Source organism: Elephas maximus, chromosome 9 (genome assembly GCF_024166365.1).
Source record: "Elephas maximus indicus isolate mEleMax1 chromosome 9, mEleMax1 primary haplotype, whole genome shotgun sequence".
Taxonomy (NCBI): domain Eukaryota; kingdom Metazoa; phylum Chordata; class Mammalia; order Proboscidea; family Elephantidae; genus Elephas; species Elephas maximus.
The window spans coordinates 2,798,035-3,072,966 of NC_064827.1; the positions used below are offsets into that span (position 1 = coordinate 2,798,035).

Genomic DNA, 274,932 nt, shown 5'->3' on the forward strand with positions numbered 1-274,932 from the left:
TGCTTTGCACATCCACCCTTTAGGCTTGGTCTTGGGGACTCTATAGCTCTTCGGCCATCTCCCCCAGAGCCCACTGGGGCAGCACTGGAGGGAGAAGTAGGCCTCCTCTCCCCCAGAGCTCTTCCCTGCAAAGGGACTGGCCCAAGCCCTGTGGGAATTCATAGGGTAACGCTGTTCTGATGAGGAGCTACCGTGATGAGGGGTGTTTTCCCAGTTCTCACCTAGTGTTACGGAGCTCTCAAATTCTCTCAGCTTTCCTGGAGGTCCCCACTTATGCAACCAAACCCCCACTTCCCAAGGCAAGGCTGAGGGTCCCCCTCCAAGGAGCCTTCCACAGCCTGGAGCCTTCCACATTGAAGGGGCGTGGTGGGCGAGGGCTGCACAGAACCCCAGACTGCAGGCCCACATTTGTCAGTGTTCCCTGCTGTGGTGGCTCGCTTGTTCCTATGATGTTGAAAGCTATGCCAACAGTGCTACAAATACCTGCAGGGTCACCTGTGGTGGACAGGTTTCAGGGGAACTTTCAGACTAAGACAGACTAGGAAGAAAGCCCTGACCACCTATTTCTGAAAATCAGCCAATGGAAACCCTAAAAAACAACACAATAATTTTCGATACAGTGCTGGAGGATGACTTGCCAGGTTGGAAGCCATCAAAATACACAGTGGCTGCGACAATGGGCTTGAGCATACCAATGAGAGTGAAGATGGTGTGGAATTGGGCAACGTTTCATTCTGCTGTCCATGGGGTCGCCATGAGCTGGAACCAACTCAACGGCAGCTAACAACAACATCAGTTTCCCACCTTTTCAGCTGTTCCACCATACCTGTACATACTTCCTCTTCCCTGTCTTAGTTACCTAGTGCTGCTATAACAGAAATACCACAAATGGATGTCTTTGACAAACAGAAGTTTATGCTGTCACAGTTTAGGAGGCTAAAAGTCCAAATTCAGGGCACCAGTTCCAGGGGAAGTCTTTCTCTCTCTGTCAGCTGTGGAGGAAGGTCCTTGTCATCAATCTCCCCCTGGTCTCGGAGCCTATCAGTGTAGGGACCCCAGGTCCAAAGGATGCACTCCACTCCTGGCTCTTCTTGCTTGGTGTTAATGAGGCCCCCTCCTTTCTGCTCAATTTTCCCCTTTATATTTCAAAAGATTTGACTCATGATATAACCTAATTCTGTGATTGAGTCCTGCCTCATTGACATAAATTCCTCTAATCCTGCCCCATTAACACCATTATGTGGTTGTTGTTAGGTACTTCAGCGTCAGTTTGGAATCGTAAGGCTGCTACGTGCAACAGAACGAAACACTGCCGGTCCTGCACCATCCTCACTATCCTTGCTACGCTTGAGCCCATTGTTGCAGCCACTGGGTCAATTCATCTTGTTAAGGCTCTTCCTCTTTTTCGCTGACCCTCTCCTTTACCAAGCGTGATGTCCTTCTCCAGGGACGAATCCCACCTGATAACATGTCCAAAGTATGTGAGGCATAGTCTCGCCATCCTTACTTCTAAGGAGCATCCTGGTTGTACTTCTTCCAAGACAGATTTGTTTGTTCTTTTGGCAGTCCGTGGTATATTCAATATTCTTTGCCACAACTCAAATGCATCAATTCTTTGGTCTTCCTTATTCACCATCCAGCTTTCACATACATATGAGGCGACTGAAAACACCATGGCTTGGGTCAGGTACACCTTAGTCTTCAAGGTGACACCTTGCTTTTCAACACTTTAAAGAGGTCTTTTGCAGCAGATTTGTTCAATGCAATGTGTCTTTATATTTCTTGACTGTTGCTTCCATGTGTGTTGATTGTGGATCCAAGTAAAATGAAATCCTTGACAACTTCAATCTTTTCTCCCTTTATCATGATGTTGCTTATTTGTCTAACTGTGAGGATTTTTGTTTTCTTTATGTTGAGGTGCAATCCATACTGAAGCCTGTGGTCTTTGATCTTTGTAAGTAAGTGCTCCAAGTCTTCTTCACTTTCAGCAAGCAAGGTTGTGTCATCTGCATAACGCGGGTTGTTAATGAGTCTTCCCCCGATCCTGATCCTGAGTTCTTCATCATATAGCCCAGTTTCTCAGATTATTTGCTCAGCATACAAAAAAATTTATAGGTGTGGTGAAAAGATACAACCCTGACGCACACCTTTCCTGAGTTTAAACCAACCAGTATCCCCTTGTTCTGTTTGAACAACTGCCTCTTGATCCATGTAAAGGTTCCTCACGAGCACGATTAAGTGTTCTGGAATTCCCATTCTTTGCAATTTTATCCATAATTTTTTATGGTCCACACAGTCAAATGCCTTTGCATAGTAAATAAAACACAGGTAAACATCCTTCTGGTATTCTCTGCCTTTAGCCAGGATCCATCGACATCAGCAATGATAACCCTGGTTCCACGTCCTCTTCTGAAACCAGCCTGAATTTCTGGCAGTTCCCTGTTGATATACTGCTGCAGCCGTTTTTGGATGATCTTCAGCAAAATTTTGCTTGTGTGTGATATTAATGACATGGTTCAATAATTTCTGCATTTGGTTGGCTCACCTTTCTTGAGAATAGGCATAAATATGGGTCTCTTCCATTCGGTTGGGCAGGAAGCTGTCTTCCACATTTCTTGGCATAGACGAGTAAGCACCTCCAGCGCTGCATCTGTTTGTTGAAACATCTCAATTGATATTCCATCAATTCCTGGAGCCTTGTTTTTCCCCAATGCCTTCAGAGCAGCTTGAACTTCTTCTTTCAGTACCATGGGTTCCTGATCATACGCCACCTCTTGAAATGGTTGGACATCGACCAAATCTTTTTGGTACTGTGACTCTGTGTATTCCTTCCAGCTTCTTTTGGTATTTCCTGTGTCATTCAATATTTTGCCATAAAATCCTGCACTATCGCAACTCGAGGCTTGAATTTTTTCTTCAGTTCTCTCAGCTTGAGAAATGCCGAGTGCGTTATCTCCTTTTGGTTTTCCATCTCCAGGTCTTTGAACATGTCATCATAATACTTTACTTTGTATTCTCCAGTCACCCTTTGAAATATTCTATTCAACTCTTTGAGTTCATCATTTCTTCCTTTGCTTTAGCTATTCAATGTTCAAGAGCAAGATTCAGAGACTTCTGACATCCATTTTGGTCTTTTCTTTCTTTCTTGTCTTTTAATGGCCTCTTGCTTTCTTCATTTATGATGTTCCTGATGTCATTCCACGACCCATCTGGTCTTCTGTTATTAGTCTTCAACGTGTCAAATCTATCATTGAGGTGGTCTCTAAATTCAGATGGGATATACTCAAGATCGTACTTTGGTTCTCATTGACTTGCTTTAATTTGCTTCAGTTTCAACTTGAATTTGCATATAAGCAATTGTTAGTCTGTTCCGCAGTCGGCCCCTGGCCTTGTTCTGACTAATGACGTTAAGCTTTTCCATCATCTCTTTCCACAGATGTAGTCAGTTTGATTTCTGTGTATTCCATCTGGTGAGGTTCACGTGTATAGTCACAGTTTATGTTGTTGAAAAATGGTATTTGCAATAAAGAAGTTGTTGGTCTCGAAAAATTCTATCATGGGATCTCTGGCATCATTTCTATCACCAAGACCATGTTTTCCGACTACCGATCCGATCCTTCTTTGTTTCCAACTTTGGCATTCCAATCACCAGTAATTACCAAAGCACCCTGATTGCACGTTTGATCAATTTCAGACTGCAGAAGCTGGTAAAAAATTCTTCAGTTTCTTCATCTTTGTCCTTAGTGGCTGTTGCGTAAATTGGAATAATAATCATATTACTGACCTTCCTTGTAGGTGTATGGGTATTATCTTATCATTGACAGCACTGTACTTCAGGATAGATCTAAAAATGTTATTTTTTATTATTTTTTAATTGTACTTTAAACTATGGTTTACAGAACAAACTAGCTTCTCATTAAACTGTTGTACACATATTGTTTTATGACATTGCTTAACAACCCCACGACATGTCAACACTCTCCCTTCTCGACCTTGGGTTCCCTATTACCAGCTTTCCTGTCACCTCCTGCCTTCTAGTCCTTGCCCATGGGCTGGTGTGCACCTTGAGTCTTCTTTTGTTTTATGGGCCTGTCTAATTTAAATGTTCTTTTTGACGATGAACGCAACGCTGTCCCTCTTCAAGTTGTTATTCCCAGCATAGTAGACCATATGATTGTCTGATTCAAAATGGCCAATACCAGTCCATTTCAGCTCACTAATGCCTAGGATATCGATGTTTGTGTTCCATTTCGTTTTTGCGATTTCCAGTTTTCCTAGATTCATACTTCGTACATTCCACATTCCAATTGTTAATGAATATTTGCAGTTGTTTCTTCTAATTTTGAGTCATGCCACATCAGCAAATGAAGGTCCCGAAATTTTGACTCCATCCACATCATTAAGGAGGCAGCTCTTCCCCAGTCGTCTTTTGAGTGCCTTCCAACCTGCCAGTCTCATCTTCAGGCACTATATTAGACAATGTTCATAAAGGTTATGAATGCTGCTATTCATAAAGGTTTTCACTGGCTAATTATTTTCAGAAGTAGACTGCTGTGTCTTTCTTCCTAGTCTGTCTTAGTCTGGAAGCTCAGCTGAAACCTGTCACCCACCATGGATGACCCTGCTGGTATTTGAATATCAGTGACAAAGCTTCCAGAATCACAGCAACATGCAAGCCACCACAGTACAACAAACTGACAGACACGTGGAGGCGTTAACAACACAGAGGTAGAATTTACAACACACAGGATAATCACATCAGATCACAAAACGGTGGACGGCCACACAATACTGGGAGTCATGGCCTCGGCAAGTTGACACACATTTTGAAGGGACACAATTCAATCCACAACACCCCTCAAAGGAAAGGTATATCATACTTTAATAAAATCAATATTCAGAGTTTACATGAAAATGCTGTTCATAGCTGAGCCATTTAGTATACTATAAATACTGTTTCCTTGTTTTATATTTTTTCTTATTTGTTTTCCCTAGATTATGAATTTTTTTTTTTATACTTAGGGCTAATTCAAACCAAATTTTCTGCTAATTGTCTAAATCTCCTCCGTATAGTCAGATTTATCAGGCAGGCATCAGTGGTTTAGTCTTCTGGAAGAAAATTCTCCATAGTCTTCTCACCTGCTTCACACTGGATGGTTGCCCTCTACACCTGAAGCACGGCTGCCATCCAGGTCCTTTCCCATCACGATCATCCTGGGGGTCCCCAATACTTCTGTGCGTGGAATTTCCAGTTTACGTCACACCGTTTTCTTGTTACACACCTTTGTTTCGGTGGAGCACATCCTTCCAATGGCTTCATGAGAAAGGGTGCATGGTAGCTAAATTTTTTCCAAATTTGTATGCCTGAAGGTGTCTTTATTCCACCCTCACATGTGAGTGTTAGGATGGTTAGTTTGGCTGGGTATAGCATTCTCGGCTGGGAATCATTTTCCTTCAGAAACCTGAAACCTTTGCACATTACCTTCTAACAGCTGGTATTGCTTTTGAGAAGTCCAAACCATACCAGACTGGATATACTATGGATAGCCAGAAAACCTGTCAAATGATTATGCTTATTTCGCAGGTAGACCCGTTTACAATTCGCCAAGGTCATATGGATCACATTGATGAGAAGGACAATATAACCAGAATCTCTAAAAAGTTCAGTGGTGGATTCTCTGCAGGCCAGAGAACTTGGCTCAATGACAGCAATGGGGTGATAGGATCCCAAAATAATGTAGGACAAAGGGTGACTGTTAACCACCAAAAGCCAGGAGGTTGCAAATATCATAATTAATGGCAGGGTCAGAACGGCCGCCAAAGCGGCCTGAACCACAGAGAGTTCTGGAGAAGACTACTAGAACATGGTATCCCTGGGGTGAAATAGATGGACAGCTGCCAAGGATACAACTCAAGTTGTACCAGCAGGTGAATTAAGGATGGATGATGGTCACTCCAGTAAAAGTCACCATCACTTGCTCGGCTTTTGGAACTGAACCAGCTTTAAGAAGTGGCCCCATTGACTGAAGTGGTGGCCAGGTGGCCAGGAGGAAGGACCCTCTAACACTCTAGCAAAGACACATGGTTTAGCCAGTCCTTTCCAAACTTCTCGGTAAATGTGCCCTGGGGATGAGGGAGTCGGACATTGTAAGGGACTGCAGGACACAGGGTCAGGTTTAGCAATGATACCCAGTGGCACAAAATTTCATCATGGCTATTCTGTTGGAATGATGTCTTAGTCATCTAGTGCTGCTATAACAGAAATACCACAAGTGGATGTCTTTGACAAAGAGAAATTTGTTCTCTCACAGTGTAGGAGGCTAGAAGTCCAAATTCAGGATGCTAGCTCCAGGGGAAGGTTTTCTCTCTCTGTAGACTCTGGGGGAAGGTCCCGTTAACAATCTTCCCCTGGTCTAGGAGCTTCTCAGTGCAGGGACTCTGGGTCCAAAGAAGCGCTATTCTCCTGGCTGTTGTTTCTTGGTAGTATGAGGTCCTTCTGTCTTTTTGTTCACCTCTCTCTTTTATATCTCAAAAGAGGTTGACTTAAGACACAACCTAATCCTGTAGACTTTGTTCTGACTCATTAACATAACAGCTGCTTATCCCACCACGTTAACATCATAGAGGCAGTATTCACAACACAGGAAAATCACACCAGTTCATAAAATGGTGGACAATCATACAATAGTGGGAATTGTGGACTAGCCAAGGTGACGCACATTTTGGGGGGACACAATTCAATCCATGACAAATGGGTTCTGCCCAAGTTCCAGTTTATAGTGGGCCCACTGGGTCACAGACCTGCCCCCTGGTCATTTCTTCAGTTCGTGAAGGTACAAATGGAATGACATGCTCGATAAAAAAAAACGATAGTTGGGGAAATTTCCACAACGGGTCCTTGGTCTATTGGGTAAGAGCTACCATAATAGGCATGGCCAAGGAGACTCTGTGAAACCACCCCCCTTTCGGGCCAAGATAGTAAATCAAAACCAACATCACACCTGGGGTCAGGAGATGGAGAAGATTAGTGCTGTCCTTGAGGTTCTCATCAATGCAAGGCGTCGGTCCCCATCATCGTTGTTGTTATTGTTCTGAACTGCTGTCAAGTTAGCCCTGACTCATAGCAACCCTGTGCACAGTGGAATGGAACCATTGTGATCCATAGGGTTTTTGATGGCTGATTTTTTAAGTAGCTCACCAGGCCTTTTTTCCTGCCTGTGTTAGTCTGAAGTTGTGTTGAATCTGGTTCAGCATCACAGCAGCTGATAGACGTGTGGTAGCTGTCCATGAGCGAATCGAACCTGGGTCTCCCAAATGGAAGGAGAGAATTCTACCACCCACCCACCACTGTCCCTGACCCGCATCATATCTCTATTTAATCTGCTAGTCAGAACACTACTGTTATGGATTGAAATGTGTCCCCCAAAAATGTGTGTTGTAAATCCTAACCTCTGTGCCTATTGTTGTAATCCCACTTGGGAATGCATTGTCTTTGTTATGTTAATAAGGCAGGATTAACGTAGGTGAGTCTTGAGTCAATCTCTTCTGAGACATAAAAGAGATTAAACAAGCAAGGAGCAAGCAGAGATAGGGGAAGAGAGATGCCAAGCCACATGAAGATCGCCCAGGAGCAGAAGCTCAGAAGAGAAAAGTACCTTCTTCCAGTGCTAGAAGAGAGAGAGCTTTCCCCTAGAGCTGGCACCCTGAATTTGGACTTCTAGCCTCCTAGGCTGTGAGAAAATGAATATCTGTTTGTTAAACCCACCCATCTATGGTATTTCTGTCGTAGCAGCACTAGATAACTAAGACACCTAAAGTGGAATAGATGTTGGAGGATGACTGTAGACTGTTGGAAGCTCAACCAGGTAGAAGCCCCATCACAGCCTCCGCCGCAGGTGTGGTACCTTTGCCAGTGCAGAGTCACACAGCCTCAGGCACGTGGTATGAGGCCCTGATTTCTGCATTCTTCTCCACCGAGATCAGAAATGTCGTCTGCATTCACGTGGAACGCACAACACATGTTCACAGTTCTGCCCCGGAGCCATGTTTAACTCTCTTGCCCTCTGTCATGAAGATTATGGAGATGCCTGTGTCAACGGCTTATTCTTTAGTGCATGACAATACTGAAGCGACACGTGGCATTAACGACATAGTGTTGATGGAAGGGGTAAGGGAGAGGCCTTGGTAAGACACATGCACTCAAGAGGGTGAGCAAGAGGGTGGCACCCGTGTGCCTGGCACTCGCTCACCCGGCTGCGATGATTGGAAACTCGCAAAGGCCTGCCCAATCCATAAACACCATAGAGGTCCAGTGGTCGGGCCCTCCTGGATCTTCCCTGCAAAGTAAAGGAGACACTATTGCATCTCCCACCTCCCACGACGAAGAAGAAAGCACTGTACCTGGGGGCCCCTTGCAGTTTTGAGTCAGCACATTGCACACCTGGGGATGTGCTCTGGTTGTGTACCAGGTGGTGTGGCAGGCTGCCAGGTTCGATCAGGACTCAGGGCAGGAAAGAGCTCTGCAGCAGGCCCAGGCTGGGGGACAGGCAGCCCTGTCACTGGGGCCCTATGACTGTGGACCCGATGGTGTTGTCTGTGTCGGGGTGGGAAAGGGTGCTGTGGGAATTTGCTACCTGTTGCCGTTGAGCCAATGCCAACTCGTGATGACCCCACGTGTTCCAGAGTGGAACTTCTCTCTAAAGTGTTTTCCGATGACTGTGATCTTGTGGAAGTAGGTGGCCAGGCCTTTCTTCTGCAGCACTCTTTGCTGGGTGGAGTCCGACCTCCAACCTTTTAGTTAGTAGACGAGTGCAAACTGTTTGTACCACCCAGGGACCTATGAGTTTGTTTGGGCTGCTGTAACAAAGTACCACAGAGGAGATGGCTTACAACACCAGACGTTTATTCTGTCACAGTTCTGGAGGCCAGAGGTGCAAAATGTAAGGGGTCAGCAGGCCCATGCTCCCTTTGACGGCTCTAGGAGAGAGTTTCCTTGCCTTCCTCCCAGCTTCCGGTAGTTGCCGACAACCCTTGGCTTATGGCTGTACCACTGCCCACTCCAGTCTTTGCCCCTGTCTTCTCATGGTGTCTTCCCTGTGTCTGTCTGTCTGTCTGTCTGTCTGTCTGTGTCTTGTCTCCTCATCTGGTGAGGTTACCCACCATATTGGATTAGGACCCCCCCCCCCCTTTAATCCAGAAGGAGTCCTGGTGGCACAATGGATAGGAGATCCGCTGCTAACCATAAGGTTGGCAGTTCAAATCCACCAGTAGCTCCTTGGAAACCCTGTGGGGCAGTTCTACTCTGTCGTATAGGGTCACTATAAATTGGAATCAATCAACGCAATGGGTTTCGTTTTTTTGTTTTAATCCAGAATGATCTCATCTTAACTGATAACACTTTCAAAGACCCTATTTCCAAATAAGGTCACATTCACAGACACCAGGGGTTAAGACTTCAACGTGTCTTTTGGGGGACACAGGCCAGCCTACTGCGGGTGCTGGGTGGAGCAGCACATGCAGGCCCTGGGGTTGGGAGCAGGCACGATGCCTACAGTAGAAAATTACATGCCTTTCAAAAAACAAGTCCTGTGTGCTACTGGCCACCTGTGTGCTACCTGGCTGGGCTGAGCCAGGCTGTGTGGCCAGGCACCAAGCGATACTGTAGCCAGAACTGCCCATCACGAGTAGCCAGTGACACCCACCCAGCTGGTAGGCAGTGTGGGCCGGCCACAGCCCAGTGTAAAGTGGGGAGGGGCCGCCTGGAGTCCAGCATGGGCAGGGTGGGAGCACAGGCCACAGGAGCAGGCGGGCTGGCACTCCTGAGGTTGCCTCCACTCTGGCTCACTCCTGTGGTCAGGCCCAGAGCCAAACTGATTCTGTAATTAGGGAAAAGTCTCCTTGTCCGAGAGCAAAGGGGAAGAATTGAACCTGTGGCCCCATGCAGCTGGTCACTGGGTTGCTGCTGCCAGTGGTGGAAGCCACTGAACAGAAGCCCTGGGAGAGGCAGTGTGTAGGTGACCTTGGCAGAGGTGGGCGGGGGCCCAGGAGGAGGTGTAGCATTGGCTTCTTCACGGGTAGAGAGCCTGGTGGACAGACCCTGCCCCGGGATCCTGCTGGAGGAAGCTTGTGGGGGGTCCCAAGGCCCTCCGCCCCGGCCAGCTGCTTCCACCAACCAGAGGGTCTCCTGCGCCCCCTGCGGGGCCCTCCAGGCCCTTCTCCAAATCTGAACATGCCACCCACTGTGTCCTACCCCCACGTCCCCTCCAATGCCCCCTGCCATGCCCCCTCCCACGTCCCTTCTCCAGCCCTCAGCTTGAAGTGGCTACATCTCCCCAGTGTAGTCTCTCTCAGCCCCTGCAGCTGTCTCCCAGTGGGCTCACTCAGGACTGGGCGATATCACCTTCACCTGGGCCAGCTTCCCGTCATGTGCCTGGGGTGAGCTGTCTGGGGCCCGGCCTCCTTCGTCACCTGGTGGGGGCGGGAGCCCTGGAATCCAGCCCTATGTGGGCGGGCAGGCGCATATTCCCAGCTGGAGCCTCAGGGGCAACACTGGGCTCCCTGGGCTCTGGGTCTGTCCCCTGGAGGGCGGTGGAAGGGGGCCAGGCGACCACCAGGCTCTGTCATGGTGCGTGCACCAGGGTGCTGGTCCCCATTAAGAGGCCCCCACTGCATGTGCTTTGCTGGTGGGAATGTAAAATGGTGCGGCTGCTGTGGAAAGTGGCCTGGTGGTTCCTTAAAGGTGAAACATGGAATCACCACATGACCCAGCAATTCCACCCCTACGTACGTACCCAAGAGACTTGAAAGTGGGTCCTCAAACAGACAGATGTTCTCCGACGTTCACTGCAGCAGTATTCACAGTGGCCCAAAGGTGGAAACCCAAGCGTCCATCGGCAGACAAGTGGGTAAACAAAACATGATCTATCCACACAATGGGATAAACTCAGCCACAGAGTTCTGACTTGTGCTGCGTACAGCATGGATGAACCTTATTTCTGAGGGAAGTAAGTAAGACACAAAAAGGCGAGGGTTGTCTGGCTCCACTCACACGCAATGTCCAGAATAGGCAAATTCACAGAGACAGAAAGTAGGTCAGCTGTTGCCAGGGCTGGGGGCGGGGTTGGGGATAGGCGGTTATTATGGCTTAAAGGGTGTTGAGTTTCTGTTTGGGACGATGAAAACGTTTTGGAAATGAATAATGTGATGGTTGCACAACTTTTTGAATGTAATTAATGCCACTAAACTGTCTATTTAAAAATGGTCAAAATGGCAAATGTTATAGTATTTGTGTTTCGCCACAATAACTTGTGTGTGTGTGTATTGTAATGTGGTGGCATCAGATCTCGTCTAACTTCAGGGGGAAAAAGAGAGAATCGGAATCAGCCCAAAGCTGATTCCTATATCCCTACAAGGTGGAGGTCAGACATCCCTCCTCTTTCCAACCTTTTTACCGACTCTGACACCAGCCGTCCCTCCCAGGGCACTCTCTACTCTGCTGGGTTTGGTAATTGTTGCAATGGCCACACAGAGCTCACAGACCATACTCAGGACTATGGATTTATCAGGGAAGTAACAGGTTACATACTGATGAAGATCAAGGACTGAAGCCTTCGGTATGGATTACACCTCACCGTAAAGAGAAGAAAAATCCCCACAACTGGGCCAGTAAACAACATCATGATAAATGGAGAAAAAAAACAAAGCTGCCAAAGGTTTCATTTTACTTGGATCTATAATCAATGCCCATGGAAGCAGCAGTCAAGAAATCAAATGACACATTGCAATAGGCAAATCTGCTGCAAAAGACCTCTTTAAAGTGTTAAAAAGCAAAGATGTCATTTTATGGACTAAGATGCGCCTGACTCAAGCCATGGTGTTTTCAATCGCCTAATAGCATGCAAAAACTGGACAATGAATGAGGAAGACTGAAGAAGGAGTGACGCCTTTTTTGGCGAACAATGTGGAGTATACCATGGACTGCCAGAAGAAGGAACGAATATCTGTCTTGGAGGAAGTAAAACCAGAATGCTTCTAGGAAGCCACGATGGTGAGATTTCATCTCACATACTTTGGACATGTTATCAGGAGGGACCAGTCCCCGGAGAATGACAACATGCTTGGTGAAGTAGAGGGTCAGCGAGAAAGAGGAAGACCCTCGATGAGATGGATTACACAGTGGCTACAGCAATGGGCTCAAGCATAGCAACAATTTGTGAGGATGGCGCAGGACCAATGCCCAGTGTCCTGCAGAGACTGGAGTGATGAGGCCACAAGTCAGGGACACCTGGGGCCACGGAAGCTGGAAGAGGCAAGGAAACATCCTTCCCTGGAGCCTCTGGAGGGGGCAGGGCCCTGGTGGCACCAACTTGGGACTTCTGGCCACAGAACTGCGAGAGCATAGATGTCTGCTGTTCTAAGCCCCCCAGTGTGTGGTACTCTGATACGGGCACCCCGCGACGCTCACACAACTGAAGAGCACATTGTAGGTGAAATCCTGGGTGATCCTTAAATGTTCTCCTTCTTATGCTTTCACATCTTCTAAGTGTGCCTTGTCAAACACGCATTGCTTTTGTGAACAGAGGGAAATAGGAGTTGTGTTTAGTTTTTGGTTTTTATTGGCGTTGTTTTAGGAGCATGAGGCCCTGCCGTCACCTGGGCCTGATGCCTCTGGTCCTCCAACATTGAGCTGAACAGGAGCAGCCCTCTCGAGGCAGGGGAGCTGGGCAAGTCAGAGTCCATCTGTCTTTGGGGGTTGTGGTAGCCTGGATATTGGCCCTCCAAGTTCATATCCACCTAGAACCTCAGAATGTGACTCATTTGGAAATAGGGTCATTGCAGATAGTTAAGTAAAGATGGGGTTGTCCTGGAGCAGTGTGGGTCCTAAATCCTAAGACCTGCAGAGAGACGCGGGAAGACAGCCGTGTTGGATGGCCACAGATAGGAGCCATGCTCTACACCAAGGAACACAAAGATCACTGGCACCACCAGAAGCTAAGACAGACAAGAGACAGATTCTCCCCCAGAGCCTCCTGGAAGAACCAGTCCTGCCAGCACCCTGATTTCAGACTTCTGGCCTCCAGGACAGTGAGAGGACAAAGGTCTCTGGTTTAAGCCACCCAGTGTGTGGAAGGTATCAGATGGGGGCTGGCCCAAGGCCCCAGGATGGGAGGGGCGTTGGGTGTGAACCATCACCTGGCTCCTAACCCCAGCCCTGCGCAGGGTCTCCCTCTGGAGGATTCAGGGCAGCTCTCCTCCACCACCACACTTGTGGAATGGGGAGCTGCCGGTGAGACAGAACCCCACGTAGAGAGAACCCCACCTAGGGACAGGCTGTAGTATTTTCTGTGTGCCTTAGTGGTGTCTCATAAGGTTTGTCTGGGCACAGATCTGCCTTTTTGATTTGGTTTGGTTTGGGCTAATGTTACAAGACTCTCCCCTCCCACACGCCCCCAAGGCCTGGAGGTGCCTGGAGCTGGGTACTTTCTGTGGTATGTCTTCTCTCTCTCTGCGCCTCCCCAGCACCCACAGGTTGCCTGTCTGCCAGGCCTGGCAGGGCACAGATGAGGGAGCCAGGTCTTTTGGTCATGACGGCAGGGACATAGCCCCCTGGGCCACCCACCATGGACAGGTGGGTGGCCCATGGACAGGGGAATGCACGCTTCCTGTGGGCCCTGCCTTTGCCTCCAGTCCCGAGGACCTGTAGGGTGGGTGACAAGGCGTGCTGGTGCGTGAGGGCCCAGGAATGCTGTGGGTCTGGGTGTCATGCTCTCGTGGGTGCTGTCCAGCCTCACGTCGACCTCGAGCTATTTCCTGGGCTGTTTCCCGGGCATGCATTTATCCCAGCTGGCACAAGGTGCTCAGGCCCCGGGGTGGGACAACCCTTTTTCTTCTGGGTGCTCTGTGGCCCCACAGACATTGGAGATGTGCGTAGGGAACCCACGGACCCTGCAGCCCCGCTTTTGAGGACTTTTGAGGTCCCCTAGGAAACAGCAATGGTGACACCACCATGGGGGACCTCGGACGATGGGGAGGGACACACACCCCACAACTGTGCTGAAGAATGAGTTCTTCCTCAGGGTAACGAAAGTATTTGGAAACGGTGGTAAAGTTGAGGGCTCTTTTTCTCGAGGTTATTTAGAAACAGTAATAAGACTGAGTGCTCTTTTCACTTCAGCGTGTGTGTGTGTGCCTGAGCGTGTGTGCACACGTGTGTGCTTGTGCACACGTGTGTATGTGTGCTTGTGTGTGTGTGCGTGAGTGCCCGTGTGTCTGTACCTGTGTGTGTGGGCGCATGTGTGCATGTTTGGGTTTCTCTCACCCCATTCCATGTCCGCCTCTCCCCTTACCCAGTTTGAAACCACAGACAGGTTGGCCAGGAGTGAGTGGGATAGGTGCCACTGGCCTGGGGAAGGTGCCAGCCCAGCCTTGTGCACTCGGGGAGCCAGCCTTATTGGGGGTCAGGGAGGTGGATGCAGGAGGCAGGCAGGGTCTAGGAGCGCTGAGTTGGAATCCATCACACCAGCCCCAGAGACAGCTGGCTTCTCCATCCCTGGGTGCGCCAAGGAGGCCCCACATTCTGTGGAAGCCCATCCGTCTCCGGGACAGTTCAGGGCAGGCTGGTTGCCCCCTCGTTCTCCCCTCCAGGGGCCCACACTGGCCTTGTGAGCCCAACTCTCTCCAGAACCCAGGTCTCCTGGCTCCTAGTGGTTGTGACAAGCAGCCCTGCCCCTGCCTCTCCTCTGCCTCCTCAAGGCCTGTCTGGGAACACATGTCCGGGCCGGTGAGGATTAGTGCAGAAGCCAGGCCCTGACCTCAGCTTCCCCCAACCCCAGCATGTGGCTTGGGCGGGTCGGGAAAATGGGATAATGACTGTCAAGAGGATCATACTGGGTGAGCACGCCCAGGTATGCCCAGGTGCCCAGGTATGCCCAGATGCCCAGAGGTGGGGTGCCTGATAGCCAATGGCAAGCAGGCCCTGGGCTGACAGGGAGCCTGGTATTCCCCGTGCAGTGGCCTGGGCCCACTCCCTCACCTGGCTGCTCCCTCACCTGGCAGTGGGCCAGCCTCCATCCTTGTCTGCTGGTGGGAATGCAGCAGCAGCCATCCCGCCCCCTCCCTGGTCCCCAGGTGTCTGGGGCGGGAAATTGTTTTCTTTCCTCTCGGCCCTTTGGGAATCAGGGTGTCAGAGATGGAGCAGGCAAGCTCCCAACACCCAGGGGAGCACTCTGCCTGGTTGGGGAGTCATGAGGGAGTTGATGAAACGGAATGTAATGGGGTCCTGGGTGTGCGCAGGGTAAGTTGGGGGGCTCTGAGAGGGAGGGGCAGCTTAGAGCGAGCACAGTGGGTGGCCCTCCCCACAGACCTGTCCTCTGGAGCCCAGGAGCACCACTTCTCTCCAGGACCCCCAGACCTGTCCTCTGTGACACAGGAGCACCCCTTCTCTCTGGAACGGAGGAGCTCGCATCCCTGCGACTGGGCAACAATGTGGGGATGCATGTTGGACCTGTCCCCGGTGCCCATCCTGGTCATATTCCACCTCCAGGGCCCCTGCATGAGCCCCCTCAATGGGAAAGGACACCTTCCACGCAGGGCAAGGGATGGACCCCCAGATCCACCCAGGACCACCTGCAGTGCCCAGCGGGGCCCACCCCAAGGCCCCATTGACTCTAGACCCCTGCAGATGCCTTCTGTGGCCCAGAGAGGGAAAAGACATGAGCCAGGTCACGCAGCAGCGGGCGGGACACCTTCACGCCATGCTCACCATGCAGTGACCACATAAGAACCAAGCTTCTCCGAGACTTCCCTGGGAGCTCTGGTCTGACGTGGGGACTGTTTCACCCCAGGGACCCAGGTGCCCTGCCTCCCTGCTGCGAGGTGGGAGCAAGAAGATGGTCCCCCTCTGGGAACTGCTTGGGGTCCCGGGTCTCACCCTCACTCCACCTTTCACTTAGCACCACTCATTGGGTCTTCTTGGCCCAGGCACAGCTGCAGGTGACTCGGAAGGAGCTCTTGGGGCAGGGCTGGCTCCATGGGTGCCTGGTGACCAGCAGTGCGGCAGGGAAAGAGTGCTGAGTGCATGATGGTACCAGCGGGGGCCTGGAAGTCCAAAGCCAGCCACCTTGTTTGCGTAGGCCAGGTTTGGGGCCATAGCACCCACCCTGGCCCAGCCGCAGCTCCTGCCACCAGTAGCCTCAGCCAGGGCAGAGGAGGCCCAGCTCCTGTGGTCAGTCAGCTGGGAGTCATGTGGGATGAGCCGCTACCACTCTGGGACACAGATGGTCCCCCTTCCCACTGCCTCCCTTCCCAGGACAGACCAGCTTGGGCTAAACAGGCCTGTCTTATTTCTGTTCATTTCATTGTTATTTTCCTTTGCCTTGACTTCAGAGGCAGCCATCTTTGGGCTGGGGTCTGCAGAGGGCCTGGCCCTCAGTCTTGGCCTTCTCCTGACCTCGGCACCACTCTCCAGGGAGGCCCGGGGCGCAGGGCATTCCAGGTCCCTCAGGAGTGCAGCCACTTCCCGTACGCAGATCATTTGTGGTGAGTGTCGTCAAAGCTGCCGTCCCAGAGTCTGGAGCCCATGCACAGCTGGGTAGGGATCTGGCCAGGGAGAACCAAACAATGCCAGAAGGGCTCCCAGCCCCCGCGCCAGCTGCCTGGCCCTGGCCCTGGCAGAAGGATCCCCTAAAGCAAGCCAGAGCCACCACACTGTCCAGGCAATGGCAGTCCAGGAAATTCATGAAGGAGGGAGACGGCAGGGCACTGGGCAGGGATGCCAGGGTGTCAGGGCGCCAGGGATACTGGGGTGCCGGGTGTGGGCAAGCACAGCAGGCAGCTTTCCCTGTGCCCTCCCCCACTCCGAGAGGCAATCACGAAGGCAGGGGCTGATCATGTGTCCATTCCACAGAGGGGGAGAGTGAGGTCGGGAAGGGCAAAGTCACCTCCCAAAGTCTCAAGCAAGGACGGGTCAAAGTGGGGTGGCCTCTGCACATCACAGCCCCTCCTGGGCAAGCTCACGGGCCAGGCTGGGGTTCAGATCCCCTCGCTCCTCCCAAATCCTCTAAGTCGTGTGGGCTGGGGGTACAGAGCTTGTATTTGTCCTCAGTCCCCCAAGTGTCCCTAAAGGTGGCAGACAGCCCCCGCCCACAGCCCACACCCCATGCTGCTGTGGAAGCTTGGAGAAATCCATGAGGCAGGATGAGGGCTATAAAGAGGGACAGGCCCAGGAGGACCCCAGAGGGGCTGGCGCCTGCCAACCAAAGCAAGGAGCCCTCATTGTCCCTCGGGTGGCTGTCAGCGTCCAAGCGGGCTCATGGGCGCTGGAACAGGGAGCCGGAAAGCCAGGGCTCTTGCACCAAGGACCCAGGGGACCAGTAGCAATGCCAGTCCCAGGCCCCTCCCCTCGCACTGGCCGTGGGTGGGCTTGTGGGGACAGCCCTACCCCTAGGGACCACCGCCCGCCAGGCCTCAGAATCGCCCACCGAAGGCTCCACGGCGCGGCGCCGAGCGGCTGCCCCCTCCCCAAACCCCGCCCCCGCAGCCCCGCCCCTCCCCCGCTCCCGCCCCCCTACAGCCCCCGCCCCTCCCCCGCTCCCGCCCGCTCCTCTCCCCTGCGCCCCCTTCCCGCGGCCCCGCGCGCGGGCGGCGGTGACATCACGACACGGCGGCGGCGGGAGCAGCCGGCGCCCCGCGCACATCACTTCCTCGGCGCCTCCCGCGGGCGCGGACGCGGCTCTCGGCGTCCCCGCGCGTCCCCGCGCGTCCGGCCCCATGGCGTACCCGGCCCCGCCTGCCGCCGACGAGCTGCCGGGCCCCGCCACGCGACGCCTCTACTCCAGGTGGGCTGGGGCCGGGGTGTCGGGGGGCCGAGGGCCGGAGCCCGGGGCCCTGGGCGGGCCGGGAGCCGGCGCGGGCGGGAGGAGGCCGCTGGAACAAAGGCGGCGCGGGCGGCAGCGCAACGTGGCCGGCCGGGCACGCGCCTCTCCCCGCCGCGCCTTGGGGAGCCCGGTGGAAGCCCGGGGTGCTCTGGATGGGGCCCCCGGCTCCTCCGACCGAGAGCAGACGGCGGCCAGGTTGGATGGCCAGGGTGTCGCCTCCAGCAGGACCCCTGTTGGGATGGGGGGAGATGGACAGCCTCCCCGTGGCTCTCCTGGCAACAGGGCACCGGGCACAGCAGGTGTGTAAGGGCTGCCAGGAGCCTCCCTCCCAAGCCCTGCACCACCTCCAGGCGCCTTCAGGGCACCAGTGGCCGGAGACCCTGCTGCCACGGGTGGGGCCCTGCCCCCCAGCGACCACCGACTTGGCTCAGAGTACCTGCAAAGTCTGCTTCACCTCTGGTGGGTGTGTGCCTGCCAAAGCCATACCTCCCTTCCAGGCAGGTGCACAGGTGATCACAAAGGTGCGGCTCTGCACCCCACACATCTCTGGTGCTAAGTGGAGACCCCAGGATCTTTCAAGGGTGTCCCAGAGTGAGGCCCTCCGCTGGGATCTGGCCAGCACAGGTCTGCCAAGGGGGGCTGGGCTCTGGCCTCAAGTGGGGACATGGGGCAGCTGGGGCGGGCTTGAGTGCTGGGCAATGGCTACATGCTGACTGCAGCTCCCTGCAGTAAGCCTGGCTCCCCACGAGTGGGCCTGACGCCCCAACTTGGGGACACTGTCGTCCCAGCTCCCTCTGGGCATCCCCCAAAGCTGGAGCCTCCTAGGCTGGGCACCAAGGCCACTGACCCTCCAGGGCCCAGCCTGACCAGTGGGCAAACATCTGCTGGGCCCCAAAGGGCAACTTGGGGCCCAGGAGAGGTGAGGTAGGTGGAGGGACACCTCACTGACTCCCTCCCTCCCCTGCTTGCCTGTGCTGCTGGTCAGAGACAGCCCTATTGTATGGTCTCAGGGTCCAGCCTGAACCCCTGGCCCGGCTTCTAGGCCCCACAGGTGGGGAGGGGTTGCAGCCAGGTGTGTTGGTGGTGATGCTGGAGGCCTGCCCAAGGGTCCCCTCCACAGCCTCCCCGAACGGGGGCGGGGGGAGGGTCATTGCGTGTTCTAGGGTCCTCTGCTCGCTGCAAAGGGAGTGCTTTGTCTGAGGAGCCAGGAGTTGGCACCAGCAGGCAGCCCAGGCTGGGGATGTGTGTGCGTGTGTGCCTGCGTGTATGTGTATGTGTGCCTGTGTGTATGTGTGTGCGTGTGTGCATGTGTGCCTGCGTGTATGTGTGAGTGTATGCCTGCGTGTGTGTGTGCCTGCGTGTATGTATATGTGTGTGTGCCTGCATGTATGTGTATGTGTGCCTGCGTGTATGTGTGAGTGTATGCCTACGTGGGTGTGTGTGCGTGTGTGCCTGTGTGTATGTGTATGCGTGTGTGTATGTGTGTATGCCTGTGTGTATGTGTATGCGTGTGTGCCTGTGTGTATGTGTGTGCGTGGGTGCATGAGTGCACATGTGTATGTGTGTGTGCGCCTTTTTGCGTGCATATATGTGCCTGTGTGTCTCCATGTGTGTACATGTGCATGTGTGTGCGTGTATGTGCACACGTGCATGTGTACGTGTACATGTGTGCACATACCCTCCCTGTACATGTGTGCAGGCCCCCCACCTGGTAGGTACGGGGGTACACATGATGTTAGTCACTCCATGGACTTCACCTGGGAGCCTCAACCCCAGCTTGGGGGTGACCCTATCATAGGTGTGCCCCCAAGCAGCAACCACTGGCACCTGGACAGGGGCATCCTTGGGTGGGGCCCCTAGGGCGCATGGCTGTGCTCCCTGTCCACCTGGCCCCACCCCTCCCCAGGCACTGCCCCTGCAGGCCTCTGGGACACCAGCCTGGCTGCAGACATCCAGGGAGGCCAGACCTCAGGCTCTCTCCTAAAGCTGGGACAGTACTTGTGCCCCCAGGGATTCCTGCTCCCATGACGCACTCTCCAGCCATAAAAAGGGAGCCTGGGTGGTTTTGCTGAGGATTGGTGGGACAGGGGGTGTGGGGAGAGAAGCCAGTGGTGGCAGGCGCCCAGAGTGGGGTGACGGCCCTGGAGAGACATGAGGTGGGCTGGGGCCTGGGCTGGCAAGAACCCTGGTGGAGGCAGCAGAAGGCGCCGTGGAGTCTGGGGGCAATCGGGGTGTGGTCAGGAGGTGGCTGGGGTAGAGAGCAGGGCAGTGGGGTCCAGTGGGGGTGGTGCTGACTGCTCCCTGGATGCTGCCTTGGCACCCAGGCCAAGCGAGGGGTAGTGGGCAAGGTGGCCACAGTGATGGGACTGGCTCGGGGAGTCGACAGCCACTTTGTTAAGGGATGGGCGGTGGAGCTTGGCTGGCAGTGCCTGACTCGTAGGCACTGCGGTTTGGCCTTGAGGAAGCACCCTGGTGGCTTCTTAAAGGGGAGAGGCCACAGGCATCATCTAGTTAAAGAGTGAATCCGGTGTGGGCAGCATTGGCGGGCAGGACTTTGGTGGGACCCAGAGCAGGCTGGACTGGAACCAGGCTCAATCCCCGGGCACCATCCACACTCTGCCTCCCTGCAGGCCTGGGCGGGGGCGGGGGGGGCGGGTTCTGTCCTGGCAGGTGGGGGCAGCTATTTGACAGCTAAGCATCATGTCAGCGGCACTTGTTTCATTCTGAGGGTCAGGCCTCAGGTAGGAAGAAGGCTTTCCCAGGTTTGCAGCCGAGACTGTGACCCCAGGGGGCCGGACCCCATGCCTTGAGGTTGGGCACTGGGCAGCCCTGGGGAGACAGATCTGGGTTGGGCAGCCCTGCTGGCAGACCACTGCTAGAGCTGGGGCCCAGGGCGGCCCTGCGTATCCCTGCAGGCTCCTGGGCCATAGGCCACGGGTGGAGCCAGGCATGGCCCTGGGTGTATGCAGTGCAGAGGTGGTGTGGGCAGGACACAGGTTTCAGAGTGAGGAAGCGGTGCAGCTAGGGTGGCCCTTCTGTCCTTGAGAGCCCAGTGTCGGGATTTGAGGGTCCATCTCCTGCTTTGGGGCCAGGCAAGGAGGTGGTCCTGGCCCTGCCGTGCCCCTAGGCAGAGCCCTCCACACTGTCCTGGGCAGGGAGGGGAGTGCCAGGGGCCTGGAACCCCGGGGGAGCAAGGGTCGTTGTGGGCAGTCCTGGGACCCGAACCCAAACCCTCCACTACAGCATCCAAAGACCCCTCGGAGAGGGCAGTGCCCTGCTGGGCTGGCAGCATGGGGCAGGGCTTTGGGGCTGTTGCTGAGGGTCCTGTATGGGGCGGGGTGGGGGTAGCGAGCCGCCTGCACCCTGGCTGCCACACCCTTCCTCGGTTCCTGCCCTCTGCTCACACCCCATGGCGCAGGCACAGGGTGTCCTGATGGCCTGGGCAGGCATTGCCTGTCCCTGAAGTGCGTCCTCCAGGCCAGTGGTGGGTGGGAGTGAAGGGGCAGCTGCACCCAGGCCCGATTCCCTTCTCTCCTCATTCACAAACACTGACCTGGCACCAGTGATGCCTGGCTGTGGCCACAGGGTCCTGCCCCGCCCCTTGGAGGGATTACGGGCCTGCTGACGTACTGATCCGGACTCTGAGCCGCCCCTGATCCCTTGGTCCCTGCCGGCTTCTAGGGACCTGCCCGGAGGCGCAGTATCTCTGGGAGCTGAGGCCAGTGAGCCGTGGGCCCACCACCCTGGGTGGGAGGGAGGCTGGTGTGGCTGCAGTGGGGCCTGGCCAGGCAGGGGAGACTCGGAGCCACGATGCCTGCGACCACCTCGGAGACCCAGCCCGTGGCCCTGAACCCCAGGGAGAAGGCTGTGTGCAAGGTGGTGTATGGTGCACCCCGGCCGCACCCACTGCTGCTGCCCGTGGGCCTTCAGCTCAGGCTGTACGTGCTGAGGGTGCGAACCCTACGGCACAGCAGGTGTGGGCAGCGTGGCGCGCAGGGAGGGGCTGGGCAGGAGGGTCACGGGTGGGACTGGCGGTGTCTTGGTCCTTGGGTTGTGCAAGCAGTGAACGCACTCATCTGCTTACCAGAAGGTTGGAGATCCGAGTCCACTTGGGTGGTTCAGAAGAAAGGCAGTCTGCTTCCCCAAAATCAGCCACTGAGAACCCCGCAGGACCCGGTTCTGCTCTGACACACGGCGGCGGGGGGCGGGTGCCATAAGTCAGAGTCGACCGGCGGTGGGGGGTGTGCTGGGAGAGGCGGAGGACTCTGGACACCCACCTGGTGACTCTCCAGGTGGCTTCCCTTGCCCCAGTTTAAAGCGAGAGTGACCAGGCTGGGGAGGGAAGGGAAGGGCTGGGGGTGGAGGGAGGCAGCTCCTGTATCAGATCTGCCAGGTGTAGCAGGGCTTGCTGTGCCTGGGGCCACCCAGTCGTAGCCCCAAGTCCCTCCCCCTGCTGCAGTCACCTGGAATGGCCCTGGCAATGAGATCATTGGACTGTGTGGCCTGCAGCTATCCAAGGACAGGCAGCCTTAATTAAGAAGCCAGGAGCATGGCGGTGCCTCCAAGTGGGGCTGGCACAGGCGGTTGTCGTGGTGACTGTAGGGACATGGTGTCCAGGAGGGCCCTGTCCAGGGCTCTTGGGAGGGAGGGGGGCAGCTGCAGAGGAGCCTGAGAGCCAGCCCAAGGGCAGCAGGAGCCCTGGCATGCTGTGGCCAGGCGGGTGGCCCTGCCGTCTCAAGTTGTCCCCGACAGAGCAGGGAGCTGTATCACTCAGTGCCCCTGAGCTGTGGTCATGTCCCTGTTTTCTGGACATCTGGCCAAGGCCCACCCACTCAGGGTGAACCACAGAGCCCAGAATCTTCTGCTGCTATGGGTGGGTGCCTGCCTTCTGTGAACAGGTCATCCTGCCTTCGGAGAGCTGACCCCACGGTCCCCGCCATGTCCTGGCCCACTCAGATCCAGACTCCTCCTGCACCCTGCCGACTCTGCCCACCCCATCTTGAGCGGGGGGGCCCATTCCCCTCCCCTGGAGAGCCTGAGGGTGGGGCAGGGGTCTGAGGAGGGTGGAATGGTCGGGAGCTGGGTGATGCAGAAAGCCAGGGACCCCTAGGTGTGTTGGGGGCACTGCCAGCAGACAGTGCGGCTGGAGTGCGGGGTTTGGGTGCTGCAGTCGGTGTGCAGCCGGCAGGGTGAGGGGCCTGGCTGGGGCTCAGGTAGGGCGAGGCTGGGTGAGTGGGCGTGGAGAAGGGGGGCCTCCCCAGCAGAAGCCTCGGAGCCTGTAGGGGCCCTGCGCCAGCTTCCCCAAGGCGGTATCGACTCCGAACATGCCATCTCCCGTGCCCATGTGGGTGGGAAAGCTTGAGACACGCGTGATTTCTTGAAAAGAACACGGCGCTGGACTAGAAAAGCTGGGATGCTGACCTCGACAACCCTCTTTTTAAGGGAATATGTTGGTCTCAAAAAAGAGTTGTTGAGGGCAGTAACTCAGGATCATTGCACGAATTTCGGCAACACAGAAACGGGGACCGCACCTGTCCGCGTGGACATCTTAAATGGCATGTGCTGTTTTGACGAGTCCCTGGGTGGTGCAGATAGTGAATGTGCCGGACCACTAACCAGAAGGTTGGAGGTTCGAGTCCACCCACAGGTGCCTCAGGAGAAAGACCTAGTGATCTGCTTCTGAAAAATCAGCCGTTGAAAACCCCGTGGAGCACAGTTCTACTCTGACGCGCGTGGGGTTGCGGCGAGTTGGAGCTGACTCGGTGGCAAAAGGTACTGGTAGGTGTGACACACTGTGAGGGCATCAAGAGCAATGACAATAGAGCAAGTGAGCAACCCCAGCCTGCCCCGCTGCACTAGCCCAGGGCGGTCGGCAGACGCCCTCCCTGGGCATCCTCTCCTCGGGCCCCGGCCCCTGTGCTGCAGGCCCCGCAGCCTGGTGTGCCCAGCGCCCTCCTGTGCTTTGGAGGTGTGTCTGGAGACCAGGGCCTGCCCTGCCCACACCCGTGCCACACTGTTTGCCGTGTCCTCCACCCCAGGCCTTTGTCCTGGACCTCTGTGGCCAAGGAGGAGGAACATCTGAAGGGCACAGCAGGGAGGGGCAGGGCCAGCTGGCTGAGTGGCCCCTGGCTCCCAAGCTCCCTGACTGCCATATCCTGGGGAAAGGTTGCGTAATGCCCGGGGCTATAGTGTCCCCTGGGAGCAGGGCCCTGGGGTAGCAGCTGGGGACGGCCCCCTTGGGGTGCTACGCAGGGCCAAGAGTGAGGGGCTTCTGGGAGTCCCTGCTGGAGGGTAGAGAAGTCAAGGCTGCCTCCTCCTGTGTTGGGCCTTTTGTGGGGCAGGAGCCAGGGTGGTTTCCAGGCCGAGTTCACCCTGGGACACAGTAGCGTCCACTTCCTCCCCACAGCCGTGCTGGGAGTGGGGTGGGGAGCACGGCAGAAATGTGTGGCTGGCCGCCAGACAGCGATTCTGTTGGGGGACCCAGTAGCAAGGTGGTGGGGCTTGGTGGCCCTCCTCCCAGACGCAGCCATGCTCCCGCAGAGGCCCCCCTGGGGGCAGAGAGGGGAGGACTGCGGGGATGGCTGACCCCAACCCTGTCCAGAGCTTTAAGGGGCACGAATGGATGGATGGGGGCTGGGCCCAGGTCCCACTGCGTGGCCTCTCCAGCCTCGTCCTCAGTGGAAGCTGAGGGCCTGCCCGGAGGTGTCGTGGCTGATCAGGAGGACAGTGTGTGCCCAGGGCCAAGTGTGGCCCCCTCGGCCTGTGTTTCTGGTTTTATCTGGGGGAGGGCAGGGCGTGGAGGCCGGCTCCTGCTCCCCGAGCTCAGCCAGAAGAGAGCAGCTGGCCACTGCCCACTGAAGGTCTTGTGTGGTGACAGACACAGGCCTTCACCACTGAGGCCCTGGGTGACAGTGGCAGACTTGAGCTGCAGCTTGGGAGTGTCCCGTGGGGCGTGGGCAGGCCGCTGGGCCCAGCCACCCTGCCTTGGGGTGCGTCTCCAGAGAGACAGATGTGGCACTGGACAGCCCAGTGCCCGCCAGAGGGGCTCTGTGTGCGTGGACAACAGGGACAGGTGCCAGGGCCAGGGGAGGGGTGCAGCGCTCACTGAGGAGCTTGCCAACAGTATTCCCCACGCTCAGGATGGAGGCTTCGTGCCTGGAGCTGGCTCTGGAGGGCGAGCGGCTGTGCAAGGCTGGGGACTTCAAGGCTGGAGTGGCCTTCTTCGAGGCAGCCGTGCAGGTGGGCACAGAGGACCTGAAAACACTGAGCGCCATCTACAGCCAGCTGGGCAATGCCTACTTCTACCTGAAGGAGTACGCCCAGGCTCTGGACTACCATAAGCATGACCTCCTGCTGGCCAGGTGAGCAGGGCTGAGCGCAGTCGGGAACAGCATCCAGGTGCCTGTGCCCTGGCAGCCGGGAGGGCCCTGCCCCTGCCTGAGGGTGTGTGAGGAGCAGCGTGAACCAGCAGGGCAGGCCCCGAGAAGGCCGTGTGTAAGCTGTGACGTGTGAGTGTGCGCATCCGTGGGTGACCTAGCATTCCATGTCTGTGGGTGAGCACACGTCTGTCCACGTGTGAGCACGTTCTTGTGACCATGTATTCTGTGTAAGCACACGTGTGTGTGTGTGCATGTGATCGACTATTCCGTGTCTGTGTGAACACATGGTTGTCTCTGTGTGTCTGCATGTGTGGAGTGACTAGGTGTTGTGTGTCTATGTGGGTGTGACTGAGCACTCTATCTCTGTGAGCACAAGTATGTCTCATCCATGTGTGTTTGGGCATGATTGTGTTCTATGTCTTTGTGAGTGCATATATGTATTTCCATGTGTTCATGTGTGCTAGCATGCCAGTCTGTGACTGTGAGCACATGGCTCTCCATCATGTGTACGAATGTGCCAGTCTCTGTGACTGCATGTGTGTGTGAGCACACGTGTGTTTACATGCCCATGCGTGTTAGCGTGCCAGTCTCTGTGACTGTGTCTGTGAGCACACACGTCTGTGTACCCGTGTGTGCGTGTGTGCCGGTCTCTGTGTATGAGTATGCGTGTGCCTCTCTGTGGCTCCATGTGTCTGTGAGCACACGTGTCTCTCCGTGTGCGTGCCAGCCTCCGTGGCTTTGTGCATCTGTGTGAGCACATGTGCATCTCCCTGTGTGTATGAGCCTGTCAGCCCCTGTGGCTCTGTGTCTTCGTGAGCACGTGTGTGTCTTTCTGTGTGTACGAGCGTGCTGGTCCCCGTGGCTCTGTGTCTGCGTGAGCACACGTGTCTCTCCATGTGTGCAAGCATGCCGGCCTCTGGCTCCGAGGATCTGTGTGAGCACACACGTGTCTCTCTGTGTGCACAAGTATGCCGACCTCTCTGGCTCCGTGTGTGTGAGCACACGTGTTTCTCTCCATGTGCACGAGCATGTCAGTCCTGGTGGCTCCGTGTGTGTGAGCACGTGTCTCTGCATGTGTCTCTGTGAGCACACGTGTATCCCTCCGTGTGTGCGGGTGTGCTGCCTCTGTGGCTCCATGTCTGTGTGAGCACGTGTTCTCCGTGTGTCTGTGTGAGCACTTGTGTCTCTCCGTGTGTCTGTGTGAGCACACGTGTTTCTCCCTGTGTGTGCGAGCATGCTGCCTCTACGTCTCCGTGTGTCTGTGTGAAGGTGGGAACAGGAGAGCCATCCAGAGGACAGTGCTTTTCCGAAGGCTCTGGGCTCACTCCCCCACCTCCCTGCAGTGTTTCTTCTCTCGGGGTGGGGGCTTTCCCTGCCCCACAGTGAGGCCCACCTCCCAAGCAGGCTCCATGCTTCTTTCCCGCACCAGCCCCTCTCACCTTGCCCAAGTTGTGCCCCTTTGGCTCTTACCCCTTCAGGCCTCAGCCTGCAGGTCTCTACCCACAACCAACCCTGACCCCCAGGTGGGGGCACCCTCTGGGCTCCCACAGGCCCCATAGGCACCAAACCCAGAACTGCACCTGCCGGCACACCAAGCATGGTCACTGAACAAATCATCGTAAAGTTAGCTCTCCACGACCAGGCCTGCGCCCTGTGCTGGACCTTGTTCCAGGTCCCCCAGCCCCAGTAGCAGCAGACTCGGCCCAGGCCCCGAGGTCCCGTGTGGTACCACAGCACCACTGCAGGTGGCACGGGGGAGCTGGGTGGGGAGGCGCAGCAGATGGATTGTGGGCACCTTACCTGCCTGTGGGGCCCTGCCAGTGGTCCCTCTGGCCTGTGCCCACCCCCAGGCTGCACTGGGCTCAGGGTCCTGGCCTCTCACCCCTGACCCTGCAGGACCATTGGCGACCGCATGGGGGAGGCCAAGGCCAGTGGGAACTTGGGCAACACGCTCAAGGTCCTGGGCCGCTTCGACGAGGCTATTGTCTGCTGCCAGCGGCACCTGGACATCGCCCAGGAGCAGGGGGACAAGGTGAGTGTCTGCCCTTCCCACCCTGACCCCTGTGGGAGGGAGGAACCAGGAGGACAGTCCCTTCAACCTCAAGTGACTCAGGCGAGGACGGTGCCACACAAGAACAGGCGCTTGGTCCATGCCCAACGCCACAGGGCTGAGACTGGCTCCCTCGGCTGGCGCTCCACCCAGCCCCCATCTCCATGCTTGGCTCTCCTCTTGCCAACCTCCCATCGAATCTTCTGCCTCTCCTGGTCACTCCTCCTGGGGCCCTGGAGCGAGGAGAAGAGAGTGGAGCAGGAGGATGTTCGGGCCAGGGCTGGGGGGACAGGATGATGACAGTGACAACGGCAGTTATGGCAGCTGTAGCCGCGGCCCCCCGGCCCTCGGCTGACCTTCCTCCCTCCCTCCCTCCCCGTGAGGTGGGCGTCCTGCTTCACAGACGAGGAGACTGAGGCACAGAGAGGTGACATCAGAAGTCACAGGGCCAGAGGCAGCACCAGGCGGGGCCCCAGTGTCTGGCTGTTACTCATGAGTGTCAGAGGACAGAGTGGGGGCCTGGCTGTCCACACAGGGGACAGAGAAGGGAGAGCAGAGAGGTGTGGCTTGGGTGGCCAGAATTCCCTCCTGGGACCCAGCTCCGCTGCCCTAGCGTTTGTGCTGGGGGCACCTTGGCAAGCCCCGAGGTCAGACTCATGGAGATTACCAAGGTGCGGCCTCCTGCCGACCTTGCCATCTCAGCAAGGCCAGGTGAATGGCCGCAGGGACCCAGAACACACACCTTGGGGGTGCCTTCCCCATGAACTGCCATGTCCCCACTAGTGACTAGGAGTCTCCTTCTGGGATGTGGTGGTGGGCACATCCCCACTCCTCGGTGCTGCCCGCTGCAGGTCGGGGAGGCGAGAGCGCTCTACAACGTTGGCAACGTGTACCATGCCAAGGGCAAGCAGCTGTGCTGGAGCGCCGCCCAGGACCCAGGGCACCTGCCGCCCGATGTGCGGGAGACACTGCGCAAGGCCTCCGACTTCTACGAGTAAGGGCACGGGCTCTGGGTGCCCCAGACGGGGTGGTGGCTAGGCGTCTGGCCACAAACACTTCCTGAGCTGCTGCGCAGCCCCATGCTGGGCACCCCAGACCCCAAGTGCCCCAGGTGGGCCCAGCCCCTCCCCTGCTGCACCTGTTCCCAGGGATGTGGCAGGACCCTGGCAAGCCCCCCACAGTAGTGGAGAGTAGCAGAGAGAGAGGGTACCTGGCTGGAAAGGGCTGGGGCAGTGGGCCAGCTGGTGGGAGGAGGACAGATGCCGCTCCTGAAAGCGGAGCCAGGGGTATGAGCTGGCCCCTTCCTGGCCCTTCCCAGCACGCCCCAAGTGGGGTCATGTGAACAAGTAGCAGGTTCGTGTCCTCCAGCCTGTGGGGGGGCCCTGCTTCTGTGACATGGGGTCCTGGCTTAGACAGACCTGCCCCCAGGAGGAACCTGTCCCTGGTGAAGGAGCTGGGCGATCGAGCAGCCCAGGGCAGAGCTTGTGGCAACCTGGGCAATACCCACTACCTGCTGGGCAACTTCACGGAGGCCACCGCCTTCCACAAGGAGGTAAGCAGCAGGCGAGCGGGCAGGCAGCGCCCACACAGGGCAGGCCACGCAGGGGCCACCTGGCTTGGTGGTCCGCTGTCAGCAGCAGGGCAGGACGGGACGGCCTGCCAGTTGGTCCTATGTTTGGCAGCGGGGTGGGGCTGCTGGGTGGCAAGGACGCCCCATCGGCCACCTTACCTGGTCCGCGCTTGGTCCTGGGGTCTCCTCTGGACACGTAGACGTTAGGCTGCTAACCTGGGCACAGTCCTCAGCTCAGCGGAGCGGGATCCTCTCTGGAGGCAGCCCCTTCCTGGGCCTCAGGTCTCTGTTTCCTCAGCGCCTGGCCATTGCCAAGGAGTTTGGTGACAAGGCGGCTGAGAGGAGGGCCTACAGCAACCTGGGGAACGCCCACATCTTCCTGGGACGCTTTGATGTCGCGGCAGAGTACTACAAGTAGGTGGCTCCCCAGCCCACCCCACCATGCCAGGCAGGTGGGCCCCGAGGAGGCCATAGGCTGAGGAGGGAGGAACTGCCATGCTTTCACCTGGCAGGCGTGACTGAGGCCTGCGTGTGCCAGGACCTCACGGCTCACCTTCGTGTTGCTGGCTGTGTGCTGGGCGTGGAAGACCACCGCAGACAGACAGACAGACAGAACCCTGGGCTGAAGATGCTGGGGTGTCGGTCTTTGGGGGAAATGCCTTCCACGTTTACTCCTCATGCAGCTCTGGGCTACGAGTATAAGTGCCCGCCTGCACAGATGGGGAAACGGAGTCATGGGAGCATAGGACCATGTGGGCTGGTGGACACGGGCTTGTGTCAGGGCCCTGGGCTGGCCTGCTTCCTGGGAAAGCGGGTTTCTGAAACGTGCCCTCTCAGGACCCCAGAGGCGGGTACTGGCCTGGATCTCCTGTGGACAGCAGAGTCTCGGGGGTTAGGAACTTCCGGGTACTGGCAGAGCCTGGGGGTAGGGCCGGCACATCTGCCTGGTCCCAGCAGCCCGTCACTGCTCCACCAGTGGGCTTCCCGCAGTGCCCACCTTCTGCCCCGGAGTGGGGGGTTGTGAACAGTGCCATCCCCTGGCCCTGACCTGCTGGAGGTGGGGACACTGGACCCTCCCTTCCTGGGGGGACTGACCACTGCCCGCCCTCTCCACAGGAAGACGCTGCAGCTGTCACGGCAGCTGAAGGACCAGGCAGTGGAGGCGCAGGCCTGCTACAGCCTGGGCAATACCTACACGCTGCTGCAGGACCACGAGCGAGCCGCCGAGTACCACCTGCGCCATCTGCTCATCGCCCAGGAGCTGGCCGACAGGTGCGGTGCCCACCCGGCTCAGCCGCAACCTGTTACAGCTGCAGAGGCCCCAGCCCCAGGCCCGAGCCCTGCTCTGCCGCCAGCCAACCCTGTGGTCCTGACCCTGGGCCCCAGCCTCCCCGGTCCTGGTGACAGCGGCCGAGGACTGAGCCAGAGCGTGGCTGTTGCCCTCAGTCACCCAGCCCATTACTCCTCTGAGAGGTCTCTTCCCTCACACCCACTACCCACTGCTATGGAGTTGATTCCAACTCATGGCGACCCTGTAGGACACAGCAGAGCTGCCCCGTTGGGTTCCCCAGGCCGTGATCTTTATGGATGCAGACTGCCACATCTTTCTCCCTCGGAGCGGCTGGTGGGTTCAAATCGCTGACCTTTTGGTTAGCAGCCGAGTGCTTCTAACTACTGCCCCACCAGGGCTCTCTTCTCTCCCCATACCGAAAACAAAAAAACCAAACCCGTTGCCATCTAGTCAAATGGTTAAGCGTTTAGCTGCTAACCAGAAGGTCTGCGGTTCGAATCCACCAGCCGTTCCTTGGAAGCCCACGGGGCAGTTCTACTTTATTCTATAGGGTCACTGTGAGTTTCTCCCCATACACGTGTTTAAACATCAGCCTTTAGGGAGGTGGATGGGTTATAGGTTCCTGAACATAGTCACTGGTAGGCATAGTTCTTCCCCTGGGTGGGTAGTGGCCAGGATGGGACTCAAAGCCGTGGGTCTTCAGGCTTCTTGTGGGGAGTAGACAGGAGGGGGTCTTTCAAAATCCAGGGGGTTTAGAAAGGGCCCATGGGACTGGAGTTGAGGTGGGGTGAGTGGGGCAGTAAGAGCTGTGCCAGCCCTAGGGGGGAACCAAGGCTGTGAGAGAGACCCTGCCAGGCAGAGGGTGCCCATCCTGCTCTCCCTGCCCTGCCAGCCCAGCTGTGGCTGCCCCCATGTGCTGGGAGGATCCAGAGCACCCCGACTCGAGGCAGGGCCATGTCACTACGGGACAGGCTCTGGAGTACCTCCCTGAGGGCTGCGGGTTTGTGGAGGTCCTGGTTTCACAGTGTGGTCACTGTGGCCTATTGGTGCCCCTTAGGGCTGGGGGCCTCTTGGTGACAGCGGGGGCCACACAGCCTCCTGGGGTCACAGGTGGTGCCTGAGGCCTGAGGGTCAGCAGCTGAGCTGGGCTGCCACCTCTGTCCCTTCCAGGGTCCGTCCTGAGGCCCAGGGCTGCCCACTGTGTCCACAGGCTCCTGGCCACCAGGAGGCTGGGGCTTGGATGGTTGGTGCCTGGGGCGTGTAGTGCAGGCATTGACTCTGTTCCTCCCCACAGAGTGGGCGAGGGCCGGGCGTGCTGGAGTCTGGGGAACGCCTACGTGTCCATGGGGAGCCCTGCTCAGGCCCTGACCTTCGCCAAGAAGCACCTGGAGATCTCTCAGGAGGTGAGCTGCACTGGAGCCCCACTCCCATCCCAGGCTGCCTCTCCAGACCTTCCAGGCCCTTCTGCCCTGCCTCGTCCCTTCTGGAGTGTCCCCCACTGTCCTTCCTGGGCTGGCATGGTGTGCTGCGGGGCTGCCTTCCTCACCTTCAGAGGCTTCATGGCTGCTTTTCTGCTGGGGCCAGGGATGGGGGTACTGTTCCCCCCCAGCCTGTGAGGTGGGGGTGCTGTTCCCCCCAGCCTGTGGGGTGGGGGTGCTTCTCCCCCCAGCCTTTTGGGTGGGGGTGCTGTTTCCCCAGCCTGTGGGGTGGGGGGTGCTTTCCCCCCCAGCCTTTTGCGTGGGGGTGCTGTTCCCCCGAGCCTGTGAGGTGGGGGTGGTGTTCCCCCCAGCTTTTTGGGTGGGGGTGCTCTTGCCCCAAGCCTGTGAGGTGGGGGTGGTGTTCCCCCCAGCCTGTGGGGTGGGGGGTACCATTTCCTCCAGCCTTTGGGGTGGGGGTGCTGTTCCCCCAGCCTGTGGGGTGGGGGGTGCTGTTCCCCTAGCTTATAGAGTAGGGGGGTGGTGTTCCCCCAGCCTGTGGGGTGGGGGCCACCCATCCCTGAAACATTAGTGTCCACTCAGGCTGACCCAAGGCCTGATTCTCCTGTTTTCCCACCTCTCAGTGGAAGCTCCACCAGGGACAGGCTAGGCTGGGCCATGGGGTTGCCTTGCCCAACAACCAAGGTGAAAAACAGTCTGCCCAAAGCAGCCAGGGACACCTTCCCTCAGCCCCAAATCTTTCCCGGAAGCAGAGCCTCCCTCCTTTATGGATGACTCAGGGACTGTGGGGCCCTCCCACCCAGGACCCTGCCTTCATCCCTGGTTCTGTGCTCAGGGCAGCTGTGGGCTGGGACAGCAGCTGACCCCAGCCTTCCCCCTCCTCACCTCACCCTGTTCCTGCTCCTCTGGCCTCGCCTCCAGGAAGCAGCCCCAATAAAAGGGCACGTCTCCCTCAGGCTTGCTCCCCAGTCTGTCCATGCTAAAATGGCCAAGGCACCCTGGATTGCCTCAGCTGTGTGTGGAGGCACCTGGGTGGAGGACCACAGGGGCTCAGGTGGAGGTGGGCTCCTGGGGCTCTGGGCAAGAGGACAGGAGTGCTCACGGGAAGAGGGTCAGCTGCCTTGTGGCTGCTCAAGCCTGAACCCCCACCTCCTTGCCCTTTTCTGAGGTGACTTAGGCAAATGGGCTTGTACCAGGAGATGTAAATCACTTGGGGAGGTCCTCCCTGAGCACGGAGCAGGGGAGAGAGAGAGGCCGGGTTCTCAGGTGCCTGAGGGAATAGGACAGCCCTGGGCTGAGGGCCCCCATGTCACAGGCCACACTGCCTGAGACCCTAGCCTGGGGGACAGAGGACAGAGAACAGCCTTGGGCTGAGGGCCCCCATGTCACAGGCCGTGCTGCCTGAGACCCCAGCCTGTCTGGGGTCTGAGAGGGGGCTGTAGGGGGCCCATAGCACCCCCCACCCAGAGACAGATGCCTAGACTTCGCTGCCAGAGACACAGTGATTCCCGTGCCCCCCAGCCAGTTGGCCCAGGGGTCTGTCCCCTGGGAGCCCCCAGCAGAGCCACTGTTCCTGCCAGTGCCTCACCCCACCCCACTTGATGCAGATCGGGGACCGCAACGGGGAGCTCACAGCCCGCATGAACGTGGCGCAGCTGCAGCTGGTCCTGGGCCGGCTATCCAGCCCGGCAGCCACAGAGAAGCCTGACCTGGCTGGCTATGAGGCCCAAGGTGGGTCTGGGGAAGGGTGCAGTTGGGGCCAATCAGGCAGAGATTGGGAGGACCGCCTTGTGGGGGAAGGCACCGGCCCGTGCTGTGCCCAAGGACAGCACTGGCACCCGGCTGTGAGGCCCAAGGAGGGGGTTCTGTCCCCACACAGAGGAGGCTTTCCAGCAGGCTGAGTCGGTGACAGGGCCACTTCTGGAGGTAGGTGTGAGCACCCCAGTCCTCTGCCCTGCCTCAGGAGCTGAGTGTGTCTGTGGACAGCATGTCCAGGGCTGGGGCACAGACAGTGTCCCTCAGGGCAAGTGCAAGGTCGGGGAGACAGGCAGGTCAGGGTGGAGATGGACGTTCAGGGTGGGGGCAGCCCCCACACGTGTACCGCCCACATCCCTGCTGGCACTGGGGGCTGCTGGGCACAGGAAGGGAGGGAATGCCCCTCCCTGCTGCTCAGGGGCGTCTGCCCCCACCCACTCTCAGTGGGATCAGCACTGCCCCCATCTTCTCTCCTGGCTGAAGACCCTCTCTCCAGGGGGCATGGCGGGTGGCCCTAGGGAAAGTGCCCATGCCACACGGGAGGGGGCGCTGGGGAGGGGCAAGACCCTGGGTCCGTGTGTCTCAGGGAGCAGGGGCATGCACAGGGACTTAACCTCGAGACCGGTGGGGTGGCCGAGGAGTACGACGACCTCGTTCACGGCCAATGCTCGTCCATGCAGGTCAGCAGCCTGCACACATGAGCACAGAATGTCTTCACAGAGCAGACAGGTGAATAAATGGGCGGGGAGCCGGCTGCCGGGCCCCCACAACCCATGGTGCCCAAGTTTGCTCCCTAGGTGCCAGCCCTCCCCCAGGGCCCACCAGGTGGTCTCTCCTAGGTCTGCCAAGAACAAGGCCCAGGGAGCCAGTCCCCGAATATGGGGCTGGGCCCCAGGGACCCTTCATGGTCCCTGGCTATGGGGGTGGGCCCTGTGGTTTTCCTGGTTTGCCTTTTCTGTCCCAGTGGAAACCCATGATCTTCACTAAATGGGGCTCTGCCCACACCCCATGTAGTGATTGCGGCAGATGTGGGCACTGTGGGCCTTCTGACAGCGGCCTGTGGTGGGAAGTCAGGGGCATGCCCTCCCCCAGGGAACTCACGCAGAACACAGAGCAGAGGGAGGGTGCTGAAGGGCAGGGTCCCCAGGACATGCAGGTGGATCCACCCACCAGGGGGTTTTCTGAGGGGAAGCGGATCTGCAAAGTGCTCCAGGTGCCCACCCTGAGTCCCAGCCCAGCACCCCATCCTGGCCACCACCTGCAGTGGGGGCCCACTGGGCCCTGTATCTGGAACAGCCCCACAGGCTGCCAGCCCCAGGACTCTGACTTTGTTGTCTTGTGCAAGCCAGGGAAGGGGAGAGATGGCAGGTAACATCCTGGCTGCACTGGCACAAGGCTGCTCTGTCTTCTCCTGCCTCCTCTGCTCTGCCTGCCTGCTGGGACCCTTCCTGGCCAGGGGCCTCTAGACAGCAGTCCCTGGAAGCCCCCTACCCACAGGTCTGGCGCTGCCAGCTGCCAGCTACCGTTGAACATTAGAGAAAGCCGCTTGGGGAGGGCAGCAGCAGTAGGCAGGGCTGGGGCTGGGCAGCCCTGCGAATGGGCCCTGGAAGAGGGCAGGGGCTTGGACTGTCCCAGGTGTGAGAGGACAACCAAAGGTCTGACAGTGGGGCATCATCACCCACTTGCTCTATGTGTGGAGACCTGCTTGGCTGCTGCCTTCAGGAAACTGTCTAATGGGGTGGGGGAGCAGATGCATGCCCAGAGCGCGTCAGTGTGGTTGGGGCCACAGGGGCCAGGGACCCAGCCGCCAGCCTTTTATGCAGCTAGAGGACAAAGGGCCAGCTGCAGCCGTGAGGTTACCCCCACAATCTGGGCTGGACCCCTAGAAGAGGCCCTGATATATGTCTGGGTGATTGGGGACACCTCCCTGGCTGCCCCCGGCTGTCCCCTTGGTCTGTGGGCCCGTGAGACCAGGAAAGCTCCCAAGCCTGGCCCCTTGGCTGGAGGACAGAAATGTAGTCCTCCTGGCTTCCCAGTGAGGGTGCAGAGGGGACGAAGCGTGCTGGGTGGTGGGGCCACTCACCTCTCCCAGTTGTCACTCCACTGCCATTGGCTGCATGGTGGCTGTGTCAGGGGGAGGACGCACTGAGCCCTGCATGCTACCCACCCGCCCTCCCTGGGGCCCTGACTGGTTGGTGGACCTCTGAGTAGGGGGTGAGGACAAGGTCTCATTCCAGGGCTGGGGACCCCTGCAGGGACAAGCAGAGAAGGAGCAGATCTAACCCAGGTCCTGACCTCGGCCCTCAGGCACTGCGTGGAGGATGGGGCAAAAGGGCTAGGCAGGGACAGCGTGGCCAGGAAGGGTTGGGTTCTGGGTCTGCTTTGGGGATGGCGTGAAAGGATTTCCAGAGGGAGGTGGAGAGTGAAAGCAAGGAGCCAGTTGCCTGTTGGGGTGGCCTGTCTGCTGGGACAAGGTTCCTGGAGATGCCTCCTGGGCCTCCTGGTGGTGGGCACCAGTTGGCAGTTGGACACAAACATCCAGACGGGGCCAGCGACAGGAACAGTGACGACAGTGTGATGGTCAGACCTGGGGGAGCGTCTGATGTTTCCAGACCTTGCCCTTGGAGGCAGGCGGGGCGGGGCCCCATCAGGGCGGGCTCTAGGCAAGGGGCTGTTGGAACTGGCTGGATTTAGAGCACCTCAGCACCCTGTCCCAGACAGAGGGTGCATTTAGCCAGCCGAGGCCTCCCACCAACCTTCCCGCCCGCGCCTGGTCATGAAGGGGCCCGCCCCGGAGCCAGGCTCAGACAAGCTTCGTCTCATACGGGCATTCCAGCTGCCACCTCGGCCGGGCACCCACCGTGCAGTGTTGTGGTGGAGGTTTACGCAGCGGTCCAAGGCCCCGGGCCCTGCTGACAAGGTGGGGAAACTGAGTTGGTCCCCCAGGTCACATGGCGGGAGATGGCGGCGGATTTTCCCTGGGTGTGGTGAGTAGGAGATGCCCCCCGGTGGGCAGGGGGTGGGGTGGATGATGCCTGCAGCTGTTTGGTTCTGGAGCAGTCCCCCCATTTCTTCCTTGCCCTCAGTTTCTGCCTCAGAGGTGCCTTCCTACTCCGGGGTGGGTAGTGGGCAGCCCTTCAGAGAGGGAGGGGAGCCTGGCCCCAGCCTGGCCCCATCTTCTCAGTCTCCTTCAGCCTCAAAACATGGGCTCTGGCGGGTGGCCTGAGGTGGCACCATCTCAAACCAAGTGCCAGCCCAAGTCAGAATGTGGCCAGCTGAAAGGAGCCATGGGGGTTGGGGGGTCCTCGGGGCAGAAGCAGGACAGCAGTGACCCCCATGCCAGGGGAGCCGTGCTCTGGGGCCATCGTGCTGGGGCAAAAGGGGCAACACATGGCTATGCTCCGGACATGGGGCTGCATCAGCTCGGGCAGGAGCTGGCTGGCTGCCTCCTTGGTCAGACCGCTGGAGCCACCCCTTGGACGAGCTCCTGGGACATTTCTGGGCCACTTGAGCACAGAGAACAAGGCATGGGTTCCTCAGAGCCCGGAGGCCAGGACAGGGAAAAGGGCACAGCCCCCAGCCCCTATCTTCTTCTAGCCGGTCCTAGTGAAGCTCTAGACATCATAGGTTCGGGCACGTCTGGGGGCCCCCGAGAGGCACCCTGCAAAAGGGACCCCACAGGGCACCTGGACCTGGCCAGCAGAGGGGTAGGAGGACCAGCCCTGGGCCGGACCTGAAGTCCCCGGCTCTCTACTCCCCTCCCCTCCACACTGACCATTTCAGAACCTGCCCAATTTACATGAGAAACACGGTTGCTATGGGCAGGGGTGCTCACAGCCAAGCCCCACCTGGGGTCCAGTGGTCCACCAGCTGGTTCTCCTTCATATCTAGACCCCACTCCATGTTCGTCACACACGCACACCCACCCGTCTCTCGGCCAAGTTCTCCTTCACGTCCCACCCCCCACTGTCTTTCCCAGGTTCTAGTCACACTGCCGCCCCACCTCTTCCAGGTTCTCTTCACACATACTCCCACAGTGTCTTTCCTGGGTTTTCTTTGCCACCCCCCACCCCACTGTCTGTCTCCAAGGTTCTCATTCCTCCCCCAGTCCTTCCCCCAGGTTCTCTTCACACACACACACACACACACACACACACACACACACACACACACACACACACACACACACGCCTCTCTCTCCCTGGTTCTCTTCACACACACAAACACACACACACACGCCTCTCCCTGGTTCTCTTCACACATGCACACATAGTCTCTCAGGTTCTGTTCACACACACACACACACACACACACACACAGCCTCTCTCCTGGGGTCTTGGCACACACACCCACAGTCTCTCTCCTGGGGTCTTGTCACAAACACACACACTCTCTCTCTCTCTCCTGGGGTCTTTTCACTCCCTCCCCAGTCTCTTTCCTTGGTTCTCCTTCCTCCCCCAGTCTCTCCCAGGGTGTCTTCATGTCGTGGCTCCATCACACAGATGTGCTTATCTGTCCCCTTGTTCTGGGTGCCTTCCAGAGGGGAACCTCACGAGGGTAGGCTCTCTCTCATGCCCTGGCCGCCTTTCCTCTCCTGCACAGGATCCCCTTTGTGGCGGAGGTCTGGGTGTTGGGGTGCAGGCAAAGCAGCACGCACTGAGTCAAGGTAACTGAGGCGACGGTGTGCCATGTGCCCTGGGACTGTAGGGGCAGTGGTGATGGCTCTCCCTACTGCCAGGCGGCCACTCTCCTCCCACAGCTGTGGCCAGAGGAGGTGGGGGTCCCAAGTGCTGCTGTCATCCCCACCCTGCCCACTCCACCCTCTGCCATGGGCGGGAGCTCAGGAAGGCCCTCAGGTGGGCCTGGCCTTGGGCATTCCTCTGAGGCCTGGGCTTACAGTGGGTGTCGAGGCAGAACTAGAGGTCCGTCCAACCTGCCACAAGGCAGAGTGTGGTGAGGCCTCAGGAGGTGGGTGAGGAAGGGGAAGACCACGGTGGCTTCCTGGAGGCGGCAGTTGGGCAGAGTCTCAGGCTCTTGGTGCACAGATGGTAGCGGGAAGGGCATCCCAGACGGAAGGAACAGTGCAAGCTAAGGCTGGTGAAGCACAGGGCGTGGGTCGGGAGAGAGCCAGGTCCAGAGGCCAGGAATTGAAACTTATAGGAGAGAGAAAGGGCTGAGCAACAGAGCCAGGCCTCCCTCTGGCCTCCAGCCAGGGGTGACAGGGGTGACAGAGAGGACACAGGGTCACTGCGTCTGCCTCACAGCAACCATGCAATTCAGAAAGGTGCTCCTCTGGCCCCTGGGTGGTCGGCTGCCTCACCCTGGGCTCCACTGGGTGAGGTGAGGGCAGGTCTGGCATAGGGGGCCAGAGGCATAGGGGTGTGCGCCCAGCTGACCAGGCCCTGCTGTCTTCCAGGGGCCAGGCCCAAGAGGACACAGAGGCTGAGCACAGAAACCTGGGACCTGCTGAGGCCCCCCCTGGAGCGGGTGAGTGGAGCTCGGGTGGGTGGGCTGGCTGGCACCTGGAGACAGGTCAGAGGCAGAGCCGTGGCCCTAGGGTAATGGGCTGGGGCACAGTGTTTGCTCAGCACCCTCCGCTCCATCCTGCCACCTGCTGCAAGATAAATGCGCCTTTGGTGCCTGAGCCCAGGAGGGCCCATCTGCTGCCCTCCCTGCTGCCCCTGAGAGGCCCTGCTCCCTTGCACACCACCACCCACCTTCTCAGCCTTCTCCCTGGGGGACCAAGGTGCCATCAGTACAGACTGCAGATTCCCTGGGCCCCCGCCTAGCTGCTGTGTGGCCAGTTTCCTGGCGGACCCACAGACGGGGATGCAGCTTGGTCTGCTCACAGCTTTTTCTACCCAGAGGCAACTCAAAGCTCTTACAAGTGCAGAAATAGCCAGTTCGGCCAAGTCAGGGCCTGGCAGGTTGGGGGCCTGGGCCCGCTCTGCCTGCAGGCCGGAGGGGTGCTGTGTGTGCAGCTGGGACTAGTGGTGCCAGGACAAGGCTCAGACAGGTCTGGTCACCACTGCCATGAGAAGGATGTCATGCTGGGTGGCTGACTGGCTCACCTAGAGCCACACGTCCCTAGACACCTGTCTAGTGCCCCTTCATGCCACCCTTTGCCTTCGCTGGCCTGCACCCCCTCTGTAGAGCCTGAGCACCCGCCTCATGCATCCATCCCCTGGGGTGCCTGCCTGCCTGCCTTGAAGGGTCCGTGGGGGACGTTTGAGGGGAATTGCTAGTGGCCCCCCCACATCCAGCCTTCTCCCCTCCCCAGGAGCAGAATGGAGACAGCCACCATGCAGGGGACTGGCGGGGGCCGGGCCAGGATGCATTCCCCCTGCCAGTAAGGAGCAGGAAGTACCAGGAGGGCCCGGACACTGCTGAGCGGAGGCCCCGGGAGGGCAGCCACTCCCCGCTAGACAGCACGGACGTCCAGGTGCAGGTGCCTCGAGCGGTATGTGGGGCACCATGAAGGCAGGGTCGGGCTGGGAGGGAGACACGCCTGAAAACCACATGGCACCCACCCCACCCATACCATCCAGTAGAGCCGGCCTGGGAGCCCAGCTAGGGTCAGTCACAGGGAGGCAGTGGACGGTCCACCCCTGGGTGGCATGAGGAGCTGGGTCATGGACAGTGGCGGTACAGGGACAGCGGGCAGAAGTGGCTCGGGGATGTGTCCCTGCTCGGATTGGATCCCCTCCATCGGCGGTCCTAGAGAGAGGACCCTGTCCCCTGAACCTTGGGTCTTCTTCTGTAAAAAGGGCCGTTACTGATACTGTATCGTCGTCATCGTTGAGAGGCCTGGCTCTGCCCCTCCCCTCTGGGCTTTGGGGTCTGAGGAGGCGCTGCTGGGTGTGGTCTGGGGCAGGGGTGAGGAGCGGGCCAGGGCCGGCCTCAGGGCAGGAACAAGGTAGCCTAGGCAGGGTCTGGGGTTTTGGAGTGGGCTCCATTGCAAGGAGATCAGGGGAAGGGAGTAAGGGAGGGAAGACGGTTGTGGTGGGATCCGAGGGCTGAGGATGCCTTGATTCCAGGGCACTGGGGAGCCACAGAGGGCTCTGGAGCAGGAAAGGGCCTGGCCTGGGTTCCACCAGCCTCCCCCCTTGCATGTGCCGATTCACCCTGTTTACCAGGGCCAGGCAGGAGCCGCGCACCCACCCCAGGCCAGCCCAGAGGGAAGGGTCAGGACAGCAGCTCCGGTGCCCGCGGAGGGTAGGGGGGAGTGCAGCATGGGTGCCTCGTGTGCGCAGACTCACACATGAACACGAACCAGGACACGCACACAGGTCACTCCACTGGCCTGCATGCCCAGGTTGGTCAGGGAAGCCGTGGCCTTGGGCACCCTGGGGCAGCCGGGCTGAGCGGGGCAGGGTGGCAGAGCCTGTGTCCCCAGCTGCCGGGGATACTTTTGTCTTTCTGTGACTCACTGTACCCTTCAGCCGTACCAGTCTCCCCGCAGGAGGGCTATTTTTAAAGTCTCCCCAAAAAGGCAGCCAACAGCAAGCACCTCCCCCCACCTGTCTTGTTCTCCCCATGTTCTGCTGGAGTGTGGGGAGGTGACGGGCAGGCATACCTGGTCCTGGGTCCAGCCTGCCTCTCCCCAGTAGGGTCTCCAGGGATGTTGTTTAACTTCTCAGCCCCTTGTTTGTCACGGCAGCCAGTAAGACCATGGGAGGGGGCACTGAACGGCCACCAGCCTCAGTTTTCCTTAGAAGCCAACGGCCGTCGTAACCAAGGCCACTCAGCCTGACGGCAGTGGGGGTCAGGCCATACTGGCTGATGCCAAGGGCAACCCTGGAATGGGGAGGACCTCGACCCCTCCCAATCCTCCTGCAGCCCCTGCCCTAGGGACTGGGGGCTTTTCCCAGGCTGGCTGTCTTTGGAAAGAAGCCAGGGGCCTGGAGGTCAGAGTGGGAAAGTGCTTTTCAAATAGGATCCCATCCGCCGTCCCTGCAGCTGAGCATGAGCCCTGCTGCTGCGCTGGGGGATCCACCGTGGCGTTTAAGGAGTGCGACCCGTGCCTGTGTGTGTGCGTGTGTGCATGTGAGAGACTGCGAGGGCGGGGACTGGGAGGGCCCTCATCCTGGATGACTCCTATTTAAGCACCGGGCTAAGTGCTTGGCGTGTCCCAGGAGTGAGGCGGCCAGCGGTGGTCACAGCGGGTGGTGGGTTCTTGGTGTCCTGCCAGCATCCTGCCTTAACTTCTGGCCCCCGCTGTGGTGAGAGCTCTGTGACCCGGCGTGAGTGTGAGTCCCAAGGGGTAGTCCTGGACATGGCAGAGGACCCACTGGGTTCAGGCCACAGAGCCCTCCTCCTGGGGCTCCAAGCCCTGCAGAGGGGCCATGCCTGGGTGGGCTGGGGGCTGGAGAGGGTGAGCGGGCAGAGGGATGGGTGAGCGGTCAGCCAGGTGGTGAGAGGTCAGCAGGGTGGGTGGTTAGTGGGGGGGGGTGAGTGGTCAGCAGGGGGCAGGTGGTCAGCAGAATGGACAGCCGGTGAGCAGGTGGGCAGTCAGCTCTCAGGCCTCCTCACCAGGGCAGGTGGTGGTGCGGGGGTGGGGGGCGGGTAAGGCATCCAGCCCTTTCTACTCTTTCCTTGCTGCCTCCCCTGGCTGTCCTCTGCCCCCGCCTGGGCTCCAGGGTAGCCTGAGGACTGGCCAGGCTGTTGGGAAGGGCATACCAGGGCTTGGGGGAGGGGCGCCTTTTTGTGACCAGTGTGAAGCTTTTCTTCCTCAGTAGGAGGAATTGGGGTTAAACTAAAGCAGGAGAGACTGGAGCCAGACTTTAGGAAGAACTGTGAAACCTTCAGGAAGGAAAAAGCTAGGGTTTGGGGTGAAGACGAGGGCATGTGTGCCTGCAAGGTCAGCTCCTCAAGGTCTGGCCTTTCCCAAGAGCAGCCTGGGCACGATTCACCAGGTCCCCGGGTCACCATGGGGGCCACAGCGCAATTGTCCCTCCAAGCGGGGGACGGCTGAGTCCACCCGCACCTGGCTGGGCCCCAGACACTCTGAAGCAGCCCCCATTCTGAACTGGGAGGCTCTTTGCTCTGGGGGTAGCCCCCTTCAGTCCCCCACTCAACTGGTGCTCAGGGAGATGCTGCCCTCCCAGCAGGCTGTCCCCTCTGCACCTCTGCAGGGCCCCAGCCCCTCTGGCCCCTCAGCCCTCCCTCTCCCTTCCCAGCTAGGGGGCGGGGCCGCAGGACAACAAAGCCCTTCAGGGCCTGGAACCTCCCGCCCACCTTGGCCCTGGGCCTGCCCCAGGGGAGGGGCCCCCCCAGAACCCAGAGCTGGGGCGGGGTCTTGCCTCCGTGCTGCCACCTGCCGGCACGTGCAGGCACAGTGGGCCCAGCTTGGCCACCCCACCCCTAACCTTCCTTGTACCCACTTGCTGCCTCCACGGCCTGGGCCAGGCCAGCCCTGTCCAAGGCTGGCCCTGCCACTTGCCACATGTGCCCTCGAGCAGGGGGCTGGTTTCTGTGGAAGGGGTGGGCCTGGTGACAGCAGTCCCACCTCAAGCTGTTGGGAGTTGGGGGCCATGCATTCTGGCAGTCCCGGCACCAGCATCGGGGCCTGTCTGCTGACCTGGCCTCTCCCATCTCCTCACCCTTGCTCAGCAAGGCCTGTGCCAGCGCACACAGTAGCCAGGTGTCGGTGAGCCTGCAGGGTGAGCGGTTTAGGGTGAGGGATGTGGAGGGCAGGCTGGCCACTGACCCACCCCTGCCCCCAGAGCCTCCCGCGGGCCCCGTCCTCGGATGAGGAGTGCTTCTTCTTTGACCTGCTGAGCAAATCACAGAGCAGCCGCATGGATGACCAGCGCTGCCCCCTGGAGGACGGCCAGGCCGGTGCAGCCCCCACACTGGAGGATGGCCAGGCCGGTGCTGCCCCCACACTGGAGGACCGCATGGGTGAGCCCCCACCCCAGCCAGGCGCCGGCACAGGCGGGCACAGGGCGCAGGGCTCCCCTCCCTCCACCCGGGGTGGCCGTGCAGCCTGCTGCAGAGAAGCACACAGAACCTCTGTGGTGCCACAGCTGGGAGCTGGCTGGCGGCTGGGGGCTCCAAGTTCCGACACCAGGCCGCGTGGCTTTCGGGGCAGGCAGGTGACCCCAAAGTGTCCCTTGTCACTGGAGCTGTCCCTCCCTCCCTCCTGGGCCTGAGCCGATGTCACGCTGCATCCTGGGCAAGCGTGTAATTACCTTGCCGCCCACCAGAACACACGTCAGGGCCCGGGGCAGGCGTGGGAGGCAGGGCCTCCCCTCCTGTCAGCTCTTAACAGCCGGGGCACTCAGCACACTCACACAGACACGCCTGCCCACAGGGCACGGTGGGCGAGGCGGCTTCACACAGGCAAGAACTCCGGCCTGACTCCGCAGCAAGCGGGGTCAGCGGGGAACCCCCCAGCTCTGAGTACAGCCCCCAGGGCCCTACGCTAGCCTCACCCTCTGTCCCCCGCAGCCCAGTCCTCGCTGACGGCCTCCCCACAGACTGAGGAGTTCTTCGACCTCATTGCTAGCTCTCAGAGCCGCCGGCTGGATGACCAGCGGGCCAGCGTGGGCAGCCTGCCCGGGCTTCGCATCACCCCCAACAACCTGGGCCACCTGCGTGGTGACGCAGACCCCCAGGAGCCAGGGGATGAGTTCTTCAGCATGCTGATCAGATGCCAGGTAGGCCGGCAGCCTCTGAGCCCGCTGCCCCAGGGCTGGTCAGGCCACCTGGCTGAGAGCCACTGCCTGTCCCTCCCACCTGCAGTGGGGGTGCCCTAGCTCAGCAGAGCGGCGGGCTGACGCAGCCTGGGTGCTCTAGGCCTGGAGCCACCACGGGAGCCCCCACGCTGGTGGGGAAATGAGAGCCACCCTGCACAGGTACCCCAACTATGCCCAGATGTCTCTGGTACAGGTGCTGGGGGCAGAGGGGTCACCAGGTCCCCAGGCTCATGGCCTCCACAAATGGATAGAGAAAACCCAGGGTTGGGGTGCCCTAGCAGGGGAGAGGGAGCAGGGAGCCCCTCGGGCTGGGCAGCTGGAGATGTCCCTGAGTGGGGGCAGCCCAGGTATTGGGAGCTGCCTGAGGCTGGTAGGGTAGAGGCCGAGGGTGGTCAGCATGGGGGCACCAGGCCAGGCAGCAAGGGTGGAGGCCCCAGTTGGGACCACAGAGGGCAGGCAGGGTGCAGCCAGGTGACCACACAGCACAGATTAGGGTGCCTGCCCTAGGTGCTGGGGCAGCCCTGGGCGCCCCCACTAGGATGGAGGGCAGTACGAGGTGGGGTGTGGGGGCCAGGAGGGTATCACTGCACCCCATGCCACAGGCCCCTGCCTGGCACCAGGGCAGGGCAGAGCAGCAGGCGGGATTCTAGTTCAGGAAACCACTAGCTGTTGGGGGCAGGGTCTGCAGAGCTGACTCTCATTCCCACAGAAGGGAGGAAGGCCCCACCTCCGCCAGGACCGTCCCAAGGGGCCCAGCGCACGTCCTCCACACCCATGCACTTTCCAGCAGCTACGCCAGCTCCTGCAGAGAGGCCCCCGCGCTGCCTCGGCCCCCACCGCGCCCGCCACCTGACTCAAGGGGGCTTCAGGCACCAGGCAGCCTCTGGGAGCTACAGCCCCCAGTCTGCCTGGGGACAGTATTGGGTGCCCAGCAGCTCCAGCCACCTGGAGGGCAGTGCTGAGGCCGGCCATGCCCTGGTGGGCCCCTAGGACACACCAGGCTCGGCGGACCGGCCCTGGAGGCTGTTCTCAGGGTCACACACCCACACGAGCCCAAGAGCTGGGCGAGCCTCCACCAAGGCCCCGTGTGGCTCCTGAGCCCGGTGACCAAGGGTCCGGGCACAGGACGGGCCCCCAAGGGCAGGGCAGGCAAGGCCACCAACCTGGTCCATGTCTGCCCAGTCCTCCAGGATCGATGACCAGCGCTGCCCGCCACCTGCTGTGCTGCCCCGAGGCCCCACCATGCCAGACGAGGACTTTTTCAGCCTTATCCAGAGGGTGCAGGCCAAGCGCATGGATGAGCAGCGGGTGGACCTCGCCGCCAGCCCCGAGCAGGAGGCTGCCAGGCCACCAGATCCAGAGCAGCAGGTCCCGCCGGGCACCAGCTAAGGCCTCAGCCCGGAGGCTGGTGAGCTCCCCATCCACAGCTAGGCCCACCCTACCCCGTTCCTCAACTTGGGGGTTCACATCACCACAGATGCCCTCAGGCCCTGAGAAGCCAAACCTTCCTGAGGCCAAGGCCGGGGCAATCACTGGGCCACCCCCTGGCCCTTCCTTCTGAGCCGGACACGGGCCTTGACCCCACGAGTTCCCTTCCCAGACAGCAGGCTTGGGAGAGGGGCTGCCAGGGTGAGGAAGGGCATAGTCCCCAGGGCCTCCCGCCTGGTATTTGGCCTCCTGGACCCTTCCCTGTGCAGGCTGGGCTGCCCTTGGCAAGTCGGCCCCAGGCCCTGGTGCTGTCCAACCCCCCATATCCCCTCCCTGCCCCTCTGGGCTCTGTTGGAATTACCTGGGAAATATGAAGACTTCACCGTTGCCCCCAAGTCCCTAGGTATATTGGAAGCGTCTCCTGGGGTCTCACCAGCTGGATATTTCTATCCTAGATGGAGCTCGGCTTCTGGAGCCATCTGGGAGTGGCCAGGGACAGTTCACTGGGACCTTGGCCTCTCCCTTTATTCCTACTGGGCCAGAGGGGGTACAGGGAAGAGGAAGGTGGTTCAGAGACCCACCCTGACCAGGCAGAGAGGCCCGAGCCTGGCCAGGTAGCCCTCCACTCCCCATGGGCCCCAGGCTCAGCCTGCTTCCCTAAAGCGGGGGCAGGGTGTGTCCAACAGCAGCTTGGAGCGCCCTCAAAGCCCCTGATCCTGAGCCCGACCCTGGTGGGCAGCAAAGGCTGCACCCAGATTGTGCTAAGGAGGCCTCTGTGGACGTGGCCTAAGTGGTGGGTCCAACGCTGGGAGGGCCTGGCCCAGAGGAACTCCCACCCCTGCTCCCACCCCCACGCCTGGGTTAGGGGGCATGGGGCAGGGTCTCCAGATACTGAGACAGGCTCTTGGTTGCCCTGGCAGTCTGCCCCTCCCAGCCCCTGCCCAGCTCACAGTCTGGGGGCCCATGCCTGGGGTGGTGCCAGCCTGGACAGAGGTCCTGCTCAGGGCAGGGAGGTGGCCAGTCTGTGGTAAAAGGGGCTGAGGTACTACTGCCCTGGGCTCAGGGCAGTGGCCTGATGGGGGACAGCATGCCAAGGTCAGGGCAGTGTGGGGCCAGGCGCCGCACACTTGAACGTACACATGTATTTATTGCCCACTCGTCCGCCATGTTAGCGGGTCGTTCTAACCCAGCAGGTACATTGTGTTTCCGTTTTTCTCAAAAAAATAAAGTCTGTCCAGTAAAGCTAACGTGTTGGAGTGACAAGGATGTGGGGCTGTCTTGTCAGCAGTGAGCACTCGGCCACACAGCCCCTGCACCCTCGCACCCCCAGAGGAGCTGAGCAGCCAGGGGCTCCACTGTTGTGAATAGGGGGGCGTACTCACACGCCCTCAGCCCCCTGGGTCAGCCATGCACATGGCCCCTGGTGGGCCAAGCCCACTGCTGCCTGTCTACCAAGAAGGCCCTGTAATCCCAGGAGAGGCTGCAGGGCCGCCCTGCGGCGGTGTGGCATTGCTGGGACTGATCCTGAGCACGGCAGGTGGTGGGTGGTGGAGGACTCACAGACCAGGGGCAGACATCCCCCCTCCACAGTACTGGGGATGGAGTGAGCACCAGTGGGTTGGCCCCCACCACCCACAGCCAGCTGGTGCCCCAATACTGACCACAGACCCTTCCAGAACTCCCCACTGCCCCGGACGTGAGGATGGAAACAGCGGGGCAGCGCGATCCCTGCCCGCCACCACACACCTGGGGGAGCAGATACTACGTACCAACCCCAGGTCCTGACGCCCTGGGCCACAGCCACGTCTCTGTAGGCCCTCCATATCCTTAGGGGCCAGGCCACCTCACAGAGATAAGACCAAGATTTCCTGTCCCAGCCTGCTCAGGGAAGCCCCCAAACACCCCAAAGCTGGTGTTTAGAGGAGCAGTTCACCCCGAGGGAGGGGCCAGGGGGTAGCAGAGGATGAGGCCCCAGAATGCATGGTCAGAGGCGTGTCTGGTGATCAAGACCTCGGTGGTGTGGCCCACTCATCAGGGACGGGGACATGGGAGGGTCGGGCTGACCGCAGAGGCTGCAGAATGGCTAGTAGACCTGCAGACAGAAGTGCTGGGCTAGGTGTGCAGGCCACGTGCTGGGACAGCAGGGACAAAGCAGGAAAGGGCCTGAGAGGGGCCAGGGCAGGGCCAGATAGCAGGAGAGGAGCAGCAGCGAAGCTACGAGCGCAGACAGAGGCAGGAGGGAGGAGCACCCAGGGCCAGAGAGAGGCCACCTTTCCTGCTGAGATGGAAAAGGGGAGGTGGTTGGGGGCTGTCAGGCCAGCAGAGGAGAAGGCCCAAGGGGCCACCGAGAGCAGTTTTTGAGCTATTCCCAAGTGTCCTGTGGAGCCCCGGCTCCCTGGGGGAATGGGTTCTGCAGTGAGTGAGTTTGGTGAGCACTCCATAGGACTCATGATCCGAGGTTCAGACAGAGGCCCAGGGTGGAGCCAGAATCCCTGCAGTAGTGGGTTCTGAGTGCTTCCTGATCTCACCCATCCTCAACTCCCACAGACTGCATGTGGGGAATTTTAGCCATGAAGTCACGGGGCTGGCCCAAACATGGCTGCAAATCTGACCCTGGGTGGGGCAGGAGAGATGCCTCGATAGAGGGTCTCTGGGCAGGGGCGGGGGGGAATGAGGGCCCAAGGGAAAGAGGCGGGAGCAAGGCTGAGGCTGGCACGCCTGTGCCAGGGTAGGCTCCGACCGTGTATCGGGACAAGGGATCCTGGGAGCAGAGCCCTGGGGGATGGCCATGTCCCAACCCTAGCCCTCGGTTTCCCTATCCATAAAGTGGAGGAGCGGCCTCGGCGGCACTCCTAGATCCAGCCAGCTCCTGGGCCTCTCTCCCCCAAGTTTCCAGGAACCAGCCAAACACACCGAGACCGTCTGGCCGCCAACTCCCCCAGATCCGCCTGTGTTTCGAGGCCCGAGGAGGCCACCAGCCAGTGCCCATTGGCCCTGGTGCCCCCGTGGGAGGAGGGGCTGTGGAGGCCTGGCACAGAGACAAGCTCCCAAAACAGCAGAAGCTCGGGTGGGGATAATAGAGGGTTGTTTGCAAGGGGAAGGACAAGGGGTAATCGAGTCAGAGGAGACTCAAAGGCGGCAAGAACAATGCACACCCCCAGCCTCCCACCACTCAAGTGACACCGCGTAATAACCACCTCGTGCCCCCGCCGCACACCAGCTGCACCCCTCCTGCCGCCCAAAGCTGAGCGTTCTTCCCTGTGGCTGCGGTGTGTGTCGAAGGTCACGCAGCCCAGAACGCTCCGGGAATAAACTCGCTTTCGTAAACAAAGGAACATCTTGAGCAGGCCGTCAAACACGGTGAAGACAAATGACACCCGCCCCTATGGGCCGTGGAAGTGCTCTGCCGCCCCTGGAGAGGAACCGAGCCCCTCGCCCACACTCCCTGCCAGTCCTCCTGGCCGCGGCGGTGTGCTGGGGGTCATGCAGGTGTTCCACGGGAGGTTGAGGGTCAGCGCCAAGGTCGCCCCCACCATGTCATCGGTGGGTGGGAGTAGGGAAAAGAGGCAAGTCTGTGGGCCCTCCTTGATCTGGGCTGGCAAGTGGTACCAGAAGGAGGGGGGGCTCACCAGCCCTTCCCTCACCCATGGCCTCCCCGAGAACCCAGCAGGCTGACCCCAAGGTTCAGCATGCCTGCCTCACCCCACCCCTGTGCCCATCTGTGTCCTCTCTCCATCCTTGTGGCCTGAGGTGCACTGGATGTGTGGCTGTGGCAGACACAGCCCCCCGGCAGCCCCGAGTGTGCAGGAGAGACTGAGACTGCAGAAAAAAGATGTGGACGGAAGAGCCCCAGGCACCGGAGTCTGAGAATGAGGTCTGTTTACTGACGAAAACCAGGCTTGTTGGCATGGAGATTCCGGAGCCAAAGGATCTTTCTGAAGGCAGAGCTGGCAAGTCCCTGGCACAGGGAGGGAAAATCAGCTCGGCTCTGACTTGCCAGGATGGGCGGGGTCCTCGTCCTCACCACCTTCCAGAGCAGCAGTGGGCTGGGGGGCTGCCGCCGCCTCCAAGACTACTTCCAGGGCATCATCGCCGGCCACCCGGCGCACTGGCTCCCCTCGGGCCGCCAGGATTTCTTCAATGTTCCTGAGAGACAGGAGCAGGACATTACTCCGCACCCTCAGCCATCTGCAGCATGTGTCAGGGCCGGCCCTCCCAGGCCTTGCAGGCACTGAAGTCACTGGCCAGCACTTTATACCACCCTCCAGGGTGTCAGGGCCTGCTTCCCCCAAACCATGTGGGCAATGAAGCCACCGGCCAGCACTTATACCACCCCCCAGGGCGTCAGGGCCGGCTCCCTCCAGGCCATGGGGGCACTGAAGCCATCAGCCAGCACCTTTTACCACCCCTAGGCTGCATCTTGTCATTAACAGCCACCTTGAGAGTCAGAAAATAAAGTGCACTCATCTCAACCACCCCTGGGACACACCACAGAGGAAAAGAACAGGGGGCTCCACTCCAGGAAGTCACCACATGGAGCCAGGCACCAAGCAGGCCTCCACATTTGGGTCTTGTTGGACGGCTGCCACAAGCCCCACTGACAGGTGGGACACCAAAGCTCAGAAGTCATGAACCACTTGGCTACCCAGGTTCTGCCCTTCCAGAAGAGAGGTGGAGTGAAGCTCGAGGCCTGGGCCTTGTCCACACTGCCTCATGCGTACCCTGAAATGCTGCCATGGTCACCACCCAGAGTCGGGAGAGAGAGAAGGTGAATCTCCTGGGGAAGAGGCCCCGTTTAGCTGAGTGCACAGCCATTCACGGAGCTCTGACAGCAGAAACCGGCTGTAGAAGTCACTGCAGCAAAACAGCACACAGGGAGGAGCAGGCCACCACTGCCCGGATGCAGGTCCTGGTCCTGCCAGAGGGGACGTCAGGCGTCAGGCAGGTCCACAGGGGCTGGCCCGGGTGGTGGATTTAGCAAATGAAAGCATGCCCCGAGTTTGGGGTGCACTCCCACTAAGGTCTTATCTGTGGGTTTGCTGAACTCAACTTAACTGCCGTTCTGTATTTATCAGACAACCCCAGCACGCTCAGGGGGCTGGGCTGCAAAGGTGGACAGACAGATGGACCTCCACAGGCGGGGAACGCCCCCGGAGGCCAGTGAGGCTGGGACGTCCTGCTGGGTAGGGCTCCAGACCCAAGCCTCCCAGGCCCCATCCCACGCCACAGCCTCACCTGTTCCCGTCCAGGTCTGAGAACCAGCCCAGGTTGTCGGCTATGATGTGGTGGTTCCGGCAGCCAGGGCAGGTCACAATGACCACGCCCTGGTGGTAGGCCAGCTTGGAGATGCGCTTGGAGGACCGAGTCCCGCAGACCTGCCCACGCGGAGGGGGCGGAGTGAGGCCCCGCCCAGGCCTGCCTAGCCGGAGAAGGCCCCGCCCCTCCAGGGCTGGTCACGCCCCTTTCCCGGGAAGGCCCGCCCCCTGGGTAGACCCACCCGCCCCACAGTTCCTGCCCCGCCCCCTCAGGGAAGGCCCCGCCCCTTCAGAGAACTGGCCCCACCCTCCCGGAAGGCCCCGCCCCTCTGCGCGGTCGGCCCTCCCTCCAGCGCCAGGTGCGGGCCCGCCGCGCCCCACCTTGCAGGTGTAGACCAGCTGGTAGTGCGCCGCCTCCACGCGCCCGACCGCGGCCCCGGGCCCCGGCCCCGGCTCGGAGCTCACGCTCCTCCAGCTCCAGGCCCAGACCCAGGCCCGCCGCTTCCCCGCGGCCTCCGGGAGGGCCCCGCGCGCCCACAGCTGCCTCAGGCCGGGGTCCCGGGGCCGCGCGCGGCGTAGCAGCACCAGCGCACGCCCCAGCGCTGCCCGCGGCATCCCGCCCGCCGCCGCCCTCGCCCCGCCCCGCGCCGCGCCGCCGAGGCCGCCGCTGCCCTCGCCTCGCCCCGCCCCGCGCCGCCCCGCCGAGGCCGCCCCGCGGCCATCTCGGAAGCGGGCACTGGGCGGAAGCAGCCCTCAGCGACTTCCGGCTGCCGAGCGCAGGGCGGCCGCCTCTGCTGCCCCCTGGCGGGCGGGCGTGGCCTTCGCACGTGCCCGTCCTGGGGACCGGGGTCACCCCGCGCGTCCGGGGCTGGGGGAGCTGGCCGGGGTGACGCGGGGGGGACGGCGCGCCCGGCTCGGGCCGGTCAGTCCCGACGAGCTCCCGGCAGAGCGGGTACAGCCTGGCCGGGCGCGGGGCTCCGCGCACGTGCTCGTGGGGGGGCGTGAGAAGACGCTTCTCCGAGCGGCGGGACATCCGCGAGTCGCTTTTATTAGCTGCACTTTCCAGTTTTTACAGCGAACACGTGCTATATAACAAACATAGAGCAAGACTTTAAAAACCACACAGGTGTGCGCGCACCGACACGGGAAGGCACCCCTAGCGACAGCGGCGGTCTCCCGGCTCTCGGGTCGTCGTCAGCTCCGGGGAAGCCTGCGGGGCCAGCTGTCCACGCCGCGCACCGCCGCCGGCCGCCTCGGGCTCCTCCTCCCGGGACGGGGCTGGCCGGGCCGCCCGGTGAAGGCCGCGCGCTGGGGCGGCCACCTGACGGCGTCACCTGCCGCGTGGGCGCCCGCGGCCTGGCGGGCTAGGAGCCCTCCGTGTCCGTGTTGTCGCTGCCGGTGGTGTTCTCCCAGTCCACCTCCCCCTGCCGCAGGCCGTTCTGCATCTTGCGGAGGGCCCGCTTCCTGTGGGGAGGCACAGGTTGCAGGTGTCTGCAGGTGGAGCTTGTCCCTGCTGCAGAGGCATGGTGACCCGCCTGCTGCCTCACCCCTGCCCACTGCCCCCACACAAGGCCTTCGCACCTGCGCCTGCTGCCTCACCCCTGCCCACTGCCCCCACCCAAGGCCTTCGCACCTGCGGTAGTTCTCGAAGCTCTCCTTGAGCCGCCGACGCTCCTTCTCAGGGGGCTCCCCGCCACTCAGTCCTGTGCCCTACAGAAGGAGGAGCTCAGACTCTGGGGGTCCCGCACCCTCAGCTCAACAGGAGATGAGCTCCCAGCTGGCCCTGAGTGCCCGGCACCTGTGAGTAAGTCGGCAGTGGGCAGAGGGGCCAGGAGGCCCAGTCGGGCTGAGTTAGGGCACAGCACTGGCAGGCCAGTCTCCTCCAGGGATAAAAAGGAACCCATATGCAGGACTCAGCGAGGTGGACAGTGAGCTGGCTGCCCACTCGGGTTAGCACCGCACTCCCTGCGGAGCCCCCCAGGCAGCCAGCCCCTAGCTGGGGCCACCCACCTCCATGCCCACCCCTTGGCCTGTGGCTTTGTCCCGTGGGAAGGGCTCACTCACGTCAACCACTCCACCCTCCAAGGCCATTGGCAGAGACTCTGGTCACCCCCACCCTGAGCTGTTCAGGGGTCACTGGGGACAGGCTGAGGAACTGACCTCCCATGATCACAGTGATGTGGACGGAGGGCCCCCACAGAAGCAGAGGGACCCCTATGCCTGGGAGGGAGACCTGAGCCCTGGCCGGGACTGTGGGTAGCAGGAACCCTGGGCAGCCTTACGTTGGGGGTCAGTGAAAGCTGCTCCTTCTGCAGAGCCACCAAGGGTTGCTCCAGGCTCTGCCCCTCAGCCGGGCCACCTGGAAGCAGAGTCATGCCTGTCAGCCCTGCCCACGGCTGGGACTCTGGGCCACACGGGCCCTCCATCGCCTCACCCTGGATTCTGCAGCACGTTCTGGGGCCAGTCTCACAAGATCTCCTGGGACCCTCACCCTTGCATCAGTGATGGAGCCAATGAGGAATGCCCATTTTACCGACAAGGAAACCAAGGCCCACTCCTTGCTCCCAGAGTGGCCCTCAGGCCAGGGCAGGGGCTGCTCCTCCTACTGACCTGCCCGAGGTTTGCCCACTTGTGCCCATCTCCTCCTGGGTCACTCCCACCCCTGCCCCATGTGGGACTCTACAATCTTAAGTCCACATCTTTTGCGTAACAGCAGACGGCTGGCCGACCCCCCACTTCTCCATTTTGCTGCCGGTTCTTCCCCTTCCCGCCTTAGGAGTGGGGGTTAGGCCTGACTCTGAGGAAGTCTGTCTGACTTCCCACAAAAGCTCCCGGGCAACACTACTTCCCCCCTCCCCTGGGGCCCCAGCAAAGCACAGGGGTCTTCCTGGATACCCCGGGACCCCCACCTGTCAGCTCCTCCTGCTGAGCAAGTCCTCTGCCAACCCCTGTCACCACCCCAGCCATCACCCTGGTCATAGGTACATGGTCACTGCTTCACCCTGTGCCCTAGTCCTGACCACTGGGATGAGCGTGGATCCTGCACCATGACCTCCATCCTCAGGCCCCCGCACCCGCCCCCCAACACCGCTGGCTGACTGCAGGCCTCCTCCCTCTTGGGGTCCTTATCTCCCACCCAGCCTCCCACAGGGGGGCCATTGAGGGTGCTTGTCTGTGAACTTTGAGCCCTGAGCCCAAAGGAACCCCCACAGTGAAGACTCCGCACACTGATGACAGGCGCCTGATCCGCTGACCACCAGCATGCCAGCTGGGCCCAGGTTTGCGGTGGGCTCTTGGGAGCTAGCTGGTGCCCTCAAGCAGATTGCCTCCTCCTGGCCCTGGTTTCCCCATCTGTGAGGTGAGGGTTGGAGAACCCACTGCGCCTGGTGAGGGCTGTGTCTCCAGCTGTGCTTGGGCATCAGGGAAGGGCACCAGCTCCCAAGACCACGCTTCAGGGCAATGAGGGGCCTCAACCCCAAGACCCCGAGACCAGGCCTGAGGCTCAGCCCTCCCCTACATGTGGCAGGCACCTATGCTCACCTCCTCACCTTTGTCAGAGAGCTGGGCGTCCTCCTCTAGGCCCTGGGGCAGTGAGAGCTGCCGAAGACAGAGGGGTCACTGGTCACCCTCTCCCCATGTCCTGTGTCCCACTGCCCAGCTATTTCCTGGGACTTGTGCCTCGCAGCCCTGTGCACGCCTGCCCCTGCCCCTGCTCCTGAGCAAGCAGCTCCTTGGGGGCTGCATGCTCCTCTGCCGACCCGGCCAGTGTGGGAAGGAGGAGCAGCTACCCACAGGACACCTCGCCAGTTCCTAGAGCAGGCGGGGTGCCGGGCCTGGCCCAGCGGTCCGGTGGGAGGCTGCCAGCTGTGAGCCTCAGGGGGCCCAGCCCGGCACCCACCTGGCGGCCCACTCACCTCCCGGGAGCTCCTAGGAGAGCTGTCCTCCAGGTCGGAGCTCTGCGGGCACAGGCGGGCTGGGTTGGCAGGACTGGGCCATGGTGCCCCCAACCCCAGAAAGCACAAGGACCCCTGGCCAGCCCATGCCCACCCTGGGCTCCTCTCTACACCCTGCTCCTGCCCAAAAGGTCCTCCTCCCCTGACACACCCAGAGCAGCCTGTGGGGTCCATCGGGTGGTTGTCACCTTGGTCATAGCCACTGTCCGGGGCCCCACTTCATGCACAGGCCCTGAAAGCTATGTCCATACCCCTCGGCCCACTGTCAGAAGGGGCCTCAATCAGGGTGACCCAACCCCACAGAGGAGAATGCCAGGCCTTGTGGAGCAATGGCCAGGCCAGGCTCGGGTCAGTCTGGCTCCTTCCTGGCCCTGGGTTCTCCGGGTCACACCACCTGGGTTCCACCTGTGGCCCAATTACTGTGCCCCCAGCCCCCGAGGCCAGCCCCAGGCCCACCAGGACAAGTGTCTCCAGCTGCTGTCGTTTTAGGCGGCCCTCCGCGGCCAGCAGCTGGCCCTCACGCTGGAACAGCTGCAGCTGGAGCTCATCTGCCTTCTCGCCCAGCTCGCGGATACGCTTCCGCAGCCTGTCCTTCTCCTGCAGGCACCGTGCCTGCTGCGTGTGCAGCTCCTCTCGAGTCACCACGGCCTGCGGGACAGGGACAGGCCAGGTGGACCAGAGCACAGAGCCGTCCAGCCAACCAGGCCATTCGCTGCGCCGCACGGCCTCAACCAGCTTCTAGGAAAGTCCCCACAAAACTTCCAGCAGCAAGAAGACCCAGAGCAGGGGGCCCCGTGGGGACGCGCTTCCTCTTGGGTCAGTATTAGGTGCGCAAAGCAGCGGGGCTCCCGGTGGGAAGCGTGGAGGAGGAGACTAGCTCTCCACATCCCAGCCTCCCTCGGGGCAATCCTGCTGGCCCTCCACGCCTTCTCCCAGCTCCTCCATCCCAGGCAGCACTGGGCTTCAGCACAGATTATGCCCCCAGCCCCTACGTGCGTGTGAATGTTGTGTGGTTTTACGTCCTGGCCGCGGTTGTTAACATCTGTGCAGCATTCCTCAAAAATGAGCACAGTGCACTCTACCACCCCACCCCTGTTGGGACACTGAGGTGGCCCCCATTTTTGCTATCCCCCAAATCTTGTGCCAAACAGCCACATCTGGCTTTCTCTGCATTACTGGCTGTTGCCACAAGAAAGGTTTCTAGAACTGGTATTGCTGCCTTAAAAATAATCTAGATTTTAAGACTCTTGAGTCGGAATCAACTCTACAGCAATGGATTTGGTTGGTACAAGTTGTCAAATTAACCTCCAGAATTTTGTTGAAGCAGCAGCGGTCACTGGAAAGAATGAGAAACAACGTCCGTGACCGTGACCGGTGTTTGGGAGACCGAAGCATGCCTCCGCCACACCCCAGGATGCAGGATGCCGGCCCAAGTTCATGAGAACACAGGCGGTCAACACGTCCAGGACTTCTTAAGTTAAAAAACTATCCACAAAAACAAGGCAGACAGAACGATGTGTATGTCGAAGGAAGCCTGGGGGTACAGCCAGAGCGTAGACAGGCGTTTCCTGGGAGCAGGCAGGCTGGGTGATATGGGAAGGGCTGTTACCTTTTCTTGCACTCTTTGTTATTTACATTTTCGCACTGAGCAGCGTGTGTTACAGATTGAAGTTCTGTGAACATGAACTTGTTTGGACACAAGGTCTCTGCAGATGTTATCAGTTAACATGTGGTCACACGGGGTAGGGGGGCGGGTCCTAATCCGATGAGTAGGGCAATCCTTATGAGAGAGGAGATGCACAGAGACAGGGGTACCAAGGGAGAAGGCCTTGTGGAGACAGAGGCGGAGACTGAGCGATGCTGCCACAAGCCAAGGAACGCCAGGAGCTGGAAGCACAGCCCTGCCCACACCCTGAATTCAGACCTGGGCCTCAGAGTTGCAAGGATAAACGTCCACTGTTGTAAGCCCCCAGGTGTGGCCTTTTGTCACGGCCGCCCTGGGACACTCATGCTGCATCACTGTGTCTCTAGAAGCACTTGGACCGCCGTCCTCTGAGCCTGGAGAACACTCCGGCCCTGTGCCCTCGCCCGTGCTGGCAGGACAGTGCTCATGCAGCCCTGGCAGGGCGAAGTGCCTACCTGATCCCTCTCAATGGCCACCTCCTCCATCTGCTGCAGGACAGCCTCGATGCGGTCCTTGTACATCTTGGAGTCCTTGCGCAGGGCCAGGCACTGTAGCTCGAACATCTCCTTCTCCTCCACGCACTGCGGGGCACAGAGCTCAGCCCAGCCTCTGCCCACGTACCAGCCCCGGGTGTACTTGGGGTGCGGGAGGGGGTCGGCTGGGGGAGGGAGGCTGCGTGGGCAGGGCTGCTGGGCTGTCACGGAGATGCTGGCCGAGGCTGCGGGTCTTCTTGGGCACCGTGAGCCTAGACCTGGGCCTTGGTCATTCTGGGGGAGTGGGGCAAGAGGGCCGCGGCCTGTGCCTCCGGTAAGACAGGAAGCGGGGCATCTAGCCAAGTGCCTCCCCTACCTTCTGGACACCCTGGTCCCCCAGCCTCGCTCCCCCACCCAGCAGATCCGTCTCCGCCCCGCTGCGCACCCTGGCCCGCTGGGCCTCGGCCTGGCGCAGGTCCTTGCGCAGGGAGAAGATGATGCTGGCCTGCTCCTGGTGGTCACGCAGGGCCTGCCTCCAGTCCTCCTCCAGCACCTGGATGTAGGTGCCGCTCCTGTCCCGCCTCCTGTCCTGTGTGGGTGACGGAGGATGTCATGGTGGTGCCCGGCCTGGGGCCTGGGGCCTGTCCTGCTCGGGCAGTGCCCCCTCTGCTCTTGGCCCCCAAGGCCGGCCCTGCCTGCACAGCGCCCTTCGCCCTCCCCCAGCCCCCGCAGTCCCCCCATGGCACCGCACCTGGGCGGAGGCCTCCAGCCCCTGCACTCGGGCCTGCAGCAGGGCCTTCTCCTGCTGCAGCTCCCACAGCAGCTCCTGGCTGGGCCGCTGCTCCATGGCGTGCCGCAGCTTCAGCGTGTGCTTGCGTTCCACCGTGCAGTCGTCTTCTGCCTTCATGAGGCTGTGCTTGAGCCGGTCCACCTGCGGGCGCCCGCCGTCAACCACTGCCCAGAGGCCAGCCCCAGCCCGGACACCCCACCTGGCCCCCCACGGCATCCACCTCCAGCTGCAGGTCGCGGTTGCGCATGAGGGCCGCGCCCTTCTCCTCACTCTGACGTGCCAGCCGCAGGGCCAGGTCGTGGTTCTCCTCCTTGCAGCGCTTGAGCTCACGCCCGAGGGCTTCGCACTCCTCCTTCAGCCGCTGCACGCGCTCCTGGTGCTTGCGAAGCAGGCTGTCCTTGACCCGCAGCTCCTCGGCGAAGTCGTCCTTGGAGGTCAGCAGCGCCGTCAGCTCCTGCACCTTCTTCTGCAGCTTTAGCACCTCGCTCATCAGCAGCTGCGTCAGGCCCGACTCCCCCGAGGCGTCTGCGGCCACAGCAGGCAGGTGAGGGCGATGCTGGGCCCCGGGCCGCTGCTCATCGGCCCCGTGAGCGAGAGCAGGGCCCGGGGGTGCTTCTCCTCCTCCCGCCAATGGGCTCCAGGTTCCACGGTCATCTTCCGCCCCCTGGCCTGCCTCCCCACGCCCCCGCCCCAGTCTGGAGGCCAGAAAGCTGGCCCTGGACAGTCAGGGTTCACCCAGCGAGTCAGACACAAGAGGCCCTGACGGACCCACCCCTTCGTCCAGCCTCTGCCCTCCATGACCAGCATTGGGAGACACAGGGAGTGCGGGGGTGGGGACCAAGACTGCCCCTGACACTGGCAGGCAGGTCCACTCCACACTATTCATACAGAGCTTCCTTCACCCCCAATTTAGAGTTTGGGAGGCCTGCCTGGCCCCGCCCCCACCCAGGCAGCCCCGAGCCCCACCTATGATCATGGAGAAGACGCGGGCCGGCTCCTTGCCAGTGACCTTCTTGTACAGCTGTGGGTAGTAGAGCTCCAGGCTCTCCAGGAAGGCCACGTAGCCCCTGTGGCCCGTCCGCTGCAGGATGTCCAGGAGGACGCCTGTAACCAGGGGGCAGCTGGGATGGGGCAGAGGTGCTCAGAGGGGCTAGGGAGGTGCCCCCAGAGGGGCCGGTGGGGGGCAGGGCAGCGGTGCCCAGAAGGGTTGGGGTGGGGTATCCAGATGGGTTCGTGGGGGACAGAGCTGGGTCCCCCAGAGGGGGTGGTGGGGGGCGGGGTGGAGTGCCCCAGAGGGGCCGGTGGGGGGCAGGGCGGAGGCGCCCAGAGGGGCTGGGGTGGGGAGTCCCCCCAGAGGCGCCAGTGTGGTCGGGGCGGCGGTGCTCAGAGGGGTTGGCAGGGGTGGGGGGGGTCACCCAGAGGGGCTGGCAGGGGGCAGGGTGGGGTGTCTCCCCAGGGACCCATGGTTGAGCTCCGGGCTGCCATGACACTGCCTGCCACTTCATCCCTGTGGTCCCAGAGGCCCTGGGCTGGGGGAAGGCTGCGCCCACCCCTTGGGGTGGCGACCTGCCTGTGTCAGCAGCACGCGCCAACAGGACAGGGTCGGGGGCGTGGGGGCCTCAGGCGCAGAGGTAGGCGGGCAGACGGGCCCCCAGGGCTGGGCCCGGCGTGGCACTGACCCACTTTGCGCTTGCGGATGACCAGGCTGGGGTCGCTGAGCACCTGCTCCTCGTCGTCAGGGTTGAGGACTTTGCACTGGCGCAGGTACGGCGTGATGCGGGAGGGGTCGATGACTGAGATGAGCTTCACCCGAAAACCCTCCAGGGCGCTCCAGCACTCATCCTCGTTCTCATAGTCCGACATGGCGGGAGAGGACACACCAGTGGCCTGTGGTGGTGGGCAGACAGATGGTGGATTTCAGCCTCACCCCGCATCCCCTCTCTGGCCATCAGGTAGGCAGGGCTGCAGTCTCTCAGGGCACCCACCCCCAAGCTTCCCCCCAGTCACCCTACAGAGACGCCGGGATAGGTAGACACCCCAGTATCGCGTGCTGTGCCTGCGGAGGCACCCCTCGCAGAGAGGAGGAGCTGCTGGCCCTGGATGCTGCCCTGGCTGGACAAACCTCACCCAGCAGTCCTTAGCCAGCAGTGCCTGGGCTGGCGGGAAGTCGGGTACAGGTTGGAATGTGGCCCTCCCGCCTTCGCAGCCCCATAGAAGCCTGGCCATGCAGACTTCCTCATTTCCTAGAGTGACGACAGGCTGTGTCACGCCAGCTCTGGCCCCAGCCCCCATGCCCCCTCCTGTGGCTAGTGGGGTAGTGATGCAATAGGGTGGGCTCCCAGCCCTCCAGCAGCTGCCCCATGCTCCTACTTCGAGGCAGGAAGGGGCCCCACCAGGTGTCTGCCTGGCACCAGCACGAAGGGAGGGGCTGTGGGTGCACCGACGGGTGGCCTGGAATGCGGCTTTGCCGCCTTCTCTGGGTCCTGGGCCCCAGGAACCACCATTGTCGGGCTCCCCTCTCAGGTGACCTGGCTCCTGGCCACTTGTCAAGGGCCCAGGGAGGCAGGGCAGGGCTGTTCCCACTGTGGTCCCTCCACCTGCACAGGCGGAGCCTCCAAGACTGGGCTGGTCTCCCAGAGCAGCCTGTGGTCATGTCTCCCCCAGGTGTGGGGACCGTGCCCCTGGCCTCAGAATCCCCGGGTGCAGAGACAGAGCACCTAGCCTCAGAGCCCCCGGGGTATGGGGACAGGGCCCCTGGCCTCAGACAGAGCCCCCAGGTGTGGGGACCAGGCCTCCGGACCTTGACAGGGTCTCTAGCAGAGGTCTCAGCCCCCAGACTCTAGACCTGTCTGGATCAGCTCCCAGGGTGGGGTCGCTGCAGGCTTAGTCTGTGCAGACTTTCTGGGTCTCCGCACTGCCCCGCGAGGCCCAGGGGAAGAAGACGGCTGGCTAAGACCACTGGCTCTAGCTCCAGCAGCAGGGTCTCGCCCCCCAGAGTGCTCCTGGCCTCTCTAGCTCCCTCATTCTTTGGCTCATGGGTTGAAATACCCAGGCCCTCACCAAGTGCCATGGGGGTGAGGGCAGAGAGCAGGGTGCTGGCCTGCCCAACCGATTTTCAGGGAACCTCAGCGCCCAGGGGGATCTGCTTGGCTGTTGCTGCCCCGACCACCCAACAACAAGCTCCAGAGTGTCTTCCCAGCACCTCTGGGGAAGGATGCGGGTGCCCACCTGGGTCCTCTGTGTGCTGAGTGCTGCCCGCCAGCCGGCTGAGGCTCTGACGTGTGGGATGCTGCCGCAGCCTGGTGCCCAGGGAGGGTGGAGCCGAGGCCCCGGCACTTCCTGGTGGGTGCTGCTCTCCCTGCAGGGAGACATGGCCCGCCCCAATTCACCCAGTGGGGAAGTGCGAGTGCTGTTCTCAGAGGAAAGCCGCATGGAAAATACTGGAGTCTTCCCTACCATGGGGCCTCCTGGGCAGCGGCGCCTGGTGGGTAGAAGTGAGAGCAAAGGCCCTCCCGGGGGGTGGGTGATGCCAAGCCACCGTCCAGCTGCTCTGGCCAGGACATAGATGCTCTGTATCTGACACCTTTACTGGCCTTCTCCAGGACCAGCAACACAGAGCTGAGGGCCGAGGGCCAGGGTGTGGGTGGGGGAGGACTCTGCCAGGGACAAGGCCTACATCGTGGGGTCTAAAGAGGGCTCCACAGCCCCTGTGGGAGCTCACATACCCTCCAAGAGTGTCAACCCTGACACTCCATGGCCATCTCATCACCCGGCACCCTCAGCAATTCCCTTTCCCCACCCACACATGGCGACAGCGACGCAAGCTCCCGGGACACGGAGGCCATCACCATGGCCCCACAAATAAGTTTCAGAAGGGCTGCTGGCAGCAGGATGGACTGTGCCACTTCCAGGAGGAGCCGTGTCCCCAGCTGGGACACAGGGAACCCCAGAGGCCAGCACCTCACCCAGCACGTCCAGGTGACCGAGTTGCCTTAGGCCAGGCGCTGCAACAGCTACTGAGAAGGGGTGGGCCCGGCAGCTGCAGGAAGGGCTGAAACCAGGAGCAGGAGTCTCCCGACCCCACCTGCCTGAGCAGCGAACACCCCTCCTGTAGCTGCCCCCAGCCTCAGAGCCTAGCCTGGGGCTTTCTGTGCTCTGCCTCCTGGCCCTGTGGCCCCAACACAGCCAGGCACCTTGATCCAGGGGCCACCAGGCCCTCGGCATCTCAAAGCACCCAGTTTTTGTAACAAGGATGGCAACGATGTCTTCCTCTTGTGTGTGTTTGAGAATAAATGGTAAAAATGTCACGTTCTCTGGCCACATCAGATTCAAACTGGGAATCAGTAAATAAAGATGCCCAGAACACCCGAGTACTTGGATATCTAAAAAACACCCATAGGTCAGACCAAGTCACAAGGTTTAACAGCACACAGGGCACACAAAACCGCGGCCACAGATGTAGCCTGTGCAGAGACACCACGTGGCGGGTGGGGGGTACGACGAGGGCCGGCACTCAGCGTGGGCTGCTCAGCAGGGTGAGGGCATGGGGCAAGGGCACAGGGCTCAGCACACAGGCTCCCTCCACCTCTCTCTGAAGTCTTCCACAGTGACAAAGTTTTTTTAAAAAAAACCAAGAAGTGACAATGAGACCGTGCCTCACAGGCTGTGGCACCGTGAAACATGCCCGGGCGCAATGGTAGCTCTTCACTTTCAGCCCGTACGAGCCCACCAGCTGCTTGTGAACCAGCAAAACTATCTGCTTCTCCACTCCCCTGGCCAGCAAGGCCTGGGGTCAACGTCCCAGGCTCTGAGGGGCCCAGCCGCAAGCCCTCGTACCCCTGGCCCCCCAGGTTCTCCCCCAAGGATGGCACAGTGCAGAGCAAGGTCTGTGATTTGTTTGCTTTTCAATAAAAAAAATAGACATTTCTTTATTCCCCTAAATATTCAGATTTTCACTTGGGGCCAAACGAGCCCTCTGGTGAGGGGACATGAGGACGACACGGTGCAGACGAGAACAGCTAGTGCCTCTTCCCTCGTGCGGCAGCTCTGCCTGTCCTGAGAAGCAGTGGCTTCAGGCCAGGTGTGTCCTCCTGGAACACAAGCACACCCTGACAGGGGGTGTCCTGGGCCCCAGCAGGCCACAGGCACGCCCGCAGACCCCACAGACAAACGGTTGACAGGCACTGGGGCAGACTCCAGGCTGATCTGGGGACACCATGTGGGGGCATGGGGTGATCGAGGCTGTGGAAGGTGGACCTTCAAAGATGCTGACCAGGGCACTGGAGCCCTGAGGGTGGGTGCAGATAGGCCCCTCTCCAGCCCCTCACCTGGACTCACCTGCTCAGGACAGCCGCCTTCGCTTACGGCTGTGCCGTGTCCTGAGCACACGGAAGTCGTCGGGGGTGTCCAGGCAGCAGAGGGCTGAGCCCTGGCCGGGGCCTGGCTGAAATACAAGCAGAGGGGAAGGATGACCTCCAGCCTGAGTGGGGGGCGGGGGAGGCCCCTCGGAGTGTCCCTGGCCCCAGGCAGAGCCCTCCAGGCAGGGTTGGTGACAAGGGGGATGAGGGCGTGGTGGGCAAGGGAGGACCACATGGGGGTCCTGGCTTTCCGCTGAACCCCCTAACAATCCCAACAGTCTGCTGTCAACACTGAGGAACCTGCCTGCCACCTGGCCCTTCTGTCAGAGTCCCCGGTGGGCAGGACGGGGGGCTGTACACACGGATGGGGGACAACGGGGCCTTCGCCCCCCTGTATCTGGGGTCCCGTACGTAGCCCTTTGGGGTGGTGTTTCCCACCTTGCCCAGCCCAGGACATCCTGGGCTACAGCAATGCCCCTGGGAGAAGGGCCTGCCCCATCCCAGCAGCCCAGGCTGCACAGGGCCTGCAGCAGGGGGCGTGAACCCCCAGCCTCCTCCCTAGCTAGGCTGCAGACAGGATCCACCTCTGAGTTCTCCCCAGGGAACAAGGGGAGTGACTGCCTAAACAGCTTCAGAACACTCCTGCATGACCCCAGAGCCAACTGGTGTCCCCATGGTACGGGTTTGGCCACACCCTCACTGGCTGGGGCCACACAAGACTGTGGGGTAGGGGTGGGTCCTGGGGGAAGCAGCCCCCACCCCCAGCAGTTCCCTCAAACAAGGTGGTGTGGCCAGACACCAGCCCAGAAGGCAGGGCCTCCCTCCTGCCTTCCTCATCAGAGTCCACCCACAACTAGGGAGCTGGCCGGCTGCTTCCTCTTCAGAACTGGAGCCAACCCTCCCAGGGATGCACTCCCGCCCACACCCACATGCACATACAGCAGGTGGCTGGGCAGGGGGCTCGGCTGCTCCTGCCTGTCCCCACCTTACCTGCAGCCCCTCCAGGAGGCTGGAGGCTGTGCCGCCCTCCTCATCAGAGGGCTCGGGCTCCCCCAGGTCCTCGCTTTCACTCTCGGGGTATGGTCCGGCAGCAGCTGACAGGGTGGTGGAGACGCCGTGTGGGGGGAGAGTGGCCAGGAGGGCAGGCAGGGAGAAGGCCGCCAGGAAGCGGGCCTTGAGCAGCAAGTAGGCCGGGCTGTTCCCGAGCCGCATGTGTACCATCCCCAGCGCCGCCTGCAGGGCTCCGGCTGGGGACCTGTGCTCGTCCCCTGCTGCCCTGCCGGGCATCAGGGCAGCAGCCTTGTGCTCCAAAGCTTCCTTATGGAGCAGGAGACTGGCCAGGGCCCTCAGGGTGCACACGGTGGGGGGCTGGTAGGGCAATCTGTTCCCCAGGGGCGGCACACACACCCCCCGCTGCCCCCTCAACCACGCTTGCATGTCCACTGTGTCCTCTGAGGAGAGGAGGCTCAGGTCCAGGGTGCCCTTCTTAGGACCAGGCTGGGGTGAGGGTGGCTTCTCCAGGATTAGAGGGACCCCTGATCCGGAGGGGGGCCCAGGTGTCCCCGTTGGACAGCTCCCTGGGCCAGCATGACCGTGGGGAGGCAGGTGGCTAGGCTGGGGCAGCTCCTCTTCCGGGTGGCTGGACAGGAGTGGGGCCTGGGAGGCCATTACGGGTGGGGGAAGGGGCGCAGCAGTCTCTCTGGCCCCCCACACAGCTCCTGGGGAAGAAGGTCTCCCTGGGGCACAGACCACGTCCTCAGCTGCCTCTGCAGGACTGTGGCGTTTGGAGGGCGTTCTGGAGGGCAAGGCCTGGGTGCACTGGTTAGCCAGAGTCTCAGCTGGGGAGGGCAGCAGAGTCCCTGACGGTCCTGAGGCCGCAGACCCCGCAGGCTGGGGGGGGCCTACCATGGCCGGCACAGATATGCGCAGCAGCCCTGGGGCTGGGGTCCCCGCAGGCTGGGGGACGCCCACCATAGCCGGCATAGACAGAGGCAGCAACCCTGGGGCCGTAAGCACCCAGGTGACAGGCAGGGTGGTGCTGGCTGCCACACGAGTTGGCACCAGGCTGAAGGCAGGCAGCCGTGCAGGGCTGGGGGCTGCAGGGAGAAGGGGCGGCAGCTCAGGCAGACCCTGCTTCCGGGACGTGCGGAGGGCCTGTGACTGCCCCAGGACACTCTGCTGGCTGAGAAGGGGGCCCAACACTTGGCTTCTGGAGGCTTCGGGGGCTGAGCTCCTGGCCCCTGTGAGGGTGGGGGCTGGGGCTTGCAGGGAGCGGGGTTTCTCTTCTTTGGCTGGGGTCTGAGCGCCCTGCAAAAGGTCAGCAGTGCCTGGGGCAGCCCCTGTGGGGGCCCCAAGTCCTGGGAGCGCCACATTGCAAACAGCCAGTCCTGGGGCTGTAGGTCCTTGGGGGGCTGGCCGCAGAGCGGGCAGGGGGGCTCCAGGTGAGGAGATTAGCAGCTGGAGTGGGAGCGTCCTTGCACCCAGAGTGGTCCTCCTGGCCCGGGTCTCCCGCAGCCTCTTCTCCCGAAGTAACTCTGACACAGTCTTGGGCTTGGGCCGGGGGCCTGAGGGGGCTGGCGAGGGGGCCGGCAACGGGGTGGACTCGGGCTGGCGGGGTCCCAGCCCTCTGCTCCCTTTGTGGCCGGTGCTCTGCCTTACAGGTTCCTGAGTTGGTATGACTGGGACGAGGCCACCTGCAGGGGACAATGCAGACACAAGTGGTGCCAGAGCAGGGGCCTGGGTGCTGCAGTCCAGCTGTTGCTCCTGCCGGCCACATATGGCAGCCCCAGGACCTGTCAACGCCAGGCAGCGATGTCCAGGCAGCCCGCCCGACCCCGAAGAGGCCCGGCCTGTCTACCACCTCTTGTCCCAGACTGTGACCACCCTCGGAAGAGGGCTCAGAACCACTGTTGCCCTCCTGCTGGCCTGGGGAGGGGTTCCCTCCTCCTAGAGCTGGGCCGGCCATGCCAGGGCACCCAGGCTGACCCCCACCAGCTGTGGGACTCAAATGAGACCCCGTCACCAGTGGCCGCCAGCCTCCCCACTGGACCCCATGGAAGGACAGAGACATGCAGAGCTGTACCTGGGCAGTGCTGGGCACTCAGGGGCACCTAGAAAGAAGGGAGAGGTAGGTCATTGGTGCCTTCTACCACCCCAAGACCAGCCTGTCCCTGGCATGCACTGGGGGCAGGGCCCTGAGTTCAGAGCTGTGGAACGTGAGCCACGATAGTGGAGAGAGAGGTTTGGGTGCCAGGGGCAGAGCCCCCAGAGTCCTCCAGGGCCCAGCTCTCAGAGCCTCCCCCTTCACTCCCTGCAGCAGTGCCCTCACAAGCGGTCATGCCGTGGCGTGAGGGCAGTGGGGGCTATGGGGGAGGCGGGGGGCCTGGACGTGGTCCTCGGACCAGTGGCCAGGGTCACTGGGCTGCCAGAGGTAACCGGCTCAGCATGGCTCTCATGAACCTTGCAGGGTATGACAATAGTGGCCAGCGGACTCGGTCATCAACAGCAGGGGCTGCTGCGCCATGGCGGCCTCGGTCTCTCTCCCCAGGGAACCTGGGAAATACCCTCATCTTGGAAGAGCAGCATGGCCTCCAGGCAGACCCTGCCCCAGGGACAAACACCGACCCGGCCAGAGGAGTCCTGCACCATGCTGGGAGGACAGGGCAGGGCTGCCCCAGCACCCTCACCTGCAGACGGTGCAGCGCGGCGGGCGGCTGGGTCCTCCTCTCACGGATGACCGCCATGCAGCCATCAGCGTCAATCTGGAAGAGCTAAAGGTATGCAGGGTGGAGACCCCACCCCACTGCACACCGACCCCACCGCACACTGCGCAGGCCCTGCTCTGCCGTGTCCCATTTTCTCTCAGACGTGACCCAGAGCCCCAGACCCCTGAGGCCACGCCCACTTCATGTAGACTTAAGTCCTTACGCGGCCGCTCTGGGCCCTGGGGACCACTGAGGCCCGACAGCTGCCCCGCACTCTCAGGCCCCAGCTCTGACTCCTCTCCCAGTCTCTCGTCCCACCCACAGCAGCCAAAAACTATACAAGACTGAACTCTACAGGAGTGAACTTGCTGCAAACTTGAAATCGTCAACCGTCCCCCAAACGGTGTAGGCACCTGCCCGCAGTCTCTCACCTGGATTAGTAGGGTAAACACTGGTGTGCTTGCCAGGTGGGCGCTCTGCAGCTGTCTCCAGATGCCGTCAGCTGGGAACAGGGGACAGGGACAAGGCTCCAACAGAGCGTCTCTCCACTCAGGTGGGGCACTGGGTCGGATGGGCTGAGGGGACACAGAGCGGTCCCTCCCACCACCTTAGGGAACCGCAGAGCCAGCTGCCCCACACGCGCTCGGGGAGAAAGACGAGGGTTGTAGAGGGGACACTGGCCTGGAGGGCCTCATACAGTCTCTGCAGCCGTCCCAACCCCAAGCCACGTGTTCTGTGAGAACTGATGAGAGGGCTCAGCCAGCCCTCTGGACCACACACGTGCCCCCGCACACAGACCCTTGTATGTATGTTTCCCTGCACACGTGGCCCCACACATCCCTGTACATGTTCTCGCACACGTGCCTGCACACACGTGCCCCCATATGTTCCCGTGTACACGTGCTCCCACACACCTGCCCCGTACATGTGTTCCCGCACACGTGCCCCTACACGTCCCCGCGTACGTGTCCCCACACACCATATACACGCCTGAACACGTGCCCCTGCACACGTTCTGTACTTGTGTTCCCACACATGTCCCCATGCATGTGTCCCTGCATATGTGTCCCCACACACTGCACACATGCCCCTGCACACATCCCCGCATACATGTTTCCACACACTGCACACGTGTTCCTGCACAAATATTCCTGTACTTGTGTCTCCACGTGTGTCCCTGCTTACGTGCTCTGCACACGGTGACCCAGGAGGAGAAATACCCCGCTCCTGACTGGCAGCCCCTCACCTCCGCAGACACTGCCCTGGTGAGACTAGCTGGAGGGCAGGCCTGAGCCGGCCCTTTGGCTTCCACATTCACAGGGCCACCCTGCCTCCAGATGTGGGCCCTCACCCCTCCTCTGACCAGCCCCAGCACCCCAGTGGCTCCCAGAGGGCCCGTCAGCACCTCTCGTCTGCGCTGCCTCAGGCCTCCGGGGCCCGTGTGTCCGGGGCAGGGTGATGTCACCCACCCAGGGGCTCACGGCCATCAGGAGCCGACGGTTGAGGAGCCTCCGCTGCAAGGCACGTCTCTGCCTCTGGCGCCGCTGCCCATTCAGGGTGGAGCTGGGCCACAGGCGCTGCCCACGGGTCCTGGGTGGGCTGCCCTCCAGGCTGGGCCCTGGGGCCGGGCAAGGCAGGGGTGGCTGCCTCAGCTTATCTTTCTGCAGGAGGAAATAGGCACCAGGATGGAGGTGCCGGGTAGGGGGTGAGGACAGGATGTATTAAGGAAAGGGGTGGGGCTGGGGATGGGGTGGGGTGTGAGGAAGGGGGTGTGGGTGGGGATGGGGTGGGGTGTGAGGAAGGGGGTGTGGGTGGGGTGGGGTGTGAGAAAGGGGTGTGGGTGGGGGTGGGGTGGGGTGTGAGGAAGGGGGTGTGGGTGGGGATGGGGTGGGGTGTGAGGAAGGGGGTGTGGGTAGGGATGGGGTGGGGTGTGAGGAAGGGGGTGTGGGTGTGGGTGGGGTGTGAGGAAGGGGGTGTGGGTGTGGGTGGGCTGTGAGGAAGCGGGTGTGGGTGGGGTGGGGTGTGAGTGGGGGTGGGGTGGGGTGTGAGGAAGGGGGTGTGGGTGGGGGTGGGCTGGGGTGTGAGGAAGGGGGTGTGGGTGGGGATGGGGTGGGGTGTGAGGAAGGGGGTGTGGGTGGGGGTGGGGTGTGAGGAAGGGGGTGTGGGTGGGGTGGGGTGTGAGGAAGGGGGTGTGGGTGGAGGTGGGGTGTGAGGAAGGGGGTGTGGGTGGGGTGTGAGGAAGGGGGTGTGGGTGGGGATGGAGGTGGGGTGTGAGGAAGGTGTGGGTGGTGACAGGTAAGCGTTCTTGCACACATGTGCACGTGTACATGTTCACATGTGAGTTCGCTGTGTGTATTCGGTTGCATGAGGACTCAAGTGTGCATGTGTGGTCATGCATGTGTGTTCATGTGTGGCCATGGGAGGGAGTGCAGCCAGGGTACGGGAGGCCCAAGCTCACCAGCTCCCGGCCCCGGGCAGCAGTGTTGGCCCGCAGCACCTGCAGCACCGTCTCCAGGGGCACTTTCTGCAGGGGCGTCCCGCTCTGAGGAAAGAACGTGAGGCTCAGGGGGTGGCTTCCCCCAGGCCCCAAGCACAGGCATTTCCGGCGCTGGGAAAGCTGGGGTACAGCGCACCATCTGTAGGAAATGCTCTCTAAAGCACATGTTCCCCCTCAGAGAAGGTGGCATGTCCCCAGGGCCTGACCCCAGGATGCCACCCGGCCAGGCTACAGCAGGATGCTGGCAGAGGCCCCCGACCAGCAGAGACACATTGCCCACAGAGCTGGCAGGAGGCCACAGGCATGTTTCCTCCCAGCTGCTTGAGTGGTGCCACTGTGCCCTTGGTATCAGTGTGGCCCCCAAACCACGTCTGGGGAAGCCACCTGTTCAGCCGGCTGCTGCTGGAAGTGCACGTGCTGGGGCGGACACCCGAGTCCTGGCCGAGCAGGACTCCCTGCAGCGTGCCCCGGGCGTGGGAGTGAGAGGTGCGATGGCTCCAAGTCTAAGTGCTCTGGGCCTTGCCACGTGGCTTCCCAGGCACGCCAGCTAGGGGAGATGGAGGCTGCCATCAGTGTAGAGGGGCACTAGGGGACAACGAGGGGCACAGGACAGCGCCTTGTTGGGGAGGCTTTGCTGGATGTCCAAACTCTGCCCTGGATGGTCCAGCATGGGCCATCGGTCTGTGTGCACTCAGGAGTGGATGGGGACACTGCCTACCTTGTCCCCCAGCTCCTGGTCACTGGCCTGGTTTGCGTCCACTCTGGGAGCTGAAGCTGTGGCGGACGCTTCCTCGCTGCCACCGTGGGTGGCCTCGACCTCCTTGGGAGGGCTTGGGGGGGGAGGTGGCCGTCTCAGCCAGCCCTGTGCACCCTCTTTGCATGGCTCCGTGGCGCTCTGCCTGGCGGGAACCCACAGGTCCACACTGGGCACCACATACTGGGCTGACGGCGATGCCTCGCTTCCCCCACTGGCCCCTGAGGCGTCCTCCAGCTCTGTCTCTGAGTCATCGCTGCTGCTGCTGGCGTCCCTGCTGCCCTCGCTGTCCCCGCTGCTGCTGCTAGAACTCCACTGGACGCACCGCTGGGGCCGCCGCCGCCTCCGCTGGCGTCTCTGCTTCTTCTGTGCAGAAGAAAGGGTCCTCTGAAGCCGCAGCAACCCAGGGACACTGTGAAGGACGAGGAGGCAGGCCCAGGCCCTCCGGGAGTGGTTCCTCCAGACCATGGTGGGGATGGCCACCCGTGAACAGGCCGTCCCACTCCTGCTTGGCTCCCGAAGAGAGCTGCCGTGGCCAGAGCCCACCCGTGCCTCCTCCCTTACACCCCCCTTCCCTGTTCTGCCAGCACACCTGCCCTGGGGAAGGCTTGGACCCCAGCCCCGCTCACCCCAACCATGATCTTCCACTTGCTCAGACACTGGGAGCCCGTCCGGTGGGGCAGCTCTGCTGCAATTTTTGCCCAGTGACCTACAAAAGCAACACAACACGGGTCAGCTTGGAGGTGCACGGGTGTCCCCTCAAAGGGCTGTGCATATCCTCTAAGCCCCTGCTCACCTCACAGGACCCCTCATGCCCACACGCTCCGAGAAAAACAGGTGCTGACACGTGGGGTGCACCCACCTTCTGCAGGAGCATCTGCTTCCCAACAAATCAGCCCCTCGAGAAAGCCCAGAGGGAGAATCACCTCCAAGCAGCACGTCTATGTACAGCAGCTCTTGCGGAACTGCCGGACCCGGCCCTCGGTTCGGGCGTTTCAAGAGATCTCAGGGGCTTTTTCCCACGGTGCTGTCGGGCGCCAATCTGGTGCTTTCGCAGGGCAGCTTGACAGTACATACTAGAAGACTTACTGTTCCGCCCTTCAAACTAGCGCGGAGATACCGCAGATATGGGCAAAGATTTAGCTACAGAAAACTCAGCTCGCCACAGCCCTGCCTGCGGCAAGAAAAGGGAGTCAACTGACATGTCCACCAACAGGTTGGTTGCCCCAACTGTGGGATGACCGTGCAGGGAAAAGCAGTGTGGCCCTTGGAGAGAGCGGCCACAGAGACAGAACACGTAAAGATGCAGACAAACACTCACAGGAGGTGGTAGCTAATGCTATCTCACTAAATTAAAAAAGCTGGTTTCACTTGACTCGGTTTTTAAAAAGCTGCATTTTCTTGAAAAAGAAACCTGTGCACGGGAGGACTGGTGGATAAACCCCAAAATGTTCCCTCTGGGTGAGGAAGGGAGCATGCCTGCTGTCCTCTCCCTGCCCACCTGTACTTCCAGGTCTTCCCTAGCCCCTATGCACTAGCTTGCGATGTGGCAAAAGCCCTGTCGGCCCCAACGGTGAAAAGTGTTGGGCAGAGCTGATCTTGGCCATGGCCTGGGACCAGTCGCACACGTGGTCAGTATCCAAGCAAACCACGAGTCCACACGGGGTGCTGCAAACCTTCGCTGTGAACCCAAAGCCATCAGATCCCAGACAGTGAATGCATCAACAGAACTCACCAGCCCCATGTTTTTCTATTAATTCTATTAATTTTTCTTCTTCTTTTGGATTCCATCGTCCCTTTTTAAGGCTGAAATGTAATCTTCTGAGGTACCTGGAAGCGACATGGAAACAAACGGGCATCTTAGACGCTAGAACACCCTGCTGTGTCCTGGCCTCTGCAGTTGGGGCCTGTGTCCAGCCTGGCCTCTCCCAGGGACCGTGGGAAGTGACAATTCCCTGGGCATCTCAGATGCTAGGACACCCTGCTGTGTCCCGGGCTCTCCCAGGGACCGAGGGGAGCATTCAGCTGCCAGAGCCACAGCCCTGGCCCCATTAGTCACTGAGGTACCAGAGGGGACGGCATCCTGGGCCCTGAGTTCAGGCCACAGCACAGTGGCACACAGTGAGGACTTGGAGTTAGCACCCTTGGCGCCGCACTGCAGAAGGGACAGAGTCAAGGGACAGGACCACGAGAGGAACGAGGAAGGCAGACACGTACCTCACGCAAAGCCTGCCACAGGCACCTTCTCAGTGAACCTCTGTGACACCCCACCCCAGCTTGGAGCCAGGGAACCAGGGCATAGAGAGACACATCTTGTACCCGCCCCACAGCCAGTGAAAGGGGCAAGGACGATGCCTCACACCCACCAGACCGGGAACACCCCAAGAAGTAATGCTGCTCCTGGAAGCGGGAGGGGCAGTCCAGAGTCTCCCCATGGCCTTGGCTTTCAGGAGAGTTAAGGGGGGTGGGAACAAAGCTGGCTGCTGTGGTGGGGCCCAGTCTTGGGTCGGAACAAAGGAGGCCCTATCTGTGAAGGCGGGAGACCCACCACCAAGTGTCTGCCAGGCCATTGTCTGAACAGCCTCGACCTGCTCCAGTTCCTTTCACGCAAGGTGAGGTGGGATCCCACCACATGCTGTGCCCCTTGGGGAAGCAGCACTGACCAAGAGAGTCCTTTCCGCCTGGCTCTGAGCCTATCACCAGAAAGCCCCCAGCACCGATGCTGGGACATGGTATGGGAGCCAGGGAGCTGGGTGCTGAGCGCCTGACCCTGGCACGGCATGACGAGCCAGCCCCAAGCTCCGAGGAGAGGGAAGGGCCACCTGGAAAAGTGAGCTTGGGGGCTCCCATACCCTAGTCCTTAAAACCGCACTTACTGGCTTCCCCAAACCCAGCATTCCCACACGGCTGTACCACCTACAACCCTCGGGCCACCCTGGTTCATAGCATGCCTGGGCTGAAGAGACACAAAGCCCTTCAGGTGATGTTATGGGTTCTCCACACTCCAGAAGGAGGGGGCACATGAGCTCCTTACAAGTGCAGAACCGAAGAGGGAGGCAAGACTCACTTAGGCAGGGCCCCTACCCTGGCTGCACTGCGCCACCACTGGGGAGCCATGTAAAAGCCCAGACACCCAGCTCTCCCAAGAAGCACGGGCCCAGGGTCTCTGCGGCCTAGAATCAGAGGCCCAAGTTCTCAGGCCCTGCATGCACTATTAGGTCAGCCTAGGAAGGCACCACCCCGCCGCATGGAGCAGTGGACTTTGTGCAAGACAAATGAGATATGGAATGCAAGGGACCTGGGTGAGAAAAAAAGAACAAGGCTGGAGGGCTCACACTTTCCAGTCTCCAGCTTACTACAGAGCAACAGTAGTCAAGACAGCATGGTCCTGGCACGAGGGCACACAAAGATCAATGGAAGGATGAAGGGCCCAGAAATAAACCCTCACATCTACGGCCAACAAGGTACCAAGACAATTGAATGGAGAAAACAGTCTCTTCAACAAATGGTGCAGGGAAAACTGGATCTCCACATGCAGAAGGGTGAAGCTCAACCCCTACCTCACACCATAAACACAAAATAACTCAGAATGGATCAGAGACCTATTTAAGACCTAAGGCTATAAAAATCAGATGAATAAATTTTCATGATCTCAGATTAACCAAAGCCTCCTTAGATATGACACCAGAAGCACAATCAACAACAAAAAAAGATAAATTGTCCTTCATCCAAACCAAAAACGCTTGTGTTTCAAAGGACACTATCAAAAAAGCAGCAACCCAGAGAAAACATTTATAAATCACACATCTGATGAGCTACTTGTATCTGAAACATATAAAGAACCCTTACAAGCCAGTAACACAAAGATAAATAACTCAGTTTAAAAAAACGGCAAAGTATCTGAACAGCAATTTCTCAGAAAAAGATGGACGGCCAAGAGGAACACGAAAAGACAGTCACCATCATTAGCCATTAGGGAAACACAGATCAAAACCACAATGAGGCATCACTTCATACCCACCAGTATGTTATAGCAAAAAGACAGAGAATAACAAGTGTTTTTGAAGCTGTGGATGGTTAGAATCCTTATACACTACTGTGGGAATGTAAAATGGTGAGGCCACGGTGGAGAACAGTTTACCAGTTCCTCAAAAGGTTCAACACAGTTGCCACATGACCCAGCAGTTCCATTCCTAGACGTATACCCAAGTAAACGTATGTCCATATGAAGCCTTGTACACGAATGTTCGTAGCAGCGTTACCCGTAACAGCCAAAAAGGAGAAACAACACAAATGCCCATAAACTCAAAAATGGATAAACAAGTATGGTTTACCCATATAATGAAACATTACTCAGCCATGAAAACGAACGTTACGACACGGATGAACCTTGAAAACGTGACACTGAGTGAAAGAAGCCAGTCACTAAATTACAAATACTGTCTGGTTCCACTTATATGAAATGTCCAGGATAGGCAAACCCATAGAGACAGAAAGTAGATCAGTGGCTGCCAGGGCCTGGGAGGGGGGAACGGGGGGTGGCTGCTCACGGGTCATGGTTTCCGTTTGGGGGGATGACAATGCTCTAAATCCGACTGCAGTGATGGCTGCACGCTAAAGCCACGGAATGGTGCACTTCAAAGGGTGAGCTGTATAGTACGTGAGTTCTAGCTCAATAAATCTGTTTGAAAAAAAAAGACAAGTGGAGGAAGGGGGACCGGAGCCACCGGCCTAGGACCCTACCAGTCAGCCACCTGGGAGGGGACTTCAGGTGACAGGCTCTGAGGACACGCCATGTGAAAGCTCTTCTGCTTCCGGACTAGGTTGCCCCTGGTTCACCAAGTCCCACGGCCACATGACCTCCTTATGGCAGGCAAGCACCCCTGGGCACTGCTGCCTGCCCGCCCACCCACCACAGCTGGCACGGATGAAGAGCTCTTAGGCAGGAAGACTCTTGGTTGAGCACCAGAAGCCCCAGCCCCCCTGCAGAAAGCGCCGTCCACTCACCGGTCTCGGCACTGGGCGTCGCTCCTGCCTGGCACCTCCTCCCGGATCTTAAACCAGTCCTGCGCCCCGTATTTGGCAACAGCCTGAAGTAACTTCTGCGGAGGGGACGTGCAGACCACATGGCACCTCTGTGAGCGTGGCTGCAGGTGCCCACTGCAACCCAAGGCCCTTTAAGAAGGAAGGCCAGGCACAGTGGCCACCGGGACACCAGGGCTTCACTTTCCGAGGACAGTCCTTCCCTCCCACAAGGCACCCCAGGAACCATGGACTCAGACCACTTTGCAGCACCCAGAGAAGCAAGGCATGGACTTACAGCATCCTCCTCGGGGGCCCAGCAGCCCTTCCTCAGGCTGGGGTCCAGGCTCTTCGTCCAGCGGTAGATGAGCTGCATGGAGTCTCGTCCTTCCATGTAGTAGACAACTGCAGGCAGGGGCCACACCCCTTAGGAGACAAGTCTTGGATGTACCACCCCCCACCCCCAGCCCAGCAAAAGATGGAGCTGTAACCTGCGTGGACCACACACCCTCTCCCCTCCCGCCTTTCACAGCTGCCGTCCAGGGAGCTGCCTCCATAGGCCTCTGGCCCACAGACTCGGAGTTCACTGGGCTCTGGGAGCAGGCGGGGTCGAGCATACTTCTGCGGTAGGGAATGTGGCTGCCGACACGCATCTCCTGCACCAGCTGGGTGAGCATGCAGTCCTCCTCCTCTGTCCACTCCTTGCGCTTCAGGTCCTTGTTGTGCTGCTGGAACTTCTGCAAGCACTGGAAGGCGCTACGCTGTGTCTGCACAGCGATAGCAGCCGTCACCACGTGTGGTCAGGGGAGGCCACACATGGACAGCTGATGTCACCATACAGGGTGGGGACACTGGGCCCTGCCATGTCTGTCGTGGGCCATACAGGAGACAGCAGACGTCACTGCACAGGGTGGGGACCCTGGAACCTGCTGTGTCTGCCCGGGCCACACAGGAGAGCAGATGTCACCACACAGGATGAGGACGCTGGGCCCTGCCACATCTGCCCAGGCCATACAGGGGACAGCAGGCGTCACTGCACGGGGTGGGGACGCTGGGCCCTGCCATGTCTGCCCGGACCATATGGGGGACAGCGAATGTCACAGCACAGGGGGAGGACACTGGGCCCTACCATGTGTCCCCGGGCCACACACGGACAGCTGATGTCACCACACAGGGTGGGGACACTGGGCCCTATGGTGTCTGCCTGGACCCTGCTGCATCTGCCCGGGCCACACGAGACAGCAGACGTCACTGCACAGGGTGAGGACACGGGGCCCTACCATGTCTGTCCGGGCCACACAGAGACAACTGATGTCACAGCACAGGCGAGGACACTGGGCCCTGCCATGTTTGTCCAGGCCGCACATGGACAGCTGATGTCACAGCACATGGGGAGGAAACTGGGCCCTGCCGTGTCTGTCCGGCCACACAGGACAGCAGATGTCACAGCACAGGGGGAGGACGCTGGGCCCTGTCATGAGACGCTGGGCCCTGTCATGAGGCCCTGGGCCACACACGGACAGCTAATGTCACTGCACAGGGTGAGGACACTGGGCCCTGCCGTGTCTGCCCGGGGCCACACAGAGGAGAGCAGACGTCACCACATGGGGGAAGGACACTCGGCCCTGCCATGTCTGCCCAGGCCACACAGAGGACAGCTGATGTCACTGCATGGGGTGAGGGGAAGCCAGGCCCTGCCACATCTGCCCGGGCCTCACAGAGCAGAAAGGGCATCACCACGCGGAGTAAAGAGAGGTCAAGCCCTGCCACCTCTGGGCAAGGGGTCTCCATCTGCTGCAGAGGCAGGGGGAGTGCTGGCAGCCACACAAATAATGACCTTTTGTGAGCCAACAAAGGGTTCCCCAGGCCCCTGAGGGGGTTGTGGACAGCATCCCCATGGGGGACACCCTGGAACCAAAAAACACTCACGAAAAACCAGCTTAGAGGGAGCTTAAAACATATAAACAGTACACTCAGAAAGACTAATTCCTATCATAGCAAAGCTGCACTGCAAACTCCGACACCTGACGGACACTGTCCACCTGGCCAAGCCCGTGGGGGCGGGGGGAGGCCTTGCTGCTAATGCCCCTTACACTTGGCTGCTGGCATGTTCTCTCCCCAGGCAAAGTACCCCCTGTCAATTTCAGGGCTCTGAGGGGGTCTTTCTGAAGTCTGTTAGAAGGCGCCTAAGATGTGGGCAAAGAGCTCCAGTGACACAACAGTTAAGCCCTCGGCTGTTAACCAGGTCAGCAGTTCGAACCCACCCAGTGGTACCGTGGGAGAAAGAGCTGGTGATCTGCCCCATAAAGATTACAGCCTACAAAACCCTATGGGGCAGTTCGACTCCACGACATGGGGTCACCCTGAGTCAGAACTGACTTGACAGCACTTAACAACAACAAGGGGTGTTTTGGGGGGATAGTCCCTAGTGTCACATCCACATCTCTCAGGTCAGCAAAGAGCCCCCGGTCTACACAGGTAGACTGCTTTTTGTGGCCCAAGCCTGGCCCCTGCTTGTCTCCTGGGGGAGGACACTCTGGGAGCTGGTCAGGGTCGTCTGAACCTAAATGTGCCTTAAAGCAAGCTCGGGACAAGGGCACACATGTGGAGGCTGTGTGATGTCTGCTCAGCAGGACCACGACCCCGCCCCCAGCATGCCGAAGCCCAGGCCACACCCAGGCTCTGCAGAGCACCGACTCTTCCCAGCGCTGGTTGCGTCGGCCCCTGGCCCACAACCCCCCAACAGCGGTCTGTGCACACAAACACAACCAACATGCACACAGAGGACCAGGCTCCTCCATCTCACCCACTATGGACGGATGGCATCCTGGCCACTGGGAACTGAACTGATCCTAGACCTGTGGGGGCCCAATGCACCAGCAGGACAGAGCATTTCCACTAACAAGACACCAGCTTGGGGCACCCTCTGTTGAGGGGAAGGCAGGTGAATCACAGGGCCGGGCAGACACCGGAACCTTCTCAGGGAGCCTGGGCGCAGCGAGTGAGGCTGCCTGGTTAAATGGGCCTGGGGCTGGCCTGACAGTAACTACAAACAACCCTCAGGAGTAAGAATCCGCCAGGGAAATGTCTGGTATTCTGCCTCCAAATGGCGGAGAAATGTGTCTGACTGTACGCTCCAGGAAAGAGAAGGCAGCCATGACGTAACGGGACAGAAAAATACAGCAAAATCTTCAAGATTAACTAGGAAAAAACTGGACTGAAAAACTTCATCAAAGCCAACAAAAACGTGTGAAGGGAAAAGAAGGGCTCCACAAAGTAAAGTTAATGATAAACACAGAATAAGATACAAAAAACAATCATGAAGAATATCAGATATAGGAAAAAAACATGAGATGCTAAAACTAAATACGAACAGATGGAAAACCTATTGCCATTGAGTGAGTTCTGTCTCATAGCGACCCTACAGGACAGAGTAGAACTGCCCCACAGGGTTTCCAAGGCTGTCATCTTACTGAAGCAGACTGCCACATCTTTCTCCTGAGAAGTGACTGGTGGGTTCAAACCGCCAACCTTTAGTTGGCAGCCGAGCATTTTAACCCCTGCGCTACCAGGGTTCTTCTTATGAACAGACTAAAGCCTCCAATTATTTTAAAAAAAAAGAGCATCAAAGGGGGTTAAAACACAAAACACAGCAGGGGACACCTGAAAAAATGCATTTTAAAAATACAGTCGGGGAAAAGAGTTGAAAATAAAGGGATTGATCAAAAAAAAGGGGCAGGGGAGGCAGCAAGCAAATGCAAATAACAACAGTAGGCGTGGCAACTTTTGTAGTGGAGAAGGTGGAACGCAAAGTCGAAAAGACTAAGGAAGAGAGAGAAAACGATGCTTTCAAAAGCATCGTTTACAAAGAAGACAAAGCCGCAACGTTACGTGCACTAAGCTCCGTGGCGGTTAAGTGCACAAGGCAAAGCCGTTGGCCATCGCAGACACAGGGAGAGACTGATCTTTACCAGTGGCTACTTCAGGCGGGATCCAAGTTATGGAAACACAGCTCTTTCAGAACTGGACACACGTAGAGAGAAAAATCACATCACGGGACTGACACCCAGGTTCACCTCGAACCCTCACCCCAGACAGCGTACACACACGTGCCCGTGTGCAGGTACCCAGCCCTGATGCTTTTTAAAAAACAGCTTCGACATGTTTACTTTGGCATGTTACAATCTTGCTTGGCCTGAAAACACTGATGTTGACAAGTGAAAATCTCATAGATCGTTCTCCATCATCATTGATAAAACTTGAACTAAAGATCAACAACAAAAAGAATTCCAAGAGGCCTAGTTATTTAAAAAAAAAAAAAATTCCTCAGCAAACTTTGGTTCAAAAAGGCAATCCACTCTAGAAGCCGGTGCAGAGGACAGCATTTCAGAGCCGGGGCCCAGAGCTGCTCTCAGCCAACACAGCCTCAGCACCCTAACTACGAAGAGAGCCCGCGAGGATTGGTCCTCATTTTTAGAAATTAGAAAAACAAAGGACGAACCCAAGAGAAATCAGGAAGTGTTCTTCTGAAACCCCAACAAAATAAACATCCCCAGGGCCTTGTGGGAAGGGGAGAAGGATCAGGAGCAAGAAGGAAACAGACCAGTGGCCAGTAGAAAGGACAGGAAGGGCGGTCCCATGGTGGGCTCAGAGAGGTGGCCCTGGGCTGGCGGCTCCAGGCTTCTGAAGAACAGATCCAGAGACCTTGGCGAGGCCACCTCTCCCAAGGGCCACAGCCCTGAAAGTGGCAGAGAGAGGGCAGCAGCCCGGCACCCAGCAAGCATCTGCCAGGCTCCCTACCCCAGTTAAAAAACCGCCACCACCCCCAGCCCCTCTCAGGCCCCTGCAGCCTTACCCCCAGCTCCTCGGCTATCTTCTGCCACTCCAGGTGGCCGTGCTGGGCTGAGATGGCCTTCAGCCGCTCCACCTCATCCCCGCCCCACTCCTGCTTGTTGATGCTCGGGTGCTCACAATTCTGCCAGAACTTCCGGATCTCCCCCGCGCTGCGGCCGCCTTCGAACTGCAAGACAGAGAAGCTGCGTTCTGGTAGCTGAGGGCTCCGGGCATGCTCCGTGTGCTCCCCAGGGGCAGGCCTGGGCCAAGGGCTGCTCCCAGCCACCTACTGCTCCGGAAGAAGGAAGTGGGAGCTCTGGCCAGTTCCCTGGTTCTGCACAGCCAGAGAGGCGGACCTGGCTCCCAGTGCAAAGCCAAAGCTTCACAGCTGCCCCCCGCAGAAAGGGCACCTCCCATCAGCAGGGGGTAGGGGATAGGGTGGATTCTCCATGAAGCCCTGGCGGTGGAGACACAACACTAGGCCCAATGCCTGGCCAGAAGGTCATGTCACCATCAGGAGCCAGTGCCTGCAGGTGCTGGCCCCACCCCCGGCGACAAGCACACAGGCTGTGGGCTGCCTGAGGCTCCCTGCCCTGCCTCTCAACTCACGTTCACGTTGGAAATCTTTTCCCAGTCGTGGCTGTCTAGTCTGTTCCCCAGAAGAGCTTCTTCCGGAAGCTGGCTGGAGGGGCCGAGACATGTTCACCTAGCCCAGTCTTTCTTGTCCCCCGCTGAACCCTTCAGGGCTCTGTCTCCCTGTACTCCCCCCACCAGGGCCCCATCTGCCTGGATGTCCTGGCTCGCCAGAATCCCCCCAGGACTCTCTCCCTGGACACTGTAGTCCCCCAGGGCCCATCTCCCCGGATGTCGTAGCCCCACAGAACGCCCGGGGCCCCATCTCCCTGGATGTCCTGGTCCCCTAGAACTCCCCGGGCCCCATTTCACTGGACGTCCTGGCCCCCCAGAGCCCCCCCCAGGGCCTTGTCTCACTGGATGTCAGGGCCCCAGAACCCCCTGGGCCCCGTCTCACTGGATGTCCTGGCACTCCAGAATCCTCCGGGCCCCGTCTCCCTGGATGTCCTGGCCCCCCCAAGACCCCCAGCCAGGGCCCCATCTCACTGGATGTCCTCAATCTCCTTCTCCGTGTCTCGGAGCTGCTTTTCCAGGAGCTGCCTCTCCGCCTCGCCCGAAACCCGGCTCTGCTTCTGTTGCAGGTACTCAAGCCTGGGGGCCAGGATGGGGGCCAAGAGGGTCATGCAGGGTCATGTGGACCACGTGCACCTCGAGGCAGGCTGGCCTTCCGCTTAGCACAGCAGGGAGGAGTGGGGAGCGGGCAGCTAACGTGCCTGGCAGACGTGGCACTCAGCCTCTGCGCTGGCTCCCTGCTGGCACCCTCCCCACCCCAGGACAGGACCGGAGCAGAACTCGATACACGCAGGTAAGGGCTGCAAGGAACCCGACACATGCAGGAAAGGGCTGCAATGTGTGTGCTGATCAGTGAGGACGCCCACCTGCCCTGCCCCCACAGACTTCACTCTGCTCCTGTTTTGTCCCAGGGTCCCAGCCCTGCCCTGGGCACTCAGGAAGGGGTCCTGTACATTCCAGCCTCTCCTGCCTGGCAACAAGGACAGCAGCGGGCAGCCATGCCCCAGGCCAGGGAGGGAACACTGGCTCTCCTGCAGTGAAGGGGAGGGGCCCCACCGTGGTGCAGCCCCTCCCGCTACATCCCCAAGCTATGGGGCAACAGCCACCCCAGGAGCTCAGCCAGGCCTCCTCAGTGCACAAGACACTGCCCGACTGATCCACCCCACTGGACCAGGAGCCCACCCAACACCCTGCTGCCTCCAGACCACAGCACCTCACACCGCAGTGGGGGGAGACGCAGGCCAAGGACAGGGACACACAGCCAGCACAGACACAGCCAGTCCCACCCAGACCCTCCTCATGGAGGTCCTGCCACTTTCCCTTCTTCCTCATGCTGCCTGGGTCCCTGAGTGCCCAGCATCTCCAGCCAGAACATCGCAATAGCCACAGCATGATGTATCAACAAATACGATACCCTGTACCGACAGGCACAATACAAGATACCAGCAAACAGGCAAAGTAGGTCCTGTCCCCTTCTTGCAAGACAGAACAGAGACCCAGAGAAGAAAGACACTGCCTAAGCCAAATAACTAGAAACGGCTGCTCTGCCTGACCCCAGTGCGTACGTGCCTGACCCCGCTATGCAGCCACCTCCTTGGAAGGAAGAGATGATAGTCACGGGCCCTTGTCCCCGCTGCTGGTGTTCAAGCCCAGCAGAGAAGCAACTGAGTAAGTGAGCACGCTTTTCTCTGTTTTCAGACTTACTTCAGTAGCTTAGGCTGAAGCAGGCGCTGCAGGCGGTCACTCATCACAGACTTTCTAAGCAGGGTCTTCTCCCAGCTCTTCCCTGAGGAGACAGAGCACTGAGTGAGGAAGCCCGCAGGACACATGCCCTCTGAGCCCCCACACAGTCCCAGGCACAGCCCCCAGGACACACACACAGAGCCTTCAGACTGGGTGCTCAGTCAGTGCAGGGAAAGACACAGCAGGCCTGCTCACCCACCCTCCATGATGGCACCCCCTCTAGGCACTGCCCAGCGTGCTCCAGGCAGAGGTGTCAGGGGCCAGGCCCAGGGTAAGGGCCTGCAGGAGCCAAGGAGCTACAAGGCAGAAGAGGCCCAGATAGGGGTGTGGGAGCGCTGGCATAGCCCCCAAGCATGGACAGGTTGGTGAATGCTCACACTTGGTCACCAGAAGCTCCTCAAAGGACTTGACACCCTGGGCCGCCTTCTCCCGCATGTCCTCATTGGCCGGAGGCCCCTGCCGGATCAAGATGTGCTCACTTGACGGCCAGCACACCCCCCAGGGCTCCGTCGGGACTCCGCTGAGGGCCGCGCCATGTGTCTGTGCAGGAGCCGCCCGGGGACATCACCCTGCCATGGCCCCGGGTGCACACAGGGACCATGAGGGTCAGCAGGAGGTCTCACAGCTCCTCCCACATTGATCAGATGACCACCTGCAGGCAGAGGTCAGCCTTTCCTGCTGCTGGGACAGAAGCCTTGACCTCACCAAGGGTCGTAAGGAAGCTGGAGAGCACCATGCTGAAGGACCCAAGGGGAGCCAGGACCCCCACAGCAGCGAGGGGACGAAGGCCCTCCCCTGGCATCACTGGCCCTTGCTGACAAGAGGATGCAGTCACTCACCACTCCAGTGACCTTGTCCTTGAAGTAAGGCTTCATGAAGTGCCCAATGTACACGTGGGGGGGCAGGCTCTTCCTACCCTTCGCCTTGGGGCCCTTGGAGCCAGCCAGATCCCACGTGATTTCCTCCTGCGCCAGACACAAGGGGGCAGGTGAGAGCTGGGCAGGACGTACAGGGCCTGGCAGGTCAGAAGGTGTGTCCTGCCCACCCCACCTGCTGCTCGTGGTTCTGGGCCAGCAGCAAGTTGACTTCTGCAATCTTCTCCTGGATGACCTCCTGGTAGACCATGTTCAGCTGCAGGCAGGTCTCTGGGTCCTCGGGAAGGTTTCTGTCCTTGGGGTCCTCCTCTTCGTTGCTGACCTCACCCCACCTTTCTTCTTCCTGGGTATGAGCCAGACCCCACAATGAGAAGACGAGACTTGTCTCCCTGACCCTCATGGCCCCAAGCTCACTTTCTGGCTGCTTCTCAAGGTCCCTCAGGCTGCCCACCCCGGGCGTATGCTGGGCCTTGGGAGACGGAGGCAGTCCAGTGCACACGACCGCCCTGACCCTGAGCCAGAAGCCGCCCTGTGGGGTGGGCACAGAGCGTGCGTGCTCACGTTTATAAGGAGCCTCGGCCACTTCCTCAGTTGGTCGTGTGCGTTCTCCACCCTAAAACCTGAGGAAACTGGACCTCTGGATATATACATCTGCGCGGCGGCGGGGGGTGGGGGTGGTATGAAGAAACAACGAGTTTTTACTCTCTATGATAAATATCCCCATAAAGCATGAACCTTCAGAAAGAGCACGTTACTTCCGTCACTGGCAAAGCAACGGCACGCGGTAACGTGTGTAAAGCGGACCACTGCAGCACCGCCTGTGAGAACTAAAATCCAGAAAAACCCCAGTGACCATCAGGTAACTGGTCACAGGAAGTACGGCACACTAACGTGTGGGGGTGCTGCCCAGCCGTGAAAGATACGAAGCAACTCTGCACCTACTGACTCAGCTGGAAAAAGAAAAACCCAATCACGAAAGTTTCTAAGGTAGAGCGTCACCACCACCACCTGGTGTCGTGGAGCCGATGCCGACTCCTGGCACCCCGTGTGCATCAGAGCAGAACTGCGCACCATGGGGTTTCCGAGACATTTTCCATAAGTAGATTACCAAGCTTTTCTTCTGAGGTGCCTCTGGGTGGATTTGAATCTCCAACCTTTTGGTTAGCAGTCTAGCATGTTAATCTTTTGCACTCGTTGATTTGACGAGAAAAACAAAAACCAAATTATAAATTTTCCGAAGTGAGAGAAAATCCAAAAAAACCATGATGGTTAGTCGTGACTGGCACGACCCAGCGCCTGCTCCAGGCTCTGGTCAAGTGGTCTACAGGAGCTTCGGGCTGCAGTCCTCGGGGCGACCATGTGAGCAAGGCTCAGAGTGTCACTGCTGCAAAAGCCAGGACACAAGCAAAGAGGGCTGCTCTGAGAGTGACCCGGTGGTTGGCTCTCGCCTTCCCTGTGTGACGTCCCAGACGAGATGTAGATGCATGCTGGCATGTGCCCAGAAGGCACTCGGGAGGCGCCGTCACCCAGTGGCTAACATCTGGGCCAAATTTCAATCTCAGCCATAAACCTTTGTTGTGTTTACACCGTGACGACCAGACTCACACTGTCTTATAATGCAGAACTGACCCTCCCGCCGCCCGCCAGCCACTCTGCCCCGCCGAGCCAGCACGTCAGGTATAGTTACCGAGACTGGGGGACCAGGGGCATCTGAGTCCTCGCCGTGCAGCAAATCTGCAGAGACATGAGTACGATGCTGGTGACCGAAAGGGGGCATGGGGGTGTGAGGTGACATCACAGCACATGGGGACTGATGCCCGGCTCAGAACATCACCACACTCACGGGCAACACAGACAGGGACCTGAGGCCAACATCCCCGGGGTGGTAAAGGCCTGTGTCCTCCTAAGCAGCCACAGCGTCTCCACTGGGAGCACCAAGCAGCAGAGTACAACTCTGCCCACGAGGGGCCAGGCACTGCTTGCAGTGGGTTCCCCAGAGAGGACGCCAGACGACGCAGCAGAGCACCCAGGCAGACAGAAGGCCAGCCTGCAGCACTAACTGTAACAGCTGGCCAGCTCTGAGGGCTGGGAGCACAACTGCCACAACAGTAGGAGAGGCTCTGCACACAGGGAAGGTGGATCTGCGGCGGGGGGGGGGGGGGGGGGGGCAGATGAAGCACCCTGGGGACAGGAAGAAAGGTCCCCGTGAGGTTGGGGGACTGAGAGCCCTGGACCTGGGTGAGGTTGCAGGCAGGTATAAAGCCTATGAGGCCAGCCTGGCAGGGAGACGGTAGGCAGGGCAGCAGCAGTTGGAGCTGCTGGGAGTGGTACCCTCGGGCGGGGATGGCGGGGGGCTGTGTGAGCCTCCAGCAGCAAGGCCACCAGCTATAGAGCTGTCGGTGAGCCCAAGGAAGAGACCCTGGGGTCTGAGTCACCAAAATGGCTATGAGAATGGAGAGGCACTGGGGGCCGACCTGGTGACTGACAGCATCGGGGGTGCTGATAAGCATGTGCCACGCCACCCACGTCCCTTCCCCCAAGACAGCCCTCTACACATGCCCAGCACAGGGCCAGACTGGTGCCACACAGAAGAGGGGACATACACAGGCAGGACCACTGGACCAAGGGCCCAGACAGCAGGCACTCAGCAGGTGGTCAGTAGGTACAGTGGCTCACGAAGCAGGGAAGGCCACAGACCACCCCCGCGTGGGCTAAGGTGGCCCCTGGTTCGGGCAAGAAGCAGGCGTGAAGCAACCAGTGCGTTAGCTTTAACGGAGAGGACGGCGCACGAGGGCGGATGGGGGAGGCCAGGCCATGCGGGAGCTCACCTGCGTCAGAATCTGAGTCGAGACTGGACTCCGAGAGCTCCACGCCGATGTCCGAGGAGCTGGGATGCAGGATCCTCTCCAGCTCCCGGATCTCCTGTGTGATCCTCTCCCTCTCCGCGTCAGTGTCCATGGCCCCTTCTGCCTCCGGGCAACTGCGATGGGAGAAACGGCACGACACTCCTGGGCCCCTGGAGAGACTGCACGCCCAGGTCAGCCCTGCTGGAGCCCGCGCCCCACACTACTTCTCCTGGCTCTGCAGAGGCTGAAGCCACGTAGGGGAGGGGACGTACACTGGGATGGCCCTGCTGCCTGGTTTCTGAGCCCACGGCCAGCCATGGCAAGCTGGTCACCCAGTGCGTAGAGAGTAGTGGTGGCCAGGCTGCCAGAGGACGAGGACCAGGCCCTTGGAGCCTGGGAAGTCCAAGCCTGCTCTCCCATGGCCCAGAGTTGGACATAGGGGCATGTGTGGGTGTTCATGTTCACAGGGGCAGACCCACCCGGAGACAGACGCCAGCACTGTGCAGGAAGCCCTGAGGGCAGGGCCCTGTGTGTCATGGCGGCAGCGCCTCCGGCCCCTTGTACAGGATCTATACAGGGAGTATCTGATATCCACAAATGTCTGCTAAAGGAACAGAAACCTTTCTTAGGAATAGTAGTATCTGGGGAGTCTGAGAAGATGAAGAGCTAAGGAGACAGTGGGATAGGAGAACAAAGCATTGATAGAGAAACCCCCAGGAGACACAAGCACAGACACAGGGGCTAGAAACAGCAAAGCAAAACCTCCTCACTGTGCCCTCCCGCCCACAGCCCCATTCTGGCCTCTCACTCTTCCCAAGGCGGGTAAGAAAACCAAGAACTTCCAAACTGGCCCTGCTAGTGCCATCGAGTGCCAATGCCACGCTGTAGGCAGCAGCCTGAACACAGGACCTTCATGGAGCTGATGGAGACTGTGTAATGGGGATGGGAAGGACCTGAAAGGGGGGCCGTGCCCAGACTCCTGCCACACCGGGTATTGCCCAGTGGGACAAACAAAAGCACCACTAATGGGAAACACCCTTGAGGTTCATCAGAACTCAGCTCCCCTCCTTCCTGGAGAACGCACTCCGTTTATACTCAAACATCTGTAAACTGAATTCAGCTAGGAGCCAATCAGCTCTGCCAATGGGCAACAAACTACCAACAGATTCAAAGATGCAGCGTGCCCTGGACAGGCCAGGGATGAGGCTTCCCTGTGGGGAAAAGGCACTTTGGGTTGGAAAGACAGCCCCCCCGCGCCCCCCCGCCCCATAGCTCAGGCAACTCAGGACAACAGGAAGAAGATTAGAGTCACAAATTCTAGTCCTGAGTAGGCAGTTCCCTGATCACAAGCCACATGCCAGATTCACTGCCATCCACTACAATGGCGCCTCCAGCCAGTCAAGGGTGTTACGCGCACACCCTCCTATCCGTGTTTTCTTCCCGAACTCTCTAGCAGATGAGCGTGGGGGGCCACCCACCAAAGGCGGCATCCCCAGAGGCCTTGCTGGATGTGGGCAAGCAGAGCACCACCGGCTCCAGCACGACGCTGCGCAAACGCCTCCTCAGATGCAGCTGCTCTGACTCGCTGCTGGACCAAACACCCAGGGGAGCCACTGCTGCGTCAGTGGGGCGGGGGTTAACGGCGCCAGTCTGGGGGGCAAACCTGGTCCCAACCCGGTTCTGCCAGTTCCTAGCAGTGTGACCTCCACGAGCACCGACCGCTCAGAGCCTCGGCGTCTGCAGAGCGGGGTCCGCACGGAGACGGGGCGCGGCGACATCACCGACAGGCGCCCAGCGGCCCGGCACAGGGTGGACAGCAGTCGGCCTCGGCGAGGGGGCATGGGCCGCTGCTTCCCGCCCACAGCTCCTGGGCTGAGCCGTGGCCGCCCCGCCGAAGGCCTCTCCGGGCCGGCTCCGCGCGCCACCCTGGGCCGCCGGGCCGTCCCCACCGGAGGGACAGCGCCCGTGGCGACCCGCAGCCTCACCTGCCCGGCGCCCGTGGCGACCCGCAGCCTCACCTGCCCGGCGCCCGTGGCGACCCGCAGCCTCACCTGCCCCGCTCCGTGCCCGTGGCGACCCGCAGCCTCACCTGCCCCGCTCCGTGCCCGTGGCGACCCGCAGCCTCACCTGCCCGGCGCCCGTGGCGACCCGCACAGTCACCCGCCCCGCCGCCAGCACTGTAGCCCGGTAACCCCGTCGGGCACTTCCGGCGGCTGCGGGACTCGAACGCCTCGGCCCGGAAGTCCCGCCTCCTGCGGCGCGGGGCACGCCGGGACGGATCGCTGCGCCCGGCCGGACCCTGGCGACGCCCTGGCGGGTGCTGCCCCCTCGCGGCCACCCGGGCTCGGTGCGCTCGGGACGGGCAGGCGAAGGCGGGTCCCAGCTCGCGGGTCCCAGGCCAGCTCCGCGACCCCCGGCCGTGTGGCCCCCACCGAGCCTCTCTGGGCCCCTTTCATTGTTGTTGTCAGGGGCTGTCCGGTCGGTCTGATCCATGGCGACCCTGTGTACAGCAGACCGAAACAGTGGCGGTCCTGGGCCATCCTCCCAATGGTTCTGTTTGAGCCCATTGTTGCAGCCGCTGTGTCAATCCATCCCCTCAAAGGTCTTCCCCTGTCTCGCTGACCCTTTACTTTGCTGGGCGTGGTGTCCTTCTCCAGGGACTGGTCCCTCCTGACACCATGGCCAAAGTGGGTGAGATGAAGTCTCGCCATCCTTGCTTCTAAGGAGCATTCTGGCTGTGTTTCTTCCAAGACGTGTTTGTCCAGTCTTCAGCAGTCCTCGGTGTATTCAGTATTCTTCACCAACGCCGTGATGCAACGCCTTCGGTTCTCTGGTCTTTATTGGTTGTCCAACCTTCTCATTATTATGAGTGACTGAAAACACCATGGCCTAGGTCAGGTAGATGTACCTTAGTTCTTAAAATGACATCTTTGCTTTTTAACTCTTTAAAGAGGTCTTCACGGCAGATTTGTGCAGTGCGATACGTCATTTGATTTCCTGACTGCTGCTTCCATGGGCGTTGATTGTGGATCCAGGTAAAATGAAATCCTTGACAACTTGAGTGTTGTCTCCATTTATCACGATGCTGCTTATCGGTCCAGTTGCGAGGATTTTTGTTTTCTTTATGCTGAGGTGGATTCCGTGCTGAAGGCCATAGTATTTGATCTTCATCGGTAAGTGCTTCACGTCCTCTTCACTTGCAGCAAGCAAGGTTGTGTCGTCTGCATATCACAGGTTAATAAGTGTCCCTCCAATCCTGATGCCCCGTTCTTCTTCATATAGTCCAGCTTCTCGGATGATTTGCTCAGTGCACAGACTGAACAGGTGTGGTCAAAGGATGCACCCTGATGCTCACCCTTCCTGTCTTTAAACCACATACCATCCCCTTGTTCTGTTCGAACAGCTGCCTCCTTGACTATGTTGTACAGGTTCCGCATAAGCGCGATTAAGTGTTCCCGAATTCCCATTCTTTGAAATGTTATCCACAATTTGTTATGATCCACACAATCAAATGCCTTTGCATAGTCAGTAAAACACGGGTAAACATCTGCCTGGTATTCTCTTCCAGCCAAGATCCATCTGACATCAGCAGTGATACCCCTCATTTCACGCTCTCTTCTGAATCCAGCTTGAATTTTTGACCGTTTCCTGTGGATGGACTGTTGCAACTGCTTTTGAATTATTTTCAGAAAAATTTTACTTGAGTATGATATTAATGATATTGTTTGGTAATTTCTGCATTCGGTTAGATCACCTTTCTTTGGAATGCACATAAAAATGAATTTCTTCCAATCACTTGCCCAGGTAGCTGTCTTCCAAATTTCTTGGCACAGACGAGTGAGCTCCTCCAGTGCTGAATTCGTTTGTTGAAACATCCAACTCGTAGTCCATCAGTTCCCGAAGCCTTGTTTTCCACCTGCAGTGCAGCTCGGACTTCTTTCAGTGCCACTGGTTTTTGGTCATATGCCACCTCCTGAAATGACTGAACACTGGCCAATTTTTTAGTAGTGACTCTGTGTATTCCTTCATCTTCTTTTGATGGGTCCTGTGTTGTTCAATATTTTGCCCATAGAATCCTTTAAAATTGCAACTCGAGGCTTGAATTTTTTAAAGTTCTTTTCAGCTTGATAAATGCTGAGTGTGTTCTTCCCTTTTGGTTTTCTGACCCAGGCCTTTGCACATGTCATTATGATACTTTGTCTTCTCCAGCCGTCCTTTGAAATCTTCTGTTCAACTCTTTTACTTCATCATTTCTTCGTTTTGCTTTAGCTGCTGTACATTCAAGAGCAAGTTTCAGAGTCTTCTGGCATCCATTTTGGTCTTTTCTTTCTTTCCTTTTTAATGACCTCTTGCTTTCTTCATGTGTGATGTCCTTGATGTCATTCCACAACTCGTTTGGTCTTCAGTCATTAGTGTTCAGTGCATCCAACCTGTTTCTTGAGATGGTCTCTAAATTCAAGTGGGATATACTTAACGGTCATACTTTGGCTCTTGTGGACTTGTTTTAATTTTCTTCAGCTTCAACATGAACTTGCATATGAGCAACTGATGGTCTGTTCTGCAGTCTGCCCCTGGCCTTGTTCTGACTGATGATACGGAGCTTTTCCATCATCTCTTTCTACAGGTGTAGTCAGTTTGATTCCTGTGTTTTCCATCTTATAAGGTCCATATTTACTGGGGAAGGTCCATATGTATAGTCGCCATTTACGTTGTTGAAAAAACATACTATTTGCAATGAATAAGTCTCTGGTCTTGCAAAATCCTATCATTCAATCTCCAGTGTCGTTTCTATCACCAAGGCTCTATTTTCTAACTACCAATCCTTCATCTTTGTTTCCAACTTTCACATTCCAATTACCAGTAATTATCAGTGCACCTTGATTGCACGTTCGATCAATTTCAGACTGCAGAAGTTGGTAAGGATCTTCAGTTTCCTGTTCTTTGGCATTAGTGTCTGATGTGTAAATTTGAGTAACAGTCGTATTAACCGGTCCTCTTTGTAGGCATGTGGATTTTTTCCTATCACTGACAGTGTTGTATTTCAGGATAGATCTTCAAATTTTTTGATGATGAATGCGACACCGCTCCTCTTCAATTTGTCGTTCTTGGCACAGTAGAGCATATGATTGCCTGGTCCAGAACGGCCAGTACCAGTCCATTTCAGCTCACTATGCCTAGGATATCGATCTTGATGCATTCCATTTAATTTCTGATGACTTCCAATTTTCCTAGATTCATACTTTGTACATCCCATGTTCCGATTATTAATGGATGTCTGCAGCTGTGTCTTCTAGTTTGAGTCGTGCCACATCAGCAAGTGAAGGTCCCGAAAGCTTGACTCCATCTATGTCGTTAAGGTCGACTCTGCTTTGAGGAGGCAGCTCTTCCCCAGCCGTCTTCTGAGCGCCTTCCAACCAGGGGGCTCATCTTCTGGCACAGTATCAGACAGTGTTCCGCTGCTGTTCATAAGGTTTTCACCGGCCAGTTTTTTCAGAAGTAGGCCACTGGGCCCTTCTTCCTGGTCTGTCTTAGTCTGGAAGCTCCCCTGAAACCCGTCCACCATGGGTGACCATGCTGGTCTTTGAAATACTGGTGGCATAGCTTCCAGCATCACAGCAACACGCAAGCCACCACAGTACGACACACCGACAGACGCACGGTGGCTGTTTCCTTGACCAATGACAAAGTCAAGTGTCAGCACTGCTGTTGGGCTGTTTGACCGTAGCTTTCTCATCTCAAGGCCCAGTGCCCACCATCAGAGCAGAGGCATCTCGGGGGGCCTGCCTCACAGATCTTACCTCACTACTACCTGCCCTTACCTGCCCACACCTTGGGCTGAAATGCTGTCTGTCCATAGTCAAGCCGGGGTCTGGGAGCCAGATGTGAGGGGTGTGAGGTGCAAGGTGGCAGGCACCACTGCAGGGCAGAGCGGCGTGCAGGGGTCCCAGCCTGGCGACAGCGAAGGGCATGCCCCTGGGGCTGAGTCCGTAGCCTGATAGCCCCGCATGCCTCAGCCTTCATCCTCGGGGTTGCAGCCCAGCACGCCGGGAAGAACCTGGTCCCAGGCTTGGGAGTCCCATTTACCCTCCTGGCTGGGGCTGCCTTTCCTCACCCATTCCCTTATTTTAGGGATCCTTGATCCCTCCCAAGTCAAGAGGCACAACTGAGCGCCCCATCGCAGGGCTTCTGGGGCATCAGGAGCCTTCTTCCAGAGGGAGAACAGGCATAGGACGACAGAACACCCAGGCCCACCCGGGGAGCACTCGAGTCCAACGACAAGAGTTGTTCTGGGCACACCTGGCCAGGCCTGGGGCACGCTCAGCTTCCACAGCACCAGGCCTGCCGGCCCGTCCACTTGCTCACCTCACAGGCACCCCCACTCCCTCCCCCCTCCCCCACGCCTCCTTTGCTCACAGTTGGAGCTGGCTGGAATGCAGGGTCAGTGGGTGGGCACTCTGGGCAGCCAATCTGCTTCAGACTCATCTGGGCCTGGAGTGTGTGTGGGTGGCCCACACAGCATGCTGGCCGGGCCTGGTGAACTGTCCTGTATAGACCCTAGGGTGCCGTTTTACTCAAAAATGAGGCAAGAGGTTCGAGTACCTTGGCAGGTACCCTAAAAAATTACTAATACAACTACAGATACATCATGCAACCATTAGAAACCTGCTAACTCTAACGTAAAAGTGAGTCACGGAAATGCTGAGCCTCTACTACAGGGCCTCGGGGTCCGAGGGTGCCCTCCCCACAGTCCCAGCCCTGCCTTTCAGATTTCTGAGCGGTCACATAGACACCCAGAAGGGAACCTTGTTTTGGTACTTTGTACCAGATCACACTGCCTAAAGTCTGTCAAAGCACCAGAACCCAGTTCTCACCAAATGGCGTGATGCGAGGTGAGTGTGGGGTAAGCTGAGGGACCAGTTTGATGGTGACTTTCAGAAACCTCTGACCTTTACCTGTAGCTAGGATCAGAAGGTCTAGCAGTTTAAACATCTCGTTTGAAAACATAACCAACCACATGAACTCAAAAAACCCAATGTGTCCCTTGAAACTGTGCTGAGTGCTGCGCCTAGGCCAAGGAGGCAAAGGTCCTGGCCTGAACCTGGCTCCTGGCTCTCCTGTCTGCTGACCCCACTGTCCATTTACCAGCACCGGCCACATAAGGACAAGAGCAAACAGGACACCTGCCCGGCGTTAGACTCTTCACACATAAAGAACAGTCCGAGTGAGAGAAAAAAGACCAGTGTTATAAACTTTGGAGTTTATTAAATACAAAAGCTATCCATTCCAACAGGAGAAAGAAAGGAAACTCATTTTTAAAAAGTAGTATTTCTAGACCAGCCAAAGAGGCATTGGTGCATGTCAAGCCCTTCCCTGTGTTGGAAAAGCACCTTGAAAGACCACACACTAACCAGAGGGCTCTGGACTCCTGTCAAATTCTTAAACTCTGACTTCACTGCACAAAATGCCATGTGAAGTGTCTCAACACTTCTGGCCCACAACGCATGTCAAATAGGGAAGCCTACAGAGCGGGTTCACAGTTTGCCATGGGGTCTCCATGGACAGCCCCTGCAGGAGACGTGACAGCGGTGTGTACTGAGGCCTTCAGCCCAGAGCTGCAGGCGCCAGAGCGTGACTCATGGGGGACTATCAGGTCAGAGGGCATTCTGAGGGACATGAAGGGGCCCGAACCCTGGCCCCTGCCTGTCGTCTCCATCAGAGTCATTTAGTGTTTTCTCTACTTACTAATCAAGGTCAACCGAGTGAAATGCCTTACAGCTAGTGTTCTGGGAGAGAACGGAACACACTGCTACAGTACTGCTGTTTTCATGTTTAGTAATTTTTAAAAAATCACTGGCTTTCACATAAAAAAATCCCTCCAATAGGGCGTTGGAGTCTGTAAGCCCTGTGCAGCTCACCAGCAGGCCTTGTGTAAACCGCGGGGCAGCCCCCTTGCACACGCACCCTCGCTGCATGAGCGGGCCCCGCCATGCGGGCGACAATACTGCTGCAGGTCATGAAACGAGCGTCTCGTAATAAAAATCTTTACTACTGGTGAAGACTGCACACGGAAACACGACCACATTTCTGGGTAAAGCACGCGGTGACTTCAGGAGGTACACAGAACGCCAAGCTGGAAGCTTCTGTGCTTCTCAGGACTCCTCCTCCTCCTCGTCTTTAATTTCAGAAATTCTGTCTATAGATTTAAGGATTTCAGCAACGAGGTTCAACGTTTCAGCTCCAGAAACCAGCTGCCTAAATGAAAACAGATATTGTGAAGCGTTACTACGATTGTCCGAGAGCAATCACACACATTAAAGCAAAGAATACCCGAATTCCGCCCAGCCCAGTGGGATGCTGATAATTATCATGGTTACGATTATGGTGGCACTCTTTAGAGTTTACCGAGGGGCCTTCTTTGACTTTATTTAGTTTTTACAACAGGAAACTCATTGTCCTCGAGTTGGTTCTGACTCATAGCGACTCTACAGGACAGAGCAGAACCGCCCCATAAGGTTTCCAAAGCTGTAAATCTTTACAGAAGCAGACTGCCACATCTTTCTCCCATGGAGCAGCTGGTGGGTTCGAACCACTGACCTTCTGGTTAGCAGCTTAGCACTTAACCACTGCGCTACCAGGGCTCCTTTACAACAGGAAGGAGAGTATTATCATTCCCTTTAATTCAGAATTTAAACGTCTTCCAAGTGAAGGAACTGAGATGCAAACCAGTCTGAGTTAAGGTCCATCCCTCCCAGGTAAGAACCACCACCAAGCGGCAGAAGGCCAAGTCTGCAAGTCTCACAAACACTGTGCGACCTCCAGGGTCAACGTGACATCAGACCCCAAGTCTGAAGGCCACTCACAGCCACCTCCCCGCCTGGGCAGCAGGTCCCACAACGCTCACTTTATGGACGTGTGCGCATTGCTCATGACAACACGGAGATTCTGCAAGGCCATGTCGGTGTTCTGCTTCACCACGGTCAGGCTGGCACCCTGGCCGCACCGCAGGGCTTCGTTCTCGCGCTTGAAGTTGGAGACCTGAGCCTTGGGGGAGGGGGCCAGATGGGGCAGGATATTAAGAACCTTCACGGCTGAGGGTGGGCATTTTAAAGGCAACCAACAGAGGACAGATGCGTCACCCTTGGTGCAAAGAACGTGACTTTGATGGAGAGTTTTCATAGTTGGGGGGCCCTCCTCAGGTAAAACCACTGTCTGTGGAGTTGATTCCGACTCATGGCAGCCCCACGTGTGTCAGAGTAGAACTACTCGTAGGGTTTTCAATGGCTGAAGGTAGATTGCTCGGCCTTGCTTCCAAGGCACTTCAGGGTAAACTTGAACCTCTAGCCTTTCAGTTAGCAGCCGAGCACGTCTGTACCGGTCAGGGACTCCCTCGACCTAAATACCCTCTTCACTTCAGACCTCATGCTCAAACTCCAGACGACAGCACCTGAATTTACATAAACAAGGCGTCCTTGCTACACAGACCCCACCCCAGTCAACAAAGCCCAGGACTTTCTCGCTGAGCAAGAGTTGCAGAGCCAGGAGGGCCTCGCATCTCCCTGGATAGACACCCCACTGCCCTGATTCATGACTCTGCGAGTCAGAGATACATGAGCCCTTTTCTGCAGTTACCTGGAGCAAACTTATTTCCTGTTTCAGCTTCAGGACGTGATTTTCTGCCTTCACAGCCCGTTTCTATGGCCCAGAAATAACAACAAATGGCATCACTGACATTGTGACATCAGTTCAGGACACGTCCCATGATGCAGAGTGTGGGAGCCCCTTCAGGGTCCCCCTTCAGCTCCCTCTCCTCCCCTCACTGTGACTAGCCCCTCTGTCACTGATGATCTCTGGGACTGCCCCGAGAACCCTCCCCGGCCCCAGTCAGAGCTCCAGGTGCTCAACAACACAGTGCCCAGGGACAATGGTCCACTTGACAGGCGGCCCACTTATGTCAAGCACCAACAGTAGCGTGTACAGACACTGCGCAGCCTCCGTCTGCCCAGCGCAAACCGCACTCTCCTCTAAATGAACTCCGGCAAGCCAAGCACCCTGCCACATAAGTTCAGAGAGACAAAGCTCCTTCGTACGGTCATCAGCTCAAGGTTCTGCTCCACCTGCTGGACCACGGACTCCAGGTCGTGGTAGTCGCTCTCCTCCTTGATCATCTTTGCTTCCAGTTTCCGTTCAAGCGTCCTCACCCTGGTTAAAGGAAAGACAAGGGTTCCTAGTTACTCCTGGGACGAATCTTAAGGATGCTTCTCAAAAGGCATTTCCACAGATTAAGGAGCCAGCCACCACGAATCCCTGGCTACAGAAGGGACCTCAGGTTGGCAGGGAGCGAGGACAGAGGGACCAGACGGAGCTCTGTGACTCCAACACTGAGTTGGCTCGAGTTTGGGTTTAAGATAAACGTTGACACAGAACACGATATGCGTGTTACTGTACAACAAAGCCCGGGCTCGTTCCACTCGGGCCATCACTGTCACGTTAAGTGGGCTCCCGGAACGTTAGGAGGTGTGTTCAGTGGCCCCTAGCTGAAAGCTTACATACATTTCTGTTTGAGTTTCAGAGAAGTTCTGAACCTCACTCAGCTTTCTTCTTAGCTTAGAATTTTCATCTTTCAGCTGCAGAGAAAGGAAATCCTCATTAGAAATTCAGCAGGTCTCCCTAAAAGGGGCTGCCCTTGTGTACTTCGGCTCTGGGACTTCATGGCAAAAACATCAGGACAACGGGGGCAGCGCTCTTAGGAAGTGTGAGAGCAGCTGCCAGGCCAGGCCGTGTGGGGAGGGCCTGCTTTCCAAAGGTCTGCTCATGGATGCCCACTGAACCTGTCCCTTATAACTTGTTCTAGGCGTTTTAAATGTCCTCACTCAGAACGCTGCCTGAACTGTCCCTGAGCCAGTGGTTCCAGGCAACCCTGTTCTAACCGTGTAGTCATTCAAGGGTGCCTGAGCCAGTGGCTCCAGCCAACCCCGTTCTGAGGGTGTAGTCATTTAAGGGTCCCTGAGCTGGTGGCTCCAGCAGATCCCGTTCTGAGGGTGTAGCCATTTAAGGGCCACACCTGCCCCGTCACAGTCGGCAGTCGGTCAAGCTCACACATGCTATGGAAGCCAACCCGAGGGGAGAGCACCACAGGGAAATACTGTAAGCGGCTGTTGGCAGCAAAGTGTCTTGTCCTTGAGCCAAAACCCTGGACCCTGGGGAAGCAGAATCACGCCAGGCTCCTGAGAGAGAGACCACTCAGGTGTGCAGCCTGTCAAGTGGCGAGGCACCCCACACTTACTGCTTCGTAACTTATCTGCAGCGTCCGAAGGTGCCGGTCTCCCAGAGACTCCCCGTGGGCTGCAAAGTCTGGGTTGGGACTACCGGCCGGAGACGCCGGAGAAGCTCGGGAATCCGTTTCGCTCAGAGTCCACGGGGGCAGAGACTCGGGCCCTGCCAGCTCTGATGGGTTGGAGAAGAAGGACGCGTAGGTGCTGCAGGGCGATGTGCTGGCAGCCCTCAGGGAGTGCGTCTGCTCCACCGTGGACGGCAGGTAGGCCCCGGTCCAGGTGTCGTCCTCGTCCTCATCCTCATCCAGGAGGTCGCCAGCCCCTGTTGGGTCCTCAAAGAATGGCTGCGGGTACTCCAGGCCGTACCCCATGGTCTGGGCACCTGAAGAGCTATGTTCGAGTCCCAGAGAGTGCCGCGCGGCCTCCTGGGGAAAAAGCAGGGTGTCAAGCTGCCGATGCGTAGCAACTCCATACCTTTCGTTTCTACACTTGATGTTGGGGTGTAAGGAAAGGACAGTGGCATGGCAAGGTCCTGACAGCTTTCTTTCTCACCCACTGACGTCGCCACCAGCACAGCCCCCTGCTCTGCCCACAGCGCTGCGCAGCCTCCTCACAGGATGCTGCGTGCCAGATACCAACGCAGCACCGTCAGCCTTTAAGTCCTCGAGCACAGCACCCAGAGTTACCTTGGAGTAAATCCTACTGCTGGGTGTGTCCTCTTTCGACAGACTGAGATTCTTGGTTTTCAGAAACTCTTTAAAAGAGAACGGGTTCGCCTCTTCAGGCTCTTCGAGTCTGTCATCTGAAATGGTAACAGACGGAACAAACGCCTAACTTCTGCTGAAGTGGCTAAGAGGCCTTTCTACCGACTCTTCTCCTAGGACACGCCATACCCGAGACTGGGAAAGCCGCCCTCGCTGTCCCACGGTAACTCGGGGAAGCCAGAGAAGGAGCAGGCTGACAGGCACGCGATGACACACAGTTCCACCTCTGCATTCTAGATCCCTCGCCATCCCTTCTCTCAGGCCCCTCCGCCCCACGCTGAGCCGCAAGCCTAGGGTCTCCAAAACACTGGCACCTACCCGCCTGCCTCCCTCCCCTGAGGTTCACTGGTGTGGGGCCCACCTGAGAGCTGATTTTATACGTCCCTCAGGCGTGCCAAGTTTGGGACACACTGCTGGCCCCCATCCTTTTCTGCCTAGTTGCCCCTGAGGCTCCCCCGCATCCTTCCCGCTCTCACACCCTGAACCAGCCATACACGGGCCCTCGGTACCTGGGGAGCTATCAAGCGTCTGCCGCCTGCCAAGTGCTGTGCTCAGGGTGAAAGGTTCTTATTCAGTTTTTTTCACATTTTACCTAAACAATGAGGCTTTGCCAGCAGTAGCTGGTGGCCACAATTGCACGATGTATTTTCTTAAAAAATATCAGCAGTCACTCATACGATACAGTCTATGTTTATGAAACTAGTTTCTCAGAAGTCTTTTTTTGGACTATAAAATCGCTAAACCTGGAACGTATCATCGTTAATCACGTAACACTGATTCGTAAACGCTGTATTGTTTGTTATTTAAACAGGTAAAGCCATTTACGTGATGTAGAAAAACACGCATGTATCTGGAAGGTATGTGGCACTGATTTGGATAAAATTCTCTCCTCAGAGAAATGATCTGATGTTATTAGTCACCTCGCCAGCTTAAAAGAAAACAACGCTCTACCTGCAGTTGTGGAAGGTTATGCCAATATTGTGGAACTGACGTTAACCCTCAATGTCTTGCCCACCCTGCTAGTATAAAAATACTTTGAGCAGGTTGTAAACAATAAAAAAATCACACATTAGCAAGATTGCCCAGTATGTTAATTTCCTTAAAGTTTGATGTTTGCCACCAAATAATAAATGCTGGAGAGGTTGTGGAGAGACTGGAACACTTCTACACTGCTGATGGGTATGTAAAACGGTACAACCACTTTGGAAATCGATTTGGCGCTTCCTTAAGTAACTCGAAATAGAAATACCATACATTCCAGCAATCCCACTCCTTGGAATATATTCTAGAGAAATGAGAGCCTTTACACGAACAGATATATGCACACCCATGTTCACTACAGCACTGTTTACAATAGCAAAAAGATGGAAGCAACCAAGTTGCCCATCGATGAATAAATGGATAAATAAATTATGATATATTCGCACAATGGAATACTACGTATCAATAAATAAGCTATGATGAATCCGTGAAACATTTCATAACGTGGAGAAATCTGGAAGGCATTATGCTGAGTGAAATCAGCCAGTTGTAAAAGGACAAATGTTGTATAAGACCACCATCATAAATACTCGAAAAATAGTTTAAACAGAGAAGAAGATACTCTTCGGTGGTTACAAGAGTGGGAACAGATAGATAGTAACTAAGAACTATTTTAGGTGAAGAGAAAAACAACAAACAATACAGGCAAGGTCAGCACAACTGGACTAAACCAAAAGCAAAGAAGTTTCCTGAATAAACTGAATGCTTCGAAAGCCAGCATAGCAGGGACAGGGGTCTGGGGACCACGGTTTCAGGGGACATCTATGTCAATTGGCATAATAAAATCTATTAAGATAACATTCTGCATCCCACTTTGGAAAGTGGTGTCTGGGGTCTTAAACGCTAGCAAGCGGCCATCTGAGATGCATCAATTGGTGTCAACCCACCTGGATCAAAGGAAAATGAAGAACACCAAAGACACAAGGTAGTTCATGACCCCAAGAGACAGAGAGGGCCACATAAACCAGAGACTATATCAGCCTGAGACCAGAAGAACTAGATGGTGCCCAGCTACAACCGATGACTGCCCTGAGGGGGAACACAACAGAGAATCCCTGAGGAGTAGGAGAGCAATGAGATACAGACCCCAAATTCTCATCAAAAGACCAGACTTAATGGTCTGACTGAGACTAGAAGGACCCCGGAGGTCATGGTCCCCAGACCTTCTGTTAGCCCAAGACAGGAACCATTCCCGAAGCCAATTCTTCGGATAGGGATTGGACTGGACCATGGGATAGAAAATGATACTGGTGAAGAAGGAACTTCTTGGACAAAGTAGACACGAGACTATGTGGGGAGGTCCTGTTTGGAGGGGAGATGAGAGGGAAGAAGGGGTCAGAAGCTGGCCAAATGGACACAAAAATAGAGGGTGCAAAGAAGGAGTGTGCTGTCTCATCAGGGGGAGAGCAACTAGGAGCATATATATACAGCATATATATGTATGTATGTACACGTGTATATATATAACCATGTAACGAAATGTATATAAGCTTTTGTACTGGAGACTGACTGGGTTTGTAAACTTTCATTTAATGTACAAAAAAAACTAAAAAAAAAAATTTGATGTTTGTTTTTACTCACTTTGTTGCTATTGACATCTTTCTGTTTTCACATAAGTTTTAGTGACTTAAGAAAGATTTCAGAAACATACAATTATCAGAGTAAACATCTTGTTTTCCTAAGTACACTGGACAAATCCTTCATTCCTTCTGTCTTTCCTGATTGAATGGAACACTAACTGTATTGTTTTGCTACATCAAATAAACATCTGTGGACCAGGAAAAAAAAACTGAGCCCCGTGGACCCCAGACCCTGTGGCTCCATGCCCCTCAGGGTGACCGAGCTCCATGGACCCCAGTCCCTGAGGCTCTGTGCCCCTCAGGGTGACTCAGCCCTGTAGACCCCAGCCACTGAGGGTCCATGTCCCTCAGGGTGACTGAGCTCTGTGGACCCCAGCCCCTGAGGCTGTGCCCCTCAGAATGACTGAGCCCCGTGGACCCCAGCCCCTGAGGCTCCACGCCCCTCTGAGTGACTGAGCCCCGTGGACCCCAGTCCCTGAGGCTACACACCCCTCAAGGTTACTCTGAGCTCCGTGGACCCCAGCCCCTGAGATTCCTCACCCCCTCGGGGTGACTGAGCTCCGTGCACCCCAGCCCGAGACTCCATGCCCCTCAGAGTGACTGAGCTCCGTGGACCCCAGTCCCTCAGGCTCCATGCCCCTCAGGGTGACTGAGCTCCATGGACCGCAGCCCCTGTAGCTCCGTGTCCCTCAAGGTGACTCTGAGCTCCATGGGCCCCAGCCCCTACGGCTCCGCGCTCCTCAGGGTGACTCTGAGCTCCGTGGGCCCCAGCCCCTGAGGCTCCACACCCTTCAGGGTAACTGAGCTCTGTGGACTCCAGCTCCTGTGGCTTGGTGTCCTACAGGGCGACTCACCCCACTTGACTCCAGGGCCTGCATCTTCCAGCGCAGGTCCTCCTGCCCTTGGGGCCCTGCCCTCCACCCGACTCAGGACACAATCCTGCAGACACTACCCCACCTGCTCCTCCTGGATCCAGGTGTACCACTTATCTTCTACCAAACCAACCAGCCCGCCCCTTGTAGGTCCCTTGCACAGAGAGGAAAAGAAATGGTTACTAAACTACTCTACCTCCATAGCATGTCTCGTGGGCTCCTGGTGGGCCTTCCTTAGTGCCTGTCCCCTTTCCAAAGCCAAAATCTGCAAAGAGACGTTGTCATCCACCATGCTCACCTGGTTTGTCTTTTGGACATGGAGTCTCTATTGCAGTGGTCCTCGTGGCCCGGGGGGCTTTGTGCACAGATGCCCCAGGCCCTGACCATGGAGACTGACTTCCACCGGAGTCGGAGGGCCCTGCCGTCTGCACCTTCAGCTAGAATCTGTCTTGTAAGACTACCTAAGCGTCCCTGTGTGCTGCCGTTAGCCTCAAACCCATTGCCACTGGGTTGATTCCGACTTGTAGTGGCCCTATGTGTTACAGAGAACTGTGCTCCACGGGGTGTCCAATGGCTGTAATCTTGGGTGGCACCGTGGAGTGGGTTTAAACCATCAGCTTTTACATCAGTAATCGAGTGCAAACTGTGTGCGCCACCCAGAGACCTACCTGTAAAAACCTGTTGCCATCGAGTTGATCCCAGGTCATACCGACCCTACACGACAGAGCAGAACCGCCTCGTAGGATTTCCAAGGCTGTAAGCTTCACGGAAGCAGATTGCTACATCTCTTCCACAGAGCCACCGGTGGGTTCAAACTGCCGGCCTTTTGGTTAGCGGCCGGACGTTTAAACACTGCACCACCAGGGCTCCTTCAGGGACCTACCTGTAAACCTGTTGCCATCAAATCGATTCCAACTCATAGCGACTCTATATAACAGCGTAGAACTGCCCCATAGGATTTCCAAGGAGCAGCTAATAGATTTGAACTGCCAGTCTTTTTTTTTTTTTTTGGTTAGTAGCCGTGGCTTTTAACCATTGTGCCCCCAGGGCCCCTCAGGGACCTATAGAGCCTGTCTGTTCCACCTAAACCTAGCTGTACACCCCAGGAGCAGGGCACTGTGTGTGCTCTGGCAGGATCTGCCCAAAAAACAGGACACAGCATCCAAGTACCATCGCTAGCTCTGGACCAAGGCTCCTTCTCCACCTGTGCCCCCGCCAGGCACACCTCTCTTCCAGCACTCCCCGTCCTGCACTGCCACTGAGTCTGGGTTGGCCCCCCCAAGCCTAGACTGTGAGCTCCTAGCAGGTGGGGCGCTCTCCACCTGCCCCCAGTGCCTGGCACACAAGGGTGCTGTACTCACTGCCGAGCAAGTGGGTGAGTTAAGGCAGGAACCTACAGGCAGTGCCCACAGGAACTGGGGGGTCCCTGCGGCCGGCGCCCTCCTCTCTCACCTGTGTCTCCCACGGAAGCTAGCACCGGACTGGGCACATAACACATAAACGTCGGCCGAATGCCGAAGAAGTGGGAGTCCAGGTCCCCGCCACGGGGGCGCTCACAGTCTAGCTGGGGGAGACAAGACCGGCGCTCATAGAACGCTGGAGCTGAAAGCAACAATAAGAGGGGCTCACCGGGTGCCGGCGCGGGGGCTCGCCGGGGCTCGCCCTCTGCCGGGGCTCGAACCCGGGCCCGGCCGCTCCCCGCCCTCCCGGCCCTCCGCCGCCCTCCCGGCCCTCCGCCGCCCCGCTCACCGTCCGGAATGACGAGGCTCCGGGCTCGGGAGAGCGGGGTGACGCCCGGGCGGCGCGCGTAGCCCGCCATCCCCGCGGGCCCGGCGGGGCTGGACCTCGCTAGCCCGGCAGCGGCGGCTCCATGGTCTCGGCCCCGCCCGGGCCGCGGCCCCGCTCGCCCACCCCAGTCGCCCGCCGCTCGGCCGCCGCCGCCGCCGCCGCTCCCCCGCGCCTCCCGCGGCGGCTTCCGCTCCGGCCACCGGAAGCGCGCGCCGGAGCGGCCCGGGCCGAGGCTGGGGGGGCGGGGCGCCGCGGGGGGAAGCGGAAATGACGTCAGAACCGGTGGGCGGAGACACAAGATGGCGGCGCTGTTGCTGGCGGCGACGCGGCTGCTGCGAGGGTCGGGTTCTTGGGGCCGCTCGCGGCTGAGGTGAGCCGGCGGCGACCCGGGGGTCGGACTGGGGCCGTTGCAGCTCGAGTCTTTCCGGAGGCTCGGTCTTGGGTTTCCCCTCGGCCAGAGTCGGCGCCGGTTGGAGGGGCTGGAACTTGGCGACACGGGCTTAGTCCCCGAGGCGCCGGGAGCGCCCCCCTGCCTCGCACCTCGAGCCCGGAGCCCGAGGCCCATCCGCCGCTCCTCTCCCTGGCTCCTGGGCGCCCACTCTCCTTTCCCTCTCGGGCCGACGGGGTTTGTCCGAGGTCGCGCCTCCTCCGCCCCTCTCCCTTTGCCGTCGCGTGTCCCTCTGTGAGGCCGAGCCGGCGGCGGCCTCGGCTTTTCTGGATCCGCAGAGCCAGGCTTCTGTCTGAAACCGGAATCTGTGCCCTTGACTCCTGCGCTGTATGCCATCGCCTGTTGGTAACTGACCCCTGAGAACTCGCCGTTCACACCGCCCCTCGCGCCCAGCGGCCTTGCTTCCACCCGGGCACGTTCATTCAGGCAGCAGATGTGTATCGAGTACCTGCTGTGTGCCAAGCGCTGTGCTAGGAGTGCGGGGGTGCGGGGACACAGTGGTAAACGGAGACAGTTCTGCTCGGGAAGGGGATACAAACAAGGAACAAATATTAGCCAGCTCTAAGTGCGGGGAAGAAAGTAAGCAGTGTTGGGTGATGGAAAACGGGAGAGACTAACTAGAAAGAATGATTAAGCCTAGAGATCAAACAGGACCGAAGGGTCAGCTGTGTGAAAAGTGCAGGGGGAGCAAGGCAGCCCAGAGCACCTCCGCGATCCGGGAATTGACCAGAGGCCAGTGTGAATGGGGAGGGGGGTGCTAAGAGAATTTGGAGGCGGCTGAGGCCAGTCCTGTAGGGCCTTCCAGACCAGTTCCATCCAGAGTTCGGTGAGGCTGTGGGAGTCGGCGGTGTTCTAAGAGCTTTATAGAGACAAACAGACTCAATTAACGCTCATAACAAGCCAACAATCCACAGGGTGAGTTGCCATCATTAGCCCTGTTCTACAGAGAAGAAAGTGAGCCAAAGAGCTTAATCAGCCTCAGGCCCCATGGCTGCGCCTGGATCTGTACCAGCACGGTGCTTCTGACCAAGTGTCTGTTGCGATGGCACCTAGTCGGGGAGGGGGTGCTAGGAGGTGAGTTTGGAGGAGATGTGTAGAAACAAATCCTTTAGGAAGGAGATCCTTGACTTTTAATGGAAACAAGCAAACTGAATCATCCAAGTGGTCATCACAGGGTCGGGGAAAGTTGGTTGTAACTGGGCCACTGTCTCTGCTGCAGGTTTGGACCCTCTTCATACAGGCAGTTCAGTAGCGGCGGTGCCTATCCCAGTATCCCCCTCTCTTCTCCCTTACCCGGCGTACCCAAGCCTGTTTTTGCTACAGTTGATGGACAGGAAAAGTTTGAAACCAAAGTTACCACCCTGGATAACGGGCTTCGTGTGGCATCCCAAAATAAGTTTGGGCAGTTTTGTACCGTAGGAAGTAAGTACCATTGATGGTGCCTGTCAAGTGGTCTCGCTCGTTTTCACCTGCTTGCGTTTCCGTGGACTCCTGGTTGTAATTGGTATATCAGCTATGAACTGTACTCTGAGCAGAAACAGGGTAAAATGCAAAAACTTAGTGACGAAGATTTGAATGGTGGCCACTTCTGATGGTGGCATTTAAGGTGGGTTTTTTCCCTCTTTCTGCCTTTATACGGTTCTAAGAATTTTCTACCACAAACGTGTATTGTTTTCATCACTGGGAGACGTAAATATTAAATCTCTTTAAGAGCTCTTTTGAGATGTAAGTGGCATGCGATCAGCTGTGCACGTTAAAAGCAAAGAGCATAGTAAGTGTTGCCGTGTGTACACCTGTGACCATCATCACAATCGAGAAGTCTGTCCGTCACCCCCTGTGATTAAGTCTGCTTGTTAAGTCACAGCCACGATTTCAAGAGGTTTTTTTTGGTGAAATTTTTGTTTTGACTGTTTGATGTAACCTGTTGGTTTTCTTTCTACTTTTAGTTCTTATTAATTCAGGATCAAGATATGAAGCAAAATATCTGAGCGGAATTGCTCACTTTCTGGAGAAACTGGCATTTTCGGTCAGTGTCCAGTTTGTCGTTCTGAGGCTGTACTTGAGAAGGGTTTTCCAGGTGTTTTCTTTTTTAGAATGATTTACGGTTTAATAAATGATTGAGTTGTTAAGTTAATGCTGAGAAAAGATTTTTAGGTTAAAAGATTATTCGCTTTTAGGTTTTTTGAAAGCAAAAGTAAACATCTTTTTTTTTTTTTTGAATTTTAACTGAATTTCTTGTATTGTTTTTATCATTAGTTGTTTGAATTATTCATTTACATTTTCTTATTTATTTTCACTAGTCTACTGCTCGATTTGGCAGCAAGGATGAAATTCTGCTCACCTTGGAGAAGCATGGGGGTATCTGTGACTGCCAGACGTCAAGGTAACAGCTATTCCAGGAGGGCCTACTTGCACCCTTGTGGAACTGCCTCGTTCACCCTTGGTCAGAGTCTTTCAGAGAAGTAGGGGATCAATGGTGAGAAGCAAGCCCTGGCCTGGATGGGCAGGCAGAAGTGGGTGGGCAGAATACACAAGGCGCAACAGCTGCACCTGGAGGGCTGCTCCCCCGTGAGGTTGGCCTGCCGTAGCTGACACTGGGGACACCAAGCAGGTCCTGCTCCCAAGGTGCTCACAGACGGGGCTGAGGGCTGCACCCTGAGGGGGATCATGAACACAAGGGTGGCAGGAGCCCGAGGACGCACACCAGACCCTGCCTGGGGTTGAGAAGGGAGTAATGGATATGATGGCGGAGCTGGTCCTGAAAATGGCTTGCAGTTAGGAAGAGGAGGGGGCACGGGAACAGCAGGTACTGTGGCTCAGCTGGGAGAGACGGGTCTAGGTCTGGCTCCGGCTCCGGCAGCAAGGGGTCCGGTATGTAGCTGGAGCACAGGTGGGGTCGGGGGTTAAGGGAGAAGAAGGTGGTCTTTGCGTGCAAGTGCTCAGAACTAAAGTTAGCGTGGAGGCAGTATATTCGTATTGTAATCAAGGTCTGTTCAAAACCTCTGGCTCCCAGCTGCCCGTGAGTGAAGTCCAGACTCCTGGCCTTGTGGGTCAAGCCGTCCAATTCTGGTCCCAAGTCTCCCTCTCCCCCAGGAGTGCCTTCCTGCTGTTTTGACACAGACACCACTCACTCTCAGCTCAAGCTTCCAGTCCTGCCGTCCTCAAGGCCCTTGGGGTCCTGCACCCCCACACACAACGGCCTCTTCCGCAGCTCCATGTCCTGCTCAGACCCTCTGTGAAGTCACGCCCCATCCCCAGAGCTTGCTCTGTTGTAGGCAGCAGTGGCGTCTGTTCTACACGGCCTCGCACTGGCCATACCCGGTCCTAGATGGTCCTGTAGTCAGGGTGTGGGTGCACCTTTCCTGAGCAGTTCAGCTGTGAGCTTCCGGTCGCCCGGTGCCACGTGCTGTGAGCTAGCACTTTGCAGCTGAGGAGCACGACCCTTCAGAGAGAGCCGAGTCTGCCCCGTGCTGTCTGAGGTTGCCGCCTGTGCGTCAGGGCTTGGCAGACACTTAGAGAGCGTAGAGGAGGCCGTGCACACGCTGAGAGGCGTGGTGCCTGCACCTTCATCAGAGCCGCTCTTCCCCAAGGCCTCACCTGCATGCGGCGATGCTCCCACCTGCTGGGAGCTCATGCTGTGAGGCTGGTCCTTGATACGAGGTGACAGAAACACCCATAGGCATGAGATTGGAGGAGGGCCTGGCTGCTGTGGCTGAGCTGAGCGCTACGCTGTCTCTTCTTTTTCAGGGACACCACCATGTATGCGGTGTCTGCTGACGCCAAGGGCTTGGACACTGTAGTGGGCTTGCTGGCAGACGTGGTCCTGCAGCCTAGGTTGACAGGTGCGGTCGTGGCCCAGGGGATGGTGGGTGGGAACGGTGCATGTGTGAGCAGTTGACTTTGTTGCTGAAGGTCTGGGTTTGCTAACGACAAGAACCCAACAATGACGGTCAGCTTGATGTCATCGGAAATGATGCTGAATGGTGGGAAATGTCCTTCACATGTTAGAGAGCCCTCTTCCTTGACCCGTCTGTGCCCTCTGACACTCTTGGGGACGTTGGTCTGTTCCTGTCAGAAAGGCGCCTTGGGCTGTTTGTACACCCTGACGGCCACACTACGGATGTTCCCACTTCCCATCCACTGCCTTGCTTGGCCCTGCAATGGCGAGATGTCCGGGTCCCACCAGAAGTGCCCCAGCTGGGCTCATTGGGGTCGTGGAGACTGGCCTGTGTGCCACAGCTCCCTGTGGTACTTGTTGTCACGGCTGGGTGATGAAGCATTGCCTTCTGACGTTTTTCTGGCACTGTGCTGTCTGAGCGCTGTCCAAGTTTGCTGTCATAACTTCACAGCAGCGCCGGGACAGATGGCTCAGGCGCCTCCAGTGCCTTTCAGACGTGGAAGCCGAGGCTCAGGCAGGCTTGGGCCGCTTCGTGGCAGAGCCAGGACTGAAGGCCTGACTCCCCCAGGTCCTAGCTGGCCGTGGCGCCCCACCTCACTCTCCCAGGTGTTTCCTCTGGGTCTGCCCCCGGAGCACATGTGACTGTCCTGATGCCTAGCGGCCATGGTCAGTGGCAACAAGTCACACTCAGCCCTGGCCACGATGCAGGATCAGTTCTGCCCTTGGCTTCTCTTATAGATGAAGAGCTGGAGATGACGCGGATGGCTGTGCAGTTTGAGCTGGAGGACCTCAACAGGAGGCCGGACCCAGAGCCGCTGCTCACCGAGATGATTCACGAAGTAAATACAGGCCTGCCCTTCCCCAAGCTATGGGCTGTAACGCTGCTGGCTCCTTAAGTGCCGGAACACAACAGGGGCTCCCCAGCCACGGGCCATAACTCTAGGGGCATGTGAAGTGCCAGAAGACTCAGAACTGGGCCGTGGGCAGTAACATGGTGGGCTGCTTGCCCCCGACGTCGTTCTTACACGTTATGGGTGTTTACAGGATGTTTCTTAATTCTGAACTTGCTGTTTACGTATGTTTGGAAATTAAGAGCCTGTGATGCCTTAGAGTAGCTGGGTCTTTGTCACTGTGTCTACAGAGTAACCGTTTTGTTTTACCTTCTTGTCAGTTTTCATTCTGAAGAGGTTGTTAGTTGCTCGCCAGCACTTCCAGCTCACGGAGACCCTGTGTGTTACAGAGGAGAACTGCTCTGTGGGGTTTTCTTGGTTGTAGTCTTTATGGAAGCAGATAGCCAGCCCGGCCTTTTTTCTGTGTCATAACTGAGTTCTGACTGCCAGCTTTTAGGTCAATAGTCGAGTGCAAACAATTTGTGCTACTTAGGGACCTTATCCTGGCAAGGTGGGGTTTTAGCTTTCGTCGATACATGCAAAGCTGTGATTGTCAGGCAGTAGTAAGGTAATAGGCCGTGTGGAATTTGCTCTACAGGCCCTACCGTCACCGAGGAAATGTTGCATTCTTTGCAGTCACCCGTGTTCACAATTCTTCCCTCAGGCTGCTTACCGGGAAAACACAGTGGGCCTGCACCGCTTCTGTCCCCCAGAAAATATCGCACAGATCGACCAGCAGGTCTTGCACTCCTACCTGCGGGACTACTACACGCCTGACCGCATGGTGCTGGCTGGGGTGGGCATCGAGCACCAGCGTCTGGTCGACTGTGCCCAGAAATACCTCCTGGGCACCCGGCCGGCTTGGGGGGACAAGAAGGCTGTGGACGTTGATAGATCGGTGGCGCAGTACACTGGGGGCATCGTCAAGGTAATATGGGGGGGTGTGCCGCTGGGCAGTGATCTGACTTCGCGTCTGCTTTTTTGCGTTGCCCTGAGTGTCGGATGTCCCCTTGTGCTCGTGGCTTCACCTGAGCACACGTTATGGCCACACAACAGCACAGAGCATGCTCCCCATCGGGAAGGCTGTGGGGTGAGCTGGCTGTGAGCTCTGCGTCAGTGGAGTGCAAGGATGGCCCACCTTACTGGGCCCTGCCATCCTTGGCATGTGGTTCCCGTCTGACCACCAGTGAACCATTCTGGCCTGTGGAGCACGCAGCCTGGCTGTTGTTCACCAGGGCCTCACGTGCTTCTCACTCTTGTCACAGCTGGAACGAGACATGTCCAATGCCAGCCTGGGCCCCACCCCGATCCCGGAGCTCACGCACGTCATGGTGGGCCTGGAGAGCTGCTCCTTTCTGGTAAGTGCTGGGGGTGGGATCCGGCAGCAGCCTGCACATGCAGCAGCCGGACCTCACTGAGCCTGCTCCACTCCCTGTAGGAGGAAGATTTCATCCCTTTCGCGGTGCTCAACATGATGATGGGAGGGGGCGGCTCCTTCTCAGCTGGCGGGCCTGGGAAGGGCATGTTCACCAGGCTCTACCTCAACGTGCTCAACAGGTGGGTGGGGGCTGCAGAGGGGCTGTCTGTGGTCACCAGGGTATGTGTGCCGCCTGCCATGCGCTGCATGAGTGGTTGTGCCTCAGCGCCCCATCTTTTCTCCAGGCACCACTGGATGTACAACGCCACGTCCTATCACCACAGCTATGAGGACACGGGCCTCCTGTGCATCCATGCCAGTGCCGACCCTAGACAGGTGAGGGTGGGGCTGCTCCCCGGGCTTCCCTCCATCTGACCCACCAGCGCAGCAAGCACGTCCGTTAGTCACCCCAGAAGATGCCACGTGGGCCACACCGCCGCACTGCGGCTGCAGATCTAGTTGCTGCTCATGCCTTGGAGCGGGAAACTGCTCTCAGTTTCTTCAGGAAAGTGTCCCCGGGCCTCACCGCCTGGGGCTGAGACGGCGGGCTCTGGGTCACAGGCTGCGCTCCTCACCTCCGTGTTTTCTCTTGCAGGTTCGAGAAATGGTGGAGATCATCACGAAGGAATTTATCTTAATGGGCGGAGCTGTGGACGTGGTGAGTAGCACACGGGCCATTTTCAGCACTCCCCTGTGGCCTCTGACAGGTGGGGGCTGCAGTGCAGGGCTGGCCGTGCGGGCGCTGCTGCAGTGGTGCTGAGGGGACACGCCAGCCCCAGCTGCTGTGCCCCCAGCACCGGATCGCAGCCAGGACAGTGCGGCTGAGGAGTGACAGGCGCCAGGCATCACCAGCAGCACAGACGTGGCTGACCTGTCACCCGGGGAGCCCTCACCTTCTTCCTCGCGCTGCCCACCTGCACGGCAGTGGTGGCCTGGAGCAGCGTTGCCCGTGAGCACACAGTGCAGCTCTGTCTTAGGTCTGGGTGCCTTACTCGTTTCTTGGTGTTCGATGCCTTTCTGGCCCAAACCTGGTCCAGGTAGAGAAACGACACCCACTGCGTATGCTCATAGGAAGCACGAGGTGGTGAGCCACAGCCTTAGTCGTCCAGTGCTTTTCTAACAGGAGCACCACGAGTGGAAGGCTTTCACAAGTTGATTCTCTCACAGTTGAAGAGGCTAGAAGTCTACATTCAGGGTGCCGTCTTTAGGGGAAGGCTTTCTCTCTCTGTCTGTTCTTGGGGAAGGTTCTTGTCATCAATCTTACCCTCGTCTAGGAGCTTCTCAGCACAGGGACCCCAAGTCCAAAAGGATGTGCTCCACTCCTGGCATCTTCTTGCTTGGTGGTAACGAGGTTTCTTTCCTCTTTGCTGGTTTTTTTTATATCTCAGCAGAGATTGATTCAACGTGGAACTTAATCTTGCAGATTGAGTGCTTACTCCTTAACATAACTGCCACCAACCCCACCCCATTAACGTCACAGAGGTTAGAACTTACGATGTATAGGGAAATTAGATCACAAAACGGTGGACAACCTCACAATACCGGGAATCATGGCCTAGCCAAGTGGACACCCATTTTTTGGGGACACAGTTGAATCTGTAACAGCCACGTTGATTAACACTTTCCCGAAGCAGATCTGGTGTAGACCGAGAAGTTAAGTCTGCCACACACGTAGATGTGTGCACGTACAGAGACACACAGGAGGCACGAGGCACGAGCTCCGGGCCGACTTTTGTGCCTTGGGGCTGGGTTACGTGCTTCTACCTTCAGGTTTCTTTTTGCACCTTCTTTCCAGTGTGATCACATGTTCCTTTTTTATGCACTTTTCTGCGTGATCACACGTTCCTTCCTTTGATAAAGCAGAAATGTTTAAAAATGAAAACGTGTTTAAAAAATTAGAACTCTGCGGCTCCATTGACGTCCTGCTGGGAAAACAGCACTTTGCATCAACACAAAGCTGATTTGAGATCAACTGAAAGTACTTTTTTGCTTGAAGTTGGAAAAAGTAAAAGACCTGTCTTCAGCTAGGAGCTGGCGCCTCAGCAGCAGCAGCAGCCAAGCTGCGCTTGATGATCAAGCTCGGCCACCCAGGTTCCTTTCTGGACCATCACAGGCGAGCTCCGAGAATTTTCTGGGCCCATGAGGTTTTAAATGTCACGCCTGGTCAGTGGCTCCACGGGGGGAGCCCCGGGGGCTAGGTGGGCTTAGCTTTTCCTGGTGATTTTGGAGCTTGGGAGTTGAGCTTCTCACGTTTGAAATAGTAAACGTTTGTTCTTTGTCGTTCCTGGTGAAGGCCCAGGCAACCTTAGCCCCAGCCCTCACCCAGGAAGTGTGAAGGCGGGGTGCTGGTGGCTTCGCGTGCGAGTCCCCAGCCCAGGCTTGCCTCCCTTCCCGCCTTGGGTGCTCTCACAGAGCTCTCTGCTGTCACTGCCAGCTGGACGCATCTGCAGGTGGCCTTGGTGATGCCCCCAGTGTCCATTGTGGCTGAGGGGCAGCTCTGACCAGGCTCTGAATGCAGTCCGTGAAACCCCCAGGTGGAGCTGGAGCGAGCCAAGACACAGCTGACGTCCATGCTCATGATGAACCTGGAGTCCCGGCCTGTGATCTTCGAGGACGTTGGGAGGCAGGTGCTGGCGACCCAGGCCAGAAAGCTGCCCCACGAGCTGTGTGCCCTCATCAGTGAGTAGGGCTGGCCTTCCTGCTGGGCCCGCTGGGAGCTGGTGAGGGGCTCCCACATGGATGGGGTTGCACTGGAGACTCACGTTCTGCGCTGGTTTTCCTGTGGTGTGGCCCTGGTGACCGTGGTGTGGCGCTCTTTTCCTTGATCTTCCTCTGCTGTCCCGCTAGGTAATGTGACGGCAGAGGACATCAAGAGAGTGTCTTCTAAGATGCTCCGCGGGAAGCCCGCTGTGGCCGCGCTGGGCGACCTGAGCGACCTGCCAACATACGAGCACATCCAGGCGGCCCTGTCCAGCCGCGACGGGCGCCTGCCGAGGATGTACCGGCTCTTCCGGTAGCAGCCCCGAGGTGGCAGGTCTGCGGGCAGCAGAGCGTGTCACCGCCTTGTACGGGGTGTTGGTTTAGCGTAGATGCCATCTGAGTTCACAGATGGTGCGAACCGTGGGCTGCGCTCACAAATCAAAGCTCATTCCCCGTCGTCCACTGCCCATCTCGGAAACTGGAGCCTGCTCCCCGCTTTCCACCACTGCTCGGCTCTCGGAAACTAGAGCCCGCTTCCCGTCGCCCACCACCACCTGGCTCTCAGAAACCAGGGCCTACTTCTTGTCATCCACCACAGCTCAGCCCTCGGAAACCAGGGCCTGCTTCCCGCTGTCCATCACCGCCCAGCTCGTGCCTTCGTTTTATCACTGACTGCCAACCGCACTCCAAGCTGGAAACAGAGCAGAAAGGTTAAAAACCACGTCCCGTCACAAAGCCAGGTCGGCGCCATTCGTGAGTGAGCGCAACTCACTGCAGAGGCAAGGGCTTTGCTGGAACCCTCTCCTGGTTTCCTGGGGCTGGGCCCCACCCACTGAGTCACGTATGGCCTTGTGACTGGGTTTTCTGGGATGCTCGGTGAGACGCACGAGGCAGGAGCTGCCGGGTGGCCTCGTGGAGCACGGTTACGGCTGGCGTGTGTGGATACAGAGTGAGGTGCAATCGTCACCCCTCCCCAGCGCTGTCCTGGACAGCAGAGGCTCGGCCGGGGAGCAAGGCCTTCTCCGCTGAGAAGTGTCTGGCCCAGTGTTGCCTCCTATCCTGTCTTCTTGTTGTGACAGGCACTCGGATTCCAGAGGCTGCAGGGTGGGAGGCTGCTCAGGATGGATGAATGGGTGGTAGTTGAAGTGCTGACGGGTGGTGGCAGCCAAGCCCGGAAACATTTAGAGACGGAGACGCTTTTGAGAGCTACAGGTTTGCATATGTGATGTCAGGTCCTGGGAGCGCCGAGCGCCTTGAGTAACGGAGGGGCACGTTGACATCTTTTTTGGGGCGTGGAGGTCAGTGGTTTTCAAGCTCACCTATGCCCAGAACCCCCGGAGCTTCATGTAGACCTGGGGCTGTGAGCCCGCACCCACTCTGAGGGCAGGCTGGTGGCCCCAGCGGATTTTGGGGTTACCAGCTCCAGGGCCTGAGGAGCCGAGAAATGGGGTCAGCCACGGGGACGGTGAGGCATGTGCGAGAATAAACATCACTTTTTAACCTGTTCATCCCCCAGTGCCTGTTGCAGCTTTTTTACACCCCGGTTCCCAGCGGAAGTAGCTCTGAGTAACCCGGCCCCTGGTGCCTGGGCAGGGGACATGGGTGGGGTGTGTGAGTCTGAAGCCCTTTTCCTGCCGTGACCACTCTGGAAGGAGGGTGCCCCCCAGACCTGGCAGCACACCTGTCCAGCTTGCCCACACACGGGTATGTTGGCCTTGGTCCACAGGCCGGGAGGAGGGAGAGCGGGCTCCTTAGGGCTAGAGCTCCGCTTCAGAGCAGGTTGTGGCAAAGTATCGATGTGCTTCCTAAACACCCAGCAGCTGTGCTGACATTCTAGAAACTACTGTCAGCCAGACCTGACACACTCCACCAAGCTGGAGACGGTGCTGTTTTTAGGCATAGTTTCTATTAGTGGAGGGAAGGAACATGAAGTAACAAAAGCCATTCCCTGTGACCTGTTTTTCAGCTGCGTTTGTTTTTACATGAAAATTGTTCCCCAGAGCCTGACCATCACCGAGTCTCCGGTCCCTGCTCTGAGGGGCCCTCTGTGAGCTCCTCCCACTCTCCTGCATCACCACACATCTGGCCTCTGTAGGCACCGGGCACCACCAGCCCTCCACCCCTTCCCTCCCAGCTCGAGCCACCCTGACCGAGGGCTCCTCTCACAAGTCATCAACGCTTTTCTTTAGTTTTTCTCACTCTTTGGTTTTTCTCTCGACGTCCCTACCTGTCCCGTTTTCACCCCACCTTCCACCCAAACTGCCCTTTTCCAGGTCTCCACTGACTGCCACGCTGTTCAGCCCAGTGGTCACCCCCAGGCCTGTTGACCTGACCTCACAGGCTTCCAGGTGCTGCTTCTACCAGTCCTACTTAGGTGCAGCCCTGTCCCCTACCTCCCTGGCCTCCATGTCTGGAGACTCTGGTCCAGGCCCCAGCCTTCTCTGTACTCATCGCAAGGCAACTCAGTCCAGCCTCAAACACGATTAGCATTTGCCAATGTGCTGGGGGTCACCTTCTGTCCACCTCCCCGGCCCCTGCCCTGCTGGCTCCCTGGCATTGCCAGACTCAACCGGTAGTACCCACCCCCTTGGGATGAATGACGGATCGTGGGCAAGAAGAGGTGGGTCTTGTGAAGGTGAAGGCCCCTGCCTCCCCCTCCTCCCTGGGCTCGCACTTCGAGGTTCTTCACGCAGCTTGTTTTCCAGGACCTGGCTGACGGTGTGCGTTAACACGGATCTTAACTTTCCAGGTGGAATTACTTCCATCTGAACTCTTAACGGCTAGTGAGGAGTACTTCACCTCTGACCTAGGATGTGATCTGCTGGATGTGGTGACCCCGACATTGCCCTCTGCCCCTCACGTCACAGAGTTGGCATCTGGTGAGGGGGCTGCGGAGTCATGCCAGCGCCCCACTCCTCAGCTCAAGCCCCGTTACCACCAAAATCTGTGTGACAGGTTTTCCACTAGTTGCGTCCAAATGTATGACCTTCACTGAAGCAGAATTGCGCCACCAACATCTGAATGGCTTCTTGAGAGCTGGGGGACGGCTGCCCACGCCGGTGGGACGTCTCTAAGGGTGGGGGTGAGCTGCTGAAAACCTGCGTTCCAAGATCTGGAAGCTGACGCTGAAAGCTTCACGTATGACTCATGGGAAATGGATTTTTCATATTTTCACGATGGTTTACTAATCCCCCCTAGAAAAGGCCGTCTGCCAGCTAATGCTTACCGCTGGGTCGTTCGCTTGGGAACACCTGATTTTAAAGCCACGGCATCAGATTGTGGTCAGCAGCTGGTAGCCAAGACTCAGCTCTGAACTTTACAGCTTCTTAAAAATGACAACATTCTAAGAACAGGTGTGCACACAGATTGTTTCCTTCCAAAATTCGATCTTTGGCCAGAAAGAATTAACATTCAATATATGCATTTATTTAAAAATATAAGTATGGAAAAATAAATAATTTGAAAGACTAGATAGAAGCCCCTCGGTCTTTACACATCTACGCTGACGGTTTTCAGGGTGGGGTCAGAGCACATTGACAGTCCCAGCCCTCTTTTTTACTAGAGATTTCCGGAACATGGTGGCTTAGCAAGGCGGCCGACTCTAAGCTCCAGTTTTGTAGGCGAGGAAACGGGCGGCCGCTATCGCTGCCTGTGGTGACTTTACAGTCAGTGGTCCGAATCGCCAAAGCCATGGCACATTCCCATGGGACCGGGTGGGGGCACGGCAGAGAAGACGGAGGTGGTCAGCACGTTCAGCTGGAGGGCGGCCCTTACAATGGGGCTCTCACTTGTCCAAACGTGGGGGGCTCGCTACCTAGCAGGGGCCTGTGTCGTGTCCTAGGAAGTTGACTGGCTTTGGGCTCTGACACTGACTCAGCTCAGGGGGGTTTTAAAAGCCCAGGGAATTCCGAGGCCCCAGAGGCCACCTGCATCTGCCCATCTTACCCTGTGGGTCCCAGGAGTAGATGGGGACGTGGCCATGGTCGTGGGGTGGTGGGTGTGGCTGTGGGGTGGTGCTGGGGGGCTGCTGGAGGCTGTGCACTTAGGCAGTCCAGGGGGCTGGTAGACGCTGGGGCCAGGCGTGAAGACACGCAGGAAGGTGGAGGGGGCTGTCTACCGCTGGCTTCAGAGTGGGTTAGCGGCTCAGGGCTGACCCCGACTCAGCACGTGCCCCAGGGCGCCCAGTGCGGGACGCTGCCCGGTCGGCTCGCAGCTCAGCCTGCCCTTAGAGGGGAGGCCCAGCGGGTCAGTGGGATTGCCACGTTACACGCACGTAGGGCTTACTTAGTTGGAGGAATGTGACTCGTTCTCGGGGACAGCGTCCCTCCTGGGACAGGGACACACCACGGCTCCTGCCGTCTGCACTGCTGTGTGTCAGCGCCTCAGCAGGCAGGGCTGCAGCCTGCGGACAGCTCGGTAGACCGCACTGTGGACCACGGCCAAGTGCTCTTCGTCTCCAGTGATCTGGGTCAGGACCTGTTGCTCTGTCCAGTCCCTGCTCAGGAAACCGTGCAGATGGCGCTAGAGTTTTGGTTCTTCAGCGCCTGCTGTCTCTGAATTTCCTTTGAAATCCGCCTTTTGATCCCTATGAGGTATAGTTCCCGGTCGAACTTGCCGGCAGCCAGTGGGATGCTGCGGAGAGAAGACCATCAGGACCACCTTGCCCCGCAGCAGCCGGCGCGGGCTCGGACGCCACCTGGCACGTACTGTCACGGGCACATGCACGCCTGTCACCGGGAAGGGTGGGGCTGGCCACCTGGGAACTACCAAGGCCCTCACCCCTCCAACCCGTCCCTGTCCCCGGCTGCCTGTGGGCTCGGGTCCCACTTCCCCAGGATGCCCCCTAGCCTGGCACTGTAAGCCAGTGGCTGCCTCACAGCAGCGAAGGGGCAGGACACCCACTTCACGATAGGCCTGCTCCTGTAGGATCACCTATGGGACCCTCCACGCTGCCTCAGAGCGTGCAGCCCGAGAGCCCAGAGACCTGCCCCTCACCCCCTATCTGCCATCCCAGAAAGGCCTACGTCGCTGGGAGGTCCCGGGCGCGGCGCGGCTCTGGCAGGGTCAGCCTTTCTGGGCAAGCTGCTATGGCTGCTACTTAAACCGTCCTGCACGGTGGCCCCGCGTGGGCTGTCAGCTACCCTGTCCTACCCAGGTCTCCCCACGCCAGGACCTGATGACACAGCCACACACACCCCAAATCCACACGTGCCCCCCGCCACGGCGCTGACCCCACCAGGACCCTCAGGGTGGGCAGCGCGAAGGACACTGACTTGTCTCTCCCGGGCCTCACTTTGACACGGAACAGGCCGTACACGGGGCGGTGGTCGGACGTCCTGATGCTGCGGCAGGATGAGTACTTGACCGGGCAGATGTCATCCTTGTGGCGGCTCCTGTACACTACCCGGTCCTGCAGGAGACCAGACGTGTGGGCTGGTCACTCGGCCGCATGCCTACCTGTCCCCTAACACACCCAGGCCAGGCTGCCCGGGGAGCCCTTCCCAGAAGCCGCCCATGTGGTCCTCGCAGTGATGGCGACCTGTGGGTGACCTCAGTGCCATCACCGTGGCTGGTGTACTGGTCCCACTATACACCACCGTGAAGACGACACAGGCGGTACCTGCTCCCACCCTGCCCTGTGGGTCCTGCGCGACAGGGTAGTTGCCAAGTCCCCACCTGACTTGGAAGCACACCTGGGGGCACCGATCAATCCCAGGCCTAGGGCAGGCAGAGAACCAGGAGAGGGCCATGGGGCTGGGGGGTCTGACAGAGGCTGCCAGAGCCCAAGTGCAGGTTCTCAAGTGGCCAGCGTGAGCCTCAGCCCTGGGCTTGTGCTGCAGGCCAGGCCTCTCCTGAGGGCCTGAGTCGTCTAGTGCTGCTGTAATAAATACCCCAAGTGGGTGGCTTTAACAGACAGAAGTTTATTCTCTCTCAGTCTGGTAGGCTGGAAGTCCAAATTCAGGGTGTCAGCTCCAGGGGAAGGTCCTTGTCATGAACCTTCCCGTGATCTGGGAGCTTCTCAGCGCAGGGACCTCGGGACCAAAGGACGAGCTCAGCTCCCAGCACTGCTTTCTTGGTGGTTTGAGGCCCTCCCTTCTCTGCTTGCTTCCCTTTCATCTTATGAGATAAAAGGTGGTGCAGGCCACACTTCAGGCAAACTACATTGGATCAGGGATGTGACCTGAGTAAGGGTGTTACCTTCCACCCTAATCCTCTTCAACATAATCCAATCTTGCCTCGTTAACCACAGACAGAGATTAGGGTTTATAACACATAGGAAAATTACATCAACCACAAAATGAAGGCCAACCACACAATACTGGGAATCATGGCCTCACCAAGCTGACACATATTTTTTGGGGACACAATTCAATCCATGACAGGGCCACTGGGGGCTGGTCAGAATGTCAAACGCCCTTGGAGGAGGGCATCACTATGAGCCACATGGAGCCTCTGAGGGGTCCAGCCCAGGCCAGGCAGTGCAGTGCACAGCTGAGACCCAGCCCAGACCAGTGGCTCTGGAGCTGGACCCCGAGCTCGTTGCCCTGCTGCACCAGCGGGCTTACAGTGTGACCGGCCTCCAGAGGAGACATGTCACAGTGCCCACTCAGGCTGTGGCTGCAGCCGGTGAGTGGCCCAGAACAGTCTGAGCCTGGCCAGGTGTGTTCTTCCACGTGGAGTTCCATCCTGGGCTATGGCTTGGGGGAAGCCCTTCTGCAGAGCCAGCCTCAACTCTGCAGGCAGACAGGAGGCACCTCAGCTCTCCCAGCAGAGACGAGGGGCCAGGCGACTGTGAGAACGGGCCATGCCACAGCCGGCTCGGGGAGACGTCGAGCAGAGCAAGAGAGGCCCTAACCTGGTAGGGGATCTCGCCGTGTAGGGGACGTCACCACATAGGGGATGTCACCACACAGGGGATCTCACCGTGTAGGGAATGTCACCACGTAGGGGTCTCACCGTGTAGGGGTCTCACCGTGTAGGGGTCTCACCGTGTAGGGGTCTCACCGTGTAGGGGTCTCACCGTGTAGGGGTCTCACTGTGTAGAGTATCTCACTGTGTAGGGGATATCACCATGTAGGGGTCTTGCCGTGTAGGGATCTGTGTACAGATGTCACCATTTAGGGACGTTGCTGTGTAGGGTCACTCACCGTGTAGGGTAACTCACCGTGTAGGGCTCTCACCATGTAAGGTCACTCACCGTGTAGGGTCACTTACCGTGTAGGAGGGTGTCCTCTGCTTGGAAGTGCTGTCATAGGTGTCCTTCCCAATGTCGAACTTGTACGAGGGGAGGAAGTGGATGTCTGCCTCCTGGAAGCCCTTGAAGATGGCACCTGCATGGGCACAGGATGGCTTAGACTGGTAGAGCCTGGCCTGTGACCCCACTCCCTCGCCCACCAGCCTGGCACTCACCTTGCTTCATCTCCCTGGTGAGCTGGTCATGCTGCAGCAGGGCTGACATGTCCATCTCCAGCTTCTGTCTCAGGAGCGCCTCTACGACCGCCCGCCCAACACTCAGTCGGAAGTTGAAGTCCCCGAACCAGAAGACCTCATCAAAGCGGGTGGTGACGTCCGCTGAGGTACAGGTGGCTCGTTTAGTGCCACTCCTGACTGTGGTGTCATGGACCCATCTGCCCCCGCCTCAGAATCACAGCAGGCCAGGGGCTCGCCAGAGAAGCAGAGGGCAGCCCCCGGCAGTCCCAGGAGGTTTGGGATATCGGTGGCTGCCATGTGCATTCAAACAGCTGCAGGCGCCCAGAAACCCATGGAGTGGTCTCACACCAGCACCACCCCCCACTCGTCACATAGCGTGCACCTCAGCCTCACAGTCCACCCAGGAGATGGGACGCTCCTCTCGTGATGAGGAGGGCGTACAGGGGCTGGAGTGATGCTTCCAGCCCCACGAGTGGTGGGCAGCAGAGCAAGACCGCAGTCCCGTGGACCCACGCTTCCACGGCCTTGCGGGTGCCCAGGCCCACGCAGCCACAATCTGGTGAGGGCTTGCGGAGGGACCTGACTTCCATCGGCCAGCGACCTTCTAGACTTCTGATCTTGGTTCTCCAAAGTTGTATGCACTCTTCTACTAAACCAGCCCCAGAGTGAGGAGGAGGCTACCACTTATCAAGGGAAGGCAAACCATCTGCTATGAACGTGCCGCAAGCCCCCGTCTGTGTTCCCGCCACAGCACGCACTCACCAGGGCTAGACCTGTAGGGGTTGGTGTCAGGTACACTTTTGGGCAGGGCGAGGGCCTGGATGGTCCGCGTGTAGTCCTGCAGCCGCTCCGCCACCTTCCCGTCTCCAGCTGCAAGGGCAGGCATAGGGTGGGGGCTCCAGAGGCAGATTTTAAAACATGGGCTGAGGGTCTCTGCCACACGTTTCAGGGCCAGGTCCCTGAGAACAAACAGCCTTGTGTCGTGCTCCGACAGGCTGCCGGTGACTCACTGAGACGCTTGCGTCTCCCCTACCGAGGCCTGGCCAGCACCTGATGCGGCTTCCGTGAGGCTCCACCGCCATGCCTCTCTGTGGCTGCACTGCCCGGCGTCAGCACTGGGCGGCCCTGCCTGCAGGCCTGGCTCTCTCAAACAGGACGGAGCATGGCAGTTTTTGCTTAGGGGTCACCGAGTTTACGGTAATGCAGTCTGCTGATTCTAAAAAGGTGGCGGGGGTGGGGGCGGGAATGGCTGCCCAACTTGAATGGTGTGTGCAGGAATTGCTGAATTGGCAATGTTTTGTTGTGTATGTTCACCGAGATAAAAAAGGACACAGCTCACTTCTCCGATGCAGAGAGGAGCAACCAGCACGCCGTAGCAGCTCCGATGGCTTCCTCTTCCGGGTGTTTGTTTCTGACATCTTGTTAGAAGAAGTTTTTTAAACACACAGATGGTTGGGTTATATAACGGACATCTGTACACCAGCACATCGGTTCAACAACTGTTCATGTTTTATCTTCTTTTTTGTGTGTATAGGTGTATCTAACGTGTGTGTGTGGTTTACATGTGTGTGCACATCCGTATATAATGTAACACATACATGTATATGGAGCTGTAGTGGCAAAGCGGTTAAGAGCTCACCTGCTAACCAGAAGGTCAGCAGTTTGAATCCACCAGCTGCTCCTTGGAAACCCTACGGGGCAGTTCTACTGTGTCCTGTGGGGTCACTATGAGTCGGAATTGACTTGATGGCAATGGGTTCTGCATATATATGTGTGTAGATACACACATATATATGTACACGTGTGTATATATACGTGTTTTTATTTTTTCAGCTGGCTGCAGGTTCCTGCCACCGTAGCACGCATCTCGTAAGAACAAGGGTGTTCTCCACAGGATCCAACACCGCCATCTCACCGAGAAGATGAACATGGCCTACGATGGATAACCCAGCAGCCAATTGACATTCCCATCTCCCAGGCATCCCCAGCACACATCTTAGGTAGTCTTTCCAGCCAGGGTCCAGGCAGTTTGCTCATTGCGTTTGGTTGCTGTGTCTCTAATCTTTTCAACCACCACAGACCACCCCAGCCCTCAGTTCTAGAATTTAAGTGATCAAAAAAGCCGTGCAGCTTTCTGAAGGGTCAGGGAGCAGCCGGGGGGAGACAGGGCGTTGCAGATGAGAGCAGAACTGACCCCACGGGTGCCCACTGCTTGCCGAGGACCCCGAGGCTGTGAGTGGGTCCCGTGTCCTCCGCCCAGGATGGCTCCTCAGCCCAAGTCCTAAATAGTGAGTTGAACAGACTTCTACCTGCCCTCTCTGTGAAGGCCGTGGCCAGCAGAACCAGCATCCCTGGTGGGACCTGGACTGGCCCGCCTTGGAGCAGGGGCTGCGCCATCTCAGCATCGCATCTGTGAAATGCGCTTGCTCGAGTGGCCGGGCTGTCTCTAGGAGTGACTGATTCACTCACAGGAGGACATGGGATGGAGCTCTGCACAGGGCAGCGATTGTCACGGACACCACAGCCTCCCAGGGTCCTGGTGAGCCATGGCAGGCACCCCGCCCTCCCACTTCCCATGGGGGTTCTCAGATGACAGCTCGGCTCCGGCCAGAGAACTCACAGGTGAAGTGGGATGTGATGAAGAGGAAGGAGGTGCCAAAGAAGGTGAAGCTGACGCCCAGGGCCCCCTTGGTCTTGATGTGAGACACAATGCGCGTGGTCACCGTGGAGCACTCCACCTCTGTGGGGGAGGGGGGAGCATCCTGAAGCTCACCGTGTGCACCCGCACCTGCGCCCACGTGCCACCCACCCACATGCAGGGGCCCTGTCACCTCACAGCCACACTGCCCCCTCCCGAGGACCCAGTGCCGCCCACCCACATGCAGGGGCCTGTTGCCTCACAGCCACACTGCTCCTTCCCGGGGACCCTGTGCCGCCCACCTGAGCAGAACCAGATGAGGTCCCTGCGGAGGAAGACAGACAGGTAGAGCACGCCGTGGGCCGCCGAGTGCAGCGGCACGTAGTGGGGGCCCAGCGTCTCCTGCAGGCGCGTCTCCCATTCCCGCCTGCAGAGGAAGCCACCCAGACCACCATCCTGAGCCCCTGCAGGAGGTGTGGGCAGGAGACCCTGCACAGAGCCTTCACATCATGCCCAGAACAGCCTGGAACTGATGGGGGCCCAGCAGAGGCTGCTCTCCGGCCTCAACAGTCTCCCAAACGAGTCCGTCTACAAAGGCTCGTGGTATTCACTCTGGATGCTCGAGGCACCATGGAAACAAGGAGTGGGCACATGCTCAGGCCACTTCAGCCCCACGTGACCCTGCCTGTGGCTCCGGAGGGTACAGCATGCTGTAGGTGGCTCATGTCCACCACCCACGGGCATCTTGGGCAGCGCGCACTCCAGCCACTGCACACAAACTGCGGGGGCCCGGTGGCCTGGGGCACAGAGGTCGGAGGGGGAGGTGCAGCGCTGGCCTGGCCTACCTGTCGGAGCAGCCTTCCTGGACTCCGATGACGTACATGTCCTGGGCATAGTGAGCCTCGGCGGGCAGCAGGAGCTCATCCAGGTTGGGTGGGAGCTCCTGAGGGGAGAGGGGCGGGGGTTGGCCGAGGGACAGGGGTCTGGGGGTATGGGACCTGGGGTGGGGCCTGCCTGGCTCATGCCTTTGCAGAGCTACCAGCCACACTTGTCACGCTGCCCTTTTCTGAGCAAAGGAGGAAACCGAGGCCACAAGGCAGGAAGTCCCTGCTCAACGGTTGGCAAACGCCCCTTTTACCAAAGATGCAGAGATTCTGGGCCGGCCACTGTAGGCCTCAGTTTCCCCGCTGAACACAAGTGTGTCCAGGAGCCACCTACAGTCGACCGCCAGGCGGCCTCCAGGCCTCCTCCTGCTCACACAGCACTCATCAGCACGGCGGCAGCCGTGGCATTGGGGCACCTGGCCGTCCTAACACACAGCCCAGCCCCTGCCCCAAGGGCAAGGACATGGGGACATGCTTGGCTACGTGGCTGAATCCTGGAAGGGCCATGGGCTCAGGGAAGCGGGTGCCCCCCTCTGCTCATGCAGCCTCCTGGCCAAGGGGACCAGCCACGCCCTGTGGGTGGGCAGGGATGGTGCTAGTGCCCCGAGGACGTGCACCCACCACCTGCCTGCCTTCACCCAGACCCGGCCCAGGGAGGAAACGGCCACTGGGCCACCTCTGACCCTGTTCATCATTAACACTCGATGCCAGAGAAAGTGTCTCAGATCGTGTGTGAAGCGCTACCTTCGACCTGCTGCACCCCCTACGGAGCCTCTACAAAAGCCCCCCGCACACCACACTCGCCTCCAGGCAGCTGCTCCCGAAACCCCAGTCCCTCCTGAGACCCCAATCCCTCCTGAGACACCGATCCGTCCTAAGACCCCGATCCCTCCCTCACCAGGACGCCTGGTGCCCAAGCTCCACATCCAGGCAGCCTCTCCCGAGAGACCCTGATCCCTCCCACACAGGCCTGGCAAGGTCACAGGACACCAAGAGTCAATGCCCAAGAAAGCAAATGGAAACATGCCCAAAATTGGCTTCCATGGAGCCACTGCCTTAAGGAGACTAGCACAGAGGGTGGAGGGATTGGGGTCTCAGGAGGGACTGGGGTCTCGGGAGCAGCTGCCTGGGGTCAGGTGGATGCAGGGATGGGTCCCTCTGAACAGGGACATCTGGGGGCTGTGGGGAGGGGGCGAGGCGTGGTACGGGGCGAGTGCCCTGCAACAGGGGAGTTCATGTGGTCTGGACCCAGAAACTCAGGGCTGAACGGGCAGTCAGAGGCAGGGGAGAGGAGAGGCTGGGCGGGGTTGCGGATGCCGCAGACGGAGGCGTCGGGGGAGGGGGGCTTTGGGGACACCCGTGCTTCAGTCAGGTGGGCTGTGCTGCATACCTTCTGGCCCTGCATGTTCCAGGTGGCCACGAAGATGGCCACACTCCGGTCTGGGAAGTACCGTGCCAGCTCGTCCGCACCCAGCAAGGCCCCGCTGGCCAGGAGGCTGCCCTCCAGATAGCTCCTGTGGAGAGGAGCCCAGACTGAGCACCAGCAGGACAAGCCGAGGGCCCAGGCCCCGTCTGAGGAGCCCCTTCATGGCAGGAGATTCATCGGGCGAGGCTGAATCTGAGTAGGTGGGCTCAGGGAGGGTGGCCACAGGGAAACACCTCTCAGGGCACTGGCCATCCCCTGAGGCCATGTGGCTGACCGCTGGCTGGGCAACATCAGTCCCTACATCAAATCCTGGAGGGGGAACGTCCTCAGGATCCCGCGGGTCCCACTGGACACAGTGCTACAGTGGCCTGCGCCCTTGGAAACCAGCTGTGTGCACAGTTCTATAAACACCAACGCACATCCTGGGAAAAGGGACCTGGAGGTGACATCTTGGGCTCCTTTGGTGGAACTGGAAACCCTGGTGGCCTAGTGGTTAAGGGCTACGGCTGCTAACCAAAAGGTCGGCAGCTCAAATCCACCAGGTGCTCCTTGGCAACTCTACGGGGCAGCTCTGCTCTGTCCTGTGAGGCTGCTGAGTTAGAATTGACTCAGTGGCAATGGGCTTCAGTCTTTTTTGGTGCAACTCTTGAAGGCAAGATCCCAGGCAGGTCCATGGAGGGCCACACAGTGCAGACACGTGAGCACATGCACCTGCCGGGAGAGAAGCCTCTGGTACAGACAGGTGGAGGGGGCGCCTGGGAGGGCGGAGGGCCAGGGCTGGTGTGGGACACCGCCTGGGGGATAGAGGTCACACGCTGCAGGAAACAAAGATGCCCATCTCCACGTCCCCAGTTACCACTCGTTTTAAGATGTTAAAGAGAACAAGGCACTCACAGGGGTAAAAAACCCCAAAGCTTGGCAAAGCTCACAACAAAACCCAGTAAATCCCTCGCGCCTTACCCGGCCCTGGCCCTGGAGGACACACTCAACACGCTTGTTCCTCTGGCCAAACATTTGGGCTTTGCGGGCCATGTGGTCTGTCACAGCTCATCCTAGTGCAAAAGCGGCCACAAGCAACATGGAAACAAGTGGGCGTGGCTGTGCCAATAAAACTTTATCTGTGGATACTGAAATGCGAGTTCATATAATTTCACACGTCGTGAAACATTATTACTACTGTTTTGATTTTTCCCAACTACTTAGGAATATAAGAACCACGCTTGGCTCGTGGGCTGTCCGAGAGCAGATGCGGGGCTGGCATTGGCCCTCGGGCCCCGGTTTTCAAACCCCGTCCTACTGGCTTCCTCCCTGAATCGCACGTTACACGGTTCCTTCTCGATGTGCCTTCTTTTGCAGCCTTGGATGAAAACGCGGCTCTCCACACCCAGCCCCTGCCGGTGCCCTGGCCCTTCCACCCTTCACTGGCAAGCAAGGACAGGGTTCGGATCACCTGCTTTTGGGAGAGAATTCTCTGTGCTTCCTGGATTCCAATGGTTCCCTTTCTTCTTGTAACACGTATTCCATGTCTGGTGTCACTTTTATAAAATTCACATTTCAATGTCCCTAAGTAAAGTTCCACAGTGGTTAAGAGCTCAGGCTGCTAACCAAAAGGTCAGCAGTTGGAGTCCACCAGCTGCTCCTTGGAAACCCTATGGGGCAGTACTCTGTCCTATAGGGTTGCTATGAGTTAGCACTGACTTGACGGCAGTGGGTTTGGCTTTTAGTTTAAGTTCCATGGAAGCACAGCCATGCCCTCTTGCCTACGTGTCGTCTGGGGCTGCCTGGGAGCTGCGAGGGCAGAGCTGGGTGGATGTGACAGTGACCATTCAGCCCACAAAGCCTAAGACGTGCTCTCTGGCCCTCTGAGGAGCGTGTTTGCTGACCCTGATCTAGCACAAACCCAAGGCCTGGAAAGGGGGTCTTTAAGGAGCAGAGCGGGGTGAAGGAGCCCCCATCACTCTCCTGTCTGCGGCTATCTGAGGACGTGACTCAGGACTGGTGTGCAGACCCTCACGTTGCAGCAGTGGGTGTGTATCAACTGCATACAACTAAAAAACCACACTAGCACTTCAAGTGTGCTAAGTGGTCTCCTCTTCAGAAGAGACCTCGTGGTGAGCGAGTTCAGTGAATGAAATGTGTGGGGCCCATCACGGGCCACTTGGGGCGCTGGTCCCTCCAGGAGCCCTTTCCGAGGGCTTGCTGAGGCAAGGTTTCCAGCAGCAGGTGGAACCCACGATAACGCCGCTGTTAGCATCAGGCTCAGCAAAGCTGCAGCTCCACCCAGCTCAGCATTCCAGGCCAAACGAAGGAGGCAGACTTAGGAGAACCGACAAAGATGCCAAGAAAGAGCACGACACGCAGGGACAGGCAGCACATAACCTTACCGACACACCCAGAACAAGCCAACACCACGTTCTATGCACATCACACCCAAAGGTAGTACTGAAATGCAGGAAGGTTCTGGAAAGGTGTACGGCAAACTGGAGAGAGTGTCACTTCTGGGAAGGAGCTGGGGGTGGAGGGCTCTCTATCTGTGCATCTTACAAACGTTTGATGAGAATATACCCACTCGGGTCTTTGGGGCTTGCTTCTGAGCGATACACGAAAGCTCAGTGACCCTCCCTCTGGGGGCCTACCTGCTACGGACGTCCTTGGCGTGGATGGGCGCCAAGAGGCTGAAGGAGGACTTGGCTGAGTGCAGGGAGCAGCTATCGCAGGCCACGGGGCTGCGGGGCCGGCCAGGGCCCAAGCTGCTGTGGGCCCGGACCAGCTTCTTCTGCACCCGACGCCGGAAATCGTCATGGTCAGGGTCCACCTTGTTGGCCAACCTCAGTGAGTCCGAGGAGACACTCAGGTCCATGGTGGGCAGTGGGCATGGGGGGAGCATGCTGGTCAGCCTCGGGGAGCTCCCCACAGTGGTGGCCTCTCTGTGCAGCAGGTCCAGGGATGTGCTGATCGTGCCCGAGAGGCAGTTACCCCATGAGGAAGGGCTGCCCGGAGCCCGGCGGGACTTGGGAATCTCCTGTAAGGAAGTGCTCAGCCCAGGCGGCAAGCTGTTGCAGGTGGGGGCCTCGGGAGCAGCCTTGCAGGGACCAGCCTTGTCCTGGTCCCAGAGGTCTTCCTGGCTGGTTCGGAAGCGCCGCCGCCTCCAGCCCTTCTCGTCCAGGGACAGGGTGCGCTCCAGCCTGGGCCTGGAGGGTGGCGCTGGAGTGAGGGGCTTTGCCATGGCCTGTGTGTCCTTGGCGGTGGTCTTCTCGAGACCCGCAGTGTGGGGTGGGGCTGGAGGATTCTGTACCAGGCCTTTGTCTCCAGTAGGAAGCTGTCCCTTGAGCATGGCGCCTCCTGGCTGCGGCAGCCCCTCTGCGTGAGGCACAGACACCGAGGTGGATGGCATGGTCCAGGGACTCACATGCCTGGGCAGCGCAGCCTCCCTGGTGGGCTGCCAACAAGGCCTAATCTCAGTGTCGGGGATCCACAGGTGGGGCTCACCGGGCGGGCCACACAGGAGAATACCTGGGATGGGGGCAGCAATGGTAGTGACTTCCTCGCCAGCCTGGGGTGGTCCCAAAGGCCAGGGTCAGCTGCATGGCTGGACACCCTGAGGTGCTGGGTCACCTACAGACACCTGAGGGGAGTGCGCACTCCATGGGGCACGTTACAGAAGGACGGCTGGGCAGGAGTGACCGTCAACCGTGGACAGGGCGGGGAGAGTCCAGGAAGGACCTGAATGAGGGGTGTCCTGGGTGCTGCTCCTCACACCTGCCAGACGAAGAAGCCTCACTTAGGGCTGCAGGACAGGAACCACAGGTAAGAATTCTCCATCCCCAAGTGAAGGCCACAGGGAGACCAGTTCACCAGGTGTGGCCCTGCCTGGAGTCAGTCCTCCAGCCTGCTGGATCCATCCGCTGCTCACCTGCGTCACCGCCTCTCTCACCTGCGAGCCCCCGGCCCCCGCCCCGTCACCTGCCCGCCCGCCAGCATGGCTTGTCGCAGACCCCACCCTGTAGCCGGGCGACCTTGGGCCTCGCGGAAGCACGGTCCCCAGTGGAGGCCGCTGCGAGTCCGGCCCGACCCCGCGAGGCGGCTGCGGAGAATAACGCCCGACCTTCACGCAGCCTCGGGGGTGGACCCGCCGGCGACGCCCCCGCGCCTCGCCCCCCGCCCCGCCTGCGTCTCCGCCCCCCATCCGCGCCGCACCCCCGCCCCCCCCGGCCCCCCGGCCCCCCGGCCCCCCGCACCCCCCGCACCCCCGGCCCCCCGCACCCCCAGGCCCCGCCCCCCCGGCCCCGGCCCCGGCCCCGGCCCCCCGCACCCCCCGGCCCCGCACCCCCCGCACCTCCGGCCCCCCGCACCCCCAGGCCCCGTCCCCCCGGCCCCCCGCACCCCCCGGCCCCGCACCCCCCGCACCTCCGGCCCCCCGCACCCCCCGGCCCCGCACCCCCCGCACCCCCGGCCCCCCGCACCCCCCGGCCCCGCACCTCCGGCCCCCCGCACCCCCAGGCCCCGTCCCCCCGGCCCCCCGCACCCCCTGGCCCCGCACCCCCGGCCCCCCGCACCCCCCGGCCCCCCCAGGCCCCGCACCCCCGGCCCCGCTACCTGCGGGCGCCGCCCCCAGCCCCGGCCTCCTCGCTCCCTGGTAACCGTGGCGCCGGCGGACGGCAGGCGGACCGCGGACCGACTGCGGGCGGACAGCCGGCCCCACTCCCGCCGCAGCGGCCCCTGGCGGCCGGAGGACCGCGGCACAGGACCTGAGAGGGGCGGCGCCCACCTGGCCATCCAGCGGATCCCCACCAGGCTCCAGGCAGGGCGCCCGAGGAACGCCCAGGTGGTGGCCCACCCGGAGCAGCTCAGCCCTGCCCCCAGGGTCCAGCTGGCTGAGGGTTCTCGGCCACCTTCAGGCTGTGGACAAGGAGGGCTCTGCCACCCTTCAGGACCCCACACTCACCTTGCTTCCAATCGACGAAAGGAAATCAAAGGAAAAAGCGCTGAGAGCGCAAAATATTTTATTTAACAATCTGCAGTGTAACAATTTGCATTTAGGAAAAATAACGGCAGCTCCCACCTTGGAGGAAGCGTCTTGAATCAAAAGTGGTTGACAATCTACACAGAGGACGATCAGCAGGGACAAGAGGACAAAGGCCCACACACGAGACTGCCTGCTCAACAGAGCTGACGGGAACAGAGGGCCAATACAGGTTCTCGGAGACAGTAGGACACCCTGTGGGACATCTTTCCTGGGTGACCCCGGTGAGCCGGGACAAGGGCACATTTACAGTTCCAGTCTCCAATCTGAAGTACCAGGTGAACAGTTCCTGTCCCCGCAGCAGCACCTACAGAAACGATTACCCTACTGACTTGATAAATATCCCCATCTTTTCTTCAGTCTCTTAGACAAGAACATGAACGGTTCTGAGAACAGTCGATGAAGCCTTAAAGCTCACGGAGGGCAGCAGGAGACGCCTCTGCAGCTGAACGTGGCTGACGGGTCAATCACGTCTTAGCTGCCTAAGACCTTAGTGTGGGAAGATTCAAGGGCAGAAATACTCAATTCCAGAGCTACTGTCAAGAAATTGTTTCAGGCCACTTTCTTCAAGGTGCCACCAACCCCTTAAATGATGTCAAAGAATAGCAAGTCAGCTGGTTCATACTCCTCCGCCCACCGCCCGAGAACACAGCACCTGCTACTCAGTGGCAAGGGCGCCACCGAGCCGTCCTCCCAGACAGCCTGGCCAGACTGCTCACGTACTGAACGCACCCCAGAGCAGATGTGCTGCGGCCACAGGTTTAACATGTGGACCATCTGGGTCAGCTGGAGTCCCCCAAAACCTAAGCCTGCCCATCACCTCTGGAACACAAATCCTGCCGTGGCTCTTTCTCAGCAGCGGCACTGACTGCGTGGCTGGGCAGAGCTGGTGCCTTTGGCTGTGTGAAATCACTTACAGCCCTGATAGGTCAAAGCAGAGTAAGTGAAGCCAGAAAGGCCGCTGCTGCCGAGAAGAAGTGCCCGGTAGTACTCATCAGCTCTCAGAGGCTGACTGTGACCATCCAAATCAGTCCCCCGTCTCTGTTCAAGTGCTGGTTGAGAACGTCACATCCTCCGAAGTGAGCAGGAGTGTGGCACCCTGACGTTGCTCTTCCAGGTGCCTCTGGCGGCAGGCCAGGTGCCAGGCCCTCGCCCTCCCAGCCACTCACTCTGTCATCCAACACCTGACAGGAGGCAGGGCTGGTGAGGGCAGAACTCGCCAGCCTCTGGGAGCTGCCTGCTGACTGAAGGCTCGCCTCCCGGGTGGCAGCAGCAGCCTGTCCACGTCACTGCGTGTGATGTTCCTAAATGACTGAGAAGGTTACACCCTTAGATTGTTCCCTAGTGACTGAGAACATAATGTCCTTAAAGCATTCTTGTAGAGAAAAGATTCTGAGTAACAAACTCGCTCTTTTTATCTAGTATCTGAAAGGAAACAGAAATTGTGGCAGTAGTTCCGAATGATGGGTGGTCAACGTCGGGGCAGGAGAGTCATCGGCAGTCGCTCTGAGTTCTTGGTGGGGAAAAACACTTCAGGGTCCAAATGCTAATCCAGAACGGAAGATTCTACTTCAAGGCTGGGTGCTTCCTCTGGCCCATCCTCCCCATCCTTGGACCTCCAGAGGCAGCAGAGACCTGAAAGGAGATGAATAAGCACTGACTTTTGCCTCCCCGATGACCCTGATCACACACAGTGAAACAAAACAGACTGTTTTATATGCACAAGTGGGTGTTGTCTGCGTTTCTAAAAGCCCGATAGCAGTATTAAACATTGGCATTTCCTCTGAAGTCCCAGGTATCTTTAAAAGGTCAGCAAGCTTCTGCAGAGCTGTGCCTAGCCAAGTGGCTAAGACTCCAGCAGGGCCATGGCCCGGCCTGCTCCCGGAGGACACGGGGACTCGGGTACAGATGGCTGCTGACACAGGTGCCGCCCTCGCTCCCCTCAGAACCTACCTGAGGTGAGAGCAGTAAAAGTTTAAGACCGTCAACTACAAGATGAATATAACATGAGAGAAGAAAACCACAAAAATTGAGCTGCAAAGCAGGTAGACAGTGGGCCCAGTGGACCAGAGAAGGCCCAGAAATGCAGACATCTCGAAAGGCCGAGGACTGACTCAGAGGCGGTGGGGGAGGGAAGGAAGAGCCGGCAGCCCTGGCTGAGAGCCTGCTGGGGAGGGGGCAGGGTCTGCACCCTGCAAACAGGTCAGATGAAGTTTTTGCATTCCGAATGCCAAGGCTACCTCCCCGAGACTTTTCCTGCACTCAGTTTCCCAAAAAACCACCAGCCAGTCTGTACTCGACAGGCAAAAGACTGAAGGGAGAAGACAGAAGGTGGGGAGAGAAACCAAAGAAAACATGGAGGACCATTCCTGGCCAAGGGGCTGTGAGGGCCAGCACCTGGAGGGAACGGGACCCACGGTGGGGCTGCCAGCATGAAGCCACAGAGCCCTGGACCTGCGGGTTCCAGAAAGGCATGCAGAGACCTCTGACAGTAGCTGGCTTCTCCATACAACAGTGGCCCCAGAACCCAGGGAGACCCTCTCCAGCTCTGAGGAAATGACCTGTCTTGAGAATTCTACCCTGCCAGCCGGCCAGCTAGCCAGCCACACGGGTGGAATAAAGGTACTACAGACTGACGGGCCTCCAAAAGTCTACCTCCTGCCCACTTTCATCAAGGGGCTGCCATGATGACAAGGACGAATGCCACCAAAACAGACTGACAAGCAAGGTGACAAACTAATGGATCACAACTACCATAGCCTCCACCAGCCTGACCCCAGTATGACTACCACCACTGACTGCACTGACAGGAATAGAGGATCCCTGACAGACTAGAGAAAATTGTAGAACCAAATTCTAACTCACAAAAAGAGACCAGACTTACTGGCCGGAGAGAGACTGAAAAAACCCCGAGAGTATGGCCCCCAGACACCCTTTCAGCTCAGTACTGAAGGCACTCCTGTGGTTTACCCTTCAGCCAAAGATTAGACAGGACCATAAAACAAAACAAGACTGAAGGGGCCCACCAGCCCAGGGGCAAGGACAAGAATGCAGGAGGGCACAGGAAAGCTGATAATAGAGAACCCGAGGTAGAGAAGGGGAGAGTGTTCACATGTCGTGGGGCTGTTGACCAACGTCACAAAACAATATGTGTACTAACTGTTTAATGAGAAGCTAGTTCGTTCTGTAAACCTTCATCTAAAATACAATTGAAAAATAAATAAATAAATGAAGTAAGTAAAAATAAAAGTGGTGAGAAGGATTCCAGGAGCAGGGCTCCACTATGGACGGGGGAGAATGGGCCCCAGTGGAAGGGGGCGAGCCAGTAGAGGGCGGCCCTGGTGGGCGAGCAGCTCAACAGGGCAGGCGGAGACACAGCTGGGTTACAGCTACATCACAGAAAACCAAGCAAACCTAAAAGACAACGGCCCAGGAAAAAACAAAAACCATTCAGGATTCCTAAGAGCTCAGGGTTCAGTTGTGGAGCATTTACACAGACACACAGTGGTGAGCTGACAATTCTGGTGTCTAGAGAGGTCGGGTGGGAGCCAGAAGAAAATGCTGGAAGCTTAGTGTCCAGGAGCATGATCACGCACAGCAAGAAGGCACATGGAGGGTGAACACCAAAGTGAGTCGGGACTTCAACATGAGGGCCTCAGAGGAGGAGTGGGTGGGGAGGGGCCTCAGGAGGGGGGTGGGGGGCCTCAGGAGGAGGACAGGTGGGTAGGGAGGGGCCACAGGAGGAAGGGTGGGTGGGGAGGGGCCTCAGGAGGAGGAGGGGTGGGTGGCCTCAGGAGGAGGAGGGGTGGGTGGGAGGGGCCTCAGGAGGGGGGTGGGGGCCTCAGGAGGAGGAGGGGTGGGTGGGAGGGGCCTCAGGAGGAAGGGTGGGTGAGGAGGGGTCTCAGGAGCAGGGATGGGTGGGGAGGGGCCTCAGGAGGAAGGGTGGGTGGGGAGGGGCCTCAGAGGAGGAGGGGCGGGTAGGGAGGGGCCTCAGGAGGAAGGGTGGGTGGGGAGGGGCCTCAGGAGGAGGGGGGTGGGTGGGGAGGGGCCTCAGGAGGGGGGTGGGGGGCCTCAGGAGGAGGACAGGTGGGTAGGGAGGGGCCACAGGAGGAAGGGTGGGTGGGGAGGGGCCTCAGGAGGAGGAGGGGTGGGTGGGAGGGGCCTCAGGAGGGGGGTGGGGGCCTCAGGAGGAGGAGGGGTGGGTGGGAGGGGCCTCAGGAGGGGGGTGGGGGCCTCAGGAGGAGGAGGGGTGGGTGGGAGGGGCCTCAGGAGGGGGGTGGGGGCCTCAGGAGGAGGAGGGGTGGGTGGGAGGGGCCTCAGGAGGGGGGTGGGGGCCTCAGGAGGAGGAGGGGTGGGTGGGAGGGGCCACAGGAGGAGGAGGGGTGGGTAGGGAGGGGCCACAGGAGGAAGGGTGGGTGGGGAGGGGCCTCAGGAGGAGGAGGGGTGGGTAGGGAGGGGCCACAGGAGGAAGGGTGGGTGGGGAGGGGCCTCAGGAGGAGGAGGGGTGGGTGGCCTCAGGAGGAGGAGGGGTGGGTGGGCGGGGCCACAGGAGGAGGGGTGGGTGGGGAGGCGCCTCAGGAGGAGGAGGGGTGGGTAGGGAGGGGCCACAGGAGGAAGGGTGGGTGGGGAGGCGCCTCAGGAGGAGGAGGGGTGGGTAGGGAGGGGCCACAGGAGGAAGGGTGGGTGGGGAGGGGCCTCAGGAGGAGGGGTGGGTAGGGAGGAGCCTCAGGAGGAAGGGTGGGTGGGGAGGGGCCTCAGGAGGAAGGGTGGGTGGGGAGGGGCCTCAGGAGGAGGGGTGGGTAGGGAGGGGCCTCAGGAGGGGGGTGGGGGCCTCAGGAGGAGGACGGGTGGGTAGGGAGGGGCCACAGGAGGAAGGGTGGGTGGGGAGGCGCCTCAGGTGGAGGAGGGGTGGGTGGGGAGGGGCCTCAGGAGGAGGGGTGGGTGGGGAGGGGCCTCAGGAGGAGGGGTGGGTGTGGATGGCCAGTGGTGGCATCTCTGACAAGCCTGCGGAGCTCTCACCCTGCAGGTGTGCACTTTGATTACAGAAAGCAACTGAAAGTCCAGGGCAGTGAACTGCCCTTTACTGAACGCACGCTACCCGGGAGTAGGAACCCTTATACCCTGGGTGGCGGCAGACACGGAGGTGGGCGTCAGTTAAGGTGGTGGCAAGTATATCAGGGGGAGGCCTCCTGCACACCCCCAGCAGAAAACCAATGGCCACTTACTTGTGCAAACTGGGCGGGGTTGTAGAAGGGCACGGCTCCCCCCGGAGGGCCCCCTGCAGGGGGCTGGTCACTGGGTGCCTAGGAACCAGAGAGAAGTCAGTCGGCAAAGCAGTGTTACCAACAGTTCGTGCACCCTTTGCAAAAGAGGCAGACTGTTTCTAAGTCAGGACTTCTAAGATGCCAACGGTGGATTTAATGACTGAGTGGTTACAGACAAACAGTCCAAGTCAAAGCACCGTGCACAGAGAAAAGCTGCAGAGGGGAGCGTGCAGAACAAGGTGCGTGGGTGGCCTCGCCGCCACGCTGGTCTCCTGTGAGCAGCTGATGGAGTGGGGAGTCCTCCAGACCTATGGCTCCAGCTGTGGAGCCCAGCCTCTGATGAGCCCGACAAGAAAAAGCTTAGTTCCATGGTCTACATAAAAGATGAAGGACCCCTTCATCTTCCACCAAGACTGGATACGGGACAGTGTCCTTGTCACACTCTCCCTGGCTGAAAACCCACCTCCACACGCTTCATCAGAAAACAAAGCCCCTCCCTCCAGATGACAACACAGGGTGGTGGGGGAGGGGGCGCAGGACGCTGACGCTCACAGGAGGGAGGCTGTCCAGCTGGTCGGGTGGCAGATGGAGCCTCCCTCCCCACTGGGCGCCTGGGGCCAGCTTATCAGTGGATCTGGACATCTGATGACAGGCCCTCTGGGACGCGAGGTCTGAGAGCGACAGGGGCGACATTAGTCACATGGGGCACGGCCACAAACCAATCCCCAGCATTGCAAACAAAAGGAGACACAATGAGCTATGGTGCTAAGTGGGAAGCGCCAGCCGGAAGTACCTGATCAAAGTGCTGGCTCACTTCACGCGACAGCGAGCTCACTGAGCTACAGCGCGACAGCTACAAAACAGCAAGAACACAGACAGACAGACAGACAACTGTCAGCATGCTCTGGCCAGTGGGGCCAGTCTCAGGAAGCTCTATGATGCCATCAGAACCGATACAATCCCCGGGAGCTAGCTGAACATTCATGCTCTAACGCACAGTTTTCATTAAGGCAGGACCACTAGTGTCGTGTAGGGCCGGGGATCTGTGCCGCGTCGGAAGCCGCCTACGCCGGCTTCACCTCGGGACACTTGAGGAGGAAAGAACATGACGACACCATGCTGAGGGGAGATCGCGCTTACAGACCTGAGCTACAATCCCGCTCCTCTGTGGGCTCCTAGAGGACTCCTAGAGGACTGGGGCTCCTAGACAACTTTGCTAAAACAAGTGCCATTCTGTGTCAGCGAATACAACAAGTCTCAAGTTCTAGATTGTTTCTAATCTGCCTTTTCCTACCCGTCTGCATACATTTTGAAAAGCAGCAGCCATTTGGACCTAGGACAAGCTGACCGAGGCTCCAGAAGGCCCACCTCACCTCTCCTCCCTGGGACGTGTCCGCACCGCAGGGCGGGAACTCAGAGCCCAGGGGCTGCGCCATAGAACTCACAATCTGCCAAGAAAAATAAGAAGCGCAGCAGTGACCAGATCCCAGAGAAGTCCAAGGTCATTCCCATGGGGCAGAGAGACAACGAAGGCTCGCCGCTCTGGCTCAGGAGAGCCGCTCCTCCACATCAAGTGCCCTGAACCCCTAAGCCATACCAACTGCTCTGTGGGTGCCGGGCACTGCAGCTCACCCTGACTGAGCACCTGCTATGCCAGGTAGGGCTCATGGGTGCGCGTGGAGCCACAGCTCACCCTGAGCGCCTGCTGTGCCAGGCAGGGCTTGCGGCTGCATGCAGAGCCTCATCTAAGCCCATCCAGACCCCTGCCATTTGGCCCTGTTGTCATTTCCATTTTACAGAGGAGGAAACTGAGGCTCAGAGAAGTGGCTTTCCCAAACTTCAAACAGCAATTAATGGAAAACCAGGAGTCAAATCGAAGTCTATCCAACTCTAGAGGCCATAGTCTGAACTAAATTCCACTGATTTCTATCTAACTTCTAAAACATTGGGGAAAAAAAAGTCTCCTTGCTATGATTTCAGTGAGGCAAAACACTACATAAGATGCACACGGTCACAGTAAAACTCCTAGAAAATATCCAACAGGAAGCCCGCTTCCATCTAAAACGGAAAGTCTCTGCACAGTAGTGGGGACCCATTGCTGAACTGAGGGGCCACCTTTATTTGGTGTGGGGGGTGGTGGCGGATTCCCACCAAGCGTCCTTCCCTTTCCAACCCCTGCTCACCTTGGTCTCCAAGGCAGACTCTGGCCTCTCCTGCCCCCCGACTGGAGCCTGCCCTCCTGGGTCCCCCGCTCCCACGGGCTGTGGCTCCTTGACATCTGTGAACAGGATGGGGCAGTCAGCTGTCGCTCCATCCAAAGCGTCCGGGGGTTTCACCTGACCAACTGCAAGGGGCAGAGCCACATGCTGTGCACTTGGGGAAGGAGAGGAAAGGGGCAGATCGAGAGGCACAGGCGACCCCTGGCCGGCGGCCCTCAGGGAGAAGGCTGGAGGTCAGGGAGCACTCATGGGGGTGGTGCGCGGCCTGCCTACCTGTGCTGGGGACTAACAAGTGCCCAGGAATCGGGAGTGGGGCAAGTGGAGCAAAGAACTCCGCGGGAGCGAGAACAGGTTCACCCCGCGTGGTCCCACTCGGGTTCAATATATCAACGTAGCGATTTCTGGTTCCGCCTGTGGATGGAGAGAGGAGCCACGTTCAGGACCACAAACCAACCGACCTCCAGCCCCACGTGACCTCAACGACGTGCTGCTCCACCTTGACTCTGTCAGGACACAGGCACAGGAGTGCAGTGGAAGTGCCACCTGGCCCAGACGTGGGGGTGGCCTCCACCCAGCAGACCTGTGTGGGCTTGGCCACTGGGCTAGGGCAAGGTTCCAAGGCCTGTGGGACACCCCCACCAGTCAGCATGGTGCACCGTCTGCTGAGGAAAGCTTAGCGCTCTGCAGAACCGGAATCTTTTCACCCCGTGGACTCATCTTTGTAAAGCTCGTCTTTCCTTTTGCAATATCAAAAACTACCACCTGATACATATGCTAGAATTGCTGGATTCCAAATAAAGTCTCAATTCTAGTTTGACTCTCTTACCTGCTTTTCTAGAGAACATGTTCACAGTGGCTCTGGGGGCGCTGCCAGGACCAGGAGGGGCATCTTGAGGGGCCTTGGGAAATGCTGTTGGAGGTGGGGGCGGAGCCTTCTTCTGCAAAGGGAAAGACAGCTTCAGAAATGCACTTCGTGGAACCCATTGGAACATTCCACAGTTAGGAGTCTCCAAAGGGAGTGCTAGAGTGCCCAGATACCGTGATACTTAAAGTAAGGCTTTTCCTTCCAGTTACTGCAAATGCCAGAAATTACAACTTACCTCCTCTTCTGGTTCGTTTAAATTCACCCACTGATTTTTCTTTTCATCCCAAACAATCTGCCAAGATTAAAAAGAGTAAAGAAAAAAAAGACTGAAGATAAACAGAACTAGAACCTGGGTAATTATGACACTTTAAGACTTGAGAAAACATCTTCTCAGACCTGCTCTGGGTCTGAGCTACACTGTACCAACAGCTGGGGCTGGCAGGCCAGGCCCTGCGATGCCCCGTGGCTGCAGCACCCCACTTACCGACTTGTTCTTGTCATCTGGCAGATGAGCTTCTGTCCTCCTCTTCCCAGGCAGCCAACGAGAGAACCAGGACTCAACACTCTAAACAGAGAATCACCAGAAGGTGTCTTCAGGAGTTTTCACGGTACAACACCGACACACAAAATGGCCTCTCCCCACCAACCTGAGGCGTGGGAGGCACAGCCGGGAAAGTTGGGGTGGGAGGCCCCCAAATCAAAGCTCCTGTTTCTCCTGTTTCTCTCTTCTACTGGGAGAAAGGGCTCAGAAAATCTGCTGTATTCTTCCTATGCTGCGTGTCACGTCCTGCGTGTTCCATTTAAAAATGAAAGAAACAAAAAGCAGCCACCACCCCCCGCCCCCTCCACACTCTCGACCCCGCCTCTCCGTGGATCGCTGAGCAGGGCTGGCCTGGCCCAGGAGCTTGGCAGCTGCCTGCGTGCCTAACGGCTGCTTCAAGAGCTGCATTTTCTCTCATGGTCCCACACAACCCGCATTACATCTGTGCTTTTTTCCAAGACACTGGTTACAAAAGAAAGATGGATAACAAGCACGTGAGAAGATGCTCAACACCTCACTCATCAGGAAAAAGCAAATTAAATCACAACGACGCACCTCACACCTGCCAGCGTAGGTGTGGCTGCTGGACGACCAGCACCGCATGCCCTGCTGCCGGGGCGTAAACCGTGCCACCACCGGGAGAACAGAGAGAAGTTGCTCCTACAGCTGAGCACGCACCCTCCTGTGACCCAGCAGTTCCACTCCTAGGTGCACGCCCAGGAGAAACGGGCGCACTGGCCCTTCAGCCACGACAAGGACGCTCCTGCAGCTGTCTTTATACTAAGTCCAAACAGAACGTGGCTCCAACGGCAGTTACTGGGCACACACGTGAACAAAACGGTGGTGTGTGCACACAATTAAATACACAACTCTGCCACCTGACTGCTCTGTGTGAAGTCTAAGAACAGGTAAAACCAATCTGTGGGACAGAAGTCAGAAAAGAGGTCAGCCATGGGGTGGACAATGACAGCTAGCGGACACAATGGAACCTGCTGGGGGCTGGAGACGTTCTCTGTGGCGGCCGCGTGTGCACACACACACAGAATGCTCACCCAGCTGCTGTACGTGTTTAGCACGTTACACAGTCTACCACGTGTCTATTAGACCTCCAAGAGGTAGAAAGCCTTGCCTTGATTAAGAAAGAAAACAGTGGCTTCTCTTGCCTCCAATTTAGGACAGCTGCCTCCTGGAAATCCACACCTGTCACCTGGGCCCGCCCGCCTCAGGACCTTGCCCACCCGGGCATGAGACGTGCCCCGTTACCTTCTTAGGTTCTTTGACCTCTTCTCTGGCTGCTTTCACAGGCCTCTTCACCTCAGGAGCGGGTATCCTGCCCGAGTCATTGAGCTCCCACCCCACGTTGGGCTCTGAGTCCTGTGACTGATAGTCCTGTGCAAAAAAGGGCAGGGAAGGCTCGCCTGGTGCTCCCCAACCACGAACCAAAGCAAAACCAGAAGGAGGCACTGCCCCAGTCCCTAAAACGTCCCTGAGAGGTCTGACTGCTCCCAGGGTGAAGAGCAGCCGGGACGGGCATGTCATCCCCACAGGCTAAGGCTGGGGGTCTCATGCTGCCTCTGTGGCCTGACTAGGGAAAGTCAGCTTGCACCCACTGCACAGTGCCAATGCCAGTGCTCAGAGGAAACCAGCCCCGATGGAAGGGATGGATCACGTGCACTGAGAAAGATGAGACTGGCTGCACTGCTGTGTACTGAGCGTTTTAGAGAATTACAGGGTGTTTAGAGAATTCTGGAGAAAAATATTTGTCCTGGGATTAAGATACACTGTTTTCAATACAGTTAAACTCTCATGTTTCTTTTCCAGGAACATTATTTTTAAACAGCTGGACACATAATAAAAACTCTAAACGCAGCAGTCGCCTGCTGGTGAAACGCCCCTAAAAGGCTGCGCCTTTGTAAAGAAGGCTCCGGAAGCTCTGTTCATATACACGCTTCCTGTTCCCTCGTCAGGACCAGAGTAAACAGATGAGATATTAACACCAGACTCAACTAACAAAACGAATCTTGATTTCAAGAAGATCCCTGGTGGTGCAGTGGTTAAGAGCTTGGCTGCTAACCAAAAAGATCAGCAGTTCGAAGCCACCAGCTGCTCTTTGGAAACCCTCTGGGGAAGATCTACTCTGTCCTATACGGTTGCTATGAGTCAGAATTGACTTGACGAAAATAGGTTTGGTTTTGTTTTTTTTTTCCCCCAAATATTTATTATTATTACAGAAAACAAGTTCAGATACCAAGGAAGCGACCCCATTTAAAGAACATTAAAATGAATGCTGGGGTTTCATTTCTTCTACTTGGCTGAGTCACCTGTCCTCACACTACCCAACTATCTCCTCCACTTTCCCGATCAATGCTTTTCAACAATTCTTCCCATTTTAAGGACTAAAACTATTTTAGAAAAGCTTTCTCTTTTATGTAACAACAACTTGAAATATAATTTCATAATCTTTGTTATTTTCTCTCTACTTAGAATTTAAGAAAAGGAACTCAATGAATTTTACAGAAAACAAATAGCTAAAAAAAAAAAAAAAAAAATGTGAGAGAGTACCAGATTAGCAACGTTTCCACCAAAATCCTCTTCTGTCGCCTCCGAGAGCGAGTTTCTCACGGGTGACTCCCGTGGCAGGAGCCCTGTCAGGAGAAGCGAGAACGATGGTCAGTTCGCCCTGCTGGATGCCAGGTGGACGCACAAACTGAGAGACACCCCAGTCTCCTCGTGGACTTCCACCACGCTGTGATTTTCAGAAGCCGAGGACGAGACTCAGCCCAGACGAATGGAAATACTGTTTCTGTCAATGTCGTCTAGACCAGAAACAAGGGGCGGGTCTGACTTCAGTGCCGGCTTCACAACGTACTGTGCGCTCAGGAGGAGGTCTGAACACAGAGCCTGGGGCCCCTCAAAGCCACCTCGTCTGGCCCTGAACGTCTGTCTAAGGTTTGCGTGACAGCAAACAGCCAAGTCATGTGAGAAACCAGTGCTGACATTCCTACTTTGGCGAGAGTCTTACCCAGTCGCCTTTAACGTCCAGAATTTTGGGTCTACACGGAGACATGAGGAGCCACAGTGGCACAGTGGTTAAGAGCTCAGCTGCTATCCGAGGGGTCAGCAGTTTGAATTCATCAGCCACTCTTTGGAAACCCTATGAGGCGGTTCTACTCTGCCCTATAGGGTTGCTCTGCGTCGGAACTGGCTCGACGGCAGTGCTTTGGTTGGTTTAGACACAGACATGTGATGAAACTTGTCTCAAGATCACGGGACTTGGAAAGTCTCTCCCACTAGTCACCTCCCTGAACATGGCTTAGGCCCCTATGCTCTGGTGGCCCACCCACACTGCACCTGCAGACCCACCTGGGTCCTGATGCCTGGGCTCGTCCTGCTGGAGGCCAGGGGCGCCTGCTGGTGTACCTGGCACTGGATACGCCCCTGGGTACAGCACTGTCAGATCAGGCCGCATGGGCTCTGGGAAGCCAAGCGCGGACCCCGGAGGGGCACAGACAGGCCCTGGCTCAACAGGGCCGGGGGGTGGCGGCACTGGGAATAGCGGCACCCTGGTGGGGCCGGGCTGCTGCGTGGCGGGGAAGGTCTGCGGAGCTGCAAGCACAATGGAGAAGAGGGTTGGTCACTAATGCGAACAAGCGGCTCTTTCAGAAAACGCAGCCCCGGGCCTTCTCACGGCCACATGCCGTCACAAGCCAATAACTGGAACTAAGTGCCAACGCCGCCATCACCACTTTGTCAGCTTGGAGGGGCCAGAGCAAGCACTTCAGGAGTCAGCAGGGTGGATGCCTGTATCAGTCACCGAATGTAACAGGGGCAGACAAGGGTGTTGCCAGCACAGGGGCACTGAGCCACGCACCTGCCTGGCTCACCCAGTGATGAGCAGGGAGAAAGAACAAGGTCCGGGGAGCCCCTCAAACCTCGACGGGGGCACAAAACATCTCATCTGGTCCCGGATAGAAAACCATAGCAAAGGAGGCTCTGGGGGGGCTCCCCTGCTCCTGGGGGGCCTCATCTACTCCTGTGGGGCCTCACCTGCTCCTAGGGGGCTCTCCTGTCCCTGGGGGGGACTTCCGTGCTTCTTCGGGGGGCTCCCCTGCTCCTGGGGGACCTCCCCTGCTCCTGCCGGGGGCTCCCCTGCTCCTGGGGGACCTCCCCTGCTCCTGGGCTCGCCTGCTCCCGGGGGGACTCCCCTGCTCCTCGGGGCTCACCTGACGGCAGCAGCTGCACGCTGGAGCTGGAGAGCTCAGCATTCGGCAGGGGCAGCACCAGCAGCGGGTTCTCAGCGCTGAGAGCTGCTGGCTGCCCGGGGCCTGGACCATCATACTGCTCCACCTCGGAGCTTGGCGTGCTGGGACGCTGTGGGGGAAAGGCTCCATCCTGCCGCCAGACCCCAGCGCCCTCCTGGGGAGAGACAAGCAAGGGACCCAGAAGCCATCGTCTGTTACTTCATCTGCACATGGTGTCCTGCTACCCACCCCGGGAGTCGGCAGTCCTGACACCTGAACCCCTCCGCAATGACACCACTCAGCTCAGACTCCTTCAGTGGGCAATGACAGGGCTGCAGCTCCTTGTCCTGTGAGAAGCGTCCAGCCCCAGAGCCGTGCCCACCTGTATCTGCCTCTCCACATGCTGCAGCTGAACCAGCCAGGCGGGCTCCACAAACGATTCCTCTTCTGGCTTCTCCTTTAGCTGAGGATCAAAGAGTCGCAACCGGGAAGCTACCTACAAGCACAGACGATAAAGGCCCGTTACCGCCAGATGGTGGAACAAAACAGCCTTCTCAGAACTTACTGTGGCCTGGAACAAACGCTGCTCCGTGTTAAATTGGAGAAAACCAAAAAACCAAACCCAGTGCCGTCGAGTCGATTCCGACTCGTAGCGACCCTATAAGAGAGAGCAGAACTACCCTGTACAGTTTCCAAGGAGCGCCTGGCGGATCTAAACTGCCGACCTTTTAGTTAGCGGCCGTAGCACTCACCCACTACACCACCGGGGTTCGGAGACAAAGGCTTAGTCGGTTCCGACATGTGCTCATGTGACATACCCACGTGATGCTGGACAGCCAGAGAGACAGCCTGGGACTCAAGTGCTCACTAGAGGTGGCCTACCGATGCACCTGCACGCACAGCAGCACCCGGACCCTTCCTGGGACCACGGCACCTGCTTTGCCAGGTCTGTACAGACCCCGTGTACATTGATCAGCATGCTTGACTAGCTGTGAACAGACGTAGTTCCTGACCTAGCTTGAAAAACAAAAGTAGGCTTCATTTCACTTTGTACGTTTCTAAGACATGAATGAGAACTCCGGATTCTAGAGGTCTGTCCTCCACTGCACCTCAAAGCAGCCCCCAGAGGGCCATCCAGATTGCCTCGCCGGGGTGGGCAGTGGATGCAGTTATCCCACAAGCCCTTCTATGCTCTGAGGCAGGAGGGTGTGGGGAGACTGCGGGTGCAGTAAGGGGGACTGTCCTCTGTGAGCCCCGTCTGCTGGGTCCCCCTTGGCTGGCCCCCTGGCCAGCAGACCCAGCCCCTCCCTGAGCAGCAGTGCGTGTGGGCTCAGTTCTGCACTGACAGACCCAGCTCCCTCACACATGTGTGTGCCCTGACACCCAGCACCATCAGCTGGGCCACTCCAGCTTGGGGGCCTCTCCTCTGAGCTGCATTTTCCTCACCCAGCCTCTCCTGTCCCCTTGGATCAGGACTGCTGCTTGCTGAGGGGACTTCCTCCAGGGGACCCAGGGTGCTCTCACCCTGGAAACCACCAGGCTCCCAATTCCTCAGGTGAAGCCTCTCTGTTCAAACACCTGGTGTGGCTTTGTCCCCTGCTGGACCGACTGGCACGTGGCAAGGACACTGCTGCCTGCACCAAAAGGTGACGTCTGCAGCCTGTGTTAACCAGGCAGTGAGTGGGGGCTGCTGGAGCTGGGGGAGGGGGCAGGGACCCTCCGATTATCCTCTCTGCTTCTGTGTGTATCTAGAACTTTCCACGAAAAGAGGCTGTAAAGGCATCTCAGCAACGTTTTCAAATCGACACTTTTGGGTGAAAGGACACGTACTAACACGGCTGCTGTAACGTAACCACCATTTCACAAAGGTTCCACTGCCACTATGAGGACAGCAAGACAATGTCCACAGATTCCGACTGGATGGAGGGACCGCCTGGGGGTGGCCTCGCATGGGGGGCCGCCTGGGGGTGACTGTACATGTGGGTGACCACACGTGGGGGGACCACCTGGTGGTGACTGCATGTCAGGGTGACCGCATGTGGGGGACCATCTGAGAGGAGACCATGCGTGGGGGCAATACCTGGGAAGTAACCGAGCGCGGGGGTGTGTCACCTGGGGGGTGACCATCTAGGGGGTGACTGAGAGTGGGGGTGGCCTCCTGGGGGGGTGACTGACCGTGGGGGTGACCACCTGGGGGGTGACTGAGCATGCGGGTGACCACCTGGGGGGTGACTGAGCATGGGGATGGCCTCCTGGGGGGGTGACTGAGCATGCGGGTGGCCACCTGGGGGGTGACTGAGCGTGCGGGTGACCACCTGGGGGGTGACTGAGCGTGGGGGTGACCACCTGGGGGATGACTGAGCATGTGGGTGGCCACCTGGGGTGACCAAGCATGGGGTGGCTGCCTGCAGGGTGGCAGCAGGTAGACTGAGGCCTGGCCTCCCTGTCAGTGGCTCCTCAGGACAGCTCTGAGTCAGCTGTGCCAGCCCATTTCACAGATGAGGAGACTGATACTCCTGGCAGTGTGTGGGGCTCCAGCGTCAGCTCTTGACCACCACACTCAACTGCTTCAAATCAAGAATCAGCAGGGACACAGGGGTCTTTCTCATGGACCCTCACCACTAAGTCCCTGCCCGAGCACAGCCCCTGAGAGCTCCTCACTGACCCTCACCGCTAAGCTCCTGCCTGGAGCACCACCTGAGGGCTCCTATGCCATCATACACAGCAGCTGCCCAGAAGCAGGCTGAGTGCTGCGACGCCATCGCCCCCAGCCCCGCCGCACCAACCACAGGCCTCGCAAGGACGCACCTGGATGAGCTGGCTGATAAGCACAGTGGAGTGCGCGTGGGGCCGCGCCAGGATGCTCTTGGCGATGGCCTCACAGTAGTGGAAGGCTTGTGTAGCCAGCCCCATGTCAGCCAGCCGGCAGGCGTAGATGAACTTATACACCTACGATAAACAGAGAAAGCTCAGCTCTCCTGCCTGGCCGCACAGCGTCGTCAGCTGGGAAATCTGCAATTTCCTGGACCACTGAGCAGCCCCCTCCCCACCAACAGTGCTACCAGGCCCTGTTCCATGAGACAGTTCAGGACCAAAGTAAGCAGACTAGGCCTGAGAACGCCCCTGTGCTTTCTCCTTCCCCGCCCTTCACGCAGCCGTTGGGGCTCCCCTGCGAGAGCCAGTGCTCTGCCAGGGTTTCAGCAGAGCACACGACACACCAGGCGGGACTGCCCCAAAGTGCACATAGTGCCTGTGCAACACTCTAGCACACACTCTTTCTTCCTTGAGGACGAGACCCAGACACAGCTCTCAGCACATCTGATACTTGGAGCCTAGTGCTCAAGACTATTTTATCATTGAAAATATTAAGAGCCAAAACGCAAACAAAATCTTCAATTCAGTGTGGTCCAGTTTTAGAGCATTACAGATCAAATGTCTTCCCAGAAAGATGAATTTCCAAAAAGCTGCGTTGTTCTTTGTAGAAGAATCCAAAACTTGTAGGCACCGACTACCAGACATTAGAGCTAAAGGTCCATACCCTAACCAGGGGCCGTGGCCCAGTAAGCAAGGTAAACACAGGCTTACCTGTGGCCACTTACTAATCTGCAGTGAACAACTCCACACAAGCTTCAGTGAAATTACTTACTTATGACCTTGCTTACTAGGCCATCCAGCCCTATCAAGGACTATACGTTTGAAAAGAGGCTTTGGTTCTGTAGGAGGGTGCTGTGTGGTTGGGAGAGAGGCAGACGCCAGCCATATCTAGAAGCAGAATCTTTGACGTGGTGAAAAAATGTAGAATTGTTCACTATTGATGATCTGGTAAGCAAGGTAAGCTCTGTGCTTACCTTGTTTACTGGACAATCCGCCCCTGCCCCCCACCCCCCACCTACCTGAAAATGAGGCAGGGAGCAGGTGTGGGCCCCCAGGGACTGAGCATACTCATAGGCTTCTGTTCTCTGAATGGCTTCATTGGTCGCAAACTTCAAAAACGGCAAACTGTCGAGGAGAAAATTGTCTTGATTTGAAACTGCTGCCAACTACTGGTGTAATTCGCCCAGAGTGTTCTCCCACACTTGGTGCCAGGTGCTGGAGCCAAGGGCAGCACGGAAACGCAACCACTGTGTGTGTGCAGCCAGCGCAGGGTGGAAAGGGGGCTCCCGCTTTATGGAAGAGGGGCCTTCGCATCCGCCTGGCTCCTCACCTGTGGTTCGAGCCCATCAAGACCAGTTTTGAAGTTTTCTTCGTGTAGACGCCAAAATCAGCCTGGGCCATAAGGTAGCAGAAGTGTGCAGCGTCTAAGAGGCCTTTGGAGGCTGGAGAGACACACAACAGGCCAGGCCTCACCACTGGGCCTGCTCACAGACATCCAAGAATTCAAGCAGAAAACACGAATGCCTCGTGGCTCAGTCCCCTGCAGCGCTGACCACCTCAGCCCTTACCCAGCGTATCACCCATCGTGGCCATGGTCCTGGACTCCACCTCCATGTTGTTGTTCAAGTTAGACAAAACCATTGCGAGATGCGGCCTCCAGTCTCCCCACTTCTCATCCCCACAACACTGCAACATGGAGAGACAGAAAATAAACCACCCTGACCTGTGGGCGGTGCTTCTGCTCCTGATGGCTAAGCCCTCTGAGCACAACCAGGAAGCAGGGCTAAGTACCACACACAGACCTCACGCTGACTATGACATCTGTGACAAAGGGCCCTCCAAGCACAAGAGCACACCCAGACCTCCCTCCTCACAGAAACTCACTGTGGAAGCCGCCGGCATCCGCCCAGACATGAGCTGGTAGACTGTCTGCAATGGATCGTTAATGGGCAGGCTGTTGGCAAACCTAGGCAGGCACAAAAATACAAAGATTCAACTTGGGCTCAGTTTAGAAAATACACCTTAGGTCTGATCTTAGCCCCTTTATTTAATGACTTAGTGGAGGACTAACCTAGGCAAACTGCAAATTTCGGTAATTTTTCTTAGCTGTCAAAGACGAGGACTACAGAATTCACGCAGATTTATTGCAAGTATCAACGCAGTTAGAAATAATTTAAAAATTTAAAAACTGGTCAACCATACAGCCCAGAGAGGAGGGCCAGTGGGCACAGAGTCCATGTGCCATCACACTGCCCTGGGGGCAGGGCCACGGCACCGCCACGTACATGCAAGACCCCTCATCTCCCACGACAAAGCGCCAGTGCTGACCAGCCCATGGGCGGGGCGTTTTGAGCGTGGGCTTCCCCACCTGGTCATGACTCTGGCATGTGTCCGGCTGTCCATCTTGCTGGCCAGGAGCAGAGCGTGACCCCACAGGCCGTTCTTCATCGCAGACTCCAGCGCATCCTGCAAAGCACCTGGCAGTTAATGGAGGTGGGAGTGTGGGCAGGAGCATCAAAGCGCTCACAGGACAGGCAGGGGCCGTGGACTACGTTCCCTTACCCTCACGGGAAAGGAGAGGACTCAACCGCGGAGGGACAAACAGACGCAAAACCTCCAACACACTTGTTCACAGCTCACAAGTGAAAGAACATCCAGCTTTCTCTCATTTTCCTGACTTTCCAAGTTCCTATGATAGTGGGTCTCTGTCTATGTGCACGTGGTCTTAGTTACTACTAAACACACTTCCAGCACAGGAGACCAAAACGCAGATTCCGAAATGAAAACATCGATAAGCAGGGCTGGCTTCTTACTGTGAGAAGGAGCCCGTCACTGGGATCCCAGCTCAGAGTGGCCCCTGGACTCCCCATCGCTGGGACCCCAGCTCAGAGCGGCCCCCAGGCTCTCCATCACTAGGACCCCAGCTCGGAGTGGCCCCCAGACTCTCCATCATTGGGACCCCAGCTCATAGCGGCTCCCAGGCTCCCCACCACTGGGACCCTAGCTAGGACCGGTCCCCAGGTAACCCACTGCTGGGACCCCAGCTAGGACCGGTCCCCAGGTAACTCACTGCTGGGACCCCAGCTAGCCCATCACTGGGACCCCAGCTCAGAGCGGCCCCCAGGCTCCGCTGGCACCTTCTGAGCAAGACAGGGCCTTTACGAGGGCAGCCCCACCTTTATCCCAAATAACATGGCTGACCTGGAACTGGCTAGGAGGCAGGAAGGATGTAACAGCAGTAAACGTTAAATCAGATGGGTTACAGGATCTAAATCAGTTGTCATTGTCAAGAATAAAACTGCTTATTCATCAAATATTTACTTTCTTCTGTATCCAGGCCATCCCACCTCAGCTGCTCAGAGCCACACACACAAGTGCCAACTGCCAGCTTGCAGGCACCTCAGCCCCAGCGCCTGGATGGGTGCCTTCCAGCCAGGACCCTCCTGTGGGCACCCTTTCAGCACCGCTGCACCAGCTGTTCCACTAGGGTCACTCTGGCCCCTCCACCCCCAACTGCTCCCCCTGCCCTGGATTCCTGCTCTGGTGCCCCCCTACTCCTCACAGCAGCAGGTCCCGGAAGGAGGGTGCGTACCCCTCGTGGCTCCCCAGGCTCCCCACCAGCTATGCCCTCCAGGCCCAACCTTCAAACCTCCTCTGCCCCCTGCAGGCCTTGCATGGCGGAGCCCTCAGACAAGGTCCCTCCTCCCAACTCCCAGCATCCCAGCACCCACCCAGCTGGAAAGACCAAGGACGGGTTGACTTTCTGCCTCCCCAAAATGTTCTGTTGTACACAGGGTCATTATGAGTTGGAATCGACTTGATAGCACCTAACAACAAGGCATCTCAGGCACAGCCCAGCAGAGCCAGGGCACAGGCATCCGTTTATTAAAGGCCTGAGCATGGACGGTAGATCTGCAACTGCAGTGTGTCCCCCAAACCACGACTAGAGCCTTCTGAGAGAGGACACACACAATGTGGAGCCGCGAAGCACACCTGTGTGTCCCCAGATCCAATGACTGCTCACCTTCTTGCGGCCGTAGAGCAGCAGCTCTCTGAAGCGCTCGGTTTCTTTCTCGAGACTGCTGGTGCTGGCTGCCTGGCTGTCCGTGAGAAAGGAGAGCTGGGCTTCCCCAGATTCTTCCTCCTCCACTTGTTCCACGGCTTCGTTTGTAAAATCAATCAGGTTTGCCTCGCTGGGCGACTTCCCAGGAAGCCACGCAGTTCTGTGGTCGCGTAACAAGAGTTCCGCGATGTCAGTCCCCACCACGGTCTGCGGGTCGGAGGGGTGAGGAGACAGTCAGATCGTGGGCAGGAAGGACCCTGAGCAGGTCTCCTCCTGAGCACGTGCTGAATACCCACGGCACAAAGCACCCTCTCCAGACTGGAAGGAACATGGGCACAGACCCTGGGGCTGGCTGAAAGGCCGGCAATGGCTGGGCAGAAACCCGGCTTCACCCAAACCATGTGGTCTTATCCCCACCCTCCAGACTGCTCCCCAGGTGCCTGCCGAGTGAGCCCATTCCCAGGAACACCATCACTGCCCACAGCTCAGTATGCAAACCCAGCACAGCGCCCCCAGGAGGGAAGGGGGCTCCCCAGACCAAAGGCCAACCCGAAGGAGCATTCCAAAATCAGAAACATACCCCATTCTGCCTGCACAACAGAACAATAAAATTCCAGAGAAGGCTGGCAGACTCTTTGTCGATTATATTTTCATCCTGGAAACACTTCGTAGCTTTCTGCTGTGCAAAATTAATAACGTCCACTTTGTGGGTGTCGTCTCTGGAAAGAGAACAGACACTCAGTGCGACGGCAGCACCTGCGCCCCAGGGAGCATGCCCCGCAGCGGCCACTCCACGCAGATACAGTAAGACCCCGCAGCGGGCACGTACTTGCCGAGCGGCCCAGGGAATGAGCGCAGCTCCTCCTGCTCCGGGGTGTGCTGCAGCAGTGTCTGCAACGAGAGGGGCTGCGACTCACAAGGGGCAGGTGCTGCCGACAGCAAGCAGTCGGAATGGAGGGAGCAGCCCTAACAGTCCAGAGCGGTGACTTCCAGACTATTTCAAGCACTAAGATTCATTTTTTCTCCAAAAATTCTGAGAGAAGACCCCAATACACACCAATGAAGAGCCCGCTTGGCATGCAGCCAGGCTGCAGAACAGGGTGCCCACGCAGTCCCCCTCGGGGCTGCAGCACCCACCCACCTGGCCACAAGACTGGGACGCAGCACCAACTCTCCACAGAGGCTGCTCAGCCACTCCTCAGCGGGACGTTATCAAGAAGCATGAACAAAATAAATGTACATGGGGTTCTCTCCCCAGAATCAAACACGAAGACAAAGATGGAAGGTGAGAACACAACCAAGCCCGAGTCTGCTCAGCACCAGCGCAGACGCTTGCAGTGCCGGCTTCTGGGGAGAGGCTGGAGCAATAGAAGAGAACGCCTACAAAGCGACGGTTCACAGGCAAACACGTTGCCCAGAGTCTTTTCTCAGTGACCCTGACTCACAACTTGGAAACACCAGTCTCCAAGCCCGCGGAGGCTGGGGCTGCAGGACAGCGGGGCCACACCAGCCGCCATTACCTCCATGCTGTGCACTTCGACCAACGCTGGCTGTCCCTCCGAAGGCAGGTTTGGAATCACCTTGATGAGTTGCCCACCAGGACCAAACCTGGCACAGACGTGAGGCACTGAAAACTTCTCAGGAGAGCTTGGTCTCGACGGAGCTACATTTAAATAAATTGAAAAAGAAACAATCAGCTTGCTACTTTTCAATGCATCCGAACTAGACCAAAGGCTCGGATTTCCAAGGTGCCCACGTGATGAAGTCACAGACAGGGAAGCTCAGGTCATCGTGATAAACTGCATTTCAACTGACTGAAAAGCACTAATGACTTAAAAAAAAACCTTATCAAAATGTAGAACTCTGACATGTCTCAGGAAAATGTTTACAAAGTGCTAATAACAAAAGCTTCTAAAAAGGAAACCACCTTTAATAAAGCCCATGAAGGTTTTTCAATGTGAGGAAGCGCCAAGAGCCCTCCACCGCTCTAGTTCCATGCTCTCGGGGTCCCTGGTGCTGCTCAGGGCCACTCAGTGTCAGGCTGTCCTTACCACAGAGCAGCCAGGGGAAAGGCAAAAAGCACAACTCCGCAAATAAAATGCTAAAGAAGACCTTAAAGCTGAATTTTAACTAAGAATGAAAATCCACCATTCGGTAACTTCACACGTATCTTGCAGTCCTCTCGGAGCCAGCATTTGACCAAGGACTTGGGGGAGTTCAAACTGTGACATGCGAGCAAACCTGCACCTGGGGGCTTTCTGGAGGAATTAAAGTCTCCCCCAAACTACATGCCTGGGTGGCCAGCGTTCGGGGGCACAAAGAGGCGCCAGTCAAAACTTCAGATAAGGTCATCTGAGAGCTGTGCTTTGAAACCACACAGAGCAGCGTCTGGTCGGTGCGCCGGAGCCATGCCCAGGGGACACCCCAGCTCCTCAACAAGGTCTGTGCTAAGAGGGCTGGGCTGGCGGGGCAGGGCCATCCTTGTCCTATGGGAAGAGCCAGCCGGGCCACCACAAATGCTGACGGCCAAGCCAGTGTCCTTGCCCTGCCCCTCGTGGACCCAGTGTCCCTCTGTGCTGTGAGGACGAGAGGTGCTTGCCTGCAGCGTCGTGCCAACACCCACCTGCCCCAGTGGTGGACCAGCTGGCTCCTGCGGGGTAGCCATACTCAGGGAAGGCCTGCACACCATTGAAATCGCTGCCGTAAGTGCCGTAGCCATAATCACCGCGAAAGGAGCCCGGCAGAGCCGTGGGGTCATAGGATCCAGCAGTCACGTTGTGATTTCTGTAAATCTGACTCTTAAAAACACGAAACAAAAAGGTAAAATTAAAAACAAGTTCACCACGAACACCAGGATCACCGAGGGGTCTAAGCTTGTTATCAGAACTATTCGAGGATAATCGTGTCCTAAACAGAACTGGCTCCACGTGCTTCTTTGACGATCTTCACAACTCAGTCACCTCCCTGGTTCTCTTTCAGTAAACCTTTGCCAAGGCCCTGCTCGCAGCGTCAGCTCGTGTGCCAAGCATGGCCTAAAGGGCACGAGTCTCGCAGAAGGGGACATGAGATGGTTTCAGGTGGGGAGGCATGCGTGCTCTGTGCGGTGGCGCCCACCTGCTGCGAATGGGCGCTCACGCTGCTGCGGCGGCTGTGCAGGCTGGGGGCGCTGTGCAGACTCTGCGCCGAGTGCTCGCTGTGGACACTGCGCCTGTCCCCCTCCTCCCCATACGGCTCTCGGTGCAGCTCTGCATCCTCCTCGAAGCTCGACGTGAAGCGGGGGTCATACCGCCAGGGGTCATCGTACCTCTCAGGTCTAGAGGATGCGTGGAAAAGCAGCAGAGGCCAGGAGGGTGTGGGGTGCAGCCCCAGGCCAAGAGTAAATCATTATGTAACAACCCAGCCCCCACCAAATCCTTGCTGCTCCCCACTCTCCCCACTGCGAAACATAACCTTTAGAATGTCAACCACAAAACCCATTCCTGCCCAAGTTACGGAAGACACGACGTCCAAGTCACGGTACATCAAACCCAAGGATCAGACTCTTGGGACGAGTCATCTTGGAGAAACATGCCACGATCCCGTCATGCCATGGCCTCACCTTTGTGCTGTTCAGGCCACGAGGAGAGGAGCCAAGGCGGCCAGTTTTCCTCCATAGCCCAGTAGGGCTCAGTCCACCTTTCCTCTCTCAGGCACTGACCAGCACTCCAGCAGCTGCTCCCAGGAACCCAGAAGAGTGGCACCTCTTTGGTACATCACAAGGACACGAGGACACAGAAGCAGGAGCACCTTCTGCTTTCCTGCAAGCCTCGCAAGGGAAGTGTATTTACCAACCTGTCCCCATACGCATACGGCTCTTTCCGGTACGGGTTGTACTCAGCATCGTACCAGTACCTCTGGTCATAGGCGCGGGCACCCCTGAATCGAGAACCGTAGTGATAGCGATCCCAGCGGCCTGGGTCTACAAGTGAGGGATTAACGGATTAGTACAGTAACTGGGAAAACAGAACCACCTGGAGTTCACTGAAGACACTGCCCCCCTAGCCCTGGGCTCAGGAATGCTCAAGGACTCAGAGATGGGCCGGAGCCCCTGCAAAGGGTGACCCGGTCCCTGGGGTGAGAGGCTGGCAGTGGCTGACCGCTAGCTTTCTAACCTACCTCCGTAGTCATACTGGCTGGAGTAGTAATTTGCATAGTAGTCGCTCTGACTGCTCCATCCGCCTTTGGAGGTGTAATATCCTTCAGGGTACCCCTGCCTAGAAAACAAACAACAAGACAAATAACAACCAAATCGACTGGCATCCACCAAAGCACCTCGGCTATGAAAACGTTCTGGCTAGAAGATCCTCAAGGGTAGCAGCGATGAGGGGAGGGGCACCCCCTCCCCACAGCTCAGGGAAACAGCCTGAAGGAGAGAATCGCCCATGTCTGTGCTCTCAGTGCAACACCGTGGAAAACGCAAAGCCAACATCAGGCTCCGTGTGGTGCCGAGGCATGGCCGACAGCAGGGAGCCATGCTCCTGGGGGCAGAGCTGGTTGGCTCAGACGCCTCCCCTTCTTGGAGCCCAACACAGCATCTCATGCTTACGTGAGCCAGACTGAAACTCGCGAAGCAAGCCAGTCAATAACCCGCTAGAGACAGGGCTCGAGTGAACGGCCCAAGACCTTCAGACCATTGCAGAGGGGGAGCCCTGGGCATGGAGAGCCCTGGGCACAGGGAGCACTGAGAAGGGGAGCCCTGGGAAGGGGAGACCTGGGCACGGGGAGCACTGGGAAGGGGAGCATTGGGCAGGGGGAGCTCCAGGCACAGGGAACCCTGGGCACGGGGAACACTGGGAAGGGGAGCACTGGGAAGGGGAGCTCCGGACAGGGGGAGCACTGGGCGTGGGGAGGACTGCACATAGGGAGTACTGGAAGAGGAAGTACTGTGCACGGGGAGCACTCGGCAGGGGGAGCATTGAGCAGGGGGCGCGCTGGGCAGGGAGAGCTCTGGGCATGGGGAGCACTGAGCAGGGGGAGATTTGGGCATGGGGAGCACGAAGCAGGGGAGCTCTGGGCAGGGGGAGCACTGCGCAAGGGGAGCTCTAAGAAGGGGGAGCTCTAGGCAAGGGGAGCCCTGGGCACAGGAAGCACTGGGCAAGGGGAGCTCTAGGAAGGGGGAGCAGTCTGCAGAGGGAGCACTAGACGTGTGGAGCACTGGGCAGGGGAGCACTAAGCACAGTGAGGTTCTAGAAAGGACTTAGGACATTTTTAACTAATACAAGATTTGACTTTCAAAATGTGACTTTTCTGTCCCCTCCAGGACAGTCACAGGAGTTGTGACCCTAGCCTGCCCCTTACCCTGAGCAGGGGAAGTGTAGCCTTGAGGGCAGCGGGGCCTGAGGCTCTGGCCTCTCCCTTCTGCTCACACCTGGCCCTTTTAGTGGCATCTGTCTGCAGAGGGAAATCCCCTGCGGAAGCCCACTCTGGGCTCTGGGAATCACCCCATCGTAATGCAAAACCAGGAAGGTGCGACTCTCCAGCTAAGACGAATTTCAGCAACCCTTTCGCACCAGGAAAGAGACAGTCACACACACGAGTGGTATGTTTCAACCCAACCAGCTTCCATGGTTATCTGACTGCACTGGGGACAAGACAGGCTAGCACAGAACACGGCGGCGTGACAGATGCACACATGCGCACACACGTCCCCTCGCCTGCCTGGCTGGGGCATGGACAGGAAGGAGAGACCCTCCAGAACCGTGGCAAACACTCAGGAGAACACAGCTGAAGGGAGAGGACAGGAAGCTGTGGACGCGTCACTGCTCCTGCTGTAACCTGCCCACCCTGAGAGTAATTCCTATGCTCACCCATGGGCTGGCAGGTGACGGGAACGCGGCAACAGCTGAGGAGCCTCTTGCGCTCTGCCCTGCACCTTACCTGCCCTCAGGACCCACCCGAGAACCCTGCTGCCACTGCTCTCACCTCCCCTGCCCTGAGTCTCACACCGCTCCCCAAGGCCTTGGAGATGGACAGAAGCTAAAGCACCAGAACTTCCCGACACTGAGAGTTTCTGGAGAGAGGAAAACCGCACGGCGCAGCTCATGTTCCAGCGTTCGTTCACACATGGTTCAGCGTGTACCTCTGAGCAGGGTACACTGAGGCCGGCCATGCGGGCAAGAGCTCACCAGAGACACAGCCTCCTGCCTTCAGTTCAGCACAAGGAACACGTGCATGTCCACAGCTTCACGGACAACTACATCTCTGTGTGACAATGCTGAAGAAGCAGCGTGCCCTGGAAGCAACCTTACCCTTGAGGGGACAGGCTACCCTCTAACATGGACAAAGCCACTGCAGGCGGCAGCTGGGAGAGGCCAGCAGAGGCAAACCCAGCTGATGGGAGCCACACAGCCTGCTACTCCACCCCAACTCTACCAACGACCAAACACAAGCTCTTAACTGGTATGAGAGAACCTGGCCTGCTCGGACACATGCTGAGCTCAACACAGGACACTGACGGCTCTTTCTGAATGCCTTCCTGAGTTGCAGGACAGAGATGCGCGGGGTCAGGGGCTCCACGTGCTGGGTGCATGAGTCCACCCACCTTCCTCTGCATGCTGCGGACAAGGACCACAGGGCGGTGGGCGCCATGTGTGCTCACACAGGGGCCAGCTTCGCGAGGGCCGGGTGTTAACAACACACGAACAGACGGCAAAAAAGGCTTGACTACCACAGGTAGTCCCTGACTTAGGACATATTTGACTTACGACGAGCCGCACTGTCATGGATTGAATTATGTCCCCCCAAAAATGTGTGTATCAACTTGGTTAGGCCATGCTTCCCAATATTGTGCGGTTGTCGTCCATTCTGTGATTCCAATTTTATGTTGGATTGTAACACCACCCTTACTCAGGTCTCCTCCCTGATCCAAGGTAAAGGGAGTCTCCCTGTGGTGTGGCCTGCACCACCTTTTATCTCTGAAGAGATAAAAGGAAAGGGGAGCAAGTAGGCACCTCACACCACCAAGAAAGCAGCACCAGGAGCAGAGCATACCCTTTGGACACAGGGTCCCTGTGCCTGAAAAGCTCATTGACCAGGGGAAGATTGAGGACAAGGACCTTCCTCCAGAGCTGAGGGAGAGAGAAAGCATTCCCCCAGAGCTGACGCCCTGAATTTGGACTTGTAACCTACTAGACTGTGAGAGAATAAATTTCTCTTTGTGAAAGCCATCCACTTGCAGTATTTCTGTTACAACAGTGCTAGGTGACTAAGACAGTACTTGGTACCGAGAAAGTGGGGTGGTGCTCTAACAGATGCCTAAAATGTGGAAGCGGTTTTGAAACTGTGAATGGATAGAAGAGCACCAGTGACAGATGGCCAGCAGCAGCAGTGAACCAGGAGACCAGCGCAGAACGGCGCTGGAGCTGACCCACGGAGCGAGAGAGCTGAGTGGCCGTGTGCAGGAGGTTTCCCGGTCGAGCGGCAGGCCTCTGGGCACTTCTTGGTGGAGCTACAGAGCTTTGGAACACGTGCCCCAGCAGGGCAGATGCAGGCATGAGGCCCGAGAAGCCGAGAGGCCAAGAAACCAGGAAGCAGAAGCTAAAGACACAAGAAGCCGAGCTGCCTCAGTCTAGAAAGGTATGGCCTTGAGCTCTGGGGTCTCAAAGGGTGGAGCCATGACCTCTGGTGCTTCTAAGGGTGGAGTCACCACTCAGATGAATGAGGAGAATGGTGCACCTAAAGCCGAGGGAGCAGGGTTGCCACTCCAGTGGGTCTGGAAGGCGGAGCTGAAGCCCAGGGCCGCGGGGCCTCGGCTCAATCCAGAGAGTGTGGCCAATACCTAGAGTCTGGAGGGCAGAGCTATCGTGTAAATGGTCTCAGACAAAAAAGGATTATTTTCAAAGCTTTGAGGGCTAATGTTATGCGCTTTGCTGACTTGTTTGGTGCCTGTTATGCCTTCTTTCCCTCCCAGTTTCTCCCATTTGTAATGGATATGTCTAGCTTGTGCCTGTTCCGCCACTCTACCCTTAGAAGCAGATAACTCGTATTCTAGAAGAGGAATTTTTGGATTTTGGACTTGGAGTTAAGACTTTTGCTTTTATATGATGGGGTGAATATGTTTTACATGTTACAAGGATGTGATTTTTGGAGGGCCAAGGGGTGGAATGTCATGGATTGAATTATGTCCCCCCAAAAATGTGTGTATCAAAATTTGGTTAGGCCGTGTTTCCCAGTATTGTGTGGTTGCCCTCCATTTTGTGATTCTAATTTTATGTTGAGAGGATTAGGGTGGGATTGTAATACGACCCTTACTCAGGTCACCTCCCTGATCCAAGGTAAAGGGAGTTTCCCTGGGGTGTGGCCTGCACCACCTCTTATCTCTTAAGAGATAAAAGGAAAGGGAAGCAAGCAGAGAGTCAGGGACCTCATACCACCAAGAAAGCAGCACCAGGAGCAGAGTGTGTCCTTTAGACCTGGAGTCCCTGCGCAGGAGAAGCTCCTTGACCAGGGGAAGATTGAGGACAAGGACCTTCCTCCACAGCTGACAGACACCCTGAATTAGGACTTGTAACCTACTAGACTATGAGAGAATAAATTTCTCTTTGTTAAAGCCATCCACTTGTGGTATTTCTGTTATGGCAGCACTAGATGACTAAAACACGCGCTTACAACCATCAGTATTTCTAGAACATTCCATCTTCCTGGGAGAAACTTACGGGGAAAATCCATTCAGGGGATATGGAAAGAATTGCTGAGTTACGGTCACACGTTCCCAGCACTAGATCAGCATAATATGATGGAAGAGATGGGTGGAAAAATCGTCCACGTGGCAAGAAGGCTGAATTTAGAGCTTAATATCATCAGTGTGAAACTGCTCAGACATCAATAAGAAGGGGAACTGACAGACCAGAACTTCATGGATTTAGAAGAGGAAAGGCTTGCTGCAGAAAAAAGAAATAGTGAGGAAGAGGAGGAGAGAAGCTGTCCAAAGAGTTTATAGTCAGAAGATTAGCTGGAGTTTTTCCTAAACTAAATCATGGGCTTCACTTACTTGAAAACATGGACCCAAAGGCTGATCTGTTTGCTAAAGTCAAGAGCAGACTTGGGAAGCAGTGAGACGTCACCACAAAATATGTGAAGAAAAAAGAAAAGGGCCATACAGACAACACTGACTAATTTTCCTGACGAGAAACACCATTCCCATTCCCGGGGATAATCCAAATGATCCAGAACCTTCCACAAGTAGAGTTATTACCACAACTGACAAGACACCAGCTTCGTCCAACTCTTCATCATCAGGGTAAATTTTTGTGATTGGTGTGTTTTTTTACGTATGTAAGTATGTGTGTATTGAAATGTATCTGTAAGCTTACATGCAACGTTTCCAACCCCCAAAAACATAGATAGAATTTATAAAGCGAATAACATAAACGGCAATAGTAATGAAAACTGTAAAAAAAAAAAAAAAAAAAAAAGAGGTATCTGACTTCTGTCAGAAGCGACTTAAATGAAGGAGTCATAGGAACAGAACCCTGCTGTAAGTTGGAGACTACCTGTACTTTACAAAGACAGCGTTTCCTTCCACCCGGCAACACACACGCAATCTGACAGGGAGAGAGACCCGCGAGGTGTGCAGCACCAACCTGGGTGCCGGCCGGTCGGAGCAGTGACTTGCCCGTGAGCTGGGCCGCTCAGGTTCAGGGCAGCGGTAGTTCTCAGCATAGGCAGACATGGCGCCATCGTAGGGCCGGTACAGGCCATACATGTCCTACGGGAGGAAGGTTTGAGGGTGTCAGGTTCCATATACACAGCACCCTGGGAGGCTGCTCTAATTCTGATCATCAGAGGCCCCCTCCCCAAAGCCAGCCTGACAGGCTCCTTCACTAAAACACCAAATGGAGTAAGCGCCCTACAGACTGGCAGGCAGCGGGGGGGCTCTGGGATTCCTGCCACTCGGCTCAGGACACCCCCCCTACCTTGCCCTCCAGCGGGACAGCGGACGACACCCAGGCCCTGCGACTTCACAGGGGATGGCTCAGCTTCTTCCTGTCTCTCAAACGTGCAGGTCCCCCCACCCCCTGCCCCCCACCTATGGACACAGGGCCTGGCACGTCCCACCTCGGGAGCCAGAGGCCCTGTCACTGACCGGACCGGGGTTCCGTTCCACTGCACGCTGCCTGTTCATCCCCTCTACGCTCACCAGCCACCTCGACTCCCTCTGGGTATGGCTGAACCGCAGGGGGCCATCTGAGGCTGCCTCTGCCATTACCTGGCCTTGAAATCACGTACACATGCACTTATCCCTGACTACTACTGGGGACCCCAGTGACCAAGAGACAAGGCAGAACCAAGTGTCTCAAACTCACGGCTGCTAGCTGGGAGCGAGGGGGTGTGAGGGCACACGGGGGTGAGGGGCTCTCCCCGCTCAGCATCCCCGTCCTGTGCTTGTGGTAGTCATTACCCAGTAGGGAAACAAAACCCACAGAGGCTCCTTTCAGAATTTAGAACTCAAGGGTCTCAGTTGCTAGACGTGTAACTGATGGCACACACAAGCTAAGGTGCTCACAAGCAGTCCTCTATCACCAGGGCAGCCGGCCTCACAGCCCAGCCCTCAGTGGCCCTGCTTCCCAGGCCTCTTGGACGGCAATGCCTTCCGGTACTTTCTGGTATGGCCTGCTGCTTCTTATTGCATTTAGCTAGTTGTGTGAGTTCAACACCACTGGGCTCTGGACACAGTCAGATAGTGGTTTTCAGCCTTCGACTCACATAGTCCTACTGTAGGCGACTCTGGACCGGGGACCAGAGGAGATACGAGGCTGAGAACGACCAACGTTTTCAAGACTGTAGGACTAAGGAGAACGTAGCTTCAACAGCACTCCGGAGATCACGTCAACACACGGAGAGCACTGACGGCTTCTACCCCTCTGTCATCGGGAGAAGCTTGTAGAATTTCATTTCTCTTACCGGCTTCATTTGGATGCCACTTCAAACATAACTTTTCTCCCTAAGTGTTTTTATTCTGAAGAAGGGATTTAAGAGTCCAGTTATTCCTGTTGCTTCTGCATTGGTTGTTGATGTCCAAACACATGAAAGCTTCAAAGGGCCGTGTCAGTTTGCCAAGGTGTGCCACACAGAACCCTGGTTCTACAGAGGGCCCGCAGGGGTCACAAGCAACAAGGTGTTCTTTTTGTCATATAAGCCAGAATACTGGGTTCAACAGAAATTAAACGGTGGTGTTCATGATCCCCAGTGCCAGTACACGTGGTGAACCTCCAAGGTTGGCCTGTGCTCAGTGAGGCACACCCAGGACCTGGGAGCATGGCTTTCATGAAGCACTGCATGGAAACGGTGTTTGGAGAAAACAGGCTGGGAGGACCACGGGCTACTTCCGAATTAGCCAGACACACTACTACCAAAGAGCACACGCAAGAAAGAAACCCACTGTTGAGAGGAAGGAGAGAAATGTGGGTTAGAAGACACGGAGGCTCTACTTTACCTGGTAATAGAGAGGTGCTGTCCCAGGCTCCGGAGGGTACGGCAAGGGATACTGAGGCGGGTACACGTCATAGAAGGACCCATAATAATAGCAGGATGGCAAGTCCGGGGGCGGTGGGGGTGGCCATTGCGGCTCTGACCGCCCGGCTGCCTGGCTCGAGCCGGCTGAGGTAATGGACGCGCTGGAAGACCGAGTAGGCCAAGGCAGCACCTGCTGACGAGTGTCAGCAAGAGCCGGACTTGCTGGTGGCTGGGTGGAGTTGTAGGCCTGGCCTGGTACAGGTGGGCTTCCTGGGCTGGAACGTTCTGGCAATGCTGCTCTGGGCACTTGAGAAGCAAGAGTTAGTTGCTCTGGAGGCCCTGACTCTGGCTGGGCTCTCTCCGGGCCACTTTGGCCCTGGGCTGTTTTCGTCACATGTTGGTAGAAATGGTCTGGGTTATGCGCTCCAAGCCCAGGTTGTCTAGGCTGACCAGCGAGGGTCTGCTGAGCAGCACCTGGGTGGTCAGAATGGGATGGACCACACATTCCTAGAGGATTTCCCAAAGTCCTGTTTAATGTAAAGTTTAGGGCTCCAGAAGTTTCATCCCGGCTGTCAGAGTGGTCAGGTGCCAGACTGCTGCTCACGGGCGGCACCAGCAGCACCCCCACACTCCCACCAGGGCTGTTAGCAAATGCAGGAGGCACCGTCTCTGCAGCATGGTTCTTCTGCCTTTCTGAAGCCACGCTCACTGGAGCTGGATGAGACGATGGCTGGGCCAGCAAAGTGGCAGGCTGATTCGCAAGCATTTCAGGACCAGAACCTTGTGGAAAACTACCTTGGGCAAGACTGCTGGGCAGAGGTGGACTGACCAGTGCACTGGGTGTAATCCCAAACAAGGAAGTGCTTTCTCCGGATTCACCAGGAAGAGCCCAGCTGCCCATTGTAGGCCTATCCCCCAACAAAGGGTCTCTCTCGGGTGGATTCTTCTCATTATGATTTGACGAGGACACAGAAAAATTAATAGGCTGAGCCAAGTTATAGGTCTGATCAGGCTGGGGGACCAAGACCGGCTGGCCGTGCAGAGACTCAGTGGGCGGTGAGGAGAGCAGACTGGTGTAACTGGAACTTGCCTGAGGTTGGAAGGCCTCCTCCTCGCCCATCTTGGGAGGGTTCTCGAGGTTTTCAGAAGCACCAATGCCATCGCGGTTCTGAAGCGGGGACACGGAGAGCCGCTTGTGTGGCTGCTGCCCACAGGTACCCTCATCAGGAGGCTGGATCACCTCTGAGGCCTGAGGCTTTGTAGGGACACAGAGTACAGGGGCAGCTGGGGCCAGAAGGACATTGCCCCCAAAATCTGGAAGCTCGTTTTGTGCCCACAAGGTGGTAGCTGGGCTCTCGCACTTCACTGCCCCCTGAGCCCTGGTCGAGGGCCTTCTCTCAGGAGTCGGGAGCCCGGTTTCTGACAGCAGTCCACCAGCATGTGGAAGCATGTGGCCGGGTTCCACAGCGGTGCCGAGGGGCAGTAGACAGGCTGGGGGTGTGAAGAGGGTCTCCCTGTTGTCAGGCGGTTGCTCCAGGTTGCCAGGGGAGGCATCAGGCAGGGCTGTTGCTGGTCTCCGCTTCTTCTGGCGGACACGGCTGCCCCTCACTTCACCCACCACATTGGCGTGGTCTGCCTCAAATGGCTTCACCCCAACGAAGTGGGATTTCACTGGCTCGAAAGAACTGTTTGCACTTGTCTGAAATATCCCTGTGGGCTTCGGGGGGCTTGGAGTGGAGGGCTGAGAGAGACTGTGGTGGTAATTCTGGCTCACGGGGGTCTCCTCTGTCTCACCTCCCACAGGAGAAGAATCAATTTGTTTAAAGAAACTGCCTGAAGCATCTTCATCAAGCTTTCCAACTTCTTGCTGAATAAAGGTGCCCACTAACTCCTGGGGTCTAGCTGAACTCGGGAGGGCCCGGTGATCTTTGCCGCCATAGCCAGATGACACGCTGTCAGGTCGTGCAGGCGCATCTGGGGCCTCTAGATTCGGCCCCCCACCTCCTGCATGGCTCACGACACCATTCTTGAGCGTAGACGGCCCGGGAAAGGCTCCATAGCAGAACGGGTCACTCAGGGAGGAAGGGTTCAATCCCAGGGGCTCACTGGGCAGAACTTCTTGGTTCTCTACGCTCTCACACTGTGGGCCAGGGGCACTGTGCTGCCCTCTGCCAGCTGTTTCACCCCACATGTCGACAGCCGCGTTTCCACCAGCTGGCTGTTCATGCTGGCTGCCTGCAGATTGAGAAAAATAGGGCTGGGAGTCCCCTCCTGGCTGTGTGGTCTCGCTGCGAGGGCCCTGGAGGAAGGCCTGGTAAGGACCGCCTGTGCCTGCGTGTGTAGGAGGGGGATGGCCAAGGCCGGGGTTAGTGCAGAAGCCATCAAAAGCAGATGGCCCCTCACAGCCTGCTTTCTCCGCTGAAACGTTCTCCTCGTTCTCCGTCTCCCCACCTTGGAAGAACATGGAGAGTGCTGCTGAGCCAGGATCCGGCAGGGTCCGGCCAGCTGCCACCCCCGGGGGGCAGTGCGGGTGGTGGTCGGAACCATTTCCCTGAGCAAGGAGGCTAGCAAGAGCAGGGTCTGGCCCAAGCTCTCTACCACCTCCCTGATTCTGCCTAAACTCCTGGCTCACCCAAGCCAGACCTGCTCTGGGGTTCTGCCTGAACGTGTTCTCAGGATCAAAGTGACTCGTGGAGTGGTTTCCACTTTGCAGATAGGCCGTCTCATTCCTCTCATCCCCAGCCAAGGGTCCTGATACAGGAGCGAGAGGGTTGTGTTGCTGCTCACGGCCAGGACTCTGGTGCATGCTGGGCTGCGGGGGACAATGAGGAAGGCCGGAAGCCCGAGGCGCTGCACCGTGGCCCGGTCCCTGTGGGGAGGGCGAATAGTGCTGGCCTGAGGGCCGTGGACTCCCCTGGACTGGCGTCCAGGGATCCGGCGTTTGTAGAGGCAGCTGAGGAAAGAAGGAGGACGCCGTTGCTGGCAGCCCTGCACTGTCACGAGGGCTCTGCCTGCTGAGGGGTCTGGTGGGCCCTGGTGCTGCCCCACGAAGACTGTCAGGACCCACTCCTGGAATGTACTGAGGAGGATTCGGTGGGGTCGGAACGTCAGGTGCTGAGCTGGGCCCCATCTCTGCACTCTTGTTTGCCTCGGGCCCAGGCGGTGCTAGAGGGGCCAATGCGCTGGAGAACAGGCTGGTTTCCACTCCAGGCTGCAGGAAAGGGCCCGGCACAGGCTCGCATGGTCCTTGTGGAGGGTCCCCGGCACTTGGGTGAGGTGTTGGCAGAGCAGGGTGCTGAGAAAACGCCGGGGGAGCTGGGCCTGGCATGACAGGGAGGCTGCTTCTGGACAAAGTGTCCAGGGATGTGTCCTGGGCCAACTGCCTACTAAAAGCAAAAGGGTCCGTCACCGGCTGCAATGGGCATGTCAGAGGAGCAGTCGGCACATTGCTGGACACTCGTCTTCTATACGAGCTGTTCGACCAAAACACGCTTCGAGAATTTCCCACCGGAGGTGGCCCAATCAGTCCTGATGGGGCTGCCTGAGGTGGCGGCTGCATGATTTAGTTCCTCAAAAAGTAGATGCTGCTTACAGAAAGAAGCAGAATATAGCTTTTCTTTAATCTGACCTGAAAAAAAAAAAGGGAAAAGAACAAATTAGCATAAAACCCACAAGTTCAAAGTTCTAGCTGCAAGCAGGAAACTAAGAAGAAAAAGAAAGATGGAAAATGATTTCGAGTCATTTAAGTACTGAGGAACCAAGCCGTCCATGGAGCCACTCCAGCTCCCACACAGTGCCTTGTCCTGGGGCTGCCTGCGGGCACTGGGCGAGGGGTAAGGAGGGGTGCCATGAGCCAGTTGGGCGACCTCGAACGATCCCTGCCCCCCTCTGGAAAGTTACGTAACCAGCTCAACACCCACACGGGATGCCCATCACCTTTGGAACACCCTCACCAAATCTGAGTACCAGCCTAACACACCCCACCAGGGTGCACAGTTCCTGCCCATTTTCCATAAATTATCACCAGATCCAGGAACAGCCAACTCTTCTCCTACGACAGAGAAATTGCATTAACACACTTCTCACACAGGTTAACTTTAAATCTCAAGGGGATAACAAAAGCTTAAAATTCCCTCTTCCAAATCCTTTAATGAAAGAGCCTTACAAAGCATGGAGTAATCAAAGCCGCAGCACAAGCGTGTGAAATGGATTCATCTCAAATGCCTTTTATCCACCATGGAAGAGGTCTCGTTTTTTGCTCTGTGACCGGTTTAAGGTTTGGAAACGCCACGAGCAAAATGAGGCTGCCTCTGACCACTTGAGGTAACAACTGCTGGAGCAACAGCTACGCTGGGAATGAAAATCCGAAGTAAAATCACGATAGCTTTAAAACTGACTAAAATGTTGATTCAAAATTTCCACAAAAGGCAGAGTGTGACAACAGCCCCTAACAGAAAGCAAAGGGGCAAAAATCCTCATGACAGTGGGGTTTTTCCTGTCATTGTTTTTTTTAATAAAATACAAGCACAGTCCTGAACAGCTAAGTTGCACTTTTTTAAAAAAAATTTTTATTGTGCTTTAAGTGAAAGTTTACAAATGATGTTAGTCTGTCATAGAAAAACTTATATACACCTTGCTATATAACTCCCACAGTTGCTCTCCCCCTAATGAGACAGCACACTCCTTCTCTCCCCTCTCTATTTTTGTGTCCATTCGGCCAGCTTCTGACTCCCTCTACCCTCTCATCTCCCCTCCAGACAGGAGACCCCACATGGTCTCATGTGTCCACTTGATCCAAGAAGCTCACTCCTTACCAGTATCATTTTCTACCCCATAGTCCAGTACAATCCCTGTCTGAAGAGTTGGCTTTGGGAATGGTTCCTGTCTTGGGCTAAAAGAAGGTCTGGGGACCATGACCTTCAGGGTCCTTCTAGTCTCACTCAGACCATTAAGTCTGGTCTTTTTATGAGAATTCGAGGTCTGCATCCCACAGCTCTCCTGCTCCCTCAGCAGTTCTCTGTTGTGTTTCCTGTCAGGGGAGTCACTGGTTGTAGCCGGGCACCATCTAGTTCTTCTGGTCTCAGGCTGATGTGGTCTCTGGTTTATGTGGCCCTTTCCGTCTCTTGGGCTCATAGTTACCTTGTGTCTTTGGTGTTCTTCATTTTCCTTTGTTCCAGGTGGGTTGAGACCAATTGATACATCTCAGATGGCCGCCTGCTAGCATTTAAGACCCCAGACACCACTCTCCAAAGTAGGATGCAGGATGTTTTCTTAATAGATTTTATTATGCCAGTTGACTTAGATGTCCCCTGAAACCACAGTCCGCAAAACCCCCGGCTCTGCTATGCTGGCCTTTGAAGCGTTCAGTTCTTTCAGGAAACTTCTTTGCTTTTTGGCCTGTACTTTTAAAGCAAAAGTCCAAGAACTGTACCTTTAGAAAGTCCTTTTCCATCCATCAGTCCTTGCTCCCCCAGCACCACTTGAAGACAAATAAATCAAGTTTAGCCAATCCAAGAGAAGTCAGCCCCAAAGGTGGAAGCGGGTGGACGGACTCAGAGTTTAATCCACGGTTGTAGCAGAAGTACGTTTTGTCATTGGAAATCTTTCTGACAGTCAGAAGACAAGTAAAGAAGACATTTAGGAAGGTATTTTAAGTAAAGCTGTACAGAAATGCAGGTTCCCTGTCCCACCCTGGAAGCCTGTCCTGTGACTACGTTTGTTCATTTACTTCTGTCCTCTGCCAGCATGGGACCCTTCCGACTGACAGTACCTTGAAATCCACTCGAACGTGATGACTGCATCAAGGACAGCATCAGAAATCTCCCTCGGTTCTACGCTGTCATTTTAAAGCAAAGACAGTCTACAGCTCGGTTTTATATGGCCTGAAAGTAGGAGAGGCCGGGCATTTTCCCAGCATCCACTGCTGGGCACTCTGCTCCATCCCCTCAAGCCAGCTGCAGCGCCACAACTGGATCCGGCAACGCCTCCACTGATGGGCAAGGACTGCATCCTTCCACATCCCCCCCAGAAACACTGCTACCTGAGACACAGAGGCACCTTAAGGTGTATCCCAGGACGTGGGGGTGTATCCCAGGACGTGGGGGTGTATCCCAGGACGTGGGGGTGTATCCCAGGACGTGGGGGTGTATCCCAGGACGTGGGGGTGTATCCCAGGACATGGGGGTGTATTCCAGGACGTGGCCTTCCTCCTTGCAAAGTTTCACAGAAAACCCTCAAGCACTCTAAGCAGCTTTCTGCATGGAAATAGTGTACAGGCCTAGAGGACACCTTCATCAGGTGTCACTGTGACAGCAAGACAGCAAGTCTGGGGTCAAGCTGAATGACTCAGCACATCATCTCTCTTCATCTATAGAAGGAGACAGTGGCTGACTTTCCTAAGGTACCTTATGGGCCAAGTCTGTAAGGTTCCACTCCCACTGGATTCTGGGATGCCCTAATCTCTACTGTTGCTTAACAGGGAAATCTAAAGAGAATCAAAATTTCAGTTTCATACTTGAACGATCCACTTGCAGAAACTTCCTTAAAATTACTTTCTCAACTCTAATGGACCAAGGGCCATTTTATAAGCAAACAGTATCACTTAAATACAAATTTAAGCTCCCAACTGCAAACCATTTAACAATACGCCGATTTTCATTGGAACGATCTCATATTTTCTTTTGATTTTTTTTCTCCATTCATTAGCAGAAAAACAATACAACCACCTACCCTATCTCACTACCAGGAACTTTGCAGGGTAAGTCGTTTTGCGGCCTCAAGTCTTCTAACCTGAAAAGGCAGACTGTTCGACGAGACCCGCTGATCTCCTGGAAGGTGCATTATTGATAACCCAAGCTCTTCAATTAAGCGGCCTCATATCTACCTGAAATATTTAAGCATGCTCCGTCTTCACTATCTTTCTGGCTACTGAATTGAGATATTTAAAACACACACGCACACCCCTCTCCCCAGGGCCGCTAGCATCGAGCTGTAATGTAAATCAACAGAAGCACCAACAGCCACCAGTCGGTCCACCCTCAGCCTACGATCTCCCTCCCGGTGACTGCTAGAGTGACGCCCTGGCTGATTAGTGGACACTGGATATGTATGCAAATAAAAAGACACTGTAAGCGCCAACTTTTCTAAATTCAGAATCCTGATCAAATACATCTACAGGTTTAAAAAAAAAAATCTAAGTACTGCTAAAAACGACAACGGTCCAACAGGACACCGACACCCACGAAAGTAAGTTTATACAAATAGGAATCGTATCAAAATTTGCACACAATTTAAAGAAAACTTTCTGCAGAGTTTCTAGAATGGCAGTAGTTGCCGCTACCAGGGTAAACGAGTCACCTTTGCCTTATTTTTGCAAGAAACCAGGCCCCAGAACCTTACAGAAGGGCCTAATTCAAAAACCAAACAATGACTGAAGCAGACACCACCTCGGGGAGACGCACGATGCTGAAGCTCCGGCCACAACTGTCTGGGATTTCCGTGGCTTCTTGGCGCTCCTCCGGGGGTGAGAACTACCTCCCTGGCTAACACCTATACCATACACACTTAGAACAAAATCTTAGTGCGCACACCAGGCCCAGTCTACGAGCCATTTAAAGTGCCTGTAACTGAAGCAGCAAACACTGATTTCAGACTGGCTCTGACGTGTGGAAAAGCTCTGCTGCAATACTGTCATCACAAAAAGGGCAAGACGATCTACACATTCCTCTAATCTCTAATCCCTGATTGGAAACATAGGCCCGTCCACCTCTTGCAACATCTTGGTCACCTTGTCTTGAAATCATACCATCAACAAAGCTGCTTCTTGGTTCAGCACCACTAAGTAAAAATCAACCAACGAGGACAAACAAACATCTTCTGGACCTTCAAAGCAAAGGACGCAGTAGTAGTTAAGTAAATTTCCTAAATGCTTCCACTTTTTAAAAAGTTGTAGGCTTCTTCTGAGACGTCTGGCTTATTCTCCAGCCCCCCTAACCCAACTCTACAGAAAGGCCACCATCGCTAAGCACTGTCAACACAGCCAAGCTTCCTGACAAACACTCGCCAAGGATCAGGTCCTGTATTTTAGGTCCACGTCGACCTGTGACGCTGAGTCTCTAAGTCAACAAAGGAGCGGTGGCCGAGAGGCTGGGTACATCTCTCCTGAACTGGGCACGGCTCCCAGCCCGTGTCCTGAGCCGGCGGGGGGCTCACGGGGCCGGGGGGCTCACGGGGCCGGGGACCGGGGTCGGGGGCTGCCGCCAGGCCCGAAGGGTCCGCGCCGACCATGGCGCCGCGCCGCAGGCAGCCTCCCCGGGCCGCCCCGCTGGCACTCGGCAGGCGCCCTCCCCGGAGACCGGCGCCGCCGGAGCTCAGCGCCGACCCTCCGCCCCTCCGGCCCTCCGGCCCTCCGGCCCTCCGGCCCCTCGGCAGCCTCGCTCCGGCCGCGGGCCTCCCCTCCTCCGCCCGCGCTCGCTTGCTCATCGCTGCGCCGGAGGCCGGCCGAGGCCGCCGTCCGCCTCTCGGCCGCCCCGCAGCAACCCCGACGCCGACCAGCCCCTCAGGAGCCGCGGGACGAAACCTACCGGGCGGTTGCCGCTAGCGCAGTGACGGCGGCCTCAGCAGCCATCTTCGTACATCCGGCTCCGGTCGCCGCGCCGCCGACGTGTCCGACCGCCGCGTCAGCACGCACCGCCCTGGCCCCGCCCACCGCTCGTCTGGGCCCCGCCCACCGCCAACTCGGGCCCCGCCCACCGTTCGTTCGGGCCCCGCCCACAACCCGGTCGGGTCCCTCCTTCGCGACGCCCCGCCCACGGCCCCTCCCCCGCCCACGACCCTGCCCCTCCCCGCCCCCGCCCTCATCCCGACCCCGCCTTCGCGCTCCCCCGCCCCTTCCCCTCCTTCTTGCCACGTCCCCTGCCCTCGCCCCGCCCTGCGCCTTCGTGCCTCGCCGTCCTCCTGCCGCCCCGCCCCTCAGCCTTGTCCTGACCCGCCCATCGCCGCCTCGCCTCACACCCTTTTTCCTTCCCCGCCTTCGTGCCCCCTCCAATGGCCGTCGCCCCGCGCTTCACTTCGTCCCTGTCGTGGTCCCTCCCCCGGCCGCCGTGCCCCCGCCCCGCCCCGCCCCGACGCCCCGCCCCACCTTGTAGCCCCGCCCCGGCCTTGCCCCGCCCCCGGAGGCCCCGCCCGTCCCGCCCCCCGTCCCGTCCCGCCCCGGCCTTGCCCCGCCCCGGCTCCCGCCCACCCCTCCGTCCTGTTCCCGGCCGCCCCGTCCCTGCGCCCCGCCCCCGCCCCGCCCCTCGTTCACCTGCCCAGCCGAGTGGCCTGGGACCGCCCCAGAACGTCGCGCCGGTTACGCCGGCTCCTTCGTGTAGCTTTTTCTCTCTTCAGGGTATGGGAAGAAGCAGGGTTCTTCCGACATGAACCCAGAGAAGAATCGGTCTGCACTGGCGATGCTGGCACTCGGCTAGCCGACAACCTGAGCGGGCCGTGACGCAGGCGCGTTCCGTCGATTGTTCGGTTAGAACCGGACGCCTGCGGACGGTCGGAGGGCCAGTGCGCATGCGCCCAGCCCGCCGCCTTCCCGTGACAATGGAAGGTGTTGGACGCCGGCGGCTGGCTGCGCATGCGCACCGCGCGGCCGGGCGTGCGCTGGTTACCTGGTTACGGCTATCTGGCTCTTCGGGTACCAGTTTGCCGTCAGAAGTTAGGTTCTCCTAACAGCGAACTCTTGTAAAGAGTCCTACGGTTTGCTAAGCGAATTCCCATACAGTATTTCATTCGTTCCTCACGAAAGCTCTGGAACGGAAGGAGGACTTCACCTCCCAATTTACAGATACCCCAACGGGCTTTCCAGACTCAACAGGTCCCCCCCAAACCCCTCGTCTCTGCCAACCTGCTACTCTCCCAGGGCACCACCGTCCACTCAGCACCCTCCTGAGAAGCCCCGAAGTCATTCCTACCTCCCGTCCTGGCCCATCTTCCTCTCAGTGCTCTCCAAAAACATACCTGCCAAGGAGCCGATCCCGACTCATGGCGACGCCACGCGTGTCCCAGTAGAGCGGTGCTCCGCAGGGCTTCAGTGGCTGCTCTTTCGGAAGCAGACGTCCAGGCCTTCCTTCTGAGGCACCTCCAACCTTTTGGTTAGCAGCCGAGCGCATTCACCGTTTACACCTCCTACCGACTCCTCAGTCCTTAACGATGGTCATAAATAGCCCCATCTGACTCCTTGCTAGTCCCTGCAATCTGTGCCCACCCCCATCCCACCCCCTTCTCTCCAGATTGCTGTCAGCACCTCTCCATTGGCCTCCCCACCTGCAGGCTCCCAAAGGTGTTGGAAAATGAGGCCTGGGCCTCCTGCCACGCACCTCTGCACTTTGTTCACAGGAACTCCCTTCCCATTCCTTCCCCCCTGCCCCACCGCCTTTCTCAGCCTCCTCTTCCTGTGCCTGACCCTGGGTGAGAAACCCTGTTTTTGGCTCAGGTCTTTGGCACCCACGGTTCCCACTGCCTCACATGTACCCCATCCCCCTCTTTCCTTCTGTCCCATTCCTTCTCCAAGGCCCTGTCTCCCGTCCCTCTGAGCCCCTGACTCTCAGAGTAAGGAGCAGCAACCTCTGTGCCCAGAGGGCCTGGCATTCTCAGTTAACCTCTAAACCACGGCTGAAATCAATGTGCCCCATGGCCAGGGGGCAGGAAGGAGGTGGCTTTACCAGCTCAGTGCCTGACTTGGTTGCACAATCCTAACACCATTGTTGAAGGAATGTAGTCTCGCAGTGCCTAATGTCTGTTCAAGCAATGTCTGACCACTTCTACGTCCATAGTCCCATAAGGTTATAATAACCCAAACCAAAACCAAACCCAGTGCTGTCGTCAAGTCGATTTCAACTCATACCGACCCTATAGAACAGAGTAGAACTGCCCCATAGAGTTTCCAAGGAGCGCCCAGTGAATTCGAACTGCAGACTCCTTGGTTAGCAGCCGTAGCCCTTAACCACTACGCCACAAGGGTTTCCAAGGTTATAATAGAGTTCAGAAATCCCGATTGGAGAACAGAACGTCACAGACATAACCATACACAGCGAAGGCAACAGCTTCCCTCATGTAACACGTGTATCTCATGACACTTGTATACAAACCAATAGGGCTGCCAGGTGTATAATGGTACAATACACGTATAACCTATAACACATAAGTCTTGATAGTCATAGTAAACGGCTGTTACTGTTCTGTATGTACTGTACTCTCTATTGTTATTTTAACATGAACTTCCCCTACTTACAAATAAAAAGTTTACCATATCAAACCGTGCTATGGATTGAATTGTGTCCCCCCAGAGTGGGTGTCAACTTGTCTAGGCCATGATTCCCATTATTGTGTGGTCGTTTTCCATTCTGTGATCTGATGTGATTATCACATGTGTTGTAAATCCTAACTTCTATGATGGTAATGAGGCAGGATTACGAACAGTTATGTTAAGGAGACAAGACTCAATCTACAGGATTAGGTCATATCTTCAGTCAATCTCTTTTGAGATATAAAGGAGAGAATCGAGCAGAGAGGAGAAGAACCTCATTACCAACAAGCAAGAAGAGCCAGGAGTGGAGCATGTCTTTTGGTCTTGGGGCTCCTGCACTGAGAAGCTCCTAGACCAGAGGAAGATTGATGACAAGGACCTTCCCCCAGAGCTGACAGAAGGAAAAAGACTTCCCAAGGAGCTGGTGCCCTGAATTCAAACTTCTAGCCTCCTAGACTGTGAGAGAATACGTTTCTATTTGTTAAAACCATTCACTTGCCGCATTTCTGTTACAGCAGCGCTAGATAAGTAAGACACAGTGCGTGCATCAACTCGTAGGCAGCAGCGTCCAATCTCTTGAATGTTGTAGCTGGGGCCGAATCACCCAACAAGCAAGGTACACATGGTCGCAATTGTGCATTCCCATCAATGTACAATCTCACCTGTCCCCGGACATGTCCAAGAAGTGTGAAGCCCATGTGAAATTGTTCACCACAGATTGGCAAGTAAATACAATTAAGCCCGTGTGTACCTTGCTCAATGCAAGCTGGTGCATACTGTGCTTACTGGCTAATCTTCCTCTGGTTGTAGCATTCTGTCTCTGTTTAATTTTCTTTCGAAAAGATTACCATGAAGTGCATCACGGCTCCCAAAGGCAGCAAAGCCAGTGCTGGTGATAGCAGCAGCAAGAGGCAAAGGAGAGGTATCGGTATGGAAGTGAAACAGTGTGTATCTCATACAGCTTTGCTAAGTATATAATGTGGTATTCGCATAACACCCAAATCATACATCTATTTCACAGAACCTCTCATGGATGTAAAGCGGTGCATGACTGTATCTGCACTGAATGAGCTCAGAGAACTTAAGTGATTCCCTGGGGCACCAAGTGACAGTGCCGAGCTGCTGGGTGTCTCTCCCCTGCTCTGCTAATTGCTTCTGCCTTGTCCCCACACCCTACCAGGCTGGGCACCATCTACGCCTTCCCACGGATTATTTTAGGGAAGGGGTGGCTACTGTAATTTGTATCCTCACTTTCCAGAGGCAAAAACAGGGGCTGAGCAGGTGAGGTAGAGGCCAGCCAGGACTTGTCCACTCACCTGCACACCTACCTGGCCAGGTATGCTCTGCTGGCACCCATCTCCTTCCAGTGGGCAGGAGGGGTGGCCCGCTTGCCTTGTCCTTCAGCATCCCCCAGCAACTGTCCTCCCAGCAGTGGCTGCTTCTGCTGCTGAGGCCCGCCCACCCGAGGTGGCAAGGCTCCGGGGTGACCGGTGTGACCCCGAGGCTGTGAAAGGAGGAAGGAGAGTGGCTCTTCTGTTTGTTTGCTGCCACGCTGTCAGAGCCCGAGGCGGTACGGAGTCTCAGCCCATCTGACGTGGCGCTGAGGGCCTCTGGGCTAAGCTAACATTTGCCTTTCAGGAATCAGGCTGAGACCTGATTCAACACGGGGTCAGGGAGCAAGCGCTGGGACTCAGCCCCGGCCCCACAAGGAGAAGCGGCGCCAGCCCATTGCCTTTGGTCTGCTTCTTCCAGGGGTCAACAGGCGCTCTGTTTCAGACCGCTTTGTCCCCACAAGCACCTCGGTGGAGACAGGGGTCCTTGGTACCCCTCCCAAAAGCGGGGAAAGCAGAGGCGAAGACCTGACTTTCTCAGCCTCCAGCTGGGTCCTCTCTGCTCTCAAATCGACTGTAAGGGTTTAAGTGTAGGGGCTGGACTGCCCCGGGGAGCCCTGTTGTCCCGCCCGGTGGGTCTCTGACCTGGTGAGACTGTGAACTGCAGGAAGGACTGCTGTCCCGACCAAGGCCAGGCCCCTGAACCCCCAGGGCAGGCCCCCAACAGGGCTGCTAAGGGTGCACTTTGTATTCAGTCCTATTGAGGTGAGTTTAAGGAAAGCTATGATCCTTGGACTTTTCTGGGCCTTGGAGTTGTTCTTCCCCTCCCGCCTCATCCCAAGCCCCTGAGTCCAGCCTGGCTCTCAGCTTCTGGTACCCTAGTGTGGGAAGAGAGCTCCTGGGTCCCCCAGCTGAGCCCATCAAGCCTCTGGGCCCTGGACCATCAAGCCTCTGGGCCCTGGAGCTCAGGGTTTTGGAGTCACAGACCTTTGGTTACAAACCCAGCCTGCAACTAGATGCAGGCTGCAACCTCTTAACTTCTCTGAGCATCGGATTCTTGCTCAAGTCAGAGATAGTGACGTCTACCTGAGATTCCAGCAGGCGAGCACAGTTTGGGGACTTCGGGGGATGTTGTGGATACATACGCCAGGACAACAGGCATGAACAGGGTCATACAGGGCACACTGGGACATAGGGCGACCCTAAGTGCAGACATACAGGGCATGTCCGTGATCGCTACCACTATTCCTCTTTAGACATCCCTCCCTCTGACTGGGATGTCCTCTCCTCTCTTTCTCTGGGTCGCTTCCCTCCTTGGAGGCTGGATTCAAACATCACCACCTCCCTGAAGCCCCCCAGGTGCCTCAAGCCAGCATCAGATCTCTTTCCTTGGGGTGAGGTTGTAGCAACTTATACAAAACTCTGTGATCATGTAATCATATTTTCCAAACATGCGGGCCACGGGATTTCTAATGAGTCTGGGCAGACTTGCCAGGATCCTGGAGGAGAACTTGAACTCGAGGCCATGCCAGAAAGCTCGGCAGTCCTTCGCCATCGTCACAGCACTTTGTTGCGTTGTGTTTTATACCACGACATGGTCGGCCGCTTCCACTAGCCTGTGCTGCCCGGCACAGTGACCATAGCTACGCGAGGCTACTGTCATGTGGAGCTGGCTGTTTGCTGACAAACTCAGTCAATCCTGCGTCGATGTCCTCCAAGGAGCCCTTGAGGTGGGCGGCATCCTCAGTGAAGGTAGTGGCCCCGTGGCCCTGAGCCTCCACCCTTCACGCCTTGCACCATGAAGAGTGGTTGGTGGAGTGGGGCTTTTGTCGGGTAGGCCTGCTCCCCGCGGGCACTGTGCTCAGCCTCTTGCGTAGCTCCTCGGCTGAGGGCGAACAGAAGAGACCAGGGGATGCCATCCAGGTGAAAAGGATATGAAGTCCCCAGAGGTGGGAAGAACTGCAGGAGGGCTTCTTGGAAGAGGAGGCCATAGTACTGGGCCAGATGGAACAGTTGGAGAGGAGAGGAGAGTCCATTTCTTTGGGAGAGAACAGATCTGGAGCTGGAGATAGCTGGTGCTGGAGTTGGTTTTGCGGTGGCATGCATGTGTCAGGCCCCTGTGGTGGGGAGCACCCAGCCAGCATGTGGCTAGGCTGAGTGTGAGCAGAGGGAGGCACCAGCCAATGTGAGGACCTGCTTCAGCCTCAATAGAGCCATCCCAGACCCCAGGGCCCTGGCTGGGCAAGGGGAAGGGAGCCCACTGCCCACTGCACTTCTCCTGCATTTGTCTTCCAGCAACGCCCACATAGGGACGCCACCATGCTGTCCCTGTTCCTTCCATATCAGCTAATATCTGAGGCCCTGTGAGTGCTTGCTGAGGGGTGTAGACAGGACAGCATGCCTGTCCAGTCTGTTCGGGCCACCCTGGGTCGATGTGCAGCAGGAGGATGCCTGCTGGAGAGGCAATCCCCTCTTCGGGTCCCAGAGCTCCCTGCCCGCCTAGCTAGCAGAGCACAAGTGGGCTGGTCTTAGCAATGCTACATCCAGGAGCGCTGTATGCTTCCCCAAGTCACACCCTCAGCCACTGTCCTGGATTGAATTGTATCCCCCCAAAAAGATATGTTGAACTCCTAACCCCATTACCTGTGAATGTGAACTTGTTTGGAAATAGGACCTATAAAGATGTTATCAGTTAAGTTACATGAGGTCATACTGAGTGGGGTGGGCCCTCACCTACTCTGAGTGGTGCCCTTATAAAAGAGAAGACACAAGAGATGGATGGGAAAGACAGCTTTGTGACGACCGAGCAGAGATGAAGTGGTCCCTCAGGTACAGCCCGGGAACACCTGGGACCACCAGAAGCCACCGGTGCCACCGGGAGAGACAGGAAGCCTCCTCTACATAGCCTTCAGGGAGAGCACAGCCCAGCTGACAACTTGATTTTGGACTTCTGGCTGGCCCCCAGAATTGTGAGACAATACATTTCTGTCCTAACAAGCTGCCCAGTTTGTGGTATTGTTACACAGCAGTCCTAAGACCCTCTACAGCCACCAGCCAGGTGGACGGCCTCGGGCGAGTTACTCCTTCTCATCACTTGTAAAGCTCTGCTCTAAGGGCTTCCTGGTCCTGTCCTCACAGTGCAGCCAGGATGAAATTCGTGCCCTGCGCCAAGCCCTCACCAGGCCAGGCACACTCCATGCAGGCGACGGTCCCCACACTGCTGTCGTCCTTGTCACACCATCATTACACTGTCTTTGTACCTCCATGGCAAGTCTCAGAGGACATCTTCTCAGAGTCATCGACACAGACAGCAATGAGTCATAGGAACAAGTAGAAGGCTTGTGGTGGAAGCTGGTTTCACACCATCCCTGGCCACAGAAGATTGGAGCCACAAGGAGACTTTCATGATGTCCCCTTCGCGGCAGGAGCCTGGACAAACCCGGGAGACCTCCTTCACAACACCACTACATGGACGTTTGCATGCCAGGCCCTGCTAGGAGCTGGGGGGCTGCAGCGGGATGGTGGGAGAGCAGGTGCTTGGGGAGGACCAACACTGCATGGCCACAAACGTGCTTGGTGCAGGCATGGGGGGGCGAACATGGGGTGTGGGGAGACAGTGAGGGCGGGGCTGGGGGAGGTAGCAGTGAGGGGTGGGGGATGGGGCATGGGGAATGGGGGATACTGAGACAGGGCACAGGGAGTCAGTGAGGGCAGCTGGCAGGCCCCCATCCTACCTGCTGGGAGAATGGGGAAAAGCACATTTCTTGGTGAAGCTTCTACAGAGGAAAGGGGAAGAAACCCCGAAGCCGGGGAGCAGGTGGAAGGCAGCAGGGACGGGACACGTGAGGCTTTGTGGGCCCTGCTGACGGATTCGAACTCATTTCTGAAGCCAGGGGAACGTGCCAGGCTTCTCAGCTGGTTTAGTTCCCTGGCTCCCTCAATCCCCAAGTGGGAGCCAGGAGCCCGGAGGTGGCTTGACCCCCAGGAGAGAAGCATGGCTGTTGGGTGGCTGGTGGGGAGAGGTGAGCCCTGCAGTGACCCCCGAGAGCAGTCCCAGGCTCCCCAGCCCCGATGCCTCGATGTCAGTGAAGGAACACAGCAGAAGGGCCAGAGTCCTGAGCAACAGGCAGTCATTTAAATCTCGGGCGTGGACCTAACTGCCAGGGGAGACTAGAGTGGGGAGAGGCGAGGGTCCAGGGTGGAGCCCAGACCACCTCAGATATCTGAAGGTGCCAGTCTGGCAGTGGCATGAAGTCCTGGTGCCGCCTGGAAAGTCTGTTCTCCTCCCCGGGCCTCAGTTTCTCGCCCGGACAGTAACTGCCCTTCATGAGACCCATACGGTGTGGCCAGGGGAGGGGAGGGGAGCTTTGCCCCAGGATGGACCGTGCCCAGAGTCTCACCTGTAACCAATTTGGATGCTTTAGAAGATTTCGCACTTTTGAGTTGCTCATATTTGGATGGGAAACCCTGGCAGCATAGTGGTTAAGTGCTTCAGCTGCTAACCAAAAGGTCAGCAGTACGAATCTACCAGGTACTCCTTGGAAACTCTATGGGGCAGTTCTGCTTTGTCCTTTGGGGTCACCAGGAGTTGGAATCGGCTCGACAGCAACGGGTTTGGTTTGGGTTTGGTATATTTGGACTTAGAGTTAATGCTTGAATGGGTTACACTTTTGGGGGATCCTGGGATGAGGTGGATATGTTTTGTATTTGGGAAGGGTATGAATTTTGAGAAGCCATAGGGTGGGTTTTTATGAGTTGAATTGCATCTTCCAAAAAGATATGTTGAAGTCCTACATGCCCTGTACCTGTGAACGTGACCTTGTTTGGAAACAGGGTCTTTGCAGAAGGGATCAGTTAACCAGAGGCCATGCTGGAGCAGGATGGGTCCCGATCCTATGTGAGTGGTGTCCTATCAAAGAGGAGAAGAGACACAGAGACAGGAGGCACAGAGGGAGAAGGCCATGTGGAGCCGGAGGCAGAGGCTGAGCCCTGCTGTACAAGCCAAGGAAGCCCAGGAACCACCAGGGGCTGGACGAGCAAGGGAGGATCCTACCCACACCCTGAATTCAGATTCCCAGCCTCCAGAGCTGTGAGAGAATATATGTCTGCTGTTTTAAGCCCCCCGTTTGTGGTATTTTGTTACAGCAGACCTAGGAAACCAGTTCAGATTCTGAGCCTCAGCTTCCTTGTCTGTAAGACGGGATCATTGATACTTGTTTTGGGATGGTTGTGAGCATGGGTGAGGTGTACATGTACCCTGGGTGGCTCCCTGGCCCCAGAAGGCCCATTTCCAGGACCCACGCTGTCCAGAAGGGGCTCAAGTGGCACGGGCAGGCTCTGGCAGCAGGGGGCGGCAGAGAGCTGCCCTGAGCCCTGCTGGCAGCTCAGGTGCTACGGTGCTGGCCCTGGGGACACACTGCACTCGTTGGGGATCTGGCCCCACCACACCCAGAGGATGGCACCTTGCTCCAGCCGCATCTCCCGGACCGAGGGCGCCTATGAGGATCACTCGTCTCTGAGCTCTTTCTGGGGTGGTGAGGTTTGCTGCTCACACTTGTCTTGTGGGCTCCGGGCTCGGTGATTTAATCTCAGGGCTGCGGGGGCTGATAAGCACAGTGATGGGTACTCACGACCCACCCCCACCAGCAGCACATACCCGTGACAGGGATGTTCAGGTCAGCAGCCTTTCTGTGTTCTTTGTTTTGTTCCTTTTGCACACAAGGAAACGGATTGGTAGAGAATAAGGAACTTAGGTACGTCAACACACTTTTCTAAGACTTACTATTATTTTTTTTTTAATGAAGAAATGCCAAAACAGAGTGACAAAAGGTATGAGGTTGTTGTTAGCTGCCATTAAGTTGGCCCCGACTCATGGTGACTCCAAGCACAATGCAAAAAAACACTGCCTGGTTTGTTGTCTTGGTCCTGTGCCATCCCCATGATTGGTTATGGATAAGAGCGTTGTGATCCGTAGAGTTTTCCTTGGCTGATTTTCAGAAGTAGATTGCCAGGCCTTTCTTCTTTGTCTCAGTCTGGAAGCTTCACTGAAGCCTGTTCAGCATCACAGCAACACGCAAGCCTCCACCAGCAGATGGGAGGTAACTGCACGTATGGTGTAATGGCCAGGAACAGAACCTGGGTCTCTTGCATGTAAGTCAAGAATTCTACCACTGAACTGCCCTTGACAAAAACTATGTTGTTGTTTAGGTTCTGGCTCATAGCAACCCTCTGTACAACGGAATAAAACAACCGCCCAGTCCTGCGTCATCACTGTGATTGTTGTTATGCCTGAGCCCATTGCTTCAGCCACTGTGTCAGTCCATCGCATTGAGGGTCTGCCTCGTTTTCACTGACCCTCCACTTTACCAAGCATGATGTCCTCCTCCAGGGACTGGTCCTTCCTGATAACACGTCCAAAGTATTTGAGGCAAAATCTCACCATCCTCACTTCTAAGGAGGATTCTGGCTGTACTTCGTCCAAGACAGACTTGTTCATTCTTTTTGGTAGTCTGTGGTATATTCGATATTCTTCACCAACACCACAACTCAAAGGCGTCAATTCTTCTTTGGTCTTCCCTTATTTATTGTCCAGCTTTCACACTGAAAACACCATGGCTTGGGTCAGGTGCACCTTAGTTCTCAAAGTGATATCTTTGTTTTTTAACACTTTAAAGAGGTCTTTTACAGCAGGTTGGCCCAATGCAATGAGTCATTTGATTTCTTGACTGCTAGAAACAGTTGTGGGTGTTGACTGTGGATGCAAGTAAAATGAAGTCCTTGACAACGTCAATCTTTTCTCTGTTTATCATGATGTTGCTCATTGGTCCAGTTGTGAGGATTTCTGTTTTGTTTATGTTGAGGTGTAATCCATACTGAAGGCTGTAGTCTTTGATCTTCATCAGTAAGTGCTTCAAGTCCTCTTCACTTTCAGCAAGCAAGGTTGTGTCATCTGCATGATTCAGGTTGTTAATGAGTCTTCCTCCAATCCTGATGCCCCGTTCTTCTTCATACAGTCCAGCTTCTCGGATTATTTGCTCAGCATACAGACTGAATAGGTATGGTGAAAGGATACAACCCTGACACACACCTTTCCTGTCTTTAAACCATACGGTATCCCCTTGCTCTGTCCAACCGGCTGCCTCTTGATCTATGTAAAGGTTCCTCATGAGCACAATTAAGCGTTCTGGAATTCCCATTCTTTCCAATGTTATCCATAGTTTGTTATGATCCACACAGTCGAATGCCTTTGCCTATTCAATAAAACACAGGTAAACATCCTTCTGGTATCCTCTGCTTTCAGCCAGGACCCATCTGACATCAGCAATGATCTCCCTGGTTCCACGTCCCCTTCTGAATCCGGCCGGAGTTCCTGGCAGTTCCCTGCAGATGGACTGCTGCAGCCGCTTTTGAATGATCTTCATCACACTTGCATGTGATACTAATGATTTCAATAATTCAATAATGATTCAATAATTTCCGCGTTCGGTTGGATCACCTTTCTTGGGAATAGGCATAAATGCAGAGCTCTTCCAGTCAGTTGGCCAGGAAGCTGTCTTCCCGATTTCTTGGCATAGACGAGTGAGCACCTCCAGTGCTGCATCCGTTTGTTGAAACACCTCAATTGTTATTCCATCAATTCCTGGAGCCTTGTTTTTTGCCAGTGTCTTCTGTATTGTAGTATAGTGTCCAATGTTTACGTTGGACAATGGGTGCAATACAGTTGTAGATATGTATTGATTCATAGTAAACCATGAATCTATAGTAAATTATTGATTAAATTTTTGCTGTGTGGTCTAGGAATGGGCCCAAGTTCAAGGTTATGTGAGAGCATGGTCGGTGCCTCGCCTGTTTCTAAATTGTGTATCAAGCTCAGAGTATAGGCCTATCGGACAGTGCTGCTCCAGTTTACCCAAGAGGCCTTGGGGAGTTTTTCTTCTCCCAAAAGAAGATGGCCCCATCCCTTCCCCCGCCTCTGAAGCAGGCAGGGAGGGAGCTGGAGAGGTGGACAAGGCCCCCACTGACTTATGTGTTCTGAGCGTTGGAAGCTGCAAGCTGCCAGATCCCTGAGACCGTGGCACCCCAAGGAGGAACAGCATCTGGGGTACGTGGAGTGGTGCCTGGGCCAGCCCTGATCTAGGGCTCCTGGATACCTGAGCCCCAAGCTGGAGGCCTGTGGGGACTGGGCAGGGCTCTCCAAGGGTGGAAGCTGGCCGAGCCGGTTGACCCCCAGTGTGTTGTCCTGAAATGGGGGCAACTAGCTGGCGGGACAGAGTGGTCACATCGAGGTCTGTGGACAGCAGGCTTGGGACCATGGAACAAACACCCTGCCGGCCTTCTTTCCGGCTCCCAGGGCCTGTCTGGAGCCTCAGCCAACCCTTCAAAGCCAGGATGGGGGATCCTGTCACTGAGTCGGGGACTGTGGGGGGCAGAGTGAGCACCCCTTTGCCCCTCAGGACCCAAGCATCTGGGGCTGGCCTTGCCTGGCTCTTGGCGGAGGGCGGGGTACAGCCCGTGCTCCCTGCCTCCATAGGGGTGGGCACGTCTGTCCACGTTGGCTTTGCACTTTAGTCTGGGATTTCTGCTGTGAGGGCCAGGGCGATTCCCAGCACGCCCAGCTTAAAGACGAGAAGGTTGAGGCTCGGAGAGCCCTCCATCTCCTCTGCAGCCTTCACCAGCTGCTGGGCTCTGACGGCTCCAGGGAGCCAAGCAGTCCTCCTTCGTAAGGCCTATGAGCCCCCAGAGGCCAGTCTTCCCTGCTCTGTGGGGACCCCACAGTTCCAAAGAACTTCTTGGAAGTTCAAACACTGCTAGGAGCTCTTTAAAAAAGAAAGAATTATTGAGGGGAAATTCATATAACATAAAATTAACCATTTAAAGGTGAACGATTCATTGGCGCTTGGCACGTTCACGACATTGTACAACTTCCCTCCCTATCTGGTTCCAAAGTGCTTTCACCAGCCCAGAGAGGACCCTGTGCCCAGTAAGCAGTCCCCCGGCCCTGGCCACCACTAATCTACCTTCTGTTTGGGGTTATACCTGCCCAGACATTTCCTTAGATGGGAGGTCCCTGCCTACTTATTTCGCTCAGCATAAAGCGAGTTTCACCCGCTCCCTAGCTCCTGCCCATACGCCATTCCTCTTGGTGAATAACAGCCTGTTGCGTGTGGACCACCAGGGGTTCATCCACTCGTCTGCTGACGGACACCTGGGTGTTCCCACTCTGGCCTTCTGTGATTAGTGCTGCAGTGAACACTGGGGCACATGTGTCTGAGTCCCTGCTTTCCAGTCTTTTGGGGACACACACAGGAGTGGGACAGTGGGGTGCTAGGGGCTCTTTGGGCCACTCAGGCTGAGCCCACTCCCCCTGAAGACGAGCCACTTCCTCCCAAGGACAGTCACTGCTCCTAGAATCTCTTGTGTATTACCTGTCCATGTGCCAGCACTGGGCCGGCTGTGGAGGAAGCCCCAAACTTGGGAGGGGGTCTTTGGTTTCCACTTGTCTTGGACAGATGGAGGGGGACATGTGGCCCCCCTTTGTCACTCTAGCCTGAGACCACCTGCCTGCAGGCCCCAAAGGTGTGGGGCCAGGTAGAGACAGAGGCCTCGGGTGGGTGTCCAGGGCACAGGGAGGGGCAGGGTGACCCATGTGGGGGTGGCTGGCAGGGACAGGGCCCTTGCTCATGGTGCACCTGGTAAAGACAGCTGCACCACACTGCCTCTGCGTCCCTACACCTCCGCATCCTTCACAGCACTGTCTCCACCCCCTGCCGCCCCTACGCTGGCACTCCAGGCTCCCAGTGCCCTTCAGTCGGGTCAGGGCTCCTCTCTGCTCCCCACCCCACCACAGCAGGGCTCCAGGGATGGATCAGCAGGGCCTTCACTCCAAGGTAAGAGGGACCAGACCTAAGTCCGGTATCATGACAGTGTGGCCCCAGATTCTGAGAGGCCCTCTGAGACAAGCTGCCACCTACCCCTGCTGGGTCCCCACTTCCCTGCATGGGGGTGGCCCAAGGGGGCTGCAGGCTCTTGTTCTAGAACTTCTGAAGAGACAGCGCAGCCGGCCTCGGCACCCTCTGGCGGCCAGCGTGGGGCAGGTCAGGCCACCTCAGCAGAGAACAGCCCTCCCATGGAAAATGAGCCCAGGCCACAGCCAAGTTTAAAGAAATCTGGATGACCACTGGCGTCATTTTTATTGCAAATCAGTTAACAAAAGAAGATGAAAAAAAAAAAACATCAATCACCTACAGTTTTGCATGTAGATAACTTTTTTAAAGTCTTCTTTTTCTGTAAACTACACTCTATTTTATAAAACACAGTAAGAATCAACATCTTGGGATGAGTCTGGTCGTGCCCACCGGGAATGGCTAGACATCACCTCACCAAGCCGAGGAGGCCCTGAGGAGGTGGGCCACACTGGAAGCCTCTTTCCTGTTGTGCTTGCTCTAAGGAGCTACTGTGCAGCAGCTGAAGTCACAGGGCCCGGGCTGCACGGGGCTGAGACGTGTTGACACCCTCGTCAGCGTGACACGCGGCAGACTCCCTCATTCAGATTTTTTAAACAAAATCCACCTTTAAAAATGTATTTACAGACATTTACTCTGCCACAGGCTTATACTTGATATTGCAAGAATATGCTCTGCCTGGCGAGCGTCCCTCCGAACCAGGAGGGGTAGCTCTGCCAGCAGGTTCCACACCACTCCAGGGGTCGCCTCCGCCGGGTGCCCCCGGAACCAACGGCTTCTGTGCACCCCAGGCTGGATACGGCCTTGGTGTGGGCTCTCTGGCAAGCTCCATATAAAGAATAGGAGCCAATCAAAGTCAGCTGCTGAGCCCGGGCCCAGACCGGGCCAGTCCACCATCCGCTGCACCTGGAGAACCTGCTGGAGATGAGGTGCAGGCCAGCAGGGATGCCCGGCAGGGATGGCCCGGTGGGTCAGCCGGCAGCGTCTTTCCCCAGCAATGGCTGGGGCTCCTCTGCGCGGGTCCAAGGCAGACTTCCCAGCTGACCTGTGCACTGACCTCTCCCCTATGATGTTTAAACGTCACACAGGGCAGGCGGGGGCTTCTGAAGAAACTAGGACTTGCAAGACCAGTGGACAACTACGTGATACTGAACCCGAAACAAAGATTCACGACTGGTACCCTGAAATGCACTCTCGGTGTACCCCAAGAAAACATCTTAAAAGCACGTCTTTAAAAAAATCACTTAAAAACACCGAGTCATGCCAGCTACCTGACTTTACTTTAGGGGCCACCTCAGGCAGCCTACTTTGGGTGCACACGAGTCTGCGTGCCACAGGTACGGGAAGGCGGGCCTCCTTGTTCGTCACTAGCTGCAGGTGCTGCTGGGCGGGGCCTGGGGACGTGGCACAGGCCCTGGGGACCTTGGGAGCTTTTTGGACAAGGCTGGTTTAAACCTCCCTTCCTCCTACACATCATTTCTTTTTGGACTTTGAAAAAAGAAATCAATAAATAAATGGCATTTATAAATCACGAATCTTTGTTCATATTTTACAAATACACACAAAGCGTCTTTGTCCCAAGCGGAAGAAACATACTGAGAACTTGTTTACGTTTACTTGGAGCCGATAAAAGTTCCTACCTGATGCCTAGAACACAGCACGTATAAATAAAAAGGCAGTGTTTCCATGTGAAACAAAAGTACATAAATAAATACTAAAAAAAAAAAAGGCTGAAATTCTTGTCGTCTTGATTTGTATAAAAACGTGGGTTTCTAGAAAGGCTCCGCAGGCCAGTGTCTGGCTGCACGCGCACACCCCCGGCCGAGCTTGGGAGAGGAAGCCGAGGTCCCAGGGAGGCGGCTGTTTACTTGAACGCCTCTGGAATGTGGGCGATCTGGGACGGCAAACTGGTCGGGGGGCTGGAGATGCCCTCGGACCAGTCAGAGATGTTGGAGTGCGGTGAGGAGCTGGACCACTGGTCGGGGGACTCGGGCGACGGTGTGAGGAACGGGTGCTCGGGCACCTGCAGCTGGTGGCTGGGCGTGTTGTCCGCAGGCGAGGAGGTGAAGCTGTGCTGGGAGGGTGGCGTCAGGAACTGGGCGGTGGTCAGGGGCGTCGCCAGCGAGGGCGGCAGTGCCGTGGGCAGGACCTGGCCCTCCTGAGGCAGGATGGTGTGCACCGCCAGGCCACTGGGGCCCAGTGGCTGCGCGTCTGCCTGGCTCGGCTCGCCGCCCAGGAAGCTCCGGCCCAAGTGGCCGCTGGCCGCCGAGCTCCCGCCGAGGTGTGGCTGTGGCTGCGGCGGCTGCAGGCGGTGCTGCATCTGTAAGTTTGGCGGCTGCGGCTGTGGCTGCATCTGCAGATTCGGCTGAGGCTGCGGCTGCTGCTGGACCTGCTGCAGTTGCGGGGCCGGCACCAGGTGTGGCTGGGTGGCCAGCCGCGAGTTGGGCAGCCCCTGGTAGCTTACCATCTGGGACACGGTGCCGGAGGAGAGGCCGCTGTGCAACGGGCCCATCACGCCATGCTGGAGGGCTGGCGCCTGTGGGGTCAGGGTGCCGGCCGCACCACGCAGCGGGGTGTACTGGCTCGGGACCCTGCTGTTCTGCAGCCGGGACAGCCACTCGCACTGCCCGCTCAGGCTGGCGGCTCCACCCACGGTGAAATTCATAGCGCCCCCCCCAGCGCCCATAGCGGTGCTGGTGCTGGAGGCCACCGGCAGGTGGGAGAGACGAGGTGGCCCGGCCTCGAAGGCTAGCCGGCCACCCCCGCCCAAGGCCGCCATCTCAGGCTTGGCCGCCATGTTCAGGTGCGCGAGGCCCAGGTGGGCGTCAGGCATGCCCGGCAGATGGTTGAGAGGCAGGGATGGGGACTGCTGGAACGGGGATGGCAGCAGGGGCGGGGAGGACACGTCTGACAGGTAGCCGTGGGGCGACTCGAGGGAGTCCACAGGCGAAAGCACGCTGGCGCCGTCCAGGAGGCAGCCCTTACCGTCCTGGGACTTCTTCCGCCGCGCCTTGAGGTCCTTGGCTTCTTTGCTGCCGCCGCCCCCACAGGCCAGGCCCTTGGTGCTGGGCTTGCGGGCCTTTTTGCCTGGCATGGCTGGCTTGAGGTTGCCCAGGTAGCCGTTGGGGGAGCAGAGCGGGGGCGAAAGGGTGGGCGCACCGCCCAGGCCGGCACCGGGCAGTGGAGGGCTGCGTACCAGGTTGTGCTCATCCAGTAGCCGCACAATGTCATGGTGCATGCGCTCCTGGGCGATGTCACGCGGCAGGCGGTCCATGTGGTCCGTGATGTCCCGGTTGGCAAAGTGGTCCAGCAGCACCTTGGCTGTCTCGTAGCTGCCCTCGCGGGCGGCCAGGAACAGGGGCGTCTCCTCCTGTGGGCACGGGCAATGAGGTAGCTGCACGGCTGCGGCACCCCACCACGGCTGGGCCCATCCTGACCCGCCCCAGGCTCCCCACATGCACCAGCCCAACCGAGCCCTTCCTGTAGGATCCTAGATTGAACATCAGCAATGCTTGACCTTTTGGGGGGTCACAGACCCCATGAGAACCCAAAACATAAAATGTTGCAGTGATTCCAGGCGTGTGGGGAGACTACTAGTAGGAATCAACTCAACAGCAATGGGTTTTTGGGTTTTTTTGGTGAGGCCCCGGGAGCCAGGCAGGGGCCCCCGTCCAGATGGCCCCAAGTGACCCTGCCATCTTAGCTTCTCTGGGTCTTGGCTTCGCGTCTCCAAGCGGACACACCACACATCCCCTCTGAGGCCACCACGTGGGGAGCGACAAAGTCCATAAGGGGCCTGTGGTACCTCCCTGGCACACACAAGGCCTTAGCTATGGCCACAGCCACACCTGACCCCTTTCGCTGGTCCCACTGAATCTGGGCTCAGCCACTGCCAGGAGGTGGGGACCATGATCCTGGACCTACCACCTGGCACACATACTGAGAGACCCAGGAAACACTGGGGGACCCAGGTCCACAACTCTCCCATGCCCCCATTTCAGGGCGACCCCCTGGCTGACATGTGCAGTGGAGGTGGTGTCTGCGCTTGTGTGCCCCAACACCCAAGATGCCCTACAGCGAGTGTGTGGCAGCAGTGGGCTTCCAGAGACACGGGGGTGAGGGGGCCTTGCATTAGAATAGGGGCAGGGAGCACAGCACAGCTTCCTTAGCCACGTGTGAGCGAGACAGGCGTCTGTGTGGGGCAAAGGTCTGCTCACTAACACGAGGCCTAGATCATTGTGTGCCCACCCCCTATGGAGCCACACTACCTGGCTACTGCTCCTCAACAGCTGAGGGGACCCGGTGAGGATGGCAGTGGCCACTTGTCCACTGAGCAGGGAGGCCAGCCGGACCCTGTGCCTGACCTGTTTGTACCTCGGCATCTCACTGTGACCAGTGGGTCAGGGAGGACCCTCGCTGTATAAGCTAGCAAACTGAGGCAAGTCATTGAAGTCACTTGCTTGGGGTCCTACAACCAGGAGGTGGATCTGGCTGGTGTGACTGGCCCCACCCTGTGAAACTGACCCTCTGCCCCACAGCCCAGCCCCATGTGACCTCAGGCCCCCAACTCACATGACCTCGGCCCCCTGCCCACTATGCCCTGGCCCATATGGCCCAGGCACCCTGTGGTCTCAGCCCCCTGCCCCTCGTGGCCTAGCCCCATATGACCCAGGTACCCTGTGGCCTCAGGCTCCTGCCCCCTGCAGCCTGGCCCCTTATGACCCAGGCACCCCACAGCCTAGGCCCCCTGGCCCTGCCCACCTTGTTGTTCTGCATGTCCTTGTTGGCCCCATTCTTGAGGAGTACGACCGCGGCATCCACGTTGTTCACGGCGGCAGCCCAGTGCAGGGCCGACTTGCCTGCAGGAGCAGACCAAGGGCGCTGAGCAAAGCAGCCGTAGCCCACTGCTCCCACCATCCCGCCACAGCCGGGGCACTTACCCAGGTCGTCTGCGGCATTGACATCGGCATGTGAGTTGATGAGGTCCTCTAGCATACCCTCCACAGCCAGGCGGGCGGCCAGGATCAGCGGCGTGGTGCCGTCGTGCATACGGGCATCCAAGTCTGTGGCTCGGTTCCGGATCAGGATCTGGGTGGCGGCAGGGACTTAGGCAGGGCTCGGGACAACGATTGTTTTCCCAGTCCCAACGGCCTCGTCCCACCCAGACCAGCCCATGGGGACAGCAGGGGCCAAGCAGGCCTCGTGCGACCATCCACTCCCCCTGGGACAGAGCAGTGTGGTCAGGGCCCCCTAAGCACACACAGCGCAGCGGTGGGGAGGTGGGGGAGGTGACTTTCTTGCCGATGCCACGCCCCCTGGGCACGCCAAGGCGGTTATTATGGGGGCCCTGTGTCACCGATGGAAACCCTGGTGGTGCAGTGGTTAAGAGCTACAGCTGCTAACCAAACGGTCAGCAGTTCAAATCCACCAAGTGCTCCTTGAAAACCCTATAAGACAGTTGTACTCTGTGCTACAGGATTGCTATGAGTTGGAATCTACTCGATGGCAACAGGTTTCGTTTTTTGGTTTGGTGTCACTGACACCAAAGGGGTCACATCTGCCGGCAGTGGGAAAAACAAGTGGCAAAGCACACTAAGCATGGTACATTCCTGCACAGCACCATGGGAATTTACGCCAGGCGGCCAGGAGGGTGCCAGGGCTGCCTCAGGGTGCTCTGACCTCCCTCTCTCAAGGCTCATCTCAATTTCCAATTTCTATACGGTGGCAGCCAGTCACTTGAGTTAAAAATTGTCTGAAAATTAAAAGCTCTGCGTGACTCCCCGTAAGTGCGCATCCATGCAGACGGGGCTGTGCAGGTGGGGCTGGGGATGGTCTGGGTGTGTATATCTGTGCAGACGGGGCTGTGCAGGTGGGGCTGGGGACGGTCTGGGTGTGTATATCCGTGCAGGTGGGGCTGGGGATGGCCTGGGTGTGTATATCTGTGCAGGTGGGGCTGGGGACGGCCTAGGTGTGTATATCTGTGCAGGTGGGGCTGTGCAGAGCAGGGCTGGGGACGGTCTGGGTGTGTATATCTGTGCAGGTGGGGCTGTGCAGAGCAGGGCTGGGGATGGCCTGGGTGTGTGTATCTGTGCAGGTGGGGCTGTGCAGAGCAGGGCTGGGGACGGTCTGGGTGTGTGTATCTGTGCAGGTGGGGCTGGGGATGGTCTGGGTGTGTATATCTGTGCAGGTGGGGCTGGGGACGGCCGGGGTGCGAACATCCACACAGAAGGGACTGCGCAGAGTGGGGCTGGGGACGGCCTGGGAGTCAGCAGCAGGGCAGCGGCTGGGAAAAGCAGCCTCTGCTGGGACTCCCTGGAGACGAGGGCATCCAAATCCCTCCATCTGCCCGCACGGGCTCCCAGCAAGCCAGGGCCCCAGGTGTGCAGGCAGCACAGCCTTTAAACCTTCCTTTCACTGCCTCCGGCAGCGCCTCAAGCCACGGCCGCTGCTTCCAGGGGAGGGGTAAGGAGGCCCGAGTGCCAAGGCCACAGGGGGCCGCTGTTGGGGGAGCTGAGACTGAGGGCCATCCCTGAGACTGGGGCCATCTGGGGCAGGGTGGCGACCTCACTGCAGGCTCCCCAGATCCTTGCAGCACCACCTCAGGCCTGGCTTTCCCGAGAGGACACCGGCTAGGTGGGTGTTAGCATCCCCAAAAGTTACGTGGTGGGCCTAACCCTGTACCTGTGAAGGGAATTCTATTTGGAAACCTTTGTTTTCTTTTGTCACGTTAACGAGGGCACACAAGGTACGCTGGGTGCTAAATCTAACCCCTTCTGAGTGGTATATCATGAGAGCGGAGCAGACAGATGCAGGGAAAGGCCAAGCGACAGTGGACACAGTTCACCCACGAGTAGCAGAGGAAGCCCGAGGATTGTGGCAGCCCTCAGAAACCAGCACAGAGACTGCTGAAGGAAAAGACAAGGCCAACACCCCGAACTGGACGGAGTCCCCAGAGCTGCCAAACAATACACATCTGTTCCTCAAGGCCGCTCACGTGATGGCTGTCTCAGGACACTAAGAGACCAGGCAGGGCACTCCCTGAGCCTTGCCACCCTCCAGGGAGCAGAGGTGTAGGATGGATGGGTAGTGTAGCATGGCTCCCACTTTACCATGCTCACCTGGAAGACACCCTGTGCGTCGGCAGACACGGCAGCATGCAGCGGGGTCCGCCCCATGTTGTCCTGGATGTTGGCGTCGGCGCTGGCCTCCAGCAGACGCTTGGCAGCGTCAGAGCGTGAGTAGCGGGCGGCCAGGTGCAGGGCGGTCTCACCAGTGCGGTCGGTCTGGTTGTGCAGGCTGGCGCCCTGATAGATGAAGTCTGAGATGACAGCCGGTGCGTCCTCCTCCTCTTCGCTGTTTCCCGTCTCCAGGCCCCCTCCGCTGCAGGAGGCGATCATGAGGGGCGTGAAGCCATCTGCAGGAGGGACAGAGATGGGACGGCTCAATCGGGACAGCCGTGTACACCCTTGCCTGACTGCGGCCTCTAGGGATGGACCACAGGCCCAAGCTGGTCTGGTGGCCAAGTGGACACGTGGCCCAGTGCACGCAGCCCCCCTGCAGCCACACTGTGTGGACCTCACTGCTTTGCTTCCTGAGCTGCAAAGACCATTCAGTGGCCAACTGCTTGGAGGACGGCAGCGTAACCACACTGAGCTAGGGAGAGGCCTTTGGGAAAGAAATTCGCGGGCAGCGTGACCTGGAGGGTCGCTGGGGAGGGAGGCAGTGGGAACACAGGATGATCTACTTTCTGTGCCGCTCAGAGTGGGAAACACCCAGAGGACCAGAATGCCCTGCTCCCCCTCACAGTGCTCAGCTCCCAGAGACTGGTCCCACTGGGCTTGGAGGGGAAGGTGCGAGGCCAGCCATAGGGTCAGGGAAGAGCAGGTTGCTGAACCCCTGGGCAGGGGAGGGGAGGGCAGTGGGTGGTTCGGTAGAAAGTATGGTATATGGATGGATGTGGGTGGACAGGTGGGTGGGTGGTAGTAGGGTGATGGGTGGGGGGAAGGGTGGCAGGTGGGTAGGGGTGGGTGGACACGTGGTGGGTGGCAATAGGGCGGTGGGTGGGGGAAGGGTGGTGGGTGAGCAGGTGGGGGTGGGCAGGCGGCAGGAGTGGTGCTCACCAGGCCCTCGGACGTTGACGTCCATGCAGTCAGCGTCGACCTCGCCTTGGGGTGGCGTTGGGGCCATGGAAGACACACGCAGGTCGGCAGCATCCAGGTGCTGCTGGGTCCACTGCCTGTGGTCTGTCTGGTCGTCCAGGTCAGGCAGGACCACCTGCTCTTCAAACTACGGGGCAAAAAGCCACGTCAGCCAGGCCCAGCTGGGCGGGTGCGTGGGGAGCAGCGGGCATCCCAACTTACCCGGAACTGCTTGGTGTCCAGGTCATCGTCCCCCCACTCATTCTGGTTGTCATCCATGAGAGCGCCATCCGAGACATTCTTCAGAGGCCTGGGGGCAGGGTGGGGTGAGACTGAGAGGATACTAGAAAACACCCCCAAGGCATGGGGGCTCCATGGGACTGGGCGGGGGGCAGGCCCTGATGGAGAGTGACCAGGTCTCCTGAAATACGCTGAAGGGCCATAGGTCGTAGGGGGTAGTCCATGGTGGTGGTGGGGAGGACTAGGTCCTCTCAGGCCATGCAGCGGGGGCGCCCACGGTCTGTGGGGGACCAGGTCCCACCTGTGCCATACTGTGTGGGGCAGGCCCTGATAGTGGAGTGATTAGGTCCCCCCAGAATTTGTGGGTCTGAGACGGCAGGCCTTGGTATGTGTCGGGGGTATGCTGAGGGTGGGGGGACCCATGGGTCTGCGGGGGGCAGCCTCCTGATGTGGGGATCCTGCCCCACACTCCCACTTACTTGAGGCCCACGGAATCCTCCCCGAGGGGCTCCCGCCGCTTCTTCTTGCTGGCCTCCGACACCTTGAAGCCCTCGGGGAACCAGAGCTGGCCGTGCTGCCGCCGACGCTTTCGGGAGAGTAGCACCCCACAGCCCACGAAGATGAGCAGCACAAAGGCCGCCGCAGCCACGTACATGAAGTGCAGCGGTGCGGGCGCCGGCGGCTCCACGCTCTCACCTACGGGTACAGGGGCCGCCGGCCGGCGCCCGGGCATCAGGCTCCGACTCCACGGCCGGGCGCGGCAGACTGGATCTGCGGCTGGGTGCCTCTCTGCTCTCCCATCCCGCCCCCCAAAATAAGGTCATTTTCTGCGCGGTTAATCAGAATTGCAAACTATCGCTAAATTCTCTCCTGCAGGCCGACTCTATCTGGAGACAGCGTTCGCCCTTCTGCTTTACGGAGAGGGATTAGCCAACTTCAAATCACTGCGCTCTCATCGAGCAGTTAAGACAAAGGATTTAGGGGGATTTTCGAGATACAAACTTCAACACTTCACATGACACCGATCAATTCTTCCCCCTCTCTCTCTCTCTCTCTTTTAGAAAAAGCTATAATGATTTTGAAATAATACCCAACAAAGAGAAGTCGTGGAAAGGGGTGGGAGAGAGCACGACTCCCACATGCAGGCAGATATTCATCCCCCTGGCCAGGTGGCACATGCCAAAGGGAGTTCCAGGGGGCTCCCCTGAACTCCAGTGGCACTCTGTGCCCCCGATGGTGACAAGCACGGACGGCAGCGGCATCTGGGGAGTGGGAGACGTAACCCTGCCCACAGACTCTTGCCGATCACGAGCAGAGAGCTGCCATGGAACCTAGTGGGGCGGGGGTGCTCAGGGTCCACTCACTCTGCACAGCTTCGATCTTGTAAGGGATGTTGAGGCTGCCCAGCGAGGCGAGTGCCCCCAGGAAGGCGGCCACGTCTGTGGCACTTTGGAAGCACTGGGAGGACAACTGAACGCACTGCCGGTTGTCGATCTCCAGGTACACGATGGACCTGCGGGGGCGCCTGGGTCAGAGCCCTCCCCAGGACGTCCCGAGGGGGCAGCGGGCCGGGACTGGACGGGGAGGCTTGGAGGCAGCTGTCCCACTACTCTGGGCACACAAGGTGCTCACTGCGAATGCCCCTCCTCAGGGGTGCTTCCAGGCCCAGCCCAGCCCCGCTCTGTGGCTCCCCTGGTGCCATGAGCCCCCCTTCTTCATCATGGAAGGACAGACGCCAGGGCCCTGGATCTCTGGGGAGCTGTGCCGACCCCAGCTGTGGACCCTTCCGCATCACTCCCTACGCCACCTTCAGCCAGGACAAAGTGGACGTGTCGACCACCACGTGCTCACCAACGGTGTACGTGTCAGTGCCAGTGGGGCTGGTGGCGGGCAGGGTTTCAAACCCCACTGGACAAAGGGACAAAGTGTAGTGCGCAGCAGGGAGAGTGGGGTCCTTGGGGCCAACACCTGGGGCTGCGTCTGCCCTCACCTGTGCTAGGCCCTGGGCGGGTCCCAGGTCCTGCCAGAACCTCAGTCTCTTTTACTACAAAGCAAGGAGAACACGGCCGAGACAGGTCACTCACCCGCGGACGTCCATGGGGTCCAGCTCCCTGCGCCGGCGCCCACCCCTGCTGCCAGGCAGCAGTGCGGCCTGCACCTGGCCCAGCAGGGCGTGGGGCGCGGCGGCCCAGCCCTCCGCGGCCCGCTTGATGGGGTGCTTGCGCAGCTCCTCCTCGCGGCCATAGTACGGGAAGATCATGTGCTCGCCACGCGCGTCGCGCCTGAAGACCACGTTGGTGTGCAGCAGGCGGCTGAGCTCGCGCAGGAAGTGGAAGGAATTGTTGCGCAGCTCTTCTGGTGGCATTAGCACCACCACCACCAGTGTGCCAGCCGCCAGCCTCTCGGGCACGCGCTCCGCGCAGTCCAGCCCGTCCCACTCACACTCTGCGTTGTTGCAGCCTTGGTCGCAGTGCCCGTCGCCGAAGTGGTCTTTGCAGTACTGGTCGTACAGCGGACTGTGGGCGGGGCAGGCGCTCAGACCTGGCTGTGCCGCCCGCCCGGCGCCTCCCTGCAGCCCAGCCAGGGCCGCTGGGCACCTCCACCCGCTGCCCTGCCCTCCTGGGGTCACACCCCTGGTCAGGGTCTGCCTCCCACGCTGCTCGAAAGCCAGCTCCAGGGCCTTGCTCTCCTGTCTCCATTCCTGTCTCCCAGCCTCCGGCCACTAGGTTCCCTGACCCAAGCCAGCCCCATCCTTACTTACACTGGCCTCCCCTACCCCATCCCACCCAACACTCGCCTGCACCCGTCTGGCCCTGTGCTCACTTGCATCCCCCGCCCCAATCCCACGCTCATTTCACCGTCCCCCCATCCCACCCCGTGCTCGCTTGCACCCCTCATCCCACACCACACTCACTTGCATCCCCCTGACCCACCCCACCTTCACTTACACTGGCCTCCCCGCCTCGTCCTGCCCCACCTCCCGTCCTGCCCCGCGTTCACTTGCACCCTCATCCTGTCCTGTCCCACACTAACTTGCACCCCCTGTCCCGCCCTGCGCTCACCTGCACACCTCATCCCTCCCCGTGCTCAGCTGCACCCCCATCCCGCCCTGCCTCACACTCACTTGCACTGGCCCCCGCTGCCCTGGCAGTCGAAGCCGTCAAACAGGCAGCTGTCGGAGTTGCACTGGGCATCGCAGCGGCCGTCACTAAAGTACTTCCAGCACTGCAGCGAACGTGAGCAGTTCTTCCAGGGGTCGTCGAAGTTGAGGGAGCAGTCCCCACCGTCCCAGCCGCATGCGTGGTTGTTGCAGGTGACGCTGCAGACCTTGTTGCCGGCGTCGGCATGGCACTCGGGGATCTCACAGGCCTCATCGATCTGCGGTGGGGTGATGTCACGCCCGGCACCACCCCCAAAGCTGTAGTCCAAGATGTGGCAGTAGAGCCCGTTGAACTTGGCGGGGCACAGGCAGCGGTAGAAAGGGCTCTCGGACGTGGGCTCACAGGTGCCCTGGTTGTAGCAGGGGTTGCTGCCTAGGCAGGGGCTGCTGGCCGGGAACTGGCACTCAGGGCCGGTGAAAGGGCTCAGGCACAGGCAGGTGGGGCTGCGTGGGCCTGACAGGCAGGTGCCACCGTTGAGGCAGCGCAGGCTGCCACAGGTGCGCGCATCGTTCTCACAGGTGGCGCCCTCAAAGCCCTGGGGTGGGGGGATGCAGGGAGTCAGGGTGGTTCCTGGGGGCCACGAGCCTCAGCCTAGTCCTGTGGCCGGCTGCCCTCCCTCCAGCTGCAAAGCCCTCAAGGGGACCTGGGATGGCAGGGAAAGAGTGGAAATCCCGGCCCCACACCAGCTTGTGTGCTCTGCACAGCCCCTCAGAGGCCTGGGCTCTGGCCCCCTTGGGCCTCCCAAGAGCAGGTCAGTCACGAGACCATGCTGCAGTGTGGGGTGGCAGCGTAGGGGCTGGGGATCCCTGCCCGCCTGAGCCGCGGCACCTACCGCAGGGCATTTGCAGATGAAGCCACGGGCGGTGTTGGAAGCCACGGCACAGGTGCCTCCGTTTTTGCAGGGCTTGCCCTTACAGCCATTGATGACTGACTCGCAGCGGCGTCCTGGGTGGGGAGGGGTTGTGAGGAGCTGCTCTGGGGCCGCGCTCCCCCCACCCCGTGGCCCAGGCACCCACCAGTGTAGCCGGGCCGGCACTCGCAGTGGAAGGCATTGACGCGCTGCACGCAGTTCTGGGTGCCGCGGGTGTCACAGGGGTTGGACAGGCACTCGTTGACGTCACCCTCGCAGCGTTCACCCACAAAGCCAGGTGGGCAGATGCAGCTGTAGCCGCCCACCTGGTCCACGCAGGTGCCGTTGTTGAAGCACTTAGGGCTCCGCGTACCTGGCTCCACAGCCGGGATGCAGTCATCCACGTTGATCTCACAGTGCACGCCTGCAGACCAGTGCCATCAGGGCCATGGGGTGGAGGGCGTCCCCAAGTGCCCCTCCTGGTCCCATTGGCCACGGGCAGGCCTGGGCCACATGGGTGCTCAGGAAAGACAGGGTGATAATGGGGGTGGAGGCCGAGCACCACATATCCCACCTGGCCAGGACACCCCTCCTCAAGCCTCTACTCAGCCCTATGCCCCCCTGGCTGGTCTACCTCCGGCTCTCCTGGGCCTGTGCCCCGCCCCCACGCCGCCCTCACCCTGTGTGCCCCGAGGGCAGGAGCACTTGTAGGTGTTGGTGAGGTCGATGCAGGTGCCCCCATTCTGGCACGGGCGGGACAGGCACTCGTTGATCTCCTCGGAGCAGTTCACCCCGTGGTAGCCAGCTACACACTGCATAGGAGACGTGGGGTCAGCAGTGACAGGGCACAGTACCCACCCCTACACGCAGGTGGATGGCACTACATCAGCTGCCTCCTGCCCGGCAAAGCCTCACATTGGCTAGGAGACCTGTGAAGCCAAGAGGCACTGCCCAGGGTAGACGCTAGGACCTGTCCTGTGGGACGGGGTGGCCCCAGGACAGGCCTCAGCGGAGCCCAGGCACAATGTAGGGGAGGGAAACATGGTCCCAAACTTCAGCATACACCCCCTCCAAGAACCCCACAAGCCACCTCCTCCAGGCAGTCCTCCAGAAGCCCTGCCTGGCTCTCCAGTACCAGAACAGCCAGATTTGTGTCTGCAGGTTTACTGTTCCCTGCTCTGCCGCTGCTCAAAACCATGCTGGCCGAGCGACAGACAGGCAGGGTGTGCCGCCCACCTCGCAGGAGTAGCCACCCAGGTAGTCGGTGCAGGTGGCTCCGTTCTGGCAGGGGCTGGGCGAGCACTCGTCCACCTGATCCTCACAGTAGCTGCCGGTGTAGCCGGGCTGGCAGCGGCAGTGGTGGGTGTTGCCCGTGTCCATGCACAGCCCCCCGTGCCGGCACAAGTGGGTGACGTCGACCTCTGCGGAGCGCATGGGGGCGGTGAGGCTGGGCTTGCCCCCGGGCCCCGCACCCCCAGCCCGGCCGAGACACACCCCAGGGCCATCACCTTGCTGCCGCGCAGCCACCTCACAGGACACGCTGGGTACGTCGCAGTAGAGGCCAGTCCAGCCACTGTGGCAGTCGCAGTGGTACAGTGTGTTGGCCTGCCAGCACTTGCCGCCATTCTTGCAAGGCGAGGAGTCGCACCAGTGTACCAGGCTCTGGAGGAGGTGGCTGCTGTAAGGCGGGTGCCTGGCTCCAGCGGCATTGGAGCCACAGCACCCTACTGAGGCCGGCTCCCACCAGGGCGGCCTTCTGGACGCACCTACCAGCTAGCGCGGGGCACATGCCCACGGGGGGCTTCAAGCCCAGGTAGGCCTCTACTCCTCAGAGGGGGAAACTGAGGCCATGCACCTCCCCCTCACTGTGCCAAGTGGCCTGGGCTGGGGGTCTTGCACTCTCAGGGCAGAGCGGACCACCCACCCGCTGCCTTTCCTTGAAGGAAGGTTGGTCTCGGAGTAAGAAACTTTATCGCGAACTTTTTATCATTGAGGCCTCAGGCGGAACCTTCAACGGATGGTGCTTTTTGATGCTTTCGCGTATTTTCTACATGAACACTGACTTCAGCTGTTTGTCACTCATCTCCTGCCCTCGATCTGCAGACACCTGTCACCTGCCCTGCAGACCTGCCTTGTCGCCTTTCCCCACTCTGATCCTAGAGGACAGCTCAGCCCAGGCACAGGGCTCCCATCTCCTCAAGTGTGGCCTGTCCCCCACCTGTGAGGCAGTGGCCCCCACCTGGGCTGCCCCACCCCGGGCTGTCTCACCTGGGCTACCCCACCTGGGCTGTCTCACCTGGCAGTTGAGGCCAGTGTAGCCCTGAGGGCAGGTGCACTTATAGGTGCCATAGCTGTCCTGGCAGGTTCCGCCGTGCAGACAGGGTCGTGAGTCACACTCGTTGATGTCATGCTGGCAGTAGCTGCCCGTGAAGCCAGGTGGACATAGGCAGGTGAAGGAGCTGATGCCATCCACACACGTGCCGCCGTTGAAGCAGGAGCTGAGGGACAGGGTCGCAGGCAGGATGAGCAGAGGCACAGCCCCTGAGGCCCTGCGGCTCTCAGTCCCCACCTGAGCAGGCTCCTCCAGGCCACCATCTCTGCCTCGGGCCCAGACTGTGGCCACTTACAGGGCTCAACCTGCCTGACCCCAGGGAGGCCCCCAACCCAGTGCCTGGGACCTCAGGCCCACACACCATATCGCACACCCCGCCTCTGCCTTCTTCATAATTAAGAAGCGCTTAACAACACAGGAAACCCTGGTGGTTAAAAGCTACAGCTGCTAACCAAGAGGCTGGCAGTTCCAATCCACCAGGCACTCCTTGGAAACCACATGGGGCAGTTCTACTCTGTCCAATAGGGTCGCTATGAGTCTGAATCAACTCGATGGTGGTGGGTTTGACTTTTTGTTTTTCTCACAACATGAAGGAGCAAGGTACTTAGGTAAAGAGGAACTGGAAACTGTATAGAAACCAGGAATGAGATTGACACTGAACATCGAGCTTCCTGGCAGCCAAAACAAAAAGGGAAATAAAATGAGTGGCGAAGCACTTGTCTGATGGAAGGTGGCACAGCAGCTCTTCAGGATAAACCACCATGCTTTGGTTCTAAGGCACAGGAGGCCTGAGTCACTACAGCCCTTTGAGGAGGGACATGGAAACACGAAGAACAACGCTTGGACTTGACTCAGCACTGAGGGCCATCAGGCAGACACCCTGCCTGGTGCACCAGGTTGCCAGCACACTGGGTGCAGCCCCTGTGCTCCCTCCCAGGACTGGCCGCTCTCCTCCTGCCACCACACCTCTGGTGGCCTCGAGCCCGGGACCGCCCTGCACGGCGCAGCGCCCACCTCTCGGTGCAGTCAGGCGTGTTATCCTCGCAGTGGATCCCGCTGAAGCCGGCAGGGCAAGTGCACGTATAGCTGTCAACGCAGTCCGTGCAGTTGGCGCCGTTGCGGCAGGGGTTGCTGGCGCACTCGTTGATGTCCTCCTCACAGAAGGTGCCCTGGAAGCCCGGCAGGCAGTCGCAGAAGGCTGCATTGATGCCATCCGTGCAGGAGCCACCATTGTGGCACGGGTCTGGGGGGACGGAGGGCGGGCCTGAGGGCGTGTACCAGCCATGCTAGAGGCAGACCGAGGCTGACACGCGGCACGCCCCCACGGCAACAAAGGTGCTTGGCTCAGGAGGCCCTTTGCCCGCAAGCTGTGCCTTCTGCCTCCCTGCACACAGGGTTTGTGCTCACCTAGGGCTCCCACCCCCCCGACAGGGCTTGACCACCAGACAAATCAGTTAGTTCCATCACAGTCTGTGCTTACCACGTGACCCCAGACAAGACATGCAATGTCTCCAGACCTCAGCTTCTATCTGCGGACCAGGTGGGGGGGCTGGAACCCTCCACCCTGAGGGTGACCAAGCATCCCCGCCAGGCACTGCACTACCATTCTACACAACTGTCTTGTGGCAGGGACCAGAGGTGCCACTGCCCTGAGCCACCCAGCTGGGATGTGCCTGGACGGACCTGAAGCTGGGCAGTCTGGCTCCAGGATCTTCCAGGAACCACCCTGCTTGGCCATGCTGGGGGGACCACCTCTCTGACCCTTCTTCCAGGCTGCACTGGTGGGCGGAGCCGGGGCCTGGTTCTTCCACTTCTGTTCGCCCCACGCCACAGCCACCCCCCATTCGCAGGCTCACTCACTCGGCCGGCAGTCGTCGATGTCTGTCTCACAGTTGCGTCCGGTATAGCCTGCCAGGCAGTGGCAGCGGTAGCCACCGTTGGTGTTCTGGCAGGAGGCGCTGTGCCGGCACGGGCTCTTCACACACTCATTGATGTCGATCTCACACGTCTGCCCTGTGGGGGCGAAGGGGGTCGTGCTGTCACCAAGGCTTGGCCCCCTATGCCTCTGTGCCCCCTGGAGAGGTCCCTCAGCCCTTGCGGACACATGGAAGAAGGGTGCCATGTCTTCGATGTTGCCATCTCTCACTTTTGGGCCAAGAAGGTTCAGGATGGAACGGCCCTCCCTCCAAGCGGTTCCTGATTCTAGAAGCTCCGTGGCTCGCTCAGCACCCGCCTGCTCATTTCCAAAGATGGGTGCTCCTTCCTCCTGCCTGCAGCCTCCCTGGGACCCCACCCTATCCAGCTCCCCCCAGGATGTGGCCGAGCGAGGGCCACAGAGCAAGCCGCCCACCTTGCCAGCCTGTGGGACAGACGCAGGAGAAGCTCTCGTAGTCCTCAGACTCTCTGCACTCGCCACCATTCCTGCAGGGGCTGGGGGCACACGGGGCCAGCACCACCTCACACGTGGCTCCTGGGAGCAGAGAAACACACGGTGAAGCCTGGGCTGAGGGTCTGCTTGTCCGTGCGTCATCAGACACCTTCAGGGCCTCACCAGAGGCAGGTGGACCCAGTGTGAGCTCCTGGCTCATCTGAAGCCCCAGTGCGGGGAGAAGAGTGGAACGAAGGCGCAGGGGCTGCAGACGGACCCAACACCAAGCTCCCAAATTACCACTCACTCCCCACAGGCTGGGCCTGGCCTGAACCTACCGCAGCTCGGGGAACAAGGGCTGAGCTGGGCTCATGGCACGGCGGGGCCAGCCTGGGCACCCTCCACTTGGCTGGGGACCATGTTACCTTGGGGTTCGCCATTGGGGAGCCCTGGCCAGGGAAGGGGCCTGGCTGACACGCCTCATGGGAACGAGGGCAAGCAGGGCTGCCTTTTTTCCATTCCCCCGGATGGTGGTTTCCTGTTTACAGCCCCAGGGCTGGTCAGGAAGCAAGGAAGCACTATCGTCCTTGTCACCACTATCTCCCCGGCCGGCCCTGCCATTTTCCATGGCCTTTCTTTCTATCGGTTTCCACAATGACCCGGGCAGGCAGGAAATTCGCCAGAGTTTCCGACAATTGTGCAAGGGGAAGCAGGAAGCCGGCAGACAGGAAGCAGTCAGCACAGGGCGCCCCACCCGCAGGCCCTCAGGGCTGAGACAGCGTAAGGCTGGGGCTTGGGTGAGCCCGAGCAAGGAGGCCCTGGGTGGCCGCAGGAGAGGAAACCCAGGCCCCTGGCATCATCAAAGAAAGCTCAGCTCTGGCCACGGCCGCCCAGCCTTATGGGGACCCCAGGGCAAGTGCCCCTGCCCACCTGGTCCGGGCCCTTGAGGCAGTACCCTCTGCCGCTTCCCGGAGAATCCGGAGGCCCTGGAGGCAGCGGAGACTGCTCTTCTTCACTACTCCATATCCTCTCTTCCCAGGAGGGGACCACTCCCAAGATCCCTTGGCCAGCCAATGGCCGGGTGGGCTGCCCTCCACACCCAGCCTGGACAGACGGTGCCTCGTTCCCTCACACCAAGAGGGGGCCCCTATCAGAGGGACCTTCAGCCTGGCCGATGGAGGGGAGGGCACTGGGCCCCAGAGGCCACAGCCAGGTAGATGGCAGGCGGGTGGACACCGGGCAGGGATTCGAGCCTTACCTCCCCTCCTCCCAGGCAGCCTCCCCAAATACAGCACTGGGGACACATTTACATTGCAAATGATCTCACTCTAACCTGAAGCGTGAATTGCACCAGAGGTGTACTTTCTCTTCTGTGAGATCTACCACCCTACCCCTGGGTGTGGGCCAAATAGAACGGCTGGGCCTAAGGCTCAAGGCCTGGAGAAAGCCTTCAAAATGCTTGCTGAGGGAACACAGACAAGGCTCAGCCCACGTTTCTCGGCCCCTGAACTTGACCCCCGAGGCCACCCCCGGCCATCGGCCCCCAGCCCCAGCCCCAGGCCCCCAGCCCCCTCACCCGTGTAGGGCAGCAGGCAGTTGCACTTGTAGCCGGCCACATCATCGATGCATGTGCCCTGGTTCAGACACGGGCTGGATGCGCACTCGTTGATGTTGGTCTGGCAGTTGGGGCCTGGAGAGGAGTACTGGTCAGTGTGTCCACCCCAGTGCCTGCTCCCCACCCTCACCCGCCTTGTCTATTGGACGGTCCTGGACTGAGCAGGGGCCTGGGCGTTGACCCCAGGGCCCGGCATCACGGGGGTGGATTAAAAGGAGGCTGGGACTGGGGGGACAGGCAACCGGACAATGCTGTGGGGTCACGCTTGGAGACTTGTGTCTCGGTCCCAGGCCTCGTGGTCCCCCACCGACGCAGGGAGACCCCCAGGCCACCCACCGCTGAAGCCCTCCCGGCATGTGCACACATAGCCGCTGGTCATGTCCTTGCAGGTGCCACCATTGACGCAGGGGTTGGACTCGCACTCATTGTTGTTGATGTCACAGTTGGCCCCACTCCAGCCAGGGTCACAGTCACACTTGTACCTGGGGAGTGTCAGCACCATGGCTCGAACGCGGCCCTGACTGTGCAGGCTGGGCACCCGGCAACCCCAGCCCCACCACCACCCTACAGACTAACAGCATGGAGGCACTGGTCCACTCTGACCCTCAGAACTTCCTCGTTCGAGTAGGGCAGCAGTGCTCACCTTGCCCAAGGCTGCGGCAAAGGTTCGGTCCCATTAGATCTGGACCAGCCTAGGGCAGTGAGGGGAGTGCTGTGCAGGCTGGGAGTCACTCCCTCGATTAACCTCACATCAAGGACTTCCGTCCGGTGGAAAGAGGGTCAGGTGGTCCCTGCCACTTAAACAGCCCATCTGGGCACATGGCAGTGCCTGAAACACCAGCTGCCATTACCATGCTATGTGTGTTTCGGGGGCTATTTGAGGCCGGCCTTCCAGGTAGACACCGTGCCCGGGACTATGGGGGCAAGGGCAGGGCCGGGCACAGTTGTGGTCCAGTGTGAGCCGAGTGCCCGTGGCTGCCCCGGCGTACCCGTTGAGCCCATCCCGGCAGGCACCGTGGATGCAGGGGTTGCTGCCACACTCGTTGACCTCCGACAGGCAGGTGGGGTCGTGGTAGCCCTCGGGGCAGCGGCAAGTGAAGCTATTGATGCCATCCTCACAGGTGCCCCCATTGTGACAGGGGTTCCCCGCACACTCGTCGATGTTGATGTTGCACATACTCCCTGGGGCGACAGGGAAGGGGGCACTCAGACCAAAGGCGGGGGGGGTGCCTGAGAGCCAGGCGGAGAGGCTCTGACCTCTGAGCCTCAGCCTTCCCATCCGTTAGCCCAGGGCCGATACCGCCTCCCCTGGGTCCTTCCCAGAGTAAACCAGAAAAGCAGGCCATGTGCATGACAGCGGGCCACATGACCACAGCGGGCCACATGACCACAGCGGCCCCGGGGCAGGGGAGGGCACCATTAGCCTGAGTAATGAGGACCAGGCCCAGAGAGGCCACTAAGCGGCTCCAGGTGGGCGGGCGGTAGCAGAGCGGAATCTGAACCCCAGGTGTGGCCTTGGAGCACCTGCTCTGCCGCCACCTGGTCAGCTGCCAGGCCAGCCCATGGTCTCTGCTGTGGCTGGACAAGGCCAGCAACTCGACAGCTGGACAGCCGGCCTGCACCACTCCCACCCGTGGCCCCAGTCACCCCAGAGCCTCCCCCAGACCTGGCCCACCCCGGCCCCTGGGGCCACCGCTGACCTCTCCTCTGAGCACAGCCTCGCCGCGCATCAGGGCTGCAGCCAGGGACAGAGCCTCCCCTCCTCGCCCTCGGCCAGCCCTCACCTGAAGGCTCACCTGTGTAGCCAGGCTCGCACGCACACTCGTAGCCGTCGATCTTGTCCAGGCAGGTGCCCGAGTCGCAGGGGTTGCTGGCACAGTCGTCTAGATTGACCTCACAGTTGGGCCCTGGGAGGGGTAGCAGTGGGGTCAGTGCCCACCCTTCTGGCCCACCTGCCACCTGGCCCTGCACCTGCGGTCTCCTTGAGGCTGAGATCAGCACCCACCCACGCGCCAGCCCCACACCTGAGGTCCCCTTGAGGCTGGGGTCAGCACCCACCCACCTGCCAGCCCCACATATGAGGTCCCCTTGAGGCTGAGGTCAGCACCCACCCACCTGCCAGCCCCATACCTGAGGTCTCCTTGAGGCTGAGGTAAGCACCCACCCACCTGCCACCCGGCTCTGCACCTGAGATCCCCTTAAGGTTAGGGTCAGCACCCATCCACCCGCCAGCCCCACACCTGAGGTCCCCTTGAGGCAGAGGCACAAGTAGGCATTGTCGCGGTCCTGGCAGGTGCCCCCATGGCGGCAGGGCTGGCTATGGCACTCGTTGATGTTGGTCTCGCAGCGGTGGCCCGTATAGCCAGGCCGGCAGACGCAGGTGAAGGTGGCAATGCCATCCTTGCAGGAGCCGTAGTGGCAGGGGTCTGGGTCACACTCATCGATGTCCACCTCGCAGTGGCTGCCTGTGTAGCCTGGGGCACAGGAGCAGGAGGCTCACAGCCGCCCATCCCACAGGCGGCCGCCCCCCACTCAGGTGCCGCGGCCCGAGTCGCTGCGCTCTGGGCTAGGGGACAGGGTGTCTCCTATGTGGGGTCAGCACGCTGTGCTGGATTCAGTGTCCCAGGTCTCCTGCCCCCCTCACTCCCCTGAGGCAGGACATCCTGTCCCGCATCCCCTGCTCCGGCCCTGACGGGGCGCCTGGCCGCACCTTCCGTGCACACGCAGGTGTACGTGTTGGGCCCGTCCAGGCACTTGGCGCCATTCTTGCAGGGCGTGCTGGCACACTCATCCACGTCATACTGGCACAAGTGCCCCGTGAAGCCTGTGGTGGGGGGGCCTGGTCAGAAGGGTCTGCTCTCTCACCACCCGTGCTGAGCTTGGGGTTCGCAGAACCCACCAGGGCACCAGCGTCCACACCCCCCCCCCAATTTCCTTCTCACCCCCTTCAGCTCCCATCCTTGGGAGCAAACCCCTTCCCACCTGCTGCCAGGCAGGCCGCACCCCTCATTTCAACACAAGGGCCTTTCCCAAGGACTCCTGGTTGCTATGGTGACAGCCATGGGCTCTGTGGATGACCCCTGTGTGTCTGGGGCAGCAGACCCACATCTCTGGCGGCCAGGGGCTGCAGCGACGATGCATTCCCTGGCCCGCCCCAGCGACACCTTTTCATTCAAGCCCCGCTGTCCCTGGTGTGTCCTCCCGGCCCTTGCAGGCCCAGTTGCGCCCCAGCTATCTGGTTTGCCCTCTGTGTGGCCATAGGGCTAGCATGTCATTGGGCTGGGCAGCAGGGGCTACACACTGGTGGGCCGACTAGGTCTCCTCCCCAGCTTGCCCCATGGGGTCTAGGAGCATACTGCCCTCCCAGGGAACCAACAGAGGCTCTGATGGAGGGCTGCAGCCTGGCCATCCACCAGGAGGGTATGCTGGCTAGGCCCCTCCCACACGCGGGGCACACACCCAGGAGGACACCCTGCCCACTTGCTCCTGGCCTCCTGTCCTGCACAGCTCCACCCTTAGGAAGTGAGGGTCTCTGCAGGCCCAGGCACCCCTCAGGCACCCCTCCTCCGTGGACAGTGAGCTCCAGCCACACTTTCAGAGAGCTCCAGCCGCCCCGTCTGGGGACACATGGGGAGCAGTGGGCCATGGTGGGCAGCGCACCGGGTATGCAGGACATGGCAGTAGACACACTGGGGTGCTGTGGGCCATGGCAGGGGCCTCACCAGTGGGGCACTCGCAGTGGAACTCATTGATCTTGTCTAGGCAGCGGCCATTGTGCAGGCAAGGGCTGCTGGCGCACTCGTCCGTGTTGAGCTCACAGTAGACGCCCTCGTAGCCTGGGGAGGGAGACAGTGAGATGGCAAAGGCTCCCAGCCTGGAAGACACCCTCGCTCCACGGCTGGGCAGAGGCAATTGCCCAGCCTCCCTGGAGCCCCCCCAGGAGCTCTCTCCCCACCTGCTGTCCTGCAGGCCCGCCCCTCCCACCCCAGCGCAGCCCAGCACCCCTCAGGCTGATCCACCTGCCCAGGCCTGGCCTCAGTTTCCCCAGATGCCCCGCAGCAGCTGTGGCCTGGGGAGGGGAGGCGCCCATGGACGCACCAGGCATGCAGATACACTGGAACTCCCCGATTTGGTCCAGGCAGGTGGCATCATTCTGACAGGGGCTGGAGACACACTCATTGACATCGATCTCGCAGCGTGGGCCTGTGTAGCCCTGCAGACACTGGCACTCGAAGGAGCCCTGGGTGTTGATGCACCTGCCTGCGTGCTCACAGGGGTTGGCGCCTGCAGGGACAGGGCAAGGGTGAGGAGCTCCTCCGGGCCTGGCCTGCACAGTGGCCAGGGGACACCCTCCTAAGGCTGGCTGCCCCCATCAGACTGGAAGCCCTTGAGGGTGGGTCTGCTTTCATCCCACTGTGGGCCTGTGCACCACGAGTCTCCCCTGCACTTCAAGCCTCCTCCTGCACCCTGAATCCTCCCCACCCCTGCACACACCCAGAGAGCACTCGTCCACATCCTGGCTGCAGGCGGGCCCCGTGTACCCTGAGGGGCAGGTGCAGATGGCTTTGCCATTGACAGGGTTGGTGTCACAGTTGGAACCCTCGTTGCAGGGGTTGCTGATGCAGGCATCGTTCAGGTGGCAGAGAAGACCTGGGCAAGGTGGCAGGGTCAGGGGCATGGCACCACCAGGCTTGGGCCACGGCAGGTCCAGCCCAGCCCAGCGAGGAGCCCCCACCATGGCCCATGACCCAGGTTCTTTCAGGAGGGTCAGCACTAGCAGCCCAACCAAAGGGTCTCCCCTGCCCTCTTTGGCCCAGAAGCCCCCTGGGGACGTCCTTGGAGACCAGGACGGCCCCGTGTGTCCATGTCTGAGGTCCCTTGAGCCCAGGCTGGTCCCAGTCACTCACCTGTGCGGCCATGGGGGCACTCGCAGTAGAAGGAGGCCACACGGTCATGGCAGGTGGCGCCGTGGAAGCAGGCGGCATTGGCACAGTCGTCGATGTTCTCACTGCAGTCCTCGCCGGTCCAGCCATTGACACACACGCAGTTGTAGCCGCCATGGGTGTTGTGGCAGGTGCCGCCGTTCTGGCAGGCGTTGGGCATCAGCTGGCACTCATCCACATCCTCCGTACAGTACTGGCCTATGAGGGTGGGGCATTAGCCCGGCGCTGCTCCCAGACCCTGGCCACTGCTGCCATCTCCCCTCTAGGGCACAGGGCTATAGTGCCACCTCCTCCAGGAAGCCTTCCTGGCTGAGCCCTCCACCCACAGCCACCTCAGTCACTCCTTCCCCTGCAGCCCCAGGCCGGGAGGGGTGCTTGTATTGCTCCGACTGCAGATGTGGCTGCCCATCACCCGGCAGAGCGAGCTCCCTAAAGGCAGGGCCCATTCCACCTGCCCAGGGCTGCTCATAGCCAGGACTCGGCCAGCTTGGCCTAGGTGGTTGGCTGAGGGCTCATTTGTCCAGCTCAAGGCAGCCCCGGGCCAGGCCACAGCAGCCCCCACATTCCGGCTGACACTACGTCTGTGCAGGTCGCTGAGGGGTCTCTGGCCCTGGCCATGGGCAGAGGGGTTGTGGCAAGTCTCTCTTCAGCCCTGGCCTGCCACACACCACCATCTCTATCTGCACAGCAGGTCAGAGGGTAGCGTGGTTCCACTTCCAGCTCATGCCTGTCCGCCTAGGAGGCAGCGGCCCCCTCCAGGTGTGCACTGCTAGTAAGGGGTCATGTGGGCCCTCCCATCCAGGCCCCCTCTGTCTGCACAGCTAGTGAGAGGGTCGTGTGGAGCCCCCAGCACGCACCTGTCCACTCAGGTGGGCAGCGGCAGTTGTAGGTGTTGACACCATCCACACAGGTACCCCCGTTCTTGCAGCTGTTCCCTGGGCAGTCGTCCACGTTCTCCTCACAATTCTGCCCGGTGAAACCTATGTCGGGGGGCCAGTCAGCCCCTCTCCTGGCTGGACCACAAACCCATCCAGACAGAAGAGCTGCCCCTGGGAGCCACTACCCAACACCCCCTTCCTGTGACCAGGCTCACCACTCCAGACCCACAGGAACACGCACATGGCTAGAAGACAGGGGCTCAGGAGCTGAGGTTCCGGAAGATTCTGTCACTCAAACCCTCCCATCTAACAGAGCTCCTGGGGCTCTAGTAACTGGGTGCTCTCTATGGCTGGGTGCTGGGCTGAGGCTTTCTACAACACCCCAGATGGTGGTCACAGGCAGGATGGATGCTGTGGCCTGGGACCCTGAGGTGGTAAGGCCAGGTGGGGCCAGGGAGGGAAGGCTGCCCAGGAAGTGGCCCCCTTGCACACAGGCTGAGCCTCCGCCCAGGCCCACCGCTGCCACACTGTGGCACAACCTTTGTTAGCTATTAATCCACTCAACTTCTGCTGGTTCAATGATCAACCCATAAAGGTGCGCCTGGCAATAGCCAAACCTGCGGCTGGTTACTAATTAATGCCCCTCCCAGAGTGCTCTTGCACCCCTTCTGCCCTGGGGAGCCGAGTATCCCAGCCCCTCCTTGGGATCCTCCCATCCTACCAGCTGCACAGAGCCAGGGCACAGCCAGATGCAAATCAGGGAGGGGCTGGTAAGCACCCCAAATCAGAGCCCTGGGGCCGAGGTCTGGGTCCCCTTAGCTTGTGGCTAAGTGATTTCTCCCTAGAGGTGGGGCTGGGCTGGGCTGGGCTGGGCTGGGCAAGTGCTCCTGGGGCTGCCTTGGACATGGGTTGAAGCACACTGCATGGACAGTGAGCCCAGCGTGGACAGCCCAGCGTGGACAGTGAGCCCAGCATGGACACTGAGCCCCGTGTGGAGCTTCACTGCCCCTCCTCACTGTGACATGCTAGGCCTGGCCCTCAGCTTCTCTGTTTCCGCCACTGTAAGACGGGGTCACTGAGAACCCGCCCCACAAAAGGGCTGTGGGTGCCAACTGCCATGCCAGTTGCTCCAGGGAACAGCCATGCACTCGAAGAGGTCAGGGCTCCCTGGTGCAGGTCTCCTGGGACCCCCGACCATGCAGAGAGGGCAGTGGGCCATACAGCAGGCAAGGCCCCTTGGACAGGACCTGGGTGCAGAGGTGCTAGGAGAGCTAACAGGTACCTGGGGTGACCCGGGGTGGGCCGTTTCAGGAGGTGCCCCTGCCCTTGGATTGGGGTCACTGTTCTAGCCTGTCCCCCACCACCTGAGGTCCTGAGCACCCCATCAGAGGGGTGGCCAGCCCTGCTCGCGGGGTACCCCACTGGCCACTCCTTCCCTCCTGCCTATTCCTAGTGCCCCGAGGTCCTGTGCAGGGCGGGCCCCTTTACCCTGTGGGGCTGGACGTGAGGTCTCAGCCTGGAGGACACAAGGCGCCAAGAAGGGATTTGAGCCCAGAGCCTGCGGGCTGCCAGACAGGCAGTGGGGGCCAGGAGGCAAGTCGCTGGCTTGCCTGGCTGGAGGAGAGGAGACGCTGCACTGCCCCCAACAGTCCTGGCTGTCACGCTGTCACCACGGCCTGTCACGCTGTCACCACGGCCTGTCACACTGTCACCACGGCCTGTCACACCGTCACCACAGCCATCAAACTGTCACCATGGCCCGTCACACCATCACCACAGCCATCACACCGTCACCATGGCCCATCGCACCATCACCATCACACCATCACCACAGCCGCCACACTGTCACCACGGCCCGTCACACCGCCACACATGGCCTGTCACACCATCACAAAGGCCCATCACCATGGCTGACACACCAGCAGGCCCAATGTCACCACAGCTGTCACACCATCACCACGGCCGGTCACACCATCGCCACGGCCCGTCACACCATCACCATGGCCCGTTACACCGTCACACACGTTCGGTCACACCATCACAAGAGCCCATCATACCAGCTGCTGACCATCACCATGGCTGACACATCAGCCAGCTCAACGTCACCTTGGCCATCACACCATCACCACGGCTATCACACCGTCACTGCAGCCAGTCACACCATTGCCATGGCCTGTCACACTGTCACCATGGCTGTCACACCAGCTGTCCAGTCACTACGGCCATCATACCATCACCACCACTGTCACACTGGCTGCCCACTGTCACCATGTCCATCACACCACCAACAAACACATCACACTGGTTTCCCACCGTCACCATGGCCATTACACCATCACCACGGCCATCACGCCGGCTGGCCGCCATCACCATGACCCACACAGGTACCACACGGAGCCTGGAGCCCAAGTAACTGGCAGGAATGCCTGCACCTTGCGTATGCACACATGCAGAGAGGTGACAGAGCCGGGGGCAGAGCTGTGGAGGGGGCCTCTCACTTCCCCTTTGCAGGGCCAGGCGGGCAAGGCAGCCTCTGGGTCACCCCCAAGTCAGTGGGGCCCTGGGCTCTCATCCTGCCCCTCCTTTGCTCTGCACCCCGCCCCCGCCACCTAACCATCAGGAGTGCAGCTGAGCTGACCAGAGGCTCCCAACCCACTCATCATCATCGTTGTTATTATTTTTAGAGCAGCAGCAAAACTGACTCAAACAAAAACCCGGCAGACTCAAGGGAGGAGCTGTGCCTGGCCACCCCTCCCCCCACCACGGGAGACAGGCGGGCGGGCACCCATGGGCGGCTGGGGGAAGTGACGGTGCACTTGGGGCCTCTTCACAGCCCCGCCTGGGTGACGCTGCGGGGAAGCCCCCAGTGCACAAACAGGGCACTTGGCAGTGCTAGGGCGTCTCTCGTCTTGTATGCGGGTTCCAGGGAACTCAGAAGACGAGGGAGGTGGCCTGGGTCAGGCGGGGGCACTCAGGTGGGCTCTCCTGTCCGGGAGGCACTCACCCCAGGCCCTGCCTCACCTGAAGCCACCCTGGGGTCAAGGGAGGGAGCAGTGGGGGCTCAGGCCAGCCACCCACTCACGCAGGGGCAACCCTACTGGCTCCCAGGGCCCTTCGGGGAGCCTCCTCCTAGCAGGTATCCCCCAGAGTTGCCCAACAGCCCACCCAGCCCCCATGCTCCTGCCTTGTGTGGACGAGGCAGAGGTGGGCATACCTGGCAGGCAGGCGCACTCGTGGGTGGTGTCTCCAGTGGGGCGGCAGGTGCCTCCGTTCTGGCAGGGAGAGGGGCTACAAGGCTGGTAGGGCAGCTCGCAGTGGGGGCCGGTGTGGGTGGGGCGGCAGGTGCAGTGGTAGGAGCCGACTTCATTGTGGCAGGTGCCCCCGTTGCGGCAAGGCCTGGGGGTCTGGCTACACTCATTCACGTCCTGCCGGCAGGTGGGGCCATGGAAGCCAGGCGGGCAGCGGCAGATGTATGAGGCCTCGAAGGGCAGACACTGGCCGCCATTGGCACAGGGGTTGGAGGCGCAGGGGTCGGCCTGTTGGCATGTCTTCCCTGGGGGGAGGGGGCCAGGGGTCAGCGCCTAGGCCCCAGGACAGGGTCATGTGAGCAGGTGAGGACCCCCAGGGTTCTGAGAGGCTGAGTAGCCAGCCCATCTAGGCAGGGCTCGGCCGGCAAGAGGGGACGGTGGTGTCAGGATCCAAACCAGCTGTGCTCCTTCCAGAGTGTGTGCTCTTAAAAACTGCACGCTATGGACCCCTTCGATGTCAGGCTACTGACCGAGGGCCAGTGCACCCCAGGAAGAGAGAGGGGTCCCTTCTCACCAACTCAGGGACAGTGAGGGTGGGGGGCCTGGGGCACAGTAGCTGAAAACCAGGGCAGTGAGGGGGTCCAGAGACTCGGGGGTGGGGGCTGCAGACCCCCAGAAGCTCTGCGCTCTCTCCCAGGCACATTACTCTATGTAGACAGTCAGGGCAAGGCCCGCAGCCTCAGGTGAGGACCCCAGCCGTCCTCACCTGACCAGCCTGGGGGGCAGCGGCACTTATACTCATTGAGCGTGAGCAGGTCACAGGTGCCGCCGTTGCGGCAGGGGTTGGTGAGGCAGGCGTTGTCGAGAGGCGTCAGACAGAGCGGGCCGGAGAAGCCCAGCCGGCAGCTGCAGGCGTAGTCCACTGTACTGCCGTGCTCCAGCACATGGCACGTCCCGGCGTTCTTGCAGGGTGCGCTGAGGCAGGGGTTGGATGTCTGGCACCGCTGACCCACGAAGGCCCCGCTGCAGCTGTGGGGAGAGGCCACAGTGAGCCCACCGCCCCCTACCCACCTCCTGCCCCTCGGCCCCGGCACCTGACACACCCCCGGCCCGCCCGGAGCACCGCGGCACTAGGTCCATGCCCACAGGCAGTACAGGTACAGGGCTCAAGTTCTGAGATGATGACGATGACTTTATGGACTAAATTGTGTCCCCCAAAATCTGTGTTGAAGTCCTAACCCTTGTACCTGTGGATGTGACCCCACCTGGAGTAGAAGTTTTCTTTTATATTAAAGGCAACATGCCAGAATAGGGTAGATGCTAAACATAATTTCTCTTTCTCACACACAGACACACACACGCACATACACACAAGCTCAGACACACACACACGCACAGACACACAGACATACACGTATGACAGATGCCAACGAATGCCAGGAGATACTGACAAGAAAGGACTTCCCACAGAGGCACGCCCTGGCTTGGGACTCCCGGAACCTCCTGGAACCATGAGAAGATGAATCTCTGCTCTTCAAACCACCCACAGGTGGTATTTGCATTACAGCAGCCTCAGGTGACCAACCCTGTAACACCTGGGGGACAGGGATCCACAAGAGTACATGGTGGGGCCCCGCTGGGATTTATAGCAGGTGCCGAGTCTGCACCCCGAGGCCCCCTCACAGCACTCTGGGCGGGGCCCTGCGTGACCTGCGTCTTTTAGCTTTTCTATAACGAATGTGCACCATCTGGGTAAGAAGAGACCGCATGGAGTATCTTCTCTCGTCGATATGACAGTACTTGGAAAGGGTGAGGGCACCTGGAGCACTGGCTTCATGTGCTTTCCCAGCATGGCGTCTACTGTTGGAGGGTCTTACACTGCCCCTCTCCCCTTAGCACCTGGAGCCCAGACCCTGCTTCTCCCTCTTGTCACCACATCGTCATGGAAGAGGTTCAAGGACAGCACGGCCTGGGATCTGGGACACCCATTTCTCAGCTGGGAAAACCAAGGCGGCGCAGGGAAGACCGGATAGTCCTTCGTGAGCTGGTCTGGGGTTGCGGGTGGCCGAAGGCAGGCCTGTGCCTCCTCCACAAGCCAGGGTCCTGCTCAGCATGGATGAGCAGGGCAGGGCCAGTCTCTTGCTCAGGTCTGCCCACCCCCATTCCCAGAGCCCCTGGCCACCTGTTGGCCCAGCCATCAGGGCCCGCGCCATAAATCGCTGGCCCAGGTCACCTCGTGGCCTATCGCTCCCAGGAAAAGCTCAATAAAAGCTCTGGGACCCGCCAGGCCCGGCGCTTCCCAGCAATGGAGCCTCTGAGGCAGAACGCCCCAGCCAGGCCCCCTGGGAAGGCCACCCCAAGCTCGGCCCACTTCGCCCATCCACCAGTTTGGGCACTCCCCAGGCGTGGCCTCCAGGCGGGCAGCCTTGGCCCCAGGACACAGACGGCCTCTTGCAAGCACAGACCTCCGGGGGCGAAAACCAAACCCTGGGGTAGGGGAGCCCGAGCAAGAGGCCCCTGAGAAGCTGCGACTGGGGGCTGGGCTTCTAGGCAGCTGGTCCTCTGCTATCCCAGAGGCCTGGGAGGCATCTGTCTTCCCTGATGGCTTTTATCTGTGGCCACGGCTTGGGGTGTATGGACAGGAGAATGCAAAATGGCCACTCCGGCCCACCATCTGTTGCCAGAAGCCAAAAGTCCCAAACCAACTGGTTTAAAGAAAACAAATCCCCGCCTCCGCCACCCGCCCCCTCCAGGCCCTGGGAGTAACTCAGCTTCCTCATGGCTCCCGCCCCGCCCACTTGGAGGGGCCACATCCGGCCTGGGAGCCCCTAGTCCCCCTAGTGACCACAGCCCCCCACAACCATGCCTGCCTTTTGGGGCCATGGGCTCCTGCCAGGGTGCGCTCAGGGAGCGGGCACTGTCCCCCCCAGCACCCCCTGCCCTGTGCCTGGATCCAGTTACAGGCGGGCTGGTCCACTCGGGCGGCGGGGGTGGGGCTGTGCCTCCCCATCAATGCCCCCCATTGTCAAGCAGGAGCTTGGCCTCGGGTCCCACTTGGAAAAAAGGCTCTTTTTTCCTTCCAGCTGCTGACAAAGCCAGCGGGGGGGGGGCAGAGGGCGCCTCCTCATCAAAGCGACTTGGCCAGTCCCACGCCTGCCACCTCACCACCCCCCCCACACTCTGGGCTCCATGGGAAGGGACGCCTGTAGGGGGGCAGGATGGAGCAGGCCTTGGCCCCCAGGTGCCCCCACAGCTTTGGGGGCACCTGCACAGGCTCCCCAGTGCCACCTGGGCCTGGCCCCTAAAGCAGGCCCTGTTGATTGCCCTGAAGGGACAGGATGTAGGGTGTCCCTCCAACCTCGAGTAGTGTCCCTGCTGGATGTGGACTCCAGCGTGGGGGCCTGTGGGGCATCCACCGGACCCTGGTGTGTCCAGTTTCTGAGCTGTACTGCGCTGGCCAGCAAGAGGGAAAACACACTCCATAAATCAGGCGTCGGCAGTGGACAAAGGGCGGCAGGAGCAGGTGCGCCTGTGGATGGGGCTGCGGCGGCAGCTGCTCTAGGCGGGTGCGGCTGGCCGCCAACCCGAAGGCGGGGCAGGAGCGGGCGCCGGGCGAGGAGGCTCCCCGTGGGGGAATGTGGCAGCTGAGAGGGCCCTTTGTGTCCCCCCGCCGCCCTCCCAGGGACGCCACAGTGAAGGCACGCTGCCTGCTGGCTGTTCCCGCTGTCCAGGGTGGTGGTGCCCACGGCTGCTCTCAGGCATGGCCGCCAGGGTGGGCCTCCATGCTCCGTGGAGGTGGACGGCCTGGCAGGTGTGTCGTGGGGGAAGCACTAGGTTGGCGGGATCCAGAGGGAGCTGAGCCAACGGGGAGGATCTGGGTGTCGGGGTGGTCCTGGCGGGGGCGCAGCGTAGCTCTAGGATCAATCCCAAAGTCCTTCCTCCCCCGTCCTGCCATGGGCTCCTGCTCTGGAAACCCCCAGCCCACGCCCACCTGTCTGCGCCTCTCTCCACACCTGGCCAGACACCTGTCACCTCCTCTTCACAGTGCCCAGGCTGCCCCAGAAGGTGGGCCCTGCCCCCACCCAGGGTGGCTGCACCCAGCAGTGATGGTCCTAAGGAACAGCCGGTGCCCAGGTGTCCTGCCATCAAGGCTGATGGGCAGGCTCGAGCCCTCCTGTAAACATGAGGGCTGCTCCTGCCCATGCTGCCCTTGCCAGGGGCCCCCTCTCTCCGGAACGAGACCCCTGTGCCCCAAACAGCTTCCCTTCCGCCTCTGCCCCCTCCTCGAGCCCCCTGCCAGCCCCCACGCAGGAGGCTGCCCCCCAGCAGGTGAACACAGCCGGGGGGCTCCGGGGAAGGGCAGCAGAGGGGCTGGGCTTCCGGCAGACGCTACTGCTGGGGTGCCAAACGGCCCCCTCTGTCCGCTGCCCACAGCTCCGGCCCCGTGCTTTGTTCCTGCTTCAATATTGCCACTGTGTGGCCACCGCCCGCAGCCCCCCTCCCACGCTCCATAGAAATGCGACTCCAGAGAGCTCCCGAGGCAGATGCTGCGTCGACCTTTCACCCAGGACTAATTCTAAATTGTGCTGTTTTCCTTTCTACGCTAAGCGGCCATCTGCCACCCCCAGGGGACAGATGACAGCGCCCTCCACCCCAAAATGAGGGAGGGGGGCATGGGGGCACCTGGCGGGGGGCCAGGGGGCTTTACTTGGTTCCTGCCTTCAAGCAGTTTATGGTCGGAGCTGGGGTGGTGCAGCAGGAGGAACCAGAGACCCACCCCTGGGGGGGGCGCTTCCTAGGGTCCCCACTGATGGATGGTGAGTGCAGGCTCAACCAGAGGACTTGAGGGAGTGGGGTCTCGGGGAGGGGGCAGGGCAGAGACACCCAGTGGGGCCTTGGCTACTGCAAGGGTTGTAGGTCTCGATGATGGGTTAAGACGGTGGCGTGCCGTGTGGTCTCCTGGAGAGTCGCGAATGGCGTGGCTGTGCCATCCACCACCACCACCACCACGAAGGCAGGGCCTGGCCAGGAGCTGGGTTTGATTCAGAAACACGTGGCCTAGCGGTAGGTCCCTGGGGACACACTGCCTACACAAGCGGGGTGCACCTGCGGGGGGAGGATGCTGTCAGGCGTGGCCCTGGGCACCACAGGGCTTCCCCGACTGGCAGAGGTGCCCCGTTCTGGGGCAATCGAGGAGTCTGCGCTCTCGGGGCCCTGTGGGGTGGGAGGTGGCACACGGGGTGGGGGAGCTGCGCCTCCCAGTCCAGAGACGCAACAACCTGCTCCAGTGCCTCCACTGCGGGAGCCCATGGAGTGGAAAGGGAGGGCTGGCTTTGATTTGTGCCCCCACGATGTCGGGGGGAATCTCCGTCCTCAGCGAGCACTCCCAGGTATATCTGGGAGAGCTGCCACAAGGATCCCAAGTCCCCAGGCAACAGAGGGACCTCCCATGGGCAATAAAGGGGGTTCTCTCCACACCTCAAGAAAAGAAAAACACTAGACAGACCTCCCGGCTGCCTCTCCTGGGGTGGCTGCTCTGGCAAGGCCTGAGGGCCCCTGCCCCCCATCACCCAGGCCCCCGCTCCCCCAGCCTGTATTCCTCCCCCAGAAAGGAGTTTGGGGCCACGGACTCCCTGTATATCCCAGTGTAACCCTATAGGTCACTGGCTTAGAGGGTGTGGGGGGGGTGACCCATGGGGGATGGGGTGGGGCCTGCAGCCCTAACCAAGAGCTCGGTAAGGTCACTGTCTCCCCGCAGCCGCTGAGGCTAGACATAAAGCCAGGGGCCTCTCTCCCAGCAGCCTCCCCAAGGCCTCCCCAGGTACCTCAAGCTGGGAGGGTCTGAGAGCCCGGCCTTGGCAAGCGGGGTGTCTGTGGGTGGCAAAGGAACTGTCACCAAAGAAGGGGAGACTGAGACCAGGGCTACACGGGTGAGAGGGCCAGGACTTGGGCCCCCAGAGGTGGAGCCGCTAGGCGGTGGGGTTATCCCCCTCTTCAGAGGCTGTCACACCCTGGGAGCTGAGGAGGCCAGTACCGTCCCAGCAAGGGGTTGGGGGGGCGTCTGGGTCCCCAGCCTCCCCCTTGGGCCCAGGCCAGCCTAAGACCTGCTAAATCTCAGCAGGGGCCTCCCCGCCTCCCCTAGGCCCCAGCTGCTAAAGAATGATATGCACCCAACAGGTGGGGGGCCTAATGACCTCTGCTGGCCTCCCTGCCCCATGCCACATCCTGGGGTCCCTTCCCGGGAAGACTGTTGGAGCTGCTCAGCACTGGGTACGGAGCCTTGAGACGCAGGGTGGCAAGTGCCAGGTTCCTCAAATCTCCTTTCCCCTCACCTCCCAGGAGGTGCTCTGATCGGAGCCCTCAGGACAAAAAGCTGGGCCAGGACAGGTCCCCCAACCCCTTCCAGCCCCTCTGGCCCCTTTGTTCCAACACCTGCCTGTGGGATCAGCTAGAATGTCCCCAGCGCCTAGGTTTTGTTCCACAGGGAGTCCTGAAAGCCAACCCCGCCAATCTCCAGTCCTTCTCCCCTTTCTGCCGGGCTGCATTCCCACCTGGGAGCAAGAAGGGTGCAAGCACCCAGGGGCGCTGTAGGGGCACAGTCCTGGGGCTAGGGTGCATGTGGGGCATCCCTGACCTCTGTTGCAGCCCACTGGCCCAGGAGCGGCTCTCAGGCCCCCCCTTCCTAAGTTGAGGTCTCCTTCCAGCTTCTGCAGCCAACTGGTGAAGATGCTCCGAGCCATTGGGGCCCTGCCGATGGCTCCCAGGGCCTGAGGAGGGAGGGAGGGGCAGCTTGGGTGCAGGCAGATCCCACCCCAGATGCCAGCTGCTCATGGCGGGGTGGGGGACCGAGTCCAAGGGTGGAGTGGGGGTGCCCAGCCTCTATAGGCCCGAACTGGGACCAGGCTCCCGGCCCACACAGCTGCCCATAGTGCACCCCACTCTTCTGTCTTGAAACCTTTGTCCCAACAGCCTGGCAGAGGGTTAAGACGTGCAGGGAGAAGGAAGGGCAGGGAGACGATGGCTTCCTCGGGGCTCTAGGCCCAGGCGAGTATCGGGGAAGCCCTTTGTGTGGGAGCGGACGGAACCTGCCCGCAGAGAGCGCCTCTCTCACGAGGGCAGGAAACAGTGCCCCCCACACAGCATTGTCCCTACTCTGCTCAGAGCCTGGGTGCGGGAAGTGGCGTGTCCTGTCTGAGAGGACGGAAAGGCCTGCAGCAGGGGTCAGGCAACTTCCCGGAAACTGCACCCATGGGCACCCTGCTTGGCCAGCCCTCCCACGCTGTGAAGGCACAGCCCAGTCGGCCCGGGTCACAAGGAGCTCACTTGTCACCAACGAGCCCCATGGGCTGCCGGGAAGGTGTGACAAAGGCCCACTTGAGCCCCAGCACCACCACAAGGCCACTCTCCACTGGTCCCCCAAAAGGCAGAGCCCCAAGCCGGGGCGAGGCTAGGGATGTGTTTGGTCCTCTGGCCTCTCCCAAGAGCCTGCCACCCTGAGTGCCACCAAGACCCACCGGGTGAACCCCCACCACCAGGGCTGCCCCGAGGCCCCTCCTCCCAAGCAGGGCAGAGCCCAGAGCTGCACCCCAGAGACGGCTGGTGAGAGGCAAGTGGTCAATGGGAGTGGCGGCTAGGCCGCTGGGAGGGCTGCGCCAAAGCCAGTTAATGAAGCCAGCAAATGCAGGCGGGGCATCCCGGCTCCAACCAAAGATTCTGGCAACTTCCTGAGTCTGCTCTCGGGAGCAGGTGCCATCTCCCGGGGCGGTGGGGCTGCCCACAGCACCCCCCCCAGTCCAGTGTCCCCAGCTCTGGGTCAGCTACCCCTGTCGAGAACTCAGGGGAGGAGGGACCAAGGACCCCCTTACATCTGTCCAGCACCCGCCAGTCCTTGAGTGGAGACCAACGCAATGCCCCACTGGCTTCCGCTGAGAGGCCAGTACTCGGGGTCTGGCCCTGGGTTCTACCTGGCTTTATCTGTACAGCAGAAAAAACCGAGGCCTGGGCAGGCGATGGCCATGGTATTAATGCCTTGATCTGGGAGCTGCCCTTAACCCCCACTGCCACCGATGGAGGCCACACACGGCCCCCTGGGAGCAGACAGCTCCTCGGAGGCAGCTAAGGAGCCACTGCAGCTCCCTGGGAAACAGGCGGGAGGGCGTGTGTCCCTGCCCCCAGCTGCCCCACCCTCGGCCTGGATTTCACGCCTGACCACCTGATCTCCAGAGCTGGCAGGCCAGCAGACAATGCATGCTCACATCTCACAGGCCAGCTGAAACCCAACCCGGGGGCAGGGTGGGACTCCAGGCTCTGGCACCCCGCCCCACCCACTGGCAGGAGGGTCCGCCCACACTGGGCTCACAGGTCCACTTCCCTGTGGTGCTATGGGGCCCTCCTGCCATCCTCAGCACCAGGGGACAAGCACAGTGCACCCCGAAGCCCACCCCAGCTCCAGGCCCAGCCCCAGCGGCCTCTGGGGAAGGGGAGCTGTCCATCCCGGGCAGGCAAAGATGGCGCCCACGCACATTCCTCCACTGCCCCCTAGGACCACCGCCCCGCTCCCCGGCTGCAGCAGGCCTGGGGAGGCCCCTGTCACCTGCCTTGACTCGGCCGCCAGCTGTCTGGTGGTCCCAGAGGCCTGGCCTGGCTGGGGCAAGGCGACCCCTCCTGTCACCATTACCATCTCTCTCTCTCTGGCCAGACAAGGGGAGGGGCCACCTCGCAGAGGATGCTGCTCACCGGTTCAGGCCAGCTGAACCCCTGTGGCCTGGGCAGACCCTGGCCCTGCTCCCCTGGCAGCCCAAGCTCTCCCGAACCCCGCAAACCACTACTGAACCCTGTACAGCCTTGTGCAAACCCTATACAACCTCACCTGAACCCTCACCTCTCTTGAATCCTGTACAACCTCGTCCAAACCCCACACAACCTCACCTGAACCCCCACATCCCTCCTGAGTCCTGTACAACTTCACCCGAACCCCACACAACCTCACCTGAACCCCACACCTCTCTTGAATCCTGTACAACCTTGTCTAAACCTGGCACAACCTCATCCAAACCCCACACAACTTCTCCCAAACCCTGCACGACCTCATCCGAACCCCACACAATCTCATCCAAACCCCACACAACCTTGTCCAGACCCCTCATAACCTCGCCCGCATCCCGCACAACCTCTCTTGAACCCTGCACACCCTCGCTTGCACACTGCGGCTGGGGCTGGGCTCTGGGCTCTGGGCTCGACCTTCCTGGGCACACGCCGAGCAGAGCCAGCTGACGCACTCCCATTTCGGAAGCCAGGTGCAGGGCACACAGGACAATCTGTCATTCCTAGAGGCACACGGATCTGCTGTGATGGTAAGGGCCCGGTGGGACACCCACTTGCCCTTGTGGAGGCCCCGCCTGTAAGGGACCACACGGTCGGACAGTGGGTCAGTCGCCCCAGTCACCAGCCAGCATGTGCTGTCATGGGGCTGAATTCAAAACCAAAGTCCAGTGCTGGCAATGGGCTCAGGTGCCCTGCATCTGGACAACGCCTTCCAGGAACCTGGGTAGCCCCTGCCTCATGCCTGGTCCTGGGCCACCTGGTTCCACCTGCTGGGCCCTGCCCAGGTGTGACCACCACAGGTACTGGCTGAGGACCATGCTGGCTGGGTCCTGGACTGCTGGGTACCCTGGGAGAACAGAGTCTGAGCCCCCAAGGCCCCTCCAGCTGGGACATACAGCCACACCAGGCCTCACTATGGGCTCCCAACCAGACAGAGCAGAAGCCGCCCCCTTCTGATCACGGCAGGGGAAGTGAGGAGCCCTGGCTGATGGATGGAGGGCTTCCCGAGGCGAGGCCGACCTGGGGGGAGAGGGCTTGCAGGGCACCCCAGCCTCAGCCAGCATCTTACTGAAGAGCCGTCAGGGACAAACATACACTGAAGTCTGGCTTCTCCCCCCCGTTCTCATTTCCAGTAACTTTGTAGTTTCCGCTCACCAGCAACCCACACAGAGAGGAAACGGTGGGAGGCAGGCCCCTGGGCCCCGCGACGCCGTCCCTGCCTGCCCACAGCCCAGGACGGATCTTCCCAGAGGCGGCTGCAGCGGCGCTCGCCGCCCACTCTGGTCACAGGTGTCTGCTTCCCCGGCAGCTTTCGAAGCCCCATGCACCACTGCGGCCCTCGACGGCCTTGGGGGGCGCCGGGAGGGGCCAGGGCCTGCACTGCGAGCCTCTGGCAGGCTCCTGGGCCCAGCCACTCCTGTCATCTGTACACAGGTGACACCACGTCATCAGGACCTGGCACGCCGAGTAGGCTTCACACCGGGCACCCAAATGACAGGTGCAAGGCCATCAAGGGAGGGTCTACGGTGGGGGCTGCAGGCCAAACGTGCCACTGCTCCACGTAACCACTTACACCGTCAGGGACACCTGTTACAGGGAAAGTGAGTGATGTGGAAACAATTTCTCTCTGACATGACCAAGCACGAAAGGTTCTCTAATAAAGCAGTCTCCAGCCGCGGCTCCTGACCAAACACCTGTGGCTCGGCTGAGACTGACGTGGGTGCTGGCGCGGGTGAGAAGGAGGGAGATCAGGAGTCAGGCTGCTGCCCAGTTTCCACGGAGCCCCGAGGATGGGACGCCGAGTGTTCAAGACCTCCCTCGGCACAAGGACGACTGTCTGGTTCTTCCAGGCTCACGGACACAGGCAGCAGCCACCCGCCCCTGCTCCCACGGGTCTAAGTACTGGCGGAAGGGGCCCCTAGATGCTTCCTGTCCCTTCTGACCGCACACAGGGCCTGTACGATGACATGGGGCCGCCTCCCTTCAGGTTGGCCTTTAGAGCTACCTGCGGAGGAAGCGTTTGTTCAGCAAATTAGCAGTGTCAACAGCAGAACAAGGGGACCGTTTACCCAGCTTAAGAGAGCAACCAATTCAAGTACTTCAGAGCCACACCACAGACCTGGACCAGGTGACAGGGTGCTGGGACTGGCTGGTGGCAGATTCTCTCACCCTGTTAGTGCAAAGCACTGCTCAGGGGAATGAGACGGCAGCTTCTTATGGGAAGACTCCCCCCAGCCTGGCAAGCCCCCAGGTGAAAGAGCTCACACCTGAGCCCCCAGCCTGGGATGGCAGAAGCCAGGTGAGGGGGGGCATGCCCCCTGTGATAGATGGGCGGGCAGACTTAGGACTGGCCAGAGGTCTCCACACAGCCTCGGATGAGGCGAGGGGCTGGGGACTCAGGGCAGGTGCAGTGACCCATCGAGGGGGCAGAGAAGTGGGCTGTCAGACAAGGAGGCCAGACCCTCAGGGGTGCCCACACTGACCCACCGGCACCCAATCCAGAGAAGCAGCTTTGTGTCAGGAGGGAACAAGGCAGGGAGAGGTAAGGCTTAGCCAATAACTCTAGTGTCTGTAGCAGCACGGGGAAGGCGCCCATCCCGGAGCAGCGGGTGCGGGGGTGGGGTGGGGGGCCCACAGCAGGAAGAGCCTCTCAGAGGAGACTATGGGGCGTCTACTCCCAGAATCTCCCCAGGTCTCGGAGACGCACAGACAACAGCTCTCCGACCCCACTGCCCTGAGGACAAGAGGTGTCCAGATGCTAAAAGCCACACATCCACCTGACCAGGAAGGAAGGGCACTTAGCTGCCCAGTGTCCCCTCTACCAGGGGTTCCCCAGCCACTGTGTGCTCTGTGGGGGATGTGGCATGCGCCTAAGCCAGGGGGCACAGAAGGGGCCCCCGTGTGTCTGAGACGAGGGGCCAGGCAGCCTCTCCTGCCTCACACAGGACAATCCCAGGACTCGGAGCTGCGCCCCGGGGCCAAGCAGAGCCGTGGTCCAGAGGCCGGCTGCCAGCTCCCACTGCAGGGATGTTGAGGTAGGAAGGAGACGTGAGCAGAGGCCTTCGGCCTGGCCTCGCCTCCCTCCCGACACCCCCCTCACTTTCCCACTTCTGCCCTCAACCCCACCACAGCCAACTCCTCTGGGGGCCCCTCCCAGAGGTATCCGTGGCAGTCAGCCCACCAGGCAGGGGTCCCTGTGGTAACAGTCGGCAATGGAAATGGAACTTGGCCCCCCTCTCTGACCCAAAGTCAGCCTCTTACTGGTGTCTCCTCTCCTAAGACAGCTGTCACCTGCATGGCGGCTGCAGCAGTCTGGCTCAGCCCACCACCAGGCCTGCACAGAGAGGCTGGGTAAGCCTCCCCAGCCCTGCACTCCTGCCTCACAGGGCATGGCAAAGCCCCAGCCCCACTGCATACCTCCTCGGCCACTCGATGCCTGGAGGCTAGTGCTGGCGTGAGCTGGAGCCAGGGACAGGAGCCACCACGAAGGGAGGGTGCCCAGCTGCGAGGCACTGCGGGGCTCTGAGCGGTCACGGGCTGGGTGCCCTCAGGACAAACAGGGCCCATCTGAGGGTGGCTCCATGGCAGCCAGTGGCCACACAGTCCCAGACACAGGCACCCAGTCTTCAGGAGCCTTCCCAGACGCCCACCACCATCCCCAATGCTGCCACCTCTGGATCCTGCCAGCTGATGACACATGACCCGGACATCTGTGGCCACCTGTGGCCAGTCCTGGTGCCTCCAGCTGTGTACAATCCAGTCCTCCAGGGTGTAGCACTCTGACATGTGCTCCAACCTGGGTGGCCTGGGACACTTTATGCTGAGCTCGAGGAATCGTGCACAAAAGGCCACACACTGTACCAAGATCTCACTTAGACGAAACGTCCAGAATAGGCAAATCCAGAGACAGAGCGATCTTCACCTAATAATTCACTCTAAAGTGCTAGTGACCAGATGCTCCATCCTCGGGGGAGAAGGGTGTGGTGGGGGTGGCTGCCCACCGGGTGTGGGTTTCCTTCTGGGGTGAGGGAAAAGTTCTGGAGTGAGACAGTAGTGATGGCTGAGAAACACTGTGAATAACTTCATGCCCTTGAGCTGTTCAGTACAAAACGTTCACAACGGTGAATGTATGTTCTGTGCGTTTTGTCATGTGTGTATCTGTGCGTGTGTGTCTCCAGCACTCTTGGGTGGTGCGAATGGTTAAGTGCTTGACTACTAGCCAAAAGGCTGGCAGTTCGAACCCACCCAGAGGCACCTTGGAAGACAGGCCTGGAGATCTGTTTCCGAATGGTCACAGCTTCAAAGAGCCTACGGAGCTGTTCTTCCCTGCACACACAGGGTCATCACGAAACAGAATTAACTAGGTGGCAACTAACAACAACAACTCTCTCTTTCTCTCTATATAGATCTCTCCACACCCCCAAAAAGTCCAATCCCTTGTGCCCTAAGGGTGGGGCTAGGCTCCTTGCCTCCCTTGCTATCATCTGTCCCCAGGGCCTAGTGTAGGCAGGGTGGGGGAGCCCAAAGAGATGCCAGAAGCCAGAGGAGCCACTTGGAGGAGGGCATCCTTTGGCCTGCCCCCTTACTCACCCCTCCTTCACCGTTGGCCAAAGCACCTGTCAGTCACTGCCTAAGCAGGCCAGGGGCAGCCCCAGACTGGCAGAACTTGCCTGGCCGTATCACCGTCCCTGACCCTGGGCACCTCCACCTCGCCACACTGCTGCCCAGGGCCACCAGCAGTCTCAGGCCCAGGACCTGCCTGGATGCCAGTGGAAGGGGGCTCCAGGGACCATCCAGGCCAACCCCTGCATGCATGGAGGGGGAAACTGAGGCCCGGGGAAGGGATGTGTGGCTGAGGCCCCAGCCTGGCTCTGTACCATCTAGGCCATTCAGTGACCACACTCCTTGCCAAAGAAAGGACCTGCCTGGCTCACTGAGAACCCTCAGGGCCATCAGCCACATCCCGGCCACAGTAACAATGCCCCAGAGCCAGCCGCTCCTTAAAGCCCGTGGTGCATCCTTGGGCTCGCCAGCCCCTTGGAAGCCTCTGGAAAGTTCTGGATATGCCCGCACATGGAGGCCAAGAGCTGACACAAACTGGCCTCACATCCCCGCCCTCTCACACAGGTCTCGGGTCAGCCTCATCCCTCCCGGCCTCAGTTTTCCCACCTGTAAAGTGGGGATGACAAGCAGCAGGGGTGAGGGAGGCTGATGATGCAACAGGCTGCCTGGCTTTCACGATGCTGGTAAAGGCAGTGTGTCTGTGCGCAGGGTCACAGTGACCCCTACGCTACTGAGGGCCATTGAGATGTACAGCTTGCTCAGTGTGCAGGGTCACCGTCATTACCTTATGGAGGAGAGCAAGAGACGCGTGCAACCTTGTCTTTTTATAAGTGGACAGGAAGCGGTTAAGGCCTCCACACACCAGCAGAGCGCAAGCCCTCAACCTAGCTGGCATTGCCCAGCCAGCCCACCTGCCAGGAAGCCCGTCCTGTGGAGACTCCCCACTGCACCCCGGCATCTGTCTGGGAGCCCCAGCACCCAGTGCCACACCTCCGTGCTCAGGCCCAGCTCTGTCTCCTCCATTCATTGTCTGCCCAGCTCCACCCTCTTCCTGCTACGGTCATCCTCTTCTTTCTTTTTTAAAAAACATTATTTTTTCAATGGGAAAATGTTGGCCTCCATTCTGAGGCAGCGCCTGCCCTGAGGAGCCAGCTCCTGCCCCAATGATGCCTCCCCTGCAAGGGCTCTGCCCCCTGACGTCCCCATGCTGAGCGAGCAGGTGAGACTTTCTATTTGACCAAGTGTTTTTCTAACCCCAAGTCCTCTGAGCTGGGAGTGGCAGGCACAGAGGAAGCTCTGTGACAGACCTTCCCTCACCCCCAGCCAGTAACCCTTCCCTCCCCCAGCCTCCTCCTGGAGGCAGGTGACACAATGGAAACACTGACTTCAACTAAGGGAACGGTCACTCGTCAGCCCACTTCACGGATGGGCAGACTGAGTCCAGGTGGCATGGAGTCAGGCAGGTGCAGAAGCAGCCAAAGTGAAAGCCCTCCCCACAACCACCCCCCAGCCAGGTACTCTGGACGTGACGCCCCACTTCTGCCATCACCCAAATTCCGACTTTCCCACAGGTAGGGAGGGTGCCTTAGTCATCCCATCTCAGCTCCCACCCCAGCGCCCCAATGAACTTTCCAGATGGAGGACGCTCACCCACCCAGATGGACAGCAGTCCCTCCAGTCCTGCCCACCCGCCTCCAGTCGCAGGAAGCACTCTATCCCCTCAGCACTGATGGGGCAGGGGGTGCAGTGCCCCCTCCGCTTGCCCTTGGGGTGAAAGCCCCCCCCATGGAACCCCCACCTGCACACAGCAGCTTCCAGAGGTGGACCCTGTGTGAGGGAGGGCCTGCAGCAGAGACTCCCACACGCCCAACAACCAGGCCCAGTGCTCTCCCACCTCCCTGGGAGGGTACCCCCATTCCCCATGGAACTACTCCAGCCCCGAGCTACCACCTGACCAGCGCTCCAGGGGAAGCTTCCGTCTCCTTGGGGTGGAAACAGATGATTCATGGCACTCACGGCCGGCACTGGGAGAACTGTTTCTCACACCCTCCTACAGGGCAGCAAACTGGCACAGAGGGCCAAAGAACTTTCCAAGGCCATGGCTGGAGGCTGTAGACTGGGATCTGAACTCACATCACAGGGGCTTCAAAAGTCTGTGCCCTGGACACCTCGGAGGACGGAACATGGCTTCTCCCTCAGCTGGGAGAGCCGGCCTCCCACCGCTGCTCTGGCCAGCTTTCTTTCCGCTGCTCTGGCCAGCTTTCTTTCCCGGGACAGCTCCTCGGAGGTCACAGGTCGCACTCTGGCAGGCTGCAGGCCTCCCAGGGCAGGAACAGAGAGGCGGAGCCCCCAGGGGAGGAGTGCGTGGGGCTAAAGTACCCAGGCCAGAGAGGGAATCCTCACTCCGTCGCTGAGCCAGAGACTCTATTGCACCCAAAAACTGCACTGACAGCACCCCGAAAACTGCACTGACAGCCCCAGCTGTGCTTCTCCAAAACTGGCCCTGACCCTGCACCCCAAATTCACTGATAGCCCCAGCTGTGCCTCTCTAAAGCTGGGCCTGATCCTGCACCCCAAACTCACTGACAGCCCCAGCTGTGCCTCTCTAAGCTCGGCCTGACCCTGCACCCCAAACTCACTGACAGCCCCAGCTGTGCCTCTCCAAAGCTGGGCCCAACCCTGTACCCCAAATTCACTGACAGCCTCAGCTGTGCCTCTCCAAAGCTGGGCCCGACCCTGCACCCCAAACTCACTGACAGCCCCAGCTGTGCCTCTCCATGGCTGGGCCTGACCCTGCACCCCAAACTCACTGACAGCCCCAGCTGTACCTCTCTAAGCTCGGCCTGACCCTGCACCCCAAACTCACTGACAGCCCCAGCTGTGCCTCTCCAAGCTCGGCCTGACCCTGTACCCCACACTGCCCAGAGGTGGGAGCCCCTCTCATGGCCTTTCCATCCTGCCCCCTCGCTGGACTTGCAGGGTGTGCACAATGGGGGCTCTGTGGGCTGCACTTGGCAGAGTGCCTGCCAAACTGGGGGAAGCTTCCCGCCAAGTAGGAGGGGTCACAGGCCCAGTGCGGGAGAGAGGCCGAGGCGGAGACCTATCAGGGGGCTGGCTCAGGCAGAGGGCCCACAGGACCCCAGGTCTGGGACTGGGGAGGCTGCCACAGTCCTGTCCCGGGTGCCAGCTTTGGCCCAGGGAGACCTCACACCAGACCACACGGCCCGCTCCGGCGTCCCTGACCTGGGCACTCTATTCCCTGGTGGCTCCCAGAAGAGGTACCCTAACTTTCCACCAACACAGCACCGCTTTTCCCTCTCAAAGTCATCTGCAGAAGTAATAAGATTCTTGTTGCCTCCCAAATGGGGAGGGGGTCTGAGAGGCAATGTCCGAGGGACGGGCGTGGGGGAAAGAGCTGTGCATTCTGGGAAGCCTCGCATAATTAATCACACCGAATTAATCCGCCTCCCCAACAATAGCGGCTGCACTGCCGCAGAATCCCAGCTGTCGGCCTCTGAATGAAAGGAAACAAGATTTAGGGCATCAAGCGTCAGTGTGGCTTCTGCAGAAGGAGAAGGCCCCCAAAAAGCAAAAAAAAAAAAGTAGCATGCATTCATTAGCATCTGACAAAGGAACATTCCGCTCTGTCCATTAAACTGCTCACAGACCTTCGTAATTGGCTTCAGTTGGTGGGCGGGGGCCCGGGGGCTGCTGGTGGGCAGGCCAGCCGGTGGTGCAGTGGGCCGGGTTGTCAGGGGAATGGGCCCATCAACGGTTGGAATGAGGGCGCGCCGGGGGCAGACCGGGAGGCGGAGTGGACGGCTCCCCAGGGCCTCCTCAGTATTCCCATCAGGGGCAAACTCAAGTTGAAGGACATCGGGGAGCAGTGAAAACGTCCCGAGGCAGACTGGCACTCCAAACAGATCTCTCAGCCCCCCTGTGCCCACTCTCCAGCTAAGCCAAGGGCCGTGGATGGCGCTCATGAGGCTGGGAGTTTGCAGAGCCAAGAGAGAAACCAGGCTTCCCGATAGACACCCCCACCCATAGAGATGGGCGGGGCCGGTTCAGGCTTCTCTCCCCAGTTTCACCCTGAGGCCTTGGCGCAATGGGCTGGGGAAGGCCCAGGCCTAGAGAGTTAGGTTTTGTTTTGAAACAGTCAATTTCTTTCTGAGAGGCTCACCTGCCCACAGGTGCTCAACCTGCCCAGAAGAGATGCTCCCCAGGTGGCAGTGGAAGTCCTGACCCCTTGACAGGTCAGCCGTTTCTCAGGGACTTCAGGGAGAAATGGGCTGCCAGGATACCCACCTAGGGCCCAGTAGGCCGAGGTGGCCACGAAGAGGGAGCCCAGGACCCTCCCTCCGAGGCCTGGCCAGCTCACGCGCAGCCTAATTGCGGGTGATTAAGTAATTGCCAGACTTTGTCCAATAAAAGTCAGCACGTGACGTGCCCAGCCTTCTGGGCCATCTCCACCAGACAATGGCCTAGTGTTCTGTCCCCGGCTGCCGCAGAAGGCAGGGACTCCCGCTCCCATAAAGCAACAGGTCCCCGTGGGGGCGCGCATACTCACAGACAGGCCTCCGTGCCATTGGCAAACACTTCACACTTCCCGCCATTCAAGCAGGTCTCCTCACCAGTCTGGGAACATCGCAGGCCTGGGGGGGCCGGGGGAGAGACAAGAGGGTCAGCAGAGCCTCGGCTTCTGGAACGGCCCATCTCTGAGGACAGAAACCTAGCCTCTGTCACCAGCTCCGGACTAAGTGCCGCCATCAGACCTCACCTCGGGGGCCCTTCACTCAGAGTCCTGGGGTTGCAGGGGCAGGGGGCACCGGGAAGCCCCAGAATGAACCCCGAAAGACTTCAAAGTTCCAGTCAGAAATGGGGGCGGGGTGGGCTGGCAGGTGGACAGGCAGTGCTCAAAGTGGGGAGTGACTGATATGCCCCCTGGCAGCAGCGGAGAAAAGTGATGTCTCCCGGCGCCACTCTCCCAACTTTACACCCCCACCTCCCCAGTTTTCTTCAGAGAGCCACACGGGGCTGGGGGCTAGGGCCCCCACCCAGCCACTGAGGCTGTCTTGATGTTTAAACACGCTGCCGGGACGTGGTGGCGGCGGGAGGGTCGGGGCCGCCACACTCGGCTCCCCGCTCGTGGGAAAATGCGACAGCTGCGTGGCCCGCCGCCCCGCCCGCCAACAGAGCGCCGTCGCGGAATCAGAGCGGGCCATTGTCGCGCCGGCCGCCTCCTGCGTCCTGGCCGCCCCGCCCCTGCGGACACCCAATACCTGCTCCCGCGGGGCCATCTCCAGGGGCAGCCCCACCACACCCATGGGAGGGTGGGGAGCCCCGCTGGGAAGGAATGCGACCCCCTTCCCGAGAACCGGTCCATAAACGAGGCCCCGCCCTTCCCTCTCACCCGCCGGACAAGTGAAGCCGTCGGGGGGCGGGGGGAGGGCGCTGTGACAGGGACTCGACTTTCTGAAAGGGGGAAAAATTCTCACCACCAACTTTTTGGGAAGACAGGAATTAATCACCAGATTGCCCGGAGACCCTCGGGATGGGAATCGGGCCAGGAACCGCGCTCCCTCCCACGTCTCTCTCCACCCCCCCCAAGATCGCCAAACTTGAACTCCGCGGAGCAAAGCGAAACTCGGTCCCACCAAGGCGAGTCTTCCGCACTCCCCCAAAAAGTCTGTAATCCGGGATCCGCACCCCCCCCCAAAGAAAGGCTGTGAGCCGGGCTGGCGGCCGGCGATCCCGCCCGGGGAGGGGAAGTCCGCGGGGGTCGGGGACCGGAGCCGCTCCACGCGCCAGCCCGCGCGAACCTTCCTGAAGGCCAAGGAGGCCGGTCGGCCCGGACCCCGCTTCCCACGGCGCCTTGCCGGCCCCGGCCGCGAGGGCTGGCCAAGGGGAACACAGAGCCGGGACCCCACGCTCCGCGCCCCAACATCCGCCCCCGGCGCGGGCCCAATGCGCAGAAACAAGACTAATGGCTCCGAGAAGCAACAGGAAACCAAAACCCACTAGATTCAAATCGAAAAGTGGTAGGCAGTCCGCGCGCCACGCGGCAAGCCCACGCGTGGCCGGGGAAGGCGAGCTTGGCGGCGGGGCCCCAGACCCCGGGACCGGCGCCCCGCGCCCAGCTCTTGATGCGGCCCCGGCGCCGGGCAGCGCGAGTCCGCCCTGCCTTGGGGGTGGGGGTGTCCCAGTCCTGGCCCGGGACTCCCGGTCTCCTCGCCCCGCCCGAGGCCCCCGGGGCGCGCGCGCAGCGCCGCCAAAGTTGGAGAGGGGCGCGGAAAGTTGCGGGCTCGCGGGGCGGCGCCTACCTCGTGCAGCGGGGAACGCCGGCAGCAGCACCAGGCAGAGCAGCGGCGCCAGGAGCGGCGGCATGCCTGCTTCCCCGCGGCGCTCCGCTGGCTGGGCGGCTGGCTGGGCGCACTCGCGCCGGGGGTCCCGCTCCGCCCTCTGCTTCCCGGGGGCGGGCGGGCGGCGCTGGCTCTCGCGGGCTCCGGCACCGGCTCCGCTTGCGATTGGTACCCAGCGCTCGCCCCGCGCCTTGCGCTCCCTCCCGCAGGCCGAGGCACTAGTGAGGCGCTGGGCCGCCTTGTGTTCCGCCCCGCCGGGCCCCGCCCCGCCCCGCCGGGCGGCCCCGCCCCACCGTGAAGCCCCGCCCCTCACACCCCATCCGCGATCCGTCTGAACCCCGATTCCCGGCCGGCTGCGCCCCTCGGCTGTGCACCCCGGGATGCGCCCCTCGGTGGGAACGCGCTGCCAGGCCAGGCGCTCGGGACCGGGGCCGCGCTCGGGAGGGTGGGCCAGGGCAGGCACTACTTGTTGGTTCGAAGTTTCCGAGGCCAAAACTTTGGGACGCATTGCGGAAGGATCCGTCTCGGCCGCTGCCGCCTCGGCGACAATTGGGGACAATTTGCATCTCAATGGCTGAGGAGGAGCGGCGGAGTGGGGAAATGAGAGGCCCCGGAACCGTGCCGGCGGGGCAGGGGCCGGGAGGCTGGGCTGATCCGCCGAGGCCGAGCTTGGGGATCCCGGCCCGGGCGGGGCTCCACTCCCAGGGCCCTGCTCCGGCCCGAGAGCCCAGGCCTGACTCCCACCGGGACGGCCGCAGCGCTTGGCCCTGAGGACCATGGCGCCACGGTTCAGCCTCTGGGGAATGGAGTCGGGCACCCCGAGGGGAGGCCCGCAGCCACCGTCTCGCGAGGGGGGCGCTCAGCGGCTCCCCCGGAGGGCCCCACGGTGGACGCTCCTCATTACTGCCTGCCCCTGGCGCCAACCACCCGTGGGCCCTGGAGAGCCAGCCCTGGCGCGGCCTCCGGGCTGGCCTACACGTGCTCTGCCTGGGCGATGTGTTTCTCTGCGCGATGCCCCAATAGGGTGCCCTGTGCCAAGCCGGCTAAGCGCTGGGCGCCCAGAATGACTGCCACAGTCCCTGTCCACCAAAGGTAGACGGACTAGCCCCAGGGACAGGCACCCCATCCTGCATCAGGGCAGTGAGCCCAAGGGCAGGAGGTGCACCCACCGAGCTGCGCGTCCTGGAGTAGGCGATGCCAGCTGAGGGGTAAAGGCTGAGAGACCTAGTGGGGAAGGGTGTTGGGGATGGGAACACCCACAGGACTGCTGGGGTCCCCAGGCTTCTGGAGGAAAGGAGGCAGCCCTGCTTAGGGAGGTGGGCAGACTCCCACATGGCCAAGCCCGCTTCCTGCCTGTCTTGGCCCACCTGTTGCTGCGCAGCCACCGCAGGGAGACCCTGCCAGTCCAGCCCCTCGGCTGCTGGAGGCCCTTGGCTGCTGGAAGCCCCCGGGCGCCTCCTCCCAGAAGCTGGCGGCCCTCCTTGGAACCTTGGGTAACTTCTCGAGGTCAGTGCCCCAAGGAGGCGCCTCCAAGTAGTGGATATGTTTATGTAAGAGCAGCCGGCAGCCTGGAGGAGCAGGCTTTCCCCTAAAAGGAAGAGAGGGGTGCAGTCCCCACCCCATTTACAGACCTGGGACTCCGGGGGCATCTCACCCCCAGGCCCCTCTGCCTCTGGCCCGACTCAGGGCCTCAGGCCTGGCCCCTCAGGGTGCCACTGCCTCTGTGCCTTCTATCTGACCTCACCAATTTCCCTGGGCCACAAGTGAAGGCCCGTCCAGCTCTGTTCTGGGAGCCACTGCACACCCATCCACCCAGGAGCAGGCTGGAAGGCCAGGGGAGGAGACGGGGAGCACAGCATGGGGTCTGGGGGTCTGGGTCCAGCTGTAAGGATAGCCTGTCCACTCTGAGCCTCTGTCCTCCATCAGTGGGAAGATTGTGGCCCACTGGATGCCCATGGTCCGACCATGCAGGAAGTGGGCCCTCTCATTACCCACCTTACAGACAGCAACTGAGCCACAGACCGTGCAGCTGGCCTCCCAGCTGGGCTGCCTAAGGTCTCCACCACCTGGGGTCCCTACAAATGGCCAGGAGCAAGGGGACCCCAGGAAAGCCAAATGTAGCTGGAGGTGCAGAGGCTGAGGGTGTGGGCCGGGTAGGGACCTCCCCTCCCCTGAGGCCTGAGAACGAACGGGTGGGCCTGACTCCTGGCAAGTAGGTGAGAAGCTTTTTTATTCACAAATTAGGCTGAATATTTCTGACCTTCCTGTCTTTTACCCACTTTGGCCTGGCCAGGGAGAATGGGGCTCCTGACCAAGCAAGAGTGAGGCTAGGACTTCTGTGACCTTCTCCAGTGGGGGCAAGCAGCCTGGGGGTAACCCTGGGAAGTGGGCCTTGGGGGAGCTATGGAGAAATGATGGGGGGTGTATGTGGGGCACCTGGGATCCCAGCAGTAGAGTGTGGGAGGGACCTGGAGAAGCTGAATGGGGGCTCCAACTATGATGCAGCTTGTTGTGGGTACCCCTGGGCTGCACCCAAGCTGGCCAGGGAACCTGGGACCAGTCTGGGGGAGACTGGAGGGGTAGCTTGCAGAGGGGGGCAGGGGTGCCCAGTGGCCACCTTCTTCTCCAGGTGCCAGCATTATTGGGGTATCCTCATGGGAGGGGCTGGGGAGGCCTACTGACATTGGCCCATTCCTGTCCCCCAAAGGAAGCCCTCCCAGCTCCAGCCTGCAGGGCCATGGCCACTACTTTTCAGGACAGATGGGTCCTATGTTAACATAGAGGTGTCTGTCTGGCCCCAGCGTCTGGGCCCTTCTTTGTAGCAGTCAGCCCACAGACACTCAGGCGGTGCCTGCTGTGTACTCAGCCCCGGTTCTGTGAGGCACAGAGACCCTGGCCACCCGGTATGACCTTCAGCATGTGCAGACAGCTCAGGGCGGGTAAGGCTTCAGAGGGGAATCTGAGATCACAGGAGAGCAGTTTCCCCTGAAGTTCCAGGTGCCCTCCATGACCCCTGCAGGCCTGGGGGGCACGACACTCCCCATTTTACAGGTGAGGGAGTTGGGGTTCAGAGATGCTGTTAGGAGACTGGCTAGGGGGCAGCAGGCCCAGCATTGGTCTTCTGCAGGCGCCCGGCAGATGGGCCCAGAAAGCGGTGGGCTGTCTGTGTACGCGGCAGTGCTGGGGACCTTGCCCTGAACCCCACCCTCAAGCTCATGCCCATGATATGGGGGCGGCAGCCTGGAAGAGGTGCAGGGAAAGGAAGCTTGGTGTGGGGAGGGTGGCTTGGAGTCTTCAGGCCAAGAGGAGGCTGGGGTGGTGGTCAGGAGGCCAAAGTTTGGAGGATGGACTGACTGTGGGCGTGGCATGGTATGGCATGGCTCGTGGTGAGTGATGTGTCTCATCTGAGTGGTGGGTGCCACTGGGGAGTTGTGGGAAGATCCGGAATGCCTAGGGGTGAGGCCTCTCCACCCTTCGAAGTTCACTGTAAAATCTCTGACCTGCTTGCCAAGCTCCAGCCCTGGGGCCTGAGAAGTGGCCAGCTCCAGGGGTTCTCCTGCCTAGTGCTGCACCCCACAGTCAGGCCTACACCAGACCTGTCCGTCAGCTCTGAGCCAAGCACTGGACTCCAAATTCCGGCCTACCACTGCCCTGCTGGCCGTCCACGGGCTATCACTCACCCTGGGCCTCAGTGCCCATCGAACGAGTGATCCTAAAGCCTTTTTCCATTTCAAAAGTGGCCGGTCAACTTCGGAGGATTTCACCCCTCCTATAATAAAAAAAAATAAATAAAATAATTTTTTTTTTTTTTATTGGGACCAGGTCAGGAATGATTCTGTAACTGCAGACGTAAATGAGGGCAGCGTATACATTGCAAGACAACCAAATCTGTTGCCCGTCAGACTTTGACCAGTCAGACTTTGACCCACCAGACTTTGACCCGTCAGACTTTGACCCAGGAGGAAACGAACAGCGATGCCCTGTTCAAAGATGGCGGCTGGCTGCGCTCCTTGGAATGTGTGTCACTCTCCGCAGTCCTGCCAATAATCCAGCCTCCCGCATTAGGCTCCTGAAATTTTCGGGATCTGGCAGTTACAGAACTGTTCGCAACCTGTTGGAAGCCCTGCCTGAGAGTGGAAAGGGGCTGGCTGATCTCTAGTGTTTGCTTCCCTGCCCCCACCCCATCACAGAGCCCCTCTCCCCCAGGCCCAAGAGTGCACCCAGCTGCCCGCACCTGGCCAGCCTGCTTGCAGGTACTAGATCCCGCCCTGGGACATATTTGCCAGGCCCTGATGGGGGAGCCCCTCAGGCTCCACAACCCCTTCTCTTGCCTCCAGGTCTCACAAACATTTCTTGCTGAGGTGACCTCCCCCGTTTGTCCCTGAGTGACCGCTCAGTCTCCACCCCCTGCAGAAAGCTGTCCCAGAGCCCTGGGCAGAGTTGGGGGCCTTTCCCTGGACCCCCAGCCCCTCCGGGCTCCCAGCACTGATCCCTCAGCACGGCTAAGACTTGTTTGGTTCCTGGAAGGGAGGCGCTGCCCTGAAGGCAGGGAGGGACCTGTCTTTGCTGGGTCCTGACACCCACAGGGATGCTACCAGAAGGGCGGTAGAAGGAGGGTCCGAGGGAACAGGGGCACAGGGCCAGCAAGCGCACAGTGCAAATTCAGCTTGTCCCCCAGCCCCCTGCTGGTGGACACTTTGACCAGAGCTCCAAAGCCCTCCCCAACACGGGGTCTCCCATCCGAGGCAGCGGGTGGCTGTGAAACCCGCAGGCTGGAGGGTCAGCACCCCAGAGGCAGGCCTGTTCCCTCCGCAGGAGGCTCAGGAGAGTGGTGCCCGGGCATGTCCCCCCACATCCCTGGCTAGCGCAGGTGAGCTGACAAGGCCTGCTGGTGGTGGGCTGAGGGCTGCAGGACCAGCCTGTGGGCCACCTGGGACTCCTCATTCAAGAAATGGGGCTGCCAGGTGGGCAGTGGTGCTGGCCAGGTGGGCAGTGGTGCTGGCCCAGGGGAGACAACCCTGCCTGTCCTTTCCCGCTGGTGCAGGGCTACCTCACCTGTCCCCGGAGCCCTGACAGCTCAGAGCACAGATGCCGAGGGGCTCAGAGAAGATAGCGGGCAGCGCCAATAGGTTTTCCAAACTCTGAAAGGGAGGATCCTGTATGACCTTCCAGGCCTTCAGGCCCCTCAGCTCTCAGCAGAGCCTGGGCTGGGCTGGGCCTGACCTTGGGTCCACTTGAGGACAACAGCCCCCACCTGCCTCCTCCTGGGAGCCCCAAGGGGACAGGCTGCCAGAGGAGGCAGTGCAGTGGGGGGATTGGGCATCACGCAGGCTGGAGTGCACTGAGAAGTGGACCAGGCCTGCCAACACTGGGGGGCTACGTGGAGGAGGAGGGTGGGGGCGAGGACCTTGACTAAGCTCATGACTTGCACCTACAGGCAGAGGAGGCAGGGGTAGCCGAGGGGACAGGGGCTGTGACCAAGCCAGCTTTATGCACAAGGACACTGAGGCTTTGAAGGGCTATGGGGCCTGGCTGGGTCACACAGTGGGTCACACAGTGTCCAGCCAGGCTCCTCTCCCCAGGTGTCCCCACCCTGCCTGGGCTTGGGAGCCAGTCTGAAGACCCCTTAGAGCCTGCAGCAGGGAGAGGGGAGGTGGGGTTGGGGGCGGAAATTAGAGGAGGCCCTGGAGGAGAGCTTCCAACCTGCCCCACCCTGCCCGCTGAGGCTCAGAACTTTCTCCAGAAAGAAAGGGCCCCAGGGGCCGAAACTGCAGAGCCCCTCCCCTTGGGCTCCAGTACAAGCCCAGCCCCTGTGGGGCTGAGTCACCAAAAGGAAGTCCCACCTCCCACCCCCCCCAAGGCTCCCCCTCTCTCCCTCCCTTTCTCCTCCCTCCCTCTCTGGCTCCCACGCTCCCTCCTTCCCTCCCGTTCTCTCTCTTTCTTTCCTCTCTCTCTTCCTCTCCTCCCTTTTTTCTCTTTCCCTCCCTCCCTGACTCTCTCCCTCCTTCCCTTCCTTCCTTTCCCAGGATAAAAATGGCTGGAAAGTTCCTTAAAAAAAAATGCATTTTCATTTTTACAGGGAAGACCCAGGCTCCCCGAAGCCAAGACCTTTGGCCCAAGCAAGAATCTTCCAAGAGGGCATTTAGCCCTCCTGGCCCCCAAGGTGGGGCTTCAGTCCTCCACCTTTGAGAGCCCTCAATGTCAGCCAGAGTCCCTCAGTTGTCCTGGGTCCCCTCCTATTTGCTCCAGACACATTTAACCATGTAGAGAACTTCCACCCCTACGCCCCCGTGAACCCCACCCCCACCCCGCCCTCGCACACCGATTTGGGTTACTGGGCTCGCTGGAAGCCACGCTCATAGAGTCAGCACGCAAACATTAGCAGGTACACACATCTGCGAGCGATTTTCCTGTCTCCAGGGGGGAGGGAGAAAGCCCAGCAAGCCTTAAGTCAGCCCAGAATTCTATATTTCTGCCTTGACAGCTGAGGAAAAAATTTGCCAAAAACCAGAGGCGCTGCGGAGCGTCGGCGTGGGAACGTGAATTGAGTCCGAGCTTTCCTCAGGGCCGTTTAAATACAAACAGACCCTTGGGTGGCAAATGCCGTGAGCAGGGAGGGCACCAGAGCTTCTGGGCCCTGGTGGGGTTTGCAGCCTGGCTCCTTGGCTCCTCTTCCTTGGCCCCTGCAACCTCCTTATCCCCAGGGTCTGCACTCACTGGGAAACGTTTGGGGCAATCATTGTCAAAAATCAGCAAGAAAAGGCCTGTCTTCACGTGGCCCGCTGGCCTTTCCCAGCTGGAGGAGGTGGTTTTTCCCGCTGCTTTCCACCAGCTCAAAGGATGCTCAGCCACTTGGGGGCTTTGCACGACATAAATCAGATGAACCATCACTGGGGCAGAGAGGAGGTAAAAATACACCAGTTATGTGAAAACCAGCCAGCCGAAATGGGATTAGGTTGCACGTTCCCAGGGGCTCGCAGCTCTGGGGTGGGCGGGGGATGGGGACCCCAGGCCACCAGTTCTTCTGGCTCAGGATGCTGGTGCTCAGCGGAGGAGGAGGGCTGGGGCTGCCCGGGGGTGGCCACCACATGCTGGGCACTCCTGCCAGTTGCCGTGTGGGTGCTGGCTACAGGTCAAAGGTCTCCTAGAAGTTATCGTTATGGTTCCCATCCACTAAAGTAAGTGGGTTGCCATCACCTGAGGGCAGGGCGGGGACAGTGGGGGACCCAGAGCACCCAGGCCCAGTGTGTGAGGGGGCAGTTTCTCCTCTGCCACTGCCCCTTGGTGACTCTGTGCAAGCTGGTAAGTCCTTCTGTGCCCCCTCGGGTGGGGGGTGGAATCTGACAAGACCACCTCACCTTCCCCGAGGTCCATGGCTCATGGCAGGGTAGGGATGCTGGGAATTCGTCCTCCTCTCTCCAAAGCGGGGGTCCTGAGAGTGGTGGGAACGATGTCTGGCTGTCACTCTGAACAGCAAGTCTTGGAGCTCGTTCAAGAGGAGAAACATGAAGCAGATGCTGTCTGCACTGAGACCCCCTGCGCACCAGCCCCCGTGGCCTGGAGCTCTGTGCAGCTGGGGGCTGGGGGCAGCCGGGTGGGGCCTGGGAGAGGCCCCTCTCCCCTCCTGCAAGGGCCGGCTGGTCTCAGAGAGCCAAGCTGTCTGTCCACCTGTCTGCCCGTCTGTCTGTCTGTGCGAGCGGGCTTTGCCTCGGGCCAGGGACTTGTCCTTGGTGTCAGCAGTTACAGGCTTCGAGCCCAAGCTGACAGGCCAGAGGGTCCCGCCCCTGAGGTGGACTGAGCCCAGACCTCGGCCCCAGCCTACCGCTCCCCAGCGGAGACCTAGAGGATGGAGCAGGGGAAGGCTGGGACCAGCGCTCCCTGCAGGGAGGCTGAGCAGTCAGTCCCCTGAGGTCCTGAGAAGATCCAGGCTAAGAGCAGGACAGGGAGCCGAGGTGGTGCCCTGGCAGAGGGTGGTGAGAGGTTCTTCTCTTCACCCAGGATGTATTATCGAGCTTCTTCTTGGCTGTGCTGGGCACTGCTGTGACCGTGTGTGTGTGCGTGTGCACGTGTGCGTGTGTGTGTGCGCATGAGCGCATAAATCAGGGAGCCCTGAGACAGTGAGGGTCCCGGCTGTGCAGTTACCTGGGAAGAACACTCCAGAAGAAGGGCTGCAAGAGTGCTCCAAGCACAGCCCTGTACCACCTCACCCTGCTCCTGTCTTCCACAGCCGACCACAGAGACCAGAGGGATTGACAGCAGCTGGAGCTTCCTTAGCCCGGGCAGCCCTGTCTGTGGGTTTCCTGGCTGAACGCTGCCCACCGCCATGTGGGGCTGGCAACCAAAACCAGAACGTACTGCCAGTGAGTCAAATTCCGACTCACAGCAACCCCGTGATTGAAATCGGGTGCATCAATACCGTCCAAGTGTCTCTCTCCCTCCCCAGGCTCTGCTCCACCTGCCAGGAGAGGATTGCTGGTTTGTCACCTGCTGCCTGTGGTAAACGGTGGCTGGCATTTGAAGGCGTTGGCATGGGGGAGGGTGAAGGTGAGTGAAGGGGTAAGAGTCTGCTGACCCAAGTCTGAGAGGCCACAGGAGCTCGTGTAACAGCAGGCCTCTCCTTAGCTGAAACGACACAATGAAATGCTTTGTGACTGTGAAATTACAAAGTGGGATCAGACTTGTCATCACAGCGAGCTGGGAAGAGTGCTCCCTCCTGTCCTGGACCCTGCTGTGGCTAACGGACCCCGTGCTCCAGGCCTGTGCTTCAGGCTAGGATGGCTGACGAGATGGTGACCCTATTCCTCGTCAGGGCTCTGCTAAGACGTGCAATGCTGGCCCTTCAGCTTCCTCGTGTCTTAGTCTCCTAGGGCCCCGTAACAGAAGATGCCACAGGTAGGTGAACTTAAAGAACAGGGGTTGATCGTCTCACGGTTTGAGAGGCTGGAAGTCCAAATCAGGGCATCAGCTCTAGGGGAAGGCCCGTCCCTGTCGGTAGCCCCTGGCGTTTCTTGGCTTGTGGATGGTTTCTCAGTGATCTCCCCTCCCCCTGCACGTGTCTCTGTCTGTTCTTCTCTTTCTATAAGACATCACTCAGAAGAAATTAGGCTTAGGACTCACCTTACTCCGGTACGACCTCATTAACATAACGAAAGAAAACCCTGATTTCCAAACAGGGTCGTATTCGTGGGCACAAGGGTTAGGACTTCCACACATATTTTGGGGGATACAGTTCAATCCGTAACACTCAGGAAGGTCTGTTCACAAGCAAAGAACCCAACTGGATCCATCAAGATCGAGGTAGGACTCAAGGCTTTCCAGAAAACACACAGAACAAGTATGATGAGAGGGTTGCGTGATAACGGGGCCGCCTGATGGTGGGGCTGCATCTTTACACTGACAGGTAAGTCCAGCCTTTTCCATCCAAGTCCATCGACCTGACCCTTTCCAAGGAATGGACAGAACAGCCAGAAGGGACTAGTGTTGGGTACAGACATCCTGAGCTGGCTTTAAAAGTGGAAACTTAGCAAGGGTAGGTCAAGTTCCCTGTGATTCGGACAAAAATTGAGTATGAAGCTTTTTCCTGGCTTGTCTGAGATTCTAGTTCCTTCCCCAGCACGTTTCTTTAGGAGACAGGGCTGTGTTTGGAGAACTGGCTGGGGGTGGGGAGGTGGGGAGACAGAGCTCCTTGCAGGAGGCATGCTTCCTTTTTCTACAGAATGAGGGAAAATGCTTGCTTTTTTATTAATTTATACTTTCTTTTTTCTTTAAACAGCTCTCTAGATTAACGTTTGAGGGGTGGGAGTTAACACTGGTGTCTTAGTCATACAGTGCTGCTGTAACAGAAACACCACAGGTGGGTGGCTTTAACAAACAGAAATTCCTCACAGCTTAGGAACCTAGAAGTCTGAATTCAGGATGCTGGCTCTAGGGGAAGGCTTCCTCTTTCTGTCCTGTCTGGAGGAAGGTCCTCGTCACTTTGAGCTTCTGCTCCTGGTTGATCTTCATGTGGCTTGGCATCTCCCTTCCCCTGTCCCTGCTTGCTCACTTGCTTGTTTAATCTCTTTTATATCTCAAAAGAGGTTGACTCAAGACACACCCTATATTAATCCTGCCTCCTTAACATAACAAAGAAAACCCATTCCCAAATGAGATTATAACCACAGGTATAGAGGTTAGGATTTACCAACACATACTTTGGGGGTCATGATTAATTCCATAATAATTGGCTATGACTTTCAGGAACCAGACCCCTTGGAAGCTCAGCCGAGGCGTGTCCAGTATCCCCAGGGAGCTGATCACTACTCCTCCCTTGTGGTCCAGACATAAGAGAGCAAGAAGGGCCTGTGTGTTTGCACTGTGCTGTGAAGTGTTCTAGTGGAAACAAGGGAGGGAGCTGGCTCCTAAACTTACCGATTAGACACAAGTGAACTGTCACCAAAGCTACCTTGACTTGGAAGGATGAAAGGGCCTGTTCACTAACACCTCCCACGGACCCCTGCCCTGTATCAACTCCATCCCTGGTGTCAGGACCCCAGGAAGCTGGCCCAGATGGTCATTGTCTCCACCCAGAGAAAGATCCAACATTTTAGAGAGCAAACGCTTCCACTTGTCAGCCAAGCAAAGACACATAGTAGTGACCAGGATGGTGAGCATCTCAGAACAGGACAGTTGTCCCATGTGCAGGTCCCTCCTGGCGGGGTGAGCCTGGCAGTGACCGGTCCTTGCTGAGGTGTGGTTTCCTAGTCCATACCAGTAACTACTCAATTCCAACTCGTGGTGATCCCACATGTGTCAGAGTAGAACTGTCCTCCACAGGGCTTTCAATGGCTGATTTTTCAGAAATAGATTGCCGGGCCTTTCCTCCAAGGCAACTCTGGATGGACTCAAACCTCCAACCTCCAACCTCCAACCTTTGTGTTAGGAGCCAAGTGTGTTAGCCATGCGCACCACCCTGGGATTCCTTCCCAGCCCATAAAGACGGAGTCCGAACGTGGACTGTGTATAAAGGTTTGCAAATCCCCTACAGGGCATCTGCCCTTGGCCTGGGCAGGCAGCCAATCGTGTTAGCCGCCTCATCTTCTCGTGCAAATGGGTGGACATTTGCTTCCTAGGGTGACCCCGACCACCGGGAGGCTACATGCCATGAGAGGCAGGCTCGTGGGTATTGGGTCAGCCAGACTGGTTGGAGTTCCAGCTTCTTGCTGACGCTTTTCCTGCAGGTGGGAGGGGACCTGGGGCAGGTTCTAGAGGAAGAGCCAGCAGGACTTCTTGGGGGCGGGGGGGGGGGCGTGTTTCTGGGCTCAGACAAGTGTCCTCGCTGGGCAGGTGTGGGGCACTGGACAGGTGTTTGTCCACCCCCCACCATCCCCCATTTGACCCTTGGCATGTGTGGCACATCCTGAGCTAGGCTGTGGGCAAGACAGATAGATGGACACTGCCTGTGTCCTCAAGAAGCTCCCAGAAGAACTGAAGGCCAGTCTGGGCTTGCTTGGCCTCTGGGGCAGCCTTCCTGCCCCTGCCAGTAGGAGACCCCACTGCTTGGAGCCCACCAAAAAAGCAAACTAAACCCGTTGCCATTGAGTCGATTCTGACTCATAGCAACCCTATAGAACAGAGTAGAACTCCCCCATAGGGTTTCCAAGAAGTAGCTGGTGGATTTGAACTGCTGACCTTTTGACTACCAGCCATAGCTCTTAACCACGGCGCCACGAGGGCTCCAAGGAAATGGTTTCCCACCACTGACCCCTTCCAAAGGGCTGGGACATCCTGGCGGGGACGGTCTGCTCAGACACTGCAGTGGAAGGAGGGCTGGCCATTCTGAGAACCACACAGACCAGGAGGCTGGGCCGGGGAGACAAGAACAGTGAGGACAGGGGCAGTGAGGACCACGCCAGGAGGTCAGAAGGCCCTCCTCCTGGCCACAGCTAGGCCAGGGCAGCCTCTGAGCTTCCCGTGTCAGGGAACTGAAGCCTGCCTTCCATCTCCATCTCCCCCTCCGTGGGGAGCAGCATCTTTTTTTTCTCACTTCAAGGCCAGTTTATGTTCAAGGCTGTATTTTTGCACAGATGAAAATGGTCTTGAAGTTAAAAACTCAAACAACACAAGTGTGGAGAGGAAGTTACAACGGCTACAATCCCACAGCAGGTGGGCCTGTCTCAGCTGAAGCAGGGGACCCCCTCTCCTCCTTACGTGGGGAACCCACAGGGGTGGGGGGTGCTCTCACCACTTGGGCATCTACTTGGAGGGGTGTTGGTGGGCGTTCAGGACACTCCCCCGCTCAACTTAGGGTCTCTATCCGAGGGGTCTTCCCGAACCCCCCTCCCAGACAGCCAGGCCACCACTGTGGCTTGACACTCTGTCTAGTTATTCTCGTAATTCTTCACTCAACGCCCTTCACCAAACTGGCTCCTGAGGACCGGGGCTGGGGCATCCAGTCTGGGTGGCACCCACAGTGCCCATCCCAGGTAGATGCTCCACCCAGGAAGGAGGGGAAGTGTGAGTGCGGGCACATTTGAGCAGGAACAGCACACAGGTGGCTCTGCACTCCCATCCTGCAGCTGCCTCTGGCAGGAAGTGGCCAGCCCTACAGTGTCCTACCTGTGGTCACACCCCCCTCAGCCACCAGGAGCTCCCTGCAGTCCTACATCCTCGTCTGAGGTCAGGTGGACCCTCCTTCTGGGTGGACAGGGAGCCCCATGCCCACATCTGCAGACAGATGGAATGTGAGATCAAGCCATGAGGCGCCTTGCTCAAAAGTCACTTGTCTCTGGGGGACATCCTTGGGCTCAACTGTGGAAGGAACTCCTCTGTGGCCTGGAGGTGGCTGTGGCCAGAGTCCCTGTGGCCAGAGTCCTGGTGGCCAACACAGTGAGTGCGTGTGCTAGAAAGCAGTGTCATTGGGAGCTCACCCAAGCCCAGTGGCTTCATGGTGGGTCAGACTGGAGGGGACTGGAGAGGACCTCATGGCCATGTCCCTCTGCCTCACCCTGGGCCTTCGGGTTCTCTGTTCTGGCTCCTTCCAGGCAGCCTCGCACCCCGGGAGCAGGGAGAGGAGACTCCTGAGGGAGTGTCACCCTGAGGCTCTGGGGTGCCAGAGCAGAAGAGCAGGGCTCTGTCCACAGACATTCAGTGATACTCAACATTATATCCAGTACGTGTATTTCTGTCTCAAAAATAGTTTGTGTTTGCTCTTGAGTAAAAATACTGTTTGTCCTCAAGGAAAACCAAGCTCTAGAACAAAGAGGCCATGTTTTGTCCCGTGAGTCTGAGTTCTCCCCAGCACTGACAAGTGTCCCAGTTTGAGAAGCTGCTCCTCGAGTATCACCTCAGAATGAGGCCTAGGGCAGGCAGGGCCTTGGGCTGGGGCGAGGCCACCCACAGCAGGTGCTCGTCTGCTCTGTGGACTCTGTCCTGGTCCAGAATCGCGCCCAAGGGTCTGGGAGCTCGGGGGTGGAGCCTTGGGTCTTGGACCCAAATCTCCTCATGGCCACGTCCAGTGAGCTGGGTGACCTTGGTGGGTGACTGTCCCACTCTGAGTCTGAGTGGGCTCACTTCTGAGACCTGTGATGGGGATGAAATAGGAGACATGGCCAGCACTTGGGGTGGATTGCTGGGGTCAGGGGGATCCACTGCTCCCCCAATATCTGTCCATGTGGTTGGACTTCCAGGTTTAGGGGTGGGCAAGTGCTTCTGGCTGGCCAGGACAGGCACGGATGTGTACAGAGGCCCTCGTCTCCCCTAGGAGCGACTGAGCTGGAGGACAAGAACCGTCTTTGCCATTTGTGGGAAGGACCTGCCAGGGAGAGGAGCCCACTCCTGGGACAGGGAGCCCAGAGGCAGACAGAGAAAGTCCAGACAGCATCACAGGAGCCCTAGATCCAGCTGCACCTGAAGGTGTTATTAATAATCTCCTTTATCCTTCCAGGGCTTTGCTGCTTACAGAGCACTAAGTGTTCAGCTTTGCCTTCACCCTACGGCAGCCCTGCTGGAGCCTGGACAGCACTGCGCCCCTGCAGGACCATTGGGAAACTGAGGCCCAAGAGGGGAAGGAAGGTGCTCAAGGCTGAGGAGGGAGCTGGGCAGAGCCAGGATGATGGCCATGCCTGTCTCCTCCCTCAAACCCCTCCAGGAGCCCCAGCTGGGCCGGTAACCAGCCGGAGCTGGGGGGTGGGGGGGGAGGCCTGGCTGCCAAACAGCAGCAAACAACTTCTGCAGTCGGCAAGCCTGCCTGCCCACAGTCCTTTCCTCTGCACCGGGCCAAGCCAGCCTGAGAAAGGCCCCGCACCTGCGGCCCGGGGGCTCTGGGACTCGGAGCAAAGCTCTCGCCCATGGCCTGTCACAGCAGACACCGCGTCCACCCTTCCTTCCCAGGTCAGAGTGGTCAGGCTGCACTGTGGCTGCCTTGGGCTGAAGCCCCCTTCCCGCCCTGCTCAGCGATGGCCTTTCCTCCCTCTAGCCGTGGGACCTACACACGCACGCACGCAAGCACGCACGCACGCAAGCGCACTCACGCACACACCATGCCCACTTCCTCAGCCCGGAGGCCAGCAGGTGGTCTGGCTGGGCAGTGGGGCTCAGAGAGGGTGCTGGTCCCTGATGTTTCCCTGTGCTCCCCCATCCCCCCGCCACCATCTTCTTCCTGGCGAGCAGGTGTTTCCGTGCTGAGTGCTCGGGGCGACCTCAGAGCCTGCCCGCTGCAGGGACCAGAGGCACCAAGGCACCGTGGCCCCTCGCCATGCCGCAGCTTCTCTTTCCGCTCGGAAGAGGAAAGCTCCCACCCAGCTTGGCAGGCGCAGCTGTGCCCAGTTCTTCCAGGCCCCCTGGACACTGTGCCTGGTCCTGTGCCGTGCCCGAGAGCCAGTGGACCCCCCAGGCAGGATCTCGGGCAGACTCAGCCTGAGGGGGTGTTTGTTGACAAGGCTGGGCAGACGCTCAGGAGCCACAGGTAGAACAGCCCTTTTTGCCCTGTAGGAAGGAGGTCTTGTCCCAGGATGCTGGCCAACAGCCTGGGACGTGAACGGTCCCCAGGGCTGCTGCACATCACTGAGGAGATGGGGGAGGCTCTCACTGTTTGCACCAGCTTTGTAAGCTTAGGCGTGTCCCCTCACTTTCCTGAGCCTTGGTTTTCTGCTCTGTAAAACGGGCCAAACACATTATGTAGTAAGATGGTTCCAGCCAGGCCACCTTGAGGCTGAGGACCATAGGCCACCTTAGGATGCATCAGCCAAAGCTGGTAATTCACAAAGCAGGGCAGGCACTCCACAGTTTGCTTTTACTACTTACTGGAGCCCCTTCCCTGCAGCACCCCAATCCCTGAGACACTGTGTGCCCCCTCTTCAATACCATCTCCCAGCCTGTGCTCTTCCAGAGTTTGGGGGGGTCACCACCCTGACTCCACACCAGTCTGGCTGCTTGGAAATATGTCTGTCATGATGGGGGCTCTCCTGGGACCCCTAGGTTCCGACCTTGCTCAGAGTCAGATTCCATGAACGTTGACTGAGGGTCCCCTGTGAGCCAGGCCTGCCTGGGGCCCCAGGTGTCAGGCTCAGGTGTCAAGGCAGGGCTGGGCAGACAGGTGGCCCCAATGCAGCTCAGAGGGGCGGGTAGGTGGGCCAGGCAGGAGGGGCCAGAGTAGGTAGGTGGGCCATCTAGAACAGGCCAGGGCAGGTAGGTGGTCCAGCCAGGAGTGGTCAGGCAGGTAGGCTAGGCCAGCCAGGAGAGGTCAGGGCAGGTAGTTGGCCCCAGCCAGGAGGGGCCAGGGCAGTTAGGTGGGCCAGTCAGGAGGGGCCAGGACAGGTAGTTGGCCCCAGCCAGGAGGGGCCAGGGTAGGTAGGTGGGCCAGTCAGAAGAAGCCAGGGAAGGTAGGTGGGCCAGTCAGGAGAGGCCAGGGCAGGTAGGTGGGCCAGTCAGGAGAGGCAAGGGCAGGTAGGTGGGCCAGTCAGGAGGGGCCAGGGCAGGTAGGTGGGCCAGTCAGGAGAAGCCGGGGAAGGTAGGTGGGCCAGCCAGGAGAGGCCAGGGCAAGTAGATGACCCAGCCAGGAGGGGTGGGGCTCCAGCAGGAAGCAGGCCTCTCCCCGGCCACTGTGGGTTTTGGGACTTCATCCTGCAGGAGAGACCATGAAGGAAGGTGGGCAGTCTAGGCAGGCAGGAGGGACAGCGTGGTGGAGACCCAGGCCTGTAGAGGGGCCCCCACCTGCCTACCCAACTCCGCAGCAGCCCCTGGGTCTTTGGGCCTAAAGCTAAGGGTGGAATCCAATCATCCCTTTGGGTCAAGGCCAGCCTCTGGGGTGTAGGCAACAGGAGAATCCATGGGGGAGGGGCTGGGGGTGCCATGAGAGGAAGGGCAGGGTCAAAGAGCCTCACAAAGGGTTTAAACCTGCAGGAAACATCTCCAGCTCTCACCCACCCCAGGCGCCAGGCCAGCTCAGGACCCCTAGTCCCACCCTAGGCCCCTGGCAGGCGTGACAGTCTGGAGGCCCTCACTTGGGTGGCCAGGCAGTTGGTGCCAAGCTCAATGCCCCCTGAAGTGACCTGGCCCTAGGCTCCGGGTCAGGCCTGGCCTAGTTCCTGGGCCCCACCAGAGCCCAGCATGGGGAAGGGACTTGCCCAAGGTCACCCAGGGTCAGCTGCAGGGTCTGGAGGTCTGACCTTGACCCTGACCCTAGGCTGCCTCTCTGCAACAGCAGCAGCTCCTTCCTCTGACCCTGTGAAGAGCTGGGACATTCTCAGCACCCCAAGGCCTGGCAGTCCCTCGGAGTCCTCCGAATCCCCCCCAAATGCACACCTGGCCCTGTGTGTCTCCTAGTGTGAGCACTACTTGGAGTTGGGTAAATCACATGGCATGATTCCCACAAACAGAAGTCCGGGATGGCCAGGACTCCTTACCCTGAGCTCCTGTGACATGAGGAGGTTTGGGCCATCACACCAGCCTTCGTTCTGTGGGAAGACGGCGGCTCCGCAGAGGGACCTTGAGCCCGGGTGGGTCCCAAAATCTGCCCTGACGGCCTCGTGGAGAGAGAGAGGCAGGCGATGAGCATATTTTACAGCGCCTGCGCTTCAGAAGCTGAGCCTGAGGAAAGAACCCGGGCCACGAAAACCGGCCTGCGGAGGATGCCTGGCCAGTTATTTATGGCCAGGGAGCCCAGACCCATGGAGTACTGAGAAAGCCACGGCGTTTCGGCTAATTGATTAATGTGCAGCGGTTAGCAGTAGCGTCTGTGGAATGTTCTGTCCACACAGGAGGTGCTTATTATGGGATGGAGGTAGACAAGTCATCCTGGCCACACAGCCACCCAAAACTCATCCACCCGAGCATGGGAAAACAGCAGTTTAAACTCCTGCCACGCTCTGTTCTGGCTCTGTCCTTATGACATCCATGGTGGGGACCCTTTAGAGAGCCCATGTGATGGACGGGGGTCAATCCTCATCCTGACCTGCAGCACCCTCGCCCCCCCCCGCCCCCGCCCCGCCCGGAGCCCTCAAGGGCGGATTCCAGGGCCTGCCTAGGGTCAGCAGCTGTAGTGGGGAATCTCAGCAGGGCAGTCAGGAGCTGGCTGCTTCCCCCGGTCCTTCGGGAGGCACTGAGTGGGCAGGGGTGAGAGGCTGTGGAGGAGGGGGGTCAGTTCTCACTGATGGGCCACCTCAATCCATCCTGAGGGCAGAGAGGGCCCTCGGGCTCTCCCAGCTGGAGAAATTCAGGGTCCAGGCCTTCCGCAGGGATGGAGTGAGGGGGTTCTCCCCCAGGGAGGGCCAAGGTGGGGAGGGAGCAAAGAGTCAGGTGAGCACCTGAGGGGCTGGGAGCTCCCTCCCTCCACACCCCCCAGACCCCTGTCTTTTATGGGCCGGGCATGTGTCTACACCCTTGATAACTCCTACCCGCCAAGGCTAGCTTTCTGGAGGTTTTGGGGCCTCCCTGGATGTGTGCTGGGCCTGGCGTCCCTGGCCCTTAGGAGAGCTGGCATCCCTGCTCCGTGAGAGACCTGGCCCCCCTACTCGCCGCCTCCCCGACACCCCGGCCCCGCCCTGCCCCAGTGGCACAGAGCTGGCCATGGAAACAACCGCCATTGACCGGCCAACCTGCCGTTTGGGCCTTAGGCCACCTTCCCCAGGCAGCACGGGTGGTTGCAGGGTAGACTTGGGCTCAGGCACCGGCCCTGTGGGTGGGCCTGGGCAGGGTCAGTGCTGTTGTAGAGGAGGGGAGTCCTAACAGTGGCCAGCGTCCACTATAGCAGCACCAGGCCCTGGCTGAGGCCTTTACTTCTACTTTTTTACTGGTGACTTATCACAACAACCCTGTGAGTTAGGTCCGTTTTAAAGATGGGAAGCTGAGTCACGTGGTGAGAAGGACAGAGGCAGGACCGGATCTAGCCTGTCCAATCCCACACTTTCAGCCACACCCTAGCAGCCCCCCAACACACTTGAGTCACCAGAACGGGTTCTGGAATTTATGCACAATTTTGAGCTTCCAGGAATTTTACTGAGGAGAGGGTCTGAGCCTGCATCGGACTCCCCAAAGCCCCTGTGGCCATGCTCAAATGAGGGACCCCAGGGCTGGGTGTCCACGGGCTGGCCCAGCGCCCCCCACTACCACACAGACTTGGGCCTCTTCCTACCTCGGGACGTCCTGGGGTGACAGGAAGCTCCTCCCCTCAGGACTGCCCACAGGCCGGGCTAGAGGCTGGGAGCCACCCTGGGCCCGGGGAGGGGCCTCCAAGTGCCCCCCACCTCACCCCCTGGTGGCCTTCCAGCTAGGGTGGGAACTCAGTGACCAGTGCCGGGCCTTCTCCCCAGAGTAATTTCCATTCTTCCTGCCAAAGATTTAACTTGAGGGAAGACTTTGTGGTGAGGTGGGGACAGAGCAGGCTGGGAGCTGCCTGCCAGCCGCCATGCACCATCGTACACACAGATAGCACAGGCATCTTTCTCACCATTAATCACCTGAGATGACGTCAGACCCAATAATTAGGAGGGTGAGTAGGAGTCATCCTTGCCCTGCCAGAGAGTGGGGAGGGGACAGGCCCAGGCAGGCCTCTGCGGGCTGGGTGGCCGGGAGGCGGGTTCCCGAGTCCCTTCCTGGGGGTGAATCGGCAGGCTCAGGCTCCCCAACACCACAGCCTGGTCATCTCAACCATGCCCTGGGGTCCATGGCCAGGGAGCAGTGACATCCCTAGAGCCGAGGCTGTGTCCTCCTCTCTTCCCAAGGGGACTGAGTCCCAGGGACCTGTGTGGTGCCCCACTTTGCGACGGGACAAGTCCCCTTCACCCCTCTGGGCCTTGCTCAGTCTCCTCTGCTGAAAATTGGGGCGGTTTGAACTGCCAGGGCTGAGTGACGCGGGGAAGTCCCACGGAAGCCAGGGCTCAGGGGTGGATGGGCTGAGGCCAGCAGGCGAGAGCTCGTTCCTCGAGAGTGACTGAATCAAGTACCAATGAATGAGAAAGAATGAAGCTCTGATACACGCGGCCGGGCTCAACCTCGGACACCTCAGCAAGAGATGCCACACAGAAAGCCCACGTGTTTGTGGCTCCACTATGTGAAACAGCCAGAACAGCCAGTCCCCAGAGGCAGAAAGTGGACCAGTGGTCACCAGGGCCTGCGGGGAGGGATGGGGAGCCACTGTGGAGGGGCACGGGTCTCCTTTGAGATCATGAGAATGTTCTAGAACTGGATAGCTGTGGTGCTCCCGCAACACTGAGAATGTACTGGAAGCCACTGGGTTGTCCGGTTTAAAATGGCTAATTTTGTGTCACGGGAATTTCACCTCGTTTAAAAAAGAAAAAACTGGATGGGTCATCTCAAGGGCTGCTCCACCTGGATGAAGCCCTGGGCCCCCTATCACTTCATTACAGGTGTGGCACTCAGTTCAGGGAGAGGGTGACTTGCCCATGGGTACCGGATGGTGGGCGGGGCTTGAACCCAGACTTCTAACTGCAAAGCAGATGTACAGGGGAGGCACCCTGACTCAGTTTCTCATCCTGAAACAGGCCTGGGGTTAGGGTTAGGGCCAGTTCTGGGCCAAGCAGCTTGTGTTGTCAGGCACCCGAGGGTTTGCACTGTGTCCAGGGGAAGGGAAAGGCTGGACCAGGTGTGATGGGGGCAGGGGAGCAGGCGGGGGGCAGTCCCCCATTTGGGGTTGAGTCTGTGTCCCCTCTGGGTGGGCAGACCCCGCTCACATCCGGGCTTGTGAATGGCTCGGCTCAGGGCCAGCCTGACCCTGTGTGTAAACAGCTCCTGCCCTTCCCATCCTCCCTGGCTCTCGCCTTGGGGCCAGGCTTCCCTGCACCCCACTGTCACACTCTTGTCTGGCATCCAGCTGGAGGCAGGGGCCTGCTCCCTAGCTTTCCTACCTGCACATGGACCCTGCCCCCAGGGGGGCCACCTCAGCGGGCACTGAGGGGCGTGGGCAGACCCCTGTTTCTGTGCTGACCTCTGGGTGTCCGAGGCCCACCTCCCAGAGGCGTGGGGGGTTCCTGTGCCCATGCGCTATACAACTGAGGCCCAGTCCTGGTGCTTATGGTGGCCACCAGGTTCAGCCCTGAGATGTGGGCCCCTGCCCCTCCCCCAGCCGTGGCTCCTGGTCCCTTGTACCTGGGAGGCCAAGCATCCACTCCCCCACCCTGTCTCTGAGATGGAGCACTGTACCCAGCCTTCCAGGCTCCAGCCACTCACCCTTCCTGCCCTCAGAATTACCCTCCCAGCCCCACCTGTGGGAGCTGCCCCTGCTGGGCGTCGGACACCTAGCCTCCCAGTCTCCTTCCTGCCCCCACGTCGTAGACAGGATGGGGGCCTCTAAAGCCTGTGGGAGCCAACCTTTTGTCCCTGGGCACCGTCCCTGGGTTGTGCATGTGGGGGGGGTACCCCATTTGCTCTCTGGCCTCACCTGGCTGCGTACCTTCTGCTGTGGGCCTGACCCAGCACATTTTGGAGCCTGGGTGGCAAGCGGTGGGGAGAGTGGAGAGCCAGGGGAGGCTCCCTCCCTGTCATGTCCGCCTCCTGCATGGCCCGGGAGTGAGGGCGCCCCACGCAAGGGGCAGGCCAGGGTGCTGGGGTGGCTGCCTTTAGGCAGAGTTGGCTCCCTGGCTTCTCTGTGTGCAGGTGGACAGGCAGAGGGCCCTGGTGTGGGCCATCAGCTCAGGCTTGCCCTGCCCCCTCCACTCTCCAGTTTGTGCCCCCGGGGATGCCCCCAGACTGCTCAGACCTATGACGACCATGGCGCCAGGTCTGGTGCGCAGGGGCCCCATGTTCCTTTCCTAGCTTCATGTCTGCTCTGTCCTCCTCTGATCTCCCCTGACCAGGGCTGTCCCCCCACACCCAGGGGCTCCTGAGCCTATCTGCTCATCATTCCCTCCTTCAGTCAGAGTCCTTAGCAAGCCCTTGCCATGCTCTGTGCCTCAGTTTCCCCATTGTCACAATGCGGGCTTTTCTCTCCTAGCACCGGGGCTCTGGGCAACGTCATTCTCAGACCCAGCCCCTTGCCCTTGTCCATGCCCTTCCTCCCTGCACCGCCTTCACCAGGGAGCCTTCCCAGAGACGCTGGGCACTTAGGACATCCTCTACTTTAATCCTCTGGTCAGCCCTGAAAAGCCCCCCATCGCCCCATTTGCAGATAAGCCAGGACCTCGTGGGCACGGGGCACCTGCTCGCCTCCTCCTGGGTGATGGCTTAGACCCCAGGGCCCTTCCTCACGGGTCTGCTGGGGCACCCAAAAGCCCCTCCAAGAGTGGGAGCTGGGTCTGGGGGCTCCTGGGCCCTGCATGGTGACTTCGGCTGGCCACACAGTCACCCCCTGCTGACTGCAGGCTAGCACAGGCCTGGTGCATTGTGGCACGGGAAGGTCTGCAGGATGGATGGACCAGCCAGTGCTCCTGGGACCCACACAGCCCGTCAGAGAAGAGGCCACTCTCTTCTGCAGCCTTAGCCCATCCCCTCCCTTCCCCCCTCCTCTGCCTGGCGACTGGTACCACCTGTCCCATCTGAAATCAGACCCCTTCTCAGGTGGCATCTCCTGGCCCATTTCACTGCCGAGACCAGTGAGGCGGATGGGGAGGCTGCAGAGCTAGGCGGTGGTGGCTGCCCTTGGAGCTGTGCAGTGCACAACCTGGACCACTGCATTGGGCAGCCATGGTCCCACTCGCATCTCACCCCTCCCACCTGCTGCTTGCGGGGTGTGCGTGACTGGAGGACTCAGAACATCAGTGGTGGGTCTGGACTGGCCCAGGCTCCCGGGGCAGCATTCCTGGGATGCCTGTGTCCCAGTCAGGAGGCCAAGATACTGGCTATGCTAACACTCCAGCCTCAAACACAAAGGCCTCTGCCAGACCCCTCCTCACACGCATTGTCCTCCCTCTGTGGAGGGGCAGTGTGTGGGGGCCACCAGGAGGGGAGCGAGGCCTGGGTCCCTTTCTCCAGGGCAGGAAGGGGCTGGGAAGCTGGGAGAAGATGAATGGCCATGCAGATGAGAGGCTGATGAGCTGACTGGATGCCCTGGGAGCTGCCTGCCCTCGGCCCTTCCCCTACAACTGGTCGGAGGGGCTGGGCCCGGATCGGGCCTCCCCTCAGCCTTGGCCTTGCCCATGCCCTTCCCTGTGCCTGGCTTCTCCTGCTTCCTACCCTCCACCCCACCTCAGGGCACTTGTCACAGCGTTGCCGTCCATTGCCCACGACTTGTCCCTCTGTCTCCTCCACCAAGGTCCAGGCTTCGAGAAGGCAGAGCAGCCTTGGTCGGGGCTGGGCTGAGGCTTAGCGCCAGGGCCCACTGCAGCCGTGGTGTTTGATGGTGAATAAGCAACAGCCCCTTCCACTCCCTGGGCCCATTGTCCTTCTCCCTCTCCTGGTGCTTCATTTATATCCTCCTTACTAGTGTCGGAATGGGAATACATTCATGAGGTTCAAAGTTCAAGAATGCCCCCAAGAAAAGCTTCTCTGAGGCTCCCATCCCCAGCTCCCAGCTCCCTCCCTGAGGGCGGCCTGGGGCCAGCTTCCTGGGCGCGCTTCCCTACAACGGTGCAACAAAGCTCTCCAGGCTACGGAGCTTGGGGGGGGGCGGGGGCGGGGGCGTGGTTCCACATGCCGGGCTTGGAGCCCTAGATCTTCTCAGTCGTGTACTGGAAGAAACGGCCCCATAGCACGCTCAAAAGCCTGCTTGCTCTTTTCTTTGTCTGTGGGATACTCCTGAGTCCCGTGGCGGTACAGTCCGCTGATGGGCATTTCGGCTTTTTCTAACGCGCTCAGGACGGTGCTGCCCTGACCTGCCTGATGTCACGGTTGGTCAGCATGATGCCTTTCTATGGGTGGGACCATGTTTGTGATTTCAAGAGATCCCGGAGAAGTTGTGAGTCTGTCTCCACACAGTCCTGCCAACAACACGAATCAAACACGGTGCCCACCTGCTAGGTAAAAATGTTATCCATGGGGATTTTTTTCTTCCAAATTTTATTAGTTTTGTTGTTGTTGCTGAGAATATACACAGCAAAATATACACCAATTCAACTGTTTCTACATGTACAATTTAGTGACATTTATGACATTCTTCAAGTTGTGCAACCATTCTCACCCTCCTTTTCTGAGTTGTTCCTCCCTCATTAACATAAACTCACAGTCACCTAAGGTTCCAGTTTGACCCCACATAGACAGTTCTTAATTGTCAATGTGGTTTTAATTTACATTCCTCTCCGGAGAGGAGTGGAATCTCTTGGTATGTGTTTGTTTTACTTTGATGTGAACTCTGTATGCATCTCTGCTTTTTCTCTTTTCTCCTGCTGGATTGTTCATCTTTTCATTGATTTGTAGAAGCTCTTTATATATGAGAGAAATTAGCCCTTTGCCTGTGTGATATAATTTGCAAAAGTTTTCCCCATTTGCTCTCTGTCTTTTGACTTTGCTTAAGGTGGTTTTTGCCATGTAGAACTTTTATGTAGCTGAGTTTATAAAAACAACTTTTTTGTATTTGGTTTTTGCATTTTGTGCCATGTTTAGAAAGGTCTTCCTCACCTCAGTTAAAAAAAAAAAAAGTTTCACCTATGCTCTTTTTCTATCCTTTATGGTTTTCTTTTTTACACTGAAATCTTTGATCCATCTGGAATTTATTTTGGTACGAGTTATGAGATACATTCTACTTTATTTTTTCCAGATGGCTACCTAGCTTCCCAGCACCATTTTTTGAATAATCCATTTTTTCCCCATTGATTCCTTTTTTGTCACATGCTAAATTCCCTTATGCATTTGAGTCTATTTCTGGGCTCTGTTCTGCCTATTCTTGTGCCAATGTCATTTTGTTTTAATTATCGTTCTTTTATAACATGTTTTAATATGGGGTGGGACAAGTCCTCCCTTGTCACTTGGGTAGAGGCTGTGGCAGCCCTCCCCAACATCCATGACTTCCTTCCTCTTTTGCAACCTGATTTTATTTGTGGTAGCAAAGCACTCAACTTTGCATTTCCCAGACTCCAGGGCAGGAAGGTATAGACATGGGACTAGGTTCTGGCCTGTGAGAGGGAGGCGGACATGCGGTATGGGGCTTCTGTGGACTTTTCCCATAAAGGACAGTGTAAGCGCTTTTTCTTTCTTTTCCCAGCTGCCTGGAATGTGGAGGTGATGGCTGGAACTCCAGCAGCCATCTTGAGTTACTGGGAAAATTTGGAGTGGAAACCGCACACAAGTAGGGAAGGAGAGAGAGATAGAAGGAGCCTGAGTCCTGAACACCAGGGAGCCACCACATCACCCCAGTGCTGTCTGCCTCACTTGGAGCTCCTTCTACAGCAGAAAGAGATACACACTCATCTTGCTTAAGCTTCTGTAGTTGGGTCTCTGTTATATGGAGCCAAACCTAATTCTTGCTGAAACATAGCTATTCTTTTCAGAACATTTTTGATTGTTCTTGATTGTTTAGTTTTCTAGATGAATCTTAGAAATAGATTGTTTGATTAAAATAATGTCCCATTAATTTTTAAAGTGGAATTTCATGATATTTATAGATTTATTAAAGATAATTGATACTGTTATAGTATTGAGTCTTTATATAAAAAATACTAGGCCTTTCCGTTTGTCCAAATCTTTTCTGGCCCTCAATAGCATTTGAAAGCTTTCTTAATTTCTGGCATACTTCTCGTAGGGTTACTGTATTTTTACACAAATACTGCGCACCTTCTGTGTTTGTTTGCCACCCACACCATCCCCCCATAAGGTATTTTTGTAAGCGTGCTATGCTAATTTTTTTACAGAAACCTAAGGAAGAAGACTAGCACAGTGGCGCTTGTGAGGGTGTCTCATGGGAGTAGGGAGCGGCCAGAAGACAAACACAGAAGGTGAGCATTGTTTGCATAAATATTGTAATTTCTAAATATTTTCTATTTTTTGTCATAATCATACATAGGGTCTTTCTTGTATCACCTAACCGGTTGGTGTTCGTATGTGTAAAGGGCAGTGAGCTTCCTGTAAGCCTACTCCTCACTTACAGACTATCTCGGTATCCGACATTTCACATTTACGACAAGAGTAAAAAATCTACTATTCAACTATTTTGGGCATTAACAATGTACATCTGGGAATAATAAATGCTGAGGTGAGAGGCAAGAGTAACGTTGCCTGTGGTGGTTGAGGCTATGTGTCAACTTGGCTGGGCCATGATTCTTAGTGTTAGGCAGTCATGTAATGATGTCATTTGGCAGGTATGTAATGATGTCATTTGGCAATTATGTAATGACATGTTGTTGTTGTTAGGTGTTGTCGAGTTGATTTCGACTCACAGCGACCCTATGTACAACAGAATGAAATACTGCCCGGTCCTGTGCCATCCTCACCGTTGTCATTATGCTTGAGCTCATTGTTGCAGCCATTGTGCCAATCCATCTCTTTGATGGTCTTTCTCTTTTTTGATGACCCTCTACTTTACCAAGCATGATGTTATTCTGCAGAGACTGGTCCCTCCTGATAACATGTCCAAATCATGTGAGATGAAGTCTTGCCATCCTTGCTTTCAAGGAGCACTCTGGCTGTACTTCTTCCAAGACAGATTTGTTCATTCTTTTGGCAGTCCACAGTATATTCAATATTCTTTGCCAACACCATAATTCAAAGGCATCAGTTCTTCTTCGGTCCTCCTTATTCATTGTCCATCTTTCACGTGCATGTGAGGTGATTGAAAACACCATGGTTTGGGCCAGGCGCACCTTAGGCCTCAAAGTGACATCTTTGCTTTTTATTATGTTAAAGAGATGTCTTGCAGCAGGTTTGCCCAATGCATTGCATCGTTTAATTTCCTGACTGCTGTTTCCATGGGCATTGATCGTAGACCAAGTAAAATGAAATCCTTGACAGCTTCAGTCTTTTCTCTGTTTATCATGATGTTTCTTATTGGCCCAGTTGTGAGGATTTTTGTTTTCTTTATGTTGAGGTGTAATCCATACTGAAGGCTGTGGTCTTTGATCTTTATCAGTAAATGCTTCAAGTCCTCTTCACTTTCAGCAAGCAAGGTTGTGTCATCTGAATAATGCAGGTTGTTAATGAGTCTTCCTCCAATCTCGATGCCCCGTTCTTCTTCATATACGCCAGCTTCTCAGATTATTTCCTAGCTTACAGATTGTATAAATATGGTGAAAGAATACACAGTATCCCCTTGTCGTATTGGAATGACTACCTCTTGGTCTAAGTACAGGTTCCTCATGAGCACAATTAAGTGTTCTGGAATTCTCATTTTTTGAAATGTTATACATAATTGGTTATGATTCACACGGTGGAATGCCTCTGCATAGTCAATGAAACACACGTAAACATCTTTCTGGTATTCTCTGCTTTCAGCCAGGATTCATCTGACATCAGTGATGATATCCCTCATTCCAAGTCCTCCTCTGAACCCAGCTTGAATTTCTGGCAGTTCCCTGTCAATGTACTGCCAATGATATAGTCATCCTCCATTTTGTGATCTGATGTGGTCATCCTCCGTTTTCACATGAAGCTGGTCTTCACATAACAGCCTGGTCTTCAGAAACAAACCATGTTGACAAGCAAGGAGTGTGAGGAATGGCGGTATTAGTTCTGTCCCCAGCACTGTAAGGCATTCTCTTATTGTTTGAAAACTTTCATTTTTTCAGGTATTTAGTCAAATCATTGGCAAATAATAATTTTATTTCTTCTTCTTCTAATCTAACTTTTATTTCCTTCTCTTGTCTAATCGTATTGGCCAGCATCTCTAGAAGCATAACTTTAATTAGTATGCATTTATTGAGTGCCTGCTGGGTACCAGGGACATAACTTTAATAGTTATGCTTCTAGGGTTTTCGAATTAAACAAGATATTAGTTCAGTATTCATCTAGATCTATTGTATTAAGTTAAGGAAGTATTATCTAGTCAAACATTTTTTTGTAAAAGAAACTTGTTTATGAGGATGTGAGCCCAGAACTAACTCCATTTTGTATTTAAACACAAAGCATTTTTACGTGGTTTTAAAAAATATTGAATTTTTCAGGAATATAATTGTTCATTATTTTCTTCACAGTTTTACCAAAATGTGTTCACTGTTTCAGAAAAATCGAAGACTCAACAACTCCATTTGTTGCATTAGTGATGCCAGCGTAGCACACTGGCTTCCGTCTGGGTTTAACTCTGTCATTCCTAGTGATTCTTTGTTTTGTTTGCTTTTTTATTATGGTGAATACATAGGTGACGAAACATTCGTCATTTCTACAGTCTTCGCATGTACGTCCCCGTGACATTAATTATGTTCCCCGTGTCATTCAATCATCACCATTAATTATGGTTTTTTAAGATAAAAATTTTGGTTAAATTTTGTTAAGTACCATTTGGGCATCTATGGAGAGATATTTTTGAGTTTTTTTCTTCTGAGCTCTTCAGGGGTGAAGTGTCCTTGTGCAATTCAGCGTACAAACAGTGAACAGACGGTAGACTCAAATCTGGTAATTTAAGAAGATTTTATTAAAGGGACCATTTAGAGAGGTGTGAGCAGAGGTTAGGGGAGAACGTGTGCCCAAGGCCATCACTACCAGTCCCAGGCCAGTGATAGGTCGCCCTGGCTGAGGGAGGTGGCAGCTCACAGGGAGATGGGGTGGAGTCCCTGCCCACTCCCCACAACTTGGCCTGTGCCCCTCACTGGCCGGGCCCTGGAGTTGGAGAACAGGGAGCCGAGATGCAGGCCTGAGTCCCACCTCCCAGGGCCCAGAGAGGGTGGAGAAGAGGGTGGCTTCATCATTTTACAGGCTGCTGGTGGCGCAGTGGTTAAGCATTTGGCTGCTGACCAAAAGGTTGGCAGTTTAAATCCACCAGCCACTCCTTGGAAACCCTGTGGGGCAGTTCTACTCCGTTCTATAGGGTCGACTCAGTTTGATTTGGGTTGGGTTCTGTTCGCTAATGATTTCCTAGGGTTTTTGCACTGGTTTTCAAAAGTGAAATTAGTCTGTAGCTTTCATTTTTTGTTTTTCGCATGTCAATTTTTGTAGGGCTTTGGTATTAATGTCACACTCGCTGTCTTTCATAAAAAAAAAGAAAATAGGAAAATTTTCTTTCTTTTTCCTCCCCTCCCCCCACCCCCCAGACTTAAGCTGTTTAAACAGCTCTGAAAAAATCTCTTTGAAAGTTCGCTAGAATTCCGCTCCTGACCGATGCTTTGGTAGATGGTGGGGGTAGCTCTCTTCTCTGGTCACCATATGTTTAGATTTCTGTATTTTCTAGCGTAAGTTTTGGTCAAATTACATTTTTCTAGGAAATGGTCCGTTTTGTCCTGGCTTTTCAAATCCATTCGGACAGACTGAGCAGAGTGGGCTCCAGCAACCCCTCTGACGTCTGGTTATTTCCTGCATTTCCTGTTTGTTTTGTGCATTTATGCTTTTGCCCTTTCCTTAAAATCTCCCTGAACGTGCCATGCTTCTGTAGAGGATGTCAGAGTAAGGCCATTACACCTCAGCGTAGGGTACAAAATTCAGTTACTTAAGAAAAACAACCCACACGTTCTCGAAAGAGCTCCGCGATAACTGGCCCAGCCCCCCGGTGGTGCAGGTGGGGAAACTGAGGCACAGAGAGGCAGAGACATTGGTCAGAGGAATACCTCCACCACCAGCACAGCACTTATTGAGCACCTACTGGGTACCAGGCACAGGCTGCGGGCAGTCCACCCATTGTTCCTTGGTTTTGTCTTCGCCCTGCTAGTTGGGGCTGGGCACCCAAGTCTGCAAAGGGGAAGGTGGGGCTCAGAGGGGGTGGGACTTGCCCGAGGCCACCCCTCCAGGAAGCAGGGTGGGACCAGCTGCAGCCCCCTGGCCCACTGATCCCCACCATGTGTCCCCAAGACTGACTTCTGTCAGGAGAGCGGTGGGGGTGGAGGTGGACTGGCAGGTCTGTGTGGGTGTGGACTGGGGTGGGGTTAAACATGGGGCTGATCCTGGCAGAGGCAGGGGACCAGTCCTGGGTGCCGATCCAAGGCCTCCCTGTTCTGCAGGTCGGGGGCACCTTAGAGCAGGGCGGCCCAGCCCAGAGGAGGAGGGGACCCAGGGGCCAAGGGCCTGGCCAGGATGCCCTCCTGCCCCACTCTGCTAGTCAAAGATCCTCCTCAATGCCTGGGAGACAAGATAGTGGTGACCCCGGGAGGAGGCTGGGCAGGCTCTAGACCTTGAGCGGCAGGCCAAAGACACCAGGTCAGGGCCCAGCCCTCAGCCTGGGTAAAGGGCCACCCCGACCTGTCCCAGGCCCTTCCGACCCCGGTCTGCCCTCTCTTCCCATCCATCACCAGTCCTCTCCCTCCAAATGGGATGCCCTGCACACGAGCAGCTAAAGCTCGGGGGAGAGGGAGGGGTGAGAGTATGGCACAGAGCCTGGCTCTCAGAGAAGGGCCTGTAGACTCCAGGGGGTGTGGCAGAGTAAAGGACTCGGCCCCCACAGGTGAGCCTGCTGTCAATCAGGAGGCACGGGGAGTTCCCGTGACATGAAGTGCCAGAACTGGAGCTGAGAAGCTGCTCAGGGTCAGAAGTGCCTCAGCCCAGAGGCCCTTGGGCCTGGCCCCTGATGGTGTACCCCCAGGTGGGATCCCCAGACAGCCTGCCTGGGTCGCAGCTCCTTCTGCCATGGTCCCTGGCACGGAGCTGCCCCACCCGCGCTGGGATGCCACGCCGCTGGCCTAATCGGGCAGCATCAGAAGGGCAGGGTGGGGCTGTAAGCCCATCATCCCCTCTGGGTGCCAGCCGCAGGGGCAGGGATCTGGGTCATCCTTGGGGAGGGTCTGGTGGAGAGACACTCCCTCCTCCGGGTCTCCTTCTGCCCAGCTCCCCTCACCTGAGGCACTTCTTGTGGTTGTTTTGGGGGTTGGTGGAGGGGCTGGGGTGCTGGTTTGTGAAGGGCTTGGCCCTGGGGGCAGCGGGTCATGGCAGCACATCTCTCCCCCTCCGTGATGCCGGGTGCTCACGATGACCCTGCCTCCTCTGGCTGGGGTGAGGCTCAGGGAGACCCCGGAGGGCACTGAGTGTGACAAGGGGCCCTTTGCTTTCCCTGGGATGGAGCACTCGTGGGGTGGGGACAGACAGCCTGTCCACTGGGGTATCCTTACAGCCAGCTGGGGCCTGACCCACGGTAGGGGCTCAGGAAGCCCCCACAGGAGGACCCACAGTCAGGGCTGCTCAGCTCTGGGGGAGGCTCCTGGGGTGGCACCAAGTCCACGCAGCCTTCTTGTCCTCCAGCCGTCCCTGCCTCAGCCAGCCCACCTCAGCCAGGTGTCCTCAGGTGTGCAGAGAAGAGGGAGGAAGCCAGGCTGTGCGTGGGAGGCCAGGGCAGGGGCAGGGAAAAGGTTTACAGCAATGACAACGTGGGGCCCCTGGGGGGTGGCAGGGCAGGTGGAGCCCAGGATTCGGGCCATCTCCAGCCCAGGTACAGGCTGGGTCATCTGTCCCTCAGTTCCCTCTTCCACTCTGCAGAGCACAGTAAAGGCCTTGGCCTTCCCCCTCAGGCTGCAGGGCTTTCCTGGAGAGTTGCTGCAGGGGTTAAGGGTCAAGGGTCAGGGAAGGTTTGCTCCCTTGGTGCAATGGGCTGAAGGGCGGCCCCCAAAACGACAGGTCCATGTCTTGACCCCTGGGACCTGTGAACATGGCCTGACTCAGAAATAGGGTCTTTGCAAGTGTTATTCATTAGGTTGGTGTGAGGTCACGCCTAATGAGTCTCTACTGTCCTTACAAGATGGGAGAAGACAGTCACACGGAGGGGAGCCTGTGTGACCACGGAGCAGAGACTGGAGGGATCGGCCACAGGCCCAGGACACCTGGAGCCACCAGAAGCTGGAAAAGGCAAAGAAGGGTCTGTTGCCAGAGCCCCCAGAGGGAACGTGGCCCTGCTGACACCCTGAATTCGGACTTCCAGCTCCAGAGCTTGGAGAATAAATGTCTGTGGCTTTAAGCCCCCGCTTGGGGTGCCTTGTTCCAGCAGCTGTGGCACACTCACAGCCCTGCTCCCAGGCTCTGCGCCCACCCTCTGCCACTCCTGGCCCCCTGCTGAACAGGGTGATCCAATCAGGGCTCTTTCGCATTCCCTGGGAACCCCTCCAGCCTCAGGTGCCAAACTCCACGTCAGCACGCAACCCCCAAATGTGTGTCTCCACTGGGGCTTCGTCCCAGAACTCTGTGCAGACAGTGAGTCAGAACCCCTGGTCGTCACCTCCTCTGCCTGAGCCAGCTTTCCTGTGGTTTCCACAAGGGGAGCCCCAGCCTCCTGGGAAACCACCGAAGCATCATCAACCCCTCCTTTGCATTCCAAGCCCGTTGGCGCATCCCCCTCTTCGCCCATTGGCAAACCTCAGAATTAAGCCAGAATCCACCCTCTCTCACCCCTCTGCCTGGGTCATTCCTGGGGCCCCTTTGTGGCCCCCACTTCTGCCCTTGCCCTGCAGTGGGTCCCCTGTGCTGCCAGCCAGAGCCATCCTTTACAAAGGGCAGTGACAGCAAGTCCCTTCTCTGCCCCAAAGCCTCCAGCAGACCCACCTCCAGAGGGCAGACAATCCCCTCTGAGGCCTATGAGACCCTCGGAGCCCCTCCCCAGGTGCATCCCCTCCGCTCACCCACCCTCCAACCCAGCTGGCTGGCTCCTGCCCAGGACTCCACCCTGGCTGTCTCCCAGCCTCCTTCCAGCTGCTGCTCCTCGGCCATGCCCCTTCCTCTGCTGCATTTATGGTGCAAGCCCCACTTGAAAGGGGCAGTGGGGGTTCAGTGGTAGAATCCCCCCCTTGCATGTAGGACACCCACGTTCCATTGCTGGCTAATGCACCTCAGCACAGCCACCACCCGCCTCTCAGCGGAGGCTTGCGTGTAGCTATAATGCTGAACGGGTTTCAGCAGACCTTTCGGACTGAGACCAGGAAGCAAGGCCTGGCAATCTGCTTCTGAAAAACCAGCCAATGAAAACCCTGTAAGTCACCACAGTCCAATCCTGTTGTGCATGGGGTCACAGCGAATGGGGAGTCAACTCGAGGGCAGCTCACAACCACACCCCCCGAAGTGCTGATGTTTTCACCTGTGCTTCGGTGAATGACATCTCTCCACCAAGGCGACTTCCACAAATGGGGAGTTCATCCTTTTTCCACTCACCTCTGTGTCCCCAGCACCCAGACCCATGCCTCTCAATAAACACGTGTGGGAGGAATGAGTGAACCAAGACGAGAGATGAGAGCAGAGGCTGAGCGAGCCCAAGCCAGGCTCGGATGCTGACAGGGCCACCATCAGCTCGGACCGGCCCATGGTAGGGATGGCCTGGCTGGGGGCCAGTGGGCTGAAAGACCCACAAAAAACGGTCCTGGTCTTCTAGAAAATAACCCAGCCTCTGGATTTCATCTAAAGAAACGATCCCATGGGCTGGAGGGAGGCACAGAGGAGCAAACGACTTTGTTAGGTATTAAAGAACAGCAGGTGAGACCACCGGGTGTTAGGGGAGTGACTCAGGGGAGCCATTCTCATCATCATCTTCATTATTTTAATCATAACTCTTACACCCATTGCTTTGGCACAGCAGTCTTTCAAGTCCCAAGTGCGTGGACACCACCCTGTCCTTTAGCCACTGGTGGTGGTGGGGAGCTCTACCTGGGAGGATGCTGAGGCTCGGGGGGCGCAGGGTAGTCTCCCACCCCCACCACGGGCTGCCTCCTCCTTCAGTGAGGAAAACTGTGTGGCTACAATGTTACCTGAAAAGCCGCCACACGCCTGAGTCCACCTGGGCAGCTGTAAGGATGCTGCACGTCCCTAAACCTGTGGATGTCTCCTGGAGGCAGGGAGGGCATTTCCTTTAAGAGGGCTTCACAATCAATGAAATCACGATGCTGAAAGACTTGGCAATTGTTCTAAAGTACAAAGCACGCATGCTTGTCACAATTCCTCACACTGAGGTGTGTAAAGGAACACGGAAGAGCTGCCTGCCCCACCCCCCGCCAGGGCTTCCGGGTCAGCAGCAAGGGCGTTCTTCAGCTGGGCCTTCTTGCTTCCAGACCCAGTGTCCAGTCCTGGCCTGCACTCACGGCCTGGGGGCCGGGGTCTCAGATGGGCACAAGGACTCTTTCCAACTGAGTTATTTTTATGCCAAAAATGCTTGTGGGAAAGTCAGCTTGGGGGAAGGAAAACAGAAGGAGTGTAATCACAGGCAAGGAAGGGACCGTTTGCTCAATGGAGCCAGCCCCTCCTCCCCACTGTGGACAAGGGGAGGGACACATGGAGGGGGCAGAGGAGACCGGCTAGGGTCTGGGCTGAGGGGCAGGGCTCCCCATTGGGCACAGCCTCTGCTCCTCCTGGGCCCATGGGATGGATCTGGGGTGGGGACTCAGACATGGGACAAGGACCTCAGCCTCAGCAGAAGGAAGGCAGGTGACCCCGGCCCTCAGCCCTGGCCCTGCACAGGAGCCCAGCTCCCCATTAGAACTAAATATAGCCACCGTAGCGTAGTGGGCCCAGCAGCCGAGCCCATCGCTGGCGGGCACTAAAATAAGCCTGCTCGGACTGGGCTGCAGCTAGGCTCCGTCAGAATAGAGGCCCTCCCGTTCCCAGCCACCCAGCTCAGAGTGACTCTTCAGGCCAGAGCAGCCCTGGTGGAGAAGGTGGGCGGGAGGGTATCTGCCCAGACCGGCCTCGTCTGGCAGGGAACCGGCAACCCCATCTTCACCCCAGGTGGGGAAGTGGATGCCAACCTCAAAGCTGGTGTGGGCCTCCCGCTGGGCTGGCCTGCCCCCTCCCCACCCTGCAGCCTGTGGGAGCCCATTGGCCCCCTTCAGTCCCCTTTGTTGCCCCTTTGCCCCCTCTTCCCCCTTGTCCCACATCCCCCTTGTGCTCCTTCACTCCCCCCCATCCCCTCCCATCCCCCCTCACTCTCTTACTCCCTTCACCCCCCTCCCCACTCCCCTCATCCTCCCTAGAGGCTGTGGCATCAGCTGGGTCTGATAAGAGAGAATCCCTGCTGCCTGTCCTGGGTGTCTGGCTATGTCTCCTCTGCCTTCTCCCTCTCACATGCTCACTCATTCATCCATTCATTCACTCTCTCATTCATTCACTCACTGACTCATTCACTCGCTGACTCATCATTCACTCACTCATTCATTCACTCACTCATTCATTCACTCACTCACTCACTAGATGTTTTCTGTGCCCACACAGAGGAAAGGAAGGGAGGGAGGAAGAGGCAGCAAGGCTTGGGGCTGGCCTAGAGCCCTGACTTGTTCCTCAGGGAGGGTTTCCTCCCAGTTGAGGATGTAAGGGGACAAGCCCGTCCTCTGTCCTCCTGTACGATGTCCTCCACTGCACTGTGGAGGCCTGTGGGGGAGTCCCAGGACACTGAAGCAGGACAGGCTCCTGGGGCCCTTCTGTTCAAACCCCTCATGCACAGAGGGGGAGACTGAGACCAGAGGAAGATGACCGGGCCAGACACAGGGAAGAAGGGGCTTCCTGACATCCGGGGCCCAGGCCATGCTCTGGATCACCCCACCCCACACGTGCCCTGTCAGCTTCTCAGCGTATGGGACCCTGGTGGACTGGGCCTTAGCCTGGATGAGGGGGGCTCCTTCAGGCCACGTCCACTCGGGCCCTGCTCTCTGGGTGCCCAAGCCAGAGGCCTGGTCTGCAGGGAGACCCTGGCTGAGGTCCAGCCAATAGCCCCGGCCCCAAGAGTCACCCCCGACCCCTGCCCTGCTGGGAAAGCCTGTGCCTGTGGCCACCTGTGTCTCCCATGCCCACCTGTGCCCATCTGTGACTGCCTGGGGCTGCCTGTGCCCACTGGGATCTGCTCAGGAACCTCACCTGATGTGTCAGCTCCATCCCTCGTGTGGGAGCCTACAGGGCCCTGAGGAGGGAGGCTGTATAGCTCCACCCCCAGCATCCTGGTCCATCCAGCCCCTCCCACAGCTTCTGCCTCTCCTGCCCGGGCACCAGTCTAGGCTGGAGCGATGGTGTCCCATCTCACCGCAGCTGTGATAAGGACCCTGCTCAAAGCCACTTTGTTCAGCCAACGAAAGGACATTTCTGCAGTGCCCTGGGAGCCAGGCCACAGGCAAGTCCTCACTGGAAAGCCCCGGCCAGCCCCAACCCCAGCTCAGGAAACCCTAGCCAGGCCCTAGCTGCATGGCTGGGTCTGGGGACACCCCTGCAGTCTTCCCAGGCCCCCAGGCCCAGGAGGCAGTGTCTTTCCACACTCTGGCCTGCCCCAATGTGGCTGCACTCTCCACCACTGTCCATTCCCCACTGCAGGGCCTAGAGCCCCCCACCTCCACGCAGGAGGGCCAGCTACCTGCAGAACATGGAGACTGTCCCAAGGAGAGCGGGCTGCTCCTGAGCCTGGACCCCGCCCCCCAAGTCCTGCCTCTGGGCCTTTGCCCATACTTTCCCTCTGCCAGGAACACTACTCCCCACACGTCCATCTGAACCTCAAACTCTAGGCCGGGTGCAGCACCCAGGAGGGGCAGCACCTGCATGATTGTCCTGCTCTGGAATGGGGGTCCACGTGGTCATCAGATTTTCCATGGCAATGTGACCAAACACAGGCCAGACCTCAGGGATCCTCCACCCTCTCCTCAGCCCCCCGGCCCCAGGCCCCCTTGCCAGCTGGTCAGGCCAGGCGTCTCCTCCATGGCTCTCATGCCGTGTCTTCCCTCTGATGGGTGTTGGCACTGACCCAGGAGGTGCTGGTCTCCCGCGTGGCCGTGGCTGATGGAGGGGCCTGGCTGGGCTACTCTGGCCCCCCCTTCCCTGTTTGGGCTTCATGGGGCGCCCCTGCCTCCTCCGCCTTCCTGGTGCCCTGTCACAATGAGCAGCTCCCTGGGGGCTGTCCCTGCATTCACCCTTCCCCCGGGCTGGCTGGAGCCGGCCTTCCTTCCACCTCACCCGCTTCCCACGGTGGCAGCAGCTGCTCACCACAGGGTCACGGGCCAGCAAAGGAGCAGCCAGGAAGCTACAGTCCCACCGTGCTGGCAAAGCCCCTTCTTCCCCACAGCATTGTGGGGCTGACTAGCCCATTTACAGGAGGGAAGACCAGGGCAGGCCCAGAGGGTCCCACAGCTGTGAGGCTCCTGATGCACCCCCTGGCTTCCTCTTGTGTTCCTCAGACACTGGAGAAGAGGGCCTCTGGGTGAGGTGATATCCCGTCACCCCCCACCATGATTAAAGATTTGGGCTAGACCTGAGGGTTACTTTGGGTAAGTGCCTCAAGTTCACTGTACCTTCCATATGCAAGATGGGGAGATGCGGCAGTGGGTGGAGATGGAATGCCATTTGGGAGGCATGTAAGGTGGAGCAGGGTGCAGAGGAGGGCATTTTGGGGAAGGGCAATAAGGGGAGCAGGATGATGGCTGGGCCCTGAACCACCCTCCCCAGCTTCCTCATGCTCTTCCCAGCCAAGCATAGTTCCACCCATTCGTCCATCCACCTATCCATTCACTCATCTCTCTAACCATTCCCTTATCCACCTATCCACCCATCCATCCACCCATCATCCATCTCGCCATCCATCATCCATCTAGCCACCCACCCATCCATCCATCATCCATCCATCCATCTACCTATCATCCATTCATCCATCTACCTATCATCCATCCATCCATCTACCTATCATCCATCCATCCATACGTACGTACCTCATCCATCCATCCATCCATCCATCCATCCATCCATCCATCCATCCATCCATCCATCCATCCATCCATCCACCTACCTATCATCCATCCATCCATACATACGTACCTCATCCATCCATCCATCATCCATCCATCATCCATCCATCCACCCACCCACCAGTCACACTATGTATGTCTGCTGAACCCGCCCCGAGAGTCAGGCCTTGTGCAGGGACCATGTGTCACTGGGAACTCACCAGTGACACCCCATGATTACAAGGCACCTACCCCAGCAGGGGGTGCTGAGGGAGTCATGGGAGATGCCTGAGGTCTGATATGAGGCTGAAGGATGTACCAGCCGAGGGGGTGGGTGGGCTTCAGGCAAGGCTGAGAGAACTTTGAGAACTGTCACAGCCCAGGTGTGGCTGGAGCTCCTGCCAGAAGGTCAGGTGAGAGAGTGGGGCTGCAGAGGCCTTGGCTCTGCCAAGTCCATGGGAAGGGGCTGGACCTTGCCCCAGGGCCGTTGGGCACTACGGAAGGGTTTGAGGCAGGGGAGGGATTGAAGGTGGGATTCGCAAAACTGCTTTTGCTGCAGGTAGGGGTTGGATGTTCCTCTGCTATTCATAAGGTTTTATTCGTAAAGAAGACTGAAGAAAATTGATACCTTTGAATTATAGTGTTGGCAGAATATCGAACTATACCATGACTGCCAGAAGAATGAACAAATCGTCTTGGAAGAAGTACAGCTAGAAGGCTCCTTAGAAGGATGTATGGCAAGACTTCGGGCATGTAATCAGGAGGGACCAGTCTCTGGAGAAGGACACCATGCTTGGTAAAGTGAGGGCCATTGAAAAAGAGCAAGACCCTCAAGGAGATGGATTCACATCTCCTTGCAACAATGGCTGCAACAATGGGCTCAAACATAACACTGATCATGAGGATGGTGCAGGACCGGGCACCGTTTCTGTTGTGCTCAGGGTTGCTATGAATCAGAATCGACTCGACGGCACCTAACAACAACAGCAACAGGGGCTGGATGTAGGGGTCTGGGAGGCCATGCCTATGTTACCCCTGCAAAGCCGCAGAGCTGGGCGGCTCCAGAAGCCACAGAGAGGGGGCTGGGCCCCCCAAACCTCCCCACTCTAGCCAGGAAGAGGGAGGCCAAGCAGCCCAGCCTGTGCAGTCACAGCCTGCACCTGGGCCCAAACACACTCACTCACACACTCGTGTGTAGCCCCTCACACGCACACTCAGCTGTCTCTCTCGTACTCACATATACTGACAGGCACTCTCTCACACACATACGCTCATGCACACCTTCCACTCTCACACACACACACACACACACACACTGACAGGCACTCTCTGACACGCACAAATAACCACCTCTCTCACACTCACACTCACACACGCTGTCACACTCTCACAGTGGGGTCGTACACTCAGGGGCTGGGGCCAGGCAGGAAATGTTCAGGCTGTGTTTGTCCTGTGACACAATGGGCTGCCTCCTGGGCTGGAGGGGCTGCCTTGCACCCCAGGCCTGTTCCCAGAACTCCCATCTGAGCCAGGGGGATGCGGTGGCGGGGAGCTCTTTCAGGTGGTGGGGGCCCCGACAAGAAGCGATAAGTCCCTGAGGCTCCTAGGCGGCCCCCCCGCCCAGGGCGGGAGTCCCTGGGAACTCACAGGGTGGGTGGGCAGGTGGAGTCCCTGTCTCTCCATGGACGACCCGTCTCGCCTCCCACAGGGCAGAGAAGTTCTGCTGGGAATCCGCAGCCAAGAGGGACTTCTGGTGCAGAGGATTGCAAGTGTGTGTGTGAGTATGCGTGCTTGTGTGTGTCCACAAGCAGGTGTGCCTGTGTGAGTAGGTGCACGTGTGTGCTCATGTATGTATGTGTACACGTTTGTGCATGTGTGGTGCATGTGCATATGCATGTATACATGTGAGTGTGCCCATATGCATAGCATTACGTACACATGTGTGTACTTGTGTGCAGTGTGTGTGCAGAGTGGGAGGTGAGGGCTGTCAGCAGGGCCTGGGGCCCAGGAGGCCTCCTGAAAGAAGCGGGACTCTAGTGGGGTTGGGAGGACGAACAAAGATGACTGGTGGGTCAGGACGGCCTGTGGCCTCTGTGGCCCTGTCAGGCTGAGCTCACAGCCCCTGCTCCCCAGTGATTGCCAAAGTGCCCAGGCCCAGGCCCAGGCTCAGGGGGCTGAGTGTGGCCATGGCAGGACCTGGCAGGGCAGCCTGGGACCCAGGGAGACCTGTGTGCCTCAGACTGGGCCAGGGCAGCCCTGGCACCTCCCGGGCCTGGGTCTCCTCATCTGAGCAGGGGCTGGCAGTTCGGGTCTCTTTAGCTCTGATGGTCATGGCCCCAGCGCCGGGGTGAGCAGCCACAGCCCTCCGCCAGACCAGGCGCCCTGCCGCCACCACTTCCTCCTACCACCCCCATGCAGCGACATCCAACATCTGGTTGGTGTTTCCCTTGAGCTGGGGGGGCAGCTGGAGCCAGGAGGAGCCAGTCTGCGGGAAGAGTGTGGGAGTCACAGCCTCCGCCACGATGGGGCTGTGAGAACCAGCGCGTCCGGAGGCGGGGCCCACTCCTGGGACAACTCATCTGGTTTCCCAGTGCAGCCTAGCTCCTGGGCGGGGACAGAGAGAATGAGAGAGACAGACAGACAGACAGACAGAGGCAGAGAGAGGCAGAGGCAGAAAGAGGCAGAAGCAGAGAGAGACAGAGGCAGAGAGAGACAGAGATGGACAAAGAGACAGAGATAGAGACAGAGAGAATGAGAGAGAGACAGAGACAGAGAGGGACAGAGAGACAGAGGCAGAGCAAGACAGAGACAAAGTGAGACAGAGACAGAGACAAAGAGAGATAGAGAGAGACAGACAGAGACACAGGTAGAAAGAGAGAGCGAGAGAGAGAGGGAGAGAGGATAGAGAGAGAGAGAGAGAGAGGTGGGAGAGGTGGGGGTGGAGAGATTTAAGAGGAAGTCAACTGGCCTGGGCTGCAGTCAGCTAGAGGCAGGGTGGGCAGGAGACCCAGGGCCTCCCCTCCAGGGTTTGCAGGCTGGCTCTGGAAGGAAGAGGGGTCGGTGGGCAACCAAGCCCCCTACCCAACCTGCGAACAGCGCAACTCCAGGGCAAAGGGGCCGAGCCTGTCCTCCTTGGCTTAACCATGACTTCCCCTCCCCAGCCTCAGTTTTCTCTGCTGCAAAATGGGGTAATCCTGATTATGCCTGCCTCCTGGGTGTGGGGAGGACTACAGGGTTCAGGCCGGCTGGAAGATGCAGGGTCAGGTCAGTTGGGGGCACAACCTATCAGGTGGCTACAGGGGGTGGCTCCCCCATCATCAGCTGTGTGCCTGCCTCCTGGCTCAGCCCTTCCTGGTGAGGTAATGGGAAAAACTTGCAGCCGACAACCTCCTCAGCCGAAGACCCCCTCTCCAAGGCGCCTGCAGATTTATGGTGCCCTCCCTACCGCCCAGCTTGGGGGAGCAGAGGGTCGACCCCTAGGCCATGCAGCCTGCGGCTCATTGTCAGGTGTGCAGCCCCCAGGTTCCTAGGCCCCACAGCACGGTTTATGGGGCCCCCGGAGGCCATTTCCTGGTTCTCAGACTTCACAGGCCAGCAGCACATTTATTGCCCAAGCTTTGTTTGTGTTGGGTGTTTGGTCCCTCCCCCATCCCCTCCAGCCTCAGCTTCAGGAAAGCTGTCCCCAGGCAGCTGGGGGAAGCCGAGGGGTCAGCCGGAAAGGGGACAATTAAATCCGGAGGAGAAAGAGTTAAACTGGAGCACCCCGCAGCCCCCCTCACTCAATCCACCAGGAAATAAACAAGAAGCGGGTTTGTTTCCATTCCCACCGAAAAATGTGAGGACTTCCTCTCCACTGCTGGCCTGGGCTCCCCCAAGGCCCCCTGAGCCCCCAGAGGGGGCAGGGCAGGAAAGGGGTGCCTCTGGGCTGCCCTCATTGCTCCCCCAGCCATCTTGGCTCCCCAAGGAACCCACAGGGGACAGGGGTCCCTCAGGACTCCTGATGGAGGGTTTTGGAGACTCAGGCAATTCCTGGGCCATGGCGGCCATGGGCCTGGAGTCTCAGAGTTGGACTTGGTTCTTGTTCTCACTCATTCATTCACTCATTCACTGCTTGCTCACTCACTCATTTGTTCATTCACTTGCTTGCTCACTCATACTCACTCTCACTCATTTGTTCACTCACTCGCTTGCTCACTCATACTCACTCTCACTCATTTGTTCACTCACTCATTCATTCGTTTCTTTACTTGCTTACTCATTCCCTCATTCATTTGCTTACTCACTCATTAACTCACTCACTCATTTGTTCACTTGCTCATTCACTCATTCATTCATGCATATTCACTCACTCACTCATTTGTTCATTTGCTCAGTCATTTGTTCATTCACTTACACACTCATTCACTCACTCACACATTTATTCATAGAGAACTATCGTTTGCAGGCGCTGAGCTGCTTGCTGGGTCTCATGGCAAAAGCAGGCACAGCCCTGCTCTCAGGAGCTCATAGCACAGACTAGAAACCCACACCCAGCAAGTTGCTCCACTTTGGATTAGAACAATGTGGGGTTGAGATTATCGGCTGTGGAGACGTATCTGTCCACCGTGGGAACAGTCAGGGACGGCCTCCCAAGGCCTAAACAATGAGAAGAATCAGGGACAAGCATCCCAGCATTCCCTGTCTGTGGCGGGATGGCGCTTGGTGCTCCAAGAAACAGAAAGGAAAGGGGGGCTGCAGAGAGGGTGGAGGCTGTGGTGGGAGGGTGTCCGTGCCACCCAGGGCTCCACCACACAGGACTGCCCAGGCCTCGAGGAGCGCCAGATCTGACCCAGATACAGTGGGAGTCCCGGGGAGTGACAAGCAGGGTGTGCCGTGGTTGATTAGGATTTGTCAGAAGCTCCCACAGGCTGATAGTCTGAGGGTGGGGGCAGAGAAGGACGGGACTCAGCAGGATTCCCAGGTGTCTGGACTGAAAACACAGGTCCATGGTGGGGCCACTTGTTGAGATGGGGTGCTGGGTGGGAGCAGGGGGGGCAGGAGGGATCTGGTTTTGGACGCATCCAGTTTGGGATGCCTGCTGTCATCCCACTGGGAAGATGGTGTCTTCAGTAGCTGCAGGAGTGGGGAGTTCAGGGAGAAGAGACTGAAGTATAGGTGTGGGACCTGAGGAGGCCTCTTGGAGGAGAGTGTAGCTGGGGGAGGGGAGATGTCTGGGAGCTGAACCCTGGGGCACCCCAGGAAAGAGGAAGGGAGCTGCCTGAGGAGAGAGGAGCTGCAGGGAGCAGGAGGAAAGCCATGGAGTGAGGAGTGGTCAGCTCTGCTGGGAGCTCAGCTCTCTCGCTGCTCTCAGGCTTGACCAAAACACTTGGCCTCTCCAGGCTTGGCTCCCTCATCCACAACGTGGGGAAGGTAACAGCACCCACCTCCTGGGCTTGCTGTGAAGGCTCAATGAGGTGTGTGTGCCTAGCACCTGACAGTGCTCATTGAGAGTGAGCAGGAGAGAAAAGACCCCATCTTCTGTTCAGTGTAAGGTGGGCCTGCTCTACGTTTGGGACCTGGTGTTGCCCTGTCTCCATGAAGTGTCTAGATTCCTGTCTGAAAAACTCTCTGCCTCCGCCCCACCCGGTCACCACCAGTCTCCAACACTCACAGTTCACAGCACCTGAAACAGACTTCTCTCCCATCCTACCTTCACTGCCTGCTGAGCCAAATTCTGGGGGTGCTCCACCCATACCCCCATATCACACCTCCTTGTCACTTCTGCACATGGCGGTGGAGCTGAGTGACAAGGGTGGGCTGTGGTGGATGTTCCTGGAGCCCCGCCCATGTCCCCTCATGCCTGCTTGTCACTTCCCTGCAGACTAGCCCACTTCCAATGGCTAACACCTGCCTCTGTACCCACCTCAATTCTACACAGGCCAGCACTGCCAGGGAATTCGTTCCGTCTTGGGGGGCAGCCCTCATCTCATGGCTGGTGGCTGTAGTGGTGTGAACACGCCCACCCCCTTCCCTAGATTATTCTGCCTGTTTTGTACCATCTCCCCCAGGTCCTCTGGGATAAGCTCTGGCTGCCTGCTCTGGTAGGTGGCACAACCACTCACACCTATTGGCCGCCTTCCCCACTGGTGTTACCTGCACTTCCCAATAAAACTTCTTTTATTTGGGTCCTGCTCTTCAGGCCTGCTTCT

At 58.5% G+C, this 274,932-nt stretch overlaps 9 protein-coding genes and 1 long non-coding RNA gene across 42 annotated transcripts; 3 read left to right on the forward strand and 7 right to left on the reverse strand.

Annotated features, from left to right (window-relative positions):
- Positions 1-17,647: 17,647 nt before the first annotated feature.
- GPSM1 (G protein signaling modulator 1) lies at positions 17,648-46,727 on the forward strand. Of its 4 annotated transcripts, none has more exons than XM_049895463.1 (14): positions 17,648-17,834; positions 25,013-25,234; positions 27,149-27,284; positions 28,154-28,296; positions 28,731-28,854; positions 29,171-29,286; positions 29,989-30,144; positions 31,458-31,566; positions 33,207-33,330; positions 38,771-38,841; positions 39,635-39,802; positions 43,080-43,257; positions 43,807-44,015; positions 45,237-46,726. In XM_049895463.1, exons 1-14 carry the CDS (start codon positions 17,767-17,769, stop codon positions 45,441-45,443), a joined length of 2,031 nt encoding a protein of 676 aa, XP_049751420.1. In that variant the 5' UTR covers positions 17,648-17,766; the 3' UTR covers positions 45,444-46,726. The 4 variants fall into 4 exon arrangements, with proteins under 4 accessions (XP_049751420.1, XP_049751419.1, XP_049751422.1 ...); XM_049895462.1 differs by having other exon boundaries at positions 39,635-39,814; positions 45,237-46,725; XM_049895465.1 differs by lacking the exon at positions 17,648-17,834 and adding an exon at positions 21,455-21,847 and having other exon boundaries at positions 39,635-39,814.
- A 24-nt stretch (positions 46,728-46,751) lies between these two features.
- DNLZ (DNL-type zinc finger) lies at positions 46,752-51,369 on the reverse strand. Of its 2 annotated transcripts, XR_007518613.1 has the most exons (4): positions 51,119-51,369; positions 50,718-50,857; positions 50,204-50,397; positions 49,541-49,628 (listed from the first exon to the last, which is right to left on the reverse strand). XR_007518613.1 is itself a non-coding variant. In XM_049895474.1 (3 exons), the coding sequence occupies exons 1-3, from the start codon at positions 51,350-51,352 to the stop codon at positions 49,460-49,462; spliced, it is 543 nt and encodes a 180-aa protein (XP_049751431.1). In that variant the 5' UTR covers positions 51,353-51,369; the 3' UTR covers positions 46,752-49,459. The 2 variants fall into 2 exon arrangements, 1 of the variants encoding a protein (XP_049751431.1); XM_049895474.1 differs by lacking the exon at positions 50,204-50,397 and having other exon boundaries at positions 46,752-49,628.
- Positions 51,370-51,760: 391 nt separating this feature from the next.
- Positions 51,761-60,943, reverse strand: CARD9 (caspase recruitment domain family member 9). Of its 7 annotated transcripts, XM_049895470.1 has the most exons (13): positions 60,866-60,943; positions 59,317-59,524; positions 58,604-58,741; positions 57,858-58,162; positions 57,599-57,778; positions 57,293-57,436; positions 56,830-56,955; positions 55,147-55,338; positions 54,652-54,693; positions 54,286-54,334; positions 53,020-53,096; positions 52,371-52,447; positions 51,761-52,201 (listed from the first exon to the last, which is right to left on the reverse strand). In XM_049895470.1, the coding sequence occupies exons 2-13, from the start codon at positions 59,498-59,500 to the stop codon at positions 52,102-52,104; spliced, it is 1,614 nt and encodes a 537-aa protein (XP_049751427.1). In that variant the 5' UTR covers positions 59,501-59,524; positions 60,866-60,943; the 3' UTR covers positions 51,761-52,101. The 7 variants fall into 7 exon arrangements, with proteins under 7 accessions (XP_049751427.1, XP_049751428.1, XP_049751429.1 ...); XM_049895471.1 differs by lacking the exon at positions 54,652-54,693; XM_049895472.1 differs by lacking the exon at positions 51,761-52,201 and having other exon boundaries at positions 52,370-52,447; positions 54,278-54,334.
- SNAPC4 (small nuclear RNA activating complex polypeptide 4) lies at positions 60,910-88,138 on the reverse strand. Of its 8 annotated transcripts, none has more exons than XM_049895456.1 (25): positions 88,003-88,138; positions 87,899-87,931; positions 85,896-86,047; positions 84,755-84,801; positions 83,243-83,410; positions 83,032-83,157; positions 82,570-82,648; positions 82,154-82,235; positions 80,924-81,028; positions 80,414-80,486; positions 79,827-79,991; positions 75,591-75,738; positions 75,270-75,376; positions 74,957-75,051; positions 71,685-71,779; positions 70,579-70,658; positions 69,914-70,315; positions 69,157-69,240; positions 68,104-68,359; positions 67,130-67,200; positions 66,681-66,764; positions 66,077-66,104; positions 63,985-65,687; positions 62,975-63,080; positions 61,032-62,727 (listed from the first exon to the last, which is right to left on the reverse strand). In XM_049895456.1, exons 3-24 carry the CDS (start codon positions 86,023-86,025, stop codon positions 62,979-62,981), a joined length of 4,230 nt encoding a protein of 1,409 aa, XP_049751413.1. In that variant the 5' UTR covers positions 86,026-86,047; positions 87,899-87,931; positions 88,003-88,138; the 3' UTR covers positions 61,032-62,727; positions 62,975-62,978. The 8 variants fall into 8 exon arrangements, with proteins under 8 accessions (XP_049751416.1, XP_049751413.1, XP_049751414.1 ...); XM_049895457.1 differs by lacking the exon at positions 87,899-87,931 and adding an exon at positions 87,932-87,964; XM_049895458.1 differs by lacking the exons at positions 87,899-87,931; positions 88,003-88,138 and adding exons at positions 86,393-87,898; positions 87,932-87,997.
- A 5,018-nt stretch (positions 88,139-93,156) lies between these two features.
- Positions 93,157-103,368, reverse strand: ENTR1 (endosome associated trafficking regulator 1). Of its 5 annotated transcripts, XM_049896390.1 has the most exons (10): positions 103,193-103,368; positions 102,896-103,045; positions 101,640-101,708; positions 97,873-97,988; positions 97,198-97,611; positions 96,465-96,538; positions 96,002-96,113; positions 95,544-95,606; positions 94,816-94,955; positions 93,157-94,166 (listed from the first exon to the last, which is right to left on the reverse strand). In XM_049896390.1, exons 1-10 carry the CDS (start codon positions 103,260-103,262, stop codon positions 94,064-94,066), a joined length of 1,311 nt encoding a protein of 436 aa, XP_049752347.1. In that variant the 5' UTR covers positions 103,263-103,368; the 3' UTR covers positions 93,157-94,063. The 5 variants fall into 5 exon arrangements, with proteins under 5 accessions (XP_049752347.1, XP_049752350.1, XP_049752349.1 ...); XM_049896393.1 differs by lacking the exon at positions 102,896-103,045; XM_049896392.1 differs by lacking the exon at positions 101,640-101,708.
- Positions 103,369-103,515: 147 nt separating this feature from the next.
- PMPCA (peptidase, mitochondrial processing subunit alpha) lies at positions 103,516-114,090 on the forward strand. 3 transcript variants are annotated; one of them, XM_049895910.1, is made up of 14 exons: positions 103,526-103,601; positions 104,594-104,753; positions 104,899-105,101; positions 105,626-105,705; positions 105,980-106,062; positions 107,427-107,521; positions 108,316-108,416; positions 109,132-109,395; positions 109,733-109,825; positions 109,906-110,024; positions 110,130-110,220; positions 110,480-110,542; positions 112,419-112,563; positions 112,732-114,090. In XM_049895910.1, the coding sequence occupies exons 2-14, from the start codon at positions 104,722-104,724 to the stop codon at positions 112,899-112,901; spliced, it is 1,539 nt and encodes a 512-aa protein (XP_049751867.1). In that variant the 5' UTR covers positions 103,526-103,601; positions 104,594-104,721; the 3' UTR covers positions 112,902-114,090. The 3 variants fall into 3 exon arrangements, with proteins under 3 accessions (XP_049751865.1, XP_049751867.1, XP_049751866.1); XM_049895908.1 differs by lacking the exon at positions 104,594-104,753 and having other exon boundaries at positions 103,516-103,601; XM_049895909.1 differs by lacking the exon at positions 103,526-103,601 and having other exon boundaries at positions 103,609-104,753.
- Positions 114,091-115,812: 1,722 nt separating this feature from the next.
- Positions 115,813-129,645, reverse strand: INPP5E (inositol polyphosphate-5-phosphatase E). Of its 4 annotated transcripts, XM_049895906.1 has the most exons (12): positions 129,560-129,645; positions 128,477-128,722; positions 127,600-128,323; positions 124,928-125,051; positions 123,499-123,596; positions 122,956-123,080; positions 122,636-122,755; positions 120,778-120,885; positions 119,995-120,156; positions 119,800-119,915; positions 117,816-117,994; positions 115,813-117,216 (listed from the first exon to the last, which is right to left on the reverse strand). In XM_049895906.1, the coding sequence occupies exons 3-12, from the start codon at positions 128,295-128,297 to the stop codon at positions 117,084-117,086; spliced, it is 1,863 nt and encodes a 620-aa protein (XP_049751863.1). In that variant the 5' UTR covers positions 128,298-128,323; positions 128,477-128,722; positions 129,560-129,645; the 3' UTR covers positions 115,813-117,083. The 4 variants fall into 4 exon arrangements, with proteins under 4 accessions (XP_049751863.1, XP_049751864.1, XP_049751862.1 ...); XM_049895907.1 differs by having other exon boundaries at positions 117,878-117,994; positions 127,600-128,722; XM_049895905.1 differs by having other exon boundaries at positions 117,858-117,994; positions 127,600-128,722.
- A 311-nt stretch (positions 129,646-129,956) lies between these two features.
- SEC16A (SEC16 homolog A, endoplasmic reticulum export factor) lies at positions 129,957-171,065 on the reverse strand. Of its 6 annotated transcripts, none has more exons than XM_049895784.1 (31): positions 170,851-171,065; positions 161,527-165,174; positions 159,674-159,798; positions 154,209-154,306; positions 153,885-154,011; positions 153,168-153,366; positions 152,677-152,851; positions 151,574-151,716; positions 150,883-150,944; positions 150,634-150,772; positions 150,015-150,260; positions 148,359-148,456; positions 147,875-147,956; positions 147,559-147,676; positions 147,321-147,432; positions 147,010-147,115; positions 145,925-146,065; positions 143,499-143,612; positions 143,099-143,291; positions 142,239-142,481; positions 141,438-141,520; positions 140,139-140,264; positions 138,819-138,899; positions 138,570-138,626; positions 138,296-138,407; positions 137,743-137,880; positions 137,434-137,594; positions 136,624-136,698; positions 136,044-136,103; positions 135,212-135,289; positions 129,957-131,621 (listed from the first exon to the last, which is right to left on the reverse strand). In XM_049895784.1, the coding sequence occupies exons 2-31, from the start codon at positions 165,103-165,105 to the stop codon at positions 131,553-131,555; spliced, it is 7,140 nt and encodes a 2,379-aa protein (XP_049751741.1). In that variant the 5' UTR covers positions 165,106-165,174; positions 170,851-171,065; the 3' UTR covers positions 129,957-131,552. The 6 variants fall into 6 exon arrangements, with proteins under 6 accessions (XP_049751741.1, XP_049751743.1, XP_049751739.1 ...); XM_049895786.1 differs by lacking the exon at positions 170,851-171,065 and adding an exon at positions 170,129-170,227 and having other exon boundaries at positions 137,434-137,528; XM_049895782.1 differs by lacking the exon at positions 170,851-171,065 and adding an exon at positions 170,129-170,227.
- Positions 171,066-184,340: 13,275 nt separating this feature from the next.
- On the reverse strand, positions 184,341-231,876 carry NOTCH1 (notch receptor 1). Its single transcript, XM_049895729.1, has 34 exons — positions 231,612-231,876; positions 229,859-229,943; positions 212,672-212,934; positions 211,872-212,210; positions 208,637-208,759; positions 207,744-207,977; positions 207,331-207,486; positions 206,935-207,120; positions 206,559-206,672; positions 205,547-205,660; positions 205,077-205,310; positions 204,633-204,743; positions 203,826-204,018; positions 203,173-203,318; positions 202,798-202,911; positions 201,204-201,323; positions 200,714-200,866; positions 199,868-200,096; positions 198,818-199,019; positions 198,030-198,183; positions 197,758-197,942; positions 197,201-197,333; positions 196,688-196,945; positions 196,504-196,616; positions 195,635-196,206; positions 194,595-195,026; positions 193,875-194,023; positions 192,990-193,206; positions 192,493-192,580; positions 192,253-192,418; positions 191,251-191,546; positions 189,073-189,220; positions 188,894-188,991; positions 184,341-187,502 (listed from the first exon to the last, which is right to left on the reverse strand). Exons 1-34 carry the CDS (start codon positions 231,673-231,675, stop codon positions 185,997-185,999), a joined length of 7,695 nt encoding a protein of 2,564 aa, XP_049751686.1. The 5' UTR covers positions 231,676-231,876; the 3' UTR covers positions 184,341-185,996.
- An 18,516-nt stretch (positions 231,877-250,392) lies between these two features.
- On the forward strand, positions 250,393-263,018 carry LOC126082965 (uncharacterized). Of its 2 annotated transcripts, none has more exons than XR_007518686.1 (3): positions 250,393-250,617; positions 256,865-256,948; positions 262,816-263,018. It is a non-coding gene; the product is annotated as an uncharacterized LOC126082965 (long non-coding RNA). The 2 variants fall into 2 exon arrangements; XR_007518687.1 differs by lacking the exon at positions 262,816-263,018 and adding an exon at positions 258,441-258,820.
- Positions 263,019-274,932: the final 11,914 nt, after the last annotated feature.

Coding starts and splice junctions, on each gene's coding strand:
- SEC16A (XM_049895784.1), bottom strand. CDS start 165,105: ATGCAGCCGCCACCTCAGGCAGCCCCATCAGGACTGATTGGGCCACCT. Junction 150,261..150,633: donor TGTTGTGCAGGCAGAATGGG/GTATGTTTCTGA, acceptor TCCGACCCGCAG/ACCGTGGTGGGGACTGACAT. Junction 147,116..147,320: donor TTGATGGGCTCGAACCACAG/GTGAGGAGCCAG, acceptor TCTCCTCGACAG/TTTGCCGTTTTTGAAGTTTG.
- GPSM1 (XM_049895465.1), top strand. CDS start 21,684: ATGCCTGCGACCACCTCGGAGACCCAGCCCGTGGCCCTGAACCCCAGG. Junction 25,235..27,148: donor CATGACCTCCTGCTGGCCAG/GTGAGCAGGGCT, acceptor CTGACCCTGCAG/GACCATTGGCGACCGCATGG. Junction 44,016..45,236: donor GCATGCTGATCAGATGCCAG/GTAGGCCGGCAG, acceptor ATGTCTGCCCAG/TCCTCCAGGATCGATGACCA.
- NOTCH1 (XM_049895729.1), bottom strand. CDS start 231,675: ATGCCGCCGCTCCTGGCGCCGCTGCTCTGCCTGGTGCTGCTGCCGGCG. Junction 229,944..231,611: donor GGCGTTCCCCGCTGCACGAG/GTAGGCGCCGCC, acceptor CGGCCCCCCCAG/GCCTGCGATGTTCCCAGACT. Junction 187,503..188,893: donor AGGACATGCAGAACAACAAG/GTGGGCAGGGCC, acceptor CCGTGCCCACAG/GAGGAGACGCCCCTGTTCCT.
- CARD9 (XM_049895466.1), bottom strand. CDS start 59,500: ATGTCGGACTATGAGAACGAGGATGAGTGCTGGAGCGCCCTGGAGGGT. Junction 57,437..57,598: donor GGCTGGAGGCCTCCGCCCAG/GTGCGGTGCCAT, acceptor TCACCCACACAG/GACAGGAGGCGGGACAGGAG. Junction 54,694..55,146: donor AGCTGGAGACACTTGTCCTG/GTGGGCCTGGGG, acceptor CTGTGCCCGCAG/AGCTCCGACCTGGAGGACAG.
- ENTR1 (XM_049896390.1), bottom strand. CDS start 103,262: ATGGCGGGCTACGCGCGCCGCCCGGGCGTCACCCCGCTCTCCCGAGCC. Junction 103,046..103,192: donor GAGCCTCGTCATTCCGGACG/GTGAGCGGGGCG, acceptor TGTTGCTTTCAG/CTCCAGCGTTCTATGAGCGC. Junction 94,956..95,543: donor AGGAAATAAGTTTGCTCCAG/GTAACTGCAGAA, acceptor CCCTCCCCCAAG/GCTCAGGTCTCCAACTTCAA.
- DNLZ (XM_049895474.1), bottom strand. CDS start 51,352: ATGCCGCGGGCAGCGCTGGGGCGTGCGCTGGTGCTGCTACGCCGCGCG. Junction 50,858..51,118: donor AGCTGGTCTACACCTGCAAG/GTGGGGCGCGGC, acceptor CCGCGTGGGCAG/GTCTGCGGGACTCGGTCCTC. Junction 49,629..50,717: donor TCAGACCTGGACGGGAACAG/GTGAGGCTGTGG, acceptor CCTGTCTCTCAG/GAACATTGAAGAAATCCTGG.
- INPP5E (XM_049895904.1), bottom strand. CDS start 128,357: ATGCCATCCACCTCGGTGTCTGTGCCTCACGCAGAGGGGCTGCCGCAG. Junction 122,756..122,955: donor CCTCATCTGGTTCTGCTCAG/GTGGGCGGCACA, acceptor CCTCCCCCACAG/AGGTGGAGTGCTCCACGGTG. Junction 117,217..117,815: donor ACCCTGAGGGTCCTGGTGGG/GTCAGCGCCGTG, acceptor TTCTCTCCGCAG/CATCCCACTGGCTGCCGGCA.
- PMPCA (XM_049895908.1), top strand. CDS start 103,531: ATGGCGGCGCTGTTGCTGGCGGCGACGCGGCTGCTGCGAGGGTCGGGT. Junction 106,063..107,426: donor TGTGACTGCCAGACGTCAAG/GTAACAGCTATT, acceptor CTTCTTTTTCAG/GGACACCACCATGTATGCGG. Junction 107,522..108,315: donor CCTGCAGCCTAGGTTGACAG/GTGCGGTCGTGG, acceptor CTTCTCTTATAG/ATGAAGAGCTGGAGATGACG.
- SNAPC4 (XM_049895459.1), bottom strand. CDS start 86,025: ATGGACACTGACGCGGAGAGGGAGAGGATCACACAGGAGATCCGGGAG. Junction 82,236..82,569: donor GGAGCTTCTGGTGACCAAGT/GTGAGCATTCAC, acceptor CTGTCTCCTCAG/GGAAGAGCTGGGAGAAGACC. Junction 67,201..68,103: donor TGAGGCAGCGCAGACGAGAG/GTGCTGACGGGC, acceptor CCCTGTTCCCAG/CTGACGGCATCTGGAGACAG.